Source organism: Daphnia pulex, chromosome 10, assembly GCF_021134715.1.
Source record: "Daphnia pulex isolate KAP4 chromosome 10, ASM2113471v1".
Classification (NCBI taxonomy): Eukaryota; Metazoa; Arthropoda; class Branchiopoda; order Diplostraca; family Daphniidae; genus Daphnia; species Daphnia pulex.
Window position 1 is genome coordinate 7,218,637 of NC_060026.1, and position 275,087 is coordinate 7,493,723.

The 275,087-nt window shown below is 39.9% G+C and overlaps 26 protein-coding genes, 7 long non-coding RNA genes and 1 other non-coding gene across 76 annotated transcripts; 17 read left to right on the forward strand and 17 right to left on the reverse strand.

The window, feature by feature from the left end:
* Nucleotides 1–56,435: 56,435 nt before the first annotated feature.
* On the reverse strand, nt 56,436–67,999 carry LOC124205378 (cartilage oligomeric matrix protein-like). 12 transcript variants are annotated; one of them, XM_046602791.1, is made up of 21 exons: nt 67,578–67,996; nt 67,215–67,391; nt 65,335–65,684; nt 64,098–64,239; nt 62,946–63,062; nt 62,303–62,341; nt 62,041–62,114; nt 61,895–61,952; nt 61,248–61,418; nt 60,951–61,070; nt 60,758–60,858; nt 60,465–60,683; nt 60,229–60,381; nt 60,059–60,163; nt 59,876–59,983; nt 59,709–59,726; nt 59,137–59,305; nt 58,894–59,071; nt 58,110–58,785; nt 57,794–58,031; nt 56,436–57,416 (listed from the first exon to the last, which is right to left on the reverse strand). In XM_046602791.1, exons 1-21 carry the CDS (start codon nt 67,684–67,686, stop codon nt 57,319–57,321), a joined length of 3,420 nt encoding a protein of 1,139 aa, XP_046458747.1. In that variant the 5' UTR covers nt 67,687–67,996; the 3' UTR covers nt 56,436–57,318. The 12 variants fall into 12 exon arrangements, with proteins under 12 accessions (XP_046458747.1, XP_046458748.1, XP_046458751.1 ...); XM_046602792.1 differs by lacking the exon at nt 59,709–59,726 and having other exon boundaries at nt 67,578–67,999; XM_046602795.1 differs by lacking the exon at nt 62,946–63,062.
* Nucleotides 68,000–70,467: 2,468 nt separating this feature from the next.
* LOC124204275 (cyclin-O-like) lies at nt 70,468–72,802 on the forward strand. The gene is made up of 6 exons (XM_046601324.1): nt 70,468–70,871; nt 71,015–71,363; nt 71,487–71,672; nt 71,742–71,848; nt 71,927–72,007; nt 72,065–72,802. Exons 2-6 carry the CDS (start codon nt 71,016–71,018, stop codon nt 72,486–72,488), a joined length of 1,146 nt encoding a protein of 381 aa, XP_046457280.1. The 5' UTR covers nt 70,468–70,871; nt 71,015; the 3' UTR covers nt 72,489–72,802.
* A 644-nt stretch (nt 72,803–73,446) lies between these two features.
* LOC124204780 (1-acyl-sn-glycerol-3-phosphate acyltransferase epsilon-like) lies at nt 73,447–75,574 on the forward strand. Its single transcript, XM_046601988.1, has 7 exons — nt 73,447–73,623; nt 73,740–73,950; nt 74,018–74,096; nt 74,163–74,365; nt 74,487–74,739; nt 74,816–74,939; nt 75,020–75,574. Exons 2-7 carry the CDS (start codon nt 73,744–73,746, stop codon nt 75,249–75,251), a joined length of 1,098 nt encoding a protein of 365 aa, XP_046457944.1. The 5' UTR covers nt 73,447–73,623; nt 73,740–73,743; the 3' UTR covers nt 75,252–75,574.
* Nucleotides 75,545–81,296, reverse strand: LOC124204783. Its single transcript, XM_046601992.1, has 17 exons — nt 81,157–81,296; nt 80,879–80,950; nt 80,758–80,808; nt 80,392–80,700; nt 80,189–80,311; nt 79,888–80,108; nt 79,434–79,826; nt 79,181–79,360; nt 77,965–77,998; nt 77,736–77,900; nt 77,554–77,662; nt 77,380–77,478; nt 77,069–77,322; nt 76,837–77,001; nt 76,503–76,762; nt 76,156–76,428; nt 75,545–76,087 (listed from the first exon to the last, which is right to left on the reverse strand). The coding sequence occupies exons 2-17, from the start codon at nt 80,946–80,948 to the stop codon at nt 75,863–75,865; spliced, it is 2,931 nt and encodes a 976-aa protein (XP_046457948.1). The 5' UTR covers nt 80,949–80,950; nt 81,157–81,296; the 3' UTR covers nt 75,545–75,862.
* Nucleotides 81,297–81,789: 493 nt separating this feature from the next.
* LOC124204777 (mitochondrial E3 ubiquitin protein ligase 1-like) lies at nt 81,790–83,643 on the reverse strand. Its single transcript, XM_046601984.1, has 4 exons — nt 83,302–83,643; nt 82,854–83,122; nt 82,575–82,773; nt 81,790–82,509 (listed from the first exon to the last, which is right to left on the reverse strand). Exons 1-4 carry the CDS (start codon nt 83,416–83,418, stop codon nt 81,949–81,951), a joined length of 1,146 nt encoding a protein of 381 aa, XP_046457940.1. The 5' UTR covers nt 83,419–83,643; the 3' UTR covers nt 81,790–81,948.
* A 749-nt stretch (nt 83,644–84,392) lies between these two features.
* LOC124204776 (UDP-glycosyltransferase UGT5-like) lies at nt 84,393–86,605 on the forward strand. The gene is made up of 2 exons (XM_046601983.1): nt 84,393–85,884; nt 85,967–86,605. The coding sequence occupies exons 1-2, from the start codon at nt 84,557–84,559 to the stop codon at nt 86,277–86,279; spliced, it is 1,641 nt and encodes a 546-aa protein (XP_046457939.1). The 5' UTR covers nt 84,393–84,556; the 3' UTR covers nt 86,280–86,605.
* A 1,247-nt stretch (nt 86,606–87,852) lies between these two features.
* LOC124204784 (alpha-protein kinase vwkA-like) lies at nt 87,853–92,832 on the reverse strand. Its single transcript, XM_046601993.1, has 9 exons — nt 92,675–92,832; nt 92,283–92,604; nt 92,077–92,216; nt 91,909–92,018; nt 91,702–91,837; nt 91,382–91,619; nt 89,672–90,037; nt 89,582–89,602; nt 87,853–89,495 (listed from the first exon to the last, which is right to left on the reverse strand). Exons 1-9 carry the CDS (start codon nt 92,747–92,749, stop codon nt 88,126–88,128), a joined length of 2,778 nt encoding a protein of 925 aa, XP_046457949.1. The 5' UTR covers nt 92,750–92,832; the 3' UTR covers nt 87,853–88,125.
* A 475-nt stretch (nt 92,833–93,307) lies between these two features.
* Nucleotides 93,308–95,992, forward strand: LOC124204781 (mitoferrin-1-like). Of its 3 annotated transcripts, none has more exons than XR_006879110.1 (7): nt 93,308–93,616; nt 93,950–94,220; nt 94,419–94,655; nt 94,726–94,787; nt 94,871–94,972; nt 95,367–95,676; nt 95,759–95,992. XR_006879110.1 is itself a non-coding variant. In XM_046601990.1 (6 exons), exons 1-6 carry the CDS (start codon nt 93,497–93,499, stop codon nt 95,460–95,462), a joined length of 888 nt encoding a protein of 295 aa, XP_046457946.1. In that variant the 5' UTR covers nt 93,316–93,496; the 3' UTR covers nt 95,463–95,992. The 3 variants fall into 3 exon arrangements, 1 of the variants encoding a protein (XP_046457946.1); XR_006879111.1 differs by having other exon boundaries at nt 93,316–93,616; nt 95,764–95,992; XM_046601990.1 differs by having other exon boundaries at nt 93,316–93,616; nt 95,367–95,992.
* A 494-nt stretch (nt 95,993–96,486) lies between these two features.
* On the forward strand, nt 96,487–97,970 carry LOC124204782 (glutathione S-transferase theta-1-like). Its single transcript, XM_046601991.1, has 6 exons — nt 96,487–96,773; nt 96,833–96,920; nt 96,990–97,140; nt 97,199–97,385; nt 97,445–97,486; nt 97,731–97,970. Exons 1-6 carry the CDS (start codon nt 96,662–96,664, stop codon nt 97,844–97,846), a joined length of 696 nt encoding a protein of 231 aa, XP_046457947.1. The 5' UTR covers nt 96,487–96,661; the 3' UTR covers nt 97,847–97,970.
* LOC124204779 (transmembrane protein 68-like) lies at nt 97,665–100,003 on the reverse strand. 3 transcript variants are annotated; one of them, XM_046601986.1, is made up of 7 exons: nt 99,645–99,778; nt 99,272–99,472; nt 99,049–99,187; nt 98,869–98,963; nt 98,641–98,805; nt 98,359–98,552; nt 97,665–98,301 (listed from the first exon to the last, which is right to left on the reverse strand). In XM_046601986.1, the coding sequence occupies exons 2-7, from the start codon at nt 99,327–99,329 to the stop codon at nt 97,996–97,998; spliced, it is 957 nt and encodes a 318-aa protein (XP_046457942.1). In that variant the 5' UTR covers nt 99,330–99,472; nt 99,645–99,778; the 3' UTR covers nt 97,665–97,995. The 3 variants fall into 3 exon arrangements, with proteins under 3 accessions (XP_046457942.1, XP_046457943.1, XP_046457941.1); XM_046601987.1 differs by lacking the exon at nt 99,272–99,472 and having other exon boundaries at nt 99,645–100,003; XM_046601985.1 differs by having other exon boundaries at nt 99,272–99,923.
* Nucleotides 100,004–100,014: 11 nt separating this feature from the next.
* On the forward strand, nt 100,015–102,570 carry LOC124204785. Of its 4 annotated transcripts, XR_006879113.1 has the most exons (7): nt 100,265–100,279; nt 100,341–100,609; nt 100,693–100,856; nt 100,937–101,067; nt 101,137–101,393; nt 101,453–101,819; nt 101,882–102,570. It is a non-coding gene; the product is annotated as an uncharacterized LOC124204785 (long non-coding RNA). The 4 variants fall into 4 exon arrangements; XR_006879115.1 differs by having other exon boundaries at nt 100,015–100,609; nt 101,137–101,389; XR_006879112.1 differs by having other exon boundaries at nt 100,016–100,609.
* LOC124204787 lies at nt 102,541–103,518 on the reverse strand. The gene is made up of 3 exons (XR_006879116.1): nt 103,183–103,518; nt 102,918–103,114; nt 102,541–102,853 (listed from the first exon to the last, which is right to left on the reverse strand). It is a non-coding gene; the product is annotated as an uncharacterized LOC124204787 (long non-coding RNA).
* A 127-nt stretch (nt 103,519–103,645) lies between these two features.
* On the forward strand, nt 103,646–105,125 carry LOC124205756 (probable 39S ribosomal protein L24, mitochondrial). Its single transcript, XM_046603264.1, has 7 exons — nt 103,646–103,863; nt 103,996–104,063; nt 104,142–104,253; nt 104,311–104,370; nt 104,439–104,581; nt 104,646–104,782; nt 104,960–105,125. Exons 1-7 carry the CDS (start codon nt 103,771–103,773, stop codon nt 105,061–105,063), a joined length of 717 nt encoding a protein of 238 aa, XP_046459220.1. The 5' UTR covers nt 103,646–103,770; the 3' UTR covers nt 105,064–105,125.
* Nucleotides 104,843–112,719, reverse strand: LOC124205751 (ubiquitin carboxyl-terminal hydrolase 32-like). Of its 7 annotated transcripts, none has more exons than XM_046603242.1 (26): nt 112,543–112,719; nt 112,229–112,326; nt 112,017–112,144; nt 111,850–111,955; nt 111,666–111,787; nt 111,174–111,600; nt 110,868–111,109; nt 110,634–110,801; nt 110,429–110,563; nt 110,237–110,371; nt 110,014–110,170; nt 109,788–109,957; nt 109,556–109,712; nt 109,346–109,487; nt 109,175–109,280; nt 108,934–109,107; nt 108,701–108,875; nt 108,478–108,629; nt 108,098–108,406; nt 107,380–107,625; nt 107,066–107,316; nt 106,763–107,006; nt 106,515–106,706; nt 105,952–106,383; nt 105,792–105,884; nt 104,843–105,732 (listed from the first exon to the last, which is right to left on the reverse strand). In XM_046603242.1, exons 2-26 carry the CDS (start codon nt 112,284–112,286, stop codon nt 105,523–105,525), a joined length of 4,731 nt encoding a protein of 1,576 aa, XP_046459198.1. In that variant the 5' UTR covers nt 112,287–112,326; nt 112,543–112,719; the 3' UTR covers nt 104,843–105,522. The 7 variants fall into 7 exon arrangements, with proteins under 7 accessions (XP_046459198.1, XP_046459202.1, XP_046459199.1 ...); XM_046603246.1 differs by having other exon boundaries at nt 108,155–108,406; nt 112,543–112,711; XM_046603243.1 differs by lacking the exon at nt 112,543–112,719 and adding an exon at nt 112,388–112,519.
* A 342-nt stretch (nt 112,720–113,061) lies between these two features.
* Nucleotides 113,062–114,380, forward strand: LOC124205759 (60S ribosomal protein L27-like). Of its 3 annotated transcripts, none has more exons than XM_046603269.1 (4): nt 113,062–113,208; nt 113,554–113,778; nt 114,076–114,218; nt 114,283–114,380. In XM_046603269.1, the coding sequence occupies exons 2-4, from the start codon at nt 113,560–113,562 to the stop codon at nt 114,329–114,331; spliced, it is 411 nt and encodes a 136-aa protein (XP_046459225.1). In that variant the 5' UTR covers nt 113,062–113,208; nt 113,554–113,559; the 3' UTR covers nt 114,332–114,380. The 3 variants fall into 3 exon arrangements, with proteins under 3 accessions (XP_046459225.1, XP_046459224.1, XP_046459226.1); XM_046603268.1 differs by having other exon boundaries at nt 113,071–113,229; XM_046603270.1 differs by having other exon boundaries at nt 113,100–113,233.
* On the forward strand, nt 113,813–114,001 carry LOC124206347. Its single transcript, XR_006879687.1, has one exon. It is a non-coding gene; the product is annotated as a small nucleolar RNA SNORA53 (small nucleolar RNA).
* LOC124205755 (protein phosphatase 1 regulatory subunit 7-like) lies at nt 114,374–115,980 on the reverse strand. Of its 4 annotated transcripts, none has more exons than XM_046603259.1 (5): nt 115,685–115,980; nt 115,276–115,588; nt 115,052–115,214; nt 114,797–114,994; nt 114,374–114,740 (listed from the first exon to the last, which is right to left on the reverse strand). In XM_046603259.1, the coding sequence occupies exons 1-5, from the start codon at nt 115,830–115,832 to the stop codon at nt 114,456–114,458; spliced, it is 1,107 nt and encodes a 368-aa protein (XP_046459215.1). In that variant the 5' UTR covers nt 115,833–115,980; the 3' UTR covers nt 114,374–114,455. The 4 variants fall into 4 exon arrangements, with proteins under 4 accessions (XP_046459215.1, XP_046459218.1, XP_046459216.1 ...); XM_046603262.1 differs by having other exon boundaries at nt 115,276–115,605; nt 115,685–115,826; XM_046603260.1 differs by having other exon boundaries at nt 115,276–115,623; nt 115,685–115,793.
* Nucleotides 115,981–119,433: 3,453 nt separating this feature from the next.
* LOC124205750 (protein split ends-like) lies at nt 119,434–135,265 on the forward strand. Its single transcript, XM_046603241.1, has 8 exons — nt 119,434–119,939; nt 121,263–122,087; nt 122,213–123,841; nt 124,000–126,895; nt 126,967–130,993; nt 131,076–132,946; nt 133,015–134,788; nt 134,878–135,265. The coding sequence occupies exons 1-7, from the start codon at nt 119,857–119,859 to the stop codon at nt 133,141–133,143; spliced, it is 11,460 nt and encodes a 3,819-aa protein (XP_046459197.1). The 5' UTR covers nt 119,434–119,856; the 3' UTR covers nt 133,144–134,788; nt 134,878–135,265.
* Nucleotides 135,266–136,711: 1,446 nt separating this feature from the next.
* LOC124205758 (serine-enriched protein-like) lies at nt 136,712–138,388 on the forward strand. Its single transcript, XM_046603267.1, has 6 exons — nt 136,712–137,194; nt 137,265–137,422; nt 137,486–137,519; nt 137,586–137,683; nt 137,747–137,885; nt 137,953–138,388. Exons 2-6 carry the CDS (start codon nt 137,270–137,272, stop codon nt 138,216–138,218), a joined length of 690 nt encoding a protein of 229 aa, XP_046459223.1. The 5' UTR covers nt 136,712–137,194; nt 137,265–137,269; the 3' UTR covers nt 138,219–138,388.
* Nucleotides 138,070–138,981, reverse strand: LOC124205761. Of its 2 annotated transcripts, XR_006879461.1 has the most exons (4): nt 138,839–138,981; nt 138,625–138,771; nt 138,361–138,556; nt 138,070–138,210 (listed from the first exon to the last, which is right to left on the reverse strand). It is a non-coding gene; the product is annotated as an uncharacterized LOC124205761 (long non-coding RNA). The 2 variants fall into 2 exon arrangements; XR_006879460.1 differs by lacking the exon at nt 138,070–138,210 and having other exon boundaries at nt 138,236–138,556.
* Nucleotides 138,703–142,855, forward strand: LOC124205754 (serine/threonine-protein kinase OSR1-like). 5 transcript variants are annotated; one of them, XM_046603254.1, is made up of 17 exons: nt 138,703–138,814; nt 138,894–138,951; nt 139,026–139,094; nt 139,381–139,435; nt 139,664–139,711; nt 140,177–140,289; nt 140,354–140,448; nt 140,518–140,673; nt 140,728–140,893; nt 140,950–141,051; nt 141,110–141,243; nt 141,303–141,388; nt 141,456–141,647; nt 141,714–141,936; nt 141,992–142,083; nt 142,149–142,243; nt 142,307–142,855. In XM_046603254.1, the coding sequence occupies exons 1-17, from the start codon at nt 138,795–138,797 to the stop codon at nt 142,382–142,384; spliced, it is 1,782 nt and encodes a 593-aa protein (XP_046459210.1). In that variant the 5' UTR covers nt 138,703–138,794; the 3' UTR covers nt 142,385–142,855. The 5 variants fall into 5 exon arrangements, with proteins under 5 accessions (XP_046459210.1, XP_046459211.1, XP_046459213.1 ...); XM_046603255.1 differs by lacking the exon at nt 138,703–138,814 and having other exon boundaries at nt 138,909–139,094; nt 139,164–139,435; nt 139,546–139,711; XM_046603257.1 differs by lacking the exon at nt 138,703–138,814 and having other exon boundaries at nt 138,937–139,094; nt 139,546–139,711.
* A 468-nt stretch (nt 142,856–143,323) lies between these two features.
* LOC124205753 (calcium-activated chloride channel regulator 1-like) lies at nt 143,324–149,195 on the reverse strand. 4 transcript variants are annotated; one of them, XM_046603250.1, is made up of 17 exons: nt 148,857–149,195; nt 148,541–148,769; nt 148,280–148,401; nt 148,045–148,196; nt 147,804–147,969; nt 147,525–147,654; nt 147,219–147,461; nt 146,564–147,124; nt 145,870–146,112; nt 145,478–145,790; nt 145,267–145,401; nt 145,095–145,198; nt 144,885–144,984; nt 144,610–144,812; nt 144,438–144,542; nt 144,356–144,407; nt 143,324–144,099 (listed from the first exon to the last, which is right to left on the reverse strand). In XM_046603250.1, exons 1-17 carry the CDS (start codon nt 148,865–148,867, stop codon nt 143,378–143,380), a joined length of 3,591 nt encoding a protein of 1,196 aa, XP_046459206.1. In that variant the 5' UTR covers nt 148,868–149,195; the 3' UTR covers nt 143,324–143,377. The 4 variants fall into 4 exon arrangements, with proteins under 4 accessions (XP_046459206.1, XP_046459209.1, XP_046459208.1 ...); XM_046603253.1 differs by having other exon boundaries at nt 143,324–143,860; nt 143,936–144,099; nt 144,356–144,542; nt 148,857–149,194; XM_046603252.1 differs by having other exon boundaries at nt 143,324–143,860; nt 143,906–144,099; nt 144,356–144,542; nt 148,857–149,193.
* Nucleotides 149,196–149,734: 539 nt separating this feature from the next.
* LOC124205757 (repressor of RNA polymerase III transcription MAF1 homolog) lies at nt 149,735–151,795 on the reverse strand. Of its 2 annotated transcripts, none has more exons than XM_046603265.1 (6): nt 151,175–151,795; nt 150,775–150,933; nt 150,553–150,709; nt 150,367–150,494; nt 150,188–150,307; nt 149,735–150,128 (listed from the first exon to the last, which is right to left on the reverse strand). In XM_046603265.1, the coding sequence occupies exons 1-6, from the start codon at nt 151,255–151,257 to the stop codon at nt 150,065–150,067; spliced, it is 711 nt and encodes a 236-aa protein (XP_046459221.1). In that variant the 5' UTR covers nt 151,258–151,795; the 3' UTR covers nt 149,735–150,064. The 2 variants fall into 2 exon arrangements, with proteins under 2 accessions (XP_046459221.1, XP_046459222.1); XM_046603266.1 differs by having other exon boundaries at nt 150,553–150,703; nt 151,175–151,781.
* Nucleotides 151,796–153,401: 1,606 nt separating this feature from the next.
* Nucleotides 153,402–155,347, forward strand: LOC124205762. Its single transcript, XR_006879462.1, has 2 exons — nt 153,402–154,913; nt 154,984–155,347. It is a non-coding gene; the product is annotated as an uncharacterized LOC124205762 (long non-coding RNA).
* A 1,205-nt stretch (nt 155,348–156,552) lies between these two features.
* Nucleotides 156,553–160,538, forward strand: LOC124205766 (5-aminolevulinate synthase, erythroid-specific, mitochondrial-like). 2 transcript variants are annotated; one of them, XM_046603277.1, is made up of 12 exons: nt 156,553–156,748; nt 157,778–157,937; nt 158,008–158,103; nt 158,185–158,223; nt 158,308–158,515; nt 158,579–158,763; nt 158,836–159,180; nt 159,273–159,403; nt 159,478–159,615; nt 159,716–159,784; nt 159,860–160,015; nt 160,083–160,538. In XM_046603277.1, exons 1-12 carry the CDS (start codon nt 156,746–156,748, stop codon nt 160,197–160,199), a joined length of 1,647 nt encoding a protein of 548 aa, XP_046459233.1. In that variant the 5' UTR covers nt 156,553–156,745; the 3' UTR covers nt 160,200–160,538. The 2 variants fall into 2 exon arrangements, with proteins under 2 accessions (XP_046459233.1, XP_046459234.1); XM_046603278.1 differs by having other exon boundaries at nt 156,615–156,748; nt 157,778–157,925.
* Nucleotides 160,539–162,961: 2,423 nt separating this feature from the next.
* LOC124205765 (5-aminolevulinate synthase, erythroid-specific, mitochondrial-like) lies at nt 162,962–167,050 on the forward strand. 2 transcript variants are annotated; one of them, XM_046603275.1, is made up of 12 exons: nt 162,962–163,268; nt 163,939–164,101; nt 164,172–164,267; nt 164,349–164,387; nt 164,468–164,675; nt 164,739–164,923; nt 164,996–165,340; nt 165,433–165,563; nt 165,638–165,775; nt 165,861–165,929; nt 166,002–166,157; nt 166,225–167,050. In XM_046603275.1, the coding sequence occupies exons 1-12, from the start codon at nt 163,266–163,268 to the stop codon at nt 166,339–166,341; spliced, it is 1,650 nt and encodes a 549-aa protein (XP_046459231.1). In that variant the 5' UTR covers nt 162,962–163,265; the 3' UTR covers nt 166,342–167,050. The 2 variants fall into 2 exon arrangements, with proteins under 2 accessions (XP_046459231.1, XP_046459232.1); XM_046603276.1 differs by having other exon boundaries at nt 163,116–163,268; nt 163,939–164,089.
* A 1,519-nt stretch (nt 167,051–168,569) lies between these two features.
* Nucleotides 168,570–172,342, forward strand: LOC124205764 (5-aminolevulinate synthase, erythroid-specific, mitochondrial-like). Of its 2 annotated transcripts, none has more exons than XM_046603273.1 (12): nt 168,570–168,730; nt 169,409–169,577; nt 169,651–169,746; nt 169,834–169,872; nt 169,959–170,166; nt 170,230–170,414; nt 170,487–170,831; nt 170,931–171,061; nt 171,139–171,276; nt 171,362–171,430; nt 171,503–171,658; nt 171,726–172,342. In XM_046603273.1, the coding sequence occupies exons 1-12, from the start codon at nt 168,728–168,730 to the stop codon at nt 171,840–171,842; spliced, it is 1,656 nt and encodes a 551-aa protein (XP_046459229.1). In that variant the 5' UTR covers nt 168,570–168,727; the 3' UTR covers nt 171,843–172,342. The 2 variants fall into 2 exon arrangements, with proteins under 2 accessions (XP_046459229.1, XP_046459230.1); XM_046603274.1 differs by having other exon boundaries at nt 168,574–168,730; nt 169,409–169,559.
* On the reverse strand, nt 172,322–175,038 carry LOC124205763 (probable lysosomal cobalamin transporter). The gene is made up of 8 exons (XM_046603271.1): nt 174,633–175,038; nt 174,313–174,553; nt 174,135–174,222; nt 173,901–174,067; nt 173,621–173,826; nt 173,338–173,561; nt 173,061–173,268; nt 172,322–172,964 (listed from the first exon to the last, which is right to left on the reverse strand). Exons 1-8 carry the CDS (start codon nt 174,720–174,722, stop codon nt 172,470–172,472), a joined length of 1,719 nt encoding a protein of 572 aa, XP_046459227.1. The 5' UTR covers nt 174,723–175,038; the 3' UTR covers nt 172,322–172,469.
* Nucleotides 175,039–175,387: 349 nt separating this feature from the next.
* On the reverse strand, nt 175,388–176,191 carry LOC124205767 (acyl-CoA-binding protein homolog). The gene is made up of 4 exons (XM_046603279.1): nt 176,081–176,191; nt 175,916–175,963; nt 175,734–175,848; nt 175,388–175,660 (listed from the first exon to the last, which is right to left on the reverse strand). Exons 2-4 carry the CDS (start codon nt 175,928–175,930, stop codon nt 175,512–175,514), a joined length of 279 nt encoding a protein of 92 aa, XP_046459235.1. The 5' UTR covers nt 175,931–175,963; nt 176,081–176,191; the 3' UTR covers nt 175,388–175,511.
* A 193-nt stretch (nt 176,192–176,384) lies between these two features.
* Nucleotides 176,385–177,944, reverse strand: LOC124205768. The gene is made up of 2 exons (XM_046603280.1): nt 177,412–177,944; nt 176,385–177,215 (listed from the first exon to the last, which is right to left on the reverse strand). The coding sequence occupies exons 1-2, from the start codon at nt 177,473–177,475 to the stop codon at nt 176,602–176,604; spliced, it is 678 nt and encodes a 225-aa protein (XP_046459236.1). The 5' UTR covers nt 177,476–177,944; the 3' UTR covers nt 176,385–176,601.
* A 1,698-nt stretch (nt 177,945–179,642) lies between these two features.
* LOC124205770 lies at nt 179,643–180,264 on the forward strand. The gene is made up of 3 exons (XR_006879463.1): nt 179,643–179,813; nt 179,876–180,120; nt 180,187–180,264. It is a non-coding gene; the product is annotated as an uncharacterized LOC124205770 (long non-coding RNA).
* A 5,974-nt stretch (nt 180,265–186,238) lies between these two features.
* Nucleotides 186,239–189,666, reverse strand: LOC124205771. Of its 2 annotated transcripts, XR_006879465.1 has the most exons (5): nt 188,687–189,666; nt 188,010–188,611; nt 187,292–187,768; nt 186,839–187,187; nt 186,239–186,764 (listed from the first exon to the last, which is right to left on the reverse strand). It is a non-coding gene; the product is annotated as an uncharacterized LOC124205771 (long non-coding RNA). The 2 variants fall into 2 exon arrangements; XR_006879464.1 differs by having other exon boundaries at nt 188,010–189,654.
* Nucleotides 189,667–219,320: 29,654 nt separating this feature from the next.
* Nucleotides 219,321–220,029, reverse strand: LOC124203466. Its single transcript, XM_046600137.1, has 3 exons — nt 219,983–220,029; nt 219,795–219,917; nt 219,321–219,744 (listed from the first exon to the last, which is right to left on the reverse strand). Exons 1-3 carry the CDS (start codon nt 220,027–220,029, stop codon nt 219,321–219,323), a joined length of 594 nt encoding a protein of 197 aa, XP_046456093.1.
* A 20,980-nt stretch (nt 220,030–241,009) lies between these two features.
* On the reverse strand, nt 241,010–241,541 carry LOC124205772. The gene is made up of 2 exons (XR_006879466.1): nt 241,202–241,541; nt 241,010–241,137 (listed from the first exon to the last, which is right to left on the reverse strand). It is a non-coding gene; the product is annotated as an uncharacterized LOC124205772 (long non-coding RNA).
* Nucleotides 241,542–275,087: the final 33,546 nt, after the last annotated feature.

A 275,087-nucleotide genomic window follows, 5' to 3' on the forward strand; every position in this document is an offset into this window, starting at 1 on the left:
TTGTATCAGTGAGATTATCATTCGTGATTTTCATCTATTGGATTATTCATATGGATTTAATACATTTTAAGGAGATTGGGTTAAAAGAGGCGATTTTTCATTCTCACTTTGTATTACAATTTTGCCTATTTTAGAAAGATTTGAATGGGGTCCATTGGAATTTCCAATGATGCGATGGCCATATTATGCTGGCTGCATTATTACGGGGTGCTTAGTGTCACTTGCACTGGTCAGAGGTGCAAGGAGTCAGTTACAAGCAACCCAACTTCTTTAGGGGGGTTGAGTTAGACACCCTATTAAAAAAGAACTGCAGTTGGCCAAATTACTGCAGTATTTCGGTCAAATTACTGCAGTAATCAGCTGTTTTACTGCAGTAATTTGCCAAAAACTACAGTTTAACTGTAGATCTTTTTCAGCTGGGCAATGAAATGGTGTTAGAGGGTATGAGATGGGGCGACCCGCATTTCTTTCTTGCTGAAAATAAGACTAATAAATAATGATTGGTTTCGTAAAGTAAAGTAAATAGAGAAAAACAGTCATGCATCAAATTTTGATTGTAGCCAAGACTTCAGAAAAATAAGAGTAGTTATTTTTTTCCGCAGAGAGAGGTGTGATTGCAAAGTAATTTATCTCCGGAAAAGGCTCTTTCTGATGATTTACTCGTCATACACACACTCAAGTGTTTCATTGTCATAACATACAAACAAGGGAACTTATTCATTTTATCTTTCCAATACAACAGAGGGTCTGATTCTTTACTAATTGTAGGTTCAGACCAAGAAATTTTTACTTCCTTGTATACATTTGATCTTTTTGTTTATTTCGGACAATCCACGACAAGTTATTACTATCTTGATGTGGCTCACCCTATCTCCTGTCCTGCGTCTAGAATTTAGTTTGAAACCAGTAAATCTGACCATTTTATGGTTTTTTACTGTTTTTTCGAACCGTTTGGCGATCTCTACACCTTTCTGATCATTTCCAAACCGTTTGCTGTACTTTATGTAGGACGGTAAGAATTTTATTTTTATTTCTTTTTTAATTCTTTTGTTGGGGGGCCTTTGAAAAGTCAAATAAACTGAATCTAAACTCTTGTTGTTTCGTTGACTTACTCTGCAATTCAACCTTATCAACGAACCTGACGGAAGTGTCATCTGCCACGGATGATGAAAAACGCCATATATGTTGTGAGAGTTTTCAAATCTTCGGAGATTGCTCTCTCTCGAATGGTCTCCTCAAGTCGTTGAATGTGAATGTACATCCTGGGCAACTAAACCTATTCATCCAATTAATTTAGACAACTTTAATTAGTATTGAAATATGGAATCCGTAACTAAGAAAAATTACCGTTTCCTGTAGGTGTCGTCAAGCCAGAAGTTGACCACACATCAATTTCAGTCGTATTAGTGAGGACAGAAGGTGACCCATGGTCAGTTGGACGAACGAAAGGGACAGATGGCAAATTGTTTTCTTCAAATGATATCAAAAGTTTTAGAAAGTACTTTTACAGTTTTAAATAAACATCTTAAATACCAATCCAAGTGGAAGAATTTGTCTGGACAGACGGTGAACACAACCCATGATGAACGATAAGGACAGATAGAAGTTTGTTCCCATCTAATTAAATCAAAAGTTTAAGTTAGTCAATTTTAAGTTATAACATTTATAGAATATTTTTCAAAATATACCATTCCCAGTCGGAGTATTATTCGAGGCAAAAGGTGGCCAAAATCTGTCACTAAGATGAACGAAAGGAAAACATAGCAAATTGTTTCCTACTTGTGAAATAAAAACATTTGTCGAATGCTTTTACAGATTTAACATAAGCAAAAGATTCAAAAAACATTTAACATTCCCAGTCGGAATATTAGTTAGGATAGTTGACCTCTTGCTGATTTTTTCAAAGGATTCTAAATGAATAAACGAGATAATTATTAATTACAAGCTGAAATAGTTTAAATAGACAAATACATTTATAACTTACTTAAGTAATGTGGATTGAGATAACTGACAAAATTCATACTCTAGCCAATCTGACTTGGGATTTCTGTTGTTCATGAATTTGATGTTTTCCTAGTAGACTGGTTGCATGGACTTTTGTTGAGTCATCCTTGGATACAATGTACACTTTTTGCAGTAAAAAATACACTCTGGCAAGGCAAGGCAGTGTATGACATTGCCGTCCTCCATGGTTTGCACAATTGCATAGAGTAGGGGTGTATTCTTGTTGATTGCTAAATCAAAATTTTTGTAACACCCGAGCAAGCCAGACTTAGGCACCTATCAAACAATGTAAATATCAAATTTAAGCAAAGGAAAAACATTTACACGAAAAGAACAGCTGCAGCTGTTTTTTTTCACTGTTCTCCTTCACTTCTTTCCATAAGATTCAGCATCTTGATAGAAATTTATTTTTACTGAAACACAATCTTGTCTGCCTCTGAAATATTGATACGCCTTAAACCTATAGGATCGACTATGGTAGCTGTAGCACACCCTTTTTTTAAAACTGTTTGATGGTAGTAGCCTACGCATAAAGTTTTTTTTTTCGATGGCCATTTGCGCACTTGTGAACGCACTGTTGTCAATAGAAATTGATTGAATCTTCTCTATAAAACCAGAGCAACAACGGATACTTAGAAGATCAAATAAAATTTCTGACGTCATCAAGTCAATTTAGAACATATAGAATATGATCTAAAAATCCAATTCCTCACCCGACAGACTACAGTGTTTTAAGGTTAGATCAGTCACAATAATCAATAAACATTTCAATGAGCACCTTAAGTTTTTGAGACCTTTTTTGCATCTCATAAGTGGCATTCTAGAGGATCGCAACGTCTTGGTGAGGTTTGATGGTTCTATTTTCGTGGCTGCAATCATTGCTGAAAAATCTTGTTCTTTTAAGGTGAATTTTAATGGTGGTAACTGGAACAATCAACGATGGATCGTAATTGTTAATATTTTCATTTACTGTTTCCTATTAGTTAATGTTTTAAATAAATGTTAAGCAAAGCAGGAATTATTAAGAACAATGTAACCTATTATTAGAATCACGTTAATTGAGTTTCCTTTGCTCCAAAACTTCATCTAATGACCAATTTCCTCGTTGCTCTTCGTTCCCTCGTGGGTCGTCCAATATCTGAAAGGTGGCTTTTGTGTTAAATATTTGGCAGCTTCAAGTTGTTTTGTGCAGTGTCAGGTGTTTGAAAAAGTTCTCACATCTTATGACAAGATTTGTTTAACCTTGTTTCTTGGCCTTCTTCCTTTTTAACCTTGCTGGCTTGCTCCCCCTCTTGGTGACAGTCAGTTGCGTCCGTAGTGTGAACCTAGCAGCTTGTATTGCTTCTCAGTTGTGCTGTACTTTTTCTGGTGTGTGCATGCCCTTCGACGGTCTCTTTTTGTTAAACATTCCTCGTGTCCTTTCAAGAAATTTTAGAACGAGCTCCATTGTCACAGGTCTTCAAATTTTTGAATGGATAATAGCTCTGAGCCTCTGAATTGTCAGACACAGAATTTTACCACCATGTAGCTGATTTGCTTATTAAAATGGCCGAAGGAACGTTCGGATTGGCACTGTTCTGTTCGGCCAAGAACATTTATGGCCTCCAGTCCAGTTTTTTTTCTACGAGAATGGTTTAATTGGCCTCCGCCTCGCAGAGGATCAGCGGCTGTTATTCCGGTAACTCGTTTGGTTGATGAGGAGGCTCCTCATGATCCTCCAGCTGCGAATCCTAGTACAGTTAGTCCCTGCCACGGTGCCTTTCCCAATGCTGCAGCACCCGTGCCCACAATAAAGTACTTCAAGCCTTCTAGTCTAATATACGTAGACGAACGAGGTGTTACGAGGCCACTTGTTTATCCTGTTGAGCAACCGAACGAGCAGCCACATCAACCAGTTCAATTTCCATGCGTTCATCAGAAGGCTGCGACAACGGCCAACGGCCAATATCAACATGGATCATCGGACAATGAATAGGCCGGAATGGCGCACAATTTGGCAAGAAACTTTCGGCGAGATGGCCACCACTCTCAATCAGCTGCCACTCACTGCTCTGCTCAGAAGTCGTCAAATTTGTCCCAGCCCAATTCGGCTCAGATGGAGTCTATCGATTCGCGTTCTTCCCCGTTATGCAAAAATTGTTCTCATTTAGAAGAAACAAACCGCGTTTGATATCTACCAAGGGATATTGTGCAACACAGCAAGTCGTACGTAACATTCGCAAATTTTTTTGATCCGTTCGCGTTTCCCTTTCTCAGCCCTTTCCAGCGTTCTAAAATTAATCAAATACACAGCGTATATTTCATTAAGATATATTGCAATACCGCCTCTCGCAGCCTGCCAAGCGCCTCAACTTCCCTCCCCAGCGTTTCTACAGCCTCCCCCGTCTCGCCTCGCCAAGCCTCACCAGTACGCCGAAGACAAAAAATTTCGTGTGGACTGGTTGGAGTGAGAGCGGGAGCGAGTTGAGAGGGAAATTCTTGAGGAAAAAATTAAAATACGACAAGGGCATAAATTGCGGAAAATGCACAACAACGTAAAATTGTAAGTATTTATGTTTTCCAAATGTTCTATACACAAACTTACTGATTTACGTTTTTGTGCATTTTCCTCAACTTATCGTCGTTGTATTTATTTACTTTTGTTCTTAAATTTTCCAAATGTTTCTTTATTATTTTTTTTTAGTGCTAGGGCCAACTTATCTCGCTTTTTATTGGATAATGCGGCCACTAGAAAGCAGTTGGCTCAGGTGCAGGGGCAGTTGGAAAATATGGAGAGAAAGAACAAGGAGATGCTGCAATGATTTTTAGATGTTATTATGTTTGTGCGTTTTTTAAACATTCAAAATCAAGATGATAAATGTTTTTTATTTTTCTTCTCCGCCACCTTCCTTCACTCCCGCCAGATTAATTTTTTTTCTCGATATGCTCCTCGGGCAAACTTCATTTTGCTTGGGGAAAGGTAAGGTCATGTCTTTTATCTTTCTTTTTCACGGAAATAATCAAATTTTTTGTGTAATTTTTCTTAAGGTGTGGCTAAGACAATCTCGGGTGCGTTTGCAACTGAGGTAGTCGGAATCGTACATGCCCAGGAATTCTTCAAGGAACTTTAAGCCTTTTGTTGCTGGTAGCCGTGAAATATGTTTTGTGGCCATTCATCAAGAAACATTATTGACCTCCTTGCCCAAACAGCAAGTTTTAGTTTCGCTAGCTGCATAAGCTGCATAGCTGCTAAGAAAGTTTTTACTTCAAGCAAGCAAGTCGCCAGGAAGGCTGCCAATTTATTAATGATAATTGGCTGAATAATTTTCCTTCCTTTTTGCAGCTGCCAGGCCAATTGGAAGTAAAATAAGTAATAATAATAAGTAAATAATAGAATAAAAAATAAATGTTAATTTTTTTTTATTTATTTGACCCAAAATTTATTGATGTGGACGGCCTTGCAGAAGAGGTAGGCAAAATTGTGCTGGATAAAGAACTTAAGTTCCTTCAAGGCATTTTTGGCATTTGTATTGTGATCGGATTTAAGTATGTGATATGGCCCTTATTGAAAAAATATGGGGGTCGACTCATGCGTAAATGTAAGTATGATTTTTTTAATAAAAATAAATATTTAAATATTTATTTTTATATTTTTATTATTTACCATTCCATATTTTATAATTACCATTCCTTCAGGGAACATTCGGACTGCTGTGTGTTGCGGTCGCCAGATATTGGGATGGCCCTTAGTCAGGCCCCATTTTAAAAAATTTTTGATCTTCCTCAAGAAGCAATGTAAGTATAAGTGATTTTAATAAAAATAAATATGTAAATTTTAATATTTTGCTGTTTTTTTTTTCAGGTTATCCCGCTGCCGCTGACGAAGAAGCTCCACCTAAAAAAAAGAAGCTGCGTCAGTGCGTCGTGCAGCAAGTCACTTTGTTAGAAGAAATAAAGCAGTTGCTTGTTTTGAAACCATGTGCAGCTTCTGTAACAGATGTGCCCCCTATGTTCGAAGGCCCTGGTGTCCCTGTCCTCACAATGATCGATTTTTTTATCTAGCAGATTCAAAATTTGTGGATGTGGACGGCCTTGCGGCAGCAGTAGGGCAAATAGTGCTCGATAAGGAACTAAGATTTCTTCAAGGATCGTTTGGGCTGTAATTGTGATTGGCTTTAAGTATGTCATATGGCCCTTCTTGAAAACATTTGGGGGTCGACTCATGCGTAAATGTGAGTATGGTTTTTTTAATAAAAATAAAAATTTAAATATTTATTTTTATATTTTTATTATTTCAGGGAAATGGTGGAATGCCCTTGTCGAGTTGGAGGAGCTGCTCAGACAGCAAGTAACCTTGTTGGGGCAAATAAAGGAGTTGTTGGCAGTGGAACGTGCAGCCCCCGTCCAAGCGTGTGTAGCCCAAAATCCCCCCGAAAATCTTGACTATGGCACTGGTGTCCCAGGTCTCCCTGTTGCAGCTGGCAGGCCTGGTAAGTCATGCGTGTTTAAATAAAAAATAAAAAATAAATGTTTATGTTTTTTTTTATTCAGTTGACCAGAAAATTATTGATCTAGATGGGCTAGCAGCTCATGTAGGTGAAATAGTTTTGGAAAAGGAACTTCCTGTCCTGCAAGGATCTTTTGGCGTTCTGTTGATCATTGGCGCCAGGTTTTTTATATGGCCTCTATTGAAGAAATATGGGGGTTGACTAATGCGGAAATGTAAGTATTAGTCAAAGGCAAGGACTTCTTGCCTTTGACTGATTTTAATTTAAAAAAATATTTAAATATTTATTTTTATATTTTTATTATTTCAGGGTGTTGCTGCAATGCCTCTCCCAAACCCTCTCCGCAGGAGCTGCTCATAAAGCAAGTGACGGAAATAAAGAAGTTGTTGGAAGTGGTCGTGGAACGTGGAGCCCCCGTCGTGACCGTCACTGCGTCTGCAGGCTTCTCCATCCCTGCCCCTGCTGCTGCTCCTTCCATCGAGCCCCCATCGAGCCCCCATCCCCCGTTGCCCCAAAAACTTGACAACTAAAAAGGCATCGGGTGACCCGGGACACCCACCAACTGGTGTCCCGGGAATTCCCCCCCCCCTGGTTACCTGGGCAGAGATCAGGAAAAGGATAAAGTTAAAACGGAAGAAGTCAAGCCAGAGGAAGACATTACTGTACCCAATCAGACTAAAGATTAATCTGAAAGTGAAAAAAAGGAAGAAGTCAAAGTAAAACCAAAAGAAGTCAGTAATGATGCGCGGAAAAAAAACCTAGATCGTAAAAGGGGCTCAGAACATCATATTAGCTGGAGTGCTTGTAAATCACGTTCCTAGTTTCAAGTTTTCCGTTGCTGACTCGTAGTCAGTGAAGGTGGGTACTCTGCTAGAGTAGTGAATGAAGACGAGCTGGGTTGCGCAAAAACTCGAAAGGAAAAGGATAAAGTTAAAACGGCAGAAATAAAGCCAGAGGAAGACATTGCTGGACCTAGTCAGACTGAATATTAATCTGAAAGTGAAAAAAGGAAGAATGTCGAAGCTAGATGTAAAAAAGGAGCTCAAAAGATCAAATGAGCGAGAGTGCCCGGAAAACGCGTCCAAAATATTTAGTTTTATGTGGCTGACTCGCAGCCAAAGCCGGCTAGACGGGGAGACTGCGCCTACCCACGAGAGAGTGGTCAGTGTTCAGTGAAAGTCTGCTAGAATATTGAATGAAAACGTACAGGGTTGCCGCAAAAACTCGAAAGCCCTATTTTTATTTTGCACTTTAAATATGTCCAGTAGAGGGCGTCAAAGATATTTTAAAAATTGCGACATAAATGCCATCTAGAGAGGAATATGTAATTATAAATATTTTTATATTTATAAATGAAAAAAAAAAAATTCAATCTAGTTTGAGACAATTTTCTGGAGGTTTATAATCGTCAATTCAGTAGAAATATAGGCTGCCGAATCGCCGTTACCATTCGGCAAAATTTCCAAATTGTTTGTAATGGAAATTGTAAATGGAAATACAAATTAAAGTATGATATCCGAAATTCAGACCCATTCATTACAATCTTTTTCTGTATAATATTCCATCATTTATAAATTGCATTATATAAGTCAACGGTTGGGCTATTGGAAAACTCGTTGAAATTACATGCGAGAAAGCATAGGATTTAATCTGGTGATTACAACGCTATACATGACGCTCGTCTGCTAAACTAGAGTGTTTTTTGAATAATAAAAAAGTTATGCTATATTTAAAAAATTAAAGATTTTATATTTTCAGTTTTTTTTCACTTTTACTTTACTGAGATTCAAATCTCAGACCTTTCGAATGGCAGCCACGCCATCTAACTGCCAATTTTGAACAAGAAAGTGAACATTCTTTTCCCGGCCATTAAGAATGTGTTCAAAAATAAATTAATGCTTGTATAATAACGATTTTACCATGACTTTTTGCTATTTATAATTGTAAATTTAAGCAATAAAATTATTCAAAAAAATTTAACAGCAAATTCTAAGGCAAAGGTGTCGCCCATTAGACCCCATGTTCAAGTGCTTGTGGCACTAAAACTTGCTTTTCTTCCAACTATAAAAAAACTATAAAACCCGTTTCTAACGCACCATCTACGAGTATGATTGATATTATGAAGGACTCGAAAATTGTTTTATTAATATCCTTTTTTCTGGGACCCATGTGGGGGTCATTCTTTCTCTTGTGAAATTAATTTTATTATCGACTTCTTCATTTGTAGCTTATAGGGCTCTTCGGGATCTTTTTTATTTAGCCGTATCTGGCAACGCAGCATGGCTCTAGACTTTTTAGCGTGAGAACGGGGAGAAGAGGGAGAATGGGACGAATGGGGGAGAAGAGGAAACGTGGGTCCCCTTTGTTTTCGTACGCCCTCCTCCCTCCCATTCGTCCCAATCCCAAACTGTTTGACAGCCATGGCCGTTCTCCACTTCATTCGGCAGCATTCTTTGACAAGACAAGAGCATCGTCGATATTTTACTAAATATCAAGCAAGTCCAAATCAACTCGTTGGACAAGTGCGAAAGAAATGCGCTCTACTTCGCCGAACGCAACCGGCACGGACTAACCAACGAGATTGTAAGTCGTTTGAAGGAAAACGGCATCACCGAGAGAAAAATGTCTACTAGAAACAATACTCCTCCACCTGAACTTGCGATTCAATATTCCATTCCAAATGGGGGTCCATTTCTTCGTTGGGGAAAAATGGAGAGCCAAGGCGGCTAGGGGACAACTACATCATCTGCAATTAAAGTTTCCTTTTTCTAATCGCCTAATTCTTTCAAATATTTCATCTTGCATATTTTGTCATGTCTCGTAACGTTCCTCTGTCAGTTATTTTATCAGTCGTCACGGACAAAAATTCGCACGATATTGTTTTTGTTGAAACAACATTTTATGGGATAAATGAAAAACGCAATAGAATGCCCTCCACCGGGTAGTGTTTGTGCATCACAAGTCACAACGAGAAAAGTCGACATCTGATCAAACAGGATATCCATCGAACGCATATTTTTCTGATTCCAATTAAATATGATTTGAGTGGCAAGGAATATTCTAACTGGAAATACACAATCGGAAATAAAACTGATGTTTTGATAAATACAAGCACCTGTTGAATATCGAAAAATAAAAAGTTGACGTGAACGTATTGGACAATCAATCCAGATCAAATGTAGTGTTCAAAATGCGCTGCATGACGTAAAGTACACCAATACGTAAAGGGGAAAGTCAAATAAATAACCAATCGATTGGAAATGCAAAATTCGCAATCGAGGCAGAAGAAGCCTCGAGTGAAGCAGCACAGCGACATAGGGCGGAGAAGGAGTGAATGCCTTTTGAGCGGCTTCATATTTGGAAAAGAGAGGCTTTAGAGGTGGTTAATGTTCAATGATAAATGATAGGACGTCAGGCCATTAGAGACGAAAAATTCCTTCCTACTGGTGAACCGTTTTTCAAGCGCCAAAATAGAAGAAAATTCTACTCAAAACCAATCGGAGCTCAATTCTCTTGTCGAATCCATCGATCAGATGAATTTACATTTGGCTAATCTTTATCGTTGCTTTTTCCTTGTAAAAGTGCAGCAGATCTCGGAAACCGAGTGAGGCCCAGTATATTAACGCGAGTATTAGATTTGCAGATGAGAGTTTGTCATTGGTATGAAATTGATACAGAGACATTAAAACAATATATTTACAGATGATGGGGAAACTGGGCCTTGTTGACTGAGCTGGTTCAGACAGAGACCTAGAGAACCTGAGCACGGTTTGGTGGTTGCACCTGGCCGGCATGGTTTAACCTTCTAGATCATCAGCCGATGATCTCCGGTAAAGCTGCGACCATGCTCAAGGACTAGGGTGCAGTCCCAAGCTCAGTCCATATTAGCTAAGAAGGGAAGAGAACGGAATTCGAAGAAGACGGTTGTTCAAGGAGGGTCCGTGGCAAGACGGTCTTTTCCTCTCAACGACTACAGCTCTGGTCTGTACTCGCGAGTAGGGTGTGGCGCGTCAATTAACAACTCTGGCCCATGACTGACCGGTCTCTGAGACCGTCGACAGAGCGTCACGAGCTGGTGCTTTGTACTCTAGTGATGGAGTTCTCTAGTGACTGGGGGGGGGGGGATTTAAGACGATTAGTTCTTTTAAGAAAAATGACTAGTATGTTCCGAGGTGGGGGCAAAGGTATTTTCAGGTCTTCAGCAGCAGTTATGAGAGGGCGTCTGTAGAAAGAGTGGAAAGGGCAGAAGAGAATATAGTGGGACACTGATTCGACAGGGGAGCAACAACTGCAAGCCGGAGAAGGCAAAAAACCAAATCGGTCCTGGTGCTGATTGAGAAGGCAGTGCCCTGTGATCACTTGTGTGGTGAGCGCATTTGACTTGAGTTTGAGTAGGGCGTAGGAAGAGTGAACGTTAGGGAAAAATTCACGAGTTGACACGCCCGTTTTGGAGTTAGCCCATTTCCTGTTCCAGTTGGCTACCAGGTGGGATTTTATCAGGCCTTTTGGATGCAGTGGAGATTTTTTAGAGAAATCGGACACACTGGTTGATGACTGAGACCAAAAGCGAGCCAGCAGGATGGCTGGTGATGCTGGGTTGGCGGGAAGAAAAAAATTGATCTTGGAGCCCATTGTGGCGATTCTGGCAAAGTTGTCAAGTTAGGCTACAGTGAGTTTTGAGCCAGGGGCATATATGAGGAAACGATCCGTTAGGTAGATTTCAAAACAACTAAAAAGCGAAGTAGTTCGTTCAACTATCTCCAGGGCCTTTGAGAGTGAGAAGCAGGCTATCTGGCGATGAGAGGCCTTGGAGGAGAGGGAAGAGCTGACGATTTCTCTCGTGCCAGAGTGGTCGAGGGTGATAATCCCAACACCAGCGGAAATATTGTTGTGGTGGGCCTGCACGAAAAGTTTCAGAGTTCCTGGACAGCAAGGATCCAGTAATAACAGGGTTGGAGGAAGGATTGTGACTCGAGATGATAAGATCCAGGGGGGATGCAGGGCTAGTCGGGCACGAGAAACAGGTTCAATTTTGTGTAAAGGGTTGAGAAGAGGAAGTAATGAGGCTATGGTTGCGCGTGATGACGGAGCGAATGAGAGATCGTTCGGACTAGATAGGAGGCGATGAGCAGCAATCTCTATTACGCGATCATCCAGCGGGAGGAGGAAAGAGATGAGAATAATTGAGTCGGTGGGAGCGGTTTTGAAGGCACTGGAAATCATGCGTGCGACTGAGCGTTGGAGTGATCTGAGTTTTTTTTTTGTCCAGCTTTCTAATTGACGATGGAAATCCAAACAGAGCAGCCGTATGTGACTATAGGTTCGACAACGGAAGAGTATAAGAAGCGCAGCCGACTAGGGTCCTTCCCAAAGTACTGACGCACGCAGCCATTGATTGCTAAGAGAGAACGTCTGGCCGACACACATTTAGCGTTCAGGTGGCCACGCCAATTTAGTTTGGCGTCCAGCAAAAATCCGAGGAATGGTACTTCCAGCGAGGGGATGATTTGGATTCCATTAATGGTGAGGAAAAGGTGGGTAAGGGGAGAAAGCTTGCGAGTGAAAAGGACAAAGACCGTTTTGATAGCATTGAGGAAGAGTTTCCTGCCATTTAGTCATGTTTCGACGACGTTGCATACGAGTTGAAGATTATGGGTAGCGATGGCCGGGTCTTTATGTGAAGTTGCTACGGTAGTGTCGTCGGCATATGCCGCGAATAAGACTGGCAACGGGAAAACTGTTCTGAGTAGGTTGTCAACTAACAAATTCCATAAAAAAAGGGGAAAGGACTCCTCCCTGGGGGCATCCTATATGAACCGTTTTGACGTAGGGCTGGTTTCCTATGGAGAAGACAGCTTTCCTGTTCGAGAGAAAGCTGGACGCAATTTTCGTTAGGTAGGCTGGGCATGATCCTTTGCTGAGGGCTGCTATGATTGCCGGATGCCAGGCTGAATCGAAGGCACTCTTGATGTCAAGGAAAGCAGCCGCACACGTTTTTTTTTCCAAAAAGGCAGATTCGATGAAAGATGTCAGAGAGTGGGCGGCCTTTTCAGTTGAGTGGCTCTCCCGGAACCCGTGTTGGTTCTGACTGAGCCATTCTTGATTTTGACCAATCCAGCTGAGCCGACCAAGGATGATCTTCTCCAAGATTTTTGAGGGGTTACCAACAAGACCGGGAGCAGAGCTTGGATTTAAAGATGCAATTGCTGATTCAAATTCCCAATCTGATATTACGGGTGTAGGAACAGAATCCACACATTATGTTGCCAATCTCGCCTGCTCTTCAATAACAATGTGCGATTCATCGGTAGTTCGCGCAAGCTTCCAAGATGGTCCCTGGATCGGATGTGTGAGCCCCGTTGATTGTTAGACTGTGTGGCAGTGGAATGGATTTGGATTTGCCAGTAAAGGATTCTAGGGCCTTGAACGAATCGCCCGTTGTCGCCTTGGCTCTAAAAGTAGCCCACGATTTGCATTTCGCAGCACGGAGAGCACGCTGGTAGATGGATTTTCTGCGCTTGTATAACAGCGCACTTTGAGCAGTTTTACATTTGGAACAGGCCTTGTAGTGGGAGCGGGTTTTGGAGCGTAAGGAGCGGAGTTCTTCGGAACACCAAGACATCTTTTTGACAGTGCATGGGCGAGGAAGATTAATTTTGGACGCATGGGCACAATTGGCAATGGTCGTGATGCATTCTTCTACAGCAGAGGTTTTGAGAAGGGAAGTGCGAGGAAGAAGACATAGTGAATTAGAGAGTTTGGCCTTAAATAGTTCACTATCGATTTTCGGAGGAGATGGGACTGGACGTTGAGAATCGAGGTGATGCCTACGAGTAAAAGTCGGGATAACCACGTCGAAGTACAGATAGGCGTGATCTGAGAGTGAGGGAGTTGGTAGAAAGAGCCAGCGGGATAAATTCACTTTGTCGCCTGTGAGAGTAATGTCGACGAAAGCAGTTCCGCCTGGGACGAAGTCCAGTGAGTTCAAAGGCTGATTTGCTACGCTCATCTTAAACTCTATCAGCAGCCTTTCTAGTTCAGAGCCTCTTTGGTTGGTGTTTACACTATTCCACACTGGGCTTTTGGCATTGGAGTCGATACATATGAGAGAATTGGGGGACGCAACGGAGTTGAGAATGGAAGATAATGATGACGAGAATTCGGGAAGGGAAAGAGATGGCCTTAGGTAGACTGAAGCGAGACGGAAGGTACCATTGTTGGTGTTGATGGCTACACAGGCGGAGAAGTTCGATAAGTGACAAGTCGAGAGCTTCCCCGATCTTACTATTTGATCACGAACGAGGATGGCAGAGCCATATGCATAGTCGGTTGACAGCTGATGAAAGGAGGAAAAACCGGGGGGATGTTGGCAACCACTGGGGTGGCGGCAGAGAAGGCAAAAGGCTCTTGGATTAAGGCGACGTCAAAATCGTGGTCTAGAATAACTTGTTCTAATGCGAGAGAGGCGGCTTTGCGGTGCCTAAGGTTAATTTGGATGCATCTTAGGGTGTTTGACAAGGTTGATTTGCAGGATGATGGAGAGGGTGGATAGCTATTCATTGGAGTCTAGGAAGGTTTCCAGAGAGGTGAAGAGGGTCTGCACCTTGTCTTCAAGAGATTCAACTGAAGATGTAGGGAAGTCGGATAGAAAACCGATCGCTGTAAAGAGGCAAGTTCCTCTTTGGTTAGATCTTGGATGGCACCAGCCGAGGTTGGCTTATAAAACAGAAGCTAAACATTTATGAAGAAGAGAAAAGGCTCTGTCGTAAACCCATTACTTCGCTGATTATCCTCCATTTTCTAACCGGATAAAATGTTCTCAATGCGTTCTCTCCTTCGCTTCAATTAACAATGACTGCGCGCATACATATATACGGGTACATTGAAGAGAAAAATCTCATTCTTACATGTATACATCCGAGAAATAACACCGAAAGTCAAGGAAAAGTATGAAGTAATAGGTAAACTTACATTTTTTTATCTTTTTTCCGCAGACAATTTGATGCACCTTCAGATTGGTATGACGGCAGCGAGGATAATGAAATCACGCTAATGCCTAACGGAAATCCAAGATGATTAAATGTGCCAGATCTCTGAAATAAAAATATTTCGCTCTATTTCTCTCACACCAAACGTGGTTCATTATGGCTTTTCTGCTAAGTTTGGCGCCAAAACAAAATGGCGGTGAAGGGAGTGAATCAATTTGAGGTAGTGGTCGAATGTCTGGCAATGAACCAAATTACTTGTGAAGCTCAAATTTTCCAGAAAAATAACCTACAAATAAAAACAGATATCTTTCTCTTAGCGCAAAAAGTTTGATCCATATATTCCAAAAATTCAAAAATACAAAAAAATTCGATCTTCACACAACATCAAGAACAAACAATACATACAGTATATTCCATCAATTTGACCTAATCCAAGAAGTAGTGGATATATTTCTTTTGAACTTAAATATTCCTCGTACGTAATAGGTGGTAAAACAGCATCGTCGCTGCACAAATTAATCAATTCCACCGAGCACACCATGTTGCTCATTGAACACTTGAATGCCGTGGACCACTGAGATACCCTCCTCTTATGGAGTGTTCCTTGTGTACCAGTGTTCCATTTCGATAGAACACCCTGAAAAAAGAAGCTTCTTTTTGAACAACCAAACGTGGTATATTTTGGCGCTACTCTTGGCGTCAAAACAAAATGGTGGCGAAAGGAGCAAAGCAATGGGAGGTAGGGGGGGTAAGATTTTTGGCCTGAGTTTTGTATCCTGAGGCAGCAAACCGACTGTCGTTAGTTTTCCAACACTTGCGATCTATTTTGGTTGCTTTGTTTCGTGCGTCTTAAGCGTGTCGTGTTGTTGTGTTGTCGTGCGTGTTGTGTTGTCTTTAAGCGTCTCGTGCTCGTTAATATTCGGTTTGCTAAACAATAAGTTTCTTCTCAAAGAAACAATTGGAAGCAAGAGCTAAATTAAAGAAAAAGCAATCTTCTTTGGAATAATGGAGTGGTAATGACCATCTCGAAGCCACATTGGAAGCGAGAAATTCTACTGAAGTGAACGACAAATTAAAATATTTTCATTAAACAGGTAAGGGTAGATTTATTTAAACACATAGTGCTTGAGAGAGAAAGTAACATGTGATATTTTTGGTGTCGTTCGAATTCTACAAAAATCAATGGAAATTATCATTGCAGTCCATACCTGCAACCTGAGCCCAGACGCTGATTTGAGGAAGTGCCTGCGATAATAAAGGCAAAAAATAATCGATTGGGGATATACTGCCGATAAATACAGCCGCACTGCCTCTATCCATTGAGGAAGAACTTCTGACCGATCCAGGTGCATCAGCTACAGTAAAAAGGAAAGCAGAGGAGGATTTATACGAAGGGGTCAGTAGGTTATCTTCGAAGAAGTTGAGGGAAAATTTAGAAACTTTTATTATAATCATGTAAAAAAGTTGACCTAAAAAGCTCAATTAGAAAAATCATTAAATAACAGAAGTCGAACGCAGTGTTGTCGAAAGGGAATCATGGAAATCATTGAAAGACGGAAAATTCTAGACAAAAGTAGGAAAACCACGAGAAGGAGAAGCAGCAGAATGAATTGTCATTAAAGGTCAAAAGAAATGTCTGTTTGTTAAACTGGTATACAATCGAAGAACACGAAATTAGTATTCGGCAAAAAAGAATTTCCTACGAATCTAATGCTTGGTAGAAATTTCTCTCCACAAAACACGGTGGAATCTATTTTTACAAGAACTACAATCTACTTGTTGCTGCTTGACGCGAATTTCTAATCGACACTTCAAGCAAGCAAGAAGTGAAGCCATTGCAAAAACTGTAAAAAGCTAGCGATGCAGAGAACAAGATAAAACTTGGCAAGGTAAACTGTCAGAGATCGATTGAGTTTGTGCAGGAAAGAAACATAAGATATATTTTTCCTTCAACTGACCGGACTCACTCTTTCTCCTACCAACGAAGGAAACACCAAGGTCTTTCCGCTTTGCTTAGACTTCAAACTGTAAAGGGTGCCGCTCGTATGTGTGTCATATATTGGCCAAACTATAAAAACATAATAATTTCATACCCTTCGCGTACTTTTCGTGCATCCTTTCACTGATCGACATGAACTGTCTCACCTGCTAGAATACAATTCAAACCTGAAGAGCAGAAGTTGCAGTTTACTACTTGCAAAAAATGGCAGCAATGATATGCTGCGTTACTTGTTAGTTTTTTTGCCTCTATTCGTTTTTTTTTTCATGTTAAACATTTTATTAGCTTTCTAGGCAAGGGACTAGCAGATTACAAGCGTGTCAAGCGTTGTTACATTTTTCAGTTCACAGAATATTAAAAATTTATTTCCTTCAGAAGCTGATGCCACATCTTTTATCCCCGATAAAATGACATTGGGATCGAAGTAAAAAAGCCAACTACGGAGAAAGTTAATTCTTCTCCATTTCAGCGGCCACCAACCTTATTTCCTCAACGTCATCATTCTAATCTATTATCAACTTTTTCCTTCCGGCAATGATAACTCATATTTCATCACAAATTTGTGTTCCTGTTCGTATGATTTGCCCTTTGTCTTTGCCATTTTTCAATGTAAGTTTAGGAAAATACCTATATGACATTCTAGAGTCAAACAATATTCTTAATTCTGTAATTTCATCAGAACACCCAGGTTCACCAACTCTTGAAACTAGAAACGAGAGGTAAATACATTTACTTGACCATATTGTGTCGATAACATGATAAACCCTTTTTTGAAGGTCAAACATTATGGTAAATCCATGATGTTCTCAACAAATTGATGACATGCATATAGATTAGGCTTGCAGTTTTCCTTCTGTTGTCGAAAGATTTTCGGATTGTTGGTGGTGGTTCTATAATGGAAAAAAATATTTTATTAGATGCGTTGGGGTTCCGTTACGGAAATTAAAAACATAAATCAGGTGTAACTTAGCGTTGTACATACTTAAACTAACTTTTGATTTAAGGTAAAGATGCTTAAATTAGTAGAATTTAATGTTGATTTTTTACTGTACCTTTTTATGCATAAAATGGGAAGAAAGCATGCAATGCTGTAATGGAAGTAAATGGAGTGTACATTGAAGGTTAATCTACGCATTGCCATTAGTCTATTGTTCAAAATTTTAATCTTATTGACATCCTTTGTTTGTTTTACTATTGGCTTAATTATATTTTACGATATTCGGGTCGATGAATGGAAGTTTTATTCCGAAAGGGACGGGATCGATGGATATCGTAAACATGTTGAATTGAAAGATGGAGACAATACTACTATATCCAACAATAAAAATAAGTTTTCTACTTAGTTGTCTTTATCTGTTATAATATTTCCTGATAACTCCAAAACTTTAGCAGTCAAGAACAATATTCAGTAGCCATAAATAGAGAGATGAGATGCAACAATTTGTTCGCCTTTTTTTCACAGGAGGCCAACTAAAAGTGTCTCTGGAGTGATCATAGAGAATATATTAGAATTCAAGAAAACATTCGAATACACAATAAAAATCAGGTTCCTACCAAGTTTTCTTGTTGTCTCTTGCTACTTATTTCCTGTACCAACACCGAAACTTTAGTAGTCAACTATACTCTATTGCTAGCCAGGGGCATCTCAGGGGTGTCTATATTAAAAGAAAAGCTTTGTTGGATTAAAATTGCAATTAAATTAGTTTAAAATGTACAACATAACGAATGTTCTTCACTGTAGAAACTAGAGTAATGAGATGCATATGTATGTATATGTATATGTAATGAGAGCCTCGTCAATTGAGTTCTTGATCTTCGTCATTCGACGTTGTCCAAGCAGATGGGCTGTATAAAATATATGTCGTTTGCTAGTGGATGGAGCTAAAATCGATCAGGGTGTCTTTTTCTTTCACAGATATCTCAATCGTGTAAAAAGGAAGCTAAAATTTCTGCTAATTAATACAATTTCCATCCTTCCTAAAAGGTTGAGTACTATCTGCCATTTTTTTAGTAGTTATTCCTTTTCTGTTACTTTTCCGCTGCTATCAACCAATGTTGGAAGGGGAGCAGCTTCTGGCAGTTTTTACTCTTCCTCACTCCAGCCGGATTTATTAATTTTTCCATCATTTTGCTCCTCGGGCAAATTCAATTTTGCTAAGCAAAAGGTAAGATCACGTATTTTTTCTTTCTTTTGTCAGGGAAAAACTCTATTTTTATTTGTGATTTTTCTTAAGGTGCTGCAAAACCATCCCCGACCCGGAAGCCTTCGCCACTGAGGTCGCGGCCGTAGTTACTGCCCAGGAACTTCCGTTTTTGCAAGGGAATTTTGGCCTTTTGTTGTTAGTAGCCGTTAAAAATTTTATCTGGCCTTTTTTCGAGTCGTTATTGGCCTCTTTACCCAAATAATAAGTTTGTTGTTATTGAAGATCTAGATATTTATTCATTCTATGAAAAAGATTCATTGATTGAAGAGGTTGAGAATGAAAAAATGACTAGAACTTGAATAACTAAAACTTACTATTTGGGCAAGGAGGCCAACGTTTACCATTTTTGGCTGCTATTTCAGTTCTAGCTACAGCCGCAAAAAAACCTTCAGCCGTTGCAGCAGCAGCTCTAACGGATACCGCCATAAACGTGGAGAAGCTGCAGCTCAAGCAGCAGCAGCAGCTGTTGCCTACCATGCAAGAGCTGTTGCATGGTATGCAGGAAGATCTGAAAGCCAGAACGAAAATTCATTTTCACCAGGTCCCGTAACGTTAAAGTCCCCAAACGTGGGAAACCGGTCCAACACCCACTGGCGTCCCGGGCAGAGATGAGGAGAAAGATGTGAAACCGGTCCAACACCCACCAACTGGTGTCCTGGGTGAAGATGAGGGAGGCCTCGAACGGAAATTCATATTCACTAGTATTTCTCCAAAGGTGCTGGTAAACCGGCACAACAACTACTGTTGACCTGGGCGAAGTTGAGGCCTCAGGGGCCTCAGGCCTCTAAAAGCCGTCAAAGAGCGAAAGTAGTTTGAAAGCATCGACTGGTGACCTGGGCGGGAATCAGGCCTCAAAGGATTTCCTGGTGGGAACAAACTAAAATGGACGCCTTTGCCGCTAACGTAGCCGCACTGGTATTTGCGCAGGAAGATCGGAAATCCACAACGGAAATTCATGTCGTCCCAAACGTGGGAAACCGGTCCGACAGACCAACACCCACCAACTGTTGTCCCAGGCGGAGAAAAGGGAGGTCTCAAACGGGAAGTTGCTATTGATAGTAATTTCCCATCACATTCACATCAACGTGAATCTCACTGGACATTTACAACTCTCTCTAAACTTAGCAATTTCCTGTTGGGAGACTATCGTCCAGTCTATGCTAAAAAATTTTCTTCCTAGAAGTTGGAGAAACCTTTGGACAAGAATAACGTTGTAGTTGTTTGCAAAGTTGACTCGCCTAACGAGTTATGAATTCAGCAGTTCTGTCACAAAAATGAATTGGAAGAGGTAATGAGAGACGTTGAGATGTCTCATCCTTTGTGTGACCCAGTTACCAATCTAGTTGAAGGACAAGCATGTATTGCTTATCATCAAAAGAATAATAGTTGGAACTGAGTTCAAATTGTGAAAGTAGTGCCAGGACAAACCAAGAGTAGGATCCACTACGTCGATTTCGGAAGTTATGCAAGCTTGCCCAACACAATGGACAGCATTAGGAAAAAGGAAAAAGACCTTAGTGACCCTCCCTTTTATGCAACCAAAGTCACATTGTCTAAGGGTATTCCCTTTCACGGAACCACTTGGGAAGCTGACGTCAACATAAGTTATGCAGCATGGGCATAAACAAAATCTTCTACATGGATGTGGTAGAAAACAATGATGTCATGTCTGTTAAATTGATGTACAGTATCTATGGCGCATCGAAAGGGCCACAAAAAAAAATCATCATCTAACGGTCAAATTTGGAACTACCCCTAAAATTTTTTTTTCTCACAAGAACACTACTCACAATTCACTGTGCTGGTTGTTTCACATTTCCTTGGCGTTTCTCGTACAAAATCCTAATATAAATGAAGTGAAATGGTTAAGCAGATTACCCGGGTTGAATTACAACATCTTGTAGGTTAGTAAATAATGTTGGAAAATCTTTTCATTACGAAAAAAAATCCATATAATTGACGTTTTTTAAATGTCAGGAATAGGATATGACACTGAACAAACTTCAAGTTTCTTCAAGTTATCAACTGTAAGTTGATAAGAAAAAGTAATAGGTTTTAAATGGGTAGTCACCTCAAAGATGGTGATCGTAAGTTCGCATTCTATAATACGTGACACCGATCGGATACAAGTGTTATCTTAAGATCAATCAATGGCACTAATAAAACTTTCGCTCTCCTATCAAGCTCATGAATTTTAAAAAATCAATTAATACAATTTCCACTGCCACACAACACGCCTTTCGTTCGTTTCCCTCCCAACAAATATCATAAAGAATGCTACATCCGTGAAGCCCCGCCCAACAGATATATATCCGCCACACAGACACACACATCGATAGATCTCAATAGGACCCTACACTTTCAACTGGATAACTCCCGGAGGAGTTTCATGGAAAAAGACTTCCTCCATCTTCTCCCCCCCCCCCTCTTATATCGGCGATCACTTCTCGCCCCAACAATTTCCACAAACAACAACAACAACATCGGAGAACCTTTACACAACACGAAAGCAATCCCTCTCGCAGTCCTTTTCATCTTTCTTTGCCTACACGACTCGCCGGAATCAGCCGGATGGTAAAACACCAAAATCGAGAGGCAGGAAATGCCCACGCAGGGGATGATCAGGTTGACCGTGTAGAACAGAGTTTTTCGTCGCAGGGTCATGTTGAAAAAGATGTCTGTAACAAGAAAAAAAAACAAATAATCAAATATTTAATTCACCACACAGTATATAGAAAAACCATGGCCGGAAGGATCCCAAACAAAATTGGTCGTCAGGTTGCACCAGATAACGAGCAGTAAAAACATTATCCATTGTTTTGATAGACTTAATCCGAGCAGTAAAGAGAAATTATTCATCGTTTTTATCCGCTAAAAGATCTTCCAAATCTTTTCCTCCATCAGGATCTTTAAAGCCTCGCTTACACTAGGGTTTTTTTAAGCTTTTAAGGTTTTAATTTTAAGAAATTCAGTTCTAAAGCTTTTAGTTTTACAACTTACACTAGGAAATTTTCGTGGTTTAACTGCTTAACACCCTAAAAGCTTAATAGCTCAAATATCAAAACTGTTTAGATATTTAAGCTTTTAAGTTCTTAAACTTTCAGAAAGTTTAAGCTTCAGCCAATGCCCAATAGAAAAAGTCGAGGGGTGTGTTTTGTTTCTATATTTTGAATAGAGTAGTACCACCTCAAAACTGGCACATTTGTTATTGTTATTGCTTGTCTGAATTTGTCTAAATATTTTTGATCGAGTGCTGTCTTTTTTAATCTTTTATTAATTAATTGTCAGGAAAAACTAATGACAACACTAAAAATTTGAATTATATCCCCAAAATTTTTGACAATAATTAGTACCGCCTTCTTTTGTCATTAACAATTTAGTTCTTCGGATTATAGTGTAAGTTGTAAAACTAAGAATTTGGTTTAATTTCTTAAGAAATTAAGAAATTAAGAAACTAAGAACTTAAGAAAAAGACCTAGTGTAAGAGAGGCTTAATTCCATCCAATTGGATCGTAATTTTTCCTAGCACCTTCTGGGTGAAAAGCATCGCCTGTACTAATTAACACTTCGTTAACATTTAATTTTTACGATTTTATTTTGAGTATATAATACCTTAGATGAGAGGCCGCATGCTCTCTACTGTCACACGCAAGAATTTTTTCTTTGCAATCGTAGTATTTCTCTGTTTTAGTTTCTATGGGCTCTGCCGGAAGAAGTAGATCGCGGTGGGTTACAATAAAAATGTCTCCCGTAGCTCCGATGGCGCTCATTAAATTAAATTTGGAATCAATGACACGTAAAGAAATGTGGCTTAATTGTTAAACGGAAAGGTAAGATATAGAAGAGGTAGATGTAACAATAAGTTACCTTTAGCGTATTCATGTTTGCGGAATTATCGATTATGTCGTTCTCAGATATATGCCCATTTCTAGCCTTAGCATATGAAAACGGGATGCCATTCAGTGCCATAAATTCCCTATAAAAAGGGTTACACAAACGAACTAAGATTAATTTTAATCAAGATATTACTTATTTAACGTTCGCACAAGCTCTTCGGAAGATGCATCACGATTCACTTGAATGGACTTTTGACCAACTCAGTAAGCAATTAAACGTGTCCACTCTTTGAAGGGGGGAACGCTATCTGTGATGGCATGAGGAAGACAGAAGAACGTCCGTCTTCTGGTTTTCCCACCAATAGCCTCATCCCCCCCAAAAAAATAAGCAAATATAATGATAACAGATCAACAAAGTGAAATAAATAAATATTTTACTTTTTTTTGTTAAATCGTTGCTTTTTGGGTACGGTTTGAACCCAGATGTTGTTTCTTTGAGAGCTTGTTTTCCTTTCTTGCTAATTTGCTGCCCAGCAACTTTGTTGTACTGAGCAAAAAAATTCGGTGCTTTGGCGTTTTAATCGCTTTTTTAGATTTCTTGAATTTTTTGTTGCTTTTTGAACCCTATTCGATCTCTTCCCTTTTATATTTCTTTTCTTCCTTTCACTAGATGAGTTTGAGATTGTTGAAGAGCTTGCTGACGACTCAGATGAAGTTGAGCTGGTATCCGAAGAACTTGAGCTCATTGATGATGAACTAGAACTGCTTGATAGATACTTCGATTTTGAGGGTTGACAGTCTTTATTAGACAAGCTTGAACCAGCAGGAGTATCATCATTGTCTTGATCATCAATCTTTTCCATCTTAACTTTCAATTTTTTTCATTTTGCAAGTTGAAGAATCTTTGATGATCACCAACAATTTCTATTTCGTCTTCTTCCATGAAATTTCCAAGATATTTGTTATTATCCTACATGGTAATGAAAAACATTAAACTGTAAATCTAGTAAAGAACATAAAAAAGGATTAAGTTACCTTTTTGGGCGAAAATTTCACTTTGCTGTTGTCTTTCTTGAATAGCATAGAAGCTTGTTTCTTTAGCTCGTCTTGAACTACGTTCTTTTTCTAATAAATTTCAGGAAAACAATGCATAAAGTTAGACAGAAAAGACATATTTTGAATTTCTATAGAAAATGACAAGAAATTGACATGAAATTTGATAACAACAAAAATAAGTAAGGACTGCATAAAGTTTGGTTACAGCTACTCAAGTTATTTTAACTGGTTCATGCTTTTTTTCATTCATCACTTTTATTTTCTTTCTTCTTGTGTTTTCCCATGTTGCCAACACTAAGAACAAGAAGTATCTTTCAATTCGTTAACTATTTGATCAAGTTATATAATAAATAATTTAGAAATAGCCGAGATCGGGTGTTGGTTTCAGAAAGCAATGTTTTATGCACACAACCAACGCTTCGTCGTCTCAACTGACTATATAATGCGGCTGGCGCCACCTGGATCGGTATTTTTTTGCATTTTATGGCTCTGACTCTACTATAGACAACGTTCTATTAGCACCACCTGGCAAGTCCTGCTGGAACAGCTAAATGCGAATAAAGTTTGACGACGGTTTGAAATCGAACAAAAATGTCAGGTTTGTTTGTGATTGAAATGCTTTATTTGGAAAACATGAATTAATTTTTAGGATAGAAATAGCTTCAATATCTCTCATTTTCTCCAATTAACTTTTTTACAAATTTTCGAATTTTACAGTACCCACGAACAGAATTGTGCCACTTAACTTTTAACTTTTTCAAATTTTTTCTTACTTTTCGTTCCTGCCGTTGTGTTATTGGTCGCCGGATTCTAGGCACAACGATCCCTTTTCTATTATAATGAGAAACTAGGTTTCTAATGAAATTGGTTTTCTTCGCCAAAGATTTCCAATTTTTCTATGTAAATAGTTAACGTTGAAAGAAAATGCTACCTATAAAAGGGTGGCTATACTATCACCTGATAAAGCTCGGTGTACTTTTTCTTGGATCGAATTGACTGTGCTTTTAAATCTCCTTGTCCCGAATTAAACAAAAAATTAGGTGACTTAAACCGCAACATTGAATGTTTATGCAAATTCCAAGATTCATGATGCATTGCAACCGACTTTTCCATTAAAGGGAAGAAAACTGTATGTAAACAGTAGAGATCGGTTTCGTCAAGGTAATTTAGTAGGCCTGCTTCCTCCATTGATCTACAAAAATGTAATTATACCATTTACTTTGTATGCCACCCTTGTGAATGTAATAAAGTTCATACCTGAATTTAGTACGGTATTTATTCATACACATTGTCTTGGTATCGCGCCAATGTCGTTCAATGTTAACGTTTTGCACTGAACGGCCCGGGATGACACTTGAACGGTTTGTTCCTCTCATGTATACGAAGTACGCCATAATCCCCCTATTTTCTGGCCCTTTATTGTCAATCCTAAGCCAATAAATTGCTTATTGTGACAATAGTACTTGAAAAATCGTAAGACAAATTTGGATTCTAGGCTACCGTAAACGTGATAGCATAAGTTTGTAAGTCGCTCTTTGGAAAAAGCGTAACGCTGTTGATGCCCTTGTTGCTTAGTTTAAGGTACAGAATTTTTCGAGAGAAACCATCAATTTCTCCGTATAGGACGAATCGCCATCTGCGAACGATTAAAAGATTGTGTAAGAATGATTAATATCATATGATTAATATCAACAGCACACAGGGCAGTTTATTTATAAGCAAATTAAATGTTATAAAAAAGATAAATGAAAATTATGATATACCTGATGCACTTATGGTAACTGTCGATTTGAACTAGAGACAAGGGGGCCCGACAGTAATACTGTCTCCGTGTAATCCTTCTCAAGGCCCTTTCTGGTTCGGGAATCAGAGTTCGTAAAATATTCCGAATCCCATTCCTCTGCACGGTGTACCCTAACGTCTTCAATCGGGCCTCAACCATTATTTTACCTTTAAAATACTCAATCCACCGTTACAAAATTGTGTGCAGTATTTGATATGTTAAATAAGTTAGCCTACATAGTTCATCTCCTTCATTAATAATATTTGTAATTAATATCTCAGTCAAGTCATCGTCACTAATGAACGAAAAACGAATCCTACGAATACTGAGACCAAAAGTATTCAACCTCCTGTTCTTATTAAACATTCAAAATGACTCGTTAAAGTAGCAGTACCATATCTTATTTCTGAAATTTAAAAAAACATCAAATATATGGATTATTTTTCGTAATGAAAAGATTTTGCAACATTATTTACTAACCTACAAGATTTGTAATTCAACCCGGGTAATCTACTTAACCATTTCACTTCACTTATATAAGGATTTTGTACGAGAAACGCCAAGGAAATGTGAAACAACCAGCACAGTGAATTGTGAGTAGTGTTTTTGTGAGAAAAAAAAATTTTAGGGAGGGTTCATTCCTTGTCTTTGACAGTTGATCTGATGTATTTTTTAAATTTACAGATGACTAAATCACATGCAATCATCATTTAAAGCATTTGAAATCATGTTGAGAGCTAATGAAGAAATGAGTTATCAATGTGTTTTAGATTTAACTCGATCAGCTTTAGCAGCAGCTCTAGCCGTCCTATCTTTTTCTTTTTCAACTTTTCGCAAGTGCTGTTCTTCCAATAATGCCATCTTAAGTGGAGTTGTTCCTTCTCTAGAATAACATTTACGACATCTTGTACTATTTCTTGGGCCATTTTGAGGAACTTGTGGAATTGGTATGATGTCCAGAAATTTTAGTCTGTTTGAGGGCCTTCTAATTGAATTTATCGAATTCTCCAACAATTTATCTTTATCATTCTCCACCGGACTAAATTAAGGCATAAAAAAGTGTTTTTATGAAGGGTAGATTCACTGTGGTCAATTTCCTCCATCAAATGATCTGTTGGTAATTCTGCATATAGAGGATATATTATAACAACATGAACTTACTATCAATTGAGTTATAAAATTCCAATGAACATGGCATTTGCTGACTGCTATTCATGCAGCTATATGAGATAACGAAAAAAATTAATAAAAATGTAATATAAATAATTAATGAATTGTGCTACCTTGTGGTAACTCTGTGACAATTGAAGGTATAAATCGTAAATTATCGGGAAGAAAATCCTTAAATGGATATATGCCCACCCGTCTTGGATTTTCCTTTTTCAGGGAGAATAAGAAAATTTGTAGTATGTAGCCACCTGCAGCATTACAAAATGCAAGCATCGTAACGTTCTGTCCTCTTTCAGCAGAAGTAGTTTGCATTACCTTATAAACAGATACATAATGTTACTTTGGGGATAAAAAAAGGGAAATAATTCAAAAGGCGAAAAAAAATCACTTGTTTTACTGCCCGTTCAGCTACAACTTTTATAGATTGAAGAACTGTTAAAGTACTTGTTTCGTCACCATTAACATTCGGTGTACAGGAATTTGTTTGTCTGGAATTATTTGCTGAAACTGTTGTTGAAATCGATGAACAACATAGTTAAATCCAGCAGCCCGGGCTTGGCCGCTCGTTACCTCTGACTGCGTTAACGATAATCTCTGATGTCTCTTCATAAAGCCTGTGTATCACTCCGGTCAAGCACATTCGTTTTTCGCCCAGCTCTCTTGGCACTTGAAATTGTTTACTCGAGTAAAGCTGTAAACAAGACGACGAATTTCAATTGGACTTAGTCCATGATTGGGCTGAGCAGAGTATTTTAGATAACAGACGAGTTCTTCTTCTTGTTCGTCATTCACAGCTGTCTAGTGATATATAGGAGTAACAAAATATGCATGAAGCATTCCAAGATGTTTCGTTTTATGATAATGACTGAAGTGCGTAGTTACAGAAATGTTGTACAATTTTTCAGTCCGTCGAAAGCCCTTTCCTTCATTTTTTTCAATTTTTTGACAGCATCAATGATATTTGTATGGGGTCCTTGAAACCTTCTCCGTTTTTCTTTTAAAGTTTATCATCTACAATTGAAAGACCTATATAAAGATGTGAAAACACAAATAGTATTATAGAGCTTCAGAACAGCCGAAAGAATCTTACAGAAACTGTAAATGCAGAAATTCAGCAACAAGAATGAATTGTCTGTGTAAGTCACATCGCACACCGAGTACGCCTTATTGATTCTGCGGCTGAGCTAAAGCTTTCTTGGCCAGTTCCACTAGACGCCTTCTCCCAATCGAAAACTCTATGGTCTGCGTTTGTCAAATTCCTATGTTCCATCAAAAGACTATAACCGCCATTACTTACATACTGTACTGTCTTCCTGCCTTCCTATACTGCCTTTCCCATCTATTTATATATTTTTTTTTGCCGCTCCTTTTGTTTCTAATTTCTGGCGTATTCGACCCTGAAGTCACCCTCTCAGTCAGGCTCTAGTGGGAGCCTTAACAGGACCGTGGCCGTAAGAGTCGTCCGTTGCTTCGCGGTGCTGGTGACATCCAAATCAGCATCTCGTCGCTCCGGACCATCTGGGGGGTCGGCAGCGGCGTCTTTTTATTCGTTTTAGTCTTTTATTCTTTTTTACTCAATCTTTCAACCGGTATGCTCTCCCCTGCCTAATAATATCGCGTGCCGCTCCGCTCCACTCTATCCAGAATTTCAGTTCTACTTTCGATCTTCTGCCTAATTTTTCTTCTCGGTTCCCTCTCTCTTCTCCCATCCTCCTCTCTTATCCTCTTACCCATCCTCCTCTAGTATCACTTTCAAACAATAATTACTCAAGAATAATTTACTTGTTTTTCGCAAACATTGCAATATTCTTGAAGAGAAATTAATTTTCTTATAGTTTTTTTTCAACAGATGTTATTCATCAGTTGCTGAGAAAAATGGCGTTCCAATTTACCCCGGGGTCTGTTCCATTCAACCCCGTCTTTTTTCGGTCGAGAGCAGATCGAATGAAAAAAGCTTGGTTAGATTTTCTTTCATATCTCGTTTATTTTTCAATATAAACATTTAAAAAAATCAGTGGTTAGCCAGGATATAGCTAAAAAATACGGAACAAACAAAAATATTAAAATGTATCTATTTTAATCTTAAATCATAACAAATACGGCAGTCATGAAAAAATGTTCCATTTCGCCCCGGTCTCCCCTGTTTGTGGAAGACCCTCACTGACGAGTTGGTAGTGTTCCCTTTTTTTAGTGGCGTAGTTGTTATCCGTACTCATGTAACACATTCCCAGGCTCTAACTTGTAAACCTGCAAATCCTTGGGCTGCACTTCATCCTAGTTGGTAAGTTCTTCGTGCTTTTTGTGACTGTGCAGTAGGGTAAATTGATTGTATGCATGAGTGTGTTATTATAGTTACCGTTTGTTAGTTTATTACTGCTATCCCCTACAATTCCAAACCAAGTGTTAATTTACAGGCTTGGTAGCGTTTGCATCCATACTGATTTGTTGTTTGAAAAAGACAGTCCATATTTCCAATTTACCGTGGCTGGCGTCTTCGTTATTGTAACGGCCTTTATACCGTTGCAATTTCCTTTTTTTAAGACTTGCAATTGTCCATGCCAAACTAGTAAGTATTAATTTCATAAATTCTAAAAATATAATTACTAATTTTTTTTCCTCGGAGGATCCGGCCGTGGAGAAGCTCTTGAAAACTGTCGCTGCTGCTCTGGTAGCAGCAGCTGCAGCAACAAACAAATCGCCGGAAGTTGCAACGCCGGCCAATAACGCAGCAAAAGCAGGAGCGGCCTTTGTGCTTCTTCTTACACCTTCTCTGGCTTCAGGAGCGCAACCAGCTCCGGCAGCGATTTTCTTGTAAAGTCTGCAGGAATTATTTAAGAAGTTGAATGAAAAAGGAACTCCCGTAGAGATGGAGACGGAGTTTTAGAAGTCAACTCGCCCGTACTGTAGGTCGCCTTTCTCCCTCGTCAAATTTATCGTCTAATTCTCTCCCATCTTAATGCTAACTGTATTGATTTGTATCAGCAAATCCAGCAGCACGTTTTCAGTTCCAGCTACACCTGCTGAAAAACCTTTAGCCGTTGCAGCAGCAGCTCCAACGAAAACCGTCATAAACGTGAAGCAGCTGTTCATGCAGCAGAAGCAGCTATTGCATACCATGCAGAAGCTTCATTGTTTTTTGTTTTTTTCGTTTTTATCCTATTGGCTCTCTTCCTGTTTCTTGGCGAAAGGTAAGTCACGTCTTTCTTTTGTCAGGGAAATAATAAATTTTTAAGTGTGATCCATATGGGTGTAAATCTTTAGGTGATCCAAAATGGATCGAGGATCTTGATGCGTTTGTCACTGACGTAGCAGGGATTGTACACAAGGGGGAAATCCCCTTTCTCCAAGGCACATTCGGCCTTTTACTTATCGCTAATATATTTTTTGGCCTTTCATCAAAAGATATTTTGGCGTGCGCGCTCAAATGGTAAGATTAAGTTAATTTGGGCAAGGAGGCCAACGTTTTAAATTTTTTGCTGTTTTTTCAGCACATGCACCGGTACTGCGGCACACTGACAACCTCTTTGTCAGCTCCACCAGACACGGCAATAAATGTGGAGCAGCTGCTGCTCAATCAAACGAAGGAAGTGTTGGACTTAATGAAGACCACAATATGTGACAATTCATTAGGAAGTCCCCAATTGTGGAAAACCGGTCCATCACCCACCAATTGGTGTCCCAGGTGGAGGTGAGGGAGTCCTCGAACGGAAATTCATATTTACCTGGATGTCCCCAAAGGTGCTGGGAAACTGGACCAACAGCTACTGGTGACCTGGGTGGAGATCAAGCCTAAAAAAACTTTCAAACAGTTTTAATTTAAAGATTAAGGAAATTACATTTCATACGTGTTTTATGGTCAATTCAATTACAATGCTGTGCCGCCTTTAACGGCGGATATATAAAAAAAACCATGTCTTTGGTATGGTATGTTCGCTGTTCTTCAACAACTTGATAGACTTGAAACTACATTGCAAGATGCTTTTTTGCAGATTAAAGAGATTCGAGGTTAGTTGGCGACTTTACATATCTGCCCCGTAGAATTTGAAGTAATTTAAATTTGCAGAAATATTTAAGTTTCTTTATATTTTTAGAATACGACATTATTTCAATATATCTGTTTGAATTTCCAGCCCGCGTGATGTTGCAGAAACAAGAGACTTTCGCAGAATTTAATTCAGTCAACAACTCGGCCCAGGCAATCTCGTCTATTCCCGCGACATCGTGAGTTATTATAATAAGGCTAATTGTGACTTGTCAAACATTGAAGGCTTACCTAATATTTAGCCATCACAGGCAAAAAACTTTAAATCTGGCTCCCCTGATACTGCAAAGTTGGCTGATGGTCGAGGTATTTTTTTTAGATTTGGAGATCTTTAGAAGGATGCAAATTAGGGTTTTTGATATAAACATTCAGGAAAAAGAAAAGCTCTACGCACCCAAAGTGATTGGACCGAACAATACTTACCAATGTATCCTAATCCTGGGTCAATCCCCGAAAGGTTTATTGCAATTTTGCATTACTTTAAATTTTTAGATTCCGTAATTTCTGATTGCATTTGTATGAAGGTGGCTAAACTATACTTGTATTGGAGAACCTATGTTGGGATTACCAATTGTCGTGTGTAAAACTCCTTTGAAAGAGGTTTGACAACAAAATATTATTTTTATTTTTATTGAAATCTCATTTCTCTTTTCATTACAGGTTTTATTCTGCTATAACAATGTGGATATTCAGCAATGGTTTAAACCAAAAAGCCTACTGGATAAGTTGCCAAATGTTGGCAGTGTAATTGATCTAACTGCCGCAAGCAGATATTATGATCCAAAAGTCTTTACTGATGCAGATGTCAAGTATACGAAAGTCGAATGCGGAGGACAAGGAATTCCGAATGAGGGTTCAATCAACAAGTAGAAACAGACTAATTATACAAACATTAAAATTGGTTTCAAGACTTTGGTATTTAATGCAGATTCTTCAAACTAATGGACAACTTTCTACACAGTCCTGAGTCACGTGGAAAGCTTGTGGTTGTACATTGTACTCATGGCATTAACCGTTCTATTTTTTTTGTTGCAAAATACTTGATTCTGAGAAGAAGTTTCGAACCTGCTGATGTTTGCAAGGTCTGTTAATTTTTTAATCTTCACTATTTTATTTCACCATTATTTTTTTTTATTGTCATAGGTGTTAAACAAGCTCGTTGACACCCAATTGAAAGGGTTACCTTCATTGAAGATATAAATAAAATGGTTCTATCAGTTTGTCCGAATCCCTTGTCGATAATTCATAAAAAACAGGTTATTTTTATTTTCCTTCAATTCCTAATGTTTGTTGTCAAAGTAAATTTCTTAAAATTTTTACTTTACCCAGAAGAAAAAATTGAAAGGAAAGAAACAAGAATCTGTCTAAGACAGCATCTACAGTTTATTCAATGGCTCTGGTTTATTCTTATCTTTTTGCTGTTTGATGAAAAGCACCGTGGCATGGTCGGTTTGGCAGCCTTGCAGAGCAGACCGCGAACGCCTAATTTCTAGTGTTGGTGATATCGATACTGATTTCTAGATATATCGCGGAATCAGCGCCAGCGAAGGATATATCAAGTATCATGATATATCTAGATATCAGTATCGATCTTCCCCAGCGCCATCTAGCGCTCAAAATATAAGCTTTTTAAATGTACTGCCTACGTCTTTCTCATTAACGTTTAGTCGTTTTGCCGATTTTGAGTCTTATTTCACTCTGCCTATTGTGTGTGTACGTGTGTATAGAATTCAAAATGTCAAGTAACCGTCGAACAAGTGCTATATGGCGATATTTTCAAGAAACCAAAGAAGATAAGAAGTCAAATTGGATATGTTTTCTGTGTAAAACGGTAGGGTCTTGCAAAAACACATCAAACCAATGGAAGCATCTGGAAATACATCATTAGGCAGTTTGGGATGAGATTCCCAATCAAAGGCAGCCGCTAAAGAAACCAAGGCGCCAAGATGATAATGGATCTGACAATTTATTGGACAACGATTCTGAACGGATTGAATCTGATACCAACGCTGGCCCGTCTATCAGCGTTGCTGCCCCTGGCAATACCGGCGCATCTACCGCTACTAGCGCTTCTGCTAATGATTATGCCGGTGAAGCCGGACCGCATACTGGCGCTGCCAGAGCACCAGGTTAGATTTATATCACCAGTCTGATTTCGTTTGAATTAGAAATTCCATATAAATAACCATTCTCATTAAAAATTTCTGCTTAAATTTTAATAATTTGGGCGTTCTTCATCTCAGTCTTCATTTAATTCGACTTACTCGGAGCCTGAGTCGGCACCGCATCCGATTGCAGGGGCTCATATGCAAGCTATAATGCGTGCCCTTGCTCTTTTCATTGTCTGATCAATGCAACCCCTTTCTTTGGTTGAGGACGAACATTTTCGAACGTTTATTAAGACAATTGATCCACGGATTACGCTTCCATGCCGTAGTATTCTTACAAAAACAATTTTTCCAGAGTTATACGGCGAAGCAAAAAACAAATTGCTCGTGGAGTTGTCTCAAGCAGATGGTATAGCAGTGACAACGTATTGTTGGACTTCGTCGACGATGGCCAGTTACATTACTGTAACTGCGCACTACATCAACGACGATAAAGTCAAAATAATCTCGCATGTCCTTGCCACTATTATGGTTGAGGGTAGCCACACTGCCGAAAATCTCGCGGAGATCATTAAAGGTATGCTAACTATATTAGGGGAGATTAAAGCTCCCTATTTAGCAATAGGGAAAAGATGGTGCCGTATGGTATGGCCCAGGTAAACCCCCCTTCTCTTACCCCTCTCCCATGGGTACGTGCAATCCCCCCCGTCCGATCCCCCTTCTGGCCGGCTTGGGCTGCGCGTCAGTCCCGTAAAAATCGAAACTTTTAACACAATATCTTATTTCCGAATAAACCTTAAATTGCATATCAAATTTATATTTCTAACAAATGGGCTTTATTAACATGATTGTATTCAACCTTTTTATAAAAAAAAAAAGTTAAAAAAGTTTTGAAATATACAAGTTACAAATGAAAAACGAACTGGACTATTACTAACATAGTTTAATTGGCTGAATAGTATATGAACGGTGCCGGATCTACGGTTCAATCGTCTTTTGGCAAATCCGACAAGGATGCCAGATCTTTGATCTGTTGAAATAGGACAGGTAGAAATATGATTAGTGGATGGTAGAAATAGGACTAGTGGATGGTAGAAATAGGACTAGTGGATGGTAGAAATAGGACTGCTCGTAAGGAGAAATAGGACTGGCAATAATGAGTTGCAAAATGTAGTCCTATTTCGACCAGTCCTATTTCTACTTAGTCCTAAATCGTAGTCCTATTTCTACCAGTCCTATTTGGTTTAGTCCTAAATCACCGCCAATCTTAGGGGATCCATATTTTCCCAATCAATATAAATTAGTTTTAGCCATAAAAGATATTTTGAAGTTAAAACATGTTCCGTGTTTTGCCCACACTATGAGCCTTGCTGTTAAATCAGCAATCCATGACGACCCGCAATGTTCTGCCCTTCTCGAGAAATGCCGCAATATTGTCACTTATTTTCATTCTAGCTCGCATGCCACAAGTAAATTAAATATGTGTTGCAATGGAAAGAAGAGGAGCAGACTCGTGCAAGAGTGTCCTACCAGATTGAACGCAACGTTCTTGATGATAGAAAGTCTTTTAAAAGCAATTTAAGACGCAACATTGTGGAACGGCTTGCTGACTACAGATCAAATGCAATTCATATAATTTCGATATATCTTGATCCGCGGTAAAATTAAACAATTATATAAGTTACCCCCTACTAGCACACATTGTCCATAGGACGTCCATTGGATATCCGACGGTCCATTTTCCGTTTGTCCGTTTAGCGTTAGCTACGGATATCCTATGGATGGAATATTTTGATCCAGATAACGGTTGGTCGCGGATGGTCATACTGGGATGTCCTATGAATGTCCATCTGGTACCAATCTCGGATGTGAAGTCAGCCGTACATTCGTGATGAGTATTGGACATCGTATGGATATCAGAGTAAGGATCTGAAACGAACGATTAATTTCACATCCCAGATTAATACCGATGGACATCCATAGGACATCCCAGTATGGACCGTGTTTTCTTGATCCAAACATTCCATCCATAGGATATCCGTAGCTGACGCTAAACAGACGGACGGTTTTCGTTCACAGGATATCCATAGAACGTCCTGTGGACATTGTGTGCTAGTAGAGAACCATGAATATCCCCTTTGTTTCATGTTGATAAGAACAAGTATAGCATGGATGCATTACACTGGCATGTCATCCAAGAGTCCCGGGTTCGATCCCCGATAAAGTTAGATCTTTTAATTTTTCCCAAATTTATAACTGATACCAAAGACGTCCGTTTTTTGGACGTCCATGGATATCCCAAGTTGGACGTCCACAGGAGAGGACATTAGTATATCCTTTAAACATCCATAGGACGTCCAACTGGGACATCCAACTGGATCGGCTCTGACATCCATAGGATATCCTATGGATATCTCGGTGCTAGTAGGGCCGTTAATTGTTCAATGTTTACAAATATTTTTTCTGTTTAGCTTTAAGACTGAGTATCTTATAAAAGACACACCTCAAGTTGGTGCTAGGTTTGCAGAAGACCATATCACCTATACCATTGGGCAGTCCATTAGGCCAATAACCCCTAGCCTCGATTTTATATTTCAAAATATAAGTTAAAATAGTCTTTTAGTTGCCTCGTCATTCGGCTAAGGCCAAGATTATCTACGCTACGGTCCACTCTTGTCATCCGCCCTATTTCGAATTCATCCGCTCTTACCAAAGGAAATTGACAACTTTCTCCAAGTTTCAAGCTTCGAGCTTCTTTTCTTCTTTCAAAATATCATGCTTTGCACTGCAAACATTGCCTTCGATTCCTTCATTCACGACCTTCATATCAACGCAGCAAAAGCAGGAGCGGCCTGCGTGTAGCTTCTTATAGCTGCTCTGGCTTCAGGAGCGCAACCAGCTCTGGCAGCGATTGACTTGAAAAGTCTGCAGGAATTATTGAAGAAGTTGAATAAAAAAGGAACTCACGTTGAGATGGAGACGGAGTTTTAGAAGTCACCTCGCCTGTTTTTAAGACTTACAATAGTCTATGCCAAACTAGTAAGTATTAAGTTTATAAATTCTAAAAATATAATTATTAATTTTATTTTCCTCAGAGGATCCAGCCGTGGAGAACGCCCAATATATCAAAAAAACCATGCCTTTGGTATGTTTACTGTCATTCTGTTTTTTTTATGCCATTTTCTCGTCCCACTAACCCCTAGCCTTGTTTTTGTTGTTAGTTGTTGTTACATACTATAAGTTAAAAAAGTCTTTGTAAAGGAGAAAGGGCCAAGTAAACTACTTCATCGTCGGATTCAGAAAAAAGAGCGACTTAAAAACCATATCATAGTAGTATGATATCTGGTACGGTACCCGTATGATATCCGTAAGTCAAAAATTACACATGCACGGACATGAAAGAGAACCTCTCTAGATGCCGGTGCTAGCCGGAATGAGGTTTGCTTCCTTCGCCTTTGGCGGCCCTCTACCGGACATTTCTACCCATCACTTAACCGTGAAGTGAAAGACAGGAGAAACAACGACGTACTAAGAGTTTGATATCATACTGAAGCCTAGCTGTAACTAATCCACTTAACGGCGCTGTGCGGTGGTAGGGCAGTTTTATATTTTGTGTTTTCACTATTAGCAGAAGTTAGCTACTGTAGCAAAGTTTTATTGTGTTTAGGGTGTGCAAATGAGCGGAAGTGCCCGTAAAACGCGTTCAAAGTTTTGAGTTTTACGGAGCTGACGCGCAGCCCAAGCCGGCCAGAAAGGGGGGTCGAGCGGGGGGTGGCGCGTACCCATGGGAGAGGGGACAGTGAAGGGGGGTATACCTGGGCCATACTATACCAGCCCATGTTTCCCCCTTGGCTCCCATATCACCGGTAGTCAAATGTTCAGCATCCCGGACTGATATGTCGAAGGACCGAGGTTCGAATCTCGGCCAAGTCGAAAAAAAATTCAATAAAAATTGAAATTTTGAAAATTTAAAATTGAAATAGCATCAGTCACTGAAATATCATGCGGTCACATGTTTCATTGAATAAGTCAACGGTGGTATAATGGTCAGCAGCCTCAGCTGTCGTTCGTAGAGACCTCGGTTCGAATCTAATTCGAATCTAAAAAAGAGGTTTTAGGTTAAATACATTAAGATTATATAACCATGCGACATAATGGATTACGTTCGATTATACTTGGAGTTACAGAGTTTAAATCCAAATGTAATCGTTCTGTTTTTCGCCGAGAAAATCATAAGCTGCTAATACGGATTAAAATGATGGATTACAGCATCTACATGGCTAAAGCCAACTTAATCCTTCTTCTGTTTTTTGCCGAGCAAATCATAAACTGAAGAGATCATCTTCTATTGTTGCCGAGCGAATCAGAGCTTTATTTCTAAGACGACGGGTGCCATATATAAGCCTAAAACTTAAGTTTGAACATTAATATTTCACAATGGCTCAACCCCACACGATCTCTCGTTCTAAAGCTAGTTACAATCCCATTCCTTTTAGGCGTCCCATGCAGGATGATAGATGGGACGAAGGAAAGATTTGGCAACTCCTCATCCCCACCGAGAACCCATCACCGACGGACCCTACTCTATTAGGTAAATGGTAATCGATTTAATGATCGATAATCGATTTAATGTTGTTTGATGTAATATTAATTAGTTATTTTGTATTGATAGGTATCGACGCAATCAAGAGGCTTGTTTCCGACGGCATTCTACCTCATCGCATCTGTTCTCTCTGCAAGCGACAAATGACCTTACATCAGAACACGGCCTACGTTGATAGTTGCTACTGGAAGTGCACCTATCGCAACCCGAAGAACAAACGCCTCTGCAAGGGTCCGACTTCGTCCGTGCGTACCGGCACGTTGTACGAACGCTCCAAGCTCTCCATCCCGGAACTGGTAATTAAATTAATTCGAAATAGATTGAAATTTAACTTGATGTCTAACTTTGTTTTTCTTTATTTCTAGACGTTGTTCTTTTTCTGCTTCTTCATTAATTCTCAAAGCTACTCCCAGATGAAAGAGAAGATGAGGATTGTCAACAACAAGACCACCGGACTTTGGACGAAATATCTTCGGGAGGTCTTTTAAATTTGATTTATCAAAAATCGATTTAGTTTTCCTAAGCGACTTCGACCGAGGGCCGAGTTTTGAACCTCGGTCCTTCGACATATCAGTCCGGAATGCTGAACATTTGACTACCGGTGATATGGGAGCCAAGGGGGAAACATGGGCTGGTATAGTATGGCCCAGGTATACCCCCCTTCACTGTCCCCTCTCCCATGGGTACGCGCCACCCCCCGCTCGACCCCCCCTTTCTGGCCGGCTTGGGCTGCGCGTCAGCTCCGTAAAACTCAAAACTTTGAACGCGTTTTACGGGCACTTCCGCTCATTTGCACACCCTAAACCATATATTAAAAATGGTCAGCGTAAAAAGATCTACAACCCTGTATTAATCGTTTTTCGATATTAGAAAACCTGTCTTGGTAGGGAAGAGCCGTGTTTTCAACATAGCTTAAGTGAATTCCTTTTATGAAGCAGTGAATTTATGTTCTCGAAATGCCTATTTGAATCTTTGTTTCCCTTCCCAGTTCCCACTGCTTTGCAAAACTGCCCTACCACCACACAGCGCCGCCAAGCGGTTTAGTTCTAGCCAGGCTTTAGCAAGATATCAGATTTTGGTCTGTTAGCCTATTCCGTTGTTTCTCCTAACATTCTTCTTCATGACTTAACACAAACAAACTAAGCACACATGTCAGAATTGCCAGATTGCAAAATACCCAAAGAGGCTCTTCACATCGTATTTCCTTGACATTTCATTGATAATACTAGACGAATTAGCTTTAAAGCTTATGGGTGTGTTTAAAAGCTTTACAGCTAATAGGATCTTCATCATCATAAAAAATGTGGTTGTGCATATGGTTTTGAGACACCATCTTTTGCACCTCTGCTTCAAATATCTAGTCTGAAGACAAAAGTAACTGATTTTTTAGGACGAGTCAGTTCACGAACTGTATGCATTTGATGTACATGCCGTTAAATTGGAGTATTTTGTACAATAGGATTTTCTGTTTCAATGACGCCATTGCATTTTTTGCTTGAAGTTGTAGTTAAAACTGAAATAATATAAGTCATCAATTTATTAATCAGACTGAGTTTGTAAACTTTATAACAATACATGACCGACTTATGCATAAATACTGGTCTAAGACGAAGATCCATTGACATCAGGGGTTTGGGAAAATGTTGCAACAACCCACGGTTGAAGCTGTCTTCCGTTCTTTGCTTTTCGTGAACAGTATTCGTCGTGGACTTTTGAGGGCTATCATACTCATGCTACCAAACTGTAAATGTGGTTGTGGCTTTTCGCCAACCTTATAGCTTTAAAATTTATAAGTATTTATAAAGATAAGGGTTAAAAGTAAAGATTAAAAGTAAAAGTAAGACTTTGATATAAAACTTAGTTGTCGTCTGCTGAAGGGAGCGCTTAAACAGATGACGAAATACTAAACACAATTTGACCTCTGAGGTTGCCGTTGTTTTTAGTTAACACACTGGAGCAAATCTTTACAGTAGTCTCAAATTCCATGACTTTCCGGTTAATTCATCGAATATCCCTTACCCTGATTCCTTGGCAAATTTTTTGTTCCCTGAATTTTCCGCGTATTTTCCAGATATGTTTGCACCTGGTTGATTTTTAACGAATATTGAACTAAATGTGATCATTGCTCTAGGGATTTTAGTCTGGATGGTTTGTTTCTATGGTGTGCTTATCCACTGGTAAATGTAAATCTAAATGTAATAATATCCTTTATGATTCTTGGAGTAATAAAAGGGAAGGACATTTTTTTCTTATTATTAACAACTAGTAACTTTATGCCCGTCCAGGGCCGGTCGTTAGTTGGCCTAGTGTAAAAGGCCCGTTATGCAAATTCCCTTGCCCGTGGATCCCTTGCCCGCGAGCAATCTCCTTTGTTGGAGCTTTTAGGCGGCATTTTGGTCAAGCCGCCGAGCGAGGTCAGTCGTAGCCCCGGGCGATGTCGACTATTTCGCAGGTAGTCGCCCGTGGACCAATTACAGCGTGCACTCACACGGACTTACAAACACACAGACAGATTCACAAACAAACTCCGCCCCCTTTTCCCCCATTCCGTTTTATGAAGAAGGGATTTCTAGATAGCGAGTAAAAATTTATGATATGATAGATAGATAATGTACATAAAACTAAATAAAGATTTCATTAAAAATGTGTTCACAAATATTAACATCTGTACTTACTCTCAAACATCCCACTTTTACTTGTCTGTTGACACAAATTTGATTTTCTACTTCTTTTTATAAGTAACCTAAAATGCATTGTTTTCTTGCAGTAAATCTTAGATTTTGCAGTTAGATTTTTTCTTCAAGTAACACGGTTTGATTCATTGTGTTTCATTTGTATCATCTTTTTTAAATTGATATCTTCTTCTTTTCTTCAGTTTTTGAAAAAATTTCATCGTCATGGACTTAATGGACGAAATTGAATCTGGTTTTTCAATTTCCATTGGATTATTTTACGTAACAAATATAAGATCATGACAATCTGTAGGATAGGTATAATTGATCACGTCAACATTTGGCAGAAAAAGAGGACTAATAGAAGAGTATGGACGTTGGCTATAATACTAATGTGTGTCTCTACCAGCACCCGGTATTATTCTTCTACTGTCATATCTCCAGCATCGTAACTTTAATTCACTTTCTTGCCTTCACTTTAAATTTAACTCAGAAGCCTCCTTAGTGTTTATTCCAATTGTTAGTTAAAAGGCCGTCCCAGGGACGGGCTCTGTCAAAATTAATTTTTGGGGGTAAATTGCAGCAACTGAAAAAGTTTCCCTTGTGTGCAAAGTTGCATGCTAAACTCTGGCACTGAAGTGTTCTAAAAAGAAACAAGGAAAACAAAATATTTAATAAGATAAGATTACATACCAGCAACAGCTTTTATTTTATTGTGGGTACCCTCAATTTTGTTGTTTGTACTGATATGCTGAATACACATTCACAAGCATTCTGTTGGCCAAGACATTATGATGATATAGGTAATTTAATTATGGTTACAGAAGCGCAATCTAGATTTGTTGTGGATAAAATTATACTTTTAAAAGTGAAAGGAGTAAATAATTGATTGGTGATAAACTTACGATAAATACAGCCGCAGTACCTCTATCTATTGAGGAAAAAATTCTTATCGATCCAGGAACAGACGCTCACAGTAAGAAGGTAGGTAGAGAAGAACTTTTTCACAATTCGTTAATTTGGGTCGGGGTCATCTATGGTATAATTTTTCGGAAAAACGGAGCAAAAAAACCTAGCAACCAGTACCTAAGAACTAGTAATTTAATAAATTTTTGCTCTACTAATTAACAAAATCTTAGCCGTTAAAAAACAGCGGTAGAACATTCGAATACACACGAAAAGAAAACGGTGTTCTTATTCGCTTGGTGTTAATTGAGACGCCATTTCTTTCTATGCCCGAAAATTTGCCGATTTTATTTATTTTTTGTTTTTTATTTTTCTATGCCTTTTTATTCTTTGTAATTTTGTTGTACCTATAGAAGAAAACTGAGACATTACTCTTCAATACTTACATAAACCACGACCGTGTCTGATAACATTTCACATATATTTTCATGCAGCAATTGGGTGAGAATTTAAGTACTTAATTCGTGTACAAGGGTTTATTTTTACAGAACAGCAACAGCCATTACGCCGCTTTAAATTTGTGATATAAAATATCGACACATTTTTTGTCCACTGCTAAGGTCATTACCCTTTATTAATCATATATCGATGACATTTTCCTCTACGTAGAGAAATTACTTGCATATTTGTTCAGCATGTGTCATTATTATTTATCATTATTTATCATTATTATTATTACTGATACAAAGTGACACAGTGTTACTACATGTTTAAGGTAAAATGCAATTAAAACAAACCTGCTTTGTCATGATTCTCGCTTTGCCCCTAGGTAAGTTGTTCAGGATGCTGTTTTGCTACACCGAACTGTATTGTGGTTTGTGGATGGGATACGCTTGGCTCTCTGTGTAAGAAACTACTGTACAGTTAAGGTAACGTGATAGTTTCTGTATAAGTTAGTTGAGTTACCAGGTAGAATGGAAACCTCAGACTAACTAACACATGTTCGGAATTATCACAGCTCCAAATAATGTCTTAAGTGAAGTTTGGAAAGACTGTGTTGATACAACTTTGTTTCCATATTATGGTTATGGAATGATGATGATGATAATGATTATGGAATGGAAAATTATGAGGTCGAGTACAATGGGTGACAGTTGAAGTCCAATACATTACAGCTGATCAACGAAAATTAGTTAATCCGAAAATTTGTGAACATTGCAAAAAATGAAAATAAATTTTATTTTATGTAACGGCGCCGTACGGAAAAATGAAAAAACACAATTGTGAAACGGCTATAACCCGTTGAACACAAACTTCAACCGAGAACGGACTATAGGCCAATCTCGTTGTCGTCTAGAACGGATCGTCAAGCGGGGAAAATCGGATTATAGTCCATTCTCGCCCGATCTCGCCATTCAACGCCTTTCAGTGTTTTTCCCTCAGGCCCTCAGTGAACGGACATAGATCCGTTCTAGTTTGTGATCATTTGTATCAAAATTGATTGTTAGAATTGAACTAAATAAATGCAAAATGCCAAAAGAAAATTTAAAAAATGGAAATGAAACTGATAGAAATGTTTGTAAACTTGTAGTTCAACATTTAAGAAGGGAAAATAGAAAAGAAAAATGTAAAATACCAGAATCTTAATGCTACTGTGATGTTTTGCAAAATTTCAATTTTAATCAAGTTGAAGGCGAAGGAGTTCTAGGATTCTTCTAAAGATGTGGTTGTTGTTAAAGGTTTGTAAATTTAGATATAGAAAATTTATTTGTGCATAGTTAATGTAAATTTTATGAAATTCTACAGAAATCTCTGTCCCCTGCTTTGTTCCGCTGCAGTCCTGGTTGTGATTCCAAGAGTACTCTCACAGCCTGGAACCATCGAAAGAAATTTCAGTTGATTTTGATTCAATATTGATGTTTCTACCCAGATGCTTAACCCAAATTACCAGGAAGCCTTTGTGGCTAATGTTGTTGATCATGTTCACACTTCCAGCTGGCAAGGAGTGTCTTGGAGCCCTCCGTACGTACCCATATTAAAGGTGAACAGATATTTGTTTTCTATCAAGCATACAGAGTAGTTAACTTTTTTTCTCTTAGGATTATCAACCCACAAATGAAGAGCCAAGTGATGATCATCAAACCATCCCACACAATATCGTTGAAGGTTTTGGTGTCCACAGCAGCAACCAGTACATGCACTTGATGGGTTTCTATGCTTTCGATCACCATCTATTAGACTCATTATGGAATGATGAATGGTCAGCACAGTGAGTTCTTCAGAAAACACAACAAGGGAAGATTGGAGAAATTGCTGGGGTTTCAAGGGCTGTTTATCTGCTCCCTCCATGTAGGCCTAGCAGCATCGATGAAATACTCATTTATATTCATTTATGTTATGAAGTTACATGTTATTTTGTGATGTTGGATTCAAATGTTTATGAGGAATACAGATGTTTTATCACTCAAATATTTGTACTGTACGCTTGTAACACTATATTACCCTTAATGGCTTAATTAGAATAGAAGAATAGAATAGAGAAATCTGTAAGTTGATTCTCTGTGCGCACGAAATCGACTCTTTCCAATTGATATTTGGATTCCGCGTAAAAAGTTGTACAGAGTGCATTGTTAAAATCAGTATTGGCGGTAGCCTGCATAGCATGTTGTGCGTCAGCGTGAAAAACTGTTCGGCGTGATTTACACGTGCATGCGAGTATGCCAGACTGTTTCTGAATTCATATTTGGATTCTGCGTGAAAAGTTGATTAAGTATTAATTAGTTTTATTATTATTTGCGGTAGATTACTGCAAATTTATGCGCGAGTATACGCGAGTGGTAAACTGGACGAAGAGACGATCAAAGAAACGGAATTTTCCAAATGATTCTTCTCGTCAGGTGGGGCACGGATTCGTACTGCCAATAAGATTTCTCATTCTTCAGCAATGAATAACCATCGTGCTGCTCTGGAGGAAGATCATGATTCTCGTGCTGAGTCAGCTGTGTTGACTTCAACAATAAAATCACTCGTGTCTGTTTTATCATCGGATGTCAAAGCGTTCCAGTTCCAGTCAGCACCTAGTGCCACACATTAAAGTGTTATATCCATCCTTTACACAGAAACTTAAACTTGTCTTTAAATTTGTTTTCTTATATTATCATGAAATATAATTTTTTGTTTTAATTGGATTTTTAAAATCTGAAGTATCTTGTCCTGCATTTTTTTCAGTTTCTTGATTTTAAAATATTTGTTTTTATTGCTTTTGCTGACAATACAATTGAGCTGTTTTCCATTACAAATCACAAAAATTTGAACTCATTTCATTTTATTTCACATTTCTTTACTTAAAAAATAATGTTAAAAAATGATTAAGTTGAGAATATTTTCCCATGAAATAACCCTAAATATATCAATTTTTTACGCTTGGGTTCAAGTTCAAGTTAAAGTTCAAACCGAATATACAGCCTTGTTGATGCTGGTAAAAATTGTGTATTCTAAAAAGCTTAAGATTTTTTTCAGTCAAACAACGGCGTAAATTCATGCATCTTTCCAAAGCATATTTTACGATTTATGCAACTGTTATATTCATAAATTATGAATATTTACGCAAAAAATTTACTTGTGTTATAAATGTATGGTCCAAATTTGAGCCAAATCTGAATTTTCCGCGCACCAACAATTTGTTGGATTGGCCATAAAATAGGCAAGCCCTTGCCCGAAACGGCCAATCTTATCCAGGACGCGTGTTTCTTTGTATTTTTTTCTTCTCATTCCTACTTCTGTTTACAATGCTTAATGTTTATAATGCTTACATATGCTTCAATTTTATCTCTGTTTTCCATTTCATGTTGGTCTTTGTTGTCTTCTTCATTTCAATGTTCTTCCCTCCCGTCCTCCGCTTTAATTTTCACCTTCATAAGAGGCACGAATAAATTCTTGTATACGTTTCTTGGCGTCCATAGGTTGCAAAACGATTTGGTTCCTCATCTCAGTGCATCTTGAGTAAAGTAAAAAAATATATACGTACAATAATATAAAAGGCTTATTAAAATGCAATATCAACGTGACACAAAACTCGCGGTCCATGTGTAGATTTCAATTTCTGATCAGATAGGAGAGTGTTAGATTCAATTCTTGGGTTATGGAATTGATTTAAATTCTAAATACTTATCCGAAATATCGATTTCACAGAATAGTAAGTCAAAGAAAACTTCATTTTTACACGGAACTCGTCTCAAGAAGTAGAAATGATGATATTGGGGTTGAAATTGGTTCAAGAATTTGTTATTGAATGTTGTTGAATCGGTAAATCCAAGAAGTTTCTACTGGCTGGTTTTCCATTCTACAAAAAGCATCATTAAATATTTTCGTCATATGTTTTATTGTTGCTTTTTTATGTCCGTATTAATTTTACATTTGATCCAAACAAGTCGGTAATGGGATGTCAGCACACATTATTTTCTATTAGCTTTACGTTTGCTACTATTCGGATATTTTTCTCGATCCTTGCATTCAAAATTATAATTGGGCGTTCCTTTATAGATAATAATAGATTGATTGACAGGAACCATATATAATTTCTTGTTATTATTACTTTATTTATTGTTATTCTTATTTCTTGGTTTGGTGTTGACAGCTTTCGAGGCTTCGCCTTCATAGGTATTGTTATGAGTCATCTGAGAGTTACTTGCAACGAATGGACCATAGCAACCTTATTCAGCTTAAGAATGCCTCTGTGATTTGGTACAACCAGTCCCATTTTATAAAAAATTCGTTCACAAGGAACGGAATTCATTGAAAAACAGACTTTGCATTCGTAATACTTGTTGGGAATATAATCGATGTCCAAATAAACAGCCGGTGACTCAGATCGGCCAAGATCACCGTGACATTTGAACGACTATTGTATTAAGGTCCCCCCATAGGTGCCCCATGTGCCTTCGCTCGTCCCCCATTTGGCTGTTGTTCCTTTCCTCATATAATTTAAGCATTTCGTATGAAGTCTGTAAATTAACCAGTGTACAATAAACCAACGCAGAGGAAGGAGCTAAATCAAGAAGTGTCGCAATTATTTCATTTAACTTATTAAGGTTCTAATAGGGATGACACCCCAACCAAATTACGAACTTAACCACACTCGTTCCTTTTAAAGAAAAAATTCACCATTTTAGTTGTTAGGAATTCGGTGTTCTTCTAATCATACTATTTGTAAGTAAAAATAGTTGTTTGAGTTCCCCCATCAGCATTTAACCGTATATTTGTTGAATTCTTTGACCCCATTTTCAATCCTTAAGTGGAAGTGGGCATTAGTACAGTAATTTACCTTGTTCTGTCGACCCAGGTAGCACACATCCCTGTAACAGACTATGTTTTAGCTCTGTTTCCCATACAATGGGAAACATACTAAAGACACATCTGTAACAGACCTGAATGAGGTCTGATTTTCAAGGATGTATTATCTATGTAAAACACACATGTACCTAGCTTGGTTTTGATATGGGATACATAGATTTGGTTTCTCCATGTATCACTGGCTCTTCTCGGAAATAAAACAGGGCTGTTTTAATTAATATTTACATCTATGGCTCACTTACCTCCAACAGGGTATTAGATAAAAGTCTGTATTACCCTTACTTCACAGAGCTTGTGTCACCAAGCTGAAAAAGAGCAGTACAGCAAGTTTGTAACAACTTTGGATCACAGACTAGACAAACAATAGCAAAATATCTGATTATAAATGATAAACTGATTCTTTCTTTCAAAGTATGGTTTTGTATTGTAAACAGCCATGTAAATAATGTTTTGAAAGTTATCGTTGCATAATCTCAAATCGGTATAATTCTAGCTGTCTTCCTTTTATTATGGGTTAACTACAGTTATTCCAAGATTCAAAGGGCTATATTGAGATACATTTGTAATTTTCTTATTTTCAAGAAACTGATTCACATAGCTGGAACAAACCTGAACTACATGGCTTATTTATATTTACTAATATATATTTACATTTTTCTAGAATAATTGTTATAATACTAAACTATGGGACTTAGGATTTCTTTCTAAAACTGCTGATTATTATTCTAAGTCAAACAATCGATTTAACTAGAACATGAACGGTATTCATGATATTATACAATTTAGATATGACAAGCATTGTGTTGTGGATAGCGAACTGGATTGTAGATTCTGAGGTCGATGGTTCAAACCTCAGACCAGTTTATTTCTTTCTGAATTATAATTTGAAAAACAAATCTGTAACAGACATTTTTTACATAGTCTGTATTACAAGGCTGTAAAAGCTAACTTATATGTGCTCATTACCAACCCAAAACAGGCCGATAAAACAACCCTGTTACAGGTCTGAAACATAGTCTGTGTGCCACCTGGAGAATTGCGAGTGATGCTTTTTTAGTATCCTTCCCTACCGTCGGTTTTACTTTACCAGCGACGGATTGAACACCAAAAAATGGCGCAACGTCATCATTTCTATGTTGACTGATGGTCATTCGGCCAAAATGCACATCCTTTGAATGAGGTAAGCTACTTTAACAATAATATGTAGTAAGTTATTACGTGTGCAACACATATTTTTATTATTAAAGAAAACAGCAAGCAATTTCTTAGTTTGGGATTGGCAGAGTTAGTGGTGGTCATACGGCTACATCGAAGTCTCGTCGATGCTAAAATGCCACATTTATATTATAGTGGAGAGCGGTTTCTGGCCACTCTTCTCTCCGCATTGCCCGCAATTTCCTGTTGTAAAAGTTAATTTTCAATTGAAACCAGCAAATTTCCAAGTCCTGGTGAAGTTGATTAGGAGAAAATGCAGCAGCTCGCGTGCAAAAAGGATATAAATTTGGAGTGATCAAGCGTGATGACATTGGTGTGCTTAAGCTTGATGACATAGGAGTGACCGATCGTGTTGGCGTAGGAGTGACTGAACGTAGAGATCGAGTGAAGAAATGCACTGGTGGAGTGAGGAATCTCGTAGGTGTAGAGCATTGAGGGGTGAAAATAAAGTCTTACGCAAAAAAGTTGTGTCCGAATATGTTAAAAATCGCCCTCTGCGTTTTAGTCTATTTGGAGGACTCATTGGAGGTAATTGTTGACTCACCAGACTCACTTTAGGAGAAAATTGACGTTCCGGACTCACTGGAGGTGATTGTTTACGCTTTGGACTCACTGGAAATGTTCGATGTCGCGCTGTAGGTATTGACGGAATATGAGGACGTAGGCTAGTTGTTTGCGGGGCATTAGAGCGCATAGCTGGATTTTCTCGCTCGAGTCCATGGTTGTTTTCGTCTTCAGCTCGTCGTCTGTTTCGGGCCATAGCACGATGACGTCGGGCAAAATCTTGTGATGGGCTGAACTCGTCTTCGGTGTCTATCGCAGGTATGTCAGCGAATTCACGACGTCTGTCCCGTGCATTCCAACGTCTGACTTTGTCGGACCCGTTGGCCAAGGTCAGACGAAGTCATTGAAAGCGAGGCGGGCTCTTGTAGCAGACTATTCTTTGGTCAACTGCTGCGTTGCCGTGATGGAATCAAATGCAAAAAAAATATGTTGAACAGCCCTATAGGGTGTTTCAAGGATGCCATCTTGGATGGTCAATTGGTCACTTTCCTACCTTTGGTGCAGCCACAAACCCAAAGCATTGGCATGTTTTGGTTTTTTTTTTTCCTTTTAAATGCAAGGGGAAGAAATACCTATGCATGGTGGCAGTAGCGGCGTTATGTATGCTGTACTCTGGACGTCCGCACTTTCCCTCCTCCCCCTCTCCCCTCTTCGACCCACCCGGGGGATCTCACTTTGAAACAACCCCTCAAAAAGCTGTGACGAGGCCTTACAGCCAATTCCTACAATGTGACGGTACCACCTCCTCATAGACCATGGTGTCGCCTACAGCGTTTTATGGGAAAACCAACTTCTCCTCGGTAAAAACATTGCTTTCTTATCTATGACTCTGATTTCCCCTCTTTTCTTCCTAACAGTGAATACTTTATTCATTTCTCTATTACCTAATTTTTATTTCGAGCACCAATTCAATCTTGTTAATTTTTAATTAATTTTTGTTTGCGACTGGTGTCTCCGGTAGCAGACGTTTCTGGACGGTACCAGACGTTTCTAGACAGAATCGTCCACGCTTGCATGCTACGAACGAAATTCTTCTGCTAACAAAAAAACGTACCATTCTTCAACATTCAGGAACGGCCCATGTATAAATAAGATGACTTAACTTAGACCGTTCTTGAATGTTGATTCTTTGCAAATCAACAGTCTTTCCAAATCAACATTCTTGAACGGTCCAAGTTAAGTCAACATATTTTTACATGGACTGTTCCAAGAAAGTGATAGAAAACTTTTACATTATGGAACGGTCCCAGTTGAGTAAAGTTTTTCTTAGATGGACCGTTCCCAAAAATTAAAAGAATTCAACTTCATAGAACATGGTCCAAGTTGAGCCAACTTGGACCGATATGAAATTTATTTAATGAATATTCTGTTAATTCATAAATTTATATTAATAAATTCAAACATCTAGATCGTCCAAATGATGTCAGAAGATGATGATGATGTTTACGCTTAGAGTTAGAGCTAGTTTAGCTAAGAGCTAACCAATTTTTTTTTTGTAATAGGGAAAGTTGGTCATTGAAGAAAAGCATTCACAGGGATCCCAGGAATCTTCTCCTGAAGAAGAACCCCCAAATATAGTAAGTGTATATTACATGCATAACACACATTATATACAAAATGCACATTTCATGTTATCTCAGATCATCTCCGCCGGTAACCCACAGGAATCATCGTTACCCAACAAGGAGGTGCGTATTAATACAATGTGTTTTATTGTTATCCAGTAAATAAGTCGTATTAAGTAAAAGTGTAAATTGATATATTTTCATCTTAACAGGTAACCCAGGAGGAATCTTCTTCTGAAGAAGCACCCCCAGATATAGTAGAGGAAACATCGTTACCCGACAAAGAGGTGTGTATTTAAAAAATATGTTTTCATTTCCTTCTACTTCATGTTAATTTCACGATCGTCATATTCATAGGAAATGATGGTTATTCGTTTATTCCAAAGCCGACAGCCGCGGAAATGTGCGTCATCGGAAACGTATAATATCCAGCGACGATGACGATGAATTGGTACGTATATCGTTGTGAACGTACTTTATGTAACAGTGTTAATTTTAATTGGAGAAATTTAGGCAACCGATAACATGGAATTCCGCGACAGCGTCGAATCTCCACGTCTGCCACGTGAAGAACTGGAAGTGGTATACATTATGTACATTATATATGAAATCTAATTTTTGTTATCGTTTTACTATTCTAGATTCAAATAACACGCGAGAAAAAAAAAATAGTCAGTTTTCGTGAAATGATGAAATTGACTAAGGACGCAAAAAAACTGAAAGTTGTCTTGGAAGAAAACGTTCGTTTGAAGGAGGTATGATTTTTCATTAAATATTTTAAAACTTAAACTATAAATTATCATTTATTTGCAGAAAGTGATAAATCTCAAGATGAAGAACAGTGAGATGAAGAAAAAACAGAAAAATGTCGTACAGAAAAAGAAAGTGATGCGGAAGCCAACTCCGACAGTTTTAGAGACGGTTGAAGAATTGGAAGACAAACTAGAAGAAATGAAGAAGAAAAAAATGGGATTATATGCGGAAAAGGTATGAAACACATTTTAAATATAATATATATTAATCACAAATTATGTATATTATAATTTTTTTAGGGGAGCTTTCCGATTAAGGAAAGTTTGAAGAGGTCCATAAAAGCCAAATATCCCAATGAAGAAAAAGGAATCTACAAGCTTTTGGACGAACTGTACAGCTTTCAATATATGGAGATCCACAAAAAAAACCGACAAGGAAGCGACTAAGAGAACCAGTTTGAAGATTGCAATGGATCCAAATGAACTGAAGGAGATTAGAGGTAATGTAAAATAGTTCGTTATTGTATAAGATTTCATTTCAATTATTTTTTATATTAGAGACAATGAAGAGCATTTATCCCAAAATGGAGTGTGGGAAAGGAAAACTTTCTACAGTTGTGGAGAAGAACATAACGAATAAAATGAACAAACCACTGACTCCCGATAACATCAAATGGCTCCAAAATTATCAAAATCTCGTTAAAGACCTTGAAAAGGCAATTGATGCACAATGATTCGATCACCGGAAATGTAATTTTCAAACAATACAATTAAGAAATCTGAAATTAAATTATAATTTGCTTGTTTTTTATATCAATGAAATTATCTTCCTACCGTAATGTAAAAGTTCTACCGAATAGTTCTACCAAAAGTTCTACCGAATAGTAAAAGTTCCTCCATCGGTACTATGATGTTTTCTGCTACCATCTGGTCCAGCTTGTCAAACACCCGTTTCTCCAAACCGAAGTCGAAGCCCGAAGTCACCTCGCCTGTTTTTAACACTTGCAATAGTCCATGCCAAACTAGTAAGTATTAAGTTTATAAATTCTAAAAATATAATTATTAACTTGTTTTCCTCAGAGGATCCAGCTGTGGAGAAGCTCTTGAAAACTGTTGCTGCTGCTCTGGTAGCAGCAGCTGCAGCAATAAACAAATCGCCGGAAGTTGCACCACCAGCCAATAACGCAGCAAAAGCAGGAGCAGTCTTCGTGCAGCTTCTTACATCTGCTCTGGCTTCAGGAGCGCAACCAGCTGCGGAAGCGATTGACTTGAAAAGTCTGCAGGAATTATTGAAGAAGTTGAATAAAAAAGAAACTCACGTTGAGATGGAGACGGAGTTTTAGAAGTCGTCTCGCCTGTTTTTAAGACTTGCAATAGTCCATGCCAAACTAGTAAGTATTAAGATTATAAATTCTAAAAATATAATTCTTATTTTTTTTTTCCTCAGAGGATCCAGCCGTGGAGAACGCCCAATATATTAAAAGAACCATGCCTTTGGTATGTTTACTGTCATATTGTATTTTTATGCCATTTTCTCGTTCCACTAACCCCTAGCCTTGTTTTTTTTGTTAGTTGTTGTTACAAACTATAAGTTTAAAAAGTCTTTGTAAAGAAGAAAGGGCCAAGTAAACTACTTCATCGAGTATTTAGTATTCAGAAAAAAGAGCGATTTAAAAACCAAATCATAGTAGTATGATATCTGGTACCCGTATGATATCCGTACGTCAAAAATGACACATGCACGGACATGAAAGAGAACCTCTCTAGATGCAGGTGCTAGCCGAAATGAGATTTTCTTCCTTCGCCTTTTGCGGCCCTCTACCGGACATTTCTACCCATCACTAACGCAAACAAACTAAGCACACATGTCAGAGTTGCCAGATTGCAAAATATCCAAAGAGGCTCTTCACATCGTATTTCTTTGACATTTAAATGATAATTCTAGACGAATTAGCTTTAAAGCTTATGGGTGTGTTTAAACGCTTTAAAGCGAATGGGATCTTCATCATCATAAAAAATGATAGACTTTTGCCTATGGTTTTAGACACCATCTTTCGCACCTCTGCTTCAAATATTCAAAATATCTGGTCTGAAGACAAAAGTAACTGATTTGCAGGACGGTTCAGTTCACGAACTGTATGCATTAGATGTACATATGCCGTTAAATTGGAGTATTTTGTACAATAGGATTTTCTGTTTCAATGACGCCATTACATTTGTTGCTTGAAGTTGTAGTTAAAACTGAAATAATATAAGTCATCAATTTATTAATCAGACTTAGTTTGTAAACTTTATAACAATACATGACCGACTTATGCATAAATACTGGTCAAAGAAAAAGATCCATTGACATCAGGGGTTTGGGAAAATTTTGCAATAACCGACGGTTGAAGCTGTCTTCCGTTCTTTGCTTTTTGTGACCAGTATTCGCCGTGGACTTTTCAGGGCTATCATACTTATGCTACCAAACTGTAAATGTGGTTGTGGCTTTTCGCCAACCCTCTAGCTTTAACATTTATAAGTATTTTATTATTTATTATAAGGGTTAAAAGTAAAGATTAAAAGTAAAAGTAAGACTTTGAAATAAAACTTTAATTCACTTTCTTGCCTTCACTTTAAATGTAACTCATAAGCCTCCTTAGCGTTTATTCCAAATATTAGTTAAAAGGCCGTCCCAGGGACGGGCTCTGTCAAAATTACAGTACCTACCCGAAGTTTGGGAACGCGCGCGTGCGAGAGAGAGGAACTATTATGGAATTTGGCTTTTTTTCTCGGCGATCCGAAAAATCCAATTTTTGTCGGATCATGACGAAATTTTTTTGGCCGTAGCCATTATGGGTAGCATTAAGCTGATTTTTTTTCAGATTTTTCCTATCAATGGGAGGGTAGTTTTAAAATGGATACCTAAGTTTGGAACACTCAATAGTGCTCCATGCAAATTAGGGTACTTTAAAGGGGAATAACTAAAGAACGGGTACAGCTAGGAAGACGCGGAAAACTCTGTTGTTGAGCTTGTAAAGTTATTCATTTTAGTCTTCATTTTCCGATTTTTCGCTTCATATTGAACTTCGCATTTGGGAATTGAAAACTGAATTAATTTTTTTGGCCCGTTCTTCCCCCTCTTTCCACCCACGCTGGGTTGTCGCCCCCTCATAAGCGTGCGATTTCTCTGTAAAACATAGATCCTGTACTCTCGAGATTCTTTAGGGTACTCAATGATATCAATACAAACAACGATTGAACCATTTGCTAAAATGCTCACATTAATGGTGAACCTATTGCTTAAGGTAAACATAGAAAAACAAGTTTTTTAAAACGTTCCGTCATTGAACAAGAAATATAAGCATTCTCCTTTAAGTGAATTGTTTTCATTCTTTGGGCCTCCATTTGAAATAATTATTCTTCCATCACTTGTTGAAGGGAAAACAATAGCTGTTTAAAAAAAACGGAGAAAATTTTCAAAGGGGAAGGCGCTATTGCACTCAACCCCGCATTTATACCGAATCACATCATCGGGTAAATGTAGGATTTCGTGAGTAGTAAATCGACATGGATATTTCATGGATATGAGTTTGACAACATAATCAGTCAAAACAGCTTTATCTTTTTCAACATTAGCATGAGGTACTTGCTTATTATCAAAACCACCAAGCAAAAGCATTGAATAAGGCAACAACATAATGTGTTCCAATTCATGGTCGTGCAGTACTTTTTCAAAAACTGCGAAAAAAAAAGACATTTATGTATCCCGGAAACGTTAATCTTGAACCCAAAATAAAATAACCTTTATTTATATTTTGTTATTAATTTTTACTATAGTATTACCTTTCTGTATTCATCTTTCGCAAGACCATTAGCCCATATGACCAATAAATCTCTTCAAAAACGAACACATCGGAGTGTCTGCAATGACAACCTGCAAACTTGCCGTAAATTCACAACTTCGGCTTGAAGATTATGCGGACAGAGACGTTTGAATTCATCAATAGTCAGTTTCATAAGCTCTTTTGCGGATACTTTTACTTGGCCATGCTCGAAACCGATTATAAATGGATTAGAAAAATCCAAAACAGCTGGTTGTACTGTAGATGCAAATGATTCCACAATAGAGTGGACCCTACCAAGAATAGAATTCAGTCCTGGTTTTTCCGAATTTTTGAATATCTCTAATCCATCAACATGAAGATCCACTTCAAAATGGGGAATCATGGATGGTGTTCTAATCCCTTCTTCCTCACTTTCTTTGCGTAGCAGTTTTTTTGGCACGACTTACAACCAAATCCATGTAAACTTTTTCAGCAAACTCAACGCAAACGCAACAGATGAGGATTTTCCTTAAATAGATGTTGATGTATTGAAGGAGCTCTGCATTTTTTAATACCAGACCAACAGATGAGCCTGAAAGGGCCGACTCCATTCTGAAATGCATGTATTTGGATTTTTCCCGGAAGATACGCGATGGTGGAAGTCTTGCATGAAGCCTTTTTCGTGTAACTCGAGCCGTCGATGTTACCACATAGGCTGACGTCCATTTATTTGTTCTTGTTTTGTTCAGGTACGATTTCAGTTATTATTTCAGACGGAAATCCATAATAGTCTCGGTCATCAATTTGATATCAATTCTGATAAAAACACACAACCTGGTATATGTTTTGTTGCCATTTTATGTGTAATTTCAATATTTAATTGATAATGTGTTTAGGTTTGAGCTCATCTTCTTTATAGAGGAGAACGGGGTCATCTTGGAAAAAAAATTTATTTTTCAATTATTTCTTTTTGTATTTTTTTTTATGAAATATTTTTTACATGCATTGTAAAGTATCCTCTTGTCTACCTACTATATTTTTTATTTATTTTTCCGTTTGTTGTAACGATTTTTACAAAGTCAATTTTTTGTACCTTCGCGAAAAAACGTGGAGTCAAACTGGACAGGCTATGTATGAGATTGGACAGTGCTAATTAAAGGCACAATGATCCATGACAAAAATTTTAAAAAAATATTTTCGAATTCTTCGTCCATTCTTTAGTCATCCAAATGGATGAAATCGTGTAAAAAACTTAAGAGTTATGAGTGTTTCTGTAAAGAGGGGGTAGATTGGACATTTTACAGAAATTTGGGCCCTAAGGCTACTAAGCTCCTACCATTGCTATAGTTAGTGTTGTCCAAATACACCCCTAAAACTGCTGTCCAATCTGACCCGACCCTACACTTTTTTGTATTTTGCTTGTATCTTTTAATGTACTTGACATTAGAATGTAAATTTACGGCAAACATGTAATGACGTGACAAGAACAAGCGGGTCGTTGTACACGCCAATGTATTGGAACTGAGTCGAGCGAGGAGAGACCCTCGCAGTAAGACAACTAAATGGCGACTTTTTCCAGCTTAAATTATTTCAAAATTAATAGACAACAAATAACAAAAAAAAGAAACGATGTAACTGGGATTCGAACCTTTCTACGCAGAAGATGTAGTTCGTGATGTTAACCACAGCGACAACCGGTTGATGTCTGCACCTGAAAATGTTAAATATTATATATACTATTTTACAGGCGAATTATTTTATTTTTAAATAATAATAAAATAATAATTTTTATTTTTTTATTTTTAGGAAAGGAAAGAATGAAAAAAAGAGGGGACCAGACTTTCCTTTTCTCCCTTTTCTTCCCTCGGGCACGATTTACCCGAAAAGCCTATGCGGAAACCACAATGGGCGAGCCAAATAAAAATCTGCTGTTCACGGCACCCCTTCACACTGCAACGCGCCGCTAAGGGGTCGGCTTGACCCATACCTTTGGATCTTAATAAGGTCTATAGAATAGGCTAACGTCCAAAGTTGCAAGTTTTATTTAAGCAAAATAAAATTTAGACACGAATTGGTGATTGCTATAGCATGGCGGCTTATGGAGTTTCGCCGGAGTCATTACTAGTTTTAATTTTTCTCATTTCACTATTTCAGTCATCTCCAGTTCCCGTTCATAATTGGATAATACCTACATGCCTTCGTTTATCAGGTGAGATTTTCGTGTTTATTTCCCCTCGATAGTCATGTTATTCATAAAAAAATCATTAAATCAACGTTTTTAGTGCTTCATTAAAGAATCCTGGTAAAAGTAATACTCAACTTATGGATTAGGCACTGTTGTATATTTCGGAAAAAAAGCCATTTTGTAGTTACATCGTTTTCTGGCAGTGTGACGGTACAGCAGCGTATTTGAAACCCTTGTAACAAAATTGTAGCGTGCGCGCATGAATGATGATATAGAGAGCTCGCGGGGGTGGTTTCATATGTTTGTTTGGTTGGTGTGTTGTTGAGGGAGGAAAGAGGAAAAAAGGCATATATATTCATAATGAGCAAGCATTGATTGTGAAAGGGATCCAGGGAACCAATATTTCCCTTTGTTTTCTTTTTTTCGTTCTCTGCTTTCAGTGATTGCGATATACATTGATATTAATACGCTGCTTTTAGACAAAATAGTGTTGGTTACAAGCTGGTTTTGACCTCCTCCACCACATCGTCGTTGACACTACAAATTTTAAAACATTCTCATTTCCGAAATTCATTTAAGACAATAAGAAAAAAAAGATTCAAAACGTGGGATCAAAAATAAAGAAAACAATAAAAATTTGCATGTACTTTTTTGTACGTGTTTTTTCTTCTTCTTTCCATATTTCGTTTCTTGTGTTTATATGTGTTAACTATTGAACGAAAAATGAAAAATGGCCGGCTGGGATTGCGTCTTCCCATTTTTAAAACCAACAAAAAGCAAAACAAATTCATATTAACCATGAAAAAACAAGAATCAGAATTTTCTCTACACACGTCGTCGACTTGTTTTTATTTATTTTTTATGATTTCCTCTTCAAATGGCTTTATTTCATTGTTCTCTTGGAGGAATTTGTGAAGAGTAAGATGCTGATTTCTTTCGTTTGATTATCTTTTCTTTCAATTTCTTTTGTTTTGTTTTTGTTCCATTTTCGTGCAGCAATTTAAAATTGGTTTTTCCCGGCTCAGTTGGCGGAAAGACTCGGTGCCCGTGTGCGGTCCACCTGTACCTCCTTCTGCAGTCGGGGTGGAAGTTCCTTGTAGATGGCTTCAGGCACGGCGTCTATAGATTAGAATTAAAAGAAAAAAGAGACAAATCAGATAAAGAAATTAAAAAATGATAAGTGCTGTATCCCAGCAGACGAGAATCGATTCAAATGACGCTCAAAGAAGCCTGCTAAAAATAGTCAACTAGCATGGCACTTGATAACATTCCTGTAACTGCAAACACACGCACATTTTTGGCTTGGTTAAAAAAAAATAGTTTCAAATCTGTTGCCAAAATTAAGCACGAGGGACCATAATTTATCAACACAGCATCACGCGGGTGTCACATAAATGATGTCAAACTCATAAAAAATCATAGACTTCATTTCATATGCATACCGACCATTTAGTTTGAATTATTCAATACAAGAAATGTTGGGGTTAATGACTTACCGTTGCATCGGTAAACCAAATCGGACCAGATGATCATCTCCTGCGAGAAGCAGAAGACACCCAATCGACCGCCCTTGAGGGTAGAGTCAAAGACGTTGCCCGAATCGGCCACCATATTCTCTCCTTCAAAGATACGCAGACGGATCAAGTCGATCTTGGGCCGATGAAGCAGCAGCCAGCGGTAGGCCACCTTCTCCTTCCATCCAACGTTGCGGGGATCTTTCCACAGCAATTTCACCTGATAATCACGTTACGATTCGATTATTAATCTAAAAAAATTATTCTGGCTCTATTTTTATATAGTTACTGTATATACCTGATTTTCGGTGTCGCCCGTGTGCCAAAGCGAGTTCCTCATCATCTGACCCGGTCCTGTATTAGACTTGACCAATTTGAGCTGGATGCCGGGCTCGGCGACGGCCCGGAAAGGTGTTGCCTGCCAGTAGGTCTGCGTGTTCTTCTTCCACATGATAGTGTAAAAATGAGCGTTGTCCTGATAGCTGAAAATAAAGCCAACATAGTCGTCGTCGATCTCGGTGTCAACGAAGAATGTGCCCTCAAAGTCGACTCCGCCGAAGCGATGGAAGCCGACGGCCAAACCCGGATCGCTGTTCATCGTCTGGACGATTTCGGCACCTTTGTTGTAAATGACCCAGTTGGGATCGATCTGGGAATCGCCCTCCGGATCGAGGACGACCGTCTGGTACGTGCGGAAGTCGGTGGCGTAGATCTTTGAGTTGTTCGGGCAATTGTCCAAGAAATCGGGCACGTTATCCGCATCCTGATCGTCCTGGCAAGCGTCTCCGACTCCGTTGCGGTCCGTATCCACCTGATCGGGGTTATAGACGATCGGGCAGTTGTCCTTCTCGTTGCGGATGCCATCGTTATCGGCATCCGGATCGCAGTCGTCACCCAGGCCGTCGTTATCGGCGTCACGCTGGTCGCTGTTGGGAATTGTTGGGCAGTTGTCCAAAGAGTCCTGGATACCGTCCCTGTTTTGTGTTAAATAAAGAAACAAAGAAGCAATTTGAAAAATATTTTTCCATCAAGATAACGATCGCCGTTTTGAAAAAAAAAAAAAAAAAAACAAATGTTGTTACTTGTCACGATCGATGTTTGTGTCGCAGACGTCGCCGACCAAATCGCTGTCGCTGTCGAATTGATTGGGATTGGGCGTATTGGGACAGTTGTCGCAAGCGTCGCCCAGGCCGTCGCCATCCGAGTCGCGTTGATCCGGATTGGGTGTCTTGGGGCAATTATCACGAGAATTGAGAATTCCTGCATACCAAACGAAATAAATTGGGTGACGAAACTGGAATATAATATTGAATTCATTTGCATACGGTCATTGTCGAGATCGTCGTCGCAGGCATCTCCTTTTCCATCACCGTCTGTGTCTTCCTGGTCCAAATTGGCAACTGTGGGGCAGTTATCGCAAGCGTCACCTTTTTTGTCAGAGCCTTCCGGATCCGAATCTGTTTGAGTGGGGTTTGCTACCAATGGGCAATTGTCCTGAAATCGGTCATCAAAATGAATCAAAAATATAAAATTAGTTTCTCTATCATCATCCAAATGATCACCGACATGCGTAATGGTATGTTGGGAAACTATGGGGTAATTTAATCGAAAATTCGGTTTCGTTTCGTCTTTTGACTTTTTAATTGTAACACATTTTATGTCATTCAGCACTTTTAGCGTGGCATTTTTTATAGGTTTGTTTTGTTTGTTTCTTTTATGATGTTCTCGCCTGAATTTCAGATGGACATTTGTGACCAGAAGAGCGAATACGGAAGCTATCATGCTAGCATTTCTTTGATTTAAGTCATCAGAAAAAATTTTGTTTAAAAAAAAAGTACAAATAATAAAAATACAGATACAAAACACTTGTTGGGTCAAACACAAACGAAGAATTTACCGGACCACTCAGGGCGCGCTGTAATAAAGAATTGATTTGATAGGTATATAAAACAAAAATTAAAAATAATAATGACATCTATGTTAATGTACAAAATATATAATGTCGGGCTATGACGAATATACTGTACGATTTAAAAAAAAAGGGAAATTGTGACTGGTACTTACGGGAGTATTGGGGATACCGTCGTTATCGGCATCATCGTCACAAGCATCTCCGATCCCATCGCGATCAGCGTCCTCTTGTCCGGAGTTGGGCGTGTCGACGCAGTTATCCTGCACAGATTTGAACAAACGGCAAAGTTTTTAAATAAATTCTAACATGGCTTTTTTCTTTCAGTTTGGAAAAACCTTGCGACATTTGTCATCGGTGCAGGATAAGTCGTAGTCGGGCCAACCGTCCAGATCGCGATCAGGACCGCAAACTTTACCGTTTCCAGCATAACCGATTTTGCACTAAACAATTTGGCGATAGTAGAAATGAGTAAAAATGATTTCATTTTACATATTCCTTGTCATACCTTGCAACGGTACGGACCGTTGCCTGATGGTCGTTCACAATCGGCGTTGGCATCACAGCGGGTTCCGTCCGGGCACATCCCGGGTGTGTCCTCACAGCCCACCGCCTGGTTACCAAAGAAGCCTTCCAGACATTCACCACATTGGAACGAACCCTACATGATAGAAAAATGGAATTCGGATGTTGAAACTATTTTCCATGACGCGCGGGATATGTTTTCAACCGTATTATACATACCTCTGTGTTGATGCAGCGCGAATTAGGGACGCATCCGCCATTCTTCCCGTCGGCGCACTCGTTGATGTCGACGCAACGCTGCCGGTTGAGGCGGGCGTAGTCCAGACCAACGCCCTGGACGGCCGGTCCGGTGAAGCCGGGAGGGCAAGAATCGCAGCGGAAACCCGTAATCAAATTGTGACAGCGCGATCGCGGGTCGCAAGGATTGGCTAAATCGCACTAACGAGAAAAACCAAAGTATTTTCCAAATCAGTTTAATCAAACAAACGCCGGACGGCAGCAGCCAAATTTACCTCGTCGATGTCGCTACAGAAAGTTCCGTTTCCGGTCGTACCAGCTGGACAAGGTCCACACCGATAATAGGGAGGGTCTTCCAAATTCTGACAGGTCACACCTTTTGTTTGATTTCATTTTTTAAATTAACAATAAAACGATTTGTAATTTTTAAAAAAACTGTCACAAAAATATTTTGAATAGAATTCAAACCAGCGTAGCAGGGATTGCTTTTGCAAGCGTTGTCCGGTCGACAGCGTTGTCCGTCACCAACGAATCCTGCCGGGCACGGGCCGCACTGGGCGCCGTTCTCGGTATCCACGCAGCGAACACCTACACATTAATCACAATATTAAATCATTCTACGTTTTTAAATGCTGTTATTTTTAACGTTCACATTCATCGTGCAGTTTTTTTGGACTTTAAATGTTCGAGCATTTTTTTTTCTTTTAGAATTTTAATTATAATGACGAATTTATGAAAGTAGTCGACTAGCAAACGAAAAAATACCGGGGAAACAAGGTCGATCAGCGCAGGTGATTCCTGGCCGGCAAGTTCGTCCGTTTCCGATGTAGCCGCGCGGGCACGGTCCGCATCGAACCCCGTCGGCCGTCTCCATGCAATTGACGCCCGGGAAGCAAGGTGGTGGGGTGGACGAACAAGTGTCCTTCTTTGGTTTGCCTGGACATGTGAGTGAGTGTTTGTTTTGTTTTGATTTCTGTACTTGTGCTTAAATGGTTTGTTCTTTATTTTTTATTTTTTTTAGAAAACAATGAGGGTTTTGATTTTTTGCATGTCAATGAAATTTCATTTGATGTAATTTTTTTGTTTTTTCGTAATGATTCGAACATTGCATTTCGATTCTACGGCGCTTTATTGAACTTTCCGCGTTGCATCATAGCTTTAATTAAGTGTAGGCCCGAGGCCGTGGGTTTCGAGTAGTTCCAAAAAGTTATTCAGAAATTAATAATTACAGGCATTTTGGCAATCTGAAAAGCTGTACAGTCATCTTTTTTTTTACTTAATTCAAAAATGTCTCGCCAGCAGTATTTGATGTGTGTGCAATCAAGATACAGTAGTATTTTTTTAAAAGATTTAGAGAATTAATACTGTTCGCGCATCAATCTGGGCTTTTGCCTTTTTGTCCAATAACTAACCTGGTTTGCAGGCCTCGCAGTTCTCGAGCGCGTCCCTCAAATGGCGCGTTTCTTGCCTCTGTAAAAATCAATAGACGTAAATGTTAATGCATTCAGCGCAGAGTAAGATCATCAACGAGATTGTCTTGAATATTCATTTTACGCACGTTGGCTTGGACTTCGACCTTCAGCTCTTTGATGGCAGCAATCAGTTCGCTGATGACTTTAATAAGAGCCCCATCTAAATCAGCGAATCAATCGCAGTTGGTGAGTCGATAGAGTCAATTAACGAAGTTGAAAAAAAATCAAAAGAAAGATGCTTAGTTTCAAAAGACAACTGAACAAAAGGATTAGTTGATAATGAATGAAACGTAGAAAAAAGGTAATTTAGAAATGATAATTTAGTTTGAAAGGGATTAGGCTCTCTACCTCGGTCGTCCAAATCCGGAGAAACAACGGGAATATCACCTGCAAAACAACCCACCCGAGTTAATCAAATCTACTTCAAGACAGGTCAAACAAAAGAAGAATAGGCTATTGTATGTAAAACTAAAAATAATAGTACAGCCAGCAAGAGAGGCAGAACCGTATAGAAATTGGTTTTAATGAAATAAGATTCCCCAAAAAGATATAAGGTTGGATAACGAACTTCATAAAGACAACGAAAGAGGAGAGAGGAATAATATGTACACAACATCCCAACAAAACAAAAAAAAGTATGAAAGAAAATAGGGGATGCAAAAGAACGTAATAACCTGTGGAATATGTATCTCCCATTTATATAAAAAAAAAAAAAAAAATCTTGATAAGATAAACATCCCGAATAAATTTCAACCTCTGTTATTTCGAATGCAACATATCAAAATGAAAATTTGGTTTAAGACGTCTCGCAAGGCATTTAAGTTAAGCCCATTATTTAATTTTTTGGGGGTGTCTACCAATCTATAGAGACGTTTAAATTATTTAAAAATGAATGATACACATGCAATTTATAAGTTTGATAATTTACAATGATCAGTCCAAAGGAATTCTTATTCAGATTTAATGGTTAGTTCCACTGCTGGTGTCTTACCTCTCACCGCGCTAGAGGAGGAAGATGTGGATGAGGTAACGATGGTCGGCTGGCTGAAAATCGGACACTTTTGGCCTGTCACCGTGTTGGCGCAATTTCGGACCGGACCGTACGTCTCTAAACGATGACAACGATGCGGCCCAAATCAAGCCCAAAAGAGAAACACCGTGTGTGTAGTAGCATCAGCAGCGACAGCCCAAATGTAATCACAGTTAAGCATCAGAATATGTCAGATAAATTCACATCTCATTACAGGGGGGAAAAAGAAAAGAGAAAGCTAAACGTGCATTTTCCAGACGTACAGTAGTAATATCCGACTAAGTAGCTTTAATAGGCGTTTCTTTTCCCTTGTTTTATTTCACTTTTTAGTCGACCTTATAGGTTTTTTATATTGGTATTTATTGGCATTTGTATAGGTGCTGGACTGCTGGACAATGCAACGTCCTAGCGTGTACAACCGTTGAATCTTTTACGCAAGCGATGGAAGACGTGAGGGCATTTAGAGAGACAAGTTATGGATCCATTCAAGGTGACGTGTTACCCAATAAGGAGTGTCGAGGCGGCCGCGGTGCGTGATGGTCTCAACAGCCAGTCACGCTCAGCATACCCCTCGACTAATGAATTATTCATAAACAAAAATTTTTTTTTTGTCTTGACAGGCCGAACCATTTCTAACAATTCAAAGGCTCCCAAAAAGATTCCCAGAAAATATTGCCTTGTCGGTTTGGGGTCGACACGCTTTCAGTTACACGTCAACCGTATTTACTTAGGATTTTGAAAAAGAGTTATTTTCGGGGTCTGTTCACTTTATGATCACACATGCCCTAATGCATAATGGCTTTTTTATTATGGATCTTACTGCACCAGATGCAAATGCAGTTTATATGTTTAAATCAAGAAAAAAAACCCTTTTCATTGCAACGCGGAAATGGCGTCGACTTAAAATGTAAAGTAAATAAGCTTATCATGTTGTCCGGCCATATAAGAGATTCCGAATGAGTCACAATCGTTCATCTTGATTATCTCTATCTTGGTATATATACGCTGCGAGAGGGGCTAAAGTCCCGTCTCGACAAGGGCCGGCCGAGATTGAACGTACATAATCTACTATACGCTGGGAGGTGTATCATGTGACTGCACTGCAATATTTACCTCGTCTGGAGTAAGAATAAATCTCGTTGGCTTGGACGGCCTGCATATCCTGGTCGGCAGTGGCAGGGCATCCGTAACGCTTCAAGACCTTGTCCGTTGGCACGTCAGAGTCTACCGTGACGGGGAACCTCCGATCCCGAGACTATATAATCACGAGAAAACAGCAGCAAACCGGAAAAAAATGAAATTCAACTTTAGATTCAAATTTGGTATTGTGTTTTTCAATTGAACCGAAAAATCCTGGCTTTAATATACGCTTGTGAAAAAAAGGTGGCCAAGTATCTTTATCTCATGGGAAGAAAAATCCTTTGTGGATGGGTTCGATAGATTATGCCGTGCTGTTTGCGTTGAACTTGTCAGCCAATAAAGAGAGGTGAAGCCAGCAACGCCCCTCAAGATATTTGATCTCTCTTTTCTTTTTCTTTTCCTCTTTTTCCTGTCGCTACATAAGGCGATCCGGCAGAACTGTTCTCCACCTTTGCCCATAGACGACACAATGCTCTCACATTTCTGTCTTATTTTTCTTGTTTGTGTTTATGTGGCTCTGGTAGAACATGAGAGACACCAGTAGGACGGGTCGATTCATCTTGATCTTTTTTTCTTCTTCTGCATTTTTCTTCAGTTTTTTTTTTTTTTTTGGTTAACCACTGCTGTGGATGGGAGCGGCTGCATCTAGCACGCAGACTTGCAAAAATAACAACCACAAACACGATTTCCTTGTTGATGATGATCATAAGTCAATCAGACTTCGCCTTATAAGTCCGAGACTGGAGCTCGCAGAGGCGAGTAAAGCCGATCCATAAATCGATCATTTCGCCAGTGTGATCAGCGCCGACGCCTATACCACCTGAAATAGTTTCATTCCTCTAGCCCCCCACCGCCCATATTCAAGGTTTGAAACCAGCTTGATATTAGCTCCATAAATATACGATTATTACAAAGCCTGCAAGGTCGTCGTTTTTAATAACCAAGAAATATTTTAGTGAATGATTTCTATCTCGCATTACGCTTGCTTTTCTTTTTTTTACAACCGACGATATTACTTTAAGACCTACACGCGAAATCCTTGGAAAAATGAAACAGCTAAACAAATCCCCCCACCAGAACAGTTAGACCTTTTAGAGAAAAGTTGCGACTTTTAAAAAAGTCCTTGATTAAACTCGAAATTCTCCGTGAAATGAATGCGAAAACGAAATAATCACGCGCGGGATTAAATATTAAGATTTGAAATATTTACCGCGACAAGAGCTCCGGATGGCGACTGCTGGATCAGGTGCCTGAGAGAGCCGGCCAGTGAAATGATGCCCACCGGCTGACAGTCCACATAGACGAAGGCCTTGATCTCATCATCGTCGTCGTCGACGGCAGGATCGTCCTGTCCGTCTTCCTTGTCGACAGACTCGGCCGGAGCGACACCTTCATCCGTCGGCAGCTCTTCGACCGGCTGTCGATGGCGATTTTTCTGACCGACTGGCGACTGATGGATGGCCACCACCAAGTTGTCGATGACGGAGCGATGCTCCAATCCATCCACCAACAGATAGGACGAGTGCAGCGTTCCTTTGGCGTCCGTCGTCTCCACGATGACTGTTTCGGGGGTGTCAAAATATCAACGGGCAAATGTCAGATTAACGATGGATCGTGTTTATGTACGTATACATGCAAGCGCGCTTTCATTTCCCAGTGAAAATACATACAAGACGTATATACGTAAATATTTCGTGTTCCCAGCGGGATTTCAACAGAAATTCAATTAAGAAATATAATGGGGTGTCGTCGGTTACGAAGCGCGGGGAATTGCGCGCGCGTTTTAAATCGCGTTAGTTAATAACACGCCACTCAATCCCCAAAAAACCCAAATCCTATTCATTTGTATAGACGTATTTTGCCTCTTCTATTTCCCTGCGTACTACATACAAACTTGTAGACTGTAAAAATTTGGACGCCTTGTTTTTTTCTGCTTTTGTTTTCGTTCAACCATTTTTGTATTTTTATTTGGTTGAAATTTTTACGAGCGACCGCGCACGCAGTTTTTGTTGTTTTATATTTTACTGAGCTGTTGAGCGCTCGTCTTATCCTCGGGAATGGGAGACGACGAAAGAAAGAGAGAGAGAGAGAGAGCTGATGCAGTTACCAACCCAGGCGCGCTTCGGGTCTTTAACTGTGTGTGTGTGTGTCTAAGCTTTTTTCTTGGCGGAATGCGCAATACACTTAAGCTCGCTCGTGATGGATTGAAAGCATTTTCACCTATACGGCTCGACTGCTGCTGGGGCTGCCCGGCTGCTGTCGCTCTTTTTTCCCCCCTGTCACTTTTTTTTATGGATGGACCTTTTTTGTGTGTCATTATGCGCACACGTCGAAATGAGTTGCAGCAGCTCAGAGAGCGACGCGCGGCGCAGAGGAGAGTTCGACCGTCCGTCTCTCCTCATTGGCGACGTTGTTTGGCCGAACTTTGGCCAACCCACGAGACAAACTCTGCACACGTTGAATGACGATCCTCTTCTCAATAACCCAAAAGTTGCTAGGAGAGAGACAGACAGAGCAGAGCAGCAGCCTATGGTGGACGAGAGAGAGAGCGTATAGATAACGATGATGGTATTCTGGGGTATATAACTTGTTGCCGTCTTCTTTTGGTTGTCTATAGCTATACTCTCGTCTCTCTCTCGTCTCTCTCGCCCGTTCTTTGTTCGTAATGATGCCTTTTCGGTTGCTAGTGCTCTACTCCGCTCATCTGCTGGATGGAGAATAGAGGGCGTCGACTATTTTGGGAATAAGGTCACACTAATATATGTATATACTAGTTATAGAAAAAAAAAAAGCATCAGGTTGACGTTGCCGTCCTATATGTATATTCGGAGATTTTTAGTTTTTTTTTTTTTTTTTTCAAAAGGGGGGACTCGACACGGTTTGGTTTCGGACGCTATTATTCTCTTTTTGAGTTAGACCGCGCGGCCCATCCTACAACGACAGCCCTACACATTTAGACTATAGATTGAATAATCGTTTCTCGACACACGACACAAAATTGAAAGCAACTGGGAAAGATGATTGCCAATTAAACATAAACTGGCCGTCACCAAGGAATGAATATTGAAAAAGAGAAAAGAATCATGGTACCTCGTTTAGTACGACGATCGACGTGAAGTGAAAAACGGTGGTGCTCTATCGACTGGGCCGGCTCGATGGACAGTAAAGTCTCTTTGGCTGGACGGGCCCGACGACGTGGCGTGACCTGCTTCAGTGAGAGATAGACGACATCGCGGCTCGCCACCTCGGATAGTTTCTCCGATAAACCTGTCAAACAATCAATTCTTTCAACTCATTCTTTTTATTTTTTTGGTTTCGCTTTGAAATTCTATAGCAGACATGTCAATTATTAGGTCATCAACGAAATGTTGATAAGAAGAGAACAAAAAATGTGTCGCGCTACTATACGCTTAAACTTAAACACAGAAACGGGAATTGAAATTTGAAACGAACCTTGATCGTGATGAAGGTGGGAGGAAGAAGTCGATGCGTTCACCAGAGTGCACAGAAATGCCAAGATGCCGGCCAGGGCCAGCATCCTAGTTAATAGCAACTTCACCATTTCGTCGTGATTGGCGTGGACGCGGAATGAATTCCGCTCCGGCTTCCAAAAACGCGGGTGAAACCAACAACAACAATACAAACACGACTTCCGTCTGCTTCTCAATCGAAATCAAAAAAATGTTTCTTTTAGTGTTTCTTTTTTTTCCTGTTTGATATTCTTTTGTGAGAGAAGACCCAAAAAAATTATGTGGCGGTGACAGATTTCATCACCGCAGAGCTCCGATGACTGGCTTCACCTCGGCTCCGTACCACACCAGCAACTGAACAGGCAACCGTCTGGATTCCCTCAGCTCATTCTACCAGTCGCTCCTCCTTCTCCCGCCACACAGCAGCAGCAGTTACGCACTCCGGGAGTGGGTGAGAGGTGGGGAGGGAAGGTGGGAGGGAGGGTGGAGAGAGAGAGAGGAAAAAAAGGCGCAGCGACATCACAAAAAATCCTGTGCAGCAATTTCTGCGTATCCAACCGCGGAGCGCGCATAGATGAGAAGAGGCTATCATATAAGATACGCCGCCCCAGCATCAGTGATATGGAGTCGGAATGATTCAATGTGCTGGCCTTCTCTGCTCATTTGCTCCTTTAATCATCAAGACTTAATATAGCGTGTAGCCCACAGCGCTGCAACAACAACAATAATAACAACACGAGTTCGTATCTAATATGTATTAAACCGTCACGAGATGACGGACCGGGCTGTTTTTACTATTACGTCATTTTTTCCCCCGCTCGCTGCTCGTTTCCATCGACGAATTTTTTTTCAAATATAAAAAGAATCGACAAACAAAAAACCTGATTTGACCTCGATCAATCAGTTCTCGCTCGTGAAAATCGAGACGAATAGATTATTTCCTTAACGATCACGAGGAAAGAAACAAAACAGCCATTTGAAAAAAAGATTCTTTTTATGGTCTATAGCTCGACACAAGATTTGATTTCTTTTTTGGGGTTGGTTTATTTTTTTCATGTTCGAGTTGTTACACCCAACAATTTCCCGAAAGCTGTAATTTGTCTCCTGCCCGTTTTGCCTCTCTTCTTTATATGTCCGGAGTATTTCGCTCCCGGTTTACGTCCATAAATCTCGAAAAATCTCGCACGGGAAATAAAAAAAGCAGATGGAATCTTTGGCTGACGACTCCGGACAAAACTGAGAATAGAAATCGTCGGAGACACACACACACACGCACACGCACATGGGGAATAGTATAGTATATGGACGAGTCGGTCGAAAAAAGCAGAACCCCAACGTCTCACTCGGCAGTCGTCACAATAAAAAAATAAAACAGAAACAAAAAAGAAAAAGAAAAAGAAGAAAAAAAAACACGCAAGACAACACAACTGACGGTTTCTTTTTTTAAACATTTTGAATTTTGGAGCGAACAAATTTAGAGTTGGGCTGGATGCCATCTCCACCCTCTGTGTCTTTTTTTCCTTTTTTTTCTGTTTTCTTTACGGCTCCTGGTGGACTGGATGACTGTTGGCTCCAAACGCTTGGCTCTCTCGCCTTTCACGCGCCCTATAACACGCCCTTCTTGTTGTTAACTCGTCCAAGACTATTTCGCTATATAGCTTCTTCTTCTTCGTGTTATACGCTCCGTCGTGTCACGGTATATTAGGATATAATCCTTTTTTTTAACCCAAAAGTGATCCCGATGAACTTCTTTTTTTTTCGGTTTCCAACAGCTTTTTCTTTATGAGAAATAATAATCCTCAAGGAAATAAGAAGTTGTTATTCACCTTTTAATCGTTTTCTTATTTTTATTTTTCTGCCTTGAGACTTTTTGGGAGGGAAGTTTTATTCTAAAGTAAATCAGCAAACGAGATCCTATATACATACACCGCCCCCTCCCAACCTCCAAGGCCGTGACGTCATTATTCACAAGGCAAAGGCCACACCCGATGACGAGTTCTTTTCATTCCGTCCATCTAGAAAAATATGAATCTGCGATGACGCCAAGTAATCAGACTGCTGTGGCCAAATAAGTCCAATTAAGAATCGGGGAGCAGATGAATTTAGATCGACGTGATTATCTCCACCCCGCACACTCCGCGCGCTCACAGTCACGGACGACGAAAAATTCCGCGGCCAGGCGCGTGAGTGGTAAACTCATCAAACGTTACAAGTTGATGTAATAACGTATGAAGGACGATATGTAGCGTCAAGAAAATTGGAATGTTTGTCTTACGATAGGATTTGAAATGAAAAAAAAGTAAAATTTGTTGGTCAAAGCCGCGCCTGTTTGACTCAAATATCGGCTAAACAGAAAAACAAAAAACAAATGAAATACGTGAAAGAGTTGAGCACTATTCCAAATCAACAAAAAATTGGCGCTCAAATTCAGCCGAATCAGAGAACAACAGAAATGTATGGTAAAGAAAAGGAACTAAAGCAATAAAAGAAAATGAACAAAACGAGGATGGGGGTAGAAAACGCGAGAATGACAAAAGATTGTTGACAATAATGAGGTCAACGACACAGATAATCTACATAACCAACTTTGTTGACATCCAAATACTTTCTTTTGCATAAAAATGAAAACCATTCGTCAATAATTTTTTTTCAAAGACGCAATAATGATTGGAAAAAATTCTACAATTTATTCAAATTTACTTGTAAGTGATTTGCTTTTATTTGTATTTGATTAATTAATCGATTCTAATATTTAAATGGCTTCCGGCCAAGTTCGTTGACCCGAGAAGTTTTTTTTTCTTTTTCGTGATTCTATCACGCCTGGGGTGATAACTACCCCCTTTTTCGTTGGCTAAAAGATCTCGGCCTATTACCTTTTTCTCAGAATTTGGCCATTTACACCTACCGAGTTGTCAAAGCCGGGCTCTCAGTAGAAACAGTGTGAGGTCAGTGACCCGTTGATCTTGGTAGCGTCAAGTGATTGTCATCACGTCGTCGTCGTGTTCGTCAACTTTGATTATTTCTCTGATTTTTGTGGCTTTTTCGTCGTCGTTCTCAACTCGTTTTAATCTCCACTTGCCTTTCGGACTCTCGCATTTGTGGACGTGAAGGATTGTTCTGGTCAATCATCGCGCGGTCAGCTCACAGTCAGATCTGGATTCTTATTTTATCGTTTTTTATTCGTCCACTGCCATTCGTTTTTTAACTGAAGCCAAGGCGATCCTTAGCGATTTGGAGCGGGATCGTGCTTTTGACTTCTGGCTCGGCCGACTCGCGGGTAAGTTTGGAGCCGATGTGCTCATCTAGTTTTTATATAGATCACATTACTAATGCGAACGGAAACGTGAGTTGACGGGTGGGTTTGATTGAGTGCCCTGGGTGAATCATTTGATCGTTATTTGTGGATTGTGTTGCTATAAGGATGAACCAGACAGCTGAGGAATGTAAAGATCCATTTCCACCATCATCAGCCGGCCACCGCCTAAGCTTGACTGATTTGTTCTGCACGGAGCCGTTTCCGCCGCCATCTCCGACTGCTGTCAGTGCTGCTGTCGCCGCAGCTGCTGCTGCTGCTTCCGGTTTGGAAGGATTTCGATTCACCCAGTCGCCTAAGAGTCTCCTCGTCAGCTCGACCAATCCTTTCTATGCCGACTTGCTGGCCGACGAGTCCTACCTACTGGCCCAGCCTTACTTGCACGATCAGTTCCAGTGGAAACACAGTCTGCAGCCGAAATATCGAGTCAACGACTACCTTTCCTACCATCCCAATGTAAGTTTCCAACGCTAGATGGAGTCATCCGTCGAAGACTAGGAATAAAATCAATCGATTGAAAATTCATTTGTTTTTCTTGAATAAGAATTTTGATTTTGAATTGTTTACTTGGTTCATCAGGTAACCTCGGTCATGCGATCGGAACTGATTAGTTGGCTGGGCAAGGTGAACCGTCAATTCGGCTACGACATTGAGACTTTCCTGCTAGCCATCAACTTTGTTGACCGATTTCTGGCCGTCTCTATGGTGTCGACCGATAGCTTGCAGCTCCTTGGATTAGCCGCTATCCTGGTGGCCGCCAAGAAGGTTCGATTTCCGACTAAATGTTTTTTTCTTTTGAGAATTAACGAATGATTACTTGCTGTGACCGTGAAGGAGGAACCCAGTCCGCCGGAAATTGACGAATTGGTGGGTCTCAGCGGATACTCTTATTCCGCGCAACTCATCCGCGAAATGGAGATTTGCCTGCTGAAAAAACTCGAGTGAGTCCTGGCGTAAATAATTTAAACATTTTCAATTCAAAAAAATGTAGCCAACTAAAAATCGATATTCTCATCCAGTTTTCATTTGTGCGCACCAACGGCTTCGTATTTTTTCGAGTACTACATGACGTTCACGCGGGAGCACAACGCTGATATTCGGTGAGTCTTTAAATCATTTAAAATGAACGCAACTAACATTTTCTGTTTGAACATCAGCGGCGTCCGTGAAGTGTTCCACCAGTTATTAGAACACAGTTTGGTGCACTACGAGTTGATCCATTATCCGCCGTCGACGGTGGCGGCCGCAGCGCTTTGCTTGGCCCAGCGTTTCTTGCCTAATGTGTTGCCCGTCGAGCCGATTTATTGGTTGGTCGAACTATTCAGCGGCAGCACGGAATTGGGCGATATCCAGCGCTGTTACGTTGACATGACCCTGTGGCACCACACTTGGCGTCAGCAATCCATCTACTTTGCTCGCATTGCTTCCTCGGCTGCAGCCGCCGCTGCCCAGTCATCGGTCGCCACGTCCACCCATTCGACGTCACTTGTGGGTGACGTTTTTGCACCAGTGGCGTACGACCTGTTTGGGTCTGTCGATTTTTGCAAACAATTTGCCGATTTTTCCATCACTCCGCACTGAATCGTTCTATTTGATTAGACTACGGTTACGTCAAATTTAGAGATTTATTAATAGCTATATATTTACAAATTCTATTTACACCTGCACCTTTTCTTTCCAATACCTAGTCACGTTTTCTTGTTTCTATAATAGTCTATTTATTTTTCATTCCAAAGTGCATTAGTTTTTTCCTTGCAGGTTCTATTGAAGATGATACTGTTTGTAATGAATTCATAATTCGTGATATACCCTATTTCCTAATTGTATTTGCATGCTTTTCCTTCATTTTTTTCCTACTATTTTCAATAAATATTTTTTTTTTCTTTTCACTTAAACAAAATGATAGTTACATCAGTTAAATTTTTTATAAATTTTTCGGAGACTCGTTTTTTTTTAAGATTTAAACTGTGATCACGTAGCCAACACACTATTCTTTAGCTTGTCGTGTTCACGTCATTCCTTTTTTGGCCATTTAAAATTGGAATTTCTTCACGAAAAAGAGTTCTAAAACTTTCACTCTAGATGCTGTAAACATGCAATAATATTTAAGAAAGTTTATAGAAATATGGGCAATGAACCATTTCATCTGAAATGCAAAAAAAAAGAGAAGTTGAATGTCCTCTGTCAGTGAAACCGAACCACGGAACCAGTTTTGGCAGTTTCATTCACGTTTTTCCACCCCAATATCATTTGGGTTGAGGGGAAGGGGCCTTCCCTGCGATCGGGAAGTCTGGAAAGCGACATGAAATCAACATTGAATCATTTACAATATTACATTTGCAAAATTGCTGCACACCTACGTTCAATATACCCAATAAAGCGTACCGTTATACCAGCAGTTTACATAGCTATAGGCTATAAAGATGCTGAATAAATTTGCAACAATCAATTAAATCGATTTTTCTTGAAATTCTTGGTATGATATCACTGACCTAGTGTCCTAGTCCCGGAGGGAAATAGTAGTGTAACGTCCCATCACCAGAGGGCGGAAAACAGTTTTTCATGAGAGTAGGCGAGAATCTCGATAGTGAAAAGTACGCGTAACTGCTCGGATATAAAAATACCGGCGTCCGACGTTATATTCGTTATTCACATAGTGATTACTATCGGAAAATCTATAGATCTGACCGTTGGAAGAAGGGGTCATTGTTTAGAGGTGACGACCAAAAGTTGTTCTACTATCACCTGTTGTGTTGTTAATACTAGCTATCCATGCCCTACTTAAACGTTGCACTCAACGAGCAGCTTTCATTTGATCTTTACTTTTCTTAGGGATATGATGAGTCTTATTGCTAAAATACGGTACGTTTTTGCCGTGGTGGTCATCACCGGATCTGCACCAAATTATTTTCTGCTGTGGTTCCTATGGCGAGGTATTTCATTGTTTTTGCCCCAATGGAAGTATCAGGATGGTGATGACTTCCTTTACTCAATGTACCAAAGGATGGTGATCTTCTTTTTTGAACACTGCACTGGTCAAAAGGTAATATAATTTATATTTTCCTATTCAAACAATAGTTGAGTTTAATGCTAAAAATTCCTTTATGAAGGTTTATTTCAGTGGAGATGTTGATAGCATATTTAGCAAGAAAGAAAATGTTCTCTATTTAGGTAACCATCAGTCTACAGGTAATAACAAATAGCTCAAATCACCAAGTATTAAATGTGCATAATGTCAAATACTAATATTTCCAGTTGATTGGATTGTGTGTAACATGGTTGCAATCAGACAAGGAAGCATAGGTCATCTCAGATATGTCATGAAAGATACTCTTCAAGCACTGCCACTCTATGGACATTACTTCTATCAACATGGTTGCATTTATGTGAAACGTGGGGATTTTAAGCAAAAAAAGATGGAATCTGCATTAGAGTATTTAAGAGATCCAAAAATCAAGGTAAAAACTCCAAAACTAATTTATATTTTCAAAGTTTAATTGTTTCAAATTAGCAAAACTTTAGATTTCATTTAGTTGAGTTATGAGAATGAATTCACTAATTCTTTCATTCACTAATCAGTCATGGACAGTGATATTTCCTGAAGGAACTTGCTTTGCTCCAAATGAATACGATCTGATAAAGAAGTCAAACAAGGCAGCTGACGCCAACGGGCTCAAACCACTCGTTAATCATTTGACCCCTCGGTACAGAGGTTCCTTCCTCGCTCTTGCGAAATTACGGAGTAATTTGGACGCAATTTATGATGTAACTTGCGTCTATTCTGGATCATTCAATGAAAAGAAAGAAAGAACTCCAGCACCAGAACTCATTGGTAAAAACATTTTAACTTTAGCTAATCCAGTAACACAATTTAAATATGCTATAACAAAATATTCAACACAATGTAGATTTTCTCCTCGGCAAAAATCGAGAAATGTATATTCACGTGAAGCGTATTCCTATTGAGGATGTTCCTGAAGATGAAGCTCTTTTCAAAACCTGGATGCATAATTTGTTCATTGTAAAAGATGAGTAAGTATATTCTTTTGTTTTAAATTTATTTTGTTTTTGCTCCGCTTCTCATGCAAGATTTTTTTTTTTTTTTTCTGTAGAATTGTGTCGCGGTTTTACGAACACGGATACTTTGAAAAGGGTGCACAACTAAGAACCATCGAGAATCACCATGCTCTTCCTTATGCCGCTACTGTTCCAAGTTTCTTGTTCTTCATTTCAACATTTTTGCCTCTAATTTTCTTCCCTGGACTGAGACTTCTATGGGTGCAGAGTATCTTGATATTCACTGTATTTGGATACTTGGTACTTGCTATCAAATCTGTTTGTTAAATCTAAAACATATGACGCTGTCCTCTTCCACAAACGAACCGCCAATATTTCTGCCAGAATTCTATTCACGCTATTTTTGCGTGGTTTGTTTCACATCGTGTAACTGGTTCGGAAAGATATCGTGGGGACAAGTACTAATAGTGACGTCAAGTTTCGCTCATATAGCTATAAACTATGTTTATGTTGCGCTGTGTAAACAATCTGCGTGTAACCGTGAGTTCACCGAGAAAAGATATCTATAGCTGATACATTTGAAAATGTTTTCGTCAAATAGAAATAATTATGACAATTGGTAATACATAATACTCCTGTTCTTTCGACAATTTAAAGTCATACAAATCGAGTTGAACGCTTTGAAAGTTCATGCCAAAGAATATGACTAGGAAAAGGGGCGCTGATAGATAGGGTCCAAGAAAGAAAGAAATGCAGGCCATTGCTGTATGAAGGGGTTACTGGTTAAAAGGAAAGCACTTCTTACAATTAAAATACACGACAATCATTTGACAAAACTGAGCCTCCATGGTCACTTTCTTAAATATTTCCGCAAATTGTATAATCTCAGTGGTTCAAATTGTAGATGTTACGGGAACATCAGCAGATCCGTTGCTGGATCAATCATTGACCTCTCGGTACGGCACTTCAGACGTGATATTGAAGTCTTCTAAGAAATGATGAAGAAATTCAAAAGTAGGCCGTTTGTCAGGTTCAGCTTCCCAGCATGAGATTATAAGACGATAAAGAGCATCTGGTAAAGGATTATTGACAGGCTTTGGCATTCGGTAGCCCTTTTCGACATTTTCAATAACTTCTCGGTTGTGCATCCCAGGATACGGAACCTTTAATAGAAAATAGGAAAAATAAGATACTGTAAGATGCCACGACAATCAAAGCAGATAAAACAAACCTGTCCGTAAGTGAAGAGCTCCATGAGTAGTACGCCAAAAGACCACACATCAGATTTAATGGAGAATCTGCCACATAGAGCTGCTTCTGGAGCAGTCCATTTAACAGGAAATCGGGTTCCAGCAGTAGGGCAATATTCGTTGTCTTTAATCAGCCGCGCCAAACCAAAATCACAGATTTTGGCCACGCAACCGTCACTCACCAACACGTTACGTGCCGCCAAATCCCGATGAATGAGTTGTCTTGACTCCAGATAAGACATTCCACTTGCAACCTACAACAAATAAATTTGCATCCAATATAGATTTTCCACCAATCAATCAGTTATTTTTTTAGAAAGCATCTAACCTGTGCTGCTATGTACACAAGCTCCATAAAAATCAAGGCCTTTCCTTCATCGCGACGTAGCAAATCGAGCAGAGAACCTTTGTTCATATATTCTGTCACGATGAAGATGGGTTCCTCTTTCGAACAAACGGCATAGAGTGCAACCAGGTTCGGGTGGCGAAACTTTTTCATGATCGAAGCCTCCTGAAGGAAATCGGACGATGACATGTTACCGGCTTTCACAGTCTTGATGGCAACATCGTAGCAGTGGCGCCATTTTCCTATACGATAATTTTCGAAGAAGTTACAACGTACCGTTTTTTTTTTTCGTGCATGTTCTACTCATTAAACTTACCATACCACACCTCGCCAAAGTTACCACTGCCAAGCTTACGAATAAATTCCAGCTCTGCGCGGTCAATCTCCCACTTATCTCGAGTCTGAGGTGACAAATCCCAAATGGTTGGACGAAGTTTTGGGCACGCGACCGTAAGAGTATGACACAAACCGTTGGCTTCACCTTAAAAATGAAAATAAAACCTATATTATTTGATGCCATTCACGAACTTTAATACATGAATGCATACGCATATAAGAAGACACTAATTCCGGAAGCGAAGTGAATGTCTGCCGTGTTGTGACGTAATATCCACCTTGATCGAGGCATTTGATTTTGTAATGTTTTATATGCGGCCCTCTCTCTTCTTCGTAGTCCCGCATAGTCAAGGAAAAGCCACCGGGAATGTGCTCGGCAAAGCGGATTAAAAAGGCTCCTCTCGGCAGTTCTTGGCTCAGTAATAGTTTTTCGGCTTCTTTGCGGCCGATATGACCGAAAAACCAACTAAAAATTTGATAAAAATTATTTTAAATCAATGTAACAATCAAATATTTAAATTACTCATAGCTCTCCACTGATTGTTCCAATGCAACAAAGTTTCGCGGAACATATCCCACTTTGTTGGAGGCAGAATGTTCGGCTTTCCACCAATCAGAATCACTGGCAATATATATATTAATGTTAGTATAAAAAACATAATGTTTACAAATCATCACAAGAAAGCTTGATGCATACCTATCATCCAGCAATTCCATCCTATCCCCTTTCCTAAAGCTCATATCAGAAATTTCTCTAGCATTGTAGTCATAAAGAGCAATCAACATTCTAGGGGCACCTATCATTCCTAGATTTGAAATAATTCATTATAAAAACAATGTAATAAAAAAAAACAAAAAAAAATAGTCAAATCAACAAACCATTTGGAGTTTCTAATCTGGCTGAGTTTGTTTGTGGTCGCATTGGACTTTGTGTAGGATGGCGAATAATGTCTTGACTAGGAATTAGTCTAGAAGATGCACCTCCAGGATATTGAATATCAATCCTAGGATTGGATGGTAATCCAATATCTCCATTCCCAGACACTAAAAGAAAAACGATCATTATTTATATTTCATAAATTAGACCTACACAAATTTTAGCACAAACCTTTCCTCCCATCTGCTTTCCTGTAATTTGGTTCCTGCACAGGAACTTTGTTACAGCAACGATTACCCATTTTTAACTGAAACACTCTTGAGGCAAACTTGATTTCATATGAACAGAATGTAAAAAGAGCAAGAAACCACCATCGTATTTTTATACACAAAATGTAGCAAAACTCAACCAATCATGGAGATTGAAGGAAGCACAGTTAAAAATATATAAAGATAAAGTTTGGCCAATAATTTCAGAAAATAAAAAACGACACATTAAAAGGGAATTCCATTCAAATCGGGCAACTTGTATGCCTCCCAGAGAGAAGCCAACAAGGGCAGCGATCCTAATTCTGCTAGCTTAATAACGGCTCAATGATGGTTAGAGCCATTAGCACTCCACTAACACAACAGATTAAAAATAGATTTTTTTTTTATGGAATCCGATTCGTTATCGCGAACGAGCGAACAATAAATAATACATCAACTTATAAATGTTTCTGGATTTCTACACTTGAGAGCTGTCATTCCACTCTGGAGTGTGACGACGAGCCAATGGCGCAAGTGTTAATCCTGACATCTGACGACAGTTTCATAGGCTTACAGAGGAGCGTTTTTCCTCGTCTTTGTTCAAGAAAAAAAGCCAACGATTTATCGCGAGTCTAGTAGTAATGAAACCAAACCAATGCTTGTACAGTAAGTAAAAAAACATGGCATCGCTATTTACATGTTGAAAATTCTTATCTTCTACCGAGGTATTACGACTAAAAGTGGTAATGAAACCTGGGTCGACTCCCAGCCGTTTGTTCCATTGATTCTCGGTTCAAAAAACCTTTTAGATATAGTAAATTGATAAAGCTACGAGAAACTGAACAGAAGGCGGTAGTATCAATTAAACCAGCAACCGGAAACACTTAAGCGGGATACGGTCATTAAAAACGAAGTAAATAATCTTTGGTAAAAAGAGGAAGCGGAAATGATTAATAATTGAGATAACGGCGTGTATTAAGACAAAAAGAAGAGGGAACACAAGAGCTTCGACCGCAAAAAAAAAACTGTGGCATTCAATAGTACAAATTGGTTTTGTGTTTGGATCTCCTGATCCCATGACGTCTTCTGTTGCTTGCTGCTTGCTGGATATTAATATATAATTCTTGGTAGGTCTTTTTTTACTTTCACTTCTTATCCAGCTTGTGTTACACGCCTTGTGGTGCAGCCGAAGGTAAGACCATCGCCGGCATCTGCAAATCTCTTGGCCGATCTTCTAAGCGTTCATACTCGACGAACATTTCCTTGGCGACCTTACGCCAATTATTAGGATCGAAGCAGTAATAGGTGCCTCTCTCATACGTCCCGGTTTTCTCCATGAGTGGCATACCGGGTACTCGAGTGATCCACAATCTCTCCTCCTAAAATTCAACACAAAAAGTAATATTTATAAATATGGTATCGAAAAAAAAGAGAGAAACAACAAAGTTATACTTTATGATAGCGCCAGTCCCTGTTGTAGAGTTCGAGAGAGGCAGCAAGTTGCATCGTGTCTCCAACATTGGTATAAAAGAGATAAAAGAGTAGGTCCTCTTGATATCGATTAAGTTTCACTGGGGCAAGTTTGTCGCGTATAACGGCATTGGTCAGGTACTCAGGTGGGACATGAAAGTCTATATCCTGCGGCCGACAGGGATTCTCAGCCCACGGACCACCGAAGTTGTTGTACAATGGTTCCGGTGAATTAAGATTTAAACCTAATGTCGTTAAGTCAGATCCGAGGGCTAAAGAGACCAGATTAGAATCGGATTCTGCCACTCGAATAAATGTCAAGAGGCCCGCCATTCCAAACTGATCTGCTACCATGTTACTAGGTATGTTCGTCACCTGTTCCATCAAATGATTAATGTAAGCGCGCATGGATTTATTAACCACGACAGTATCCTACCTTCCCATCGGCACTAATTTGAAGTCCACGTTTACTGTGGTTTAAGTTGGTGTTACTGACGGATGACGACGAAGTGGACGTGTTAGATACTTTGCTCGTCTCAGCACCGCTTCCAGTTGATGTGTTGTTGTCATTGTTCTGCGTACCCGGGAGAGCAGGAAAATCCTCATTACTCATTGTAAATTCCGTCGTTTCTGACGCAGGCGTTTTAATAATTCCCACTAATTGTTTCAGGATTAAAAAAAAATCAAAATTAACAACCGTATTAAATTGTTATATTGTACAAAAAAAATCGGCCTACCATAGTTAGATCTCCCTGTTAGCGACGAACTACCACCGTTCTCGTTTGGGCCCATAGATCTATTAGTCAGACTTGGAAATTCAGATAAATCCAGTGAAGGTGGTGCTAAACTGCCATCCATTCCTGCAAAACAACCAAATAAAACAAAAATACCACAGCTAAAGTTAGTACAGGAACAATATTTATGGTGGAAAATCACAAACCTAGTGGCATACCAAATGGCATTTGCAATCCTTGTACTCCTTGTGACTGTGTTCCTTGTCCATGTGCTAATCCTTGAAACGCTCCTCTCACCCCAGCAAGCCCAGCTTGTCCTAGTCCTGAAGGTGCTGATGCAGGTAGGTTGAAGTAAGAACCACCAATCATGGATTGTCCATAGCCCCCTATGGAAGGCCTCTTATCTCCAACTGCTCTTTGGCCAAGTACTCCTATTCTCTGATTGTTACCCATTTGGGGTAAGACATTCCCACCACTACGATTGGGGGAAGTTAGCTGTCCACTGGTGGTTGGACCTACACAAGTTCAAAAATTAGATTTAAACAGATGACAAATAAAAAAACTCTTGATACCTGAAACTGGTAAATTTCTAGGAGGCTGCTGTATTGACAAATGACTCATTCCTGGTAGGTAAATTGATTCAAAGTTTGTTGTAGAACCTATTGGAAGCAGAACAGTAACCAGATTTATTACCTATGCTTGAGGTTTGCTGACCATACAGTGATGAGCCAAACGCAGGTTGGCTTGGAGATGGTGAACTCATTTCTGTAAACCCACATCATCCAATCATTTAAAATTTGCTATAACAACACTCTATTACTTAAAGTTTGGCTACACTGAGATTTAATAAAGGGAACTGTCAAACTTTCTACACCAGTAACTCTATTGTTAGACGTCGGAATGATGGCGCGACGTACGTACGAAAAATTTCCAAACCAATAAATCCAGCCTATATTATTGTAAACTCTTACCTGATTTGATTCAAACTACGGTATTTATCCTTTTATCCAATAATAATTGATTCATAACAAGCTAGTATTCCAGTGTAGAAATGCTCCAGTTTTTCTCTCTAACTCTGAAAGCTGCTGGGCAAGCGCTGTTGTCTAGTCGGTAAAATCATGCCTATCCATGACTACGGAATCGAGAAAAAGAGAAATATTTTAGGAAAGTTGTTGCGTTTTGCTTGAAATCAACGCAAATAGTAACAATAATAAAGGGATCTTTACTAATATGTAAAAGAAAAACTAGACTTGTAAAGTTTAAAAACGGTGCTAGTGCCAGCGTGCGTGCGTGTAAATCACAACACGGACCACTTTTTGCGTGTTAATATAATAATGAAGCATGTACACTTTAGTTTTTCTGCAAATAATCCCAGCTGTCCTTGTACAGCTAAAATATCTATTTTCAAAATATATCTTGCAACAAAGTTTTATATTAAACAACTTGATTCTTGAAACAGCTCATTTCCCATGTTTTCTTAAATATTTACAGATATTGAGTTAAATTTCTGAAGCAATTATAACTTTTAACAAAATATATATTTTTTCAAATGAATATTGCTTACTTTCCAAGCATCTGGCAACTTGACAATAAATTTAATTAAATCAAAATTTTAAACCTGTATTAAACTGGCCATCATGTATACAAGCAGAAATCATTTCCTATAATGACGGGACCCAATTTAGCAAAAAGTTCGATGTACAGTTTTCCATCGTGTCAAAAATTTACTTAGATAAAGGCTACCAACATTGATTATATAGTGTTTAAGGAACGAAAGCTCGTGCAATTTGCTCAATTCTCTGTCGACACATAGGGCAATTCCTCTGTAACACGTGCTGATTATTAATAAGCATCATACAATCGGCACAAAGACAAACGTGACCACAAGGGAGAACAATGACTTCACGATTCCTAACAAGGCATACAACGCAGCGCTGCCAATCCGGTAGATCATCATTCTCTTCAGTTGAACGACGTGATTCGCATAGATCGCGAAGAATGTCGTCTTCTTCTCGTGCGTGACGCCGGCCGTAACGGATTTTAAACCACTTGCGGATCATGAGGGAACCAAGTACCATACCAACACCACCAAAAAAGAATAGACTCCACTTGCAAACGCTGACAAGAGTTTCATAGGTGCTTAGCAATGCGCTATAAGGTAACGTAGAGAGAATAAACGGTAAAGCTCGATCAGAATTGCTGGGCGATCTCAATTGCATAGTGCCATCGCCGTTTATCACTAATTCCCCGACAGCTGTCATTAAGGAGCCGTCAATAACCATTTCTTCAATTTCTTGAGTTCCTTTGAGTTGAACACCAGCTACCTTTAAAAGTATTGCACAAATTATTACTTATTCTATTTATTTTTCTATTACTTGAATTCACTTACCCATCCGCCAAACCAACCAGATAGCGAGAAAGCCGCCGGAGTAAATTCGTCTCTGACAATGGACATATCAATCCGATCAGCGCTTAGTCCTTCTATAACTTGAACCAATGGTTGTTTATTAGTTTTTTGAGCTTCTTGTGATTTTAGACCCCATGGAATTTCATGTTGAATGTTCTTAACAATTCTTTCTTCATCAACCCTATATTGATGAAAAAAATGACATGACATAAAGGCAAGAATTTTAGATTAATCTATAGCCTTTATCAAATTCAACATTACCAAAATCTTGACCCATTCCGAACAGTAGCAACCTCTTTAGTTATAATTTTGTGAATTACTCCAGTGCTCTTTAAATCCCCACTTTTCAGCAACCTAGATTTGTCCACTGGCTCCACTATTCCTCTCAGACAAACATATCTACATTCATTATTAGGGCCTTCTGTTGCAGCTGATGATGATTTGGTTCTTGACCATTGAAACCAGCTCCTGGGTCGATTTTTCGGAGCTGACAATTGACTAAGTTGAGATATTTCAACTTGTTCTGCTTCCTAGTACACATTTGACAACAATAACACATTATTTATGTAACATAACAGAATAATTATTAACTTGAAAATACACTGGAACATGCATCTACACTGTTGTCTAGCCTGTGTTTGGTAAAATGGCAAATGTTCCTCTGTGATTGGGACAAGATAAGCAAGGGCTAATATTAACATTGAATTACCTTAAGTGCCTGAATATAGGCTGTGCATGACTCATAAGATTTATATAAAAATCCTAAAATAACGACGTCCAAACCAAGAGAAATACCCTCTAGAACAAGTTCGAAATCAATTTCCATTTCTTTAAATCGCCTCTAGCCCTGGCATAACTGTTCCTGTGTAAAATAAAAAAGGTAAATAACCTGGACAAACTACACTTCAGCCATCTATGAGTGGAGATGTAAACTCAGTAAATAATACGCGTCGGTTTTTATAAAAAAACCGCAATTTCCCTCATCGCGGATGAACACCATCGCTCCTCTAACGGCACCTCACCGTGCGACCAAAGACACGAAACTTCTCGGCTACAACATCCCAAAAGTAAAAATTTTAAAATTCAAATTGTTTCATTACATTCAGAATTATTTTGCGATAGCGCCACGGATACCTGCCTCCTTCAGAATTCGCCGCCATCGTCCAGCCCATCATTGAAACGTGCGATTTGGACGCCATCTGCGAAAATCCTCCTGCTTATGTTTATTAAACTTTTGAATAATTAAAATTCACGATCAAATGTTTTCATCCAGTCGTCCTATGACAATAAAATGTATACCAACATTTTTTGAATGTTTCTTTGCCGATTTGAAATTTGAATTGTTGAATGAATTGTTTTCTGCCCGATTTGAACGGGGCTCAGGTTACTCGTCACAAAATAAATTCTCATACATCAGATAGTGATGGGAAAAATTTAATTGATAGTTATTTATTTTTCTGTTAATAATTCAATGTCTAGTGTGGTTTTGCTGCATGTACCAAATGAGACATAATCAAGATACAAGTTCTGCTGAATTTTATCAACGACCGGATGAATAGACCCTGAAATATTTGATACCCGGCAGACATTCAAATTTTCCACAATTTTTTGAACAACAAAAAATATACAAGGACAAGCTCATGTATCACGATCAGCAAACGCAATTAAAACAAGAATGTTCACTCCCCGGATTTTCTCCATTATGGATGAGCATACCTATAAGGTAAATTATTAAAATACTATTTACATACGGACTTTCCAATAGACTTTTCTCTCCATTGCAGTCGCAGATTTCGACCAGTCCTAGGCTATCCACCGTCCAATCCACTTCTATATGTTGCGACAGACCTTAGCCATCAGCAGCCGAGTGATTCGTGTGAAAACAAACAGTGGCTTTTATCTTTTGACCGTTGACCTCTCTTCTTGCGGTGGGGAGATATCAACAATTCCATTTGTGGATCGAAATGGCTATTATTATTCATTATGCAACGGCTTATTCGTTTCTCCTCTTGGTGATGACCTGTTTATTTTTTATTCAATCGGTGAGTGCCTACAACATTCTCATTGTATCGCCAATCACGACGCCGAGCCACACCAACATCTTGAAACCGTTGGTGATGGCTCTAGCCGATGAACGCGGTCACTCCGTCACCTATTGGAATGGATTGAAACCTCCGTCGACGTTCAACTCGACCACAAACAATTTGCGCGTTCTACACTCGCCGAATCTGGCCGAAATCAACAGCGATCACCAAATCGGATTCAACGATCGCAACAGCGCGTTCCGCCTCTTTTTCGACATTCCTAAAAGGATGAAAATGTATTGCACGGCCGTTTATCAAGATCCTGTTTTCCATCAGCTGATGAACAACACGATGAGAGAGCGATACGATCTGATCGTCATCGAAGGAGTTTTCAATGAATGTTCTTTGTTACTCGCTCAAGCTCTAGACTTGCCATTTATTTACTTCAACTGTTTTTTACCTCCGCCTTGGCTGTTGGACGCCATTGGCTCGCCGTTGGCCTCAGACTATTTCCCTCATCCCGGGTTGAGTTACACAGACGAAATGAACATCTGGCAGAGAACATTCAACTTGTTAACCGGCGTTTTTGTTGTCTACTTTCATCGGTGGTATGTCATGTCGACGGTCGATCGAGTCGCTGCCAATGTCCTCGGAATGGAAAACCTCACATCAGTCCTGGAAATTGAAAATCGCTATTTGAGTATGTTGATGACCAACACGCATTTCAGCATCAATTATGAATATCCAACACCTCCAGCTGTCGTCCAAGTTGGTGGATTGCATTGCGTTCCTTCTAAACCTTTGCCGGAAGAATTGCAATCGTTTGTTAATGGGTCCGGTGACGATGGATTTATCATCGTCAGTTTCGGTTCCATTTTGAAAAATGCCGACGTTCCTGACGGCATCCGACGTCTATTTCTCTCAACGTTCGCTCGATTGACTCAAAGAGTCATTTTCAAATGGGAAGATGACAGTAAAATGAAAGATGATGATTACATTCCTCCCAATGTCAAACTCATGTCTTGGATGCCGCAACAAGATTTACTGGGTCATCCGAAAATTCGTTTGTTCATCACCCATTGCGGATTAAATAGTAAACAAGAGGCCGTCTATAATGGCGTTCCGTTTATCGCACTGCCAGTTTTTGCAGACCAGCCGATCAATGCCCAAAAAGCTCACGACGATGGGTACGCCATTCGACTCGACTGGGATAATTTAACGGAAGAAATTCTCTACGATGCCATTCAGCGAATTCTTTTCGATCCGAGGTCCATCACAGAATTTGTTAAAATAAATAACTTTCCTATTTCTAGAGAAAAGGCCTTAAAGTTTGTTTGATTTGCATAATAGATATGCCCGGAGGATGAAACAGGTTTCGGCTTTGATGCGTGACCAGATAGAGAGTCCAATGGACAGGGCCATCTATTGGATAGAATACGTCATCCGGCATGAAGGAGCTCCTCATTTGCGTAGCGCGTCTCGAAAACTTTCTCTACACCAACGCGGATTCATGGACGTGATACTCGTCGTTTTATTCACGAGTTTAATCGTGGCCTACGTGACTATTCAATTCGGCTATCGCTCTTTGTCCTTTCTCGGCAGAAATCGTCGTGGAATAATGCAGACGAAGACAGCCGTTTCTAATACCAAAAAAGATGATTGATTATGAAATTCAAAAATGGTTGAACCTCATATAAAAATTGTACCTTAATCACGTTAAAGTCGTCTATTATTATACGAATATTCTTCTATGTTAACTATGTTTAGAATAATAATACGTGGGATGTCATGCTCGAATGCAAATTCTTTCAGCCGCTCTAACATAACGCTACGCCAGCAAAGGCAATATTATCACAGGTATTTATCGAATAAGGAATATAAATATTAATGTACTTTATAAACTTTTTAGCTACTATTAAATAATTCACTCGTAAATTGTGTTCACGAAGTTTTAAATAAGACTCAATAAAAAAACCTAATGGACGTATAGTAATGACATCACTTGTCATATTTTCGTAATAGTTGACATTTTTTATCCATTTCAGTTTCACCATTTCTTTGATTCCCCTTTTTGTATAATGCGTATATATTATATCATGTTTTTATCTGCAACAAAAATCAGAAAGATAACGGTTCTTTATTATGATGATAATAATGCACAAATTTAGCTAATGACATTAGGCCTATATATCACTCTCAAAGTCAGATTCCGGCTGATGGACTGGTGGTGGCTGGAAAGGTGAATGACTCATCACACTCATCACTCTCATAGACACTGAATGTACCGGGTAAGATGCCGGACTGCGTGGCCGGGTGTAGACAATAACTATGTAAGATTTAATGGTATGTAGCTAGGCGATTTCGTCGAGTAACTGACTTTGTCTGGCGCTGGGTAAAATTGTAAAATAAATCACCTTTAGTTCAACTGAAAGGAGGTGTGAAATCAAATTGAAAATAAACCGGAAGTAAATTTCATTGTCGAAGTCAAGTGATGAGATTCCAAATAAAGAGTTAACTTTGATTTACTCGAATAGGAAATTCCATTTGTATCCGTTTGTATCTGCGCTTTTTTTTTACCGTGAGCAGCTTTGTGAAGGTGAGCAGCTATAGGTTAATTCCATCGGAAGTGGCCGGAAGTTACAGAACTGTTCCGGTTGCTCGTAAATTGACGCTTCGGAATTGGGTCGGGAGTGGAGATTGTGGTGCCGGACTCTTTTTTCCAATATCTTCGAATTATTTATAACTGAAATTTTTTAAAATATTTTATTGTTGCATTCCTTTCTGTATTTTTCCTTATTTCGTATAATAACAATTATAATATTTTTAGTAATAGTAAGATTTAAACATATTACCAATCCCTATTTTAAAAATAGACAAATATACCGCGTAAAACTCAAGGACTTGAGCAAAGTAACGGAATCCCAAAGCTCAACAAAATGGCCGAAAGCGGCAAAAGACAATTAAAAGGGCGAAAAAGAACACCTCGCTAAAAAACCTATGAACGCCTCCCATTTTCCCTTTTGTTTTACTTTCAATTTTTTACGTCATTTCTATACAGAACCCCTCCCCCCTATTGCCGCGTGCCGTCCTTTTTCCCTTAACTTGGAGAGAAACGACGACGTTTTAGCGTCGCTGCTGTTCGTTTGCATCGTCTATTTAAAAAAAGAAATTTTTTTAAATTTTTTAAAATGATTTTGACATAACCTATAGTGAGCGAAAAGTTCTGCTTATCAAAATTTGTTTCGAACTTTACATTTTAAGTTGTATCGGTATAACTGTTTTGAACACATAGAGCCATGCGCAATTATGTAGTACTTTATTTCTTAAGGACGTAAAACTTCTGAATTTCAAAATTGACAAAAGGACGATTGGAAGCAGATTGACACGAATGACATATCTATACAATCAGAAACATGATAAGCATCGCCAGCGAAATAGATTTTAAATGAAGATGCAATCTGTATGAAGGTATCATAAAGTCTTCAAAGATAGAGAATGCAAATGTCAGTTTAACTTGGCATTTTTAATCCTAATGCTTGGCAATATTTATTACATACATGTTTTTTGAAAAACGCATTTATACCGATGGAACTCAGGTTGGTTTTCCCAAAGCGGAGATGTTTTGAACAATGAATGGCGGGGTCAGTTAGCAAAAGAGTTTCCTTTCCCTTTTCATCAATGCTGGAAACTCCTTGTAAGTCACAAACAAGCAAATATCCTTCCGTGACGTCATGAGTAAAATGTGAAAATGCGATGGCAACTTCTAGCCTCTTCTGACCATTTTCGTCCAATGTTTTAGGATCCAGAACAAAGTCCATATTGTTTGTGTACTTAACTAAGGTGAAACTTTTTCCACGGAATCTTTGCTCTGACGCCAAGTAACGTGGAATACGATCTTCTCCTTTGAAAATTCGAACAACTTTCGTCATTAAAAATTTCGTCTTGATGTTGGGGTTCTGTGTTGTTCTAACGAGTCTCCCGTTAAATTCAATTGCTAGTTTAGCAGCAACCGTCTGTACCTCTAGATCAGTGACGTAACGTTGGCGATCGAGTTCTTCCACTTTTGGCAGCGAAATAATCTCTTTGAATACAACATCGTCAACAATATCGGCGGACGCAGACGTCGATGAATTCTCATCCTTAGATACGGCCGGGTAATAGATTTTACCATAGTAGGCCAAACGAATAGATCCTTTGTCAAACGGATCTGGAGCGATTTGTAAGCGGAGTTTTTTAATCTTTTCTTGTAGTTTCATAAAAGATGTTATCTCTTGAATCGTTTCAGGTAATTCCAGTGTTAAAACGGTGCCGTTCTCTCGTGGAAGCCGTAACCAGTTTGGTTCCTTTTCATCCATAGTAAATTTCCTCACTGTTTTGTTGGCCAAACTAGGGGGGATGTCGGTGCGGTGGGTGACAGAAACCGATCGCATTACGCTTTCTATCACCGAATTGCAAATAGTCTGAGCTTTTGTGCTATCCATGGGCTCAATTCTTTGGCCATAGTACTTTTCAAAGACAGAAATCATCATGTCACATTCGTCATTGATGCGACCGAAGTAGTAATTCAGTTTCTTAGTACGCATTTCAAGGAAAATGTCCTGAATCGGACGATCACGGGGGTGGCCGTTTGGGTAGTCATCTCTATGACGGCCATCATGGAATTTATGCTTTCCATGTTTTCCATGGGGAGGTGCGTCTGCAAGATGAAAAATAATTCGGGTACCACTTGGCTGTGGCCAAGGAAGAGTCACCGCCTTATTTAATCCTCCTATTACATCTTCTGGGAAATCTCCCCCTCCTTTGGCGCAGATTGAAGCGACGAAGTCCTTGAATATGGAAACCGATTTGGTGAACTTGAGCGTTTCGAAATGATTCTCCCCTGTAAACAATTAAATTACAAGTTGATGATTCAAATATACTTGTATCGTACAAGATGTCTTAGAAAATGTCCTTGAGATAACGTACCGTCACACCAATCTTTGTATCCTGCAAATACATTTTAAAAATTCTAGTTATTTCAGAGTTCTATTTTTGTTAAAACTTGCGACTACTAACCAATAAAAGCTAGTCCTTCTATTTCACAGCCGCTTATTTGCACCAATCGGACGATTTCGGCAATTTGTTCTTTGACTCCCGAAATGTATTTAGACATGCTTCCAGTTGTATCCAACAGAAAGCAAATACAAATATTTTGAGTTCGACTTATAATATCTGCAACTCGATCCATGTTAATATTCGCTTTGCGAGTAACCGAGTTGATGATTTTTTCGTTGATCACCCTCGTTCCAGTAACGGGATTCAAAGCCATTTTCAAGTAGGCATTTACCAGTTCATCGTCACCATCTGCAATCGCCGAAAGAATGGAAGATTCGAGGCCGCTTTTCTTTACTTTACTTTTCCTCTCCAATCCAGCTTCCATTGCTGCAACGAGAGAAGCGTCAAGTAGCGTTTCTGAACCAAATTGGCCTTTAGCAGACATATTCTTGGGCTTGACAACATCGAGCTTTTTAGGTGTCGTTTTACAACTTGGACTCGTCTTATGCAAATGGGTTACCAACCCAGATTTTTCTTGAAATTTTTCTCTGCAAACGGAGCATTCAAAAGGCCTACGCGACGCCATAATCCTGAATTCCAATTTAGAAAAATTGAAGCATCGAACATTATTTGATAATGAAACGGAAAACCAAATTATTCTTATTATTACACCATTAAACTCATTATTAAATATTAAATACTGAAACTACACCATTCATGCAAGACCTTCCGCAAACGATAGATTTCTAAGATCGAACGTTTAGTGGCCAGCGGCTTTCAAATTTTCAAAAATACAAAGATAAAATCTATTGCACTCCAGAGTGCAATAGGCCTGACCAAATACAAAAGTATCTTTAATAACAAAACGTAAAATAATGATTTTTTAAATATGACAGAAAAAGGCAATTGATTACACGAAATTTTTAAGCACAATTTAATTATCAAAAAATTACAGAATAACTCACCACGACTTGCTCAACCGAACCTTCTGAGTTGAAGAAACCAAAACGTTTGGCAAATGAAATGAGAAAAAGGCGAGCGAATTCTAGGTCTGCTGATCCCAAGAACGCAATTAGTGAATGGTTTCTTAGAAAATAGGGTGGTAGCATTGGATGTTAAATCGAAATGATTTTTTTTCACTTTTTAGAAACGATAGAATCTCATAATCCAATACTCGCTTGAGTAGAAAATATTTCAAAGAAATTGTCTGCGTACTAAAATGTTATCTTGTAGCATTTTTCGTGCCTATTTATCTTTTTTTTTTAAATGGTCCATCACACGACAACAGTTGAGACTGAACTGAGTTGCCCAGACGTAGATTGTACAAAGCTAACATTTGTTGTCGATAAGTGAAAAACGACGTGGAAAGGGAAATTCGATACACACCCCAATATCCGTTACTTGCTGACTCAGAAATTGCTTAATTGTCATGGTAGACTGTTTGCCACAACTAAAAAATACAATACAACACCGATGACCTTTTGCAACTAACTTTTTTGCAACTTACAACTATTTCATCTTGTTCCTTCAGGAACATCTACAGACCTTTATTACTTTGCAATTTTTCTCCTTAAAAACAACGGTGTAATGATTAAAAATAAAACAGCATTTGGCGACGAATATTTTCTTGATAATGCCCTTTTTCGTAATCAAACAGAATGCAACCATAAAGGTTTATTTCCGGTTTCCAATTAAATTGCAATACAATTTACTGGGTAGTTTTCGAACTACCTTTCAACACTGTTTGTTGCTGGGAAGACTGAGGCTGTTGTAGAGCTTCAGATAAAAACAATTTACCCAGGGCTTGGCTACAGAAAAGTGATACTTGTTGGCAATGAGCTGCAATTTGGGCAGAGAGTACCATTGGTTCCAAACGTGGGGGCACTGGAATCGGCTTGAAAACCTTAGTCACATCTTCTTCGGGTAGAGCCGCTTCACCACGAGCCTGTCGAGCAGTGTTCTCCAAATTCTATGAAAATAAACAAGTACGTTTAATAAAACCACTCATGCATCAATTACAGTTTTATAATAATTCAATAAAAAGAACATACCCTTTTTTGAACATATTTCTGCTTCTCTTGTTGTTGCTTTACAACCTGACGTTGATAAATATTGAACTTGTTTGTATCTTGTAAAAGTTCATCGACATTATCTGTCAAGCTTCGCAGGTGCTTCTCAAGTACAGACCTATAATTGTCGTAAAAATAATTAATTTGGATGTTTAAGGGAATGTAGTTTAAAGAAATGTGTTCACATACGCAGTTCCAAGATCAAGATATTGAGATCCCTCATATGAAGGAACCATTTCACTAAGTTCACAAAGTAGAGCATTAACCAAATGGGAATTATGAATCACCAGTCGGATTTCCTATGGTTAATTAGAAGTGTTTATTAAAATTCTTTATATTAAAAAACAAAATCAATACCTGGTAAAGGCTTTCAAAGCTCAAGTGGTGAGTTTTAATGTTGTCAGCACCAAAATCATTATCTTTGTATAGGGCAACTGCCTGTGGGGTTAAGCGATAGGCTTTCAAATGCAAGAATCCTCTTTTTGTTTTCAATGGATCTATATAATAAACTCATTGAGAATATGTGATTTTAAAACAATATAATGGAAAGGGAATTTTTATACCATAGATTAGTACAACAGACTCTTCAATTGAAGTCTGATAAGTAAACTGAGACTCAAGGAACTGAGTAGAGAGAAAAGCTCCTTGCTGGGTACTCTGATACCATCCAACATGAAGATGATCCACATTGACTTTCCTCAGATGACGCATCATTTCCATTTGATAATCTTCTTCGTCAAAGTTTTCATCAAGATTCTTTGGAAATGGAAAGCAATTTGTCACTTCAAGTCGAGTATCAGCAACAAGCCCCAATAAAACACCTTGGGCCACATCCACTGCACTGCTTCCTTCTTCATGGCAATGCTTGATTATCTTGGCCACAACCTTGTTTAAACAACACAACATTAGAATCTGGCATGAAATTCCGAAGTCTTTAAGGGATCTTTTAACTTACCAAACCATCCACTTGAACCAAATCAATTGTGTTATCTACGTCAGGAACATTAGTTCTTCGATTTCGGTTCGCCATTTTTGTGACAGGCCAGGCCGGTTACTTGGCACTCGGAGATGAACTCATGGAGCATGGGCTACTGTAAATAGAGGGCGAGACTCTTCTCCCCATTGCCGTGGTAAAGCATGAGAAAAGTCGACGCCATCTAGTAATCAAGCCTCCTATTCTCCTAAGCTATTGTTAAAGTAACTACAATACAGTGTAAGATAATTAGACAGTTATGTCAGGGGCATAGAGATAAAAGCTGTTTCTATTTCTCTAGCTATTGATTTTTAAATTAAAAGTTAAGAATAAAATCCATTGTTTTTTCAAACATATTTTCACTGTAGAAGTCTAAAAAATGCTTCCTAGATGGCATCGGAGTTTCTTCCTTTTTCAAATTTGTCTGTAACAAATATTGAAATATCTCATTTAATTTTCATTAAAAGTATAGAAATATTCCAAAATTCAATAATTATAATTACATTTTGTTACTTATCAAGTTCACCCATAAAAAATTACATGACCGACACGACCGACACAGATCAAATTTCTCAACTAGAATAGTCCCGGCCTTTGGTTGTAGTATTGCAATTGCAAAGTAAACGTGGTTTGGTTGTCTGCTTCAAATGCCGCAACATTAGACTGGAAGAAAGGTCTCATTGGCCCGTGTTGATTGAATGATTTTTAATCTCGATGGATACTTGACCAGCGAAATTAAATCTTTTACTCAAAAATCTCTTACTCACTCAATTTCTTACACAATCTAGTGATCTCACGTATACGATGGCTCAATTTGATGAATACGAGTCCTTACCAACCTCGAATTCCACTACACACATGATTGCTGGTTCCATGGCTGGAATTTTAGAGCACTGTGTAATGTTTCCAATTGATTCGGTCAAGGTATTTTAAATTTAATTTGATTTCACTCTTTCTTTTTTTAATGAAATCATGACAGTTGGAACAGAATGTTACAGTGTAGTCTATACATTCTGTGCTCTTAAATTTAGAATTTGCCATAAACTTATATTTGTTGACATAACATTCATTCGACATGCTGTTGTAACATTTTGACAGGAAAGTATTTTCATGTAAGATTACATTAATAATAATGCTAATTTTAATGGTCATCTTAAGTTATCTAAATAATTCTATCAAACATAAATGATCTAGAAATAACTCCCCAAAATGCTTGCATATTTTATTTGACTTTACATTCTGTTTCTTCTCACGCAGACGCGTTTACAGAGTCTTGTAAGCGCCAATCGAAGTTTCCGGTCAGTCCTGATGACTATGATCAGAAATGAAGGAGTGTTCAGACCACTTCGCGGCATTGGCGCTACGGTTGCTGGAGCTGGACCAGCTCACGCCTTGTACTTTGCTGCCTATGAGCGATTGAAAGTTGATTTCACATCGACAGGCTCAGCACATCATAACTACTTGGCTCAGGGAGCAGCTGCCTCCGCTGCCACTGTTCTCCATGATGGAATTATGACGCCAGCGGAAGGTATCCATCACGTTTCCGACAACAAAATTTAGCGCGTGTCGCTATAAAAAACCTAAATATTCTAATGGTCGCCAGTGTCAGTACTTTTTTTAACGAACATTAAAATACCCCAAATACCCTACATAATATTACTAGGCCCATCCTTCATATTGAATGTGATTATTGCAATTTTATTCTTATTTTTGGTTGCGCTCATAGTGGTTAAGCAGCGATTGCAGATGTACAACAGCCCCTTCCGGTCCATGACAGAGTGTGCCCTAAAAGTCTATAAGACGGAAGGATTTTCCGCCTTTTATCGCTCTTACGGCACGCAACTCGCCATGAATGTGCCGTTCCAGTGTGTTCACTTCATCGTGTACGAGGCAATGCAAAATGCCACCAACCCCGAACGCACCTACAATCCTTTAGGTCACGTCGTCTCGGGTGGAGTCTCTGGTGCGCTAATTCTTCACGTTTTGTTTTGCTGTTTTAGAAAATGTTTAGAACTATTAATTTGGATTCTTAGGAGCCCTTGCGGCCGCTGTTACCACGCCGCTTGACGTCTGCAAGACACTGTTGAATACTCAAGTGAGTCGTTGTTTTCCAGTCACCCGACATCAGGTTTAGTGTTGATTTTATTTATAATTATTTTTCTTTTTTAAACTCATTAGGAGGCTGAAGTTCTGCACCGGGCACAGAAGACGCAAATCAGTGGATTTTTTAACGCTGCCCAAATGGTTTACCGATTGGGAGGTTTTGGTGGCTTCTATCAGGTGAAAAAAGTGGTTTTCTATCTTTTTATATTGCTTCTGCTGGATCCACACCAGATTTTTTATCAAAATTAAGCTATACATTTATGGGTAAAACTGATCTACCTTTTGAGCTCGTAAACGTCGAATTCGATTGACAACAATGCTTTCCCTTGTTATTCAAAATTCCTCCCTTCTTTTGTTAACAGCAAAGCTAAATGAGTTATACCATGTGAAATCGCTTCATCGTTGTGCCTGCTCGAAACACGAGTCGTTGAGCGGTTTAACGTGGGTCGCAAAATATTTAGCAACATGACAATCTAGTGGTTTGACCAGTAGGGCAGTTCCCGCTTTGAATTATAATATCCATTGATTTGCGCGAAGATTTATTAACCAATAATTTATTTATTTATTTTAGGGATTGCAAGCACGTTTATTGTTTCAAGTTCCTTCGACGGCTATCTGCTGGTCCGTCTATGAGTTCTTTAAATATTTTCTGACAAAAACGGACTAAGTGACGGTGACAAAGTCACGTATGTTTGAATAACTAAACGTTTTCGAAAACGAGCAAAATCAAACTGGGCTAATGGACTAGAACGTTGACGCAGCGGAAGTATTTTCAAATTTAGGTACAAACACTATACTAGATTACAGTATAGTGTGATTCATCGGTGGTTGAAGAAGAAGTGGCATTAGTTGCAGCTTCTGCTGCTTAGTAATCCATCAAGGTAGTAGGCTACCGTCCTGGCCGTTTTTTATGTCTTTTCTGCCTTTTTCCCGCTATAGTGTTGTTCATTTCTTTCTTTGCAGTGTAGTATTTAAAGTGGGAGATCGAATCATCTATTGTTTGAATCACCTATTGTCCTTGACAGCTGTATATATGTGTATATAGAGTCACGGGCTCACGGCCGTCTAGTTGCACTATCCCTTGCCATTGGTGCCTACAAACTCGGAAGTCAAGATACAAATTTTTAATGTTGAGAAAATGGTTCTTCTTTTGCCACCAAACTAAACCAAATAAACAATTGTAATCACACACAAAAATGGGAAATTTACATATAATGATTGAATAAAACGGAAGAATTCTGACTCATCAACACTCCAATATTTAACGCAAGATTTTTTAGATTTCTTATGATATAATATGTTTGATGTATTGGCGCAGATCAAGGTCTGTACAAGAACGTACACGTTTGCAGATTTGAACTTCTCCCTTGTAAATCGAAAAGGGAAAAATATCTTTCTTTTTCTTCTTAAGATTTCACTCCTTTTCTTTATTCTCCGCCCTGGCTGGATTTTGATACTCCCGGGCTTGGATTAACTTTGGGTTTGCCGGTTTGGTTAGATTTAAGTTGCACACAGCTTGCTACCCTATCATGTCCGTTATTATACCAATAAAGATTTAACAATTTTTTTTTCGACTTTCCCAGTGGTCGAATCCGACTCTAGACGAAGGTTAGGTCAGAGCTGCAAATTGAAAAAAATAAAAATAAAAAAATAAAAACTTATTGCTAGATTTCTTAAAAACTTGGCAATGTGGAATATCTCGGTTTTTTACGTTATCTGCAGACGAAGTTATCATGTTTACAAAAAAGGAAAACAAATAGCATTACGATTCAACAGTTAATAGTTCGTGTGTGTGTAGCTTGTCTTCTGATTCAACGGCACTACGACAGATAGATAGGGATACTATTGGATAGCGGATCAATAAAAATGGCTTTAAGAGTTTATTACGACTTAATGTCACAGCCTTCTAGGGCTATTTATCTATTTCTGAAGGTGGCAAATATACCTTTTGAAAGTTGTCTTGTGAAACTTCGTGAAGGTGGATAAATCTGATCAGCTTTGGAATTTGTATTTTACTTATTTACTCTTATTTAACAGGAGAACATTTCCAAGATGAGTTTACCAAAGTCAATCCATTTAGGAAAGTTCCTGTTATTGATGACAATGGATTCAAACTAACTGAAAGGTATCTAAAAATCACATTATTGTTAATTAAAACTTTCCTAACTTATTTTATATCATTATGTTTACATAGTGTAGCAATTCTTCGTTATCTAGCCAGAAGCAGAAATGTTGAGGATAATTGGTATAAGGCTGATTTGCAGCTTCAGGCAAAGGTGGATGAATACCTTGAGTGGCAACATTTGAACACTCGGCTATTCTGTGCAATGTACTTCAGACACAAGGTTTGGAATATTTGGTTTTCCTTGAAATGCATTTGTATTTACATTAATTTTTCTACAGTTTTTGGAACCAATGATGCTTCAAAAACCAGTTGATGAAAAAAAAGTTGCTCGCTTTCAGAAAGAAATGGAAAAGTGCTTGAGTGAAATAGAAAATATTTGGTTAGATAGTGGGAAAAAAAATTTTATCACTGGGGATAAAATTTCCATTGCTGATCTTTTAGCCTGCTGTGAATTGGAACAACCTGGTAACCAAATCAATTTTATAATGGTTACAGAAATGTTAGTTTTTGTTTTTTAATTTCAGGGATGGCTGGATATGATGTCTTCTCCAAACATCCTATTATAGGTTAGTAAATATTTTAGATTTGAACTTTTCTGCTCAGTTAGTGCTAGCTAACCCAAGTTTAGATTATGAGGTGGACAACTGGCTATGTAATAAGTTCTTTAGGCGAATTTATCCACTCAGGGTTCGGCATACAAGAAAAAAAAAGATTGCTTAGTAAAACTGCTTTAAGTAAAACGGATGCGTGATCATGCTTTTATTCGTGGAAACTAATCAATGACATATTTATTTTATTTTCCCATTTTAGGAGCATACAGGGAACGTGTGCGGAAGGCAACGGAACCTCATTATGAAGAAGCCCATAAAATCGTTCGAATTATAACGAACAAATTTAAGGGTGTTCCACAAGCTAACAAGCTGTAAGCAAATTATCAAGTTTGTTTCGTGCTCCTCTGTATAGTTCTTAAGAATTTGTAAGAGGTTTTCTACATTTTCTATTATTAAAAGGAAGAGGTCCAATATATTAATAAATAGGTAAATTACGGTATATAATAATTGTCCATTTGAAGCGATCAATTATTCTTACGAAGAGTAAATCTTTCTGTGATTGCTCTGAGAATGTTTCCTGGTTTGGGTTGATGATTTGCAATCATCTCTTTCATATTTTGAGTTACCAGTTTCACTAACGACTCGGGTGTGTGTGATTCATCGTATGGAATGGCACGTCCTATAAACGTAGTCAACTTCACTGGAAATCCTCCGTATATGGGAACTAGAGGCAAATGCGTTTTTTGATACAACCAATGCCAGAACGACTGACAAATATTGAATGAACGGAAAGCTTCTCGAATATTTCGCGTGAAGATTGGAATGATGGGCTAGTGTAAAAGGAAACTAGAAAATTATGGCGGTTTAATCAATAAATGGATATTTACCACTTTTGCTTCAATTGCCACTTTCGCAAAACCTAGACGTTGCCTCCAAAGAAGTTCATAGTTATGATCACCCAACTGAGCCTCATAAACTCCTCCCGGGGCAATAGCCAAGAGGTTGCCTTTCCGTAGCAAAGAGGCACAGCTCTGCACAGTACCAGGAATTACACCAAATGCTTCTAAAAGACTTCCCCAACCTTAAAAATTAAAACTTTCTCAGTATCATTCACAAAAAAACTTAGGCTGAAAAGTTATATACATCCTACTTGTAATTTTTTTCATTACCTGGAATTTTGAAGAGAAACCTATCACCAACAGGATTTATCAACCTTCCTTCATACAACAATATGTGACTGCAAATGTAGTAAAAGTCAATAGGAACTGCTCCATGATAATATACTAGAAGAGCACCCCCAGCAGGAATGTTTTCAATCCCATGAATCTCATATCCTAAAGTAAAAAATTAGGTTTCTTAGTTTGGACTGTCTTTATAATTAAATTTAAAAAAATTACCATGCCAAATCCAGCCTAATGCATCCCATATAGCTGAAACAACTTTTCTTCCTGCATCCCATATGTCTTTATCATATGCATCTAAAAGTCTACGCCTGAGGGAGTCAAATAATGTACATTGTGTAATAACCCACAAAACAAAACAAAAATGTTAATATTCAAAATGCTTTAGTGCCTTACCTATGCAATTTATAGATGTACAAAAGGGAAGAAGTGATGTAAAGCATGATAATAATAATACCAGGCAGAAGAGACACCACAATTAAAGGTGTGAAAAGCCATGAAAGCCAAGAGGAATAGTAGATATCTATCGAAGCCCCTGATAAATGTAACAATAAGAAAATGATGAAAATGAATAACTTTAACAAATTGACATTAATAAGATATTAACAATTTTCTTTACCCAATAACTCAGTAAGATTCAGATATTGAGTTAGATACTCTAGTGTGTTGTAAGACATGATTGATTTAGCAATGGCTATAGCAATCAACTTTTGTTAATAATCCACTTGCCAGCAAGAGCAAAAAAAGCTTATACAACTGTAGCATCAATTATTTATGTTAAATTGATAAAGAACAGTTTTTGTATGTCACATAACATAACCTAAATTGGGCCATACAAATGCAATGATATATACATGTCGGGTCAAAGATCAATGCCTATTGAATAATATCGTGCGTTTGCGCGTAGCCTCCAAGATGAAAACCAGCACCGTTAATTCAATAAGGGAATTCACACAATTTTCCAATAAAACAATTTCATATTAGCAACTTACACGTAAACATTCCAAGTTAAACATACAGACGTAATGTTATCTAGTTCTATTTACACACACAAAATTTGACACATTTAGCCTACTTTTACAAGTTTACTTTCACGAAACGGAACTAAAATCTAGCAGACAACTACTGTTGAGGAATGAATGAATCATAAGGCCTAAACACTCAAGACTGCCGTGTAAAAAATTCGGATTTCTAAAAAGACAAAAAGTATGCGCGCTCTGCAGCTACCCCAGATGGCAAGACCTACCCCATAAGAAAAAGGAACATCTTCCTGGGTGCATTATTTAGGTCAATATTTCCCGATAGGGATTTATCGGCAAACGACCCTGTCCTCCCACCCCCACCCCACCCGACCCCACTCTACCCACCTCCCACTCAGGACGGGGGGACGACGTCTCTTTCTTCTACGGCTCGATAGCTGTTTTCGGGGTTTTTTACTCGATTTCTCTCTGGGAGGTGGCGCTGTTCCTCTCGGAGAGATAGGGAAACGATTTTCGTTTGGGGGGTTCCATTGTTCTTTTATGCGATTTGCGGGGGTTTTCGTCACGGTATTCAAATTGTGACCGTCTTGTAGAGGGGATGCTATTACATTGCAACGTCGTGATCCCGCTTTGATTGAGATAATGGGGTCGGTGTGATTTAAATGTAAAAAAGAATCGCTTATTTTTAGTTAGTTTTTCTCCCGACAGGTGGTTCTGACGCCAATCCATAATTCAAGGCCGACGAACTTCAACGCGGCCTTGGATTGGATTGAAAAACAAAACAAAAACAAAACAAGGCTGGCTGCTAATCAATCAACTGAATCAAGGCAAGTTTAAAGAAAAATGTAGTCAAATTTTAAATAATGTAGGTAGTATAATCCTTTGATTGTAAATTATTTTCCCTACTACGTAAAGCTGGTACAATAGCCGTACGGTTTTTTATATACCGAAGAGCATTCATTCATCATGGAGTCCAGGTATAATTAATTAAATTCTGTTGGTCTCTTATTGAAATAAAATTGTCCTTACTTAACGAAATTCAACTTTGGATATATCAAAGGATGATTTACGATGTGATGGTAGAACAATGCTGGATTACCACCCTATAATTCTTGAAACTACATTAGTTTCCAATGCCAGTGGATCGGCAAGGCTGAGACTTGCAAACTCAACAACATCTGGAAAATGAAATTTGCAAATTCCTACAAAGATCCTATGCTTCAGGTGATACAATTAATTTATGTCAACTTTCTTTATTGACACGACAGCAACATTGGGTCTTGTATGTTGACATATTGATATAGCTGATGTGATATTTCCACCAGTCCTGATGTATCAACACTGGTGCAGAGTCTACGACAAGCCTTGGCCCTTGAAGCTAAATTCCAACCAAAGCTTCAACTTCTGTCAACACTCAACAGCCAGCAATACAGGAGTAAGTATTCTGTAATGCTTCTTCTATTGAGAATACAAACTAATTTGTAATTTGTTGTTTGTGTTTTAGGAAAGCGGTGAAATTATGTGTGCAATGAGGGATGGAGCTGCTCATGTTCTTCGCTGCATGAAAGTCTGGTATGATCTTCCTTATGCAGTTCTTCTGGATGCTCTCAACATGATGGACTGGTTCATGAGCCGCATGAAAGCACTCCTAAACACCTCTCATGCATAGCAATCAGCTCCTTCCATCTAGCAGCTTGCCAATGGGTGGAGAGGATTAAACAGAACAACATTGAGGTATCTTCCATTCAGAGTCCATTGTAGGTATGTTGACAGTTTTAATTGGCTAGTATTCAGGTTGTCTAATAAATTTTAATTAATAGATTGTTCCTGAACCTCAATATCTGGTAACGATATCTTAATGTAAATGTACCGCCGGAGACATCAACCGGATGGAAAAAATTGTCTAAGCCAAGTTAGCTTGTCTACCCCAAGAAGAACCGGTCACGACCTTAAAATTCCTCAACCTGTATCACTCACTTCTCTCGACGACTTTACCTGCCGCTCTTCAGCAAGACCTTCTTATTCTTTCATGCAAGCAGGAGACCATTTGCTGTGACGCAAAATAATGCTGCCTTTCCCTCATCTCTTTTGGCTTTCGTCCTACTGTTTGTCGAAATGAAGTGTCACCAGCCGGCCATCGAGGTTATTATCAGAGACGTTTTACTAGAACTTCAGCGACTTGTTCAGGTATTTAGTGGTTGTGCTTGTTTGTTGATTCCAATTTTGTAATGCTGATATTTTACCTCTAGGTCAAAGATGACTAGTTGAAGGAGTGTATAAGAATGGTCACTTCGGAAATGGCACCTTACGATGGCTATGCCCAAAGCAATCCGTCTCATCGTCAACGACTTACCTGGAAGTTGTCCTTTTTCTACTATTTCTTTGCCTTCTAAACCATTTATAATAAGTTTTGCCTTTAGTAAAGCAAAATGCCTAGCTTTTTCTAGTCCTATACCACTTACTTGTTGAGCCTGTGTAAATTCGGGTCTCAGTGATATATGATTACCACTCTTAACAAGAAAACTATATATTTCTTTACTCACTACATCAGAAGTTTCTCCAAGTGTGCGGTCGAAAATTTTAGTCGAAATTCCCTTCATAGATAAGAGAAATAAAGCCGTAATTTCATCCTATAAACGTTCAATTAATCTATCAAAAATCTTATCTTGTTTAGGGTGGTTATTAACCTTATATGTTATTTATATAAATTTAAATACTATAAATAATGGTTCGAAATTAACTGAAAAAAGCAACAAGACTTCTGTATAATTTTACATAATTTCGATGTTACGTCATGACGTCATACGTCGAGTATGACTTGATAACCACCCGAATCAGTAAGTATCGGCTTTGACCTATTCATGAACTTATGTAGCCCACAATTATAAAAGCAAAATCTCCTGTCCTATTTACAATAAATGCTTGAATTGCCGCTTTATTTGCCGTTTCTTTTTTATACCAAAAGCACTTTAATTCAGACAACGGGCGATGGTAGAGAAATTATATAGTCAACCTAGGTTACGAAGAGATAAGTAAAGGTGAACTCTTGGAAGATTTATATCATCGCTTAAATGTTATTTCTCTAAAAGTTCCATCTTTAAGAATATCATAGCTGATGTCTTACAACTGTCAATTTTCCTAACTGCAGTAATCATTTTAATACCAGAAAAGCTGCAGCATTTTTCTTTTGGTGTTGGAACTACTAGGAAATGGTTTCCAATCTGAAAGTGAAAACTTAGTATTATTAGACTATTTATTTCAAATTTAAAGTTTTAACCTACAAACCTTCATCAAAGTCAGTACACAAGGAATGTTCTCTGTGTTTAGTCTCTTGGTATCATAAGGATCATCTGAGAGCTCCACATCAGGTTGATATCCGTCCATGGTTGCTATTTTAATAGATGGAATTTGTGTTGCAAAAAAAGAGCCGATTTCTCAGCCAATGACACTGCATCATAAGGGTTCCCTCCACATTCAAGAATCTATTTTAATGCCATTAAAATGTTTCATGAGAATTTGTTGATTGGTGGAAATATCACATCAGCTATACCAATATGTCAACATACATGACCCAACATTGCTGTGTCGTGTCAATAAAGAAAGTTGTCACACCCCATACTTTCGAGTCAAACTCGCGCGTGGGTTTTTAATTTTTGGGGCAGATTCATTTCGGTTAGCAATTTTTTTTCCCGTTCCTATTGTTATGGGCTTTTTTTTATTCCCTATAAAACGATTAATCGAACAAAAACATCGAACCCAAAGCTAAAAAGACACAAACTCCGCAAAAAAAAACCCTATCGGGAAACTCGCGCGCGAAGCAAGGGATCGGCATACAATCATGTTTCATACATATCAAAACTTATTCTTCTAAAGCACTGAAAATCAACAATCTCCGAGTCTATGACAGTAATGACAGGCATGCTTAACAATAGTTCTAAAGATTTCCACGTGAGGCGCTACTGACGCCCTGACGGTTTATACATGGTCTATATCTGGCGGGCCTGGGCCCGACAGAAGAATATTATAACCGATCCAGTACCGCCGGTAGCGCCGATACCATCCTACTGATCCTAGAATAAAATAAACCACATTGAAAACACAAACTGATATATATTTTTGTTACAAAAACCTACAAAAAATGAGGCTTACCTTAATATTATCCAAAATAGGGAAATATTCTACCGAATATTCTAATCTCCCTGAATCGTACATTAAAAGAGCTATGAAGCAAGTAAGATTTTTAATAAATTACGTCCATCCTAAACTCAAGATCTTAACTTAATTTTTCAAATGGTTATCATCTTGTGTAATATACAGTAAGTACATATCTATGTTTCATTTGATTATTTTATTTTAATCATAGGTTTATTGGGAAGCACCAAAAGACATACCACAGTATCTGCCTGTAACCCTGGAAAAGAAAAAATTCAGGTATTCCCTTCATGCAAATGAAAAAAATTTTATTGTCAGAAAACAGTCGTACAATTAGTTTGTGTTTTCAATTTGCAGGTATACAATGAACCGACCATGGACAGAGGAGTTTCGAAGACAAAATCTTGCAAAGAGAAAAAAGGTCTTTGTGGAACCAATTAAAGAGTGGGCATTTTTTAGAGGAGACAGGGTAAATTGACAAATTCACCTTATTAAAATAAAAAATCATTGTGTGTATCTGAATTAGGTTGAAGTCTTGGTCGGAAAAGATAAAGGAAAAATAGGTTTAGTAAATCAAATCATTGAGGTAATAATCATTAAGAATTATTTTGTATATATGAAAAATATGTATGTTATTTATTTATCTTTACTTAGGAAAGAAATTGGGTAGTTGTCGAAGGCTTAAATGTGCATTACAGACGAATCGGTAGGACAGAAGATTTCCCTGGTACAATGGTTCAGTCTGAAGCACCCCTCTTGGTTACCAATGAGGTTGCATTGGTTGATCCTTCTGATGAGTAAGAATTTCATTAAATAGTAGTTTCCTGTTAATGATACTATACTAATGATATTCTGGAGTAGTAAAGGCACTAAAGTGGAATGGCGGTTTACGGAACAAGGAGAAAAAGTAAGAGTTTCTCAAAGAACAGGGCATATAATACCCATTCCGTTGTCAGCTTCGGAGACCATTGATTTTAAAACAAGAGCTGGATACCCAGGTAAACGGTCTTTATCATTTTTCAACATACAGAATGCAATCACAACATTGATCAGCAAAATTATCAGAAGGTGTACATATATATTTACGCATCATTTATATTTTAAATTGCACAAGACGCGTAAAATCACGGAATATTTTTAAAGAATGAAACGCTATACATGCATTGATTTTACAGAGCAAGAAAAAGACACACGGGCCGCAGACGTATCCGAAAATACCTACGTCCCACAAAGCAAAACATTTGAAATGGACTTAATGGAGCATTACAAACTGGAATGAAGTCAGTTGCTTGCGTGTCACTGTAGCAAAATTGTTTGAATATAAAAGAAATAATGCCCACAGTTAAATGTCCACGTTCGTACCTGTTTGCGAATTTTCACGAGTGCACCGCGATATATATGTTAACACGAGTTTTGGTAAACTGGGAACAAAGGCACAAGAAAACAATAAGCAACGACTATCGGCCAAAATCAAATCAATAATAACATTCATAACAGAGGGGGGAAAAGATAACATTACAGACAACTACATATGGACTTGCACTATCCTACCGACACATTTTTCGACAGAGATAGTTATGATGGTGCATGGCACCTCGAGAATCAATCATACAAACCACTTACTGGTTGAAATGTTTGACCTTTGCGAGTGACTAGAGCGCGATCATGCCTATTTCGCTCTGAGGTGAAACTCGATACTTAAGACTGGAATATTAGGGCTAAATAGGTCAATAATGCATCACATGATGCAGCACTTTTTGCCATCTTCTTCTTCCAATCCAATCACTGCCGGTGTCCCTTTCCCTGCAGTAGAGTCACTATTTGCGCTCTCGGCTGAACTGGTACTCGGCTCCCGTAATTTGGGAAGATACGCCTTCATGTCAATTCCATCTCTTTCAAAAAACAACATGTAGGCTGTCTGTCCTTCGATTTGATTGGCCGATGATTCCTTGTAGTAAAAAAATTTAAACTTCACTGCTTACAATTTCTTTTATGAAAAATTCTTACCTTGCATGTTGAGTCGTTGTAGTAGAACCATTTACCGTTAGGATTTTTGGCATAAGAAATATAGTGACCTCCTCCCATGATTCCAGAATGACACTAGAAAGAGAAGCATAAATTTGATCAATCGTTATTTAAGAGTTTCAAGTCGTGCAATTTAAATTACCACAGCGGCGTAAAGGCTGTAGGTTATGTCCAGCTTATTGTATCCTGGTAGAAGTCGATGTTGATGAAAGTCTATAAGATCCTCGTCGTGAACTGGATGAGTCATTAGCGAGGTGGACTCGAGTCGTTTGCGAGTCGATTCATTGCCGTTGATCACTTCCGAAAGATTTGGTGGATGCCCGTTGGAATATGAAGTGGACGAAGTGGAAAGCTTAGGATTCATATCATCACCATTAGATTCGTCGTTAGCAGAGTCGACGATCCCGTTGGGAGGTGTGGAAGAAGCAACTTTTTGGCGGTGACGGACTAGCGTTTCGCTAGGAATAGCTGCTAAAAACTCAGTGAAATCCAAGTTGTTATGTGGAAATTGAACGGCCTTGTGAGACTTAATCCAACGATGATTTACAAACTGGAAACGTTTCAGATGAACAATCTAAAAAATGAATGAATTCATTAAATTAAAATTAATAAATACTAAAATACTAAATTATATTTGTAAAATGGACGTTCATTCATGCACATTTATGGCAACAACAAAATAACAGGAAAAAATATTAATCTTACCAGAATTGGAGGAAGTCTCCATATTTGTAGTTTTTTAGTAGCTGGCTGATGAGTGGCACATTTTGGACAGTAATATTTTTCGTCACCTGAAAGCTGTTCCTCTCGTGTGAAAGCTTGCAAACACTGTTCTAAACTGACTGGTTCAGTTTGTTGATGAACCGCTTTAGCTACGCTGGGATCTTCGTCAAAAACCTATAATGAATCTCGTTAAAAGAAGCGAACCTTAAATATTTGGAAATCAAGCTTGCCTTTTCAAGCGATGTTTGATAGCGAAGATGAAGGGCCGTCGGCTCCCAGTCAACGGCGATACAGTAATTAAGGACGCCTTCGACTGCTGGCGAATTGGTCTCACTACCGTTCGGTAGAGGGTCAGGTGTCGGTGGCAGCGGGCATCCTTTACAGAATTTGGTCCACGGGCACAGGCCACAATGGATTCCATTGGCCTGGACAACTTTTAGAGTGAAAGGGAACTCGTAGCCCAGACTGTCATCGCTAAATATAACACGTTTAAGTTCAAGATTTCACGAAATCATCTAATATAGCGAATTTACCAGTCATGGGCGTGATTCGGAAGAGTGCCACTATCAGTTGGTGGAGAAGGCGAGACCAGTCGAGAGACCAGTGTCCACACACATCTATACAAGTCTTGACTCGTGGTCTGTAGCAATAACACTTTGCTGCTTTCGTCTCCTGGATGAGATGAAACCCCATCCGTAGTCCATGCTAAAGGGACCAATAGTGGTAGACCGAAGAGACTAGGCCGCGTTTTGTGTGGAGAGACGAAATAGAGATCTTGTCGTATCTAGAAAATTACAAACAAGTTAAACAGACAAAAAAACTGGAAACATTTTGAATTTTAAGAGACCATTTTTCGATGGTAGACGACCAGAAAAGAGGCTCCCATTCCCAGAGCGCCGTTTAGTTCTTGAGCGCTACTGTTATTACTCGTGAGACTAACTGGGCTGCCCAAACCACCGCTGCCACTGCTCGTGCTGGCCAAACTAGAGCGATCACCACCGTTTCGGTCTTCATTGGTTCCACCGTTTGTTGTTGGACGATCAGCAGGTGACCGTGGTGGCAGGGATTCCTGTCCGACGGTTGACGAACCATTCTAATAATCAATTACATAGAATAATTCAGTAACTTAAATATCTCACATTTAGCTTAACTTGATGAACTGATCAAAACGAAAAACGATAAACAAATAACGACGTAAAACAGGTATTCGAAAAAACACAACTAGACATCCCAATCCATTCCATGTGAGATGAATTAACACACATTAAGGGGTTAATCTACAATAGAACTTCAAACCTTGATACACGATTGAATTCCAAAAGGTTTCAACATATGATAAAAAAGACGTTATACAATCTTAATTTTGAACCACTAAATAGGATTACAAAGAAATAGCAGAGATAAGTCAACATGAGACAAGAGTTGGGTAAGGAAACAAACATCCACGACCATTTAGTTGGCAAGTACTAACGAACAAAAGCAGGGAGAATTAACAAAGGACACAAGGGAAATAAGCAAAAAATAAAAAAAGGAAAGAAATAATAATGATGGTAAGAGGCGAATACCTTTCTACAGAATACGGTGCTCATCACGTTCATGCAGATACCGACGGGTCGTCTTACCTCCGAGCTGGTGTTTGTGTTGCCGCCCTCTTTGATATGAAAGACTTTCGCTGCTTGGTTATTGGAATGATCAGCTAGTTTGTTGTTGTTCGGACTGGACTGATCTTTGGCACCTTCTTCGCCGTCTACAAGGCCGATATGGCCACCATTTGTGGGAAGAAGATGGATGACCTCAGAAGAGTTCAGCACTTGATACGCGAATAAGGCAAAGCCAGACGTAGGTCGAACCTTGTTGCTAACCCCCGGAAAGCTCTGCATCACGTAGTAAATTTCCATGAGTATGAAAATATTTGATTTAACTAGTAATGTTTGATTTAACTTGCCTTAATCATTGCCCCTGATACTTCTGCAAGTAAAAGATGATCGTAGGAGACCTGGCACAAAGCGGCGAGTCTTTCTTTAAGTAGCAGATAAGTGGCATCCATCGGCAAACGAAGACCATATTTTACTGGAACTGATCCGTCCAAACGAACCACTGTTCGGCAAACGAAAACCATTGTGATATCAACTAAGTATTAATTTTTTTATTATGTGAAAAAAGCTTACCAACAACTTCGACATGAACGTAACTTTCGAGAGGTAGAGGTAGTGACAAGTAATTGAATGGGTCAAAGCGTACGCTTTCACGCTGACACACTCCGCATGTTACTTTCGATTTCAGTTGTCCATGGAAGAGCTCTACAACAATCGAACGGTTTCGCAAAAGATGGTTCTCCCACGCCTGAAATTGAAGTCAATCATAAAGAAGGACGATAAACTAAAAATTATAAAGTGACAACCTCTTGGGCTACAACAATATCCGGGCGTCCTTCACTGTCGCTTAATTCCACGTATGGCTTATCATGAACTCGATTCAAATCTTCGTGAAGACCGTCGAGCAGGAATGCCAAAAGCTCCTGAGCATCGTGTTGCTGATAACCGTTGAATCTCGGAGCGTATTTACCAATCGTCCACTATTTTCAGAGAAAGATTTTTTTTTTTTTTATGTGTTAACAATTTTTCAACCAATATAATTTTTACCCGTAAGCGAAGCGGGGCAATCGTGCGAGATCTTCCTTTCCAAATGTCACGAATCAAGTCTCCGTAATCCTTTGCGATATTGCCTTTCATTCCAAGGGGGTTATCTCTTTGAAATGTTAACGAAAAGTATGTAAATATTGTTAAAGTATCGAAAATAGCACTGCATTGTACCTATTGAGTTCCAGAAGATGCATACTTGAGGTGAAGTATTGGGTTAGAGCTTGCGTATTGCTTACGCACTGAAGGGAAGCGTTCATGAAACAAGTATTGCCTAAATTGTTCAACCCAGTGGCGCCTTTCTCGCTAGGCAGGGCTAAAAATTAAAAAAACACATTTAACAATCTATTGTAGCCTAATTCAGCATTTTGTATCAACACATACCTTGGCGATATTTGTCACCACTCTGGCCAGAGAGAGAGACCATTTCTTCTGGCCATGTCAAATCTTTGTTACGCACTTCAATAAGAAGTTGGTCGTTGTCACGACAAGAAAGAGAAGCAAGTGTTGCATTTTCATCTTCCAGCAAGACCAGACAGTGCTGTTAAAAAGAAAAATAATAATGAGTAAACAATTAGCTAAGAAATAAAACTCTTCTAAAATAAAATAAAATTACATCGTCTTTCATTAGCCACAAACGAACATCATCAAATTTTAGTCGTAATCGGCCGCAAAGATATTCGTATGTCTGACTGACTGTGGCTAATTGACTAAATGCTGCGACGTAAGCCAGATAGCGCCGTGGTGTCTGCTGCGTAGCAGAGGGAAAGTAGCCATATCCGCCTGCTAAATGGAAGAGCATTAGAAATTTATTTAAAAATGTTAAGTGTTGAAAATCCAACCAAGAGCGGCGGCACCGTAGCCTCCAACGATGCTGTTCCAAGATTGACCGTTCCAAGCAGGTCCGTTGTCGTTGGCAGTAGTGCTGTGCCTTAGGAGACGAAGCAGCAATGGATATAATTCCAATTCAATTGGATCAGCATCCGTAAGTTGAACGGCCTTAAGCGAAAAGACATACATAATATAACATAACATGAACCAATAAATTAAGCACTTTTACTGTACCTGTCTCGGTAAAGCTGGGCTACCTCCATACCACGATGACAATGCTTTCCAGATTGCCTCGGGAACTACTTCATAGTCCTTTCCCTTTTCCACATCTCGTCGGAGTCGACCTCCTTCTCCAGTTAAGACAGTGGCCTAAATATGAAATGAGCAAACTTATGCATTATCCTAAATCACAAAAAATCTTAATACCTTGATTGTCGACGTTGCTACCAAACATGTATTATCAATGGCCCTAGGTCTGACTACAGTGTTCAGGTCGCTTCCAGAATCAGATGAATTATTTTTCAGAGAAGCGCTACTTGGTACACTTTTGATCGATTCGTCCTTAAAATAATTAAAAAGATTTCGATTAAATTGGACAATATAAACAATAAAAACTACAAAGTATTCATACCTGGTTTGTCACATAGTCTGACCACTGTTTCCACCAAATGCTTGATACAAGATACCAAAATTCGCCCACTCGGTAGCCACGTTTAACTTCGCGTCTTAGCCAATTTTGAATTAATTTCCCTTCTTCAATGCGCGAAGCGGGGCGTAATCCAAGAACAACATGACATAGCTAAAGGAATAAACAGTAATACATAAGGGGGAAAAAAACACTTCACAAAATACACAATTTTTTTACTTGATGCAGCATGTCGAGTAGGTGTTTCAAACTACTTCTGTTGACCGCCCACATTAGAAATGTTTCAAGATCAACAGATTCCATTTCGTTTTTAATAATGTCGGAAACCTCGAGAGAATCACAGTCACTCTCATCTTCAGGAAATTGATCAACAGCAAGCTGTTTCAGGCTTTCAATCAACTGAGTAACTTCTGAACGACAGAAAACTCCATCACGGTCGAAGTCAAAAATTTTAAAGCAAACTAAAAGAAAAACAGTCAGTCAGTTACATCAGAATATTCAGAATGAACTAAATAATAAACATACATTTTATCCTCTCAACCAAAGGTCCCCGACAGGCGGCAGAAATTCCACAAACGATTTCCTTAAAATCCAGGTGGCCGTCGCAATTTTCATCAAATGCAGAGAACAATCCACGGGCAATGGAAAACTTGGAATTGTCATCTTCAATAACTGAACTGATGGGGGCAGAAGCAAACGAGAGAAATAGTTCAATATCAAACTTCCCATTCGACGATAGGTTTTTCAGCTGCCAATATTTTTTCTCGAGATCAATAATCTCTTGTTCATCTAAGTGGGTGACACCAGATAACGTTTGGTAAAATGTTGGCGTCTCGAGATCGTTGGAAAGTGTTATAGGGCAAGGATCACTCAACAACCACTCAGTAAGAGATGTTGCACAAGGATATGTAATAAGCCATTCACGAAATTTGGAATAGTTAACTGCTTCAGCCTGCAACAAGACAAAAACACATTTATTTGACTATTTAAAAAACTGTAAGGATTTCACACATGTACCTCATCAAACAAATTGGATATGTTTTCCAGATTCCATCCATCAGAATACTTTGTTGTGTAGTTAATAACATCATCCTTGGTCACTACACTGTTCATATCTTTAGCATAAAGACTGAATATGACTATTAAAAAAGTTGACATTAAAACATGGAAAATGAAATAATGCAAAAAAAAAAAAAATTACATCTACACTTTTCATCCTGATGGCCTCTAGTGAGAAGGACTAATCCACTCAGGAGATCTTTGAAAGTAATACCCTTTGTAGTTCCACACCATGCAGTATAAATAAGCTGTTTTAAAAAGTAAATTTTACAATAACAACTCTTTTTTAAATACTTCTGCCTCACATACCTCAGCCAGGTTGTTGGGGACTGTGTCACCAAGAATTTCAGAAAAGAAAATACTTTGCTGGAGTAATCCACTTGGCGTTGCATACTTACTGAATGTATCTTTGAGTCTTTTGAGTTCAACAGTGTTCACTGCAGAAATATCAAGTCAGAGAAGTTTGAATGCCAACAATGTGGAAAAAAACATAATATTATTAATCTAAAACGGGTAATTACCACGCTTGACGGCTTCTTCGTAGCTGAGGACTTGAGGTTTAGAATCCTTAGCACCCATGGCGCTGATCAAATTGCAAGTTACACTGGCGATCGCTTACCTAAAAAAACGATTATCACTCAAAGAATCTCATCTCGTTCAGTAATTGAATCCCATAATACATAAATTCATTTCAATAACAAAATATTTAATGCAACAACGTCCAATTCAACAACTTTCAAGTTAAAAAGCCATTGACATTGAATAACTTTATTCCCTTCTGTTATTTTTTTTTGCTGTCGCCATTCGAACCCTCTTCTCACCACGATTACATTACCTTTTCATTGAATTAAAATAAAGTCTCTATCACTTTTCTATTATTTTTCTTACTTCTAATTGCTTTTCTATTTTAAATTTGATTTATTTGAGAAAATTATTATTGGGAAGAATTGCTCGATGAAAACTTGAGATTGAGAGTGCGTTCTACGGTCCTGCTGATTAGCGAAGACAGCAATCTTTGAAACCTTGCACCGTGAATGACGAAATTATCTTTTTACATAGTTCTAAAAGAGATAGGTATACTATCTTTTTCAAATAATTAATGAAACACTTAAAGTAATAAATGTGTTGCGCTCATCACTTCAATAGTAATTACGGCCTGCAAGGCTAGGCTGCAAGGGATTCAACGGTTTTTATGCTGATTTCATTTCATTGTATTGATTTGAGAAAGACATATTCTAGACCTATGTATACTTGAAAATAATTAAAGAATTACCGAGATCATTTTTTATTCACTCCTAATTTATTTTGATCAAAGAAATAAAAAAATCAGAAATAAAATACATTGCTGCCATTTTGACATCCCACCAAGCGGACATCTATAGTGAAACCCGGCAATGCTTTCCTACGTAAAGACTTAAGGTTTCTTTAAGAGTTAAGTTCTTTTTAGTCTGGCAAGTCGGCCATTGACAGTGCGTGAAAGTAAAAACCCGCTTGCTGATCGGTAAATATCAGATACATCCACGTATGTATGTCTTGTTAAATTTAACGTCAGCGTCTAAATTATTTGTGCAAGTCAAAATTTACAATTGTATCCAGTATTGTGTGTCGAAAAATTTGCTTCTTGTAAATCTACCGTAAACAAGCTCGTTCATTTCGGCTTGATAAATACTTGTTGTAGGATAATTTTTTCCTATTTTGATTCATTCTTCGTGTTGACTAAACGTTAAATCGGTTCTCATGCCTTACAGATTTACTTGCTTTCAAATCTTTCTAGATTGTAGTTGGATTGTTATTATTACATGACTTGTTTGATGAATGTTAACATGTCATTTTTTCCATTTTTCAGACCACCATGGGTAAGATCATGAAATCAGGAAAGGTCGTGTTGGTCCTGGGTGGACGTTTTGCCGGCCGAAAGGCAATCATAGTCAAGAACTATGATGAAGGAACCAGTGAGAAACCTTACGGCCATGCCCTTGTTGCTGGAGTGGACAGGTATCCCAGGAAAGTCACCAACAAGATGAGCAAAAAGAAGGTTGCCAAGAGATCCAAGATCAAGGCCTTCGTCAAGGTAATATTTCTGTCAGATCATTTAGGTAATAGTAAACACATTCCTTAGATCCGCTGTTGGGGCCTTAACAGGCTCAACCTCCTTACCGGAGGTATATTGGCAGTGAATGAGTCATTGATGTGTGAAAGAATTATACCTCCAATGCTAGAACATTGCCTGTGCCTGTTAACTTGACTTGTCAAGTGAGTTCAGGGCCAGGATGTATTCTGGTGCTGGGGACAATTTTTATAGTTTTAGTTCATAGTATAGTTTGTAGTTCTTGTGTCACATCTAACTTGTTAAATCAATCTTGTTTAGATTGTCAACTACAACCACATGATGCCAACCCGTTATTCAGTGGACCTCAGCTTTGACAAGAATTTGGTCAACAAAGACTCCATCAAAGATCCCTTGAAGAGGAAGAAGGCGCGATTTGCCGTCCGAACCAAATTCGAGGAGAGGTAAAAACATTGCAAGATTGGTTTATGCAATATGTTTCTAAGGAACTTTTCATTATAATGATAGGTACAAGTCCGGCAAAAACCGTTGGTTTTTCAGCAAACTGCGATTCTAAATGCTACTGGCATGTATCCTATGACAAAATAAATCACTTGGATGCAAAATGGAAGTTTTTTTATTATTCTTAACATAGCGCACATTTTGAAAAACAACTTTTTGATGTTTGAAACACGTTTAATTTAACGACATAAAGCAGCATCAATTTGCGTTAGTGAAGGTAGAGCCATTTTAATTTTACGGCGGTAATTAACGTCTTTTTGAATGGGATTACGTTCAAAGTATACAGTTTGCAATGTAGTAGCTCCACGAAGTCCATCTAGTTGATTCCAATCTTCAACCAAATTGTCGTTAAACCAGAATTCTTCCAAGTGGCCTAATGTGTCCAATCCCTGGATCAATTTAATTCTGTTGCCGGCGAGATCAAGGGTTTGTAATTTCGTGTTGTTCTCCAAGTTTTCAATCACCTGATCAGAGAATGTTTATTAGTGTATATTTCAAATGCAGAATGAACCATAAATACCTGGATTCCGTTATGCGATAAATACAACTCTTCCAAGTTAATTAGTTTATCGAGATTTGCAATAGTTACGATACGGTTACTCTGTATGCTTAAAAGCTTAAGTTTGCTTAATGACTGAAGATTGTTCAACTGAGTTATTTTATTTTTCCCCAAAAAGAGAGACTCCAAGTTAGTAAGTTCATCCAAATTTTCAATTACCTGTAATAAAATTTGAATATTAATAACCTGCAGACAATAGAAAGGCATAGTAATTACCCTAATCCTATTGTCTCCAAGCTCAAGCATCTGAAGTTCTTTCAATTTAGAAAGATTTTCAATTTTCTCAATCCGATTGGACACTAGAAACAATTTTTTCAAGTTGACCAAGGTATCCAACCCCTGGATAGTCTTGATGCGATTGAATGACAAATCAAGAAGTCTAAATAATACAAGGCATTTAAAATAAACTGTAGTTAAAACTGGATAATTAAAAGCCTTACTCAAGATTGACAAGTGATCCCAGGTTTTCTATTTCAGTTATCTGGTTGTCATAAAGCTCCAACTCTCTCAAAGTGGACAGCATACCAATGTTCTCAATCTTCTTGATAAGATTCCAACGTAAATATAAGCCCTCTACTTGGGTCAAACACTCCAAATTCTCGATTTTTGCAATTCTTCCATGATTGAAATCAACTTCAGTGGCATCAGGATCCAACACAATCAATTCGTTTGTTTCGACTTCTTTGTCCACAGATTCTTCTGCTTCGTTTTGCGACGGGTCGTTAGGTTCACCAAATGCTTCCATGTCTACTCCTAGCAATCACGTTTTCCTAATTAGAAAATGAGCACTTGGGAAAATCTTGTTACCTTTTTGGTTCCTTAAATGGGTGTTTTAAAAAACCTTCATACCTTTTGGGTTCTCAAATGGCAGATCGAAACTTTGCGACCGACTGTATGAGACCGCAACGTATTTGTTTGTATTATACAGAAATGTGAAAACAAATTCGTCTGGGTGTCGTTTTATAGTGCATGGAAAACTACAACTACCTACGCGCATTTTTAAGGAAAAACCGTGGAATTCAAAAAGGTTGGAGCAGAACCGGCAGAACTAAAATCCCTACTCTCTAGTTGGACTTGGACTTGGAACTCGCACTCAAAGGTAAGAAACAATAAAACGTGCCAAAAAAAGAGAGGAATCGCGATTGAAACTGCTAATTGCTAACTGCGATTCCTTGCTGCGCATCCGAGTTTTCCCGATAAACAGAATTCAAACTTGTTGTTGACTAAAACAAAAAATCTTGGTGTGATACTTTCCGCCAGAGTTTTCCGCTATTAAAATTCTTTTGCGTTTTAAAAGTCGTTTTGCTTTTATTTTGTACAAAGAGAAAAATACAAAATTAGTAAAAGTAGTTCCAGATTTTTTAAAATAATTGTAAACGTTAACAAATGTACAGCCAATAACGTCCAATTTTGGCAATTTAGTCCGCATCGAAAGAAACGCCGTTTCATCAGAGATATTCGGCAGCAAAAAGCACTCAAAACCGTCTTGATATTATGATCACTACGAGCTGCTGTGAGCAACAAGTTTACACAGTTTTTGCACCGAATGAGTTTTTGCAGTTTCATAACATGTAATTGCGGTTTAAAGTTTATTTAAAAGGTTGGCAAATGGAGTCCGAAGGAAGCAACTCATTAAAGTTATTGTTTGTTTGTTTTCTTTTATTACTGATATTACTGATGCACATTATAGTCCATTAGGTTGTGAGTGTAAACGAGCAACCGAGAATAGATAGCTGATCACGTGGAGACACACAGAAAAGATTTCTAAGCAGCTTTTACTTTTTTGCGACTATTTCAAACCGGTTATCAAGAAAGATTATTTACCACGATGTAGGTTTTTAAGGTTACGATTAGAAGTGTGGTCGTAGGTCGTAGAGACAATAAAACGCATTACAAATTTAACATAGATATTTCTGATTGATTTATTCAATACGGTAGTCCGCAGAGATGGGGTTTATATTTCGCTTCGAGAGAATTCACAAATGCAGAAAAAGTTGAATCACTCTACTGAAATTTTAAGAACCTCATATAGTAACTTTTTCTAAAACGCGCTAAAATGAACGTAGGCAACTTAATTTGCGCGTTTATCACACTATATTTTACGTGCAAGAAAAACAAACTCTCAATTTCCAACTAGATACTTACTACCAAAAATAAGGAATTGCTGTAAAACGGAAATCTGTATTCAACTCGAGGTAAATTACGCATTTATAACAATTCAGAATTCCACGTTTGTTCTCAAAGAAAGATTTATAGGTGTTTTTTACTTACCGTTCTAACAATGGGTTGTTAATGAATCAAATCTAAAAGATTTGCGCTTTCTAGTTAGTAATTTTGCGAGATTGTTTTCTTTGAACGCTGCCACACGTCGATTAGTCCCGTAACCCGAATCCAAATTGGGCTCAGTCAAACAACTGATGTAGTAATAAAAATGGGCTACAGATGGCGTTCCGATTTCCGATGTAACCATTTTTCTGATGCAGGATGCGGAGAAAAGAAATTGGTGTGAATTGTAAATGAATGCAGTAAAAGAAGAAAAAATAATGAAGGCAACCACAAAGATATTCGTGGCTCGTGAAGGAGAAAAAAATTTACCCCAGAGAATATTATCAGACATAGATAAGGTTATCGGGTAGGTAAGGCGCGAGAGTCAATCCCCCCTCCGTTAGTTATTTTTTTATAGAATAAAGAACAAACAATCGAAACGTCGTTGCATATAGGGGTTTAGTGATGTAAATATACAGCACGCCATTTTACGTCGTGTGGCGAGTTTCTCTTCCGAACGCGATCGTGTTGCGCGTGAGTCGGTGAACTTTAGACCTTGATCCTTTTAACGGTGAGTCATCCCCGGGCAAAAATAAAAAAGGAAAAAAGCACACGGGCTTGAGTTTTAATTACACATCCTCGAGGCTTGAAAACAAGTCTCACTCATTCCATGATTTAAGTATAAACATAAGTAGAAGAATTCTGAATAACTTGAAGAATAGTGTTATTCTATGTGTCTCTATTTTCATGTTGTGTCTTTTTTCTAAAATTTCTAAAAGATACATCGGTAATGGTAAAGTAAATTACATTTGGTTAGATTTCTTGTGTGTGCGATGTACTGGGGCAACTAAAATTTTGTTTTGTACAGCTTTTTCCTGTAGATGGCTCTGGCTAGGTACTTGTTTATATATGGAATTGAGAAAAAAAAAATCCTTATAACACGAAAAATTGGAAGAAGGGAGGGGGGAGGGGAGGAAGGCTCATGAAAACGGGTGAGGGAGCCCAGCAACCATTTTGTCAATAATCCACCAATGGACAGCCACCTTTTTAGCTCCTCCCACCGTTGGTGTGTGTGTGCCTGGCGTAGCCAACCGATCGTCGATACTTGTTTTTAAAAAGGGAAGGGGACCGAAAAGAAAAAAAAAATAAATTTTAAAACCCATGGGAGAAGACAAAAAACTTTTGACTTGCTGTTGTTTCCTTTTGTGTTTTGTTTTAAATCCCTCTGGTGAGCAATCTCAAAAACTTAGGTTAAACATTGCTCACCTGTTTTTTGGGTCAACATTATTTTTCATTTCATTTTCAGGCTATATACTATATAAAGGTTAATTTAATTGCAATTAGTACTACGTTCTAGGCGTTCAAGTTCAAAGTAAATTTAAATGCAAGGCAGGGGCTGAACAGTACGCGGCCGTAAATTGGATTTGATTTATCAAGTATATCAATGGAAATCCAGCTTGGCCGTCCCCCTCCCCCTCGAAAAATGGAGGCCTGAGTACTCTCCATAGGAAACAACACACACACACACAGGACACACACACAATAGGCGCTGTTGCTAAGCGCCTAAAGGCTGGGTGGGAAAGAAAGAAGGGGAAGAAGACGACGCCATCTTGCTTTTTTTGATTTGCTGCAGTATTTCATCTTTCGCAACAATATGTCCACGAGATGGTGAGAAAAGATTTCTGTAACCATCCTTCCGATCCGAAAATAGTGGGCCACCATACACCTATTCCTGCTGGGGTTTAATGTTAATCCGAATCGTTTTGTGTTGTAGATGTGATGGGCATATCCTTTTTTTTCTCTTTCATCTTTCAGTTTGTACACTCGAGTGCATTTCATACCTGCGGTATGGAGGAAAAACTCAATTTTATGCTCATTTCGTCAGAGAATGTTTTTCCTTTTCGTCTCTAGTCCAAGTCAAACATTCGCAATAATATCCACCCCAAATGTTTTTTTAAAGAAAACTTTAAATCCAATCTCTCCACCCACCCCAGAAAAAAATGGGGTGTACACACTCTTCGGCGAAACGACTTTTTTAAAAAAATAAATGACGTTTTTCCGTTCGGAGGTAGAATGAATTCAAAAATACCGAGATGAAGTTTTCTTTGGAAAAAGTAGACATTTTAATAGAAATAGAGAAAATCCATTTTCCAAAAATTTTTTAAAGAAAAGATCGAAACGTGCGTAAGCAAAGACGGTTCGGGAATCACTGACGCTCCGGAGGTCTGTAAAATGGTATGGACGCCTGGACGGGGCCGGGGACGGCGTTATGGGGAGCCCAGTCAGCCGCTAGGCGACGCTAGTGGCGCTGTAGTTTTACCCCTCCCTGGTTTTCTTCGAGAGGCGGCTAGTGCCGATGGTAAGGCCAGTATACTCTCGCGTCTCTTGGAGATCGGTTTCTGATCAAGTTTCTCGTGCAACACATTGTCGGGAAAATTAAAACGTCGGGAAAAATTATCTATTCACCGTACGCCGTATTTCCACGACAATATTCAGTTGCTCTCTATTTGTGTGTGTGTCAGTGAATATTGTGATGATGGCCCTGTTTCAATACTGAAGAGAAAACGTCGTGGATCAAGCTCTCTCTCCTGCAGTCCCAAACGGCCTCGTTGTGTCGACAGCAACGATTTTTTTTTCCTTTTTTTTACGTCTCATTTGTTCAATTCAACGACACTGAAAATTTGATGAATTGAAACGCCCAACTAACCGACCAAACACAAAGATTATAATGAGGATACTCCGCCGTTTTGTGCAAAATGGTCAGAGAGACGCGACATCTTTGGGTGGGTAACCTACCAGACAACGTCAGAGAGGAACGAATTCGTGAACATTTCCAAAGGTAGGCAGCCATGTTTTTTTTTTGTACCTAAAATTTTTTTCACAAGATTCATGTAGAAAAGTAGGAATCAAGTGTGTGTGTGTGTGTTATTTTGCGCCGAAGCTTCCTTTCTTGACGAACGGCCATTGACGACCCCCTCCCTTTTCCTCCCTCATTTCCCCTTGGACTTGTCCTCTACAGACCCCTTTTTCCTCCCCACTCACCCAACTCCCCCTCCACCTCCTTTTATTTTCTTTGTGTGTTCTCTCTTCTCTCTCTCTCTTTTTTTATGCTTCCTTCCATTCTTGGGTTTCTCTCCCCATCATCAGATCTCTCTCATTCTCCGACTGTACACACGCGCGCGGTGGGGGCAACGGCTGCCTTCTCCAACACAATCATGGCGGACACAAACGATCGTTTCAACCAAGAGCGTCTCGACGTTTTTTCTCTTTTCCTTCTTCATCAAAACCTTCTTCTTTCTTTCTTTTTGCCTTCTTTTGCGGTCAAGCAACTCTTGCCGAGTCGTGTAGGATGGAATTTCAGCGTGCGTTAATACATTTCCAGGTGTTTTCTTCGACTCGAGTCAACTCTGAATCTTTTTCGATCGAATTGAAAATGAGCTACCCAAAGACCAAAACAGAATGAATGTCCCAACAACGATGGCGTCTTTTTTTTCCCTCTCTCTTTTCCCTCTCTCTTTTCCCCATCTCTTTTCCAATTTTTGTTCGTCTTCGTCTCCTTTTTATCCGTCTCTTTCATGCCCTTTCGTCCGTGATCAATGGGGGGTGGGGGACGTGTTACCTGGCGCAGCCAACCGATCGTCTATACACAGTATAGGGTCCGTCTCATTCTTTTGCCCGTCACGCCACTTCTGCGGTTTTTTCTCCTCTTCTTCTTCTTCTTTGCCTGGGGCTTTTTCCCCCAAGTTTCATCACATACACAACCGAAAAAGAATCCACCTTTTTCTTTTCTGTCTGGTAGAATTCCATGTGTAATAATGATTCTTTACATTCTGGATGGGTGGAGTTGTCGTACACTACGCCGAATGCGCGTCGTCGTCGTCGTGTGATTCACCTCCATCGAACATTTATTGATTTCCATGGCCATCTCTTATTTTCTCAGTAGATACGCGGAATATATGACCTTCACTATGGTGGTTGTAGGTACTAGTAGTAGTAGAGGGAATAGTGGTAGGTTTTGAGAGTTATGACGTCAATATTCAACAAGTTTTCACAAACACACTGCCATCTGGTGCCGTTTTTCTTTTTTTTATTGTTAAATTCCTGTGTGTGCTGCTTCTTCTTGTCTTAATTATTAATTATTATTATTTCCCTTTTTCTCTAGATATGGTCGCGTGCAAAGTGTCAAACTTCTGGCCAGGAGTTCCAGCAAAGATGAAGAGGTCGGCAGTGGTAGTGTCAGTACGGGCTATTGTGCCGCAGTGGCGTTCATGGACATTAAATCGGCGGCCAAAGCACATGCCTCGGAGAACAGTCTCGACGATCGATGCCTGGTGACAGATTACTATGAACCATTACTGGGCGATCAGGGACGCACGCCCGGCAGTACTACAACCGCTGGATTAGGGTCGTCAAATACACCCAGCGGTAGTGGCGGTGGTGGTGGTGGTGGCGGCGGAAGTGTGGGCCGATCGTCGCATTTGATCAACAACAACAGCAGTGGAGGAGGAGGAGGAGGAAGTGGTGGTGGTGGTGGCTACGACCGGCCATCTAGTCATTACTTTGAACGGCGCAGCGATCCGGACGGGTCCGGAGCATTCCTCCGCCGACAAGGGCCGGTCAACCATCATTATCGAGATCGGCCCTATCGGAACAGTAACGGACCATTTGTGCGGGATACTGGTGGCGAAAGAAATTCTGGCCACTTTCGATCCGGCACTGGATCGGCCGGCGGTCCATCCCCTGGCAGCTGGAATTCATACGAGCCAGCTGGACCACCTTCAAGTCGTTATCCGCCGCCCGACTACGGCGGAGGTATGGACGAACGGTCGGAACGCATGTCACAAGCCGACCTGCTGCCCAGCACGCCTACCACTGGGAAAAGGACAGCTCCGACTCCTGCTGGACTCTCTTCCACCACTAACAACACCACCTCCTCCTCTTCAAGTGTCAACAATACACCCCTCTCGGCCCGCAAGAGGAAATCCAGGTAGATATATTTATCCATCGATTGTTGCCATGGTCTGGCTGGCGTCAGTGGTGGGGGTTACCTTGGTGACCGGTTTGTTGCGGCAGATGGATTCAATTTCGATTGTTTTTATTTTTTCCCCCTAGTCGATCTCCTAGCCGATCCAGATCCAGGTCGGATTCGAGGACACCGCCCAGCAGTAGTAGAAGTCGTTCCAGATCACATTCTCCGGCTTCATCTGCTTCTGTTCCATCACGATCCAGATCGAGATCGACGTCGGGTTCTCGACTTCGATCAAGGACTTTATCGCCTGGTGGATCCAGCTCGCGTTCCAGTAGCCCTCAGTCGGCTACCAGTCGGACTAACAAAACACCCCGTTCCGCCCAGTCGTCGAGTTCACCGCGTAGTCGTAGTTCGCGATCGTCCCAAGGATCGTCGCGATCCCCCGGCTGGTTATCCTCATCAGCTGGCCCACGGAATTCACGCTCATCCCGTCACCGCTTGTCGGGTGGTGGTGGTTCGACGGCCCTCAACACATCATCTCCAGCTGGGCAACTCTGCCATTCGGCCGGATCAACAGGCTCTGGTGATGGTGACCGTAGGCCCTTGGCCATTTGTGTCCGTAATTTGCCCTTGAGGTCATCTGACACTAGCCTCAAAGACGGCCTGTTCCATGAGTACAAGAAACACGGCAAAGTGGTGACAGTGAAAGTGGCAGGCCAGGGTTCCGATCGTGTGGCCATTGTTCGATTTAAAAAGGCTGAAGACGTCGACAAGGCACTCGAAGTGTCTCGTGACAAACTCTTTTTCGGATGTAAAATCGAAGTGACTCCCTGGGATTCTGGACTTGATTTGGATGACAATGAATTTCGACCGCTGGAAGCCGATTTGGATGAGTACCACCCGAAAGCTACGCGAACACTGTTCATTGGCAATTTGGAAAAGGATGTGACAGCCGCTGAACTAAGAGCCTCTTTTGAAACATTCGGACCCATCATCGAGATTGACATTAAAAAGCAGAGCCAAGGCTCTTCGTCCGGTGCTAGTGGTGGTACAGCTGGTGGAACAGTGACCACGACTAGCAGTGGTAGTGGCGGTGGTGGTGGTAGTGGCGGTGGTAGTGGCAGTGGCAGTGGTGGAGCAGTTGGCAATTCCACGTCGTCATCCTCTTCGTCCTCGTCAGCCGCGAATAATAATAATAACAACAACAACAACAACGCCTACGCATTTTGCCAGTATGCCGACATAGCGTCTGTAGTGCGGGCAATGAGGCATTTAGACGGTGAACAAGTGGGCAACACCCGGGTCAAGTTGGGTTTTGGCAAATCTATGCCAACCAATTGTGTCTGGTTGCACGGAGTTGCTGAATCGGTGGCCGAAAAGTTCCTGGCGAGACACATGAGCCGATTTGGTCATGTTTCTTACGCGGCCATCGACAGAGAGAGGTTCAACGGTCTCGTGTTTTACGATCAGGTCAGTTGTGCACAGGCTGCCGTCCAGGAATTGAGAGGTCGCGCACTAGCTGGACGTAAACTTCAGGTGGATTTCGCTTCTCGTGAATGCCAAGCTCACTTTTTCGAACTGGTCGAACGTGAACCGAGAAGCAACAGCAGCAGTTCAGCGGCAGCAGCTGCATTGGCCGTGTCTTCGGCTATCCAGCACAGATTACCGTCTGCCACCACTCCATCTTCATCTGGACGCACAGTCCGAACTCCCTCTTGTAGTAGCCGTTCATCAACACATTCAAAAGAACGGACCGGCTCCTCTAGTTCCAGGTAAATATATATATATTTCTCTTTCTGCTCTTCTTGTCGATTCGTTCATGTCAGTTAGTAGAAAGGCAAGAGTGATGCTTTTTTAAAAGATAAAAACAAATGCTATATTAATAGATGATCCATTTATTTAACATTAACCATATTATTCTGAAATTTAGGTCGCGTCATGGCGGTAATTTGAGTCGGGACGAATCCCTTGAACGCGATGCCGAAATGAAAGACCTGACGGGCGAACGCGACACAGATCTCATCAGCGCCCGTCGCTGTTCTCGGTCGCCTTCACCATGTGAAAAGGCCATCCATCGGCACCCTTCCGTCGAACCGGATGTTGCTTCGTCCGGATCGCCCTACACCTTATTGGAACGTGAACGAACTCGTCGTTATGGTAGTGGAGGAAGTAGTAGCAGCAGTGGATTAAGCATGGATACGGGGAGCGCTACAGCCTTACCAACGGCAAACGGATCCGATGTTTTCACTCGCATCCGCGATTTGAGCGAAGAGCGAGTCGACGGTGTTGCCAGTAGTTCCGGCGAGGATGAGGAAGACGAAGAAGAAGAAGAGGAACAACAAGTTTCGGATGTCGAATCCAGGTTAGTTGCCACCACCAAGTCGGCCTCATCTGCTTCTAAGAAATCAAAGAAAAAGAAATCAAAATTGAGTGGAAGTAGCGACAGTGGCGTCAGTGATGTTAGCACCAACGAGCCCCTCCCGTCCAGCATTCAGCAGGCATCGTCTCTTCTTGTCGGCCATACGTCCAGTTCATCCGGTGGCTCATCGGCCTTGTCGACAGTTTGTATGACATCACAAACACCCAAACTATTGCAACCGTTGAGCCGGCCAAGTCGGAGAGTGTCGCGACTTTCAACGGATAGTTCAGGTGATGGAACGGCCAATGCGACAACGACCAAACATTCCCTGCCGCGCATCATTCCTTGGGAGGTGGAGACACCTTCGTCGCGCAAGAGCCGGCAGCAGGAACAAGGTTGTAGCCGGCCCGGAACCCCACTCTGCGATGAAAACGACGAACCACCAACAGATCCTCGAAAGGAACGACCAGTTCGCGTTGCTCTTGAGCGTCCCATGACGTTACCTTTACCTCGGTTTGGTTTGGAACTCAACCTGTCCGGCTGCCGTGTCAACTCCTGCAAAACAGCATCGTTATCTTGTTCCTCATCGGCTTCTGCTTCTGGGACGCCATCTTCGTCGGATGGAACGTTCCGTATACCGCACCCGCACGGCACCTCAGTCAGTCCGTCGCGGGGCGCCGCCGTCCCTGGTTCACCTCGAGGTGGAGCCCCTGAATCCGCCCAACAGCAGCAGCAGTTGGACTCATCATCCGATTCTGAATGTTCTTCCGGCTCTTCTCCAAGAGCGTCACTGAGTACGACGGCCGTTAGTCTTGCGGAGCAATTAAGGCAATGGGAACAACGATATGAACAATGGTCCAGCCGTTCAGCTCATTCGTCTGGTGAAGGTCCTGTTGTCGGTCCACCTACTACCCCAACGGCCCAGCCGGTGACCACAGTAGCCACTGTGTCTGTAGCGGCCGCTCCGATAACGGCAGCGGAACGGTATCGAACTCGTAAAGCCCGTCCAATGAGCCTGGAGGAGCTAAAATCGCAGGAACCTTCGGATATTGTCCGTTGCTTGCTGGCCAAGCATTCGGTCTTTGATGAGGATCTCAAGCGATTGGAGAGCAGTGGTCGAGAGACGACCGCAACGACACCAACAGTGGCCAGTCCAGCAGTGAACAAAGAGAAGAAATTGAGTCCAGTAGTCAATCACGTTTCCGTCCCAGCGTCACCCACCATCATCACCAACATCTCCTCTAGCAACAGTCAGGCTGCTGCAAAGTTGTTTCCACCCGTCACGCCTCCACCTCCACCGGCCATTGAAGTCATCAAATCACCGGCCGAACCGTCGCCCAGGACTCCATCTCCATTACCACCACCTCCTTTGCCGAAAGAGTCGCCACCCCCTAGTCCGTCGCCTCCACCTCCGCCAGTGGCCAAAGAAGAAGAATTTGCCGATCCAGTTGAACCCATGGATGAAGATTTGATGGATGAAACGGACGGCAGTTTGGTGATTGCCACTGAGGAAGAAGTGCCGGAAAAAGAGGAAATTCGGGAGCCAGTAAATCTCCTTCCTCCACCTCCGCCACCACCTCCTCCTCCTCCGCCACCTCCTACAGAACCAGTGGAAGTGAAAGAACCGTCTCATCCACCTCCGCCCGAACCTGCGCCAGTCGAAACACCCGTGGTTGAGACTCCACAGAAACCATCGCGGAGTAGCAAACATCCGGAATCTTCGTCCAAGTCTTCGTCATCCCGTGATGTGAAATCGAGTGAACGGTCGAGGCATTCTTCCAGTTCGTCACATCGCAAGGAGAAATCAAGTTCCTCTTCATCATCATCGTCGTCTTCGTCCACTTCCTCTTCCAAAGATTCCGCTGGAAATAAACCCCAAGAGATTAAAACCGAACCAACAACGATTGATCCAGCATTGGCTCGTTGGAAATCTCGTGAATCAAGTGAACAACAGGCGACGACGCCAACTTCCAACGATGCTGCCAAGCGTCGTCGAAGTGTTGATGCTGGAACACCGTCTAGCAAGCGGGTCAAATCGGAGAAACTTGGCGAGACTCGAGAGAAGGATAAGAGTAGCAAAACGTACGATAAAGAGAACAAAGAGACACCCAAAAGTTCCAAATCGGAGAGTGGTCGTCGTGAAGTCTCTAAATCGCATTGCTCTTCTACGCCGTCCCTGAGCAAGAAATCCAAACCAGAGTTGGACTTGACCAGTTTGAAACCATGCAAAATGGAAACGGAGAAGAAGCCGTCGCGCGACGATTCGGACAAGAAAAGCAACAAATCCAGCAGTGGCAAAAAGGATAAAAAGGATAAAGAACGTGACAAGGATCGTAGCAGAAGACGAGAAGAAGAGCGCGAACGTGAAAAGCGAAAAGAAGAAGAACGTGAAAAACGGAAGGAGGAAGAACGGGAGAAAAAGAGAGAGGAGGAGATTAAATTGAAGGAATACAAGGCAAAACATCAGGTGAATATCTTTTTCTCTTCCCAAATTCATAGGTTTTAATCGTGTTTTATTAATTATTATTTCTTTTGCAGTCTCCGGCCAGTGCCTCTTCATCTCATCGCCGTAGGAGTGAAGGAGAGCGCATTAAATCTTCTTCGAAAACTGAACATTCATCTCGCAAACCGGCAATCCAGCCACCTCGACAGAGCTTGCCCAGTCGGAAGAAATCGCACTCGGATAGCGATAGCAGCAGCAGTAGCAGTAGCAACAGCAGCGTTGGTGGTGGTGGTGGTGGCCGGCACAGTGACGATGAAAATCATACGTCGGTGGTTCGTAGCGGAAGCAAAGCTAGCAGTGATGACGATTCCGATTCGAATCATTCCAACGACCAGGAAAAAGCAGACCGTGAGCTGGCCGAATTTTTGCAAAATGAGCCCACCTATTTCTCAATGTACGACAAAGTGAAGGCTCGTTCGCTGAAACTTCAACAACAAAAGCGCCAGGAAGAAGAACGGAAAACGGTGCAACAGCAACAGCAGGACAAATTCTGTGCCCTCCGCCAAGCTCGTTTAGCTGGCGGATCCGCACCCACAAGCAAAAGGGACAAGGATGGAAAGAAGAATGTCTGGGATTCGTCTGACTCCGATTCAGATGGTCCCGTCCGTTCAAATCGTCCGAGGCCTGTGGCTACAGCGTCACTTTTATCCAACTCCGTCAAATTGTCCTCTTCGTCGTCGGAAGATTCTGAGCCCATCGCGCCTCCAAGTAAATTTAAGGATTTCTTGTTTGATCAGCCGGACCCCAAATCTGTGAAATCGCGTACACATCCGCCTCCACCGACACCGTCCAGTCACAAATCCAAGCCTTTACTCTCTTCATCTGATTCCGATAGTGAACCTGAGGTTAAGCCAACGCCCAAACCCAAAGTTCGTGCCGAGCCAACAGCTGCGGTTACCAAGCGACGACCAAGTATTCCAGAAATCACACAGTCAAAAACCACTCCCGTCGAGACCAAGAAAACGGTCGATCGCTCAAATTCTTTGCCCGTCAAAAAGAGCAAAAAAGAATCGTCCACCAAGTTACATCACTCGAATTCAACATCCGGCAAACTCAGCAGCAGAGGCGAAGAAAAAATGGAAAATATTTTCGGTCCACTCTCGGACGATTCGGATGACCAGCAACGGATAGCTCGTGCTCCACCAGCTGTAGCAACAGCAACCCCAACCAATCCGAGATTGCAAGTTTCTATCGTCTACAGTTCGGATTCGGATAGTGGCCGAGTACCACCCGCCCCCAAGCAGGAAAGTTTACCTTCTCCACCATTGACTGACAAAACTGACAAGAATAGCGATCGGCAACGTAAGAAGAAATCGAAAGAGTCGCGTACCAGAGATCGCAAGAAATCTGGATCCAAGGAGTCTGGTACAACAGAGACGCCCAATCATCATCACAAAAGCCGTCCGGTTGTTGAAGCCGTCAAAGAGCAGCAGCAAAGTGACGGTGAGGAGTTGCAAGAAGCCGGTCGGGCTCTCGAATCGAAATTGATGGAAGATTCTTTGATTGCCATTGCTCACCTTGCTCAGAAAGAGAAAGATAAGAAAGAGGCGGAATTGAAGGTTGTAGCAGCCCAGACGGCCGTAGTTGTTGATCAGCACAAAAAGAAAAAGAAGAAGAGCAAGAAGAATCATCGTGAAGATGGGCCACCACTACCAGCTCCACCACCACCTCCGGTGACGATCAAAACAGAATTGGGTCTTGAATTGCCATCCACTGTCATGACAATGATCAAAACAGAACCGAATGATGTTGTTTGTCCAGCTCCGATTGCTTCTTCTTCGCCACGAGTCAAACAAGTGACGGAAGTTGTTCATCCACCTGAGCATCCGTCTGTGGAACCTAAACTCAGCATGCCATCTTTATTGTGGGAACCTTCAACCTCCCCAGTCATGCCTACTACTCCGCCAGTCGCCGTTGTGCCGATTGCCGTTCCAACTGAAATGCCAACACTAGTGCCCGCCGAACCAGCTGCAAGGCCGGGCATTTGGAAACAGGAGACGGAAGATGCTGTGGCGGGATTGTTAACGGAAACGTTTGACGACTTCAAGGAGGAGAAACTCGACGAAGAACCCGAGGAGCCGGTTGAAACACCTGATCAGTCATCGTTGATCCAGCCACAGTGGCCACCCGAACAAGAAGAGTCTCCACAGCCCAACGAGGAGGCCCAAAAGGCCATCCAAAGTTTGCAGTGTGAAGATGATTTGGATATTTCGGATGAGATGATCATTGACGAAGCCGGAACAAGCTCTACAGAAGATACAGCCGGGCCGACCGAGTGTCCCCTTTACTCCGGTTCCAGTTCCAGTGATGTGGCTGAAGTGGAAAGTCAGCGCTCTGCTCGTTTGGCCGATGTCACTAAGCCAGCTGCTGTCGAAACAGCTCCAACTCCACCTCCTTCACCGCCGGAATTGTGCATTGATGAGACGAGATGTCAGCCAGAGAACGAGTCCAGCCCTCGCAAGGAATTGCCCCGGACACCCGACATCGACCTGTCGTCAAAATCTCCCAGAACACCAGATTTGGATTTACTCGATCGAAGTGGTCGACCGACTACTCCGGACTTGCATTTGCCCACTTTACCTGTTACTAGCAATTCCGTCATCAAAGCTGAACCGCACATTGTGGCTCAAAGTCCGTCTAAACAGACCAAAAAACCCAGGCAGACTCCATCGACTCGGGGTGGACCACGACGCGTTCGTGGACGAGGAACATCAGGATCCAGTCGCGGAGTGAGTGAGAGCTCACTGGAAGGTCACGATGCAGATGTCTATGAATTTTATGACACTGAAGAGGAAGTCACTCCAATGGTGGCACCGACAGTGCCCATCATTCCTGTTCCTCCACCGCTTCCTCCTCCAGTGGCGGTTCCAGCTCCACCTGCTCCCGTCGCTGTTGCTGCCCCTGTCCCTGTCCCAGTCCCAGTTACGGTGCCAGAAGCCATTGAGCACAAGCCGGAAGAGAAACCTATGGTAGAACTACCGGTACCAGTGCCTGTTCAAGAATTCACTCCAGTCAGCCAGCCGATTCCGAGAAAAGATTTGGAAGGTCTTAAAGGCCGTTTGATAACTACAATCGACGATACGATCGAAACTGTAGTCCGTGGCCATCATAATTTATCTGCGGTGGCGCTAGCTACCACCATGATGCTTGCCGCTCCGTCCAGTCCAAGAATTCAATCTCCGAGGGCTTGCTACATTGGCGGGCCGGTGCCTCAACAGCGAACGATAGCTGAGACGCCTGGACCGGCAGTGATGAAAGTCGAACTACCACAACCCTTGAAGGAAACGGCCAATACATTGATAGATCCAGTTACGGGCCATTTGACTCCCATCCGGCGTCATGACGATCCGCTACCCACTCAACACGCTGGAGTTGTCGTTCGACGGACAGAAGAAACAGTTGCATCGCCGTCTACTGTCGTTCTCAATCTGAGATCAGGCTCGACCCAAGCCAGTCCGGTTGTCCAGCATCCAACTCAGACGACCACAACGACACCTGTTACCGCTTCATTGGTCAAAGTGCCATCTCCCACTAATTTGGGTGTAGCCATCACGACGACCAGTTTGCCGGTCGGGCCCAATTTGCCAACACAATCTGTTAGTCAGCAGCACGGCATCGTTTCGTCATCGGTGACGATCATCCCAACCACGACACCGGCTTCGACCATTTTGGCGCCGATGCAGGGTACAGAAGTGGCACGTCTACCGTCAGCTACAGTTGTTACGCCCGTTCCTGCGCGTCCGGCTGCTTCATCTGTTTCGACTTTTCCAGCCGTGCCCCTCACCAGAGACGCCCCAGCCCACGGTTTGCTGCTCCAACAACAACAACAAATGCAACAGCAACAACAACAAGTTCAGCCTCCAGCTGGACCTGTTCAGCAGCAACATCAACAGCAGCAGCAGCAGCAACAACAGCAAACACAGCAGCCTTCTTCTCATACGCCGCAACTCCAGTTACCGGCTGGCGTGCCCGTCAGTTTGAGTGGAGGAGCTACTGTCATTGCCGTTGCCAGCAGTGGACGAGTTACCGGGCCAACTCCACTTCTCGGTCGGCCAACAATTGGTAAATTTGATTTCTTGTTACGATACGATAATTTGATGAAAATTGGTTTTAATTTAATCATCGTTTTATTTGTATATTGCAGCTACACCCCAGCATTCGATGCAAAACCAGCCTACGATGGGAAGTACCGTGGTGATTGCCAGAGCGACCGGCCCTCAGCAGCAACAGCAGCAGCCAGTAAACAGGTCACATGCATCAATGGCCAGTGTTCAAGCTGTAGCGCCTGCTTTGCCCGGTGTTCCTTCTCAACCCCAGCGACCTCCACCGGCTGTAGTTACCCTCTACTCTTCGGGAGCTTATTCTTCGGCATCCCAACCGGGTCCTATAGTCTCGACAGCTTCGCTGACACGGACGCAAGTCTCGGCATCTTCGTCGTCTACTGGTTCAAGCGTCTCTGTTCTCCCAGCAACTTCTCGTCCGCCTCTAACGTCGTCAACGACCAACAGTGGCGTCTCAGTTTACCCCATCTATGGCCCAAGATCCGAATCCATGCCCGCAACTGTTACATCGACTCCTCCTGTATTCGGTTCACCATTGACAACTGCTCCAATCAGAGTGTCCGTCACTTCGGTACCTACCAGTCGAGCTACTTTGTCAACAACAGTTTCCACGCCCTACCGACCTGTGTATGCTCCTAATGAGCCGCCTTCCCATCATTTTGCTACCTATCAACACCATTTAGTTCAGCAGCAGCAGCACTCTCCCAACATTTCTGCAGCAGAAACCAGGAGTCGGGAGGAGCCGGTCCGACAGGTCAACACGCCCTCTCGGGAAGACACGGAAGTTCGCCAGTTGCAACAGCAACAGATTCAGCAACAATTACAACAACAACAGCAGCAACAACAACAACAGCAGCAGCAGCAACAACAGCAACAACAGCCTATTCATCCGGCTATGATGCGCGAAATGCGAACTCCTCCGCCAGCCCATCAACATTCTCCCAGCCAAACGGATATGTCGCGTGTCAATCCACAAATTTTACTCCATCAGCAGCTGTATCAGCAATTTTACGCTCGACATCATCCGGACTTTGCCAGAATGGGGACATTTTCTCCTGGTCCAGCATCCCAGCATGCATTGAATCCAGCAGAAGCAGCTGATTTGCAACGTGATCCGCGAGAAAGGGTTGTCCCGCCATCATTGCCATCTCATCTGAGGGTTTTGGCTGCTGGAGGTGAACACCGTACGACGGAATCGCCTCTTCAAGGCTGCGTTGCCGTTCCATTCACTGTGGCCAACACCAACCAACAACAATTATACCAACCACACCATCGTCCGGCGTCTTCAGGTTCAGCCTATCATCAAACACCGGCTGGTCACATGCAGATGGCTCCACCTTCCCCTTCTCACCAGCATCGCCAGACGCATGTCTACACTCACGAGGAAAGTGGTGGATACCATCCGTCTCCTCCGCCTGCCCATTTGAGTGTAACCGGAGTTATGCAACGAGTCAATCCGCCGTCTCAGCCCACTTTGGCCTGTGAAGCGCCTTCACCTGCGACTTCACTATCAGTCCGACCACCACCCATTCGGACGCCTCCGCACGCTTCGCAGGTGCCTCCTCAAGCTGATTCGTTGGTGAGTCTGCTCCAGCGCTATCCAATCATGTGGCAAGGGCTAATGGCCCTCAAAAACGATCATGCCGTTGTCCAGATGCACTTCATCTCTGGCAATCCCATGGTCGCAAGAGGGTCGTTGCCTTGCAGCCCCGATGGTTTGGCCTTGCCGCTTCGCATAGCCCAACGGATGAGGCTGGAACAACAACAGTTGGAAGGCGTTGCCCGTAAAGTGCAAATGGAGCAAGAGCATTGTATCCTGTTGGCTTTGCCTTGTGGCCGAGATGCCATGGATGTTCTGCAACAATCCAACAATCTCCGCCAGGGATTTATCACTTACCTCCAGCTGAAGCAGGCGGCCGGAATCGTGAATATTGCAGCTCCTGGCTCGCAACAGGTAAAACACATTTTATTTTTCATATCTTATCAAGAATTTGAGTTTCAATTATTTTTATTCATTTCTAGCCGTCTTATGTCGTCCACATCTTCCCGGCTTGCGAGTTCGCCAATGACAGTCTGGCTCGTATCACACCTGACCTTCTTCACCGCGTGACGGACATTGCCCACCTGCTTGTCATCATCGCCACCGTTTGATTTTTTTTTTTACTCACTCCCGTCAACAAACAAAAGAAAGAAGAAAAAACGACAAATGTAGAGAAAGAAAATTGAAAAAAAAAATTCGGAAGAGAATCACACACTCCCTTTTATTGTGGTCTTTTTGCTCAATTCATTCAGAATCCAGCCCCCTATCTATCTAACTAACTTTATCTCTTTCTTCATTGTTTCATCGTTCTCTTCGTTATCATATTAATCTGATGTACTATTCTCTCTTTCTCTCTCTCTCTCTATCAACACATCTAGAATGTCCGTTTTTCTGTCACACACTGAAGTTTAATTTAACGTCAAGCGAGTGTGTCGCAAAAATTTAAAAAAAGAAAAATTTAAAGAAAATCCCCCATTGACCGTGTGCGTGTGTGTAATTTCTTAATAATTCAAAAAACTTTTGTTCTTTCTTTTTTTTCGCCACTCCTGGACTGTTGTGTAAAAAAACCTACTCCTTCTTTCTGTTGATTTTGTTTGTGTGTGTGTATGCGTGTGTGAGCGATTGTGTGCAAACCCCCCATGTTTTTTTTTTCTTTTTTTTTTTAAATTGTATATGTTGAAGAAACAACAGTGTCATTTGACGTGAATGAATAACAATTTACCTTTTTGAGTTCACCGAGTCTGTGATCTCGCGCCGCCGCATTGATCCCTCCGCGCCGTGTATAATTGAAATGAATGGATCGGTATAATTTTTCTTTTTGTGTTTGAATTTTGCTCTTGAAACACTCTTACACACACACACACAAACATGTTTTTTTTTTTCATCCACCCAAACCCACACACACACACACAAAAAAAATGTACATTTTTATTCTGTGTCTTGAATTCTCGGCCACACTTTTGTCATCATCGATTTACGTTTTGTACCATATTGTATGCTAGAGAGAAGATTTGCAAAACACATTCTGGAAAAGAAAAAAGATGAAAAGCCCAACAAAGCATACGCCCCGGACTCGTGGAATTCATCCGTCGGGGTATCGTTGTATAGAGTTAACACCAATTCAGTACGCCCTTGTACATAACTCAGTGGTCAGCATGTATAAATACATGTTTATAAATGTTCCAAATTTCTGATTTAACTTATTTTGTTATCGTGAAATTAAATTTTTAAACTGAAAAAAAGAACGCTTCGTGCGGAAAACCCGTTGATGGTGCAATAATGACGTACGTGACTCGACTCAAACGGTGATGATAAGTCCTTGAGGGAATATGCGCCATATCTTCTCTTTTTGCAGAGTCATCCCAAAGTTTATCACACTCTTGTGAGTAAGTTTGAGATTTATAGTTTAGTATTTAAATAAATCGTCATCAGGGTCGTCACGTGATTGTTTCCGGGGTTGCAATTTACCAAAAAAAAAAAGAAAAAAACGTAAAACGAGGGCTGGTCTCGGTGACGTCATTAAAAGGCATCCGCCTACTCTAAAATGGCGGACGGGAAAAAGCGGTACCAGGAGGAGATTGTGAAGGAAAGCTGACGCTGGTCTTGACCAAGATTACAGCTACAACTCTATAAAAAGGCGCAGCGACGAAAGGGCTGGCCTTCATTCGAAACCGTCTATCGGCCACGAATACGTCAGCTCTTTCGTCTTGTTGCATTTGCCAACTTTCAAGTCGACCAAGTATGAGCCAGATCGCTGTAAGTCAATTGCATCATCCATTCATTTTATCTAGCAAAAGGTACTCGTTTGTGAAATTCTAACGACATTTTTCAATTTTTCTAAACAGTTTGCAGCCAACTGCTTTGCGTTGGGTACTGTTGTTGCTGCTGCCCAGCAAGTTTTCGTCAAAAAGACGATCGAAGGACTGGAAAATGCTGCCGATTCGATAGTACGACGTAATTACAGCACGTCATATCGCTACAGTATAGCTCATCCCGCTATTGTACTTCAGTCTTCCCGTCTGTCTCCCAAAACGACGTGACTGAAGGCCCAACTAAACTGAAATCGGCCCCAGTATTATCTTCACGTATACACACTAGCTGCGTGATATTGCAGTCCTTTTTTTTTGCTGATCTCTTCAATGTTTGTGCTGCAGTGACGTCATTTCTGCCGGATTGTTATCGTTGTTCCTTCATTTACTTTCAAAAGCGAATAAAGGGTATCGTTGAATCCTATATGCACTACATACATACACTGCTATTGTTTTCGAGCGATCTGCGCTGAATAACAACCAATAGAGAGAGTTAGAATAAAGGAACCGGGGCCACTGCCTCAAGGTTGGTCGTTGGGAAGTTCCCAATTTTCACCAGGGGAAAAGCCAAAAAACTTACAGTATTTCTGGCAATTTCAATCCGTTGTGCAATTGGCTTCCCCCCATAGAAAGGAAAAGTTTAGTGGTCGTGGCATGTAAAAATCGGGAGTGTGCGTGAACATAATTCTATCCAGACAGGAAGCAAATAATGTATACAAAAAATAACTGATAACGTCTGATAAGACACACAACCTTTTTGAACGACGACCTTGCCAACTAGGAAGAAATGCATAACCACCTCCAAATCCGAATGTCTAGCAATTAAATGTTACTTGAACAAAAAAAAAATCGATGATTAAATATTTGTTGAAAATAATGCTAGCCTCTGGTTTGGCCTAGATGTGTTTGCTTTGGCAGCGAAACAACTTGAAACTTGTTGATTCGTCAACTTCACAGCTGCAGAATCGTCTACGCTGGCCTTCGAGTTTATTTGGCTCGAAACCCTTTTTTCAATTGGCAAGTTTTCGGTGCAAGCGTACGCCCGTTTATCCTTTTTAACTGGTTTAAACGATTGGCAGACAAAATAAAAAAAAGAAACACATGCTCCTCCATTATATCAAGAAAATGCTGTATAGTATATGTGAGTAAGAGAAATAAGAGTAGGGGGAAGGATAAAATACGATTGCGCGTGAGCGCGATCAATACTCTGGTGCCAAGGATCGACCTTTGAGACCATACGACTCAGTCGACGTACACCCAAGGCATTGATCGATTTCCTGCTTGTTTCTCTTGTGCTTTTTCCGCGTAGCCAGTCACAAGGTGAGTCAACAGCTTCATTTCCTAGTTTTTCTACTTATTCTAACAACTTTCTTGGATTTCAATCAAACAAGAAAAATCATGGCTGAAACGACTCTTGGTGGTCTTTCGGTCATGACCACTGGACTTGGTGATGAAGCTGATTTGAGCGTCTTTGAAAACAAAAGTGGATTGGCAGAGGATTTGAAATTTTTGGCCTCAATGCCTGAACTATGCGACGTAGGCTATACATACATTCAGCTCGATTATATTTTGTTTTTGTTTTTTTGTAACTTATTCTGAAATTCCGGATAAAGGTGACGTTTTTGGTTGGTGATACACGGGAGCCAGTTTGTGCTGTCAAGGCCGTTCTGGCGGCTAGGAGCAGGTAACATATTGAAGTTTAAAAAATTTTATTTTCAGTGGCTGAAAATCAATAGTTTAATTGCAATGTAGGGTGTTTCAAAAAATGCTGTACACCACTCCCAGTCCTCAGAGAAAAAAAGAGCCGAGTACGGGACCCAACAAATTGCGACTTTTCCTTAAACGGAGCAGTGAGCCTTTACTCAATTTGCAAAATCCAGCAGAAAAGGTAAAGCTTTTATTTCGGGTTCCCCTCAACTAGGATACGTCTAATCAATCCCCGTTGCACTCGATAAAAATTCCGTGTGTTACGATACAGAGAGGATATACACAACAGTTAGCTTCCATTCACGAGGTACGGTGTGGCATATATGATATGTAATCCTCATCATAAAATCCATCCGCCAAGGCTTTGGGCTATTAAAGACCATGTCCAACTGTCCGGTCCACTACACGTAGTTTCTATTTTTAGTTCGTTGAAAACCCGTAGTTCGTCGTCAATCAAACCATTTCGCAACCATTCTGCCCATATCATCCCGTTTATTTTTAAAATAACCAGAAAACTGATATTTTTAGCCTGCCACACACACCCATCAAACGCTGATTGCCGAAGAATTTGAGCCTGACGTGTTTCGGCAACTCATAGAATACATTCACACCGGTTGCGTTACCCTTCAACCTAGAACTTTGCTCGGTATTACGGGAGAATGTGCAATGTGCTGCTTACGATTATGATTATAGCAACCATTGTTGTTGTATTATAGGAGTGATGAATGCGGCTGACTATTACGGACTGGACGAACTGCGTCGATCGTGTGTAGGTTTTGTTCAGTGCTGCATCAATGTCGACACTGTTTGTGCCCTTTTGGCTTCAGCAGAACGCTACATCCAGTACAAATGCACCAAATCTCTAGTTCAAAAGGTTTTATGCGCATATATTTTCAAAATATTCAAAAAAATTTTAATTTTACGTTTTTTCTTTCAGGTTTTAGAATTTGTTGATGAACATGGAAATGAAGGTAAACATTCTATTTAAAATAGCTTCGTTCTTCGTAATGCACAATTAATTTCAAATTTCTCTCTAGTATTGAATTTGGGATCATTTACACTATTGCCGCAACATGTTGTCCGTCTTGTTCTGTGTCGAGATGAACTCAAAGCGGATGAATTCACAAAATTTCAAGTAGTTTCATTAATCACGTCAAAAGTCGAATATCGTATTATTTATATGTTATTAATCCTTTAGGCTGCTTTGATGTGGTCGAAAAAATATTGCGACAGTAATCCCAACATCAGCCTAAAAGAAACGTTGTCCAACTTTTTAGAATTCATCCGATTTCACCAAATTCCAGCTAATGTTTTGATGCGAGAAATCCATCCATTGGGTACGATTTACTTTAAATCCATTTATAAAAATTGTTATAACCTTAGCGTTTCCGGTTATATCTGTAGGATTGGTACCAGATCATTTAATCATGAATGCATTGGCGTACCAAGCCGATCCGACTTGCGTAGACCCAGCTAAATTGTCACCTACTCCGCAACGTGGCGGTAGGAGACGATCTCAAGCCCGTTCCATGTCAGTCCAGTCGTCACTCGATCCGTACGGATCGTCCACCACGCTCAATAGCGAAAGCGCTTCTTCTGAAATTGAGTCCAGTCCTCGCTTAAGTTCCGATGGAAGTCGAGGTTCACCATTGGGGCGTCTCTCTAATTAATTTATTTTTGCTGTTAATACTCTTATGCACTTTGCCCAAAACAGAGTTGTAACTATTAATTTCAACGTATGTATGTATATGTATGTTTGTATTTTTTGGGGTCAAACCATAAGTATACGGTGTATGAATTTGTCGAACGTACAATTAAAACGCATAGGTCGTCCCGTCAATCACGCTGGGCCAATCACTTTAGTATTCTGGTTAAGACAATGGCGACGGTCCGTGAATGAAGATTATGGTGCGGGGCGTCCTCATCTCCATTGAGGTCAATTTTCAATGCCGTTCCAAAAATTGAGTTCTAATTGCGCAGTTATTGAGTGTTATGGGCTTCACATGACCTAAAAATGTCAGCACAATACCGATAAAATTTTTATATGCCAGTCATTAATTCAATTTCGTGAAGAACCTTGTGTAGTGTAGAAGAATAACTATCAGCCAATCATCTGAGCTAGTCAACCTAGTATATTAGTGGATCAAGTGACGGATTCTACAGATCTTTTATGAACAGTACGTTTCATTGGTCTTTGATGAATGGACGTTCTGTGGCGTCGCTCTAGTAGTATAAAATTCGTCTAAATGAAGAGTTATAGAAAAGGGTACGGTAACATTTCATAACGTACATTATGTTAGTCATTTGGGTCTCATCTTCGTGACGCACGTTATCTTGGGTTACAGAAACTTCACGTTGGAAATTCTTCCCAAGTCGCCGTCGATGACGTCCACATCCCTGGAGGTAATTGCCTTAATTGGTGGCCGGAATTCTCTCATGGAGGATTTATTGACGAGCATATGGGGCTGTTTGCTTAGGTTTTCCGTCGTCGAAATTCTGTGCTGGAATACGAACAGCACTTTAATGACCATCTTCCGTCCTTTCAGGTAATGAAACCTTACGCTTCGTTCTCGTTTCACTAGCCCTCGGCGACCACTCGATTGTTTATTCTACAGATCCCACCATATATACACCTTTCCTATCTGTTCCGCATATGAATTTGAAAAGAGGACAGACACGTAGTACAGAAAGTGGCACGAATGACTCCAAAAGTGTTGGTCAGTTCGTCGCGAGCTTGTGAGTCGTTCTAAAGTCCCTTAAACAGCACCACCGGATAACCGATTTCGATAGTGAAAGAGAGATTACTGTGATAATTTAATTATTGCAATACAGGGGGACGAACTGCGTTCACAGCTGGAAAACGATTGTACAAGCTTGATAAAAAAAGGTAAGATATAGCGTGGATTATGGGGTTAATTCGTAAAGTGGGCAGCAAACAGAATTTTGACAGAATCGAAAATCTAGAGTTCTAGAACGCTATATCAAACTCGACTAAAGTTTCACTTAGGTGCTCCACAAGTACATTGTCATTCATCAAAAAATAAACAAAATTGGACATAATAACACATACATTGGATTTTCATGGCGGAAAATAATTCACCAAATTTAACGTCAGTCGGCTGGCCAAATTCCAAGGATGACTACGTCTTGGCCGAAGTTATTGGTGAGAATCTTTACTGTCGTAATTTTGGGGGACCAATGTCACTAATGGTGGACGATTTGCCTTCGAACGTCAGCGTTCTTGTAATACCTATTCAGCTTAAAGAAAACTTACTCGTATCTTTTAATATTTGAAGAATACTAAAATCAAATTTTAAAATGAATGATTAAAAGAAAAAAAATTAGGTTTTTTTTTTCATTTTTTATCTGACACAACCTAAAAAACTAATACCACTCTCAAATGTCAAAACAATGCTGTGACTACTAGGTCATCTCTGTTTGCTAGAATCTAGTTCTTGGCCTACATTTATAATATTAAAAACATTTGTGTAAAGTACCAATGAATTTTCTAGTCGTAGTTTGTATTTTTTGTTAGTCAGTAACTAAAAGTGACATTTCTCGAAATTAGCTAGGTGTGGTCATATCTAAAGTTTGGGCAACTGATAAGATATTACTATTGTGTTCTTAGGTGTGGGAGCCACAGCGGTTGTGCATTCTGCCTTTTGCAAGGCCCGCAATGAGAAATGTGCCATCAAGCGAATCAATCTAGAAAAATGGAATACAAGCATGGAAGAACTCCTAGTAAGTTTCATTTTCTCTTAGTTTATAGCATCACAAAATGAATAATCTCTTATTTTTTTTGTAGAAAGAAATTCAGGCTATGTCTTCCTGCCATCACGAAAATGTTGTTACATATTTTACATCATTTGTTGTTGGTGAAGAACTATGGCTTATCCTCAGGTGAGTTTTTTTTTTTTTTTTTTTAAATTTTATTCTTAGGAGAGAATTCATAACTTTAAATTGGTTTAGACTTCTTTCTGGAGGTTCACTTCTTGATATAATTAAACATCGAATGAAGGCAACTGATTGCCGTCACGGTGTTTTTGATGAAGCAACCATTGCCACAGTACTAAGAGAAGTTCTCAAAGGACTCGAATACTTCCATAATAATGGCCAGATCCATAGGTAATTTTTCTGAATTCACTATGCTGTAGCATTATTACAAATTGCCATTTACAGGGATATTAAAGCTGGAAACATACTGTTAGGGGAGGATGGTACAATTCAAATCGCTGATTTTGGAGTCTCGTCTTGGCTAGCGACAGGTGGAGACTTGAGCCGACAAAAGTCGAGGCATACTTTTGTTGGTACACCTTGCTGGATGGCACCAGAAGTCATGGAGCAAGTAAGCAATAAAATATACATTCATTCGTTTCTCCAAATTCATAGCTACTATTTTAGGTGACTGGTTACGACTTTAAAGCAGACATCTGGTCTTTAGGGATCACCGCCATCGAATTAGCTACGGGCACTGCACCTTATCATCGCTATCCTCCGATGAAGGTAAATTCTTTTACACTGTAAATAGTTGAAAATTGATTAATATTAAATTTTATGTTAGGTTTTATTACTTACTTTGCAAAATGATCCTCCTTGCCTAGAAACTGGTACAGAAGAGCGTGACCAGTACCGAGCTTATGGCAAGAGTTTCAGGAAACTCATAGTCGATTGCCTTCAAAAAGATCCTACTAAACGGTAAGCGTTTTGAAAATGTTTGAATAATTTCCGTAGTGTAATATTGACTTTTGATTCAGGCCAACTGCCACCGAGTTGCTCAAACATCCTTTCTTGAAGAAGGCAAAGGATAGAAGGTACCTGGTACAAACTTTGATTGCCCAAGGTGATTTCACTCAGAAAAATGTTTAAATTTCTATTTTCAACATAATATTTTCTCTTATTATTTATAGCTCCTTCTTTAGAGGCTCGTTCTCAGAAAAGTCGCAGTTACCGAAAGGCCCCTGGAGCATCCGGCAGATTGCACCGAACTGAAGCGGGAGACTGGATATGGTCTTCGGACTCGGAAGATGAAGCGCACTCAAATGATGAATCTGACGACGAGCCTCCGTCAGAAAAACCTCCAAATCCTCTTATTCAAAAGGGTAAATCATATAAATGTATATTTAGAAATTTTATGGGTGTATTTGAACTAACAAGCCCCTCCTTAGAGCTGGCCCAACAACAGCAAAGTGATTCTAGAGCTTCCGATACGCATTTATCTGGCAGTAGCACAAGCAGCTGCACAAGTGCAATTAGTGAACATGAGGATGTTGGAATTGTTCAGCAGCCTTTACCAACTGTACCGTCTCCCGCCCCCGAGGCGTTGACGACGCAATCTCAGGCGGCTCCGGTCGGTGAACTCGACCCCATCAATTTAGTCTTAAGAATGAGGTGAAATCATTAAAAGTTGACCGCTTTTTTCATGACCTGAATGACTGTGATTTAGGAACGTGAAACGAGAACTTAATGACATCAGATTTGAATTTTCTGTTGGACGCGATTCGGCCGATGGGATTGCATCAGAGCTCGTTGCTGCAGGTGCCCAGATTATTATAATTATTTTTTTTTTACACATTTACATTTACGATTGTGTGAATTAACAGGACTTGTAGATGGCAGAGACTTGGTCGTCATCGCTGCTAACCTGCAAAAGATCCTTGATGGGCTTCCAATTACGACTAGTGTAACATTTGGATTGGTAAGGATTCATGTTATCGGCTTTAAAATTACAGCTTGTGATGTAAACCCCTTTTTTGCACAGAGTTCAGGATGTGTTGGTAATGAAGTACCAGATGATAGAACCTTGGTTGGATTCGCCCAGCTTTCCATTGCTGAATAAATCAGTCCCTTTTTTGCCTACTACTGCCGATTTTGAGTGCTTATTACTTTTTTTATTTAACAAACCCCCCAAGAGTAGTCATATATTTGGTCTTTTGGGAGACTGCTGGTGGAAGGAATTAGGTTAAAGGCCTTTGTCTCTTTGCCGTTTTGCATCCTATAACATGCCGTCTGACTTTTGTGCAACAATAGCTTGTATATGATGATCCATTTTAATGACATTACGACGTTGATTTGCCACCCAATCCCTTATTTTTCGTGCACTGCTTTTTTGTTGTTCATTTCAACGAATTGCCAGTTTGTTTAGATCAAACCACGAAGAGGCGCTTCAACTTCAGCAACTGCTACTGCGCACGCATTCACGCAATATCCGACTAGCCCGTGACCTGACACAATGAGGCGTGCAACTGCATCGAACTTATCTGAAGACGTGTAATTTCAATGCATTCAATACAAAGGCTAGTACACCGAAGTCAGCGAAATGTTGTCTAGGATGCAAGGGGGAATATGGGGATGATACAATTTGCGGAACGGGAAAACATAGCAGGAGAAATTATAGTTGTAGTAGTCTATAGGATTTTTCAGTTAAAAGGTCTTGGTCAATAATAAAGGTCTGTTTTTTGTTTATTTATCAATTATTTTTCTTCTTTTTTTTCAAATTGGAAGTTTTGAACATGTCAGAAATATGCGTTCAATAGGAACTTTGAAACACTGTACGAATCTTTGAAGGAAAAATATTGACTCGGACTGGACTTTTCTTTTGCCCAAGCTTTTGGCAGACAATTGTTTAAATGCGGAGTGCTATGATAGTTTTTTTATTGTAAATTTCAACAGTATTTTTCACGAAAAACTAATAGCAACTAAAATATAACTGACGGAACAAGGCCTAGTTAATTTGTGTTTACTGCTTTTTCAAATAAAATTATTAGAACTTCAAAAGTCTGGAGCAATGTTATAATATATTGAAAATATAGTCATGAAACTGCAACATGTTTTACATTGCTGTCATCAGCATATCGTCGTCTTCAATGGTGACACCAATATTGTCGTAAGCTTCATTGCTCTGTATTTCATTCATATCCTGTCGTCCTAGGCTTTCTGGTTGACGTGAATTGTTCACACCTCCTGAACCTGAAGGAGAAGTGTACGGAGTGGAAGCTGGATATCGAGAGTTTGAATACCCTCCTTCCCTTCCGTTACTTCTGTCGTAATTAGAATTGCTTGCAGGGGACGGACTACTAACTCCGCCTTGTTTCTTTTTATAGAAAATAACGCCTCCCGTAATGGCACCTATAACTACAATTCCTCCAACTACTCCGCCAACGATGTATCCTATTTCGGCAGGAGTAAGTCCCGGATCAGGACCTTCAGTTGTTGGTTCCTCAGTTGTCGGCTCTGCGCTAACAGTCGAATCGGTAATGGCTGTTGAATCTGTTGTAATAGAACCAGTTGAAGAAATGGTTGGGGTTGAACTGATCTGAGTCGAACTGATCGGAGTTGAACTGATCGGAGTCGAACTGATCGGAGTCGAACTGATCGGAGTCGAACTGATCGGAGTCGAACTGATCGTAGAACTCGTGACGTCTAATGTGCTAGAAGGATCAGTTGAAATGTCGGTCGTTGAAGTTGGGACATCAGTAGGTAATTCAGTTGAACTGGAATCGCTAGTAGAAATGGTTGAAATTTCAGTGCTGGGTTCAGTTGAGCTCATTATCTCTGTGAATAGGAAAGTAAAGCAAATAATTTATTATTATTCTCTCTCCTAATTTTTATAACATAAAAATCCTTGCGATGATAGACAAAAAATAACGAATACAGGACCTAATGCGATTAAGACGAAGCGTTAACATTTGCACGATGCAAAACGGAAAAAAATTTGGGTTATCAGCATACATTATTGCAAAAGAGTTTGAATGGTTTATATATATTGAAAACCTTTTACTTTCTATATGTTCAGTTTTGAATTGAATACCTTCGGTCGTAGTTAATTCCGTTAATTCCGTTGTAAGCAATGTGGAAGTTGACTGCGTGGTAGTTGATTGTGTGGTAGTTGATTGTGTAGTTGTTGAAGGTGTAGTTGTTGAAGGTGTAGTAGTTCCTGGAGTCGTGAAGACATTTTCAGGTGGATTACCTTCCGTCCAGATTAAATTTGAGCAAGTCTGCAATCGAAACGTATTTACAATTTTCTTTCATTGATGTGAAAAAAAAAAACTGTTCGAACCATACCTTTATATTGCCTTCCCCTGTTGTTTCGACCACAAAATAAACGTTCTTGCCCTCTGTATATGAAGCGGAGACGTATACAAAAACGGATGTTCCGGCTTCTATGTCGTTTAAAAAGCCGTACTCTACTTTAGCCTCTGGAGCTGATCCAAAGTTGTTTAATAACTGTTCATAATCTTCTGAATACTTTACAGTCTGGTTTATGGCTGCAAAAAGAGAAAAAGAAAAATGTTAAAAATTTGTGCACACAAGAAATCGGATGAATCACAAGATATAACTGTTAAAAGGGACAGTCCATCTCAAATCAGCGTAAACCAAGTTTCGGTCGACTCCGTAAGTATTTCCTCGGAAATCACTCACGATAGGATATGCCACAGTCTGTTTATAGAAAAAAAATCAATTAGTAACGAAAGATTGAATGTGTTACAGTAGCATATGCTACAAAAATTTGTTTAGCCAAAATCGTATATCTGATGCGAAAGAATTACTTGTGACGGCGCATTTTGCACTTCAAAATGAACAGCTTCGTTGACAGTGATCTCAAAATTGTTCAAAGTGGTTGTGGGAAGCGAAGATCCACAGCAGTAGGAATCTTTATCAGGTTAATTTTGTAAAATCATTATAGATATTTTTTCCCATTTACAAGAATTTGGAACTTACTTTGATCGGAATTAAGAAGCCTATTACTCCCCTTTGCGGAGCTACCATGCACAGCATGGAAATCCACTTCATAAATTCCGTTTGCTTCCGGGTAAAAGATTCCGGAATAAATCCCGTCTTTCGATATATCTGAATCTGCAATACAAAGTATAACGTTAGCAATCAAATCATGACATAAAATGGATGGCCATAAAATAATTAGAACATATACCCATTAATCCGGTATCAAAAAGAGGAACCGAAGACACGACAGCTGAGTTTAAACGTACGTCGGCTGTTGCCATCAAACCGCCTAGGCGGCCTCTTGCGTAGTCAAACCGGGCTTGAATAACCACCGGATGTCGGGAGAGGTCAACAAAATTCGATCCAGGAGTTAGTGATACCCACGGATGAAACGTTGGCAATAGCGGCGATGTTTCACTTCTAATTGATGAGCCAATTTGTAAATGAATTTCAGGTTCTGCATCACAGGTACTGCAAGAAGAGGAGTCGTAATCTACTTTATAAATCCACCGTCCGGTAGCCTGTGACAGAAACACACGGTGACACGGGGCATTTAAAATAAATAAAAGCAATATGATTGCGGTCGGAAAAAACACTGACGGTAGTATCTGGAATTCGCTGCCAAACGACTTTGACTGAAGAAGCTGGATCATTCCAGTTGTTTTCTTCCGGTTGTTTATCCAGAGTCAGAATGTTGCCGCTGGGACTAGTAAGAGTGACAGTGAACGAACCCACCGTGGGTGATTCAAGAACAACAGTTGTGTTGCTTCCGACAGTTTCATCAATTGAGAAAGATCCTGTCCAAGGATTGCCGTTTTTGATTGAATCTTTTCTTATAGTTATCTGGAAAAGATTTCATTATTTGTTAAGGAATTAATACTTTATAGAGGGGACAAATTGGTACTGATGTTACGGTGGACGAATTTTTTTTACGTTTTGCTTTATCCGCCAAATTAACGTGTGCGATTACGAAACTAACACGTGTTATTTATTAGAAAGGTACGTACTTTAATATATATATATTTTTTAAAAGTTACGTTAAAAACGTTTGTAAAAACAAAGGTGTTTAGAAATTTTTTTTTCGATTAACTTGGTTTTTTTAGTAAATTTTTTTTTAAATCTGAAAATAAAATTTGGTAAAGCAGGGAATTTTTCGTAAAATAGCATAAAAAAGTTACTTTATGTCTATGCATAAAATTAACGGATCCTTAAAATAAACGGCGCGTAAACGAGCTCGTTTATGTTTTAGACTGTGTAAGTTAAACGTAAAATATAATAGCAGTGGTCCACTTACCATTCTTCTTTCAGTTTTCAAGCCATTTTGGCAATCATTTAATATTTCTGTGTTAATTGGAGTGAAAAATGCGGAACTTTCCCAAAACGATGTGAAGTAATGGCTGCCTTGTGACAAAACAGAGAAACGAAAAAGGTCTTTCACGAGGTTTTTTCCGGACTCTGCTACTACCAGTTTGATATTATTGAGGAGGAGTTTCTCGGCCATATTTGTTTCCGTTACGGTGTCGTTAGTTTCCGATTCGTTGGATGTTATGATGTACAATATACTGCCACCAACATCCTTGTACTTGCTCAAACGTAATTCGGCATCGCGAATAACCGCCGATACGTCGCGTGTCACAACATTAACCGAATAATCGAATGCAAATGTTTTTTGATCAAGGGCTTCTTTTCCATCCTGAATCCTAGTTGGAGGTAATTCTTCTATTAGGTAAGAACCTTCAATGTCAGAAAAATCCACGTTTTCAAATGTAGACCACGCCACTAAGGTATCTGGCACGTTATCGTTGAGAAACGTAAACAAAGTGCGCAAGCTTCTTGTGAAAACGCTTTTTATTTGCTAAAATGGAAAAAATGAAACAAAAAAGGTTATTACCTTATTGTAAATGAGATTACTAAAGTTGTTAAATCGGTAAAATTAATATTCTATATACTGTTATTTCCGTGTTATTTGGGTTTGATGGCCGTGATTTGTCAATGGCAAGGTAAACAACTGGTATCATTTTATTTTGTAGTAGTCGAAATTCCGGCTTTGTATCCTGTCCAGGAATGGGTGCTATGCTATCAAAATCGGGTAAGTTAGCCATGATTTCTGAGCTACTTCTTGAACTACAGAGACGATTCTGACGATGCGGTGGTTTCTTATCATGTTTGTCAGCTTTCGAAAAACTAATCACCTGTATAAATAAATTTAAAATAATTCGGGGTTTCAGTTTGCATGAAAGACTGATATGATATACGGAATCAAGCCAGTGGAAGCTCATCAAAGACGTGGTAGCCGTTTGCTCAGTAGCATTTGGGATGAAGCGGCATTCGCCTTGATTTGATATGATACCGAATTCGTCAACTTCACAATCGCCATCTGACAGGCTGTCAATCATTATATTAGAAATATTTCATTTGCATTGTGTAATATTAACGCTTATATAGCAAAAAGCAAAGGGGGAAAAATCATTTTTTCTGTACAAGCTGCATAGTAAATATACTGTTGAAATGGATTTGGGAATTTCTTTTCTAACCTTTTAAGATTTCCTTTTATCTCTGTATCGTTGCTTGAAGAGACTACGTCGTAACCATCAGGGTGTCGATAAAAATAAGGTAACAGGTCGTCATTAGGAAAGCCATGTTCTTCAAATACACCATATCGAAGCTGAGCCCATTGCTGAACTAATCCTTTTGCTTTGACTAGATAAAAGATAAACAAACTTGTCGTTTTGAAAAGAGTCAGACGGTCATCTCTAAGCTGCCGTCTCTATATACCTTCGTCAGTTTCTTCTGAATCCATAACAAATTTGACGGGAAGCGTAATAAAATCTCCAGCTACGCCACATTTGCCGGAGTGTGACGTGTGCGGCAAATCATTTGAAGCACTGTCTGAATTGAGACGAATATCGGCTAACTGGAAAGAGGTCCTGTAGGATCGGGGTCGGTATTATTTTAGTATATAATGTTTTAAATGTAGCTTGTATTTTTTAGATTTGTCAATATGATTTACGTTGATGTGTTTGTAGCTTCGGTGTCTTTCCATGAAGGCGGGATAACAATATCGATGCTTTTAAAATAAACTTTATCATCCGTAGCTTTAAACAGGACGGCTGATGCTTCCGTTAGCAGATCCTGAAAACATTCCAGCGCATTTCAACAACGTGATAGTTTCACATGTTATGATTAACATTACAGGGGTAATGGAATAATCGTAAAAATAATTGTAACAACATTAGAGAAGCAATTAAATATATGAAACTGTTATTTTCACCTTCAATTTATCTATTAACTCAGTTCGATTATCAGCGGGCTGAGGAATATCCTTGGATATTGCGACAACGATGTTAGAATATCCGTTACCCTCCAACACAATGGACAAATCAGCCATTCCACTGAATAACACTATCACGGCAAATGTTACTATGTACGGCGAGCTGGCCATTCTGGAATGTATTGGCCTGCTGGCTATAAATGGTCTCTGGAACTCTGTGCACCACTTCCTGACGACCAATGTAAAAACATTCAATGAACAAAATTCGGACACAAGTAAAGTTATCTATGCATTATATAGTGTAACTTGACTATACCTTATCACCATCTTTACAACAGTCGCTTCACGTCATTATACATTTTACCAGATTGGACTGATAAGGGGTTTTACATACACCTGCCGAATAATGCGATCTCATGGAATGCCATATATTATTTCGTTATAAATAACGATCATAAATAATTTTGAACAAGATGATTTCATTTAGATCCTCATTGCACAATTACCGCGACGGCTAGTGAGGTGACATGTCTTGTGCAAATACGGACATACTGGGATTTCAAAATGTTTCTATCGCACATCATGTCATTGTGTTTTGCTGCTGTTGAGTTCGTTGAGTCATCACGAGAACTAGATAACAGGTGATGCATCAGTGGAAAATAAAGTTCCTAAAGCTAAAGAGCAAACAATTTTTATTTACTTACTTACGTGTAGCATTTTTCTCAACTATTCCTTTTTGTCTTTGATTAAATAAAAAATGTATGGAAGGCATTGTGAACTCATGTCATTATGGCGCTGCAGCGTTTAAAATCTAGTTCTTCGGCCTCACATTTTAACCTGAAAAAAATTTCTGAAAAATGGTATTTACTAAAAAATGAGTTAGCAGTGAATGGATTAGTTATTTAATTTGTTTAAAGTATTTCATAGAGTATTCGGGTGTGAGCATCGGCAGCCTACATTCGATGCAAAAGTAGAAGTTCAAATCAAAAATGATAAGCGCCGATTGCAACTGTCTTCAAAAAAGGAGATCATACCTTCGTTATTTTGACATTTTCGTATCCATAACCAAACAATACAAAGAATTCAATTCTCCCCCCCCCCCTTTAGATGACGTAATTTAATGTTGCTGTTTTTCCTAATTAGTCGCTTTCGGCCATGCATAAAAGGAAACTCCGGATGCTCAGGAACACAATATAAAGGTAAATATGATTCCGTGTATTCGTATGCGACGCAGTTCGGAAGAAAAAAAAAGAAAAAACATTTATTACATCGTTTTCTTTTTTAAATTAAAGTAAAGACAGGTCTCCGGAGGAAGGATTTCCCGGAAGAAATGCTGACGTGCGACAGACGATCGAACTACTGAGAAAAATCTGATCGAGGTACGCCACTAAAAAATCTTGGACGTCTTATTTTGTAAAATTTCTATGTGTAAACATAAATCGAACGTCTACTTTTGACGACTAATGTAATTAAAACATTGAAATTGGCGTCGTAGTTCTGCTTTGTTGGCTGTTTGCTCCCACTTTATAGGAAGGCCTCTTCATCCATCATGAATTCCGCACCGCAACTCAGATCCATGTGGCTTAAACTAAAGATGTAACATTTTAGATATAACTGAATATCAATAATTTCTTCGAGATTATTTACCTGACAGCTCTGCAAGTTAAAAAAACAATGCGCTTTAGTTTCCGGTTGTAGAAAAAATAATTATAAGACCACAATGAACCATCTTCACCAAAGGGATCTGACGCCAGATCCGAATTGTAACTGCACAAAAATGATCAATATAAAATACCGAAGCATACTTCAATAAATCTTGAACGAACCTATAGATGTCGCATTCGGGCAAATTGATTTCATCGTTAATGGCAGCCCACAGCTGAGCATGTAATTTGGAATTGTAGAGATCTCCAGCTGTAGCACTCAAATTGTTATCGACTGCATTCATTACCCACTAAAAAGTTAAATTGGTTTAAGAAAGACTACGATAGCGAAATAATAAAAATTTTTACTTGAATCGATCGTTCGCGACTAAATTCTTCACTGCGAGCATAAGAAAAATCATAGTCTGGATGAAACGAAGCATTTAGTGTGGCGATAAGATAAAATAACGTTTTGCGGCTTATTGTGTCACATAACGGGCCTTCTTCATCTCCTGAAACGCTGCAACTAAATAGAAAATGTCGTATGTCTAATGACTCGTACTATTTTTTTTTTTAAAAAGCTCAATGCACCTTTGATTACTGAAATAACCTCCTGTTGGGGAAACAGCAAGCGCAGTTTGAGGAGCTGATAATACTTGAAGATCGTGCGGACCAGCACCGGCCTCTGAATGGAAACGCTTATACAGTTGTTTTTCATGTCCTGCCAATTTGCATGAATAGCTTTCAATCCTGCAATAAAGCAATTTTACTATTAGGTCAACACAGAGATCCAAATTTTGCAGAAATATGCATGGCAACCAGTCCCGGCTTTCTGATTGGTTGCTGAGGAAGCCAATGAAAGTGGCGACCTTGTTGCTTAGAAACAAACAATGAGCAAGTGCTTAAAATGTAAATATGAAAAAAATGTGGAAATAATACATATTTTATAGACTTAAAAAATGGGAATTAATTTTACTTTTCTATTCATTACCTTCCAATAATGTTGCAGTCTCCAGTGAACATATTAAGAGCAGAGTTAACTTGCTCAAAGCGACTACTCTCTAAAAGCTTCATCTTTCACTAATGATTTGTACTTTGCTTTAAAAACAACTTTGGGAAATAAGTCACTCACAGAACCAACAGCAGTTTAAACTTTAGTTTCTTAAAACACTTCGTGGATGACAGAAAACACCTTTTTTTGTGAACAAACTGACTGTTTCCATGACACAAAACCAATGTGTCAGTGCTAGGGTCACTTCTGACGTATAATTTTCAGTATAGATTCTTGAATTATGTCTACTGAATGATCTCAACATTGAAGGTTTTCACTACAAAAACGAACTCTTTGTAGTTTAACCCAGGAGATGAGATCACTTGATAAGCAAACAAGCACAGGTTCACAAATTGAAATAAAGAGGTGTAGTAAACCGCCTGTGCAATGCTGCTTTTACTTGGTAAAACTCAGCACAACGCCTTATAACTAGAAACCAATTTCTTTAAAGAATTATTTACGGATAGGAACAGGCAAACTACGCAGTTAACAAAAAAGGTTTGGTCTCTGATATTTGTTGACGGTTTTTTGTTAGGGTAGGGGTTCTTTGTTCTATTCCACACAGCGTTGCCAATTTCGATTATTTCGCAATCGCACTAGAAATTTCTTTTTGGATGCGGTACGCGGACCGCGGTACGTCTCCTGCGTTCCTGCGGACGTCACCGGAGTCACGAGTTAGTGTATTTTGCATATTCTTTACAATGCGTAAAAATAAACTAAATTTGGAGCCAATTTTTGAGTTAAGATTTCGTGTGCACAGAATAAACATCAAACTGATTCATTATGAGAAATAAGAAGACCGCTTTCCGTCCATGCAGGTCTAGTCTGAATTGTGAACATGATAAAAAAAACTATAGGTTTTGTTAATTGAATTACTGTAATACTGTAAATGGCACATATTGTCATTGAATTAGTGATATGTAATAGGCCGCGTGTCCGCCAATATTTTTTTTTTTTGAATTGCCTTGAATATACATACAGATTTTTAGAATCAGGTAGGCCTATAATAAGTCTTGCATAGAAAAAAACCATCTGTAACTGACATAAGTAAATGACTCTTCGTCATTTATACTGATGTATACCCCACTCTCCTTGGCTTCTGCGCTTCTCCCTAAAAATCTTAAACTGATCTAGTGATCTTGTTATTAGCAGTTATTAGTTCATCTCTAAAATTTCAGAGTATCGCAGTCTGTTGGTTACTTTAGAAATGGGTATGGAGAGATGGTTGCCAGTCTCCATGTTAAATTTCCCATAAGGGGTCGTCCGCTCATTTTACTAAAAGGTCTCTTTGTATGTCCATATGCCGCAACAGCCTAGATGGCATTGATTCAAAGGGGCCTCCGTATCATGCCCATACAAATGCCGTACAAATGTCGCTAGTAAAAAAGTAGCTTCCCTTCGAGTCCCCTTATGGGAAATTTAACATGGTTATTGGCAACCATCTCTCCATACCCCTGCTTTAGATGGATTTTGATGTACAAATCAAGAAATTCTCTATCTGGAAATTAAAAACCCCATTTATTCATTTAAATTGAACTCGTTAGGTGCTATTTAAATAATATTTTGTTTTTTCTCAAATTTTTCGTTTATTTATTTTCGGACTTAAAAAAATTAAGCAACTGTAGTCCGAATAAACAGTGGCAACGTCGCATCGTAGCCACAAAATTCAAATTCTCTATGGCAGATGGCAGACTTGCATTTTCGCAAATAAAAATACGTATATACTTATATTTTCATTAATATTTTCGAGGTCTGCACGTTCTGCATGCCCTTTGTTTGAAAATGACCCCAAACCGTCACAAGGGCTCTCGGATTTTGAATTGTTGTGTCTTTGCTGCGCTTGTCTAAGGTTTCTCTTAAAATATTGAAAAATCTATAAAAAAAATTTATTCCATCAACCTTACACAAATCAAATGTCAAAAACATCATGACACATCTAAATGTTAAAAATCAACTGCAAAAGCCTTAGCGCCAACTGCCACCTATAGTGATTTTGCTAACTAGTCATTTTTTATGAATCCTGTTGATGCGTTTCCTCGATCATGTAACAAGATTGGTGTACCATTGTGGTGTTCGAACATGTATTACTGATTTTATCGCAATAAATGAAATTCGCTGAATGTTTAGAACTGTAAGAACTGCATACTCAAACTGAGCTGAGCTTATATTTCTTTCACAGTCCACCATCAGCCATCCGAGAAGAGGAGATTTGTTAGTTGTTAAATACCCACTAAATATAGGATACGGTTATAGATAACTAATATAGATAACTAAGGAGCATTTAACCCAAGAGTTTTTAATTTTTAGATGGAAAATAGCAACAGCGGAGCGCAGCGGAGCAACCAGCAGGACCTATAAGACTCTGGTAAACAAGAAAACATTGAGGTTATGCAATGCAAACTTGAAGTTAGAAAATAACCTCTAGAATTCTAATAATTTTTACCGAACATTTTGTTGCCTATACACCGCCGCACGAGTTTGAGGGTAAGTTTGCGAGCGCAAATCTTCTAAACCAGTTTACATCGGTGTTGTCGCGTGCTGATATAATCTGACGAGAAAAATTTGCTGTTTTTCCATTTCCTATTTACTACTGCAGTCATCGACTCATCGTGGTTCCAGTCACGTAGTTTGATAAATATCGTCTGATACTTGACCGTCTGAACTTTTTGATACTTGTCCCCAGTGACTTGTTGTTTTAACTATTTCAGTCTAAGGACTCTCAGACATATATGAATGACGTTTCAGACATATCAAAACATCTTTCCCAGAACAACAAGCCATGCACGTGTATTAATGCGGACGTGATGGCGACACAGTAAACTGGCGTAACTTTGAATATAGATCTTATAGATCTTCTTGATTGCAGTAATTTTCAGCTTGTACTATTCTAACACAATGTAAATTAATGCTCGATAAAATAAAAACGGAAAAATGTTCAGATAGTTATCCATATTGGTTGAGGGTGGTAACTTTAAGCCGTGTGGTCGACTCGTGCCCACGACTAAAACAGTAAAAATATAAAAAATAAAATTAATAAAAAAGTAACATATTTTGCAATGAATAGTTGTGTCAGCTCTTTTTCAAAGTTACCCAGACTCCATTCTGACGATGACTTGAAAAAAAAAACTTAAAATCTATGGTATTGCATGTATATTTTTTTTATTCTTACGAATTGCTTCCACTCTTGTGAAACATTTCATTCGTTTAATTTGTTTCAATATCAGTTGAACGTTTAGATGTTCGGCCCTGTAGTTTAGTGGTAGAATTGGTTGAGATTTGGAGGCGGCGTTGCGATGGAAATAAAGATTATAAACATTTGGGTTTCAGTAGGTAATGGCAATTGAAATGTCCCAGCAGAAAAATATACTTGATTGACAGCCGCCCCAATTACAGTCCCTTGATGATAGGCTGGGGCTGCGCCCTTGATGATTTCGGGAACTTATTGATCGACGGTCGCAAACTTGATTGCAGATTTCTGCCTGGCATTGCTGGTTACTCGCAGATGGGAAACTAAAATTCTGCCCTAATGGCAGGTTCCACTTCTTCGCTCTGGCGGCGGGTATCATATTATTTATTTTAATGTAAATTTCTTTAATACTCTCTCGCTCGTCACACACACGCTCACCTCACCACACAGAATCCCGATCGACGGTCTTTATGTCCTACAGCCGGTACTCAGGTACAGGTGTGCATGGAATAGATTCCACATTTATATAAATTTTAAATCTTACATATCTCATTTTCCATAGCCTGCGTAATTCCGAAGCTGAGTCTAATATGCCCTATATACCTTAGTTCCGGTCGTCTGTAATAAAGAGCGTAGTGCATGACTCCGTGAGGTGAAGTGCGACTTCTATTTCATATTTCATTTAATAAATAGTTATAGTACTGCCACTGCTGATTCAGTCTATGCTAATTGTCGATGCTAATTGGTCAAATTTTTTTATTCACTCGTTAAAATTCTCCAGGAAAAATTATATGTATGAGAAATATTTTTACATTTACACGCGCATCTAATAATAATTTTTTTTTTGCAAATGTCTGTGCATATAATAACCACATAGGCCTACTGATAAAATGAAGTGTTGAAATAATACAATTGTCGATGTAGAACTACTGACGTTCAGCTGTTATGGCGTACGTGATCACGTAACTTCAGCTTTCGAGAGTCACAATTTTTTTGGAAGTGGCAAAAGGTCACGATTCGTACCATCATCAATACACACACAGCAATCTATAATGTGGTAGTCGCTTTTAATGTTGAACCAAGGTTTGAGTACATACTTTGTCGTGTCGTTGCTGAGTATACACTTAAGGAAAACTCAATTGCTTTTCCAGCTTTTTGCTTACCAGACCAATTACAGCATTAATGTAGAACTATAGTGCCTAAATGCTCAAATTTCAAGTTCGTTCTGCATGTAAAAACTACTGCCTTTCAAATTTAGCCTTTTGGCGGGATTTCAGCTTTCGCGAGAGTGAACTCAAATGTTCACTAAAAGCTGGCAAAAGATGTTCCACAGTCCACACGCACAGCAATGTTATGTGTTATTGATGCTTTTCATGAAGCTAACTTTTGAGTAGGCCTAGCCTACGTGTCATTGAGTATATAGGTGTGTTTCATTGAGTATAATCAAAACTCAAAGAACTTTGCAAGCAGCAGTGTTCACGTGTTGATAACTAATATTTTTCGAAATCATCGCTGAATCTAATTATTCAAAACTACTTTTAAAGCTTAGCCCACGGTTTGAAAGCCGCTGTGATTTGGTCTCCTTGGCACCAAGCGATGCGGATTCCGCCCCGTACGGTGGATGTAGGCCTATATAGGTAGAAACTAATTTTGATTACGAAGTTGGGAAAACTATATAAGTTACCGGAATAAATGGTAAACATTACCTTATACATAAATTGTGACTTAATGCTGAAGGGACAATAAATAAGCTTCAAAATAATTATGCCTTATGGTTATGGATGACACACTCGGTATCAGTTCTATTTGCTCTTGTATAATTTTAGCAAATGTTGGCAAGGATTTTGGTAGATAGGGAATTGAGGATCTATATAGAACCAATAGAACTATGAAACCATAAATTAAGCCTTTCTAAATTGACATACTCTATTCTGCATTCTTCATATTAAAATTTATTGGTCTTCACTTAGTGCAGACTTTATACTGTAAATAATTTAAATAATTTGTAAAAAAAAAAGTTTAAAATGCCAATAATTTTCGGGAATCTCGTTGCCTACGTGTAAAAATCATAATTTTAAAATTATTTATCCGCGGTGTGACCAATCGTATCTCAGTGTTTGTCAAGTACACTGAGAGCAGAGCCAATATAGCCAGCGCCAGCCAGTAACTAGACTCCTTAAAAGTCGGGTGTAGCCCCCAACTTATTCAGTCTAAAAAAGGCAAGCAGCTGTTCAGCTCCTAAATTCAAGCTCCATAAGCTTAAATATAATCATAGTTTGAGGTTGCAGTAGCAGAGTTCCTACTCACCAAGACTTCAAAACAAGATGGTAACAAAATTTTAATTCGAATAATTTTAACATCGAATTTTTGTAGTCAAAATTTATTTATAAGTCATTTCTCCATTAGTATATGTGTAAGTTATACGAATAGTAAATACCCACCGCGAGTTTACATTTTCATCTGTTGTTTGATTTTAACTCCATATTCCCGATGATTACGATTAGATTAAAACAATCAAAATCTACATTAAAAAGAACAAAATCCTCTTCACTTTTATTTAAACGGACAAGTTTCACAGTTTACTATTCCTAATTGAAATTGGAATGTGGGCTCTAATGTTCAACCAACATGTCTATATTTATTGTCAGATCTACCAATTAATATAAAGGGTTTTACGAAGGATTATTACGTAAAAAACAACATTGTATCAATAAATCTTTACAGTTATTTCCCATTAACTATTGCGAAGCTTTACTTGTCTATTCCAATTTTTTTTTCTTCTTTTACTATCGTAAGCTCAAAGTTCGAACACAGGCTAACTCGACTCACATTTGGAACGAACCATTTATCGCTTGATCGAGTCAAACTGATGAATAAACAAAGTCTCTGCAAGTTTTAGACTCTCGGAAGTCAACTGGACGCTGACATAGAGCATTATCGCTTGTGAGTTCTAAACTAACGTCCTGCTGTTCATAAGGGCACAGGGCAACCTATCCTCTACATAAATCATAACCTAAATGTCAAAGCAAAAGATGGTTTCTTTAATGATCAAAGTAGTTTTTCGGAAAAAACATCAGTCATCTCTAGATAAGTAGGTTATACTTGATAAAAAAATTGGGAGGGAGCGGCTGCTGACTTCTACCAATTCGCATTTATTTTCTACATACTAGATTTCTTATCCAATCAAATTTTTAGTATTATGTTTATTTTAATGTTGCGTTAAATCGTGTTAAATGAATAAAAAAACAAACAGCATACATTTTTTTTTAAATCGGCACATCTTATACAATTCTATAATTCAATATATTTTTCACATTAAGCAGTCTTAAAATTTATTAATTTTTTTCGTCATGTAGTTGCGCAAGTTTCCGTGCCCGTTCTTGTCCAGGCTTTCAGCACCTTACAAACGTCATCACGGGAAAATGCTGATGAAGAATTACGCAGAGATATGCCCGGTGGCATCTGCGGCTACTCGGATGTTTACCACTACCAATCCGGTCGAAGGTAGTGCCGTTGGTAAGAAACGTTGACTACTGCATTTACAGATTGCGAATACTTAAACAACAATGACCTTCAATCGTTTCAGGGATTTCATCTCCATGTCCGTTCAAGGAAAGTGATGGAAATAATATAACGAACACCAGCACTCCAGTCGTCGATCACGACCTAATTAATCTTACTAGTAATTATTTCCCTCTAGTTAGTTAAAATTTTGGCTATCATTGCTAATTCACATTTCCCCGTAATTAAACGTGAAAAATAGAAACGAAATCTACGACCAAAATTAATTCAACAATCGAAGGTAAAAAATTTAAAACAGATACCGATTTCCACAGATTTTAGTTTTTTTTTAAATTAATCAAATCAATTTTAAAAATTAATTCAGGGTTTTTCCCTTATGAAGATTTTTTCCGTGATCAAATTTCCAAAAAGAAGCAAGATCATTCCTACCGTGTTTTCAAACGCGTACTGCGTGATGCCGATAGTTTCCCTTTTGCCAAAGAATATTCCTGGGGAGAAAAGGACATCACCGTCTGGTGTTCGAATGACTACCTTGGAATGTCGGCTCATCCCCAAGTGAAGGAATCCATCAAGTAAATAAATCCAAATGAATTGAAAAAAGAATACGGTTGTATAACAACTGATTTTGTGTCTAGGAATGCGGCCGACAAGCACGGAGCGGGAGCCGGTGGCACTCGCAACATTTCCGGCAACACTTTGCTTCACGAAGAACTCGAAGGTGAATTAGCCAGTTTACACGAAAAGGAAGCGGCGTTGGTGTTTTCTTCGTGTTACGTTGCCAACGACTCTACATTATTCACGTTAGCCAAAGCTCTTCCTGGTAAAATTTTAAACATTTTTTTACCGATTGGTCTCCGATTTGTAAGTTTATTATCAACTGTTAAATTTAAAGGTTGCCACATCTTTTCCGATGCGGGAAACCATGCCTCGATGATCCAAGGCATCCGCAACAGCGGCGTACCTCGTCACATCTTCCGCCATAACGATCCTTTTCACCTTCGACAGTTGTTGGAGAAAGTAGATCCATCAGTGCCCAAGATTGTGGCCTTCGAGACAGTCCACTCGATGACGGGAGCCATCTGTCCACTGGCTGAGCTGTGCGAGGTCTCACATGAGTTTGGCGCTTTGACTTTCGTTGACGAAGTTCACGCCGTTGGACTTTACGGCAACGAAGGGGCCGGAATAGGCCAGAGAGATGGCGTCCTCTCTCAAATGGATGTCATTTCGGGCACTCTAGGTATTTCAAATTCTAATTTCGATTGTGTTTTTTTTTATTGCTTGTTTCCGTTTAATTAAGCCTCCATTTTATCGGTTGAAATCTCGCCATAGGTAAAGCTTTTGGCAATTTTGGTGGCTACATTGCCGGTACCTCCAACCTGGTGGACATGGTGCGCAGCTACGCCGCCGGTTTCATTTTCACTACATCACTACCGCCTACTGTCCTAAGCGGAGCCCTTGAGGTAATATTTTATTTTTAAATAAAGCCAAAAAAATATGCAATCAGATTTTTTCATGACATTGTTTCTCGTTAAAGACTGTTCGCATTCTGCGCACCGAAGAGGGAAGACAGCTGCGTGAATTGCATCAATTCAATGTTCGTTACCTACGGCGCAAATTGATGGAAGCTGGAATCTCTGTTGAACACACACCGTCGCATATCATCCCCGTTTTTGTAAGTTCCATCAACTGCCACAATTCTGTCCATTCTGCATTCTTTTGCTGATCTCATTCTTTATTTTTTTTTTTTTTTTAATTATTATTTCATCACTAAGGTCGCCGACCCAGAGCGTTCTTCAATGCTTTCCGATGAACTTCTTCGTTCCCGTGGCCATTATGTTCAGGTAAGAATTGTTCCGGACATCCTAGCTGATAATTTTGCCACATACTCACCCAGCAATTTATTTGTATAAAATCAGGCCATTAATTACCCGACTGTTCCGCGTGGCCAAGAGAAATTGCGCATTTCTCCGACACCACACCACACCGTCGAGATGATGGATCGCTTTGTCGAGGATATGGTCGACATTTGGAAAAGTGTTGGTCTGCCTCTTAAAAGCAATAAATGCGGATCGGTATAGATATTCACATTTCATATTAAAACTTAATTCGGATTTGATCGATTTATATTCTCTTCTTCAGGCGTGCACTATCTGCAAAAAAAAATTCCAGTCATTTAACAATAGCCTGGACTCGCTCATGGCTATGCTGGATAAGAATTGTCAGCTGCCGAATTGCCCTCAGGCAGTTGCTCTCTAATTCAGCTTAAAACTCGCGCTGGCGGACGGTGGAGCGTGTCGTAGTTTGGTCGGATCGCGCCAAAACATTTTAAAAAGAAGTTCTGGCAAAATATTTTAATTGGGATAAAATTACGTAACTCGAAAACTGCCATTCATTTAAATGTTTTGCGCATGAACAGTGTTCACTTTGCCTTACCACCCCTCTGCTCCCTTTCAGTTCTAAGCGAGATATTCTTCAAAAGAAGTAGTGGAACTGTCAACATTGGATAAGTAGATATTTTGGGGTTAATTTTAGATCTCTATACAAAATTACTAATGTACCTTCTGTCAACGTAATACAACTTCAACAATAAAAATATATATGTATATATTTTTTTCAAAGTAAACGCGAAAGAAATACTCAGAAAATCTGTTGAAATTTGAGATGAGATTGAGATTCAGGAAAGTTTGATTTAACTGTCAAATTGATTAAACGGATAAAAAAAACTATTTCGTCATGTCAATTCCGAGTACGGTACCGTAAGAGCTTTATAAGATTCACTCTTTTTTATTTCATATCCTGAATATTTAGCAATGTAGCAATAATGCATAATGAAGGTATCATTGCAGGAAGGTAAACATTTGACGATTGTAGGCATGGTTGGTTTAAGAAGATTCTAGATCAGGAAGGATCATTGCCGAATGTATTCTACGTGATTGCCGAAAAGTAGCAATGTAGCACTCCAATGATACGACTACGACTAAAAAAATCCAAGTGATACAGTTGAATCTGGCTCCGAAATATCACCAAGATGTTGTAACACACCCGCGCCCAGAACACAGAGAAACGAACGAGTCAATCGCACTGGCCTTCGGGAGTGGCCCAGAGCACAGAGATAAGAGTCCGAACCCGTTGGCCTTCGGGATTAGCTTGGTTAAATCGGAATTCGAATTTGAACCATTTAACAAATTCTAGCAAATATGCCCAGTGTTTCATTTTATCCATAAAAAATATATATATATTTTTTTTTGTAGTGTGAAAATCGCGGTTGATTTTAATTTTGTTAAAAAGCAACATGTACGGAATTGTTTTATTTTTTAACTGAAAATTAAGAAATTACTATAAAATATGCCAACTCTAAAATGGCCAACTCACTTCTCAACCAAGCACGCATACCATTCAAGTTTTAATTTGGTGCTGACGAGATACGTGCCATCTTGCGTTCTGGTTACTTTTTCTCGTTTGATTCACAAAATATTTACAGTAAGTTTTTGGCATTAGGTTTGACCGACGAACTACCAGATGGTTTATAATCGTTCACGTGTCAATTTGATGTTTATATTGGAACTTTGGCGATTCTGGTAAGATATTCTTGCACCATCACTCACGCCATGAAGTTGAGCAAAAACTAGCTGTGTTTCAAAGTTTACAAACAATATTATTGCTTAGTTCATATACTTTAATTGATCTCAGTTGTTTAAGTCACGTATACCAGCTCAGTGAGGATAGGATAAAGTTCAATTTAACTTAAATATCATCGGTATGTCGTCAATGGAATATATCGCATCTGTCCCATTGGCATTAAAAAAAAAAGGACACGTATCAATTTCGGTTGGCAACACCGAAGTGTTGCCTGACGTCTAGACATAGCATAATATCGGGTGACATTTTTTCAAAATTATTTTGGCTCTCCAAAGCGTTGCCAAGTAAAACCGTACTTTTTACAAAATAATTTAAAAAAATTAAAATTTAAACGGTAGGCCTGAACGGCTTGAAAAAAAAAATAAAGAAACGCGCATATTTTGTTTGATTTGCTTACATAACTGTAAAGCGCTGTGAAGCAAATCACCAAAAAATTATTTCAATCGAATAGTGCGAAAATTTAGATTTTTATAAATTTATAGAAAATTGTAGCCGAGAGATAAAATGACAAAATCTTAAGAGTTAAAAACTGAGTTATCCTTGCTAATGCATTTTGGACGATTTTTGACGAATTGATGCAGGCGTCCATCAATGCAGTATGAAAGTCTGGTTTCCTGCTTACTACATTACTTTGAAAACCATTTAAATGTCAGTGCATTTGTTCGTTGTGATGTACGTAACTTTCGTTTGAGTGAACATAAATTTGCTGATGGTCAAATTGTGCGGTTTTTTTTTACACCAACATTCTTATAGTCATTCAAATTACATTATATAGATTCATTTATTTTTTTTTTATACCCAACATTTTTAAAAAGCAAAGCAATAAGCAGCGACGCGACTGTACCGTGTACCACTGTACCCGTACCGTCGCCTATCCGAATCCAGAGTAGGTCTACCTAGTGGAAAATTACAAGGTGATTAGCGGTGATTAGTTGATTACATAAAAACTAGGAATTAAAATCTTTATAGTTTCGGATCCTCCCGAAACTAGACTGAGCAGTTTTTTCGACCACTAGAGTTGCAGATGGGTTACCAGCTAGATTTTTAAAAATAATCTTGTAGAATAGATTTAAATATTGTTATGACGAAAAACCATATTTATTATTATTAAAACCATATAAGATTATTCACTCCCAGGGAATGTTAACTTTTTTAGCTAATTTATTTTCGTCTGTTCTTACATCCTTTTCTCCCGCAAAAATGATAAATTTAGGAAACCTTTCAACTGCTCTATATACAAGGCTGTATCGGAATTACAAGTAAAAAACCGCTACAAATCGGTTTCAGTGAAAACAAACCACCAGAACAGAAACTGTAAATTATGTGTGTACGTGTGTTAGATTTCTTTATGTAAATACCGGCGAAAATGCTGCCACTCGTGTAGGTTTTTCTGTTGATCAGCTTAGTTTCATATTTCGTTGATATTATACACTATATCGCCATGCAAGACGTTTGACCATCTGCATCTTCTAAATGTCATACGATTCCCGTTAATCGCTAAGAGCAGAAACAACAAATTTAAGGGAAGTGAAATAAAAACCGCTGTTTGGAGCTGATAAATATTCAGTCCGAAAAGAAGAGGCAGCTGCTCAGCTTCTCACATCGAGTCGAACTTCTACCTTTTTACATTCGTAATTTTAGGTTGCGGTAGCAGTGTTCTACTCATCCAATCACTTTTAAAAAATGGTAACTGATCTCATTACTAATTTCGAAAATATATGAGAAAAAAAAAATCCACCAATTTACCTTTGAACAATTTCAATTAAAAAATAAAAATTAATTAATTAATATATATGATGGCATTTCAAATAAGGAAATGAATAGTACCTATAAGATTATGTGAGCAATCGAAATGGAAATCACAATTTTGTTTCAAATTTCGGCGGTGATACCATTCTAGAAACAACACCTTCTAAAGAAATTTATTATTATATTTTTTTATCGAAGTCGATCGACGTATCAAAATTTACTTTCATAATCCGCGTTTTTTATGAACATGGAACTTTTTAGTAACAGCCGGACAAAGATCAAATATTCAAAGGTCGAATGAAGTCTGGCTTAAATCGTGTCTAGTCAAAGTATAGAGATTAATGGAGGAAATCAACCCAAGTCAAAATGCTGAATGTAGTTTGATGTAGTTCTAAATTATTTCCACGTTTCATCCTAGTTAACCTTTCTCAGTTTCAATATCATATCTTCATAAGAACCCAGCTGGTTTTTTAGATTGAGTAAAATAAATAAAACAAACAGCATATTTATTTATTTTTTAAATCACCACATCTACATTTGATCAAATTTTTTAAAATGTATCCTCGTCAAGCGGTTTAATTATTTATTTATTTTTCCCGTCATGTAGTTGCGCAAGTTTCCGTGCCCGTTCTTGTCCAGGCTTTCAGCGCCTTACAAACGTCATCACGGGAAAATGTTGATGACGAATTACGCAGAGATCTGCCCGGTGGCATCTGCGGCTACTCGCATGTTTGCCAGCACTACCAATCCGGTCGAAGGTAGTGCCGTTGGTAAGAAACGTTGACTACTGAATTTACTCATTGCAAATAATTAAACAACAATGACCTTCAATCGTTTCAGGGATTTCGTCTCCTTGTCCGTTCAAGGAAAGTGATGGAAATAATATAACGAACACCAGCACTCCAGTCGTCGATCACGACCTAATTAATCTTACTAGTAATTATTTCCCTCTAGTTAGTTAAAATTTTGGCTATCATTGCTAATTCACATTTCCCCGTAATTAAACGTGAAAAATAGAAACGAAATCTACGACCAAAATTAATTCAACAATCGAAGGTAAAAAATTTAAAAGAGATACCGATTTTCACAGATTTTAGGTTTCAAATTAATAAAATCAATTTCAAAAATTTATTCAGGGTTTTTCCCTTATGAAGATTTTTTCCGTGATCAAATTTCCAAAAAGAAGCAAGATCACTCCTACCGTGTTTTCAAACGCGTGCTGCGTAATGCCGATAGTTTCCCTTTTGCCAAAGAATATTCCTGGGGGGAAAAGGACATCACCGTCTGGTGCTCTAATGACTACCTTGGAATGTCGGCTCATCCCCAAGTGAAGGAATCCATCAAGTAAATAAATCCAAATGAATTGAAAAAAGAATACGGTTGTATAACAACTGATTTTGTGTCTAGGAATGCGGCCGACAAGCACGGAGCGGGAGCCGGTGGCACTCGTAACATTTCCGGCAACACTTTGCTTCACGAAGAACTCGAAACGGAATTAGCCAGTTTACACGAAAAGGAAGCGGCGTTGGTGTTTTCTTCGTGTTACGTTGCCAACGACTCTACATTATTCACGTTAGCCAAAGCTCTTCCTGGTAAAATTTCAAACATTTCTTGACCGATTGGTCTCCGATTTGTAATTTTATTATCAACTGTTTAATTTAAAGGTTGCCACATCTTCTCCGATGCGGGAAACCATGCCTCGATGATCCAAGGCATCCGCAACAGCGGCGTACCTCGTCACATCTTCCGCCATAACGATCCTATTCACCTTCGACAGTTGTTGGAGAAAGTAGATCCATCAGTGCCCAAGATTGTGGCCTTCGAGACGGTCCACTCGATGACGGGAGCCATCTGTCCACTGACTGAACTGTGCGAGGTCTCACATGAGTTTGGAGCCTTGACTTTCGTTGACGAAGTTCACGCCGTTGGACTTTACGGCAACGAAGGGGCCGGAATAGGCCAGAGAGATGGCGTCCTCTCTCAAATGGATGTCATTTCGGGCACTCTAGGTATTTCAAATTCTAATTTCGATTGTGTTTTTTTTTATTGCTTGTTTCCGTTTAATTAAGCCTCCATTTTATCGGTTGAAATCTCGCCATAGGTAAAGCTTTTGGCAATTTTGGTGGCTACATTGCCGGTACCTCCAACCTGGTGGACATGGTGCGCAGCTACGCCGCCGGTTTCATTTTCACTACATCACTACCGCCTACTGTCCTAAGCGGAGCCCTTGAGGTAATATTTTATTTTTTAATAAAGCCAAAAAAATATGCAATCAGATTTTTTCATGACATTGTTTCTCGTTAAAGACTGTTCGCATTCTGCGCACCGAAGAGGGAAGACAGCTGCGTGAATTGCATCAATTCAATGTTCGTTACCTACGGCGCAAATTGATGGAAGCTGGAATCTCTGTTGAACACACACCGTCGCATATCATCCCCGTTTTTGTAAGTTCCATCAACTGCCACAATTCTGTCCATTCTGCATTCTTTTGCTGATGTTATTCATTCTTTTTTAAATTAAATCTCCAAGGTTGGCGACCCAGAGCGTTCTTCAATGCTTTCCGATGAACTTCTTCGTTCCCGTGGCCATTATGTTCAGGTAAGAATTGTTCCGGACATCCTAGCTGATAATTTTGTCATATGCTCACCCAATTTATTTGTATAAAATCAGGCCATTAATTACCCGACCGTTCCGCGTGGTCAAGAGAAATTGCGCATTTCTCCGACACCACACCACACCGTCGAGATGATGGATCGCTTTGTCGGTGATATGGTCGACATTTGGAAAAGTGTTGGTCTGCCTCTTAAAAGCAATAAATGCGGATCGGTATAGATATTCACATTAAATATTGAAACCTAATTCGGATTTTTATTAAATTTCTTCTTTTCTCCAGGCTTGTACTATCTGCAAAAAGAAGTTCCAGTCATTTAACAACAGCCTGGACTCACTCATGGCTATGCTGGATAAGAATTGTCAGCTGCCGAATTGTCCTCAAGCAGTGGCTCTCTAATTCAGCCGTAAACTCGCGCTGGCAGACGTTGGTTGGAGTGTCGTCGTAGTTTGGTCAGATCGCGCTAAAATATTTTTAAAGAAAGTTCTACAAAACATTTTAATTAGGATAAAATTTAAAAATTACGTAATTCGAATATTTTAATCATATGAGCATTAAAAAATTTTCACTTTGGTTCACTTTTCGTCTTATCATCCCTCTGCTCATGTTCAGTTGTAAGCGAGATATTCTAGAAAGAAGTAGTGGAACTGTCAACATTGGATTAGTAGATTCAACGTCATTTATAGAGTGTAGTGTGAGAATCGCTGCTGGTTTTAAGTTTGTTAAAAAGCACATGTACGGAATTGTTTGTTTTTTTAACTGAAGATTAAGAAATACTGAAAAATTTTATGGTCAACTTACATCTGAACCAAGCGCGCATAAGCATTCAAGTTTTAATTTTGTGCTGACGAGATTATGTACGTGCCGCCGTGTTATCTTGCGTTCTGGTTTCTTTTTATCGTTTGATTCACAAAATATTTACAGTGAGTATTTGGCTTTAGGTTTGACGCACTAACAGATGGCTTATTATAATCGCTCGCGTGTCATATTGATGTTAACATTTGAAGTTTAGCGATTCTGATGAGAAATGCTTGCACCATCGCTCACGTCTTCAAGTTGAGCAAAAAAACAGCTATGTTTCAAAGTTGATAAACAATATTATTGCTTAGTCCATATACTTCAATTGATCTTAGTTGTTTAATCACGTCAACTACAGTTCAATGCTGAGGGTAAAGTTCAATTTAACTTAAATATCATCGGTATGTCGTCAATAGAATATATTGCATGTGTCCCATTGGCATAAAAAAAAAAAAAACAGGACAAGGATCAATTTTGGTTGGCAACACCGAAGTGTTGTCTAGACATTCAAAAATATCGGTGAAATTTTTTTGAAAATTTTTTTTGCTCTCCAAAGTAGTAAAACTGTATAAAAAATACTTTTACAAAAAAAAATAAAAAAAAAATAAAAAAAAATAAATTTAAGCAGTAGGCCTGCAACCAAATTTAAATTACACATATTTTTTGATCTGCTAAACATCGCACTTCAACAGTTCGACGCAAATTATAAAACAAAATTTAATTAAAAAAGTAAGCCTATGTGAGGAAATTGTAATCGAGAGATTTTTGACGAAACCTAAAGAGTTAAAAACTGAGTTATCCTTCCTAATGCATTTTTGATGATGTCTGACGGATTAATGCAGGCAGTAGGCCTAGGTACCATGAAAGTCTAGTTTCCTGTTGACAACATTACTTTGGATACCACTTGAAATGTCAGTGCATTTGTTCTTTGTGATGTCCTTAACTTCAGTTGAGTGAACATGAATTTGCTGATGGTCAAATTGTATAGTTATTTTTGACACATTTATTCTTATTCCAGTCATTCAAATTACCTTACATAGATTCACAAAATTAAAATTACAAGTTGATTACTTGATACATAAAAACTGGGAATTAAAATCTGCATAGTTTCGGATCCTCCCATCCGCTTGATATGTTTTTTAAACAACTAAAGCTGCAGATGGGATCTTGTAGCATATATAGATATAATAAATATTATCATGGCATAAAACTACATGGTTATATACACTCACAGGGAATGTTAATTTTTTAGCCATTTTTTTTCGTCTGTTCGTACATTCCAGGTACATTCTTTCCTCCTGCATGATAAATTAAGGAAACCTTTCAACTGCTCTATATATGCAAGGCTACATAAAAATTCAAGTAAAAAACCGCCACAGATCGGTTCCAGTGAAAGCCAACAACCACCACCAGAACAAAAAATATAAATTGGTGTGTGCGTAGTATGTTATATAATTAGGACGATTTCTTATATAATGTAAATACCGGCAAAAATGCTGTCGCTGGTGTCGGTTTTTCTGTTGATCAGCTTAGTTTCATATTTTGTTGATTCTAAGATTGGGCTACACCAGAGCTTTTTTAAGCGTTACGTAAAATATTTTTGGTTTCAGCAACCGTTGTGTGGATTACAACTAGTTTTCCGCCGTGAAAATGACGGTGCTGAAACCGAAAATATTTTACGTAACGCTTAAAAAAGCTCTGGTGTAGCACAGGCTTTATAAACTATCGCCATGCAAGAAGTTTGACCATCTGCAATTTTTTTAAATGTAATTCGATTCCTGTTAATCGCTAAGAGCAGATATAACAAAAAACAAAAAATCTTAGGGAAGTGAAATAAAAACCGCTGTTTGGAGCTCATAAGTATTCAGTCTGAAAGAAAGAGGCAGCTGCTCAGCTTCTCACATACATCCAGTCGAACTTCTACCTCCTTAATACATTCGTAATTTTAGGTTGCGGTAGCAGTGTTCTACTCATCCAATCACTCAAAATGGTAAATGATCTCATTACCTGTTTCGCAAATATCTAAAAAAAAAAAATCTACCAAATTACTTTCTACTTTTGAAAATTTTTTATTGAAAGTTGATAAATTAACACATGACAGCATTTTTAAAATAAGGAGATGCAGAATGGAATAAAACAATTTTCTTTTAAGTTTACTGGATTGCGGTGATATAATTCTATATATAGAAACAACACGTTAAAAAAATTATTATTATATTTATTAATTAACGTACATAGAATTTACTTTCATAATTCTCTTTTTTTATACTATAACAAGGAACTTTTTAGTAGCAGTTCAGCAAGAGAAATATCAAATATTCAAGGGTCGAATGAAGTTTGGCTTAAATCTATGGTCAAAGTATAGACGAACGTATAGATCTGGTGCCTATAGATCAATGGAGAAAGTCAACCCGAGTCAAACTGCTGCCTTTGAAAGAAATTATTTCAACGTTCCATCCTAGTCATCTTTTTCAGTTTCGATATCAAATATTCATAAAAACTCAGCTGGCTTTTTAGATTTCAAATTAAATGGAATTTTCGAGTATTAAGTTGTTTAAGGTTTCGTTAAAAAATCAAAGAAACGGTATATTTTTTTAAATCACTACATCTGATTAAATTTTTTTATGCATCCTCGTCAAGCAGTTTAATATTTTTTTTTGTCATGTAGTTGCGCAAGTTTCCGTGTCCGTTCTTGTCCAGTCTATCAGCGCCTTACAAAAGTCATCATGGAAAAATGTTGATGAAGAATTACGCAGAGATCTGCCCGGTGGCTTCTGCGGCTACTCGCATGTTTGCCAGCACTACCAATCCGGTCAAAGGTAGTAATAGAGTCGTAGGTAATAAGAAACATTGACTATTGTGTTTGCCCATCGCAAATACCTAAACAACAATGACCTTCACTCGTTTCAGGGATTTCATCTCCATGTCCTTTCAAGGAAAGTGATGGAAATAATATAACCAACACCAGCACTCCAGTCGTTGATCATGACCTAATTAATCTTACCAGTAATTATTATTTCTCTTTAGTAAGTTAAAAATGTTAACTATCATTGCTAATGCGAATTTCCCCCTCATATTAAACGTGAAAATTAGAAACGACATCTACGACCAAAATGAATTCAACAATCGATGGTATTATAGCTGTTAAAAGAGATTCAGATTTTCACAGATTTTAGATTTCATCAAATCAATCAAATCAATTTCACATATTTATTCAGGGTTTTTCCCTTATGAAGATTTTTTCCGTGATCAAATTTCCAAAAAGAAGCAAGATCATTCCTACCGTGTTTTCAAACGCGTACTGCGTGATGCCGATAGTTTCCCTTTTGCCAAAGAATATTCCTGGGGGGAAAAGGACATCACCGTCTGGTGTTCGAATGACTACCTTGGAATGTCGGCTCATCCCCAAGTGAAGGAATCCATCAAGTAAATAAATCCAAATGAATTGAAAAAAGAATACGGTTGTATAACAACTGATTTTGTGTCTAGGAATGCGGCCGACAAGCACGGAGCGGGAGCCGGTGGCACTCGCAACATTTCCGGCAACACTTTGCTTCACGAAGAACTCGAAGGTGAATTAGCCAGTTTACACGAAAAGGAAGCGGCGTTGGTGTTTTCTTCGTGTTACGTTGCCAACGACTCTACATTATTCACGTTAGCCAAAGCTCTTCCTGGTAAAATTTCAAACATTTCTTGACCGATTGGTCTCCGATTTGTAATTTTATTATCAACTGTTTAATTTAAAGGTTGCCACATCTTCTCCGATGCGGGAAACCATGCCTCGATGATCCAAGGCATCCGCAACAGCGGCGTACCTCGTCACATCTTCCGCCATAACGATCCTATTCACCTTCGACAGTTGTTGGAGAAAGTAGATCCATCAGTGCCCAAGATTGTGGCCTTCGAGACGGTCCACTCGATGACGGGAGCCATCTGTCCACTGACTGAACTGTGCGAGGTCTCACATGAGTTTGGAGCCTTGACTTTCGTTGACGAAGTTCACGCCGTTGGACTTTACGGCAACGAAGGGGCCGGAATAGGCCAGAGAGATGGCGTCCTCTCTCAAATGGATGTCATTTCGGGAACTCTAGGTATTTCAAATTCTGATTTTGTCTCTTGTCTGTGTTTTGGATTGTTTTGTTTATTGATCGCTTATTTAACCTCCGAAATCCGTTAAAATCTCGCAATAGGTAAAGCTTTTGGCAATTTTGGTGGCTACATCGCCGGTACCGCCAACCTGGTGGATATGGTGCGCAGCTACGCCGCCGGTTTCATTTTCACTACATCACTACCGCCTACTGTCCTAAGCGGAGCCCTTGAGGTAATATTTTCTTCTTTTAATAAAACCAAAATAATATACTCAATCAGATTTTTTCATGACATTGTTTCTCGTTAAAGACTGTTCGCATTCTGCGCACCGAAGAGGGAAGACAGCTGCGTGAATTGCATCAATTCAATGTTCGTTATCTACGGCGCAAATTGATGGAAGCTGGAATCTCTGTTGAACACACACCGTCGCATATCATCCCCGTTTTTGTAAGTTCCACCAACTGCCACAATTCTGTCCATTCTGCATTCTTTTGCTGATGTTATTCATTCTTTTTTAAATTAAATCTCCAAGGTTGGCGACCCAGAGCGTTCTTCAATGCTTTCCGATGAACTTCTTCGTTCCCGTGGCCATTATGTTCAGGTAAGAATTGTTCCGGACATCCTAGCTGATAATTTTGTCACATGCTCACCCAATTTTTTTGTATAAAATCAGGCCATTAATTACCCGACCGTTCCGCGTGGTCAAGAGAAATTGCGCATTTCTCCGACACCACACCACACCGTCGAGATGATGGATCGCTTTGTCGAGGATATGGTCGACATTTGGAAAAGTGTTGGTCTGCCTCTTAAAAGCAATAAATGCGGATCGGTATAGATATTCACATTTCATATTAAAACCGAATTCGGATTTGATCGATTTATATTCTCTTCTTCAGGCGTGCACTATCTGCAAAAAGAAATTCCAGTCTTTTAACAATAGCCTGGACTCGCTCATGGCTATGCTGGATAAGAATTGTCAGCTGCCGAATTGCCCTCAAGCAGTGGCTCTCTAATTCAGCCGTAAACTTGCGCTGGCAGACGTTGGTTGGAGTTTCATCGTAGTTTGGTCAGATCGTGCTAAAACATTTTTAAAGAAAGTTCTACAAAACATTTGAATTGGGATAAAATTATGTTACTCGAAAACTGCTATTCATTTAATTTTATGCGCGTGAACAATGTTCACTTTGCCCTACTACCCCTCTGCTCCCGTACAGTTCTAAGCGTAGATATTCTTAAAAAGAAGTAGTGGAACTGTCAACATGGGATTAGTAGATTCACTGAAACAAACTCTCAACATGGGTTGTCTAGATCTCTGAAAAAGAAAAAATAATTACGTACCTTCCGCGACATAATAAAACATCAGCAACATATTGTTTCTTGGTTGCTTTTTCAACCCAAACATGAGACAAAAATTGACTTGCTATAAATCATTTACATTCAGGAAACTTTGATTTTAGCTGAAGAGTTGATTTACAAATAGACACAAAAATAAATTTTTATTATTTCGCCATTAGTTTATTCCGGGCAAGAGCTGAGATTCATTCTTTTAATTCCATATCCTGGATTTGTAATAATGCAATTTAAGACATAATGAAGGAATAATTGCAGGATACATTTTGACTTGAGGTGAAAATTGAGGTTTAAGAAGATTCTAGATCAGGAAGGATCATTGCCGAATTTGATCTACGCGATGGTCGGAAAGAAGCAATGCAGCCCTCCAACACGACTACGACTAAAAAAATCCAAGTGATACAGTAGAACATTGCTCCGAAATACCAAGTTTTGTAACACACTCTTGCCCAGAGCACAGATATACGAGTCATAACGCACTGGCCTTCGGGTGCGGTCCAGTCACACGGCAAGACTAACGACTCATCGCACTCGTCCTGTATCGACGAATGGCTCAACGAATGAATTTTTTCTTCCTTTGCTGAATCTGGAAGGGGTGTTGGAAGAAGTGGGTACTGTAAAGTTTTATTTTCGGCACAAGCGATGTATCGTTGTGAGGAGAAAGTCGTGTACTGAGGAAGAAGATTCAGTAAAAGAATGTCCACGGAGAGCAGGATCAATATTAAGTTCGCCGTAAAAACCAGTAGGGACCGGCTTTTTGTTTTCCAAGGTTTAATTTTGTACGTCTAATTTTAAAGTAAACAAAAAAATAAATTAAAAAAGATTACATCACGAACTATGTCATATGAACTAAGTTCAAACAAGTTGTTTTACGGTTTTACCTTTATCCACGGGATCCCCAGGCCAACTTTTTGAAATCCTGAAGTAGCCGCAAGTATCAGAAATGTTACGAGGAATATTATGAGAATGAAATCGAGTGGAAACACTCGCTGGATAAATAGTGAAAGACGATCGAGCGGATTCAATACTTTTACGTTCGGCATCAAATAACCAACATGTTCACCCCAGGAGAACATGGCTCGTAAAATACTAGGAAAATCAGAAAATCAATATCACTTTTGAAATTGAAAAATAATCGAATCACATCCGAGCAAATACTTGTTCATGAAAATTGAGACGAATATTAGGAGTCCAATGAATAATCCGATCAAACCAGCTCCAATTTGAGTAGGTCGACAGACCATCACGAAGGGCGAGAGCCAGTGTTTGGTTTTTTCTTTCAAGTGGTCTTCTCTTTCTCGTAAATCCAAATCTTCGTGTTCGAGAGAGAGCAGACGGATGGCCTCGGATCGTGGCAGCTGACTCACTTCTTGTGGCAATGTCTAAAAGCAAATTAATTAAAATTAAAGCAATAAAGTTACCATGTATGAGCAGATATTACTATTCGATTTTGCTGGATGGAAGATATCTCGATCTGAATGCCAGTGCGGCGATTGCGGACTCCGGCCAACTCGGTCCGTGGATCAGGATAGCCTCGAATATGGTTGATTGGTCCCAAAACCATTCCGATGCCCACGTAAGTTGTAATTAATGCCAGCCCGACAATTCTTATTGCCGACAATGCGAAAGAGAACATGTCTTCCAACTCTACAATTGAAAACAATGGATTTTCTGTGTAAGATTAGAAATTTAATTGTGGCCGATTTGACGAAATGATTTACCCGAGGTTTTCAAATCGTCCAGCATGATGTGAAACTGTTCTTCGAGCGTTGAATTAGGAGTGGGAAATTCTCGAGTTGGCACAACGCCACCGATGGAGAGCAAGATTATTAGAATCATGATACACAAACCAGTGTAACACAAAGCGGGCAAAATATTTTGACGAGATCTGCATTTATGAAAAATTCCAAGATTATAAAAAAATTCGGAAATCCACTTAAAGTCGAAGAAGTCACCGTCCGGAGGAAGCAGTTTCGGTCTTGTGAAAGAAATACGCCAAAGGAATAATGACGAACGTTGTAAAAAGCGTTGCTATGTAGGACGCTAATAAGCGAAAATTGAGTGAAAGTAAAATAATAAAAAAACAAATTACAGATTAAAGTAATTATTCAAACTGTCGATTTTTCACGGTACCGTAGTAAGCACAGAGGAGAGTAGTGGAAAAGTCATGACGATCTCGTGAATCGATGGCCCACGGTTGGAACTGGCCCGAAGAATTTTTCATGTAACCGACGATAAATACGTCGATAGGTACCAATCCAGTTGGCAGTGACGCCACAGTGAGTGCAACAATAGAGACAACTGTAGGAACGCGTTCCGAAACTGCATTTCCAGTTAGGTAGCGAACAAGGAATGTAAAAAACAGCGCTGAAAGCTGTTTAATCCAAGGACGTCAATCTCCCTTTCGATAATTTGCGTACCAATTTAAAAAAATTTATTTCAGAAAAACTTACCAGCACGTAGGTGAAGAATAACAAAGTTAGCAGGATTCCTATGTTTTGAGGCACAAATGTACTTGATTCATCGCGAAACATTGTCGCCATACTCCGTGAAAATATGTTTACAAGTGAATCGTAGAAAGTATCTATGCGTCACATCAACGACTGGAGACGCTTAACGACATCGAGTTCGTCATTCAAAGAATAAGCAATTCTGGGAAGGTCGACTCATTGACCTTTTCTATAACGCATGAATTGCTCTTGGCTATTCTGAAGAAATGGCCTTGATTCAAAAGTTTGGATGAATGGTAATTGACTAATTCATAATATTCAACTTCGATAATATTCTCCTTCTCTTGACTAATTCTTATTTATAGACTAATGGCTTATAAGAATATAGATTTTGCTGTGTGGAATACGAATCCAGCAAATGGTCATAGCGCAACTCTCTAGCGATTTAAAACTCCTAAAGTGTGATAAATGGAAATACCCAGGAATAACAGGAATCAATCATCTAACGGCAAGTGTCGCCTAAAAAATTATTTCGGAGAATAGACACAGACGACAAAACTTTTTGAATTTTACCCGACAAACAGCACGTAAACCAAATTTCAGGATTTCCCGACGTCAAGGCCAATCAAATGCGAACGTACCTGACAAATAACCTACAAGCTCACACCAAATTTGAATTAAACCCACAGATGAATTTTCAGAAAATCGAGAAATACAATTCTCTTAAAAAATTTTTAAAAGACAATAACAATTGCAAATTCATTCCGTAAGGTGTACTGATGATGTAAAAAATTAACTTGAGCATTGAAAATACAATACTCGACAAACAACAACCCGTAAACGTCTAAAGCAATCAACGATAGAGCAGACGATTTAATGTTTTCAAGCGCTGGATGCGCTGATGTACTTGGTGACCAACTCTTCCGTCTTTGACACGTAGGCTTCCTTGGCGACATCAAAGGACATGCCTTTCTTGGCCTCCCAAGAATCCCATTTAGCTTTTCCTTTCAGGTCCAGCATTCCCGGGCGAGCTAATTATTCACAAAAGGGACAAGTCAGACAACATTTAAAAAAAAACGAGTCTAGTCAAGATGCAATGCTCACCGGTATTGACATCACCAACAGTGGACTGCTTGTACAAGGCGTAAATCTCCTTCATTTCATCATCTGAGGGAGCGGTAGTCATGGTCCTGATGGCCTCGGCAGCTTTGTTGAATTTCTGGGAAATTATCAAATTCAATAACACTCAAGTACAGTTGGCTTACTTAAAAATAGTGTACACTTACTTCATCCAGAGACATTTTTAGAGTTGAATGGATTGCTTAAGTTAAGATCTATAAATCAAACAGACCCAACAATAAGAATGTAACTTAAACATGTCATACAAATTTAAACATTTTTAGGTTATAATTCTAGCAATAAACACTTCAGAAATAATGTTATTATATTACCTTCAGTACACCTTGTCTTACAAAATTCTTGCTGATTTGCTTTAACAGCAGGAAATGATACTTTAGTGAGAAACTTACTTGCCGAAGTGAATTTCTTCTGGGGGAACGGAAAATGTACCCCATCCCGCTATGAAAAATTCCGGGGTATTCCTTGCGCTATGTTCACGCTAAAGCGAATTATTGCGCAGAGTTACATCACAAATGAAAGCAAAGACACTCAAGTATTCATGTCAGACAGTGTACGACCGCCATTATTGATTAGACTGGGGTTGGGTCCGCAAAACACAAAAGCTTCCCCTCTCTCTTAATTACCTTGAAACCTTCGACACGTGCAGCTAAACAATACGTCCCAATAAAAGTAAACGGCATAAAATAGTACAAGCTAAAGACAGGTGTATTTCTATAACGTAAATTTCCGGCTTTGAAGTCCAAACAAATGAAAATTTTGATCACAAGTTTGTATTGCAATATCACGTTGTATGCTTCTAAACACACCAGTCAACCCAAAAACATATTTAAAGCTAATGGCCAGTCACCGGGACTGCCCCGTGCGAATTGACTGTCGTCCTGAACGCCAGAAACTGGGTGACCGTCTGCGACGATACGGCGTAATTCAGAATTTTCAACATGATCCATCCCGCGGCGAAGTAAACGGTCAATCCGATTATTGCGGCCGGCAACAGCACAACCAGCAGCAGCTCGATGAAAATGTGATCGAGATTCCCTCGTTCGAATTGTTGCAATGCGTAATAGTTGTTGTCAAACGGTTGGAATCCTTTGCAAAAGGCGTCGAACGGGTGCTTGCAGGTCGGGCATTCCAATTTGACCCGGGACCATTGGACGAGACATTTCAAACAGAAAACGTGCCCGCAAGTGGTCCGCGATTTCTTGACGTGAGGGCCGAGGCAAATGGCGCACTGGCCATCGTCGTAATCGAGTCGAGTTGAATTGTCGTGGATCATCAGTCGGATGACATATTCTCGATTGTTCTTATTATTTTCGGCTGAGAAGAGGAATCGCAAGACGTCCGACACTCGGCACACGAATACAACTCGGAATGTGGACCGGTGGATCCAAACTGCCGTCTTCCACGCCAGCGCAATCATTCCGCAAAAGAGGATTCCTAGAATGAATTCTGTTTTGGGAAATAGTAGTAAATGAAATCAACCAAAAGTAACGTTCGATTGACGTTGACTGTAATAGTAGGAACCCTTGAACGTATTGAAAGCAACTTAGTAGTCGACTTGCATTAGCCAAATTAGCCCATTGGAATATCAGGTGTTTTATTAGTCTTTTAAAAATCCTGCCGGAATTGAAACGAAAAAGTCTACCTGGAATAGCTGTGGCTGCTGCCTGGCAAGCCGGAGAAAGTTGAGTGTACCAGTTCATAGCCATAAATGGATTATTCCAGTTGGATGAAGAAAACAGATTCGTTGTTCGTTTGCGACAAATTAAATCGGCTCATATTCGACACGACTCCGTCGGCTGAGCTCTGGAATCCAGCTATCCGTTACGGTCCGATGGAGAGCACGTACCAACACGATTACCGGAAGCCGGTTGTGATTTGCCCAACAGTCAAAGCCCAACCGCCTGCATCAACTGCATTTTGGAATCACTCGGCGAGTTACGGGCCGATGGAAAGTACCTATCAGCACGATTACAAGACGTTGATCCCAATCGACTACAAGAATCCCTTTGACACCCGCAAGGTCGTTCCTCCTCCGCCTATAGTGCTGCTGGTGCTGAAGAAGAAGAGCGAAAGTTGTGCGAAACGTCCGAAAAATTTCAACAATTGCTCAAAGGCTGCCAGACTGGTTTCGAGGAATCTCGCACATTTACACAGCGGGTCTTCTTCCCCACCGAAGAATTATTATCGGAGAATAAGAAACCCACCGCTGAAAATTGTCGTTCCAAATAATTTGTCGCTATTTATATTATTATTTTTTAAATTGTTATTCTGTTTCGAAAACTATTGCCTTTTAAATGTTGTACCTAAATAAAGTGTAGGGGAAATATTGAACAAAGACTTGTGTGAGTCATAGTTTCACGATGGTTGTGGAATTTGATGGGCCGGAACGCCACAAATCCAGTTCCTACGTTATGCCGTTAAAGGCTCAGAAATCAGAAAGAATCAATTTCGTCTGCTCGTTGCCTTGACAACACAATGGTTCTACATGAAAATCAAGCTTTTATGTAAACCACTCCATGGCGATTTGTTGATTTTGCCATCGAAGCATTTGTTCACAGTGGACAGTTGAGCGCAGTTTGCAACCTGGTCTGCTCAACGCTTGGCATGAGGCGTTTACTCCGGCCCGCTTCTACTTCTCGTATGAAGGTGGCATTTCCTCAAGACATATTCCCAGAGCAGGTTTGAGCTTTGTTAACAAGTTTATTTGGTCAAAATCTTATCCCTTTAAATTCGAAGGTTAGGTGGTGACATCTCACGCTGTCCGAGTGCCGGTGACTCCTGGTTTGAACGCAGACGTTGCAGGTTTCTTTTTAGTTCACTGCATCTATCAGTTGCTGAAAAGCCGAGCTTTTAGTAAGCATCGCGTGCTCATCAAGAACTGGGTTTATCGCCAGATTTGCGAGAGTCGTCCTCCATTGCATCCAATTCTAGTTTGGTCGAAGATTATGTTAGCTCGATCCTGACGTTAACTCCATAGAAAAACCAATAGAATCAATCAGGCGTAGCTGGTTCCATTGACACTGGCCATGACCCTATCAGCCAAGAGAAAATTCGAGTTGGTGTTCGCCAATTCTTTTTCCAGGAACGTTCGGCGAGCTACCACGGACGGACAGGGGCATTCTGTCACGACCCAGCTTTTACTTTTTTTTATTAAGCTCTATTGTATGGGGATACTCGACTGACTCAAGTCAAAAACTACTTGGTGGCTGGTATTAATATCAAATCCTATTCTCAGTCGTTCTTCGCCAATTTTCCTATTCGATATCTGATCAGTCAAGCGGAAAAAGAACAACACCTTTATGCGGGTAACATAAAAATAAACAAACTAGTATTTTCTGTAATCCGCATGTTAATCCTTTGTAATTTATCAAATCGATAGGACTCTTTTCACCATTATTACGGCTATGAGCCACTTATTTTCCACAGCTGTGTTTGGCGGAAGATTGGATGTACGTAGTCAACGATAGCCAATTGTCTTTATGTAGCCTACATGGATCTGTTCCAACTTGTTCGTCGCAGAGCCGTCTTGACTCGTGAGCCAAGGTAATCATTTTGTGAGAAATGTTGTAAGTAGTCCTACTTTACGTAGTCCTACTTTAGAATTGGAAGTAAAAATTTTATTTTTTTTCATCCAAAGCTTTCACCGACGTAGCTGGTTGTCCAGCACCGGCCATGCTGTTGATGCAGAAGCGTGCAGAAGCTCTTGGCTATGCCACCAAAATCATTGTGGCAAGTGGCGCACTCCTTCATCTAGCACTTTCGATCAATCCTCGATGAAACTGTTCCCAGACAGGTTCAAGGTATGTTTCATGTTCCTGAATCATTGAAAAGTTCTATCCTGTAAAACAAAACTTATTTTCTTCAGATGTATCGCCAAATTTGGTTAAAACTGAACTTGATCCTGCCACGCCAACTCTGGGTAATGACGGCCAATGCTCTTCGCCCACAACTTTCCTTGGAAGACTGTCAACCTCCTGCTCTAACGCAGGATCATTTGACATTCGATCCACTTCACGTTTTGCGGTGCGATCCACGAGTTTTTAGGTAATTCTACTAAAAATGAGATTAGTAATTGGCAATTGATCATTATCGTTTTTTTTTGTCAGGTGTCCACCAGCTATGCAAATTTTTCTATACATGCTCAAAGCATGGCTAGGCTCGAACCCATTTGTCACGTCATTTACTCGACAAACCGCTTTTCGGTCCTGTTGCTGCACAAGGGCCTGGCAATTTGGCAGGAGTCACGCCGGACAGCGAACGCGAAGAGCTTAAAATGGCCTTGATCGCTGCGCAAGAAAGCTCTGTCGTTCAGATAGTGCTCGAGCTTTGCCTACAGACCCCCGAGGATGAGGTAATTGATATTCTTTTCAAAAGCAGAAGTTGAACTTTATCACAAGATACCTTGTTTTTCTATCAGGCAAACGATCAACGGATTTCAGAACTGCGTGAGGTTCAGAACATTGTTTGTTCTTTCCTCCATCAACTTTTTATTGCAGACCCAAATTTGGTCATATTAGGCCTAGTCCATTTCCAGGTACTTTGGATAGTTAAAACATACTTGAACAATTTGTAATGATTGTTATTCATCTGATAGGGTTATCCGTCAGCTCTGTTGCCGACACAGGATATCCCTGCCATGCACAATGCGCATTTGTCTTTATTTTTTGTCCGCGAGTTACTTGCCCAGCCTATTATCGGGGACTTGGCCAAGCAGCTCTTTGCTGTTGATATCACACCTGTCTTTAATACAGTTCGCACTGCCTAGATCTTCCAATGTCGCCCGTCTAGCTGTCAACACTCTATCAACCCTTCTCTACGGTAAGAAAATCAATTACCTACCTATTTTGATATTCATGTAATATGTAGGCCTACTTTTATTCGGTCCAGTTTTGCCAAGTAATGGGCGTACGGAAATTTACCTGCCAGCTCTTCCTGCACTTGTGAGGATAGCTACAGCTTTTAAACTATTAGTTGACGACATTGTGAGCTTTTTGGTTCAATTGGGACGCGATTGCTTATCGCAATCATGTCTACACCGCATCGTCAGCTCACTGCTCCGTCAGCTGGATCACGAGATGGTTGTTGATGAGAAAAAAATCAAGGAAGAAATTGTTACGCCTCCAGAAGACGATTACCCAATGGAAGTGGATACCAAGAAGCAAGAAATAACGATAGGAAGGAGAATTAGAAGAAGGGGAATTGCCAGATGCTAAAATTAATAATCCGCCCAGCAATCCATCTGCACCAGTCGTCCCAATAGACAGCAAATCTAAAGCCGTCGATTTCTCTGCTTCCTCCGACCTGCCTTTCACTCCGACCTGCCTTTCACTCCGACTCAAATCCGCAAACTTTTCAAATTGCTTCCGGAATCGAGTTTAAATTAATGGGCGCCGAAGTCTCTCAGACCTTTTCTCAAGTCTGCTATAAAGCCATTCTACACAAAAACATTTACTGAGAAACAATTCTGCGCAATCGAAAATTCTTTTTCATTCTTTTTTATGAATCCTGTTACTTCGCCCAACAACAGCGATGATGTGTATTGTAAAGTAGGCCTAAATACAATCAAAAGAGTAAAAAAAAAAACTGATGATGTTACTCAATTCCACATTCAAGAAAGATGGTTTTGTTGGTTTTTCAGTATTTCCTGTGCGGAGATACTGAGTGTCTTTTTGGTGGTCCCGTGTCGTAGAAACAGGTGAGCTTGCACAATGACTTTCGTTGCATGATGATCTGAACGCAGTAATATCGGATTTCCTTTGAGAAATGATAATACCACAAACGGCCGCCGATGCGATTAAGTTTCGCCTTTAAATAAATGAATGGTGTCAATGTGATTTTAGATGAGTTTGCTCTTTTCCCTTTTCTAGTCTCTGCTGGTATTCCTTTCCATAGCTTTTAGTCTGGGAGCTGGGCGACAAAAAACTGACAATTTATTAGCAAAAGGTTTGAGGTTAAAATGTGGTTAGGGGGGGTATGACACACACGAAAAGCCACGTCTGTCGACTGGCGGCCGGGGCGTTCAAGCGTGACGCGATCCCGAAGTCGGCGGGAACAGTAAAAAAATCACTTTTGTTTAGCAAGCCCAAATTTTCTCTAGAAGCAAGCTAACATTATGTCGATCAATAATCCTGCAAGACAGACGTCGAATTACGGGACTATAATATCAACAGACCATCTTAAAAATGTATAAAACCGTAAATTTTTTCATTTTAGTTTAGAAAATCAAATTTTTACATTAAAAAATAGAGAAACATGTGAATTATTATAATCCCGGTAGACAGACGTCGATATCTGAGCCCTTGGGGGCACCAGACGTCGGTGTGTAACGGTTTTTCACGAACTGTCAGTAGGGCTGTGGCCCGGGCGATGAAAACCCGGGCCACCGCCCGGGCTGAACGAAAAAAAACCCAACCCGACTCGACCCACCGAGGCATTTTTTTTAACGGGGCGGGCGACGGGTTGAACCCCCGGGCCCGCGGGCCAACCCGAGCGGTGGCGCCATCTAGTAGTCAAATAGAGAAGCTCGTTATTCTCTATGCCTGCGGCCTCAAAATATTGCCGCCAAATGCTCTACGATAATTTCGTAGCATGAAAAGTAAGATAAGTGGTAGAAAAGGGCGTTCAGGGGTGTTCAGAAGACAGAATTGACGTGTCACTGTTGGAAGAAGAAGATAATTAAGAAATTTAGGGAATTTTTTTAAGTTTGTAAAAAAAAAAGTGTGTTTGACCCGATTTTTTACCCGGGCCGTTACCCGACCGGTATAAATTTTTTGACCCATGGGTTGGCCCGGGCCAAACCCGGTCACTCAGTTGGCCCAACCCGCTACGACCCGCGGAAGAAGAAAAACCCGTCTAAAAAACCCATAAAAAAAACCCGCTAAAAACGTCCCGGGCCACAGCCCTAACTGTCAGTCGTTATTTGATACCGGCAACGCTGTTTCGGATACCGGCAATGCTGTATCCAAGGCGCTTATTTTTAAATAACTGGCGTTTCTTGGGGAATATAATGACTAGGAATTCATTAAAACTGGTTATTTAACACTTATAACGACTTATAAATCAATTTAGTAATTGGATTATATGTTTAATTAATAATTAGCTAAGGCAGCATAAAAACAATATGGTGGCAGCTTTTTTAACGTCCAACGACGGGCCGATCCACTATCCTTAGTCCGTCGACCGAAATGATCTCCCATTTTCGTTTTCTCTCTCGTCACACGCGCACACAAGAAAATGTCGAAAAAGAATTTTCCCCTTTGTCCGGCATCACCAATTCCCGTCAGTTTGCATCGCCAGAGTGTCTCTGTAAATAGTCAATTTCTCATCATATCCCAAACGAAACAATTATTTAACTTAATTATCCCTCATTTATTTCTAGCCCTCTTTATCTGCTCTGTGTGTGTGTGTTTAACTGATACTGTGTGAGCAAGTGCATTTGTGATTGAGTGCCAAGGGAATTCCATATTCAATTGCTGTCGTGGGTTCTAGGGTTCGAAAGCGACTAGGTGCTGAGGTTTACGTTCGGTTTACGTTTTCAGTTTCTTTTTATTTCACACCGGAATTTTTGGTTTGTGTTCTGAACGGCGGAAGCGAAGAAAGAAAAAAGGCCAGCTGATGGCGTGGAACAGATGCGCATTGGTCAGAGAGGACAGTTGGTATGCTGCTGCCCCATCTCGTTTCACTCTTAAGTTCTGGCGGTTGCTGGACTTGTCTAGCCCCATCACATCCGGCAGCATCCAAGAGACGACGACTGTGATCCGATCCGGTGCCAATCGACACGTATCTAACAAACAAGAAAAAGGAGAAGATTTGCGCTGTCTGCCGTGCGTGCGTTTGTGTTTATGTGTGCTTTTCTTTTTATTTGTTCGATGTTTTTCATTCAACCCGCTTTTTTTTTGTGATGCTGTCATTTCTTGTCACGGCCATTGTGACGATGACGATGGGACTGTTAACCGTCTGGGATAGTGTGAGGCGTTATCAGGGGCGTCCGCAGCGGTGGCGACGGGAACGGGATCGTATAAAATCCAGTCCCGGCCACTGCTAGGAACGAGTGAACGACCCACCAGCAGCTGTTGCGCTCGTCGTCGACTGGACTAAGCGCAATAGCAACAACAATTGGCAGGAAATTTATATCGCGGATTTTTTGGCGCTGAGAGAACACGACATCGAACCCCATCAGATGATATTAGATAGAAAAAGAATGAAAAAAGAAAGGCTGTACAGGAAATTCCGCCGAGAATAATTCCTTTCAGAGACGATTCCCTTCAGAGTCGTCGGTCAATTCGACCGGTTTGTATTTTCTCGGGGGCCAATAAAAAATAACCATTTCATTTTTTAAATTATCCGATCTATCTTATCTCTTTTCCCCTATATCCCTTGTCGATGTGTCTAGTAGTAATAATACCTTGCGCAATAATAAAAAGAAGAAGAGCCAGCCAGCCAACGTTGCTGGTTGGATTATTGTTATTAGATGGATACTGCAACAAAATAAGCGTTTGCAACCTTTGGCACCCGTTCCCGGTCTGATTTGATCGCGCGCCACTCGCAAATCTGACAATTAGGAACGATGACACATCAACTCGTTTAGTACCACACTGTCGGTCCGCTTCTCCCAATTGCCAACTTACCAATAGACCAGCATGTAGTCCTCCTCATCTTTCCTATTTTGCTAGCTTTGAGAATTCAGAGAGACGAACAAAATGAGCCCGGCCATAATATTACAGTAGCACAGCAGAGATCCGGTCGGGATATATACTGAAAAAAAAAGAGGTTTCCCTTATAATCTTTAGATATTTATCCCCAGCGACTATGTGGACGTCTCCAGATAAAAATAATTTATAATAAAGATCACTTCGGTCGACGGAGTGAGGATAGTGGATCGGCCCGTCGTTGGACGTTAAAAAAGCTGCCACCATATTGTTTTTATGCTGCCTTAGCTAATTATTAATTAAACATATAATCCAATTACTAAATTGATTTATAAGTCGTTATAAGTGTTAAATAACCAGTTTTAATGAATTCCTAGTCATTATATTCCCCAAGAAACGCCAGTTATTTAAAATAAGCGCCTTGGATACAGCATTGCCGGTATCCGAAACAGCGTTGCCGGTATCAAATAACGACTGACAGTTCGTGAAAAACCGTTACACACCGACGTCTGGTGCCCCCAAGGGCTCAGATATCGACGTCTGTCTACCGGGATTATAATAATTCACATGTTTCTCTATTTTTTAATGTAAAAATTTGATTTTCTAAACTAAAATGAAAAAATTTACGGTTTTATACATTTTTAAGATGGTCTGTTGATATTATAGTCCCGTAATTCGACGTCTGTCTTGCAGGATTATTGATCGACATAATGTTAGCTTGCTTCTAGAGAAAATTTGGGCTTGCTAAACAAAAGTGATTTTTTTACTGTTCCCGCCGATTTCGGTATCGCATCACGCTTGAACGCCCCGGCCGCCAGTCGACAGACGTGGCTTTTCGTGTGTGTCATACCCCCCTAACCACATTTTAACCTCAAACCTTTTGCTAATAAATTGTCATTTTTTTGTCGCCCAGCTCCCAGACTATTTCTCGTTGAGCTAAGCTATATGCTGTTGAGGCTCACAGCTTCTCACATTTCAAAAATTAAGTTAAAGGGTTTTGATTTTCTTTTTGCTAGTGAAGCGAAGAGATTGCGGATGAATCTCAGAACCCATGTGAAAATTCTTTTCAACCAACATTGGCTGGGATTTTTCTGTAGTAGAGAGTGGAGGGGATGAGTATCCGGAGATGAAACCGACGTACCCTATTTCGAGAGATCAATTTTGGAGTCATTGTCTGGTGACATAAAGTATTTTGGTGTGGCTGGCCAGCTGTATTAGCGGAAGAAGCCAGGGCCGGTCCAACAACGGTTGTCCTCCGTGAAAGAGGTTTCCTCGACGCTGTGGCTGCATTCATTGACTGGATTTAAGACGCCTGCATGAGTCGCCTCTGTTTCGCAGTCGGTAAGGATCCCAACATACGGTTCACTTCCCGAGTATAGTAGTGGCAATGGGTGAAGTAGATCCAGCGCAGTAGGCACAGTAGATGAGTCGGACAAGTATGTTTCGGCATCACATTTTAGTAGGAGCTCTCTTTTAGTCGTTTGGTGCAAAAGGAGCGGGTACCAAGGAGCGCAGCGGATAATTCCTGTCTCGGTATGGGGAATCATAACTACCTGGTAAATAATTTCCTCCTTGGTATGGTAAGGTGATGAACCATGGCTAACCTGGGTCACTGCATGTTGATATTACGAAGGAGGTCGTAACATTTTCTTCGCTTTGAAGCAGTAGATACGAATACGTTAAATACAAAAACTTCACTTGTGAGCAGTGATAAAAATTAAGACGTTAATGTTCATTTTCTTAATTCTCATTTTCTTTTATGTTCTTTGCTTTTATCTAACTTTTTTTGCTTGAACTTAAAGACGTGTTTGTGATTATCTGTTAAAATTATCGAAGCTTGTGTATTATCAGTAATTGTATACATCCCCACATAGAATGTATCGCATTTTTTTCAGTTTAATCATGCTGGATTGATTGGCCAAAGCCCAAAGGGATACATTTACATTTTTGGTTACATTTTTTTGCTCACAAACTGGAAAGATATTGAAAAACCAAAAACAAATCCTTTTCCACATTGCTTTTTAGCAAGTTGTAGCAAATTTGAAATTTTTTCATTTCTTACCTTCACCTTCTTCATTTAACGATGCAAGACAGTCCGGTGTGTTTAACAGTTGTATGTACACTCAAAGAAATGGGCCACTTGCATCAACGAAGGCGTGTAGCTGGATGGACGTCGGAGAAAAGGGCTGTATGCATCTTGGGATGTTAAGGGATTCCAAATAAAGCAGATTAGTATGACTACCATTGCGGAATTACCGCTTTTGGCAGGGTGTCGTCCCATTCGGATTTCAGACGACAGATGACTTGGAGAATTCTTATGTCGAGGCGATAATGGTGGTCCAAAATCCTAGTGGGTAAAAGAGACGCAGACGTCGCTTATAGAATCGAGCTATATGTTTCTGAGCCCGCTTTAATTTTCACCTTAAATAAAAAATGACCCTCTTGCCAGTTTAACATGATCCCCAGCGTCTTTTTCACGAGAAGGGCATAAAGGTTCAAGTTTAGATTAGGTCGGACCTAAGATCGTTGGGGATAGTGTTGAGAGTTTTTGACGTTGACATCTTTTAGATCCAGAAAAAATCTGCCGTTCATAATCCTTCTTGAATTTCACTCTAAGATTCCACCATTTCTTCTTCAGTGTCGAAATATAGTTGTCCATATAAAAATTCTTCTCGGCCTTTTTCGTCAGCCCAGGGAACTTCTCTTCATTTACCCTTCGGAGGACGTACGAGTAGACGGCGGGGAAGAAGGTGGCTTCAAAGATTAGAACCTGCATTTCAAAGATATCGGGTGGCTCGGTTAGGCTTGATTATCTCCATAAAGAGCGTAATAAGGATGTGTCATTGTGGCGAACTTTAACCTGATAAAACATACCCTTAATGTCTCCGGTGATGGCAGATGGCTTCGCTCCTGGAGCCTGAGAAGAATCTAGATGAGAGGTGTTAGCAGATCGGGGCCGGTCAACGAGCATTTATTCAATGAAATGACACGAAAGGAAGCAGCATCGTCAGAAAAACCACTCGAAATTTTCCAGGCTCCCTTGGGTTGAAGAATGCGTGGTGAGGTAGGTACCACGAACGGCTGACAGGGTCTTCGAGTTCGTCTTCTTCCAGTTTTTTTTGCATGACTTTGGTTTACGAAATCTCCTATTGTTGTCTCTGTGGCCTTGGTCTTGACAACATTTTTATTTAGGCTCTTTCCAGAATCGACCTGGTGCTACTACCGTATCTTTCGGCATATCCCATATCCAATTTGTAGCGGTCATTCTTGTAGCGCACACCTTTCTCGAGTAGTTTGATTGTTTGGGCGTTGTCTTTGCTGTCCGGCAGTAGGAAGGAGGAGGAGTAGTCACTTGTTGTAGCGAGAGGGAGAGTGAGTAAGAGAAAGTCATTATTTTCGAATTTCATAATAATTTCGGAATTTTTTTAATTTTCGTGGTATTTCTTACATTTACTTACATTTTACACTAGGATATGAATAAAAAAACACTTATATAAGAGCGACGTACTGTAAAAGAATTACGTTCTTTTCGTCCAGAGCTACCCTAATTCATCATCGTCTTCTTTTTAAATATTGTTAAATTTATAATTACCACATTTTGCAATATAGGTAAGACTGGTAATCAAGGGTGAGGCGACTTGAGATGTTGAGGCCACGCCTAACACTCCGAAGAGGATTCCGAAGGATCCAGGAGCGAGGAAGAAAACGACCAATCGAGGCGTCAAATGAGCCGCCACATTTTGCTTGACGGAAAAGCCACAGCATGCAGCCACTCCACAGGAAGTGATTGGATATGTTCAGGCCATGCCCAACACTCCAAACGAGAATGCCGTAGGGTCCGGGTGCGAGGAAGAATCCCACAATAAGGCGTCAGATGATCCGCCACATTTGTCCCCGACGGAAAAGCCAAAGGATGCGGCCACTCCGCAGGAAGCTATAGTAGGGTTTGAGGCCACGCCCAACACTCCAAACGAGAATGTCGAAGGGTCTGAGAGTGAGGCAGAAACCGACCCATTGTTTATGTCGGAAGATGAAACAAATGCACAGTTGAAAGAGGTAAAACCACGAAACAATCACAATTTAGAATTTAAAACAGTTTTAAAATGTTATTAGAAAAATACTGCACGTTTCGCGTAGGGTTTCGCATTTTAGGCGTTCGATTTTGCGATTTAGGTACTCCCAAAATCTATTTTTCTGAGGATGTACGAGAAATTTAGCGAGTCAATAATAACTTGGTACTGTATCAAAAATCTGTTCTTAAAGGGTTACCTGAAATTGCCCCAAATTAGTTAGATCAAAAGCTGGAATTATCAGAATATTATTTATCAGTGCTACATTTTTTTTACAAAACCGGAAGTCTACACTCTTTCCTTTTATGGCCTAGCGTTCCAAAAGTTTTCCTAGTTAATAATCTGCTAAGTTTACTTTATCGAGAGAAGCTCAACATATTTGTATAATTAAACATTGCGTAAGAACAAGAACCAACAAGAACTTATGGAGAATTCAAAATTTATGTGAACCTGAGATTTGACGGAGGCTTTTCCCCTCTCCATAAGAATTTTGGAAGAATCCTAGAGATACTGACGATCGAAGGACAATTTTTGTTGATATTTATTGTCGTCATCGAAGCTTTTCCTAATTTTCATCGTTCATACTCTAGCCTCATTGCCTCATGAAAGATAGCTAGATAGATAATGTACCGAAGGGAGGCGGAATCGGTTGAAAATAAAGCAACCGGGTATTTAAAAAACTTATGAATCTGCATTATATCATCTTAAAAATTTCTGCGTTCCTTCCTCAAACCCATTGGCGTAACTGTCTTCTGTTTTTCTCTTGCCAGAATCTACATCAAGATATGTGACACCCTCACTGACGAAATCCTGCACAGAACTGTTAATTATCATTCCTTTTAAATCTTGAGCCCTTGGTATTGTCACGGGCAATCAGTTCGGCATACTTGTTGCTGGAACACAATCAATAAAAGGCACCAAATAGCTGGCCAACGACACCGGCACAGTCAATCTGGTGGCTTTCACCATTGGCCCTACACTAACTACGCTTAACCTAAGCCAATGATGCCCCTAATGGGTCTAACACTATCCTACACACACGCAAACAAGCACAGCACCAACACATTTTACACACAAGCAAACACACGGATAGGAAAAGAACAAACTCAGACGGGGAAATAGATGCGACCGTCCGACGCAACACGCAGACACACTCTGAAAAGGGAAAAAGGGTTAAAGAGGGAAGGGAAGTCAGGTCGACGCAAGGCCATCTAGCGCTCGCCCTAAAAACAAGAGCATTAGTGAACCAGACAGAACGTGACAGTATTCAACCATGTAATTCTGTCACTAAAAGAGGAGTCGATATTTTTACAATAAAATTTAATATCAATACGATAAATTTAGTCTGTTCTACAAGTTAGAGTTGGTAGGGGCCTAGCCGCCTAGGGTAGTGTTCCGAATTCTGCTGGGCACTTTTGTGGCTATGGCATATTTACGCGTAATGAGATATTCCAAACGTCTTCCTTAATTGGGACAACCGTAAAAAATCTTGGACAGCTTGTAAAAATACTGGACAGTCACCTTTGCCACCTATGAGTGAAAATTACAACTCAATACAACAGGTCTTATTTGAATGATTCGACTGCGATAACATAAAAACATAACATGGTCCCATGATAATAACTTTTTAATCACAATCAGTTAAAAGTTACCTATAAGCGATTTAAGAAGATGTTGCCGTCATTATGATGTGATTATAAGCTTACCAAAACTATATTCATTCATTCTAATTAGCTCAATCAGCATAGCCAAAACCTAATGCGAAATTTTGTCGAAATAAATTATTGTTTCACTCACAAATGATTACACAGTTGAAATGTTGCACACCTAAATTCTCAACCCTCTCAACCCCTAATTTCAACACCCCTCTTTGTTCTAAACAACGCAGAACAAGCCTCACTCTTGTTCATACAGGTCGGTGTGTCTCACTTTTGTTTTCTCTTCCTCTTTTTTTTATCTAACACATCTTTTGCAAACTGAACTTGTATTTGATTTCAGAAAATGAGTTGAATCTACAATTCAGTGTCGTTAATTCTCGACACAATCTGCATATTAATCACAATAAGAACCACATAGGAAATTATATGAAATTACACGAAAAAGAAGACGAAAAGTCATCATCAAACTAGAAATCAGATTTTTCAGACTACACTGTTTCTCTACTGAAATAATAGTTACGCAGAATTAAGCCTTAAATAATAATAATAAAATATTTCAAATAGTTTTTAATTATTTGTTTGGAAAATTGTTCTTATAGCAACATAATGCCAACGGAGAAAATTTATATTTTAAAAATCTTTTCACTTCGCCAAATGGTCTTCCTAAAGAAATCTATTGCATCGTCGGTGCTCAAATAGTGTTTTGCACTATTGCACCGTTGGTGCTCAAATAGTGTTTTGCACTATTGCACCACCAGGCCCAGGGATATTTACCACTGTCACAGCGTAGGTTGTTTTAGGTTTCTCCGATTGCTTTTTTGAAACCCCTTGAATCCCTTGAACCCCTTAACAGGGGTTAAGTGTTCTCGTAGTGAAGCCAATCTTGGCGGTAAAATTGATTTCGGAAATCGAATGCAAGATTCAAGAAACTTGACATGCGATCAAGCGACATGCGAAGTGTCGCGACAATGACCAACAAAGCTTCTCTGACTGAGTTAAGCTTCCTGCCTTTTTCTCGGTGATGTCTTTGATAGTCAGGTGATATCTGGAAGTAAACATGAAGAAATTAGTATTTAAATCTTCTTTCAATTCAGACTTTAATTCCTTTTGTAGTGTTGTTTCCTTATCGTCAATTGCCTTCTTAGCAGTCTCTGCTTTTTTATTGGCGTCCAGGAGTAGTTTTTTGCGTCTTTTAGCCGTAATTTTGACCGGGGTGACCGGAAGAGTAACCACTGTACTTTTTACGAGCTGGCTTGCAGCTGCTTCATCCAAATCTGGCCCAATCTCTGCTTTTCTTGTTCTATGTTCAACTGGCGTTTGTGGATAGAGGCCAACTGCATGATTGTTTCCTCATTCACTAGTGCGGCCTTCTCGGCTGCTTCTTTAGGCAAACCTTCTTTGCGTTGTTTTTCCTCCTAGAGTTTACAAATGTCTTCTTTTTCTTCATTTCTTCTCGGGTAACAGCCGATCTAAGAGTACCCAACAGGGTTTTACGTCGATCTGATCTATCAGCTGCTCTGAATGCTTTCTCACCCCCGTGATACAGGTGTTCATCGAGGGGTACAAGACTACGTCAATGCTTGACACTGAAATTGTTATAAATTTCGTTCGTTCAATTATGTCCTTACTCTTCATGAATTGCCCCCATTTGTAATGGATTTACTTCCTTTTCAAAGTGGTATTTTTCTCCAGCGACAAATCGGAAATTACAAATTGATGGAGGGCTGGGTTTTTCGTAAGATATCTGAAAAAGGAAAATATTAAGCCTTTGTGGGTATAATGTAATGGACAGTGGACAGGTAATAAACTCACTCTTTTCGGCGATACATATTGAAGTTTTTTTATATGGCGTAGTTGGCGAGCAAATTTCTCCGATACAATTCGAAATTTGCCGATAGTAGGTATTAAAACAACCCAAAATAAACTTACAATTGGCGGCCTAAGCACACTATTTTGGTCTCGCACCTGTTGCTCTTGTTTTTTTTGCGTTGCACATATTGGGAACACGTAATGTATACAATAGACTAAAATTTACATTTAGGATCCAACAGATTCTTAAGCGTTGAAAGCTGTAAAAGTAATAATGTCATTAATTTGAAAAGGGAAATTATTCTCTTTTGCGAGAGAGTCAGAAAATTCCAATGCATTTTAACTCAAATTCTTACCAGCAACTAAACTGTCTAACAAAGACATTTTCAAAAAAGGACTTGACAAACGAAGACTTATTATAACTAAACAAGGAAAAGCATGAATTATAACTAACATAAAATTATGCAAAGCAACCAAAATAAAAAATGTAACTGAAGAAAACAAGAACCGAAGAAAACAATAAATTTTAAAAACAATCAGAAACTAAAAAGAAATACAACTTAAACAGAAAATCGAAGTCAAATTGATAACACACCTTAAATTAACACTTTTTTGTAGCTCTGATCTGCTAGACAAATAACTATTAATAATATGTCTCATTCAACAGTTGAAATTCTAAAGAGTTTTTCATCGAAAGGTAACTGGATATATCTTGACGTATATCTACTTGGAAGGACATACCTTAATAATCATAACAATAATATTAATAGATGATATTGAATAGCGGGTCATTAATGAATCAATTACGTCCAGCATGAGTTTGACTTTCTGATGGTACACACGTACACAAACAGAGTGTATGCAATTAGCACCATTATTGATGACATAGGCTGGTCTATTTTCAAAGAAGGCGGAAAGCTTGCACACTACACAAGTGGGGCTGTATTTTTTGGTGTGCAGCGTAGAGTTGACGTAGATGTTGACAAGCAAAATTCACTCCTGTATTTTCATTAGTTTTCCATTTAGCTGCTTCACGCTTTTCACATTTTTCATTCACGGTAATTGGTGACTATATTCATCGGATTTATAAAAATCAATAATTCGCGCTTTTCCCTCTATTGAAAAATAAAACAATAATCTCAAAATGAATTTGACTTGACGTAAATGAATTTTTTACCATCACTCAAACAATGAACATTTCTCTTTTTGGGGGCTTGGGCTAAGATACCACTGCTTATTTTCAAATCAACGGCTTGACTGGCAATTGGCGAAGTATTAGAAAAACACCGAAAAAATCACTTGTTTGTTCGTGTGTCGAGCTGTTCGGAGCCAAAGTCAACAAAGTTAGACGCTCGCTTCGATTCTCAAAAAATTTATCTTATTTGGAGAAATAATTGTCAGTATATGTAAATTTTAAGTGAACTTAAATTAAATACCTTTACTCGTACAGCATCTAGTAACTCCTTGTAATCATTTGGGTAAAATAGCGACAAATCTTCAGTTTCAAGGACATTACGCTTCACTTTATCGAGGATATCGCTATAGATTCTCAGTCGGTGTTCCGAATTACTCCAATCTAACTCAGCGATTGAACTGATAATTTACGCGTTAGAAAGAGCACTAATACCTCTTCTTGGAGTGTAAACTTTAAATTCTGGGCTGTTGGGGATTCCTGATGAGACTGTTAAAAAATCTTGGAATCTGCAAATAATACTAACGCTGTTGCAGAATTTTTGTGAGAACAGAAAATAATTACATAGGATTTTCGTGAAGGTTAAAAAATGTTAGAAGAATTCAGATGCGATGATTAATTCTTTCATCGAACAACTATAGTTGTTTCATGTCATGACATTTTATCACGACATTGCCGTGCGCGTTAGACTAAAAGAGACCTCCAACTTAAATTTGATGTCGAAACATACTGGGACTCATCTACTGTGCTTCGCTGGATCTACTTCACCCATTGCCACTACCATACTCGGGAAGCGAACCGTGTGGTGGTATCATTACCGGCTGCGAAACAGTGGCGACTCATACCAGGCGTTTTAAAACTAGACAATGACTGCAGCTACAGCGTCGAGGAAACCTCTCTCACGGAAGAAACCCGTTGGTGGACCGGCCCTGGCTTCCTCCGCTAACCCAGTAACAGCTGGCCAGCCACACAAAAATACTTTGAGCCGCCAGACAACGACTCAAAAATGTATCTCTCGAAATTGGTTGAGTTGGTTTCATCTCCGGATACTCATCCACAACACAGCAAATCACCTACAATCTCTTCCCTTCAGTGAAAAAAATCAAACCCCTATAGCTTAATTTTTGAAATATAAGAAGCTGAAGTCTTCCTCATCTGCATGTAGCTCAACGAGAAAGCTATGGAAAGGTATACCGGACACTAGAAAAGGGAAAAGAACAAACTCATCTAAAATTACATTAACACCATTCATTGATTCGAAGAAGAAACTTATTCGCGTCGACGGTCGTTTGGGGTATTGTCATTTTTCAAAGGATATTCGATATTACTGCCTTCAGATCATCATGCGACGAAAGTCATTGTGCAAGATCACCTGTTTTTACAAAATTTGACCACCAAATGGACGCTCATTGTTGTGCACGTGCAATAGTGAAAACTTCTAGGTATGGCTTCCGTTAGCAGCATTATCAAAAATTGCCATCTGCCCCACCATCTGCCCCATATTAAGGAGGAGCGTGGAAAAGTTTCCATAAAACGTTCAAGGATGCACTGCTCTTTATTCTGCAATACCATTCCTTTCCCGATGAAGTACTTGTTTTGTATTTAGTCTAGGTCGCGTCCATCATGAAAGATCAACCCATTGGCAGATGCTCAAGAGACCCAAACGATCCAACTGTTCTAACACATTACCATCTTTTTCTAGCCCGAGTTAATCCTTGTTTCCCAGCCGATGTTCTCTACGAGTCCAGCCCAACCCCTCGTTGGAGATGGCGAATTTTCCAAATAATTGTGGACCATTTCCGTTTGTGACCACCGAAGTAGCCCTTTCACTCCTAAAACAGGAGAAAGTGGTAGGCTGATCCATGCCATATCCAAGTAGGAGACTTAGTACTCCAAGTTATTGACAACACTTCGAGAGGAGGATGGACCATCAACTGCGTCGACGAGATCTGCTCTGGAAAGGACGGATTCCCGAGATCCGCTCTTGTGAGGAACAAAGAAGGAGTTGTGTCCAAGCCAGCTGTGAGTCATTGAGGAGAACGCAATAGTCATTTCCGACATTGATAAAAATGAAGCCGGTGATCTTTCAGCTCATCAGCTTGAACGCAATACTTGAACATTATGTTTCAACTCCTTCGCCTATGTTTCACATTGACAAAATAACATTCTCTTTCTCGCTACAAGTGGCTTTAGGCAACGTAATGGCGATTTGGCAGGATATGTAAGATGGCTCACACCAGATCGCCCAGTACTTCCTACCGTGAACTACGTCTTTAGAGCTTTCTCTCTTTTTTCGCCTGTTTAAGTGCTCTACTCGTGCAAAATGTCGTTTAGTTAATTCGTGGGAAGTAGATTAACGTGTGGGAAGAAAATTGAGTATCGTATGTTATCCCTTCTCATGTCTCCAATAAAATATACTTTGTAATCTTGGTTACCTTAGAATTCGTGTTCTTTTAAAGACGATGATCACGAAAGAGGAATTTGTGAGTGAACTTTTGGGTTCTTCTAAAAAGACAAAGAACGAGTCATTGAAAGAAAACAAGACAAATTTTGAGAGCTTTTTGCTTCCAATTGCGAGCATTTCATGTTCTTATCCTACCTGAGGATGAATATGTTAGTTAAAATCAATATGAAAGTTAGAAATTAGAAGTTCTTTTAAAAGGGATAATGTTCTGAATGCCAAATTTTTTTCTATGGGGTGAGTTCATTTTCAAAGCCAATATTTATCCCCACGTGATATTTTTTTTCCTTCTTTCCTCCAAATTTCACCTTTAGCAATTTTTCCCGCGCCATATCTACGTGTTCCTATTCATTGTTCGTAATCATGATTCGTAATCGTAAAATCCAGTACGTTTAACGCTGTTGAAAGTGATCCAAAGGATAGTGTTTGGGCTTAAAAGCCCGGCCTATAAAGAAGCAATGCTGTCCAGCAACTCGACGTCGGACGAATCTTACTTCGATCTCATTCGGCGTTTAGACGAGGCATCTCTTGGAGAAATTGAGGATCATAATGCGTCAAGAAGTGGGTTGGGGGTGGAGGCTTAGATCCATAAGAACCGAGAAATATTTGCAGTCTCAACACCCTTTTGGATAACATGGTCAGAGAAATTAAACTTAGGCTAACGAGAGAGATGTCGCACACCCCCTCCCTTCTGCAGCACATATTAGGAAGACGAAAGCTTGCTATACGTGTTGTCTAACTGGCCACGGCTCCCGACATTGTCGAAACAAGAGTAATAACGGGGGATATCCCAAAAAGACGTTCAAATACTGGAAACTTCAGCGCTGACTCATAGAGACAGAATTGGTAAAAATAGATAGCCTTGCCTTCACCTTTCCTCCTGTTATAGTGTAAATATCCCGCCGCTCAGTCAGGTGGTCAATGGTCAACGGCGTATTTCTCCACGATCGATTTTAATTTCGCACAGAAACTTTTTCCATTCACCCATGGGAGGGTGAACCATTAATGAGTTTTACGGAAGAAGAAGCACTGTCGATAGGAATAATCAACGTAACGGTGGTGTTTGAGAACTCTACGGGTAACACCTCGCGGCCGTAATGTTGAAATCTCCGCACCCTTTTGTTCTATTGAAAAGGTGGGTCAAATCCACCCAACCTATGTTTACGTATAAAGATGGTAACCTCACGGTAGAGAAATTTCGTTTTTCCTTCACCTCAGCCCTACCACCGTGTCACCATGAAGAATTAGAAGAAAATCTACAACACTGTGGGCTGCTTCGAAACATGCGCCATGCGTTTCTAGGCCGTTTCTTCGATGGTGTGACGGTTGTGAGAGAGTTTCACGGTGATAACGCCACGCTGTCATACTAGGGAATACTACAATCTACAGAAAGTTCTTAGTCGAACTTTAGTCTGTGTAAATGTTGAGACACTGTTGTTCTACATTCTGAAGCTTTTGTGAGTGGTAGTGAGTGAAGAGCGTAAATAAAACTTATCTTTTTGAGACTTTTGTATATTTTTTTGAGTAACGCCCTTGGTTGGTTAGGGGTTATCGATATTTTTTTCGCTGTCATTTATGCATCGATTCATGGAATAGGGGACGCCGAAGTGAAAGTCGTGGTTAATGCCCTAGTGGCAAACGATGGTCTGTGGATGTCCATCCATGGTCTTGTCCATCATTTGGCTGATCCCAAATGATGTCATATGAATGTATTTTGGGCATCCAATTTACCCATCCATAACAAGTCGTAAGTTGTAGTCTATAGGACATCCTATATGGACATCCTGTTGATATCAAATAAATATCTCTTATCGTCACTCACGTCAAGATAAAAGAATATACATATAGCCTACTTCCAATTTCAGATTAACAAATCACATTACTGTATACACATAAGACGAATTCTATTTTTTTTTAAATATTTCCACTAGCTTCGTCAGCGGCAGGCAGGGGCCGCCTGCTCAAGATGTGCTGATAAACATGGATCTAATGCTCATGCAGACGAATATGTTGCATTCCATTCAGCAGCTCCAGCATTGAATGCAAGCATGGATGCACATCAACATGGAACTGCCTACCGTTTGCAATTTCATTTTATTTAGATCACCTTTTCTTTCAGCATGAGTCTCTATCGCGTTCCCATACCCGCTGTATTGATTAAATGTCACAACCGATTCTTTCACGACTGGAAAACAAAAAAATATCGCGTACGCTCATTAAGACAAATTCGTACACACAAAAACCTTTTTTTTTCTCACACGACGAGTATGTGTGTGTAATCTTTTATTTTATAGTCGGTTTTGTGTGGGGTTTATTCAAATGTAATTTATTTTTCGTGGTTCTTATAACTTCTATCTATAGCGACTCGCTTTTTCTCGCCGCCTTTCCCGCGCGTGAGTAAGAACAATCTTATCGTAGGTGCGAAATCGTGAATGTTGTTTTTTTTTACAATTGGCCATTCACCGCACGGACAAAATGCAGCGTTTCGTTGTTGTATTATCGCCTATGTAGATTTTTTCTTGAAAGAAAGAAAGAAGCGATGATCTAATTTTACCTTTGTATTTTTTTTATTGTTGGAATAAATATATAAGAAAAATTGCGTTTCGCTCGACGTCATTCACGTCCTTCGATGGATGCCGTTCGCTCGTCGTAATGACGTGAGACAAAAAGCCAATAAACAAGTAAACGACGCGCAAGTAAACAATGCGTTGTGAGACCATTTTCGATGGTAGACGACCAGAAAAGAGGCTTCCATTACCAGAGCACCGTTTATTTCTTAAGCACTACTGTTATTACTCGTGAGACTAACTGGGCTGCCCAGACCGCCGCTGCCACTGCTTGTGCCGGCCAAAATAGAGCGATCACTACCGTTTCGGTCTTCATTGGTTCCACCGTTTGTTGCTGGATGATCGGCAGGTGACTGTGGTGGCAGGGATGCAGGGTGCAGCGACCTACTACTCATCCACCACTACAAATTTTGATTTAGTAGTTTTTGGAGGATTCGAAGATAAATCTTAATCTCCAACAGAAGGAGTGGGGGAAACAAAAAAAAAGAAAGAAAAGAGCTCGAATATTTAAAAAAACAGTTTGAATATGTGGACAACCAACGAAAGGAAAGGAAAAACGAACCAATCAAATAAAAATGGCAATTGCACAAATTCTCAATCCACTTTCCAGATTGTTGAGCACTGAAAAAATCACACAAGAAAAGAAAACTTTCCGCGAAAAGTTGTTGTTTCCAACTCGGCTCAAATCAGGAAAACCAACAAGAATGCAAAATACCTTCCTCACCTTCCATGATGCATCACGATCCAGTTCCGAAAATTATGCTTTTTCATATTACGGAACGTTCACATAATACGTCACGCTTCGAGGGGGAAGGAAAAATATAAAGAGCTGCGTTAGCTCTATAGGAAATGTTAAAGTTCCAGATTTTTTAAATAAATAGAACCCTATCGAGTTTAAAATTAAAAATTGTTTATTTTTTTATTTTAGTCGTTTTCTCCCCTCATTTCCCCTGGTACAGAGTTGTCGTTGTTCGTTGTAAGTGTTAGAAGGGGGTTTGAAAGTAGTTGTGGGCTCCCTACTATAAAAAAAGAATAAGAAAAAGAAGTGTTTATATTGTACTTTTGTGCATTTGTGCATCCTAGTTTTTAGTCCTTACCAAAGCCTCAATTAGCCTGTGGTAAGTTGCAAGAGATCAGTGATAGGTGTTATAATATGCGCTTCCGTACGAGTTAGGCAGTGATCGTTTTGTTATGTTGGCTGTGGCTGATGCTTGTGCTGATGATGCTTTTGGTGATTGTGTGAAGAAATTGGGGCTGGTGTTGGGTTCTGGTATTGGGTTTACGGAGTGCAGCCCAAAAAACTGCATCAAAATACCTGGAACAAAATTGTTCGAGCTATTTCGAAAAATAAAGAAAAATTTGGGGCAGAGAACAATCAGTTTTGAAAATCACTTAAAATGAAAATCAACTACTATAAAAAGCAACCGGTTTCGTATTTACAAAACATTCGTGTTGAATCTTTTAAACCACAAACACATTTTTTAGCAAAATAATCCTTGTCTGTTTCTTCGGGAGTTGCCTGAGAATTGATTTTACCTCAGAGGTGGGCTAGTGTTCGTTCACCCTTAAAAGCAAATTTTTTATGGCTTCGACTACGATTTACCATTTGTAGAAACCTGCTTCCAATTTTCAATAACGGTTCTCAATCCTTGTTTCAAAAGTTTCATTTTCATTTTCAACGCAACCCCAAATATTGTCTTCGATTACACCTTGTCTAGCTATGATTCCCAAAAGGATTGACGTGCAAATTTACCGGCGGTAGAGTGGCCGATGACCTGTTTTTGTTCTTATGAAAAAGACAAAGACAAGTGTCCAAGACTCTTGTAAGGATTACGTAAATAATATGTGAAAGACAACTTGCCGTATGAGTATTGAAGTAAGACGATAACCAAAACTTTCAAGAAAAGTTTCCTGCGTTGAAATCGTTATAGATCCGCTGCACGTTGACTTCTGCAGAAAAAGATCATTTCTCTTCATTTGCTTTTAAAAAAGTATTAGAAGGTCTACGAATGAGAAACCAAGAGGAACAGGGCAACTTGGCTCTAGGTTAAATTCATTCCCTCGTGCTGGAAATGGAACGCTGGTGAGTGGCTAAGCTACTTTCTTCGATGTTGGGATCGGTATAAAATTCCTTAGCGCAAAAAGAATGGGTGGGGCGACTGGGTGGGGCGACTGCGGAACAACAACAACACCTTCATTCACAGAATTCATTCATAAATATTGACATTATTTTGAAAGCCTTTGCTGAATGGATTTGCTTTCAATTCAATTCATTTGTGTCAGTAATTATTTTTTTTTGCTATTGCCTCTATAGTAATATATAGGCAGAACGTTTTGTCACCTATAGAAAAAAACAAATATCTGATGTCTCGGTTTATAACAACAATGATATACCAAAAAACTCTGCGCTAGTATTTTTGTATTTTATTTTTATTGGCGTGAATTTGGCAGGAAACTGAAATGAACCGAAGTGAAGAAACTGAACATGGGGATTTTTCCTTGGCTTGGCTATACTGTGCCTTCCACGGAGAGGTGAGGTGACAAAAAGAAAGCCTTTTTTGCAGACGCACTTGTTCTGCTCAATCATCCCCAGCAATTTTTGAATTACCTGCATTAGCTGGCAGTGGAAGCATAGAGGAGACGACGGAGGTAAAGAAGGTACTGGTGTCTGAGTAGGCGGTGCTGCTGGAGATGGAGTAGCTGCTCCAGGAGGCGGTGGAGCTTTCTTGTAAGCTAATTTTTCGTCCATTGTTGGAGGTTCAGTCGGAGGCATTGGCGGCGTAATGGCACGGGTGGTTAGGGCATTGGCGCGGGCACGAGCGCCTTTGCCGATCTTTCTACTTTAAAAAAATTATTAGAAAAAAGAATCAGTCAATCATTTTTTTGGGGGGGGGGGGGTGGAGGGGAAGCTTTTAAAAAGAGCAGTGGAGCACGTGCAATCGTCATAGAGCGAAGCCTTGCACAGCTACGAGTGTTCCCTTCTCTTGGCAATTCCAATCCACAAATTTCAAAGCTGGCTAAATAAAACTAAGAAAAAAAATGGCAAAAACCAACAAAGCCAACAATTCGTCGTCTAGAATATTGTGTTGCAGTGGCAATACTCCAGTTCCAGAAACCAGCATCAGAATGCGTAAGACCGATCGAGTGTTGTGGGAGGTAATACCCGTTGGTGAAAAATTTGGAAGAATTTGAGACGTAACGTGTTTCTGAAATTGAAACATAAAAAGGATGAAAAATCAACTGAAAAGTGCCAATTGTAAATTAGATCACAGTTAACAGAAGACCGAGGTTTGTAAAAAAAATATCCATCTGCAAAATTACACTGACTAGCCTTACTTTGTTGCAGGAGCTGAAGTCGAAATTGGAAATATGCGAATAAAATAACATTTCTATTAATCGCACATAAAGAATAATGAAAATGGTATTTTTTAGAAAAATCGGGTGATACCGAAATAAAATGTTGAAAAATGCTTTTATTTGGACATTGTGACAAAGCCAACGTTTTGATCATTACTAGAACCTTAGACATCAAAGTGTCCATTTAATGAAAGAACAAATCTTGATCCCACGTAAACCTTTTATGACTTCTGGATCTGGATTGGTGCAACATATCTGTTTTTCTTTAAAAACCGCACTTTACCTGATATGTCTTTCTATAGGAAAGTAATTGACACATTCTAATTTTTATTTTGAAAATAACCTTATTAACATCATTACTTTTTCCAAGTGTGTTTTCATGTAGCTCCATGACGATGCAACATAATAACTATTTTATTATTTGACAGCAACTCCTAATAATTCAGACTTGAAAATTTTATTATGAAAGCCAAATCCAAGAAAACTCATGCAATACAACAACGTCTTCTTAATGGCAAGTCTGGTCCTCACACTGAAAATCACAAAGGCATACCTATACATTCAAAACGAGGGTCAACTTCCTATCCCTTCCATGAATACAATAAGAAGAATGTTATCGCCTGCTGAGCGCAAGTTCGGTTTCAACGATTTAGTATTTAAAACCGCGAAAAATTTTCTTTAAGGCTCGAGCACCCTCTCGAGCACACGAGGACAATTGTTCTTTGATAAAAAAAAAAGATTAAAAATGACCTTCTATATCAAAGGAACCATAAAACACCATGGCTTTGTCGATTTTGGAAAAGATTTGAATACAAAACTACGAAGGGGCTTGCTGACCATGTTTTACCATTCTTGTCCTGCCGTAAAAATGTTAATTAGTACAGCCTTTTGCATTCTTCGCTTCAAAGGTGCTGCATCAGGAAGTATCCTATTTGAATTTATCACCAAAACAATTTGATTCTCCATAAACACAATATAATTATTAAAGTAGTAGTCAGTGACGGAGCCCAACCAAAAAATTAGCATACGCTATTTTTGGACTAGATGGACGAAGAAAGAGTGATCGTCTAAGACAAAAATTCTTTATTACCCCAGGATTAAAAAACAAAAATATATTTTTTTTTGCATCTATAAATGTGTTAGGAACCATTTTCTGACACTCAAATATATGCAGGTTTGTTCGATTTTTTGCCATGTAATATTAAAAAGTCACTTGTCCAAAGAGGCAGTTGATTAAGTTACAAAATGTTTCCCTGTCTGTTTATAGTATGCTTGTATGGTTGTTCGATACAAATTTTTCAGCAATCTATAGTCCAGTCCTTAATATAAAGTGGTACTGTTGCGTACCATGCAGGAGCTGTTGCAGAGTATGCAGCAAGCGCATGACGTCCCCAAAGATGCTCTGGAAACGGCCCAACAGCCAACTAACCTGGGCACTCAGGCATCAATGTATTTTCTGGTGTGAACAAACTAAAAGACGTCAACAAGTCCGACAACCGCGCGGTAACAACCAGACATCTTCAACACCGCTGCGAAATTATTTTGAAAGCATCGACTCAACGATGTGATTTTCTTATGGTGGGGCAGAAAACAATCCCCGGTGCGGATGCCTTTGCCGCTGAGGTTGCAGGAATGGTATCTGCCCAGGAGTTTCCCTTCCTTCGAGGGACTTTTGGCGTTTTGTTAATAGCCACAATCAAATATTTTGTTTGACCAGTAATAAAAAAACATTGTAAGTCGCTGTTGGAGGCGGAGCAGTTTCTGGCAGTTTTTTCCTTCTCACGCCCACCGGATTACTTTGCTGTCTCTTTTTTCTCCTGTATCAAATCTCATATCATCTTCTGCAAACGATAAGGTAACGTCTTTCTTCTGTCATTTGTCAGGGGAAAAATTGTGATTATTTATTTACAAAGAATTTTCATTTCCGTTGGAACACTGATTGCGGGTGGTAGTAAAGTGATAGAATGGGAATGGGATGGACCATTTTACAGAAATTTTCCTTTTTTTAACATTGTAATTAAACAGGAAAAATACACTAGAAAAAAAGTAAGCCGCTTCTTCTCAGGAAATTTCCCTTTTCTTTTCAAATTGTAATTACACGGGAAAAATACACAAGAAAAAAAGTAAGCCGCTTCTTCTCAGGAAACGGCTTGATATTTGTGTTGCAACCACTTCGATTACTACATCTATAAGTGACATCAAAGAGTGGCAAGCATATATGTTCAGCTGCTTGATCCACAACATATATAATACAAGGAAGGAAAACATTGGTCATTGATATTTTAAAATTACACAAACAGGCCAGAAAAATAGTAAAAGCTCAATTTCAGCAGGCAATTTCAAAACCTAACATGACAGCTGACATTTGATAATTTTTTTAAATTTTGTTAAAATTTTGATGTATTTAACGACTGTGACGAGCTTGGAATCAAAATAGTAGAAAACTTTGTAGCGATAACTTCAAATGAAGCGTAATTCCAATTTCTTTTGCAATGTGTTGAAGAACATCGTAGAATGATTACCTCTTGAGCAATCCGTTTTGCAGGGCAAATATGAGAATCACGGGTAATTGTAATACTTTAATGTCCAATTGTCCATGCGCCAACTTGCGTATAAACTGAATATGGTTTTAAACAACACGATGAACAGTGGAACACTAAATAAACTAGTATTTTCTTACAATACTGTTGTATTTTTCATTACTAATTACTAGATTTTCCACTAGATTATTCACTGCCAGCTAATTCTGAAATATATTTGCATATTTTGTTTGAAAAAACAAAACAAAACAAAAAACGCGCTAAATCTAATATTTCACGTAGTGGTGAATCATTTCTAGGAAACAGCGACGACCCCACATTATCTTTGAAATGTACAGTCCCCTCACAAAGTTTGGAAACACGGCGAGTGTTTCCGCGCTTCTAACACGGCGGCTTACGGGCCAATGTGTCTCCCTTTTTTGCGATAACTCACGTTTGAGTTATCGCAAAGCAAATTTTAAAAAAATCTTCTTGGTTAGGAAAGAATTTTCTTTCACCATGATTTTTTTCAGATTTTAGTAAATTGAACTTTATCCCCAAAGTGCTAGACATAAAGTTTGGAAACATCGGCGCGCTCGCCATATGTTTCCAAGCTAAAGTGTATGCTAGTTAAAAAATCATAAAAAATTGAAATTGATCAATTTTTACTTGAAACTTTTACCAACGGTAGACGACACAGTCGTCTACATTTGGACAAAGTTTCAAATTTTTTTAACATCAGACATTAATAAGTTAAATTTCATAAGGATGTGTTTTCTTTTACGTGCCTAATCTCCGGTGTCACTTAATGTTGATTATTCGATAGAACATGAAATAATTTTGCTGGTTTATCTGTCATTTTTGAGAAGGTAAAAGCTACGCGAATTGATGTCGTTCGTGAATAAATAAGGACTAACGTTTCTTGAATAGCATTTTATTCTGAATTTCTACGGGGATTGCATTGCACAGCAGAAGTTAGATGTACCCACAAAAAAGGTTATCATTTTTTCGCAATTTGTTCAATAACTACAAATATGAAATCGCAGTGTAGACCCTGTATTATGGGTTGCAAAATGTAGTGCTGTAATTATTGATACTTTGTTATTTGGACATTTTATATTTGTATTTGATTAATATTCCCTCTTCTTCGAAATAATCTTGTGGATCAGTCTCACTTTTCTTTTTTGTTGCTGAACAGTTGCCATTAATTGCAACTTAGCATATTCTAGACTATACCTTCGTCCAACGATTTTATTTCGCCTACTTTGATGTGTACGGTGGACCGTGCTCGCAAAATCTTCACTGGACTAGCCTTGTTCCTACTTTAAAAATGTGTGGTGTCCTACTTCACATGCCTAAAAAAAGCCGAGCAATCAAGAGTAATAAAACAATAAAAGCCATAAGCCAAACGAAATCTTGACATTTCATTAACTTACACCTCTTTCGGTTTTCTACTAACAGCATTCCCAACGGTCCAACAAAAGACAAGATTGGATTACGACCACTTGATCGTCAAGATGGTCCGAAAACCAACAAGTCAACCACCAGATCGTAAATCCACATACCTGCAAAGTGTTTTGTTACCGAAAAATCGTAATCCAACAATGGATTACGACCACTTGATATAGCCACGGGCAGGCTCAAGTCGAAAGTTTTTTTTTCTGTCAACGAAATTTTTCTCTCTCAAAATCTTCATGAAGAGCCCCTTGTCAATCTACGAAGAATTAGCGACACCATCAATTTTTATGGTAGAGTACTGGACGTTCCAATATCAAAGATGATGATGACGGCATGTCTACTTTCCACTATCGGAAGGCTTTTGAAGAGAGCAAGAGGAGGCAAGAGGCCAGTTATTCTACAGAAGAGCAGAAAAGAAAGTTGTTGGTTGCGAATTTAAAAGAAATAAAAAAAGAAACAGAAATTCACGGAGCTAGACTTGGAACAATTATCAATGGAAAGAAGACGACTTGAAACGCAGTTATCGCACATGTAGATTTTATTTCAGCCTTCTCAAGTCATCCCAAAACTAATCGAGTCACCTGTCTCAATTTATCCGTAATCATTTAAAATTAAAGTGGAAACACAGACCGTTTAACCTAGTTAAGTTCATGTTTTAAAAATGCAATTCAGAAATGGCTAGTCACTTAATTATTTTGTGATATTCTGCGCTAGCCAAAGTCAGGGAATTCATTTTTTTAAGTCTGAAACTCTTGAAAAAGCGAAGCATGTTATGAGAGGACACCCTGCTAATACTTGGTCTATATGTTTAAAATGCTTCACTTCTCTAGAGTGGTTTAATATATGATTACGTCGTAAAGGTATTACTAACGCAAATTTCCCAATTACTGATTTCAATATTTCTTTAATAAAACGCTGGAAAGTAGCAGGAGCGTTTGTTAGACCGAATGGCATTCTATTAAATTAATAATATCCATCTTTTCTGTTGAGAAGGCTGTTTTAGGTTTGTCGTCTAGCTTCTTCGATTTCAATTTGCCAATACCCGCTTCCAGATCAGAAGATGTCGATTCTGAGAATGGGGTCCAGATTATCAAGCAAATTGATATTTCAAGTCTGGTAGTACAACTGCTTATTGGGGATCCATTAATGACGAACTGGACGAATTTTTAGCATGGCTAAAGTAAGTTAGGTTAGACGAAACGACTGATGAATCTTGTTGTTTCTGAAGTTGTTCGGCAGCTTGAAACAGCGAATATTGAATTGTATTTGAAATGAATTCAATTTACATAGTATTAGGGTAGTGGAACGTATCTGGATTAAAGAAGAGAGACGAAGAGAATTTCGGAGGAATTTTCAAAGAAGAGAATCGGATTTCTCTTCTAGAATCCTTCTTGCTGATCCATTAACGAAGAATTTTTAGCAATGACTGCCGGTCAGTTGTTCTTGTTGATTCCGGATTTTTTTGGCTACTTCAAGAAAACCATCTGTTGCATCTGTAAATCAATCGAATTTTGAATTGAAAAAAAAAAATTCGGGGAGGGTGACAATTTTCTTGTCCCATTGTGAATTATCCTCCTGCACCTGCGGCGCGAGATCCATTGGCGGAAATTGGTCTTCAATCGACCTTCTCCCCACACACTATTAGCCTTGTAGTGGGGGCTGTTTTCTTCGTAATGATGATATTGCCGAGAGTTTTTTGGTGTTAATTGGTTTGTGGCTGGCACGGATGCTTCAGTAGTGTGACTGTGGTAGCGACAGCGGTCACAACCTTTAGCAGTAGCAGCCGCGTCCGGAGGACTGGGATCGTCAGGGGACTCGTCCTCATCAAGTGGACGACTGGTAGACGACTTTGTGTCATCATAGTGACCCTACTTAAGAAAAAAATCAAAAATTTAAGCATTTTGTTTTTAAATTTAAAACAAAAAATTGGGAAGCCTTACCGTTGGAACGAGGAGGCCAATTCCAACGCTCTCTTAAGTAGAACTGCATTGGAGGCCAAAGTATGATCTTTCCGACACCGATAACCGCAACTCCAAATATTCCTTTGGCCATAAGAAGGGCTAAGTTTGCTATTTGGTGATAAAATTCTTTATCTGACTCTTGAGTGATAAAAGCCATTCCCAAAAAATTAAACATTAGATGAAATGGAAAGCTATGCAAAGGCATGGAAATAAAAAAAATGGCATAGATGAAAAAATCGGACTGAACTTTTTTACCTTTTTGAACAAGAAATCACAAATGGCCGCCTGTGCATAAAAAAATCTGCTGAAAACTGGAAAACAGCACACGAGTTTTTTTTTCTTTTTCTTTTTTGGTTGTGTTTTGTTTGTTGCAAGGCATGAACAACAACGAAATAAAACAAGGGGTGGAAACTATGGCACAAGATCTTGGCTTCATAAAAACTTTTCTGTGAAAAATAACAAAATAATTTATGTACTGACACAGCCTGTTCTCTTTCTGACATTATTCAATTAAAAAACAAGACATTCAAACTAAATATCGTAATCAATGGTAGATATGTTATCAATGTGCTAAAACCAAATCAATATCAATTGAATCGAAGGCTTTGCCTCAACCCAATTGCAATGATTTCATTGCATCATTGTTGTCTTTCATTCAGGTGTTAAACGTTGTTCATATTTTTACGATTTGAATTTACAACAGTCCACCAAAACAGCAGAACACTTTGAATAAACCGATATAACTATGAAAACACCTCCAGCAGAGACTGCCGTCACAAAAGGGTAGGCCTACTGAAGAATGGACTAAATGTCTTTTTGTCCTTGTAAATGCTAATAACTTGCACAATGGATTTAATTTTGTCCAAAGATCTGCTGAATCATTTCAAGGTCAACTCTGTTTCCAACACTGACTACTGCTGACTGACGACGTAATGTCATTGATCCAGAAAACAAAGTCAACGAACTTATCCAAACTGATAAAGAATAAACTTCATGAAAATAACTATTTGGATGAATATAACTATTGAAATCTGGATTCTTATCAGGTCAAGTGTTGAGAAAAATTGTGATCCATACTAGTAGTTGATCGTCTCGTCAGATCTTGGAAGTGGAATTTATCTTTTGTCGTTAACGATTTAATTGGCAAAAATCCAGACAAAATCGGTGTCCTCCTCCTTTGTTTTTAGCAAGGTGGATGGGAGCGTTATGTGGGCGTTATCAATTTAGTTTTTTTCTCTGTGTATCTCTAGACTTGTATCTTCTATTTTAATTGGGTCGGCTTCTTCATTTACTGATATTTTTACACCTTTCAGCGTTACTCTAATTTTGTAAATTCCTCTTTCAATTGGAATTCTTTTCTTGTTTACAACGTATGAAAGTTTCCTAGCTATACCTTTAAATATAACGGAATTTGTAGTGATCAAGTCCATTCCTAATAAACAAGTTTCTGTTAGATTTGGTATCACGTAAAATTGTTTTTTGATTGTGTTTGTTTACGAATCTACACTGATCGGTGTGACGCAGTAGTTCAATTTGACAGCACATGTTTTGTAGCGTAATTAAATCCCTTCTTGAACACATAGCTTGGTCGGTGGTCTTCAAGGTCTAACCAAGCCGGACAGGTGCATTGTTTTACCCCATTGCTTTGCCACTGGTCTGCCCGCACCAGAGCTGCCGTCAGGCCCAGTTTCCATACAAAGATGTAAATGTTCTATTGTAAATTTTCCCCCAATTCTCCTCATGTACATATGTAAAAAGTCAAAGTTAGGTGCAATAAACTGGGTAATACTCGGCCTCCGAAACTCTGCCCAATAGAAATTTTAAAAAATTGTTTTTTCGGCAATTTTCATGAACAATATTCAATTCAATTTTTAGTCTAGAATTATCTTGTCGTACAATTGCAGATTCTCGTAGGTTTAGGTGAGGGTCGAAAATAAATTTTCTACAGCACAGGAGTTTTTAAAGATGGACAAGTCCATCGAACATTTGTACCCCTCAACAGAAAACACATCGTCAAAAAGTCCATGGGTATATAACTATAATTTTGGTGTCCCTCAATTTTATAATAGATCTTGTTGTTGTGTATGCACAGGATTTGTTTTTTGATGGACAGACATATCAAGGGTCCACTGGATTACTTTGTTCGTGGGAAAAGATTTAGCGCCAAACCTTCAAACAATAGTACTCATTAACCTAATTTAAAAAATCAGAAAATTGTGCTATTAAAAAAAAAATGTTGGAAATATCTTTTGTTTGCATTTCCTGTGCAGACGAGTTAAACGCATTCCTTCCAAGGTATGGAATCTTTCTAGCAGGAGAAAACAGATGATGTTAGTAAACAAATGAGTATTTCTACCGCCAAACATTTTATGTCTACATAAAATACCTAAGCACTATGTTTCAGACGGGATTCTAAAACGCAATTGTTTAGCTATGGAACACTAGTTTCACTTGAAGACATTCTTGATGCTGAAAAATTCCTGCGTGAGCAGGTGCTCGATTACCCAATTAAACGGAAAAAAACTACCAAGAAGAGATGTTGGAAAAGTTTGCTATAACTCGTAAAAGCCATAGGAAGTTTATAGCTAAAGGCAAGGTCAAAGCAACTACAACATCAAACAAATATTCATTACTGTAATGAATGGACCTGTAAGTTTTTAGCCAAAAAGTGTTAGCAGTCTTGACAACATATCTATATAATTGATCATTTTTCGTTTAGATTGAAGATGAGTTTAAGTTTTTGAGCAATTCTTCGCCCAAGACAATTGACAATTGCCCGGAAAATCGTGGAAAAATGTTGAAGAACAAGTGTAGCTCGGGGGAAAGAAGTTACAAAAAAGCACGAGGGAAAGATTACTTTAGAAAAACTTGTCAAGGCAGAGGAAAATTAAGATTTATAAGAGTTTCTATTTTCATTCATAGTTTTGAAATTTATTTTTGAAATATCTACTTTCAGATACAAAGAAAGTCACGTCCCTTGAGTTCCAACTGTTGTTACACAACTTGCTACTCAATAATACAAGAAAAGAACAGAAAGTCTAGAACCCCGAAATCTGAATCGTGACCAGTGTTGTTTCATTTAACGATGTTAGTTTGCTAATATTTGCCATATTTATAAGTCGATATTTTGTTGAATTATATAGTATTTTTTTTTATTTCAGAGGGTAGTCTTGCCAGCAGTTGCAGCAGCTGAGGCAGAAAAGATGCTTCGTTCCAGTATTATAGATATTAACGGGCAATATGAGTTCACTCGTAAACGTTATTTAAATCTAAAGTGATTTTGTTTTTACTGAAAGATAAGTAATGATAACCGTGATTTGCAGTAATGTTTTCTTATTACATAACGTTAGAACTATAGGACCTATAAAACATTTTAAGGGGCGTAATCGGACCTTAGATTGTGTAATATGAACCAAAATTAAAGGAATGAAATCACTCCAGAAAGAGACAACAGATGATTTTAGTAAACAAATGAGTTTATCTACCGCCAATTATTTTATGTATATATACAATGGGATTCTATAACGAAATTGTTTAGCTATAGCTAAACACAAGTTTACTGCCAGTAAACATGTATTTCTTAGAGGAAGAAGAAGACGGTCTTTAGGAGGTTGGACCATCGGTTAAGAAATGGCAAATTCTTACGGAAAACTGGGTTGTGGAAGCAGGACGAGTACGAGAAATAAGAAGAGCGAGATACCAAGAAGAACTAGAAGAAAAGGAGAAGACAGGGAAGAAACCAAGAAAGAAGGGCAAGGAAGAAGAAGAGGAAGATTCCAAGGGGGCTGGAGCAAAAAGTGAGAGGACGAGGAAGAAGGAAGAGACAGCAAAAGGACAGAAGAAAGGAAATGAAAAAATAGGAGACGAAGGCCTAATGAAGAATGGATAGTGGAGGATGGACGAGGATCAATACGAAAAAAGTGAGGAAGAGGAAGAGCTAGCAAAATGCGGGAAGAAACAAAAAGACGAGAACGTCAACCGAAGGCTTAATCGCCGGTTAGACGGGGAAGAAGACGAGGAAAAAACTAATAATAAGTCAATTTTTCTGGATTTTTTGTCAAACAATAGAAGCATTAGAAGTATTGATTGTAACTGAAAAAGAAGAAAGAAAAGAAATGCTAGACTTACTCACAGTCTACATTCCAAACTGACACCAATTTGATGTTCTTTATCACCTCTACTCAAAACCGTAAGCAGGAACGTCATTATCAGAGGAGACTTAAACTTCAGATACAGCCTATGAGATCCCGGGGTCGCCTAGCCAGTTAGGAGCCGAAGGGCCGTCTAAAATCTGCTTTAAAAAGAAGATTACGACCCAGACCAGTGTTTTGGAGTTAGAGAAAAAGGAATGGAGAATATCATTGTATGTTTTATGTAGAATGAGAGAAGAAATTATAATACGCCCATGCATCAGCAAGGCACATTCGGCCTTTTGCTGATTGTTGCTGCAAAATAGGACTTAATTTGGCCAACCATAAAGAAATATATTTGGCGTCCTCGTCCAAATGGTAAGTTTCAGGTAACTTACTATTTGGGCAAGGAGACCAACGTTGACAATTTTGGGCTGTTTTTTCAGCAGATGCACCACCGGACACAGGGACCAGCACCGGTCCTACAGCACCACAATCGTCAGCACCTTAAGAAGCTCCACCGGACACCGTAATAAATGTGAAGAAGCTGCTGAATATCATGCAGGAAATGTTGAATTTCACGCAGAGAACACCCGATATTGACAACCACCAGCTTGTCCCACATAGTGCTAACAAACACCCACCAACTGGTGCCCCGGGTAGAGATAAGGGAGACCTCTAAAAGACGGAAAAGTCTTCTTTCGGATATTTCCGCAAATGGTTTGATATGTCACCAGCTTACAGAAAACACCCACAACGCAATCATCGAAGTTCAGCAAACCATCCGCCAGACCACGGGAATCATCGCCGGGAAAATCTGCATATTTAATGGAAAATCAATTAATAAATAATTAAATATTGTATGTAGATTCCAATCTTCAAGAACGCAAAAAAGACGTGTAAACAGAGAAGGAAAATTTTAAGCCACCTACACGCATCATATTCGACGAAATCAAGAAGAACAAAGGAGCTGGCAGGGAGACACATGCCGAACATCGAAAACGTTACTCGACGTTTAAGGTAACTCGTTTTTTAAATTTTTAAAACAATCAAATTAAATCCGTCTAATACTTATTTACTTACTCCAGATACCTAAGATCCAAACGCTTGCCTCCTAACCCAAGGACCGATGAGCCATTTTTTAATATCGACGTATCCTTCTTCCCTGCTGATTTTTTCAAGGAGCTGTATTTTCTGGAACGGGAAACAATAGGACATTCCGCTTGCTTTTCTTCACATCTATAATGAAGAGGCAGATGGAGGAATGCAAAATGTGGTTCCTGGACCTTTCCACTTCATTCGTGATCCCATCAAACAGGTAGAATCTAATTATTTTTCCCATGTATCTACTAAAAATAATTTTTCCTACTTGGTCTCCATAAACTGGATGATCAATAATGAAAAAGGAGATTTGAAGAAGATCCCATTGCTCTTTTTCTGCATGACACGACGACGGGCAGTTGATTACGTTGCAATCTTCGACAAACTGAATGTATTAAACAAGCATTAGGCCTAAAAATTTCTTATTAACCTTCTACTATGTTATTACAGTATGTTTTAGAAATCATGCCCCTTCCAAAGGGTTCAACGCTTCGTCACCGACTTCGGAAGAGCCATCTTTGTTGCTTCAGAAAATTTTTCGCCCATTGTGTCCACTTGGGATGCAATATTCATTGGTGTCAATCCATCATGAAAAAAATCCACGACTTCAAACTTTCAGTGGAATACAACAAAAAAGGCCCTAATCCAGTTCGGGACTTTGTATTTCACTTACTCTGCCTCGCCTATCTTCCAGGTAACATTTAATTATTAAATTTTCACGATTATAATTCTGAATTTGTTATTATTACTTAGCTCAGAAGATACCATCGGTTTTCGACTCCTTGCGGACTACGGCACCACCAGAACTGGGTAGGTTACTGGACTACATGGAGCGAAACTGGAATCAAGGTCGATTCTGGACTTCGGCTCACTGGTCGCGCTACAACCTGCTTTTACGTACAAATAACAAATGCGAAGGCCTGCACAACGATTGGAATAAGGTAACGTTTTATTTAACATATACAAAAAAACTATTTTTAATAATGGTTAATTTCTAACAGTTGGCGGTTAGACCTTATCTGCCATTTTACAGAATGACCATGGTGCAAACTATGCGCGTGCAACTATGAACAACTATGCGACGACGTCAAGTTAACCCAGAAATTACTTTCCCACGAGAAGATAATACCCTTACAAACATTATGCTAAAGTTTGAAATTTTGGAATATGAAAGGATAATAAAAGACAAAATAGCAGCTGAGCAGTGTTACGTGACAAATTGTATATTTCATGTTTGCCTGCACTTTAAATTGGAATACCTCAACTGAAAGTATGAATAAACTTAAAATTTTAATGCTTGAACTTATTGATGCTTCTCATCTTTTGAAAGAAACAATACAAAAAACCTACAATACTTGTGCTAAAATTTTTCAGGTAAGGAACGGGGAACCTTCACCGACAGTAATGTCTATTATAACCATTCAGAAATGTTCCAAAATATTTCAACATTATTTTTACACCTGAACTTGGAATACTTAAGGTAACAATTACTACATGTGAAATCAATATAAGAAATTAACTATGAAGAGTTTAGCAGTGTTACGTAGTCAGCTGCTGCCCAATGTAGGTAAACCTGTACGATATCCACTAACAGGAATGCAAATACAATAGTAAGATAATTTAATCACCTGAACTTGGAATCTTAGGTTAAGTACTCTCACATTTACTGTTATCGGTTCTGAGTCTTGGCAATAGAACCACGTTAAACGACAAGTCGAGCAAGAGTCACTGAACCAATACTGACCAAGGGAATAGTTAAAGTATTCTGTATCAAAATGGGAAAACAAACCCAATCCCTCTAAATCAATTGAGGAGTGTTGACTTTACTAGAAAACGATGCAGACCATGGGTACCTAAATCTGGAACTTAGTGGACTAGAGCCACATACAATTCATTCAGTCACTCTTAGAAACGCATGTATGGAAATCCATTCCTTGTGGCATTTATGATGCAAGGTGGTAGGCTTTACGATTTGGTCGATCAACTATTTGTTGACACCATCATTATGATGAAGGAATGAATGAATTCAAAGCATATAACTATTCCCTAAAATATCCGTACTATTGCTGTCCCAACTATTCCCTTACAACATATAGATAAGACAGTATTCTAGAGCAAATTACGTTGGGTATTGCGCTAACCGTTCGAGAACTGCACTACTCACTCTAGGAGGGAAGGGTCAACTTTTCCATGTAACAACAATGCCTAAGACGATTAGCTTATGTTGGCGTTCCTGAGCCCGCCAAGAGCGTCCGATATAATTTGGCTCGAGCCAATTAAGCGTCGTGCCACACACATCTCCAATCGTGTCTCCTCCATTTTTCTACTAATTTCCGTGCAGATTGGTATGTACTCTGGTCTTTATGTAAATTGTGTGTGTGTGTGTGTGTGTGTATGCGTGTATTTCGTGTTTTGTGAGTCCTGGATTTCGGAGCCCGTCACCGGATCTCCTTTCTGGATACCACCCAACTCTCTCGCAAAAGTCGCGTGTTCGGCGGCCATTGTGTGCCCCCCCCACCGATTCATTCTGTGGGTTTTTTGTGTGCCGTTCGCGTTTATTGTTGCTGACAGGCAATCAGCAACACGCCCGTGAAAATACAATGGCTTATTCAAACACGTTTCCGTTTTTGTGTTTCCCGTTTTTTTACATGTTTTGAATAACAATAGAACTGGCCGACTGACAGACTGACACTGGCAGGTGATTCCTGTTTTTAAGACTTGCAAGTGCCCATGCCAAAAAAGTGAGTATTAAGTTTATAAATTCTGAAAATATAATTATTACAAATGTACGGTAAGAACGGAATCTAAACGGTACACTACGCACACACACACACACACATATTCCCAGTGTAGAAAAGCACGCACGTACGAAAGCGCGTGTAATGGAAAGAGGGCGGGAATTGCGGAAAGGGTTAGACAGCGCTGATGGTGAAAGCAATATCTCAAAAACAACAAAAAATATCCAATGCATAAGTTTTGTGTAAGAAAAACTGCAGAGAGACCCAGTTTTTCCAATAGTAAACTAAAAGAACACACTCAGAATATGATTGTAGAAGAACAGTTGAACACGACGAAGGACAGCTAGGCCTTCATATCTGAAATTGTCACCGTTTCTTGGCACAGGGGGGAAGACAATGAAAAGCCATAGGAGTGGTGTGAGCCACGATTGAGGCACACATAGCCAACAATGAATCATAAATAAAACATTGACTTACCCAATGAGCCAGTCGACGATGTCTCTGAGGAATTCGTGTAGTTTAACCAGCTAGAAGTCGTTGTGTGGGAAGAAAACAACTCCAGAAATGACGAGGTGGGAAAGTAAGAAAGACGTCGTTTACCCAAAGTTGCTTTTTCCACAAGCAGTGTTAGCTGCCACCAGCCAGCCAGCAATATGTACCAGATTATTACAGAACAAAATTTTAACGATTTGCTTAAAAATTTGGAAAAGCAGTACGAGGCGAAAGAGTAAACTAAATAAAACACAGTCTGTTGAAGTTGAACGTTGAATGAATTTCAAAACACTACCAAATTCAATGTATTGAAGCCTCTTCTTGTACGCACTACGTTTTCTTAATTGTTATTGAGTATTTCATGACATGATGGGAAATAAAATTTGTTTTCAAACAAGGTTTATTTATTTTCCTTATTTTGAAATTCTTCTTTCACTTCTGGCAGCAAAATATTGTCACGGGCAATCAGTTCAGTACCCATTTTTTTTTGTTTTTTTTTGTTTTTGTTGATTTTTACCCAACCACCGAAATTATCAGAAACTTAAACTAGCTTAAACTAAGTGCACATCTAACTTAACATACACACACGACAGGATCCACACAGTGAAAGCCTATGCCGTGACGGTCCAACCTCTTCACGGCACAGCCTCACTCAGTCGTGACGGTCCAACCTCTTCACGACACAGCTAGCTCTGTCATGTCGTGACGGTCCCATATGGCCTGTATTTTGCCCGCCCAACTGTGGAACGACTACGTCGACGTGCATCATGGAGAACGCAGGGATGCTTAGAGTTTCATAATTCACAATATAGCCCGCCTTTCCCTTTGGAATCTCTTCGCTAGTTGTGGGCGTTGTCGAGAAGGACCCCACCCCGGCTTCATTGTATTGCACCGAGAAGCATCCCAACTGAGATAACGCGTCATTTCCCAACAACAAATCAAACCCATTCATTTCGCTCACCGCCGCTATGAACCAAATCAAACGCCCTTCTACATGGATTCTCAACTTGACCATCCCGCTCGTTTCTAACGTCTTCCCATCCATAAGTAACAATCGAGGCCCTTGCCATTCTCTAAAATTTTTAATCCCCAACGCTCGGCAAAATTTGGGAGAAATTAACGAAGCTCCGGATCCCGTATCAATGATGGCTTTAACGCCCTGCCCCTGGCAATCAACTTATGTCATTTTCTAAAACTATCTTGTAAAATTTAAAATTTTTTACAGTTTCAAGGAGAAATCCAATTTCATCACTTCAAGAATCTCGATAATGCTGAAGAGAAATATCGATCAGGAATGTTCCCGAAGTTATAATCACGAAGTAAAATCGGCTGCTTGGATGCGTCCTGGAAAAGAGTGTTGTCATCCTATAGCCTATACTGTAACCGCAGTCCCGCTGAAAAAAATGCACCTACTTCTCCTCCCCCAAAACTTACCACAATTTAACAAGGGGTCTTATGGGACTACGACTTTCCCATTTTTTTTTTCAATATGAAGTGGTTATGCTACCTAGCAGGAAATATATGTTAAACTTCAAAGCTCGCTCTATTTTTGGGTATAATTTGCTGTTAAATTCCCTAACTACCAAACTTATAAAAAATTAAGAACCTTGAATGCGAATGTGCAAAACACATTTTCTTGTTGTTAGTGCAGCCTCATTACCCAATTTAGCCTAGAATTTTTGGGCAAAACAAGGGGTAACGGAGATGGCGGCTTTGATCAAGTGGCTGCACTACTGACAAAATATGAAGGCGAATTCCCAGAAAGCTTCCAGATTTATTCATGGGGCTGGTACTATCTCGATCAAAATAAAATTCATCCCAAAATATAGAGCGGGTTTTGAAGTTTTACGTATATATTTTTTTTACCTTGGGATACGTAGCTTCAGACTTACCGCGCGATTTTTTTTGCCGATAATCGGCTGCTAGCGATAATCGCTGAAAAATAATCGGCGATTAAATTTCTGTGGGAAAAATTTTATTTTCCTTTAATTTTTGTCGATTATTTTTCCGATTGTTTTTTACCTCCCTTTAGCCTTAAAAAATAAAATTTTTGCGAAAATTTGACGAACAATATACACGCTAAGTGGCTACTATTTCAATGTTGAATTTATCATCCTTGGGTATAACACTTATGAGACATCAAAAAGTTTTATAAAAGACAACACACATTTCTTTTAGTCATTTCCAATATGTAAATGGTCGAATAAGACATGTAATGAAAAAAAAAGAAACTGCGCGAGATTTACATATCCGCCTTAAAGATTGTGTATTTGTAAGCCAATAAATGGAAATAACCATAAACAAAAGTCTATCATTTTTTATGATGAGGAAGATCCCAATTACTTTAAAGCTTTTAAACACACGCGCATTAGCTTTAAAGCTAATTCGTCTAGAATTATAATTGAAATGCCAAGGAAATACGATGTGAAGAGCTCCTTTGGATTTTTTGCAATCTGGCAACTCTTTAATATGTGCTTAGTTTGTTTGTGTTAAGTGATGCGTAGAAATGTCCGGTAGAGGGCCGCAAAAGACGGAGAAAGAAGCTCTCATTCCGGCTAGCACCGGCATCTAGAGATGTTCTCTTTTGTGGCCGCGCATATCAAAATACATAATTACAGTAAACATACCAAAGAACGGTACCAAAGGACTGCAACAAGTCTGTAAATCTTGAAACAAACATAAAAATTTCAAATAAAATTGATTCCGTCAAATGTGAAATTAGTTACAGACTAGATAGCTGACGGTTGCGGTTCGGGAAACCAAAAAACCATTTCCCAACGCAGAAAGAGGTTTAGCATGCTTTTGTAATTCAAAAACTGGACGTCAGCTTGCAACGTAACACAAATTCAATTTCTTTTACAGTAACTGCCAGTTAAAGATGAAATAGTGTGTGGAAGTCGAGGCTGAGCAAATGTAATGTGCTCAAATTTCTGCATCATCACAAACCAGTCTAGACAGTTCTCCGCCAGCAGGCCGACGTCTCCTGCACACGAAAGAGTGTAAGTGCCCTCTCGAGAAAAGCTTCTTGCAAAGGAAATGGCGTCCACCGACCACTTGCCCTCGCTGTACGGAATGACACTGGGGCGTGCAGTCTCCTGGCCATCAACGGGATCCGGCCGAGATCCGCACTCATTCTTCGAAGGCTCCATGGGCAAACTTTCATGGAGACAACCTTACCAAAGTCCAACAATGAAAGAGTGACGTTCGGCGACAGCACAGTCTCCACGACTACCCTACACCACAGAGCAGTTCCCGCCGAGTGGAGAACACCGCTAAAGTTTCTGACGAAAGCGAGACAGGGTTGACCTACCCTGGGCTCCGAGAGAGGCCGTGCAGTCAATGCAGCCAAATAAACGGCTAGAAGCATTTGACGAATGGCATCGTCGTCGTCTACTCGCTGGAGAAAAATCTCATTGGGCGCTTTAAAATAGCATACTCTGACACGCGTGTAGTCAGCCTAGGTGAGTCTGCAACGGTCGCCATGGTGTCGGCGTACACTGACTCGTAGCGACAATGCGCGAGGTATTCAACGATGTCCTCCGATAGAGAGCTGGTCGCCGTCCTGGCAATTTTGGAATAATGGATATGAAGTGATAATGCTGGCGAAGAATTTTGGCCATCACAATGAGAAGATGAAGCTGGAGGAGAATGTTGGCCATAACAATGAGAAGATGAAGCTGGTGAACAATTCTCATTTTGAAACGGAGGAGGCTCCACTACTTCATTAGAAAAATCTTCATCGGATTCTTCTGGCTCCGCAGTGAATGGATGGGTTACCACCAACTCAACTGGTGCACGGTTGGATTTTTTGAAGCTGTAACATGTAAGGTAATATAAAAGCTGTGGTCAAAATTAAAAAAAAACTCTTTCAAGAATTTTCTCATTATGTCAGGACATCCATCGCCCACATCTTTGTAAAAAGTCCATGTGGATTCTTCGTACCCAATCCACTTGATAAGGTACCATGTTTTGCCTTTTGGACATATTCTGTAATAGATAACCATAATGAAACTTTAATGGAATTCTAATTGATAAATCTTGAAAAAACTTACCCCATATCCAGAATTGCCTCAACTTCGTATTCCTCGTGATTTTCCATTGTTTGTTTTGAATGAAAAAAAAATAACAAAACAAAGTTTTAGTCTGTATTTAAAGATTACTGTTGACTGTTAATTGTAAATTGACCTTAGCATTTACAGGTATTAAATTCGTCAATTGATCAAAACAAAAGGTTTTTTTCTGAAAAAGTCAAAAACAAATAAGGAAATTGATTGTTTAATATAGCGTGTCAGGGACATCCAAACTGAGGGGAAGGAACACAAATTTAGTGGAACAGCACTAAAAACATTTCAAGTAAGAAAAAACGTACACTTTTCGAAACCCCAAACAGAAAGTTTACGATGCGAATTCTGCGTTCTCATTTAAAGTTAAATGAGAATCCAATTCAGCGACAACACTACCAACATTGGTGGGAGTCACATGAAAATGACCGAAATCGACAGTTAGTGGAATGGAAGGCGGATTCCTCAGTGGAATCCACCTCGATTTTGTCCTCCTCTAAATTACCTTTCTTTCTCTGCAGCTTTCTCTCGGGCCACTGCGGTCTAAACAATTTTCTTTTTAAAATCAAAAGGTCCCCGTCACCGCTCTGCCCCTGCCTGTCAGGGGAAGTGGAAGACGCAGCGCACATTTTATTTGTCTATGTAAGTCACGTCGCACACCGAGTACGCCTTATTGATTCTGCGGCTGAGCTAAAGCTTTCTTGGCCAGTCCCACTAGACGCCTTCTCCCAATCGAAAACTCTATGGTCTGCATTTGTCAAATTCCTATGGTCCATCAAAAGACTATAACCACCATTACCTTTCCCATCTATTTATATTTTATTCTGTTCTCTTAGTTGCGTTTTTGGCCGCTCCTTTTGTTTCTAATTTCTGGCGTATTCGACCCTGATGTCACCCTCTCAGTCAGGCTCTAGCGGGCGCCTTAACAGGACCGTGGCCGTAAGAGTCGTCCGTTGCTTCGCGGTGCTGGTGACATCCAAATCTGCATCTCGTCGCTCCGGACCATCTGGGGGGTCGACAGCGGCAGTCTTTTTACTCAGTCTTTCACATCAATTTATATTTTATTCTGTTCTCTTAGTTGCATTTTGGCCGCTCTTTTATTTCGCATGAGTCCCTCGTGCCCTAACTTCTGGCGCTTTTAACCCTGCTTTCATCCTCAGACTCTAGCGGGCGCCTTAACCGGACCGTGGCCGTAAGAGTCGTCCGTTGCTTCGCGGTGCTGGTGACATCCAAATCAGCATCTCGTCGCTCCGGACCATCTGGGGGGTCGGCAGCGGCGTCTTTTTATTCTTTGAAGTCTTTTTATTCTTTTTACTCAGTCTTTCAACCGAAATGCTGTCCCCTGCCTAATAATATCGCGTGCCGCTCCGCTCCACTCTTTCCAGAATTCCAGTTCTACTTTCGATCTTCTGCCTAATTCTTTTTCTCGGTTCTCTCTCTCTTCTCCCATCCTCCTTTCTTATTCTTATTTTATCTCTACTTCATAATAATTTGACTCTTGTATTTTACCATGCCTATGACAATAAATTGGTAACATTCGCCTTCGGCGAATACACACCTCATTTAAAAAAAAAAATCCAGGAATACGCTGAGATCGCCATAACCAATTTTACAACTTCGTGGTCAGATGGGTTAGCCTTTATTGCCTTGATTCATCGATTCCAACCAGATCTTTTTGATTATGAATTAGTCAGCCGAAAGCCGGCAATCGCACGCCTTGCATACGCTTTTCGAATGGCCAACAAGCACTTAGAGATAGTGCGTTTGTTAAATCCAGAAGGTGAGTTGTACTCGTTTAGCCGGTTTCCCTTCACCCAATGTTTTATTGTCAATAACGTGTTTGTTTTCTTTTTTTCGTTTATCTTTCGGATGTGAACACATCCAATCCTGACAAAAAGTCAATCATGATGTATGTTATGTGCCTTTATCAAGGCTTACCTCATGCCAAAGTTCTCTTGGTTCAAGCCAATGGTAATAGTCCAGCAGAGACAACGACAGAATCTTCCAGCGCTTCGGTAAATTTTTCACCTTTGTTTATTTTCACATGTGTTCTAATTTGGCTGATTTCGATTGATAAGCGAGTTGGAAGAGCAGCAGTAACGAACAAGTTAATTTCACGGCCTATCAGACTGTAATGAAAGAAGTACTGGTGTGGCTATTGGCAGCTAAAGTTCACTTGGATTCGGCGACTACTGTCTGTGATTACCTGCAAAGTCTCAAAGAAAAATTCCACAAGCATGAAAAAAGGAAAAACGGAATGTAGAAACATTATCTAAATTACAAGTATTGAATTGTCATTTTCTTTTCTCGCCACACGAAAGTTGCTAAACGATACTCATTGCATCAACGTTCCTTTCTAGGCAAAATTACAAATGGCCACAGATTAACTAAACAAACTCGCATCAGCTGACGTCGAAAACGGCGAGAATCTCGAAATTACGGTAGAATCACTCAAATCCAAAGTGAATCAATTGGAATCAAGAGTATCTGAATTTGAAAAAAAGCACGTAAGAAAAGGAATCGCTGTTTAAAAGTAAATTCTTAACATTAATTGTTTTTTTATTTAAAAAATACAGGCGTTGTATTATACAAACAACTCAAAGATGAAAGTCAAAGTTAAGACAATTGGATGGCCTACGTAAATGTAAAATTTTCTTACTGCCAAAGACGTGGATTGCCGGAGACTGGTCTCCAACGCGGGTGCAGAGTTGTCGTACAAGTCGGCCACTCCCGAGTCGTTGGAGTTGGCCGACAACGTCGAAACGAAACCGTCCCAGAAGCCAAGATGACACGGCACAGCGTGAGAAGGACAGTCGAAACCCTCCGCCCACTTTGGCTCGTCCATAAAGGGAACATACATTGCCTCAACGTCGGCGAAAGTGACTTTGGCAGTTGCGGCCGGGTTGTCCGACTAGTTGTTGGACTCTTCAAAACTCATCAATGGCTGGGCCGGGTCAACTGCTCCAAAAGCCGAATCTTGAATCCACTCCAATGTCAGAGAGGCGGCAGAACCGTCAACCTCTTACAATACACCGCTTGACGAAACCGAGATGAGTCGCCGCCACCAGCCTCGTCATTGACATCAATCAGCCGCGGCAGTTGGTCAGCGTTGCCGCAGACCGCCAACGGCGTGATCCAAGGGGGAACGATGTGGACCACCAGCCAGACGCAAAGCCTTCCTAGCCAAATAAATTGCTTCAATAACGGTGACGTCCGACAAGGCACATGTTCGCGGAAGTCCGGGGAACATGATCTTACAATGGACGCAAGTCAGGCAGTCATCACACAACAATGTCTTTGTAGATTCGAAAATGCGACGATAGTCAAGCGCGGTGGCTAAAACAGTAGGTGAACGTAAAAAAAAATAAGAAAAAAAATGAAAATGAAAATAAACATATGCATTGGTATTGCAGTGAATGTGAGGAGAAAGCTTAACTGAGTAACGGAGTAAACGGTAACATTTGTGTGTGTACGTACGTGCCCCGTCCGGAAATTGCCGCGTGGATGGAGAAACACCATTTCCCGCACGACGAAAGCCTTGCAGCCAAGAATGAAATCGTTGTCATCCACATCCATCGCCATTTGTAACTCACTTGGTCAGTATTGGTTCAGTGACTCTTGCTCGACTTGTCGTTTAACGTGGTTCTATTGCCAAAACTCAAAACCGATAACAGTAAATGTGAGAGTACTTAACCTAAGATTCCAAGTTCAGGTGATTAAATTATCTTACTATTTTATTTGCATTCCTGTCAGTGGATATCGCACAGGTTTACCTACATTGGGCAGCAGAAGTTCGTCGTGGACGAAATGGAAACCCGAACAATTGGTTCCAGAGGAGCAGAAGCCAAGAAAACTTTCAGAACAAGAACAACTGCTAAGGGAAAACTTAAAAACAGCAAAGAAAGTATCATGTAAATATCCAATATTCATGAATACAAGTTATTCCACGTAGAAATCAGAATAGATATAATTAGTAGACACTGGCGCATCAGTGAGTGCAATGTCCCAATATTTTCCCTCTAGATTACCAAAATATATAGTTAAAAATGAAGTAGAATGTCAAGACAAAACATTTTATAGTATTTGAGGACGGAAAATGAAAATTTCAAGATTGTTACTGCAAAATACTTAATTTGGCCATCCATAAAGAAATATATTTGGCGTCCTCGTCCAAATGGTAAGTTTCAGGTAACTTACTATTTGGGCAAGGAGAGCAACGTTTACCATTTTGGGCTATTTTTCAGCAGATGCACCACCGGACACAGGAACCAGCACCGGTCCTACAGCACCACAATCGTCAGCACCATTAGAAGCTCCACTGGACAACGTAATAAATGTGGAGAAGCTGCTGAATATCATGCAGGAAATGTTGAATTTCACGCAGAGAACACCCGATATTGACAACCACCAGCTTGTCCTACATGGTGCTAACAAACACCCACCAACTGGTGCCCCGGGCGGAGATGAGGGAGACCTCTAAAAGACGGAAAAGTAGTTCGTAAGTATCGACCACAACATTCGAAATTCTAATTTGTCTTTTTTTCGGATATTTCCGCAAATGGTTTGATATGTCATCAGCTTACAGAAAACACCCACAACGCAATCAACGAAGTTCAGCAAAACCATCCGCCAGACCACGGGAATCATCACCGGGTAAAAATGCATATTTAATGGAAAATCAATTAATAAATAATTAAATATTGTATGTAGATTCCAATCTTCAAGAACGCAAAAAAGACGTGTAAACAGAGAAGGAAAATTTTCAGCCACCTACATACACGCATCATGACGAAATCAAGAAGAACAAGGAGCTGGCAGGGAGACACATGCCGAACATCGAAAACGTTACTCGACGTTTAAGGTAACTCGTTCTTAAAATTTTTAAAACAATCAAATGAAATCCGTCTAATACTCATTTACTTACTCCAGATACCTAAGATCCAAACGCTTGCCTCCTAACCCAAGGACCGATGAGCCATTTTTTAATATCGACGTATCCTTCTTCCCTGCTGATTTTTTCAAGGAGCTGTATTTTCTGGAACGGGAAACAATATGACATTCCGCTTGCTTTTCTTCACATCTATAATGAAGAGGCGACGGGGGAATGCAAAATGTGGTTTCTGGACCTTTCCACTTCATTCGTGATCCCATCAAACAGGTAGAATCTAATTATTTTTCCCATGTATCTACTAACAATAATTTTTCCTACTTGTTCTCCATAAACTGGATGATCAATAATGAAAAAGGAGATTTGAAGCAGGTCCCAATGGTCCCATTGCTGTTTTTCTGCATGACACGACGACGGGCAGTTGATTACGTTGCAATCTTCGACAAACTGAATGTATTAAACAAGCATTAGGCCTAAAAATTTCTTAATAACCTTCTACTATGTTATTACCGTATGTTTTAGGAAATCATGCCCCTTCCTAGGGTTCAACGCATCGTCACCGACTTCGGAAGAGCCATCTTTGTTGCTTCAGAAAATTTTTCGCCCATTGTGTCCACTTGGGATGCAATTTTCATTGGTGTCAATCCATCATGAAAAAAATCCGTGACTTCAAACTTTCAGTGGAATACAACAAAAAAGGCCCTAATCCAGTTCAGACTTTGTATTTCACTTACTCTGCCTCGCCTATATTCCAGGTAACATTTAATTAATTACATTTTCACGATTATAATTCTGAATTTGTTGTTATTACTTAGCTAAGAAGATACCATCGGTTTTCGACTCCTTGCGGACTACGGCACCACCAGAACTGGGTAGGTTACTAGACTACATGGAGCGAAACTGGAATCGAGGTCGATTCTGGACTCCGACTCACTGGTCGCGCTACAACCTGCTTTTACGTACAAATAACGAATGCGAAGGCCTGCACAACGATTGGAATAAGGTAACGTTTTATTTAACATATACAAAAAACTATTTTTACTAATGGTTAATTTCTAACAGTTGGCGGTTAGACCTAATCTGCCATTTTACAGAATGACCATGGTGCAAACTATGTGCGTGCAACTATGAACAACTATGCGACGACGTCAAGTTAACCCAGAAATTACTTTCCCACGAGAAGATAATACCCTACAAACATTATGCTAAAGTTTGAAATTTTGGAATATGAAAGGATAATAAAAGACAAAATAGCAGCTGAGCAGTGTTACGTGACAAATTGTATATTTCATGTTTGCTTGCACTTTAAATTGGAAAACCTCAACTGACAGCATGAATAAACTTAAAATTTTAATGCTTGAACTTATTGATGCTTCTCATCTTTTGAAAGAAACAATACAAAAAACCTACAATACTTGTTCTAAAATTTTCCAGGTAAGGAACGGGGAACCTTAACTGACAGTAATGTCTATTGTCTGCGTGATGGCTGCGTGATAGATTGAAGATCACCCATGATTAGAAGTTGTCATCATCTTTTGAATATCTAAATCTTGAGTCCTTTAAGGTTGTTGATCTCTTCGGTATTTTTCTCATTTTCTTTTGATATCACTTTAACAGCAGAAGACCAATCTTCATTCTTTGATATCCTCTTGATTTCAACAATTTTTTCATATTCTTCTGCGAGATCGAAGGCTTCTGCATAAGTTGCGTTGTGGATGTAGGGTCTATTCTAGACTAGATCTTCTATGGCGGTTTTCAATCCGTTAAGAAAAATTACGATCTTTCCTTCAGTTCTGAAGAGAGCTGTCACTTCTTCTGCGTCTTGGCTCGCTGGGCCCACGACGTAAAATATTCTGTATGCGTCGTCGATTCTGATCTCATTACAATCTTTGACTCTTTTTGTTTCTTCTTGCTTTAAATTCTTTAGAGATGTTCTTTCTTTCTGGCTTTGTTTGTGTTGTCTGCTAGTTCTTCTATAGTATAGTTTTTTTCCAAGATCAGGTATGTAGCTTTTTGTGCTGGGGTTAAGGAATCGTTATAGTTTGCTGCTGATTTAATCAGTCTCTCTTGGAAGAAGCAGAGTTGTGTTGCTCGTTCCATCCTGCGTTTCTTGCTATGCGTTTTGAGATTTTAAACCTTTCTTCGATTGCAAGATTATTTTAGATTTCTCCGCTGAATGTTGGGATTTCTTTCTTAGCTACCTGGGCGTTAATTGTTCGTAGTTCGTTTACCAGTATTACTGCTTGTCTGTCTACTGCTGCTTACCATGTCTCTACCGTTGCTCTAGTCAAGGCCATTTCTTTCTCCTCTTGGTCGAAAAGATGTCCGAAGATAAAATGTATTATTTGATCGTTCAAAGGGTTCTGTTGTTGAGGCTGAGGTGGATTCACGTTCGCTTGTTTCAGTTGGACGTTCATTTGGACGTTTATCGAATCTTGTTTGGGGGGGGGCGCGCTATCTGATTATGGGTGGCAAGATTTCCGTCCAACTGGATCTCTGGTTTAGTGTTCCAGGGTACAAATTGGGGGGGGGGGGGGGGGGGGGCTTGGTTTTGGTTGGGTGGTCCTACGTTCTGTTATATTGTGCTTCTTCGACGTTTGAGTTTTTTACTTGTTCTTTCGTTTTGTTGATTATTTTTCTTCCTAATGGAACAGTGTTACTACACTTTCTGCACTGTGCTAAGCTGTTTGGTATCGAGTATATGTTAGCATTACACTTTGCACACTCTTCTATGATTCGGTGAATGGTGGAATGAAATGGTTCAGTTTCTGGTAACTCTTGCGTTGGTACTGCGGATGTATTTTAGTTTGTATATGTTAACGATTTTGTTGACTAATTCTGCGTACTTTGCTGTTAAATTTTGTACGTAATCTTTTAACGTTTGGATCTCTTTCATGTCTGAGTTTGGGTCGAGTGACCATTTTTTCTAAGTAGCCTACTCCTAGTCCCGTGCTGTGATTTTTGACATTTTTGAGTTTATTTTAGATTTAAGCTTCTCTAAACTACTGATTCTCCTTGGGTCTTAGGTTTACCAACCCTAAGAACTTTCACTCGTTGACGGAAAAAATCTGGGATTTCATTCATTACTTACATTTACAGTTCATAGATAGATCGTTCACCAATTGTAAGGCGTTTCTGGTGCTGCGGAAGACTTACTGGATAACACTCAAACTGACTAATGAAGCACTTGGGCCAAACTAAATGTATTTGTGGTATCAGAATAAAAAGTATTACAAGCGTTACAATCTGGAGAGCAGAGGTGACACAGTAGAGAGTAGAGTACGACACTGGTATTTGGGAGTATTTCTGGGGATTATATATTCCCGGCCAGCATATAATTCCTAAGAGAAACTGCAAGCCGGACGGAACGACAAGCCGGTGAACTTGGAAGGGAAAACAACGAGGAAGAGAAGTGATGCTGCTCGTAGTCATCGAGCAGCATTTACAAGTAAAAGGAGACTCTCTAGCACGTACGTTGTAACGCAAGCCAGTGTCATGCAAAGGTTGCTCAAAGTGAAGCAGAAACTAGAAGGGGGTTCAGTTGAAAGGTATTATGGGTATAGTCGCAACAGTTCCTCTATGTCTAGAGCTAATGGCAGCCGTGGATCTGAAAGAAAATAATGAAAAGAGTCACATTTAATATGGGACTTATCAAATGATTTTATGTAAGCTCATTTACTTGATTTGGCCTTCTCAGATTTTAGCTGAAACGTATCCAGGGCTTGGGATGTACTTTGACAAGCTGGACCAAGGTCCAGAAAGAAAGCATCGTGTGCAGAAAGAGTAGCCAGTTCTCAGGTTTATTTACAATTTGCCAAGGTTGTTGTTGGGATCTGTGATGGTGGTGGATGGCGATGCGTTATCACACAATGAGCAGTTGACTTCCACACAAGTGTAGCCTAATTGGAAGCTGACAAAACTAGACATTGTTATTTATCTCGTTTGTTAGCGTTCCTGAGCCCACCAAGAGTATCCGATTGGAGACGAAGGGTGGACGAGCTTGCAGCCACGAGAACAGTTGGGAATTTTTCGTCTCGCATCAACATATCTCAACTCGTGTCTCCTCCATTTCTGTTCGCCTTTTCACCAGATTATTTTTGGGGCAGTCGCGTGATGTAAATACCTTCACTTATGTACTCTTGTCAATTATTAAAGAGTGTGTGTGTGTGCGTGTATCTCGTGTATGAGTCCCGTAATTTGTAGAGCCCGTCGCAGGATATTCTTGCTGGACACTTTCCAACTCTTTCCGTAACTCACGTGGTCCGGTGGCCATTTTGTGTGCATACCCACTGGGTTTTGTGCTGTTGGGGGACTAATCATACGGGGCATTTTATTTTAAAAAACGTTGGCGTGTATGTTTGCCTTAATTTTGTAAAGCTGGGTGTAAAATTTTTGTGTTTGGTAAAAAGACCCAATTAAGGCCAGCATGGCCAACCCAGAAAAAAGACCGACTAGCCAAAAAAAGGAGAGTATGTTGCCTTTGATTACAAATTTATTTTTCTCTTGCACCAGCAGTGGGGGGAATAAGAATAAATAAAGTGACCTTATGTTGCTCTTATTTAAGAAAACAAAATGGTGACTAGCTCCTTTTTCTCTTCCTTTTCTCAAGGAACATTAAAGATTCCTGAATAATTGTTTATACTTGATTCAGGGTACCTTGTTTGAGCATTCGTGAATTTTCTGGCCTTGATATTCTTATTATTTTTATGTAATTAAAGTACAAATCAGCTTTCCGCTTTCTTATAGTTTGCACAGCAGCACGAGAGATATAGCCTACCGGAGTCGTTTTTCCTATTGTGTGAAGATTATTACCTCTACTAGCACCCTGGTCGTATTCCTGGTCGTAGTCTTGAACGTCATTTCCTCTGAGTGTAAGAAAAGATTTGTTTTGTTTTGTTCGTTTGTTTTTTTGTTTGTTTTTTTGGGGGGGGAGAGGGGGGTGTTTTCTTCTTAGCAGTATTTTTCCATCGGGCCCTCATGTCATATCACCAGAGTGTTGAATAACAAATTCCTGAAAGAAATTTGATAAAGATATGGCTAATCATCTTAGATAAGAGGATAAACTAGTATTGCAGCAGCATGTCAATCGAATGCAATTCATTTGGAAAACTGGGTTTAAATCTGACATAAAACATTTTAGCATCCAAAAGAATCAACCAACATAAAGACGGCCTTTTTGAGTCAGACGAGGGATATGTTGATTGTTTCTCGCCAGAGGATCCCAAGTTTTGGTAATTATAATTCAATGTTACTTTCCTTCCTTTTATATGTAAACTTAAACATGGAATATTTGTAGGTTGGCTGTCAAGGAATCGAAACGTGTTGATTGAAAAAAAATTATAGGACATTTTGTGATCATTTAGAAAAGTTGAGACCAACAACAACCAACAAAAGTTTGAACCACCTTTAAGTAATGACCTAAACATTTAATACGGACCTTTATTTTACCGAAAACTAATTTCTTTCTTGGTTTTTGCAGTGTCGAACTTCACTAGCAAAAAAGGCCCAAGTACCCACGTTGTGCGCGACCCTCCCGTTAGATTGAAGGAATCGATAGCCAACATCCGTGTCCAAGATGAAACGGTTCCAGTTGTTCACGATGAAACGGTTCCAGTCGTCCAAGATGCAACTGTTCCAGTCGTCCAGGATGAAACTCATCCAGTCGTCGAAGAGGAAACTGTACCAGTCGTCCAAGATGAAACTCATCCAGTCATCAAAGAGGAAACTTTACCGGTCTTCCAAAATGTAACGGTTCCTGTTTTCCAAGAAGAAAATGAACCAGTCGTCCAAGAAGAAACGGTTCCAGTCGTCCAAGATGAAACGGTTCCAGTCGTCCAAGATGCAACTGTTCCTGTCGTCGAAGAGGAAACTTTACCAGAAGAAAAAGTAAAAAAAAAAGAGTGGAAAGAAAAGAAGGGTAAATGCATAACTTGCAATTCCAAAACTCACCACATTCGAGATCGCCCGGAACCACGTAAGAAAAAGAAGAAAATTGATGTACATGTCGAAGAGGAAACTGTTCCAGTCGTCCAAGAGGAAACTGTTCCAGTTATTCAAGAGAAAACTCATCCAGTCGTCGAAGAGGAAACGGTTCCAGTCGTCCAAGATGCAACTGTTCCTGTCGTCGAAGAGGAAACTGTACCAGAAGAAAAAGAAAAAAAAGAGTGGAAAAAAGAAGGGTAAATGCATAACTTGCAATTCCAAAACTCACCCCATTCGAGATTGCCCGGAACCACGTAAGAAAAAGAAGAAGATTGATGTACATGTCGAAGAGGAAACTGTTCCAGTCGTCCAAGAGGAAACTGTTCTAGTTATTCAAGAGGAAACTGTACCAGTCGTCCAAGATTAAACGGTTCCAGTCGTCCAAGATGCAATTGTTCCTGTCGTCGAAGAGGAAACTGTACCAGAAGAAAAAGGGGAAAAAAAGCGTGGAAAAAAAGAAGTGTAAATGCATAACTTGCAATTCCAAAACTCACCACATTCGAGATTGCCCGGAACCACGTAAGAAAAAAGAAAAATAAGTTCTTGGGTTGATATTTGTTGAATTTTTGTTTTTGGGCAGTCGCGTAATGTAAATACCTTAACTTATGTACTCTTGTCAATTATTAAAGTGTGTGTGTGTGTGTGTGTGTGTGTGTGTGTGTGTGTGTGTGTGTGCGTGTATCTCGTGTATGTGTCCCGTAATTTGTAGAGCCCGTCGCGGGATATCCTTGCTGGACACTTTCCTACTCTTTCCGTAACTCAGGTGGTCCGGTGGCCATTTTGTGTGCACCCCACTGGGTTTTGTACCATTGGGGACTAATCATACGGAGCATTTTATTTTTAAAAAATATTGTTGGGAGTTGAAACTTTACAACTAATATTTTACAACTTTGGCGTGTACGTTTGCCTTAATTTTGTAAACCTGGGTGTAAAATTTTTGTGTTGGGTAAAAAGACCCAATTGAGGCCACCATGGCCAACCCAGAAAAAAGTTGAAAGACCGACTAGCCAAAAAAAAAGGAGAGTATGTTGCCTTTGATTACAAAATTATTTTTCTCTCGCACCAGCAGTGGGGGGAATAAGAATAAAGAAAGTGACCTTATGTTGCTCTTATTTAAGAAAACAAAATGGTGACTAGCTCCTTTTTTTCTCTTCCTTTTCTCAGGAAAGATTCCTGAATAATTGTTTATACTTGATTCAGGGTACCTTGTTTGATATAAAGAAATAGAAATTGAATAAAGAACGTGTTGGAGACGAAAACAAACGGAAGGAAATTGTGCAGCAAAATGTAAACACATGTCTTATTTTTTTCTTATCTTTTAAAAGAAGACGTTGAACTCGTCTTCCCAACTGACTTTCTTGACCCGTCTCAGTAATGAGGCGTCGCTCGGCCGAACAATTATTGGAAGGTTATGGACAACTTGAGGCCTAGTAGAATCTTTAGGCAAATTTTGCCGGGAAGAATGGTTGGCAAAATGGTGTTGTAATGGTCCACTTAAAGAGGATATCTTGCATCCAGCTGGAGAAATATCCAGCTTCATTACGCGATAGCTGTTGAGTGCAGGTGTTATAAATGTAGGCTCTTTGTCCATTGCCTCGCGCATGACTAACGCTTTACTGCAACACGCCGACAAGCTCGTGAGCGACGACGAAAAGGGGAGATCAAGGACGGAAGGAGAAAGGGCTGGCGTTTGCTAGAACTCTGTTTTCCACTCGAGTTCTTCACCTTGACGGGTGCCACCACTTTTGGCTTTGCAGAAGGCAAAGCCTAAAACAAAGTGGGAGATTTGGCGGCGAAGCTCGAAAGAGACGCGTTAGCTCTCTTAACCCCGGAGCAAAGAGCCAAGATCGACGAGGGCGAGGCCAAGATCCGAAGGTTCAAAGAGGACGATACGAGGTTAGCGCAGCTAAAAAGAGGAAGCGTGACACGATAGAGGAGGCTAAAGTAAAGCTAGCCGAGTAAAACGCCAAGGTTCAGCGCGAAAAGTTCGAGCGAAAGCGTCGACGGGTTGAAACTTCGCAGCAGGTCGTGCAGTGTAACACGGCAGCACTAAGTACAGGCCCCCTTTGTAACACCAATCAGAAGCCCGACACTACCCAGTGACCCTCTCCATCAACTGCAAGCGGCAAACGTAGAAGGAAAGTTTCCGATACCAGGCACGTCAAGTGACCCGGTTACCTCAAAGTTACTGGCATTAATATCTCGACACGCGAACCCAGGATTTCATCCCTCGCCACCGGCCTCGAGGAGCAATACACCAAAACCGAAAGCGGCTTCCAAGCAACCAACGGCCAGTAGGAAAAAGACAGCGGCTTCGAAAGAAATTGACGTCCAGTCCCTGAACGTACCGGCTCTGCTGAGCCCCATCTCGCCGAAGCCGACGAAAGACAAGGTGCTAGTCCGGCCGAAGCCCGTGACAAAATCCCATTCACAGGGGCTCGACGAAGTAGCAGCTGCCGAAACAGAGAGGACATTGAAACTGATTCTCGAGGGGTGCGACGAGAAAGCAACTGGTGCCACGCCAGCAAAAACTCCGAATTCTGAAAGAAGTCAGTTTTCAACCCTCCGTCGAAAGACTGAGTGGAAGCAGCGTTGCTCAACCATCTCTTTCAAGGCGAAATCGCGAGAGTGATGGTGTACGAGCTCAGCCATCCATGGAACCGATTGAATCAACATTGGAAGTAAGGAATTTTTGATGAAAATTTATAACAGTATTTCTGCATTAAGTTTTCTTCTGTCAGCAATCGGCCAGCAGGAGCCAGTGTACAAAATTCACATTGACGGATCTAACAAAGAAAAAGTCAAGTTAACAAATGGATTAGGTAACCAATTATACCAAAAGTGGTGATCTGATAACTTATTTTTGATTCTCTCTAGGTTATTGCTAAACTAAAAAAACGTATTAGTTGTAAATCCTTCACTTTGCGTTGCTCATCCTGACGGCCTCAAGACCCATGCAAAGCGATAATAACTAAAAAAATTCGGTTGGGAAGAAATTACCTTGTTGACTACAGCCAAGAAGACTTTCAGGAAAAATTACACAATCAAGACAGTGGATTCCATCATAATCATCCGCCAGACCATAGGAACCACGAGCAAGTAAGCCTGTAAATTTCAGCCAATCAATGAACTGAAATTTTCTTTGAAAGATTCCGATTTTTAAGAACACTAAAAAGGAAGCCTTACTAGAGAAGTTTAAGCCTCCTAAAAGGATTATTTTTGACGAATTGAAGAAGAACAAGGAGATGGCAGGGAGAGATATGCCGGATGTAGAAAATGTGACTAGGCTGTTATGGGAATGCTTTTTCCTATCATTGCAATCATTGATATAGTGAATTATAACATTTTTACTTATTGCAGATATTTGAGATCCAAATCTATGTCTCCTAATCCTAGGAAAGACGAGCCATTTTTTGAGATCCACGTAGAGTTCTTTACTCCTAACAATTTTCAAGGAGCGGTCTTCGCTGGCCATGGCACAAATAAAGCTCGCCATCTTCTGTTTTTCACACAAGTATGGAAGAGACAGTTGGAGGACTGCAAGACGTGGTTCCTAGATGCGACATTCCACTTCAACAGGGATCCCATAAAACAGGCATTTTAAAATTCGTCTTTTAAAGTGAATCATCTAAAAATGTTTTTTCTAACCTAGTTACTCTCTATCAACGGAATAATAAAGAACTAGGAAGGAGATTTAAAGCAAGTGCCGCTTCTTTTCTGTTGCATGTCTCGAAGAGGAGCTATTGACTACATAGCGGTGATCCAAAAACTAAAGGTACAATCAATTTATTTCAATTTATTTCTCAACGCATTAACTTATTTTGTTTACCTTATTCAGGAAATCATGCCCCTTCCCAAGAGTTCAACGGATTGTGACAGATTTTGAACGCGCAGTTTTTGTCGCAGTCCGAAAACTGTTTCCTTCTTGCCTTTAGAAAATTTGATTTGATTTAGAAAAGTTGAGACCAACAGCAACCCAGCTGAGCATTTGGCCCGTTTAATCAAATTTTCAACATTAGCAGAAATGGTTAGCTTTGACCCCATCCAATGAATTTGACTTTTGACCCATTATATGAATTGATCATCTTTCATAACCCTTCTGGTAATTATTTTCCTTTTAAATTATTGCAAGTACACTGACATTGGAACTTGTACTAGACTTGTTGAGATTGGTATCTCCAAAAATTCAGAGATCTCGTGCTACATCACTTGTGACCGGATTGAGAAATCCATAATAAATTGTTGCAAGTCTTTGACAGTCGTACTTTCCAAGTTGCTGGAAAAAAATCTGACTTATTAAAAAATGGTACTTAAATTTAATCTAAATTTATAAACAGGCCACTTATTAAATATTTACACCTTTTCCTGTAGAGATCAAAAGTTTATGAAGTTTATTGACAGCATTTATGTTATTACATGCTGTTCACCATATATCTCTCTCTCCGACCACGTTGGCGTACGATTGTCTCGCACTCGTTCCTCCTCCCTCGCTCCTCGCACTCGTCCACGACTTTCATAGTTTTGACAATTTTATCTTTGTTGGCTAGTAATGAGTTCCTAGTTATCAGAAAGTGATTTTTATCACGAAATTGCAAACTGGGGCCTTTACATGGCTGAAGGTGTTTTTGGATTGGCAGCTGTTGCGGTAGCAACTTTGCAATACTACTTGCGTGAGAAGTGGGACTGGCCAAGTCGATCAAGGGTAACAAGAAGCCTCCGCATGATGAGGAAGGGGCACGTGTTCAAAGCTCTTCGGACGAAGCTGATGGGCCAGCAACTGTGGTACGCTGTACTCGCTGTTTCTGCGAGCACGAGGGCGCCCCAATTGATGGGTTTAAAAAACAAAAGATCCCTCGGCCATCATCCACAAGCGAATTTAATCACGCCGAAACAGTTTCAGAAGAATTCTCAGTTACTCTGGATAGGAAAGAAGTCGCAGTGTTGGCCAAGGTGAACCAAAAAATTGAGAAAAAGAAAAAGGATCTGGCCGGCAGCCATTCATCAATTGGACCATCAATTGATGAGTAGGAGTCCAGAAAGCAGGGAATTAGTTCAAAAATCAGAATTTAATCTTCATCGCCATAAAAAAAAATAACAATGTAAAATAATAATAATGAAAACTAACAGAATACACCAAGAAGAAGAAACACGATATCTTGAAAATAAATCAAGGAAACAGCATCAAAGTTTGAACCACTTTTAAGTAATGACATAGCCATTTAATTACATTACATTCCAAAATTACAAATTTTCTCTGGGTCAAATCTTGGAATTTAGGGATAAATTGGGCTGCCTGGCCCTTCTTGTACTCCTTAGAATCTTAGAATTTTTTTCAAACATTTCCATGAATGTGCTTCGCTTGACTTGAGTCACTCGACTGCTTCCAGTGTTTTGTTTCAGTGTTTCTCCCACATGTAAGGGGTGGGAATTCCCTAGTTTTCTCACGAATACTTGCGCCGCCTGTTGGACATCTTCGATCTATCGGGCGGGATTGCTTTCGAATTGCTCAACATCATTCGATTCCAAGTATCCGAGTTCCAGCTTTTGAACCCTTTAGAGGTATAAAGAAAAATGAGTCTTCATAAACTTTAACTACAATTAAATGATAATATATCCATTAGCGTAATACTTAACTGGGTCCGACCATCGAGACCATCTACGCTATGACCGAGAACTCGCTAGGTGGCGTAGACGACGTAGTTTTGACGTTTGATCCAAAAGCGTCTGGTGTAGGCCATTTTTTATTCACGGTAGAATTTGGTAGAATTTTGGTTTGGGATCCAAGAGAAGAAGAAGAAACTTGTATGTTTCTTGAGACAGAATAGTGACCGTGTAAACGTAATGCAACATTAGTGTGAATATTACCGTGCCTTTTTTTCAAATTTCTGTAGAGACAGCTTTAGAAAACAATGCAGCCTTTAACGTTAATGTATTCTCCGAAAACATATAAGAGGTTTTACGGTACGTGCGGGTTTGATTTGGGTTCGTCAATCGGGAATGCCACCAGTGAGTCCACGGAAAATGCGATCTGTTTTCCTTGAAGAGGGTAAATTAGGTAATCCCCCTACAGCCGCTGGTAAATTACACAAAACAGATAATTTACAAATTCACCGAGAATTCTACATTGATGGCGGGGTACTTTGCTTTATAAAAAAATTTAAAAAAAATTCTTATCAGTATTGTCTTTCAGACGGAAGTCCCTGTCATTAGTCAAGGCAGTGTTTTAGTTCATGTGAAGGCATGTGGCCTCACTAGACCAGCTTATTATGATCTTTGAACTTCGTGCGTGAAATTCCTGCGTACATGAAGGAAAAATTAGAAATTAATAATAATAAATCGTTAGAAGGAGAAAAATATTCTCTTTTTTATCGTTATTTTTTCATAATTCTTAAGTTATTTAAATGACCTACGCTGTAATTTGAATGAAAAAATGCGCATAAAATTTGTGAAAAAGCGCAAAACTTTAACATGTAATTAAAGGCTTTCTGTTCTAAATAAAAAAAATCCTTCGATACAATGTTTCTTCATGACATGAAGAACACGGCCCACTAGAAAACGCGATAAAAATGGGACGAAAAAAATCGAAACTCGGATGAATAACCCACTGGTTACATTCGCCCATCGGTGAATATACACCTCATTTTTTAAAAAAAGACCTCAGATAAGAATGCTACATTCCGTTCCAAAATTGGTGGGAAATCACTCTGATCAGACGTTACTCAGAAAAAAAAAATTTTTCATAGTGATTATTTGAAACAAACGGAAACAAAGATTTTTTAGATTGTTTTTCAATTGAATAACTTTCGAGCATGAACACTAGGTGGCCACCGCTTCCTTCTTTTTAAAAATTTCTAAACCGACTTTAGGCAGCGCTAGTCCGCCGCAAGGTACTAAATGCAACGTAAGAAAAACTTTTTCAATTTTCTACTCTTTAGTAGTAGTCGTAAGATTGAACGATGTGAACATGAAAAACAATAAATGTTTGTCTGCATGTTTTTGTTTTGTTTTTCTGTTGCTTAACGTTTCAGGTGTGGCGGCGGGAATTTTACGAAATTTTCATTTTGGTGATTCAAACTAATTGCTTGATCTAAATCTGTGCTTGGACTAAATCTAAAATTTATTGCACTAATTAAGGAAATCATTTTTAATTTAGCGATTATTTGACTTTTATTTTCTTATGTTAGAATGAGCTAAATTTGTTGCCTACAAATCCGCAGCCAATCCGTAGAAACAAACGTCTAAATTGATTAAAAAATAAAAAACTATTGTTGATAAAACTTTAAGCTATCCTACTCTTGCGCTTTGACTTTGAACTGAATTGCGACGAACTGATGACTACGACCACAGCCAATAATTGATTAATCGTCACTAACGGATGCAGTGATGATGGTCATTGGTCAATTCTGCTCACTAATTCTCTCTCTAATCTCGTTCTAGTAAACTTGAAAAGAAAGAATAATCAACATATTAGAATCTGAAAATAAATTAGGCTACGCATTTTTGTAAAGACAGCAGAAAACTAGTGGGTGTTTCATTCCAACAGCACATTTCGCGCTAGAAAAAAAAATGGCACGAGTTGTTCGGTCTGCCCGGGTCTGCCATCACAGCGTTCAATTCTCGGTTCAATTTATTAAGCATTCATTAAGTATGTCATTGTGTATGGGTTGATACAATTATGACAATGACAAAGGAACTCAACGTAGCTAATAGTGCGTATACAAAGCAATGACATTCAAGCATCGTCAATATTGGCCAATCCAGATAGGCATCGGTATTGCGAAAAACAACGAGTGAGTGAAAGCAAGCTCTGTTTTTTCTCCGTTTTTTAACTACAAAAATTAAAAAATAAATAAAAAGGCAATTTGACAACGAGGTACATCGCAGAGCGTTTTATTATGAGTAGCCAACAGCAAATGGTTTGCTCTAGCACAGCCTAAAGTCTTTTTTGGCAGCGGCAGGAACATCACGGACCGATGCAAACGTCAACGAAATAATAAATTGAAGTAAAAAAAAAAAGTCGAAAAGAGACACGAGCCATGTGAAGTGAAACTAGTTTTCCTCCGTCAATTCTTGACTATAGTTCGCTGCGTATTTTTACGTATTTTTATATAGAGGACGATACAACCGACGACGCGACACTACTATATACGGCTGACGGGAAATTTGCCGTTGGTTGGTTATATTCTCATCGGAATTCCGAAATGATATGATACTATCTATATATCTTTATTGCGCTGGAAGGAAATATGTGGCGCGTGTATAAATAACTTGTGCTCTCTACCCTCTCATCTTTCAGTCTCTCTTTCTCTCTCTCTCTCTCTCTCTCTCTCTCTCTCTCTCTCTCTCTGTTTCGTTTTTTTATGATATTGTAATGATACGTGGGGCATATAATTTTGTTTTCAAACCATGACCCGTGGTCAAGCGTTGGCACCAATTAGTCCAATCGCATCTATATTCTGGAAAATAGATAGAAAATTAATTTTTTTTTAAATCCGACGAGAAAATATAGGTCGTAAAAATGTTGGCCGACTTGTATAGGGTGTTCATTATGATCCATCAGCTGCATGATCAAATATTACAATAACACCGCCATCCACGATAGTCATCTGTTGGTCCAGCAAGATGACACAGTCCCCCTCCACCCAACGAATGGCCCCAATTCATTTGTATTCCACGTTCTGTAAAGCCAATTTGCGGAAAAAAACCAACAAACACAAGACCAGCACGCAGTGACTTTTGCTCCAAGTGTGAGACAGCTTTTTTTTTCTTTTGTTTTCTTTTCTTTCTATAGTTCCGGCGCAAAGTGGATTGACTAGTTAATTAATTTTCCCAGCCACGAACGCGCTTTTTCCCCCCGCCTTATTTGAAATTCACACTTTGATGACAAACGAGGTTTAGCGTGCTGGGCAACCAATTATTTTTCTCCTCTGCTGTCCATCGGAGATCGTCTCTCGTCCTCGATTCAAATTGTATCAATCTTAATTGCAAACTGGTTTAGGCTATGCTGACGTCTCCCGTCAAGTGGTGTACACATGTTCAAATGGTCGAGTGTACAAGCCCTTAGAGCACAGCACCGGGTTATTTCAACGATTCCGAATAGATATCTTCTGCTGCCTACTCTCGCGTAATAACTCAGCCATCGTTTGACGTCTAACGTAAAATGGCCAGAACGAAAAAATGTAAAAGAAGTATATTTTTTAAATGAATTGAAACAATCAGAACGAGTCCAAAAAGGCCAGCACCTGTGCATATATTATCTACTTGTTCCGTTGAACGGCCGGACAGCTATATCGTCAAGATTCCATCACCATCGCAAGAAACCAGCTCAACGGTAATCGAAAAGCTTATCGTCGTCTCGGCTGCTGCTGCTGTTGTTATAGTCGAAAAATCGCGGGCTGTTATTGGGCCGGCGGTGCAATGATTTCAAATCTCCCAATCGTCTCTTTCTGCGCTATGATGACTCGATGTTTGTACTATGTCCCGCGCTCGTATGTGTATATATGGGCAGGCGACAATGGCGACATAGTCCCATCACATTGAGGCTCCGCTTACTTATGTAGTAGCGCGCATCAATCATCGTTCCGAACATGCCAACGGAATAACAGAAAGAATAACACGACGACGATCACATCGAAGAATGAAAAGAACTTTGAACTCCCAGCAGTTCTGAGGCATTTTTATTATTTAACGTTAGAGAAAGTGGCGGTGGTCACGACCGCCACATATTTAAAGGGTTATAACCGTTGGCCCAACTATATATTATTGCCGCAACCAGCAAACGGCTATAGCAATTCGGAAATGATATTCATGCTCCCGCCTATGCGTTTTTTGATCCGGAAATCTCCCAACATGCATAGCCCACAGACTGCGCAGAACAATGTGCAACTTATATATTCCGAGAAAATAAATGATATTAATCTGCATTATTTCCTTAGTTTCCGGCAGATATCGTTGGTCTCCATCGCTGATTTCGCGACCCAAGGACAGACAAAAAAAAGAAAATTATTCAATATTCATATAAGACATAGTGTCCATTGTGAATATTTAAAAAATGAAATTGCATACATCCAGTGTTTATAAATGCACACACTTGGCAATCGATCACAAACTAATCGCTAGATGAAGACAGCTGATTGTCGCTTTTTTTCCCTCTCTCTCTCTATTATACTCTTCTCCCCCGTTATCGTTTTATAAATGCGCCGGTCTGCACACGTATGCCATACTATACAGCCTGTATATTTTCGTGTTGATCTCGCTGAACGATGAAGCAGCGAATCTAAAAAAAAAATTAAATTATACATGTAGGATACAGCACCCCAAAAAAAGAGAGCAGAGTGTACGCGTATTAGAACGGCGGCGGGCGGAATCGAAGCGCCGGATAAGCATCGTCCATTGTGGAAGTGTGTGTGAACGCCATTGACACGCTGTCTCTCCTTTTTTCTTTTTTCTTTTCTCCTCTGCGGATGCTGTGTGTGCTGGCTGGGCTCACAGTCTCTCTGATGTATGGGGTTGGCTCTGACTCCGAGCTCTAGCACCGACTTGATGTTATGCGTGCGCATATCTTTTCCTAGTGATCTGCGCGCCATTTCTCCGTCACCCGGGGGTCACGTGTTGGATAAATACGTCGCGGCTCTGCGTATGTGTGTATACGTGTGTATATATACCTTACGTCACACGTCGGTCGCGTGACCCCACGACAGTCAACTCTCCTCCCCCCCCCCCCCTCCTTCTCATTCGACATCTCCCCCCCCCCGTCCTCTCAATGCCCTCATTGTGTAAGTGTAATCGAATTGGAATCATTTCCTATATACCACCGACACCCCATCCGCATCCATTCTCTTCTCACCAACAACGACATCAGCACAATAATAGCCCCGTCGTGTTTCCATTTCGAAATGTGCGGTGGCGTCGGTTTGACGTCATTTTTGTATTACATAATAAGGAAACAGGATTGCTTTGAGCTAGTTATAGGCCTAACACCGGAATTGAATTGTTAAATGCCAATTTTTCTATAAAATCACGAAAAAGGTTCATAGACTTTTAAATTTAGACAATCAATTATTGAAATGTCAATTACGTAATATAAGTACAAAAGAAAAAAGAAGAATGTGAATAGGTCCGCATAATAATTGACAGTCAGTAAAGATGAGTTCATTAGCGAGCGAGAGAGACGAGTTGATTGTGTGTGTCGTCCGTGTTTAATGGCTACCGGTCACAAAGCGCCAGAATGAATCTACCATTTAATGATCTTACGGCTATCGATTTCCCAGTCACTTCTCGTGTATGCTCAACTGCTACTTCTGCAGGCTGGGCCAGCCTCGCCTGTTGTGTCTCTCCTCTCTGTGTGTGTGCGTATATAGCCTTAATCAGAGACTTTGATTGATAGGATTTCCGTGCGATTAGCTCACTGCTCGACTGGATATAATCCGTCACCCTCTCTGCTCTTTCTCTCTCACACACATCAGCACTGCGCTGTGTGTGTGTGTCTCTGTGTGTTTGGTTATACATAAAACCAGGCGAGACGGGTCCTTCAGCAGCTCTTCGTTATGGTTTTGTGTGTTGACTCTTGACTCGACTCTCTCTCTCTCTCTCTCGTCTCTATATAGGCTGAGAAAACCAAGAGAGAGTGAGAGAGAGAGGAGAATCTAAGCTTATCAGCTCGTTGCAGGCCCGTCGCCGACGATGGCCCTCTATGCGCACCCATCGCCTTGCGCGCGGTCTCGCCATTAGATTGACTTGCTAATTCACAGCCACTCACGACACAAGATGGTGACAGTCTGGACTTTGAGTAGTTGCTTGCCTATTTTGTTATCGGCTAGACGTTGAACATCGCTAGTAGGAAACGTATAGAATCAAATGATATTCTATCCGCTGCTGGTCGTCAAATGAGTCAAAGATCTGATTCCAATTCCCATGTATGTTATCTTTTTTTTCCATTTTCACTTTGAAAAAGAACGAAACCAGAAACTTTATTATCAGCCAGTCAAAACAAAAAGTGATTCTTTCGAAAATGAAAAATAAAAGAGATGGTCGATGTCAAAGTGGCGAGAGAATTTCTAACGCGCGGTGGGGGCGATCGGCGGATCTAATTGCGTTTTCCAGATCAGCGGAGCGAGTAGGTAACAAAGTTCGCACGCTCGGGATTTCATCTCATCGCCGACACCCCGCCCTCCCATCTATGGAGAGACACTTCCGCCATACATCCGACCCTCCCTCTCCCCCCACAACCTCCCCCTTCTTATATATAAATATAGTGTGCGCTGTATGACACACGGAGCGAATCCGTGGACCTTATACAGTTCTACTGTACGTCTAACAGACGTGAAAAAGCCCTTTTATCCGCTAGACAGCATCAACAAAACGCCAGAAATAATCATCATAAAAAGATAACCGAGCAGAACAAAAGACATGTCGTCGTCGTCGTCGTCGGGGGGTTGGCTGCGTGGGATGGCACCGTGCGATATCCATTTAGAACGCCTGTTATAGGCGACTGCCAAACGCAAAAAAGAATTCAGAAAGAGAGAAAGAAAGAAAAAAAAAAGAGACACACGATTTCCACATTCGATCCAGCAGCCAGCGGGAAAGTTTGCGAATACGTGTGGTGGCCTCTTTGCTGTTTTGTTTTTTTATTAAACTAAAATCAATAGATGGCTCTGTCTTCCTTTTTTGTGTGTCAAAACATTTAATTTAATCAGGAAAACATTTTATTTTAGTAAGAGAGAGAAAAAAAATAAGTTTCATGTTAATTCGGTTGCCAGAAGCTTTATAGTCCTATACACAGCATAGACAGGCAGTTGAAACGACATTCCTCGATAGTGGACGACCCAAGCCTTCCGGGTTGATATATCGGGCGAGGGATTCTTCTTTCCTATTACATCTAGGCCTATATATATCCTTGAGATATTTAGATGTCACCCTCTCGAACAGGATAAGGACATGTTATAGGCCTCGTCTCTCTTTCTCTCTCGCCTATAAACATAATAAAACTCGGATGGTTGTATATTATCAAGTATGCATTTAACGTATAGTTTAACCATATCATTCTCGAGTTTTTGACCCCCTTGACATGCATTCAGACGTTGACTCTTTTGCGGCTGTGCTGGCAGGTTTTTTTACCATTCCGTATATAGTAAATACACATACGAGCGCGGGGAATTCAAAGAATTTTCCCGATTCCTATAACATTCATGCCCGAATGTTTTCCCCTCTCAATAAATTACTTAGACCGTTCAGGTGAAATGCTTGGAGTGTGTGTGTGTGTTCCTTGGTGATGGCCAAGCAGAATGAACATCCAAAAATATATATATAAGCTCCTGGAGGTATAATAGCGGAAACAGCTGTTTGATAATATAACCCTGTCTCTCTTATTTTTATTTTTTTTATTTTTCTTGAATGTCCGATTCTTTCGTCGAACATCTTCATTCATGTTCATAGAGAGCTGATTTGCCGCAATGCCAGTTATGTCTAACCCACCGGGACTCAGCCCCGGCAGCGGCACGGACTGCACTCGCTCCCAGTGAAAAATGCCACGGGAAAAAATTCTTCCGCGTCCAGAATTAACAAAAAACCAAACAAAAATTTCGTTGAGTGATCGGAAGAAACAAATCGTGAGAGAGAGAGAAAGAAGCTAAACCAAATTACATTCATCCCCCTCTCCCTATATGGCGTATAGTATAAAAAAGGAGACCACGATGGCGGCCGTTTTTGCGGATGATGGACGCGATTCTCCTCTAAATCTTTTTTCCCTTTCGTTGATGCTGGGGATGTTGGTGGGGGTTGATGGGAAAGCGACGGTGGCGCAAGTTCGACGGGGCTATACAACGTCACAGGCTGGCTGGTTGGGCTGGCTGGGCTGTTGGTCGGTTTGTTTTTATCCGTTGAACACACATTATAAGCAGCTTAAGTGTTATGATAGGGATAGAATAGATACACAATAGCGGCCAAGTTGACGTTTGGTTGCTGGCCCCCGCACGGGTGTCCCCTCCATCCACCCCCTCGGTAATGGTGTCTTGTCTATAAGAGCCGCTGTTTCGCTGTGTGGGAGTCGTCGCCCCAAGGACGATGCACCGAGAGTTGCTGGGCTCCTCGGCGCGGCGATGATGATGCTGATGGCGCATCGGTCGAGCGAGCGGACAAAAGCAGGATTTGCACCAGCAGATCCTCTCTTATATATTTTTCCTTTTTTTTCTTTTATTTTTCGGAAGAGAACGCGCGTTAACTCGGGTCGTGTGCCCGTCGCCGATAAGCTCCTATCTCTCGCTCCATCCTTCCTCATTCGCCCTCATCTCCATCAACTTGTACTGCGATACACAACAGCCAGCCTCATTTATTATACACAACAACGTCGTCGTCGTGAAAGTCTATTCCTTAAATCAAGGCATTTAGCCATTGTGGGCCTATAGAGGCCTAAGAAGACTCTCTCCCTTTTCATGCCGAAAAAAGTTTGTGCGCTTATAATACCCCCCGACACGTGAGCCGTCGGGATGATCGTATGGAGGGGAGAGAGTCAAGGAACACACACACTGTTATGTGTCTTTGAATATTGTAGCTATATAGTTATATACATATCAATGAATGATATATTTCCACGATATCGATTGATTCGACGCTCGAGCAACTCTCTCCATCGGACCGATTCTCTCCGTCGGGATCTTTAGGGGCGTCCCTATCTATCTACAAGGTTTCGATCCTGCTGCCTAGTGCAGATATCACAGCGCCAACAGCTTCCATGTTCGTTTTTTTTTTTCTCTCTCTTTTCCTTTCTATCATATTTGTTGTTATAGGCCTACAAACATAGGGCCAGTATATATCTCGCGTTTGTGTGTGTGTGTGCACATAATATCGAGAGGAGTATAGGTTTGATGTCGGCCATATAAGAGGCGAAAAGAGAAGAATCTTAAGGGAGAGAGATGGTCGGGAAAAGGAGTTTGGCTGCTGGCTGGTGCTGCTGGCTGGGATGGCAAGCATGGCATGGCTGGTACTTGACTGATAAGAGAGGAAACGGGGGGAAAAGCCCAGGCATTTAGTGCCGAATGGCTGCCGTCGTCCAAAACGACAAGGAACGCGATTCGGCGGGGTCTCTCTCTCTCTCTCTCTCTTTCCTCGGGTGAACGCGTGAATATCATTCCTCGTCTCCTCCTTTCTCTCTCCGGCAGCACCTCCCACGCTTCTCTAGAAGCGACACCGCCATCATCTTTTGCCTATAGCGCTATATACAGCTCTCGCTTTCCCCATCATCATCTCATCGTTCTAGTATTGTTGGCTGAATAGATGTCTGCTGCCTTTGTGTGTCAGACATCACAGCTAGAGGACTATCCAGCACACAAGTCCGTGAGGGGGTATAGTAGGCTATATATTGCGCCATTCGATTCGGCTGTGTGTATATTACTATAGCCCTCCCCCCTCTGATTCGATCCCCCCCAAACAACAGCAGCAGCATCACACTTATAGACATCACGTATAGTTATTTTATAGATTTACATCTAGAGATCTTCTTACCACCATTTTTCCCATGTTTTTTTCTCAGGATAATGAAGGCGATCCAAATGTGTTTATTAATATGCATATCGTATAGATTGTATAGTTCAACTTTGGCTGCTTTGGGAATTAGATAATTGGGATGATATGCCCAAATTTCAAATAACCCGCGTTGGTTGTGGTTTAAGGACGAGAGCGGGCTCCTTGTTTTCCCGGGGTCCGCCCGAAATAAAATTCGATCCGGGTGGGAAAAAAACTCTCGCCCGTCCCTCATTAGACAGCTCGCACTTGAATTCCAATAGATTCAATGCATACATACGTTTGATATGTGTATGTGTGTGTTGTGTGTGTGTACACACAAACGGGAGAGAATCGAATCAATATTGAATGAATAGGATCCGCAGCAGAGAAGAAAAGAAATCAAAAAGTTTGTGAAGGAGAAGAAAGAATCAAAATGTTTGGCTTTTGTTCCGATCACGGACGGAAACTTGATGCCAAAGAAAGGAGGAGGGGGAGGCAGGCTTTTATTAATTATACGACAATAACCTTATTATATCCTCCCTTCCTTGTCTTCACGTTGCTGCTGGCGTGTGAAGGAGCTCAAGTTTGAGCGGTGCTCCAGAGGTCAAACGGCCAAGGTTTGTTGATTTTCCAACCAATCCTTATTACTACTAGCCTTTTAGACGATGATGAATTATAGAATAATAACATCATTTCCATTTTGGAAATCTTTCTCACAGTCATCGAAGCTGCGCCAACTCGGCACAGAACGGAAGAGAATCGGCGCACATATAATATCAGCGGCCGGGCCGGCCGCGGCGTTATCGATCCTAGACGCGGGATTGGTGGCGCGCTGCCCAGTGTGAATCTCATATAACAGCAGCAGCAGCAGTGGTGGTGGATGGAAGGATTCACGCATGTGCGGGGCGGGATATTTTCCAACAAGATGGCGACCGCTTCAATGACTTTTTGGTGTGTGTGTGTGTGTGTGCGTGAGTCACAGAGCTACTCAATTTCCCGAGATGCCGAATATATATAAAAGAGACGAGCCAACATCAGACGAGTCACACGTAGGCGATTCTTATCCAATCTCTTTCGGCTCTCAATGATACATCCTCCCCTTTTTATTCAGCCCCCCCGTTGAAGAAGAAGATCGTGCCATTTTCTCTCCAATAATACAAGGGAAAAAAAATAGAGAAAATAAAATAAGTGCGTCGCACACATACACACACATTTATACATAGAGCGTAGTATATATACAGCCAAACGGCGAGCAGCGAGCTCTCTTTCTTCCCATGGATCAAAAATCAAGATGGCGACAAATATACACACGTATAGAGTCGCTATGTATACAGTCGCGAGTCTATATCTCTTCGAGTTGATGGGCTTCATAGTTCATAGAGGAGTCGTTTAGATGCACATTGTTTTTCCCAGCGACAGTATTAAAAAGACGAAGAAGAGGGGGGGTGTTCATATCCTGCATTGTTCTCCTAGATGTTTTGGCTTCCGGATGATGTATATAATACGGAGAACCAAAGAAAAGAATATAAAAGGAATATATAACACAGAGGGCCCCCGCCCTTATATTGTCTGTGCTTTTCTGCTCCTGCTGTCTGGGTTAGAATATCCTTATGCCAGTGGCTTCTGATGACTATTATATAGCTTCTTAATATATTATTGTGCGTATAATAAGTGTGTATGCAACTTCTATCTCGTCGACATCTTTTTGTTTATTCCCTTTTTTTTAATAGTACAATTCTTCTGTCAAATAGACGCGGATCATTCCGGCACTTAGGGGCCCCGCTCTATGACGTGATCCTCCGTAAGACATTGACACTTCCGTCCGCGAGGGTGTGGCCATCATCGTCGACTCGCCCATCACTCAGCCTTATCATTTCCATTCTCATTCAAGCGTAGGGCGGTTTTATTTTCTTTCGTTCATTAAAGAATGTCGTGCAAAATGTGACTGCCATCATCTCTGAAAACTATATCGATATATCTGCTTTCGTCATTTGCATTTTCAATCACGAATGTGATGTGGTTGTGCTGCTGCAGCTGCGCTTTGATTGTGGCCTCATTACCACCATTTTTGGGGGATGGGTTTTTTTTTTTTGTTTTTTTTTCGCCCGGCGCATTCGTGTCAACACGAGCAGAACTAATCGATTTTTCAAGTTTTTTCTCGATTTCGATGACGCAATTGCTTGGCCAAATGATTCAGATTTTCAAGCGATTGCATATTATAATGTACAGCAGCTGCTGAGACTTGTGATATTCCCGCACGACCGATCCATTTTCTTCTTGGCGTTGACCGGTGCCCAGCTATATAATATTATACATCCCGCAACAATGCCCGGCTGCCGTTTTTTGACGCAAATGAGATGCTGGACGAAAAGGCTAGTTTATAGTTTTGTTGGTGAGGTTTATTCATTAGCTCTACACCATCATGGCGGGGCAGGGTATATGGCAGGCAGGCAGTGCTGTGTGTGTGATGTGGAAATCACCTGAAACTGGCCGGAGTTATCGGCCTTCCGCGTGTTGTTCGCAGCAATCGGGAAACACGATAAGGAAACATCTCTCCCCACAATCCTGCGGCTGATTTGAACAGCACGTCCCCGGCTGATTGATGATTCCCGTCCGCCGTCCGTCTCTCTCTTCTCTTTTTTATATGCACAGTCCGTTTGCTGACTGTGTGCTGGACACACTGGCTTGGCTATAGAGCTTGTGTTTTCTTTTTTACCTGCTGTTTCGACATTGAAAATTTCCGCTTTTGGCTAAACAAAAAACGGAATTCGGTCGATTTACAACTCGGACACAAAATCTTCTCTCGAAAAACAAAACTAAAAAAGAAACACGGAATAATACAACAAGGCAGAGAATAATTCAAGTCACATAAGTCTTTATTAAGCTTGAATGTTTTCTTTTTTACTTGATCTTTTCACAAGTCTTTTCACATGTCGAAGCTTTTTAGCTGTCGCAACGCAGTGTTGGATCACGATAATCAAAAGAATAAAACTAGGAATATTGTAATAGAAGAAACAATAAAAGCGAATTTAAATTTCGGGTATAACCCCACCGAGTTGTGTGTGCATGGAGACTATATAGCAATCGATTGTGGACTGCTGATTTGTGTGTGAGATTAAATACGATAGTTCGCATTAAAACCCCCAATTCCGTGCAGCACGAAATATTCTAATAATAGAACACCGTTTGTACTATATTTCGTGATATTAGGCCTAATTAGTTTCAATTGGGTGAAGCCTTTCGAAGCCTTTTGGAAATTGTAAGTGCATGACGTAAAAAGTTACGAGATATGCCCATAGGCCTAACGTATCACTTTTTTCCTGTCGAATGGGAAAATTTCTCGGTATTATTATAAGGTGGTAGTATATCCGTGTGTTGGGAAATTGTGAGGTGATAGCCATCAGTTATGGAGTCGGTACGGTAAAAATTATTAGCTGAAAAATTATCTTTCCGTTCATCTTTATCTCTGTATAGAGCGCACACACTCACACACGGGATATATATCGGCGTTGTGTGTATGAAGTCGACATGCCGCCGCTCGGTTCACACGCATCAGTCAGCGATTCGGATCAGAGTCGATTTATATTTTTAACTTGTTTCTTTTTCTTTTTTTCTTCTTCTTTTTTTCAAGTTTGTTATTGTTATTCATTTTGTTCCTTTCGGACCGGCAACACACACACACACACAAGACTGGCTGGTTGGCTCTACGACAGTCTATATAGTCGCTGCTATAAGGTCGAATATGGAACCGCGACGGCTCGTTATCGAACCATTGTGTCGGCAACCCGCACACACACACACACACACACGAGAATAAATACGGGAAAAATAAAAGAGGGGAGGGGAATCTAAAAAAAATTTAATCGAGGACGGGATTTATCTCACTAGCTCTTTTATAAAAAAGAAAAACACAAAATAAATAAATTTGGGGGTATTATACGTTTTACTTTGACAAAAGAGAATTCAACTGATTGACACGTGCGAGTAAGCGCGCGACTCTCAAATCCGGTTTTAAAAATTTATCGGAAACGATTTTTTTTTGTGGGTTGGGGGCGGAGTATGAGTAAAGTTGATGGCGGAAATGGATCAAAAGAAATCTATATACATTTGCTGCTCATGTCGTTTGTAGATCAGGAAATAACCGGGGTCGTTATAGATTTTACTGCCGGGATTTTGAAATTCTTTTATGTGGTGGAAAAAAAAATTTTCACAAAAGAAATTTGAAAATGAATGAAAATATTTCCAGCGCGCGCTTTTTCGCTTTTTCGAAATTGTTTTGGAAAATAAAAGAATAAAAAAAAAACTTTGTTTCGGCTTTTTTATTCCTGCGACATTTAAACAAATCGAGTCGAAATAAATTAACAAGTCTCCTTTTCCCTCCCCCCACTTCTTGCCTATATATTCTTCTAACACAGAGCAAAACACACACACACAAATTTATGTCACCGGTCCCCCCCCCCCTCTCTTCATTCTCTCCGGGCGGCGTGCCGCCGCGATGCCGCCCATTTTCCAAACCAACAAAAACTAAAAACTAAACAAAAAAAAAACCTTGAAAATGTGTATTTTATTTTTATTTGTATTTTTTCAAGTCTTCCCCCTTTTCTTATATAATACACGGTAATATATCTATACGCGACTCATATGTTGTTGTTGTTTTTTCCCCTTTTTTGTGTGCTGTGTGTGTTGCACCGTGTGTGCCTTGTGTGTGTGTTTGAATTCAGTTTTCCGACCATTAAAAATAAATTCAGCCGGAGAAGAGAAAAGGAAAAGGAAAAGGAAAAAAGGAAAAAAACTTTGGGGGGCTTGTGTTGCGCAGCGGAGGTTGTTTGGTCGAAGAAATAAATGACCAGTCAGAAGCTTCCAAAAAATAATAAAAAAAAGAAGAAGTCGAGGAATAGAGAGAGAAGGGAAAATGTCACCCCCTATTTATACACATATATATATACATTTTTTTTTAAGAGGGAAAAAATAAAATAAGAAAAAAAAGGGACGCATTTTCTTCTTCTTCTTTTCTTTACCTTGTGTGTATATTTTTTTATTTTCTCCCGGTATTTATATCGCTTGTCACTTGGGCTCGAGACCGGTTTTTTTTTCCTTTTTTCTTAACTTTTCTTCTTTTTGGGCTCTGCCTGTTTTATATATTCTCGGCTGTCCCCTTGTCTCTCGCTCGTTTCTTAGCCGGGTATATTAGCGTACGTGTTTTGTTTTAGATCTATGTCCTCCTGTAGCTCTTTTGCCCTGCACACACAAGAGAGAGAGACCCACCTTTGAGAACTAAACTCTGAAGACAAAAAAAGAAAAGAAAAGAGAGAAATGTTTTCTTGTTTTCCCTGTGACTCGTTTATTTTTATAGCAGGTCGTTTTTGTTTTGGTTCCATCACCGGGATTCTTCTTCATCTCACAAGTCTCTCTGTTGGCGTCCAAAACGTGAAGCGCCGGCTCATGGACGTCAGTCGGACCGCGCGTCATTCTCGTTCGGTATTAGTCATCGTTAGACGGCCCAAAAGAGTCTGGGCTGTTGCGCTTCAATCTCGGGAAATGATAAGTTGATAAGCTTTTAACCAGATGTCGCGGTGTCGCCCTATCAGGCTATCACACACGACGAGTTTGTCCCATAAGGATGAAAGCCTCTTACATAATGGCCTCCAAAGAAACAAAAAAGAAGAAAAAAGGAAATAAAACTGATAAGAACAACTGGACGGGTTCATTATCAAACAGCAACTGCTACACATACGCGCTACTCAATGGTTTAGCAGCAGCTCGACTACTGCTGATCTGTCATTCATGGCTCGGTGCTGGTTCATTTTGAAATTCATTTTGAAATGGAATGTCTATATAGTAAAGAGCTAGCCCCCAGACGTATAGACAACGTCATAATGGGAGACCTGCCAATGACGTCCCATATATAACCGACGAATGCAGCTAGCCAGGAGAGAAAACTATTTCGCCCACTTGACATACCTGAGGATCTGCTGTCCTTTTCTCCACTTACTATTAGGGGCCCCCTAAGATTGCCAGACGTCAGGAGCATTTTTCCACTGTATATGTGTGCACAGGTCTTTTTTTCTACACTCTACACACTTACACACACCAATTTCGCTTCATATATACCTAGATGTTATAGGTTCGGTCCTTTATTTGTTGACCTTTTTGTCAAAAGTATTTTTCTCTTCTCTCACAAAGTCTGGATGGACCCTTCATCGTCGCATTGCTGACCGGACAGGTTTTTCTTCTTCTTTTTTTTTTGGGAAATTTTTTTCCAGAGTTTTTCCCACAGACATTCCCCCCTCGTCCTTCTTCTTTTTTTTGTTTCTGCATCCCCTCTCGCCATCAGCAACACAAATGCAAGCAACTCTCAAATGAAAATTTGGCGCGACAGTTCATTTGGAACGGTGTCACAGTGTCGCAAGCACGCAGCGCAACAGCAGAGAGACGAAATGGATCACCTACCGTACATCATTCCGAGAACGCCCGTTCACTCGCCTTTCTAATTCTTCTTCTTCGCCGATTTATCTTCTCATTTCCCTTTGTTTTCGCTCCTTTTCTTTTTGTCTTATTTTCTTTTTGGTTTGGTTCAGGATTTTATTTTCTTCTTTTTTTTTTGTTCAAATTTGCGCTGGCGATGATGGCCATCAAATGTGTACACACACATACGCGTGTTGTTGGCAATGCAGCGGTTCCAGCGCCCGCATGCTGGCCGGTTTTGACTGGCTCCCTCCAATTATTAAAAAAAAAAAAAACGAGATATCAAAGACAAACGCCCAAACGAATTGAATATGCTTGACAAACTCATCGCTTTATTATCAAGTGAATTCCTTTGTTTTTATTCCGTGTTCCAGTTCTTGTTGTCTTTTCTTTTCTTTTTTTTTCTATTGTTGTTTTATTCCAGACGACATAATAATAATCACAAGACATTTTGGAAACCTCCTGTCTGTCTCTATAGTCGCAGTTCAACGACACCGAAATCAATTTGATGAATTGAAACGCCCCACCAAAAACCTGCCTATACATTATTTATAATAGGCTTTAAACAGAAAATATGTTGTCCTTTTTTATTTATTTATTTTATTTCGAAAGACGCATTCTTGTTATTTTTCTTTGGGTGGACAATAGGCACTGGATAGGAAAGAAGAGCTCGCGCGACATGAGGGGGATGTTTGTTTGCTGTTGTTAATATATGCAGCTCTAGAGTGTATCCCGTACGCGACAGATAGCTTAAAAGTACTTTTTTATTTTTTTCCCCGTTTCCCAAGCTTAGGTTAGCTTACATTAGCTTATTTTGTACATAGTAGCCCAAGAGTTAGGTTAGTTTTGCTTGACGTAGCTAGATTTATTTTATTCCGTCGATAATGTTTTATGTCAAGCTTTATTCAGCTGAAAATTACTTTTAATTTACCAGGCAGACTTAAACTCAGATCATACATTTTGTTAGTAAGCTTGAACTTACTTTTACTTTTTCTTCCTAGATTTTGATTTACCTTAAAAATACTTGAAATCGCTTGAAATAATAATAGTAATGAAAATAAAAGCTTGGGCAAGCTTTCGTGTTATCATCTAAGGAAAAAATAAGCTGAAAACAGCTAACATTTTCTTTCTGATTTTATGCTATGTAATTCTTATGTTAATTTAAGCTTTATTCTATGCTATGATTAGATAGGTAACGATTATATAAGCTGAAAACAGCTAACTTTTCTCTTTATTAATAATCAGCATGCTGCAGTCAATATGTACATCATATACCCTGCGCTTTTTTTCTATGAATAAAAAACAAAATATGTATATAAATTGCAAGTATATTTCATAAACACTTGCAAGCCATATTAACTAATGGCTAAATATACATCGAGTAATATATTCAATAAAAACAATGTTAGCTTAAGGTAATTTTAATAAGTGATAACGATGCATTAAAAGGATTAAGGGAAAGAGAAAAAGAAGAGAAGAGAAAAATATATTCGGTGTAATTTCGATAGTATTCATTATTGGAATTTAAATCGTATCAAATGATGCCACAACAGTACCAACGGAGACCATCAACAAGGAATGCAGCAACCCCTCATCACATCAGTAATTGGATAGGTGACCCAGAATTAACGAAAAAGCATAGAAATATAAAAGTTAGCTAAGTAAAGCTTGGAGAAAGGTGCGCGCGCGCCATTTCTTTATTTTTCCCTTTTTTTCTAGGATAGATGAGAGTAAGCTGAATCAAGCTTCAGAAAAAACAGCAATCCTTAGCTCACCACGGGAAAGCTATGTTTAGCTTATATTTTTCATGGTTCTGTGTGTTGCAAAGTTAAGCTTACTAAGTTTTTAGTAAACGAGGGATTTTTTCCATTTTTCGAAGCTGAAACAAGTACTTTTAAGCTATCTGTCGCGTACGGGATACACACAGAGGACTATACCCGTACGCGACAGATAGCTTAAAAGTACTTGTTTCAGCTTCGAAAAATGGAAAAAATCCCTCGTTTACTAAAAACTTAGTAAGCTTAACTTTGCAACACACAGAACCATGAAAAATATAAGCTAAACATAGCTTTCCCGTGGTGAGCTAAGGATTGCTGTTTTTTCTGAAGCTTGATTCAGCTTACTCTCATCTATCCTAGAAAAAAAGGGAAAAATAAAGAAATGGCGCGCGCGCACCTTTCTCCAAGCTTTACTTAGCTAACTTTTATATTTCTATGCTTTTTCGTTAATTCTGGGTCACCTATCCAATTACTGATGTGATGAGGGGTTGCTGCATTCCTTGTTGATGGTCTCCGTTGGTCCTGTTGTGGCATCATTTGATACGATTTAAATTCCAATAATGAATACTATCGAAATTACACCGAATATATTTTTCTCTTCTCTTCTTTTTCTCTTTCCCTTAATCCTTTTAATGCATCGTTATCACTTATTAAAATTACCTTAAGCTAACATTGTTTTTATTGAATATATTACTCGATGTATATTTAGCCATTAGTTAATATGGCTTGCAAGTGTTTATGAAATATACTTGCAATTTATATACATATTTTGTTTTTTATTCATAGAAAAAAAGCGCAGGGTATATGATGTACATATTGACTGCAGCATGCTGATTATTAATAAAGAGAAAAGTTAGCTGTTTTCAGCTTATATAATCGTTACCTATCTAATCATAGCATAGAATAAAGCTTAAATTAACATAAGAATTACATAGCATAAAATCAGAAAGAAAATGTTAGCTGTTTTCAGCTTATTTTTTCCTTAGATGATAACACGAAAGCTTGCCCAAGCTTTTATTTTCATTACTATTATTATTTCAAGCGATTTCAAGTATTTTTAAGGTAAATCAAAATCTAGGAAGAAAAAGTAAAAGTAAGTTCAAGCTTACTAACAAAATGTATGATCTGAGTTTAAGTCTGCCTGGTAAATTAAAAGTAATTTTCAGCTGAATAAAGCTTGACATAAAACATTATCGACGGAATAAAATAAATCTAGCTACGTCAAGCAAAACTAACCTAACTCTTGGGCTACTATGTACAAAATAAGCTAATGTAAGCTAACCTAAGCTTGGGAAACGGGGAAAAAAATAAAAAAGTACTTTTAAGCTATCTGTCGCGTACGGGTATAGGCCTGTTGTATATGCACACCCGAAACCAATAAGATGGAACCGAACCCCACACTCATCGAAAAGCGGTGGCAATATAAACCCTATAGACATACATACAATGAAGTGTGTTGCCTATTGTAATACATGGCCATGGCTGTGTGCTGTACACACTGTGCGAGGACACAGAATGGGCCAAAAATAACACGGGCGACCATCATACAAAATGTTACAAAGAACTCGCTCAATTCGTCGGCCTTTTTTTTATTTTTATTATTATTTATTTTCTACACTTCATGTAATAATCCGGACGCATGCACGGACATTCAACGGGCCCTGTGGCAAGTGTTGGCACACACCGCCGATTGGGGCTATTCAGTTTTTCATGACTATTATTATGTAATCGTCATTACGTCTATAATTGCGACGCCATTAGCATCACCCGCCATAGGCCTATAATATGAGGAGAGCCATTTGGAAACGAATCAAGTCGCCATATGTATAATAATTTCAAAATGATGTCTAAATAAATTCCCCCCCCCCCCTTTTGAGAAAATAAATAAATGGCCCGTCACGAAAACGAGTTGAGTCCGAAAGGTGACCGTAGAGCCGACAGTTGGCGCTACAATATTTTATATTGCTGGACGTCTGTCCGCGCGCGTCCAAACAATTCCACGTATTCTATATATACCAAGTGTATAGGTAGGAGTACATCGAGAGCGGGATATCTATAACAGCTCAAACTGCTGCGTGTAACATTTATTATCCCGACGGAGGAAGAATAAAGAGCATCACTATCAACCGCACCTATATACATGTATATTTATACGCATCTACATATTATATGTACTACTCTCGATTGCCAGCTGTTATCTTTTTTCTTTTCTTTCTTTTCTTTTTTTAACAGACTGGCTGGCCACTTTTGCCTTGTGCTGCTCTATAGTCCGTTCCTCTCTGGCACGCAGAAACCCCGGCAGAAAACCGCAGATGCTGTAATCTAAACGCTCGGGAATAAACACGTTGCTCTCTGTCGCCCATCAGCATGCAAGCTCGGCTATATTCCTGCCATTAAACACGTCCGCTGCGGAGACAGGCTCCATAAGAGAAGAGTCGACAGAGAGAGAGTCAAACTGCTGCTGTTAAAAAGAGCCGTAGCCAATATATATAGACAGCGGGCCCCCAAAACTATTGTACTAGACATCGTTTGGACGTTGAAAGGTACAGAGACTCTCAACTTATATATATGCGCGCGGTCCCAACTGGTCCATCCATCTCCCATCCTCTTTCGTCCCCACAGCACCATGTTTCCTTTTGGTATGTATCGACACGAAAATATATAACGCACGAGGAATACATTTAAAATGCAGAGATTGGCTTGCGCTTTTGATTCCAGCCAATGTTCTTCTATTATATAAACACACACATATCCCAGCGATGCTTGTATGTGCTGCTGCTGTGTATGTGGTGGTGTAGTGGCTCCCGTGGGGCCATCAGTTAACCATTGGTTGGAGCTTTTGCCAGTTGCCTTTTACCATCGAGAGAGGACATCAGGGAGAAAGAAGAAGAAGAATAAATAAATAGTAGTATAAATACACTATAGCTACACTATAGAGACACTGGGCTCGCTCTATTGTCTAGTCGTATCTCTCCGGAGACACGATGGTGCATTGCGTCACTTGACTGTGAGAGAGAGAGTCTCGGGACCCCGGCAAGCTCTAGCACCGTGGCTCTTTTGCTCATTTGCATTCAGAGTGTTCATCGCCAACAGATCGACAAGAGAGTGTACATATATATCCAGCAGTCGATCTTTTCGAAAGAAAAATTTCCGTCTGACTTTTGAAAAAAAATAATGTAATCACACAACCAGTTGAGGTTTTTCTCTAGCTGTTATTGTACGTGTGTGACACCGGTAGCCCTAACGTGGTGTCGGCAGCGCGAAAAACATCAGAAAGAAAATGAATACATTACAAAATGAACAGAAAAAGGGAGGGATAAACATGCGAAAATTGACTGTTGCCTCCCGTATTATGGAAATTTCTTTTTTTTGTCAGAAAAATAATAAAAGGGGAGAATTTAGAAGAGAAGAAAAAAACAAAACAGGAGTGTCGCTAGTGTTATAGGAATAGGCCTACTCCAGAAGCGCAACCCTCCTTTTATTTTCGACACACAAAAAAAATGTATATATATATGTGGGGGTGGTGCCCAGCTCGCAGTGGGCGGTATAGGCCTGCATAAAAAGGGAGACCCAACATTTCCATTCTTCTCTTTATATTCACCTTTTTTTTCTTATACAGTATTTTATTTGGTTATTTTTTGGGGGATGGCTGTTGTTATACTGGCCGTGGCTGGGGAGATTAGTAGGCCTATATGCCGGAGCACTCTGAATTGTTCAGCTGCTCATCGGGACGACACAATAGGCGCGTGGCTTGATGGCCATTTTCTTCTTTGGCCAATTTTTTTTCTTTTCTTTTTTTGTTTGTTCTCGTCTTTTTTTTATTTTATTTATTCCCTGGAGGGAAGCCCAAAAAGGTGAAAGTATCTAACCTCTGCGATGTCGATCGTGCTGTGCGGAATTGTTATTATTTCCCTAGATGCGAGTTGCAACAATGGGCACCTCTCTGTTGACCTCAGTGCTGCCGAGTGAAGCGATTCGAAGAAGAAACGCTGGCTGCTCGGTGGGCGCCATCATTTTGACGCCAGCTTTATTTTTTTTATTTCTAATGTATAACGACAGAAATGAAAAGAATCCGTAAGGACCAATGCCCTTTTTTTTCTTCTTCTTCTCTCTCCTTTGAGAGTTGGAGGACCCCTCCGTGATGTTTTGATTATCGATCAATGACTGAACTTTTGGCCCTTATTTTTTTCTCCCTCTCCCATTCATTGGGAATTTTGTTCAACAATTTGTTTGCGATGTCAACTCACCTGAATACAACAAGGCAGCGGTGTGCAATGTAACAATGATTCACCCATTTTTCCCTCGTTAGATTCCTCAACCCAAACATCAACAAACACAAACATTTTTCAACCGGTTGCCCGGCTCACAAAGCGGCAGGCCGGCAGCCGTCATAACACGGGTTATATTATTCCTTTTTTTCTTATTGTCTGCCGAGAAATAACGGATAGGCCTACACATTTTTGGTTTTACAAAAAAAATGAAAATAGAAATCAGAATTTTGATTTGGCGCTGAGATTGGCAAACAAACGGCCCGCACGAAACCGTTGCCCGGGCAGCAGCCCAGCAGCAGACGGTTGTAACAAGATCTGTGCGCTGATGATGCGCATAGACGTAACAACGTTAAATAGACCTGAATTAGATGGTATTAAATGTCTATAGCTACATAATGCGCTCGTCTATATAGCAGTAGAATAATATCTAACTATCGATTTCCTCTGGTGCTCTGTGCCCGTCTTTAATTCCTCGCTGAGCCTATACACAACCCATGGGCCAAAGTAAAGTACAGCATAATTGAAGGACGGAATCTAAAACGGGCCGGAGAGAGAAGCAGCGGAGCGGATGTAAACCCATTAGGCGGCCCTGTGATCTCATTCGGATTTGTTGCTGTTTGCGCTGCTGGCTGCTGGTGCCGTGCGGCGCAATATCTTTCGACTCACTCCCTCAGCAGCAGAACTAGTTGTTGCTATCTATCTCTTACCAAGCGTGTATAGTAGGGAGAGAGACGGATGACGGCCCATATTATTACGGGCAAGGCCCCAGCTATATAATACAAGAAGCTTGCTAGCTGGCCCCATCAAGACAAGTAAAGGAGGATCGCTAACGAGCCCCATTAGAAGTGTAACATCAGCGCTGGCTACTTGAAAAAATGTGATAGCCCCCTCTCGTCCGTCGCCCATCTATATAGGAGAGGGTGGAGACACGGAGAATATAAGCGCAACAGCAGCAGTGGCTGTCTATAGGATTTTGTCGGGGGGTGGACGAGAGGCTCATGCCCACAAGAGGAGAAACATAATAAGAAACTCTCGTGTTTGTATTTATAAGAGAAAACTTTTTTTTTTTTATTTTTCCGCCGACTTTGATCCGAATGGCCGCAAATGGGATTTAAAAAAGATTCTTATAATCTACAAAAGAGAAATAGAGTTAAGAGAAGCGGAAGAAAATGGCGAGACTTGTGCCCCGCAGTTGATGGTCGGGGTCGAGATGAGAGAGAGTCGAACGCACTTACACACAGGGCAATAGCGACAATATGCTGCTCAACATGCTGTACAGTCTAAATAATCTCAACTCTTATAGACTCTATTCAGCGACACAATGCCACCACCACCACCACCACCAAGTGCTCCCTGACATTTCTCCCCCATTGGAAATCCTCATCTCCATTCTTGTTTCACTTTTCTTCTTCTGGTTTATTTTCCACGAATCTATAAGAGTTCCCCTTCGGAAAAAGGTGTGTGCATACGTGGGCACGTATAGAAAACTATACGACAGTACTGCTACATGTGCCAGTGGTGCGCTGTGTAAGTTTGTGCTGTGCGTGTCATTGTCGGGGTTGTAATCGCCGTCGATCGCATCTTTTTTTTTGGGAACCCTCGAGCAGCTCGTCCATTGTCGACGTTTTTTCTCCATCAGAGGACAGCAGACAGGACTCGGAGCAGCCAGCGAGAGAGAGAAAGAAAAAGTTCCGTATAGATTCGTATAGCTGAGCGTATAGCTGCATGAGAGAAAAATAGAAGAGCAAAGGCCAGTAGTTCATCTCTCTATCAGAGATCTTCAATCCTGATACATTCACACATATGGCTCTCTCTGTCGACTATACGAGACGACGGCCAAGGGTTTCTGCGTCTATCTATTTCCTTCTTCTTAGACATTTGATGGTTTCCCAATAGCTCTTGTATTTTTATTTTTTTTCCTCATTCTTCCACATAGAGCAGATCAGCCGAGAGACACTAGAAAGGGGGAGGCCGAGAGAATAGACCAAAGAAAAGAAAAAAAAAAAGTCGAACATAATAGAGTGACAACACACAACTGCAGCCATAGCGACACACAATCTAAAAAAAGAAAAGAAGAAAAAAAAATGGAAATAGAAAATCAGGAAGGAAGGAATATATGTATGTACGTTTTGAGTTGTATATGGACCCACCACTCCATCTGCTCCGTGGAAAGTCTTTTGATTGAATATAGAGGATCTTATATATGTAGTGTGGGCAGTATAATACAATGAATGAAGAGAGAGACCTATACTATTTGATGGTAAATAGACACCACAATCTGATTGCCATCGCGCCTCTGTGCTGTTGGCCTCCAAATAGAATCCGTCGCGCGCCCAGCAGCACAACACCGTATACTACAATTCCAGCGGAACCTTCGTCGTTCCGGCTTTGATACATCAAATCTATGCTGCGATGTAGATCTTTTTCATCAGTCGCATTGGCTGTGCTGTGCTGGGCGGGCGTATTATTTGCAGACTCACTCGCTCGGCCGTCCAACAGTTGTGCATCCTGCGATTCCATTGGAGAGATGCGAGTTGATTACGACGAATCTCGTTTTTTTTACTTGCTGGAAACATTCATAGACCACGAAAAAAGGACAACGAACAAAAATCCATACAGCGGCCACAGCATCTGCCACACGACATCTCCGGCTCTCCCAAAATGTAATGACGAGTCATTATCCCTGGAATGTCTTCAACCTATAACAGGGCCGGGGGACCAGAAGAAAAGAATAAAAAAAATAAAAATAAAACGATAGTCCCATATGTTCCATCGAGAATAGGAGACGCAGAATCTCTACTAATGTTGGACAGTTGGTGAAAATCCCCCCCCCCCCCCAAATTGGCCAGAAAACAACCCATAGTAAACTTTTAAATAATATCGGGAATTTCGATTGTCATGGGACAAACACATCGTCAACTACTTAGTTTTGAGGACGTAAAAAGCCCACCGGTTATTATTAGCCAATGGGCTGCTCTATAGGACTTGCGACTGGTATATTCCCACTCTCCTTGGGCGGCCTCCTTGGGATGTAACCAGCAGAAGGAGATTCTCAAAGGCGTAACATTTCGTGCGGGACCGAGCGACACAGGAAAGAGCTCAGAGAAGAACGAAATAGCGAGATGCGCTCGGCTGGGCATCCCGTTTCCGTCTCTCTCTCTTTCTCTCTCTCTCTCCACTTGGATTGAAACTCTACACACATCATCTCATCATCATCACCCAGTCGGTATATTGTTCGGTATTATTGCACGCTTGGCGGGCGCGGCGGCACAACGGCGGTCGGTCCCGCTTGGCTGAACTCCGCAATGCCAAGCACGACGACATTTCGCCCGGAAAAAAAAACCCCAAAAAAGAAATAAATAAGAAATAAAACAAATGCCTAACCTATAACAGCTCAGATATTCCCGCTTCAATTTTTGTGTTCAAAATAAAATATTTTATTTTTTATTTTTTTGAAAGTATTATTATGCGCTATGGAAGAAGAAGAAAGAAGAAAAAAAAGAGAAAATAAGAATCAAATAGAATGAAAAAAAAAAAAAAAAGAAAAAGAAAAGAAAAAAGAAGAAGTAAAGAAAAGAGAAGGTTTGATAGCATCGCTATTTTGGCTTAAGCTATTGGCCCATAAGACAAGAGGGAATGCTGCTGCTGCTGTTGGGAAAGGAAAATAAAAGACGCAGAGCACAACACACACATATATATATCGCTCTGTTGCTGGTCTCTCCCCCCATGTGCCCTTCAAGTCTGGCCGGCCCGTCGCGTCGGGCGAACGCCAGCATAGTCCCAGCTCACAGCACATCCACAGCATAGAGAGACAGCTAAGAGAGCACAGCACACACACAGGTTTCTCTCAATGGTTTTTAATCCCCCGTCGAGTGTCTTTTCGCCAAGAAAACCACGCACTATAACGCCCCATTGTGCGCCCCTGTCTCTTTATTGATGGCCACACGGCCACAGCAGCTACAGCTCAAGTTCTTAAAACAATCAATGGAATTGCTCGGCACCAGACTCCTCTATCTCGGAGAGATGGCGACGGACCTTTTTACACACATACACACACAAAAATGAAAATACCCTGGCCGTCTTATAAAGATCTTTTTCTCTCTCTCTCTCTTTCAGCAATCCTCTTTCCCTTATTTCCCGGCCAACTTCCGATTTTCCCTTTTTTTTATTTTATATTTGCAGGTTCCAAGTTGTGCTAGACTTTATTTAACCCCCCAATCACCGCCGAGACCAATGCACCCCATAAATACGCACATAGCCGACTCGAGTAGATTTATTCTTTCTATATGGACTTGTGTCCATCATCCGTGTAAAGTGACAGTTTCACTCACTGGTCATCACACAGCTAGGATCTTTTATAGATTGAGTCTGCCCAGCTATATGGTCTGCTGCGCTATGCGGGATATGAGCAGCAGCATAAATCTATTTCCTTATCAAATCGGAGATTCTCTAAGCGGGACATTTGCTGCATCATATACTGCTGCAGTCGGATGACTCTTGATCCGCTCGACTTTATTGTCGCCTTATTTTCTTTATAAGTCGGACTCTCTAACCTTATATATCGTATCATTGTGTCTTTGTCTATATAATAACGTAATATGTCTGTATTATATAAAGCCCCCGCATGGGTTCTTGACTCTTTGAGCCCCGGCATCTCTCGCCATTCCCTTTTTCTTTCCGATTTTTACATCGGGAAAATACTCTTGGGCGCCATTGGTCGGTTGAGTATGGGAAAAAAGAAAGAGATGGATATCGCCGGCCAGCTCTCTATTTTATAGGCTATTTATTTATATAATATAAGATACACATATACACGCTGGGAAGAACGTATGGCAAAACATCGGAGGAAGAAAATCATCCGCACTTTTCATGGTCGAGTGTTTTATATGGACCCACACAGAGCCAGGCCAGCAGTGGAGAGTCAGTCGGACAAATTGAGTTGCTTGATGGAGCGGCGATATATTCCGTCCGGTCGCTTTCGCAAACGGCCGAGAAAAGAAAGAAAAAAAGGGAAGGAATGTGATCCAATCTCTCCTCTCGGGACGTGCCGAACTGATGCCGGCCAGCAGAGTTGGCGTGTGCATTTAACCCTCATCTATAGGCTTCACCCAACTCTAAAAAAGAGAAGAAGAAGTCAAAAAAAGAAGAAGTCAAAAAAAGTCTTATGATGGACAATAGGGACGACAGTTGAGACAACTTCCTCCGACTGGCCGAGCCGACCTCTGTCATTCCATGACCATATAAAGACATTAAGGCAGAGATCCCAGCACAGCAGCGCATAACAAAGAAACGACATCAGAGAAATAGCGTATATATAATATTATTATTACTCAATAGCTGGATGGACGGGACAAGTGTGGAGCAAGACACGGAAAGTTGACAGCCGTTACCGGTGCTGGACCTAGACCGGTTGGAGAGCGAGAGACACGACACTCCAATCGGCCGTCGTCTGTCCTCCTGTCACGACACAAAATCAAACAATGGAACAAGTCAAAACCCCCGGGATCCAGCAACTTCTTCCACAAAACAAAACAAAACAAAACAAAACAAAGAAGAGAAATTCTTGATCTTGTTGTTCATTCTTCTATCGAAAAGGATTCGTGATCAATTGACGACCACACACGAAGCTCCCGAAAAAAAATCTTCTTCTTCCTTTTCCTTTAGATATTATATTATAATAAAAACACTCGCCTTCTTCTTCTTTTCTCTTCAACATCACAAGCGGATCGATATTATATAAAGCCAAAACGAAATAAAAGAAAAGAAGAAAAAAATTCGATTTTCCGTTCATGTTCAAAACCTCTCCAAAGCTTTTGTGTATAGGATAATACTTGGCACCGGGGCGGTATACCAACACTCGACTACACAGTCGAGAGGGTCTTCTTTTTTGATCCAAATAAAAAACTCTGAGCTTTATATTATTATGTTAAGTTTGATATTTACAAGAGGGTGAGAGGGATATAGAAGAAAAAAAAAGAATGTTTCTTATTTCTCCTCAGTCCCCCCACCCAAAGGATTCTATTTGGTGCGGTTTATTTCTGTCGTTTTCCTTTCTCCTTTTCCCTTTTCATAGCAACACATTGTTCGGGTCACGAAGCGGGACGTGCTCTATCAGACGATCGGCGACGAACAAGCGCCCGTGTTTGCGTCCGTGTGCGCTCAGCGTCGCCTTTGACTAAGATTCTTCTGTTTCTTCTTCTTCTTCTTCTTTCTGCTCTTGTTAATACAAACTTTTCGATTGTCTCCTAGGAGCGCAGCAGCTTCACGTATGTGCACGGTTGCGTCAATGGGCCGTCGATTGTTTGGTGGTGGTGGTGAGGCTTGGCTTCGAGTGCTGCGCTCCGATCCTTCAGAAAAAATCCCCCCGCAACGGCATCATCGGTATACGAGTCGTGGCTTTTCCGGGATCCCCAATATAGCGCAGCAGCACCAACCGAGAAATGAAAAAGATGGAGAGCAACTGATTGCATTTGACTGGGCAAAAGAAACTGGGCTTTTATATTTTTCTCGATTAATTTTTGCACGGATCCAAAAGGTGAAATGAGGGAAAAAACTAAAAAGAAGAACAATACACAAGAGCTAGCAGCTAGCTGCTGCGCAAAAAGATTTTGACTTTAGGTCTTGGCGCTCACAAGTGCCAGTATGTTTCTTGAAAGGCCTTTTTTTTTTCTCTGCCATTGTGTGTTATACTATAATATCCAGCGTTTGTGTGTTTAGTATTACAATTTAGGCAAGAAGTAGCGCAAAAAAAAAGGCTCGGGGGTGGAAAAAGATAAAGGTATATAATAAAAGAAGAAGAAGAAGAAGAAGTTGTGAGAGCGTGCTTGGTGGTGGTTTTCTTTTCTTTTCAAATGTGTGTCTCCTGCTCGGGGTCTTTATGCACCAATATAGAGCCGAGGCCCTCTGCTGCGCTCCGTGACAGCAGAGTTGGCAGGAGGAAGCGAAGAATGGGGGTTGGACGAGACGAGGTTTCTCACCAGGGGGGGCTGGCTCCTTGTCACAATTCGCCCTCCCTCTCTCTTCACCCCCATCAACCCGATGTTATATAGTCGCTGCCAAACGCGTCCTGACGCTCCCTCTCTCTCTCCCCAGGCCTATGTACTATGTAGCCTCCGTTTATCTCTTTTTCTCTCCCAAAACCTTCGCCTTATAGGCCTCCCTGTTTTTGGACATGTCCGGCATGTAGGCACGGGAACGGACCCTAACATAGAAAAAAGGGAAAAAACAAATAAAAAGAGAAAACAATGGGTCAGGAGTCTCAGGACCAGCAGGGCCATTAGTCACTATGGTTACCTCATGTGGTGTGTGGGAGAGTTTAAAAAAGAAAATAAGAGAAACCAACAGTGGGAAATGGGCAGGAAATAAGACAAACAGACATTTCACGGCAGAAATTGACCACCGACTATTTTTTCCCCCAGCGGCTGTGTGTATAACTTATATAGGCTAGGCCTTTATATGAGGTCTAATGTTTCTATTACTACAAATCTATGCCTTATATCCCCAGAATTGCGCAATAATTGGAGGGTTTGTTTGATTAGAGCCCGAGACATATACATAAGCCGGTGAAGGCCCGTGGGCAGGTGCTGTGGGGGTCAAGATGGACAAGATTCCTTGGAAATCATTTCCCCTCATCTCCTTGATAGGAGGCCCTCGACTCTATTGAATTTTTGTGAAATTATCAGGGACAACTCATCGTCGTGTTTCGTCGAGGGGGAATAACACACTAGTAGAATTGCTATTAAAACCTAATCGATGAACATCGCACTTTTGGCATGGTCGATATCGCCAAGGATAAATGTTCATAATCAACCTCATCGTCACACATCGAGGGATTAAGAAAAGAGAGTCATCAGATATATTCGGGTCTCATCTTAATTGAAGCGGGGGACATCAACAGCAGATCGCGGCGCGTTTTCCCTCCTGGATTTCCTAATCTCGACGTTCAATAAATCAAGTCGAAAGAGTGTCTAACACACACAACAACCATCAAGATCACCGGGCGAATATGGATTTACGACACGCTGTAAAAACAATCCAAACACGAATGGAGATACGCCAATTCAATTAGCAACAACAAATTCAACGATAAAAAAACAAAATAAAAAATAACACAGCCGGCCGGTTTATTATTTGATTTTCAATTGAATTCATTCTTTCGATCGTTTGTTATACTAGAATTGATGGAATGAAATGGCGGTTGATCTTGATTATAGTGGATGACGTCTCCCAATCAATATAAAAGCCGACGAATTGCAAATGACAACGCGCAGAACAGTGTGCTGTCTCAACATAAAAGTCAACGGGGTTTTAGTTTGGAGCTGGAGCGAACTGGCGGACGACGGCGACGACGAGAACGAAAGGGCCTTGATCAATAGCAGCGTGACTCATGATTAATTCATTCCTGTCCGGCCGTTCATTATGGAGTATATATACGGCGACGCGGTCTCTGCGCGCCCCGATGCGGTTTTTTCTGCGTTCCGATATATTTATTAGATATTGCTAAATCCTAGAAACTATAGACCTGACTTTTCGATAGACGTGCGGTCTTGGAATAACGTAGTACGTGACTGGAAACAAAAGAAAATCCCGCGCTCTGTGTGTGTCTGTGTGTCTGTGCCAAATAGAAAAATAAAATAACAAATAAAACAAAACAAAACTTGGGATGACTCATTTTCTAAAGGCGTTAAGGTCTAAGGGCGTTATATTTTATCCTTGTGTAAAAATGTGTCAACATTTTTTTCGGGAAATCAAGCGACTTGATTGAGCCGCGCGAAATTATACAGCCGGGAATGTCGTCATTTCTGTATTATATTCTCGCGACTCTCCCCCCCATTGAAATGTCTAAGTGACACGCGGCGATGACGTTTGGATATGATAAGACTTAATTGATATACGGGAACACATTGTGTCGACGACAGCGGTAGCTTCGGCAACAGCGCACCCTGTCCTCTGCAAGGCCAGCCGGAGAGAAAGAGAGAATAGACAACAGGAATATAATATACTAGCCCGTTCACATGTACTCGGCCGTCCATATCAACGTTCTAGAGAGCCTCGCAACAGCAGAGCTGGCCGAGAAGGCTCTAGCTATATAGAGAGGCGATGGGCGAGCATTTTGGTCAGCATTGGCACGTTTCCATCAAGATAACGTTCGGCGGGCATCACCTCAAAATCCCGGAGCTGACGCTGCTGCTGCTGCTGCCGCTGCCGCACCAGAGCCCGCCCGCTGTTAGATATACCAGTGAGTGTTATAATACGCTGGCTGGACAAACGAATAACATAAGCTGCCGGCCTCTTCTTTAGTAATAGGCTACATTATAAAGAGAGAGGAAAGGTCGACTGAAAAGCGAACATCATTGGGAATTCATCATCGTGCTCACGAGGGCATGACAGCCAGCTGAGCGGAATATTCAATATCCAGTTGCTGGGCATATACGACCAGCAGCAGCAGTAGCCGGTCAAGAGCAATCATTATAAGTCGTCTCCTGCAGTGCTTTTCTCTTTTTTTTCTCTTATCTCTTTTTACAATTTTAATTACGGCCGCAGCCTTAGAATGCTGCTGTCTCTCTCTTTTCATCTAGCTCTTTATCTCTTGTTTCTCGGCGAGATCCCCGGGGTCGCTGCTTGTCTTCAACACCTTTCCACTCCAAATATTGACAGTGCGACTATTAAAGTATAAAGCGCAGGCAGCACAATCCCCACAGCGCCCGGTCCAGCCATCTAGAAACTGATTATAACTGTAAAGCTGCAGCAGCGCAGACCCATACAACTCTATATATCCTCATCTGCTTTGATTCTTTTTTTTTTCTATCCCCAATTGAATGTGAGGTTCAAGAGATGAACAACACGGGCGCGACGAGAGACAAGACGGAAGTGATGGCTGCCAATATATATATCCAGCTATAGAGGAGGGTTTCTCCCTTGCCCATCTCCAGCCAAGAGCGAAAACACGGCAGCTAGGAGTAGCGACGTGGCAGCTAGCAGGAGAAGATATAGGCCCCCCCCTTTTTTCCATCATCATCGTTGGGTTTCTCTTCGACTTGGTGGGGGGCTAATGCCCAGTGTCGCCGGGTTATATTTTCCCTGACACACTCGGCTGTGTGTGTCATACAGTCGCGGCTGTGTGCATACATTCACCTGGAAAAGTGAGTTGAGAGGCCTATATAGATGGGCTCTCCTCTACCTATGTATGCACAATTGTGCACAGTGTATACCTTGGAGACTGTATAGTCCTTGCCTATATCATTGGACACTGTAGTCTATATCCATTTGGATTTGCGAGAGTCTATGGCCTTTTATTGTAGTGATATTATAGGTCATAGACAACTATTGAAGGGTGTATAGAGAGAGATCCTTTTTGGCATCATATAGTACATAAATAGTGCATTTGAACAGACAATTCAAATGTTTTCCATGTTGGTTTTCGAGACTGACTTAAATCTGACTCTAATCCTTTTGTTTAGACCGTTTCTGGACAAGGTAAAACCAATAAGGCCCAGGTTATACACCTATATACACTGATATATAGACTCCTAATGCGCGCTGGCCAGTAACATCACAGACCCCCAATACATTGAACTGAAAAAAGCTGAAATATAATTTTTAAGTCTATATCCAGATTAATTAAAAAAATAAAAAAAACTTTGGGTCCACCCCCGAATGACTATATTATACGCCCTAAATGAATGTGCTTGGAGAGCAGTCTCGATGTATTATTCTCTACAGAAAAAAAAGCCATTCATTATTTGAAAGATTTATTCACGTTGGGAAAAAAGCGATTGTCTTTTATCGACGACTCCCATCTCGACCCGAGTCGTACCATCACCGATCTACAAGACACACAGAGGGCGATAGAGGGGGTGCAAGTTGGGGTATTTAATGTAGACGAGAATAAACGTGCATTTGGATTTGATAGAAAAAGTGATTCAAAAATCACCCCCACCAAGCCCGCGATGCTCTATAAGGAGCCAAAGGAGCGTCAAAACAGCAGCACCAGCAGCAGCAGCAGCAGCAGCAGCTCAAAATGCTGGGAGCGAGGTGGAAGAGGATCCGGCGTTATCTCTCTCCCAGGACCTATATAATAGAAGTGGGAGACAAGGGCCGATGTAGGGAGAGAGAGAGAGAATTGTCGCAGTTTTATAGATCCGTGGTGCTCCACGTCCGACGAGTAATAGCTGCGTGCTGCTGGCCCTGCTCCTATTCTCCTCGCCAAACTGTTGAAAATTCAGGGACGAGGGAGCCAAAGTTCTCTTTTGATAGCCCAAAAGCATTTCATGCATCTAGCTGCCGTTTGATCCTATCTGATGGTCACTATCTTAGATAGATATATTCAAACTGCAGCCTATTATAGGCCTATGTATGTGCTAGCTCTGCTCCTCAACTGTTCTTCTTCCCTTTTATTTTTTTTATTTCTTATTATATTCCAGTTTTTCTTTTCTCTCTAGAAAGACCGGGGATTGCACGCAGAACCCCGTGCAGCATATAGACTCTAATACGCGTTTTAGATTATATTTTCCATCCTGTATGAAACACCAGCTGCTCCTAGCAAACGTATTATTCAGCAGTACCAAGCTCTTTTAGAGATAGTTTAATTCGAAAAGAGACTTTCAACTTGACTGTGTGAGGGGGTTCAACACAGCCAAATACACACACACACACACGATATATACTATAATAGTGTCTGGAATATAGAAGCGAAAGAATACAAAAAAAGAAGTAAAATAAAATAAAATAAAAAAAGAATATACATACAAGAATAAGATGAGAGAATGAGGGAGAATGAGAAAGGTAGGGGGAAACAGGGAAACGGGGAACTTTATCAAGGTTCGGGATCGGTGCTGCTCCGTCTTTTTCTCTCGGACAGACGGGCCAGCAAAGAGCTGGAACGACGAGAGTGAGAGAGGGAGAGAGAGAGAGAAAAAAAAACGTGGAACATGTGCCATCTTTCTCCCTCATTCACCCACCACCCTCTTCTATATATCCCTGCTGTAGCCTTCAACAGTAAACAGCTACGTGTATACGTTCCACAGGACATGTGATAAATGTTTTCTAGCTGTAACGTTCGAAATAACATTCGAGTTCTTCTTCTTCTTCTTTTTCTGACATGCTGCTGCCCTATTGCCTTCGTCTTATATTATTTTTGTAGATTTCCGTTTTTCTTTTTTTCATTTTCTTTTCCTTATAGCTGGGGCTCTGGGGCTGGCTGACACTGGTGCTATTCGATACAGCTTTCTCTTCCGCCTGACCGCTAATATTAATCGATTGCAATTGGGTTCAAACTGCTGATTACCTTCGCGATTAGATTAGGTCTTCGTAATAGATCAATCTGTCTCCGGGGTCCCAGTGTTCAGTCCCAATTCCAGCAGAGCAGGCTCGACACACAGAAACAATAGAAAATATATATGGAGCTTAAATAAATATAGACACCATACATATAACACTATAGACAAAGACGTATGTTTTTTTCAAAATCTATTTCAATAACTATGGGCGACTATATTTTCTTAAATCTATCCACTTTCCGTGCACTTTTATTTTTTTAAATAACATTTTTGAATTTGTCTTTAAATTTTTTTTTTCTTTTTCCAGAGTCCATTTTCCATGATTTCCGTGCATATATAATGCTAATACTGATGAGGGGGTTGAGGAGGAAGGAGGGGGGGTTGAGTCAGAGAAGGATGGACCCGATGGATGGATGGATGGATTGAAACTCTGGAAGAGTGAAATGCCGCCGCCTTGGGGTTGACGTCACTCTCTTTCTCAAAGTCATACAAATGTAACGTAGCAGCGCCCAGCAGCAGCCCAGCAGCCCTATACTTCTCGCTCGACTTTCGGAATGGAACTTTTCCTCTTAATGGACGTTTAACCTTCTTCTTCTTTCCTTTTGAAAGAAAAAAAATATCAACTGTATTGAAGAAAAGAAAAATGTTATACCTCCATTGGGTAGAGGGAGCGGAGCCGGAAAGACGGGCCGAAAAGAAGAGTGTGTGTGCTCATCATTCTATACATTCAACCAAAGTATATGTGTACATTTTCTCAAAAGATGCGAGAGGAGGCCAATACAACACAATAGCAGCAGAAAAGCCGAGAGAGCAGAGAGAGAGAGATGGCCACTTTGTGACTGTGACTGCGTGTGCTTGTGCCTCATAAGCGCATGCATATACGAGGGCCGTCCATGTATAAGACTCAGCAGGACGAGTGGCACATTCACATTGACCTTGTGACCTGGCGGCGGCATCGGTGCCTGCCAACTGAGAGAAAAGAAAATAAGAAGTCGGACCGTTTAAGAAAAGATGAAAAAGAGCCAAGGGGTTTTGGTGGATATGTCGAAAAAAAGAGAAAATGATGGGCGAGGAGGAGAGCACTTACTTGCCAATCATTCCAGCGGTGCAACATGTCAAAAGGCTACATATTTCTTCATTTCGACTTATATATTTTCTATGTAGCCCCACATGCATGTGTGTATGTATAAAGGGGCCTATACTGACAACAATTTTGACAAGAGGAAATACTCTCTCTCTTATTTCTCATAGGTTTATCTCTAAATATCCCCTCCGAGTTGATTTCCCGGTCAGATAAAGACGTTATATATCTTCCACCTCATCAACGTCTTTGCCCATTTGCCCATTTCGACATGACCTTTTCCCCATTTTCCCAAATTTCATATTTGTGTATACTGTACAGCCTATATATATACTAAGCTATGCATCGACCATTTAGACGGCTACATATATAGCCGGGCGGATTATTTATATCTATATAGACTGCTGGCAGATTGGGGTATAAATCGATTGCCGAACAGTTTGGGCTAGATAGAAAGCGCGGCAAGTCGCAGCAAGGGCCATAATATCCATCAAAGTGTTTGGTAATATACTGGCTGCTTAGCTATTATATAACCGGAACACAGCCCAAGCGCAGCAGCAACTGTTCTCTCTTATACACTACGGGAAAAAAACAAAATAAAAATAAAAATAAACCGCCGCATTCTTTGCGGGTCTATACCGGCCACTGCGCAATGACATTTACTGCCCTTATAGGCGGGATATCATCATGATGGATGTCAACTCTTCATCGTCGTCCTCTATATAGACGCGCTATATTTATATACATCTAAGCTATACGCAGCCCATGCGGAGGCCTTATATACAAGTAAACATCTAGCCGACTGATTTTGATTACAGATAATTCCGGCCATACACACAGAGAACGACCGACCGACTGCGTGCAGTACGTTTTATAATGCATGTAGTATAAGACTATGAAGAGAGCTAGCTGCTAGCTGGAGACGCGCTTGCATGGGAAGAAGCTAGCGCATATATACAGCGGAGAGGCGCTGGTTGGCGATATGCGATTCCTACCGCCAGATAAGAGATAATATAAGTTATATTATCTCTTATCTCGAGATAATACGGATGTTATATTATATAACATCCGTATTAAATTTTATGTGATGTTGTCGTTTCCTCCTAGAAACCCCCCCCCCTCTCTCTCTCTCTTCATTCCCCATCGTTCTTCTCTCTACTATAGCCTCTCGGTTGGATATGTGTGCGCTGCTACGGCTCCTGCTGCTGCCGTTGTTTCTGCTCTTTTGGCTGTTGCAGCTCCTGCTATGTCGCCTGATGGAACGTTGACATGATGCATGAGCCAGAGTTCGTCTTCTTTCCCCCTTCGTTATCAAGACGAGATATCGCCGTTTGCTGTGCTCTCTGTGTCTTCTTGCTATATAGCCAGAAGATTCTTCTTTTTTCGTTTTTCTTTTTTTTTCTGCTTCCCAGAGTTTGGCTGCTTTCCTTTATTTTTTCTCGCCCTCTTCTTCTTCTGCCTCTCTTTCATGTTGTGTTGCTGCTGGACGCGACTAGAACTTTTTGGGCGGTGAGGTTCTCTCCTCTCTCTCTCGCGTTTCTCTGGAACTCCGTGACACGCGGTGCTGGGTTGTTGGTTGTTGCTGTGGTTATAGTGGATCGGCTAGCACGCAAATCAACGGAGCGACAGTTTGATTGTATCCTGGTTAGCATCAGAGATGAGACAAGAAAACGAAAGAAAAAACAAAAGAATAATAACGAAATACAAATCTAAATATTTAAAAACACACAACAACAACAAAAACAAAAAATCGAAAAATAAAAACACACACAGGAGAAATAACCGAGCGCGTCCCTGTTGGTTTCGACCCCCTCTGATCCTACCGACGCAACCACGACACATGGCGACGTGAACCAAGCCGGAATATAAGCTATATTATAGACCACAGAGTAAATGGACTGATGTATATGCAGCACAGCACCAGGAAAAAACTAAAAAAACAAAATTCACTACATCCAAAGAAGAAGAAGAAGAAGAAGAAAAAAACCGAAGAGAAACGCGGACAGGACTCGACAGTTTCTTCTCACGATCCCACCATGGTAAAATAGATGAAGCGCAAAGATTACGAGCGACAAAAACATTTGACAATCCACCACAAACCACAAAAGGGAGAGATCGAGATAGAGAGAAAAAAGAACGTCACATTCTCAAAAGTCCAGGATTAGTGATGTGTACAATATATAAACAGGCCAATCTTCTCTATGTATTTCAGCGATTCAATAACATACGAATCGAAAGGAATAACCTAATGCAGTCTTTGAATGAATTGTTAATGTATAACCAGTCTTCTCTGTGGCTACATAGTCTTTATAAGGAAATATTTAAAGGACACAATCTAAAGGAAATGTTAAGGGTCGCATACTACTTAATATTATTTATATGGTACACGGTTCGTTTTGTCACTATGACAACCGTTTCTATACAGCAGGTTAGTTGAGCTTGTTCCTTTAGTCTTGTACAGTTCGTTGATTGTTCTGATCGATTCATATCAAAGCAACACCTTTCTTTGCACTATGTCGTTGTGTTTTATCTGGATTCAACGTTGGTTGTGTTGACAAAACAGGAATAGGATAGGCATTTAATGAAGCGCGACTTGTGTGTGTTAATATCAGATGGACCCAAAATAAGTCACCAACCAGGACACATTGATGAATCTTTTAATTTATTATCCGGATCGTCCATATAGATCTTACACGCTATTTATCACTTTAGGCCTATATTTGTGTGTGTAAAACAGAGATAAATCAATGAATGAAACCCTAAGTTATTATTAGATTGACTACTGCGTGTATATATGAACTTGTGTCATTTCATTTCTGATGTTCATTTCTTGATGGATATCCCCGAGTATCTTA

Bases quoted from the DNA above. Each gene is read 5' to 3' on its own strand.
- LOC124205378 (XM_046602791.1), bottom strand. From the start codon at position 67,686: ATGGTGAAGTTGCTATTAACTAGGATGCTGGCCCTGGCCGGCATCTTG. The intron at 61,419-61,894 runs GTTAGTTATTGG...TCACATGTCCAG, and splicing joins CTGCGAGGCCTGCAAACCAG to GCAAACCAAAGAAGGACACT. The intron at 59,984-60,058 runs GTTTTTCCAAAC...AAATCTGTGCAG, and splicing joins CCGATGACAAATGTCGCAAG to GATAACTGCGTCGACACGCC.
- LOC124204275 (XM_046601324.1), top strand. From the start codon at position 71,016: ATGAACCAGACAGCTGAGGAATGTAAAGATCCATTTCCACCATCATCA. The intron at 71,364-71,486 runs GTAAGTTTCCAA...TTGGTTCATCAG, and splicing joins ACCTTTCCTACCATCCCAAT to GTAACCTCGGTCATGCGATC. The intron at 71,673-71,741 runs GTTCGATTTCCG...GTGACCGTGAAG, and splicing joins TCCTGGTGGCCGCCAAGAAG to GAGGAACCCAGTCCGCCGGA.
- LOC124204780 (XM_046601988.1), top strand. From the start codon at position 73,744: ATGATGAGTCTTATTGCTAAAATACGGTACGTTTTTGCCGTGGTGGTC. The intron at 74,366-74,486 runs GTAAAAACTCCA...TTCACTAATCAG, and splicing joins TAAGAGATCCAAAAATCAAG to TCATGGACAGTGATATTTCC. The intron at 74,740-74,815 runs GTAAAAACATTT...AACACAATGTAG, and splicing joins TCCAGCACCAGAACTCATTG to ATTTTCTCCTCGGCAAAAAT.
- LOC124204783 (XM_046601992.1), bottom strand. From the start codon at position 80,948: ATGAGTTCACCATCTCCAAGCCAACCTGCGTTTGGCTCATCACTGTAT. The intron at 79,361-79,433 runs GTATAACTTTGT...GTTGAATTTTAG, and splicing joins GGGACTGGCGCTATCATAAA to GAGGAGAGATTGTGGATCAC. The intron at 77,663-77,735 runs GTTTGTTGATTT...TTTCAAATCTAG, and splicing joins CAGATTAGAAACTCCAAATG to GAATGATAGGTGCCCCTAGA.
- LOC124204777 (XM_046601984.1), bottom strand. From the start codon at position 83,418: ATGGAAATTGATTTCGAACTTGTTCTAGAGGGTATTTCTCTTGGTTTG. The intron at 83,123-83,301 runs GTAATTCAATGT...AATGTGTACTAG, and splicing joins CCTATATTCAGGCACTTAAG to GAAGCAGAACAAGTTGAAAT. The intron at 82,774-82,853 runs GTAATGTTGAAT...TCATCAATATAG, and splicing joins CGGAATGGGTCAAGATTTTG to GGTTGATGAAGAAAGAATTG.
- LOC124204776 (XM_046601983.1), top strand. From the start codon at position 84,557: ATGGCTATTATTATTCATTATGCAACGGCTTATTCGTTTCTCCTCTTG. The intron at 85,885-85,966 runs GTCCATCACAGA...TTTGCATAATAG, and splicing joins CGAATTCTTTTCGATCCGAG to ATATGCCCGGAGGATGAAAC.
- LOC124204784 (XM_046601993.1), bottom strand. From the start codon at position 92,749: ATGGCGAACCGAAATCGAAGAACTAATGTTCCTGACGTAGATAACACA. The intron at 92,605-92,674 runs GTAAGTTAAAAG...TGTTTAAACAAG, and splicing joins TGGTTCAAGTGGATGGTTTG to GTTGTGGCCAAGATAATCAA. The intron at 91,620-91,701 runs GTATGTTCTTTT...TTATTTTCATAG, and splicing joins AGAAATATGTTCAAAAAAGG to AATTTGGAGAACACTGCTCG.
- LOC124204781 (XM_046601990.1), top strand. From the start codon at position 93,497: ATGGCTCAATTTGATGAATACGAGTCCTTACCAACCTCGAATTCCACT. The intron at 94,788-94,870 runs GTGAGTCGTTGT...TAAACTCATTAG, and splicing joins AGACACTGTTGAATACTCAA to GAGGCTGAAGTTCTGCACCG. The intron at 94,973-95,366 runs GTGAAAAAAGTG...TATTTATTTTAG, and splicing joins GTTTTGGTGGCTTCTATCAG to GGATTGCAAGCACGTTTATT.
- LOC124204782 (XM_046601991.1), top strand. From the start codon at position 96,662: ATGGCTTTAAGAGTTTATTACGACTTAATGTCACAGCCTTCTAGGGCT. The intron at 97,141-97,198 runs GTTTGGAATATT...ATTTTTCTACAG, and splicing joins CAATGTACTTCAGACACAAG to TTTTTGGAACCAATGATGCT. The intron at 97,386-97,444 runs GTAACCAAATCA...TTTTAATTTCAG, and splicing joins CTGTGAATTGGAACAACCTG to GGATGGCTGGATATGATGTC.
- LOC124204779 (XM_046601985.1), bottom strand. From the start codon at position 99,329: ATGTCTTACAACACACTAGAGTATCTAACTCAATATCTGAATCTTACT. The intron at 98,964-99,048 runs GTAAGGCACTAA...TGACTCCCTCAG, and splicing joins TACATCTATAAATTGCATAG to GCGTAGACTTTTAGATGCAT. The intron at 98,806-98,868 runs GTAATTTTTTTA...TTTTTACTTTAG, and splicing joins ATTAGGCTGGATTTGGCATG to GATATGAGATTCATGGGATT.
- LOC124205756 (XM_046603264.1), top strand. From the start codon at position 103,771: ATGAGGCTTACCTTAATATTATCCAAAATAGGGAAATATTCTACCGAA. The intron at 104,582-104,645 runs GTAAGAATTTCA...ATTCTGGAGTAG, and splicing joins TTGGTTGATCCTTCTGATGA to TAAAGGCACTAAAGTGGAAT. The intron at 104,783-104,959 runs GTAAACGGTCTT...TTGATTTTACAG, and splicing joins AACAAGAGCTGGATACCCAG to AGCAAGAAAAAGACACACGG.
- LOC124205751 (XM_046603242.1), bottom strand. From the start codon at position 112,286: ATGGGTGCTAAGGATTCTAAACCTCAAGTCCTCAGCTACGAAGAAGCC. The intron at 110,564-110,633 runs GTATGAATACTT...AATTATTTTAAG, and splicing joins CAGACTATGTGACAAACCAG to GACGAATCGATCAAAAGTGT. The intron at 110,372-110,428 runs GTATTAAGATTT...TTTCATATTTAG, and splicing joins TAGCAACGTCGACAATCAAG to GCCACTGTCTTAACTGGAGA.
- LOC124205759 (XM_046603269.1), top strand. From the start codon at position 113,560: ATGGGTAAGATCATGAAATCAGGAAAGGTCGTGTTGGTCCTGGGTGGA. The intron at 113,779-114,075 runs GTAATATTTCTG...AATCTTGTTTAG, and splicing joins AGATCAAGGCCTTCGTCAAG to ATTGTCAACTACAACCACAT. The intron at 114,219-114,282 runs GTAAAAACATTG...TTATAATGATAG, and splicing joins CGAACCAAATTCGAGGAGAG to GTACAAGTCCGGCAAAAACC.
- LOC124205755 (XM_046603259.1), bottom strand. From the start codon at position 115,832: ATGCGCGTAGGTAGTTGTAGTTTTCCATGCACTATAAAACGACACCCA. The intron at 115,215-115,275 runs GTAAGGCTTTTA...TGTATTATTTAG, and splicing joins GGATCACTTGTCAATCTTGA to ACTTCTTGATTTGTCATTCA. The intron at 114,995-115,051 runs GTAATTACTATG...ATTTTATTACAG, and splicing joins TTGGAGACAATAGGATTAGG to GTAATTGAAAATTTGGATGA.
- LOC124205750 (XM_046603241.1), top strand. From the start codon at position 119,857: ATGGTCAGAGAGACGCGACATCTTTGGGTGGGTAACCTACCAGACAAC. The intron at 123,842-123,999 runs GTAAATATATAT...TCTGAAATTTAG, and splicing joins ACCGGCTCCTCTAGTTCCAG to GTCGCGTCATGGCGGTAATT. The intron at 126,896-126,966 runs GTGAATATCTTT...TTTCTTTTGCAG, and splicing joins AATACAAGGCAAAACATCAG to TCTCCGGCCAGTGCCTCTTC.
- LOC124205758 (XM_046603267.1), top strand. From the start codon at position 137,270: ATGAATGCGGCTGACTATTACGGACTGGACGAACTGCGTCGATCGTGT. The intron at 137,520-137,585 runs GTAAACATTCTA...ATTTCTCTCTAG, and splicing joins TGATGAACATGGAAATGAAG to TATTGAATTTGGGATCATTT. The intron at 137,886-137,952 runs GTACGATTTACT...TTATATCTGTAG, and splicing joins GCGAGAAATCCATCCATTGG to GATTGGTACCAGATCATTTA.
- LOC124205754 (XM_046603254.1), top strand. From the start codon at position 138,795: ATGAAGAGTTATAGAAAAGG. The intron at 138,815-138,893 runs GTACGGTAACAT...CTTGGGTTACAG, and splicing joins ATGAAGAGTTATAGAAAAGG to AAACTTCACGTTGGAAATTC. The intron at 140,290-140,353 runs GTAAGTTTCATT...TTTTTTTTGTAG, and splicing joins CAAGCATGGAAGAACTCCTA to AAAGAAATTCAGGCTATGTC.
- LOC124205753 (XM_046603249.1), bottom strand. The intron at 147,462-147,524 runs GTATATCATATC...TTATTTATACAG, and splicing joins GCTTCCACTGGCTTGATTCC to GTGATTAGTTTTTCGAAAGC. The intron at 144,985-145,094 runs GTAATTCTTTCG...TTCTATAAACAG, and splicing joins TGCAAAATGCGCCGTCACAA to ACTGTGGCATATCCTATCGT.
- LOC124205757 (XM_046603265.1), bottom strand. From the start codon at position 151,257: ATGAAGCTTTTAGAGAGTAGTCGCTTTGAGCAAGTTAACTCTGCTCTT. The intron at 150,495-150,552 runs GTAAAAATTTTT...TTAACTTTTTAG, and splicing joins GTCGCGAACGATCGATTCAA to TGGGTAATGAATGCAGTCGA. The intron at 150,129-150,187 runs GTAAATAATCTC...TTACATCTTTAG, and splicing joins TTAACTTGCAGAGCTGTCAG to TTTAAGCCACATGGATCTGA.
- LOC124205766 (XM_046603277.1), top strand. The intron at 159,404-159,477 runs GTAATATTTTAT...TTCTCGTTAAAG, and splicing joins TCCTAAGCGGAGCCCTTGAG to ACTGTTCGCATTCTGCGCAC. The intron at 159,785-159,859 runs GTAAGAATTGTT...GTATAAAATCAG, and splicing joins CCCGTGGCCATTATGTTCAG to GCCATTAATTACCCGACTGT.
- LOC124205765 (XM_046603275.1), top strand. The intron at 164,388-164,467 runs GTAAAAAATTTA...AAATTTATTCAG, and splicing joins AATTAATTCAACAATCGAAG to GGTTTTTCCCTTATGAAGAT. The intron at 164,924-164,995 runs GTAAAATTTCAA...TTTAATTTAAAG, and splicing joins GTTAGCCAAAGCTCTTCCTG to GTTGCCACATCTTCTCCGAT.
- LOC124205764 (XM_046603273.1), top strand. The intron at 169,873-169,958 runs GTATTATAGCTG...ATATTTATTCAG, and splicing joins AATGAATTCAACAATCGATG to GGTTTTTCCCTTATGAAGAT. The intron at 171,659-171,725 runs GTATAGATATTC...TCTCTTCTTCAG, and splicing joins AAAGCAATAAATGCGGATCG to GCGTGCACTATCTGCAAAAA.
- LOC124205763 (XM_046603271.1), bottom strand. From the start codon at position 174,722: ATGGCGACAATGTTTCGCGATGAATCAAGTACATTTGTGCCTCAAAAC. The intron at 173,562-173,620 runs GTAATATCTGCT...ATTTGCTTTTAG, and splicing joins CCATCCAGCAAAATCGAATA to ACATTGCCACAAGAAGTGAG. The intron at 173,269-173,337 runs GTATTTGCTCGG...TGATTTTCCTAG, and splicing joins GTCTCAATTTTCATGAACAA to TATTTTACGAGCCATGTTCT.
- LOC124205767 (XM_046603279.1), bottom strand. The intron at 175,661-175,733 runs GTGAGCATTGCA...GTGAATAATTAG, and splicing joins TGTTGGTGATGTCAATACCG to CTCGCCCGGGAATGCTGGAC.
- LOC124205768 (XM_046603280.1), bottom strand. From the start codon at position 177,475: ATGGCTATGAACTGGTACACTCAACTTTCTCCGGCTTGCCAGGCAGCA. The intron at 177,216-177,411 runs GTAGACTTTTTC...TTCCCAAAACAG, and splicing joins AGCAGCCACAGCTATTCCAG to AATTCATTCTAGGAATCCTC.
- LOC124203466 (XM_046600137.1), bottom strand. From the start codon at position 220,029: ATGGAAAATCACGAGGAATACGAAGTTGAGGCAATTCTGGATATGGG. The intron at 219,918-219,982 runs GTAAGTTTTTTC...TATCTATTACAG, and splicing joins GAGGCAATTCTGGATATGGG to AATATGTCCAAAAGGCAAAA. The intron at 219,745-219,794 runs GTTTTTTTTTAA...TACATGTTACAG, and splicing joins ATGAGAAAATTCTTGAAAGA to CTTCAAAAAATCCAACCGTG.